We start from the raw sequence: 223,319 nt of genomic DNA, 5'->3' as shown, positions 1-223,319 counted from the left end.
AGAGATTGCAAGAAAGAGTAGATATAAGGGAGATTTTTGTCTCGATATAGTTGAACATTTCTGATGTACCATGGTGCATTTAAGATCATGCGTAAGCATTTGTTTTGCAGTTTAAGATATTTGAGCTTGAAATATGGCTCCAGGCGGGGACGCATAAGTGATAATGGGACGAATCCTCAACTGGTAGAGGAGCAATTTGATTTTGTATGCAGGCTGAAGGTAAGTTTTCTGTCTAGCAGTATGCCGGTAAGAGTAGATATAAGGGAGATTTGTGTATCAATGAAGTTGAACATTTCTGATGTACCATGGTGCATTTAAGATCATTCGTAAGCATTTGTTTTGCAGTTTAAGATATTTGAGCTTGAAGTCATCAACTAGTAGAGGAGCAATTTGATTTTAATATCTAGTTTGCTGTTCCTATTGATAAGAGGGTAAAGCTGTGCTATGACTTTTGATGCCTTTGCACATAAGGATTTTGTATGTGGGCTGAAGGTAAGTTTTCTGTCTAGCAGTACGCAGAGATATTTGGCTTCTGTTTTCCAGGGAATCTTGATGTTAAAAAGAAAGATGTCTTCTTTGGGAGATGTTGAAATTTTTGTGAACAGAAGAGCACTGCTTCTTTGAGGGTTTACTTGCAGTCTCCAAATGGAGAACCAGTGTTCCAGTTTCAGCAGGTTATCTTGTAGTTTCTTTGTAACAAGATGCCGTTTAAGAGATCTGACCAGTATTGCTGTATTGTCGGCATAGAGAGCAATGATAGATGACATCGGGTTATGTTAGATGTCTGCCATGTAAATCGAGAAAGTATCGGCACCAGGAGGAATCCTTGAGGCACTCCAGCCAAGATCTGTGGCTGGATAGATACTGCCCCATTAGTTTAACTTGTATGCGTCTTCCAGAAAGAAAGGACTTAAAGAATGGATCAGATCCAATGGAATGCCAGCAAAAATCAGCTTGTATAGGAGTCCAAAGTGCCATAATGTCGAAGGCATTTTCTAAGTCAAGAAAGACTGCTCCGGTGTATTGATGCCAGTTGAAGCTGGTGGTAAGGTATTTAACTAGTCTATGGATCTGTTGAGTAGTGCTGTTATATTTCTTACTATTTTGTTGTTTCTCTCTAATTTTTCTTATTTTATATATTTCTTCATTAACCTCTATTATCTTTTCTTGTGTGTGTAGCCTAACTAGATTCCACCTAGGGATATTTCCATTTCAGATACTGGCAAATTATTATTTATACTGTGCCAGCCAGTATAAGTATCCTATAACAGGAATTTTATTCAAGTTCAGAGAAATATTCCTGGATTCACTGGCATACACTCTAACACACACTTAAATAGATATTGGTACTTTGCACTTGTGACCAATGATCTATTACTTAAACATATATATCTAAAATTTCTCCCGCCATGGTTCTAATTTTATAAGTGGTAATTTGATATCTCGAATTCAAGCATATGCAATAAAACATGTTTATTGGAACTAAATGACAATTACAACTAAATTGAATCAAATTACTAAAACTTCTAAATCTCTTGCTAAGATAACTCTCACAATTCTAAATTAATCAAGTTCACCTGGACAGATCAAATTGTTAATCACACAGAAAAATAGAAAGCAATGACAATATTACACTAAATTAAGACTCTCTCATGCATGCTATTCATAGAGTACATACTATACAACCTGTTGCTTTCTCAGTCAAGGTTATCTACTAAACAAAATACACGTATTACTTCAGTCACATACAATTCGATTCGTTCCTGACAATTCCTTGTCCAACAGAATTTTGTTGTCTCAAATACAAAATCTTATCCAAGTTCTCTAAAGGATTGTCCATATTACTTAATCAAACATAACTTTCAATCTTCTGTCACTTCCGTAACATATAACAAAGTTCTCTACATTACCCAGTTCTTTTCGAAGGTCTATTAACTACCACTTGTTGTTCCGGGCATCCTTCGATCGGCAACCTCAGCACCTGACTTTTGGCTACATCGTCCTTTCTACTGCTGCCGGACTCGGACTATTTTCTTCTGCAACTGAGGGCTATCTCTGCTCCTTTCTGATGGGACATCCAGCGGCTGTCACGATTTCTGCATAGGCTGATGATTCTCATACGGCTCTGCACGGAATCTTGTTCAGCATAATCAGGAAAATGGCCTGCTGTCCAACATCGTAGAACCCTGGCTCGTCCTTTCTCCGACCACCGGTCAAGAATCCTCGAGATGAAATCTGGAACAAAAAGCCTTGCAATATGACGTGCATTGCCTTATATTCTATGTTGTAGCGCCCTCTTTTTGCTGTATCCTTTTTTTCGCACGACCCTTAGTTTTAATGCCCTTAAGATGATCTCCCTACTCTCCCTATTGCTGTTAGGTGCTCTTCGAGGAAAGCGTGCTTACGTTATTTTCCGCATACGCTGTAGCCTCCGGCGTTACGACTGATACGTGCATTTCAGATGCGACCTTTGCACTGTTACTCATGACCTGTCTGTCGACTTACGTTATTTGAGATAGCTTAATAGGACACAAATTTAACCTAATATTTCTTTTACATGGAATCATTTTGTACACAATTCTCTAGTTTAGTTTTCCATTTTTGACTACAAATATTTCTAATACAATTCACATATTAATATGCATTCTCTTATACAACAAACAAGGTCTTATTACTTTCTGCTGGTGTGCAGGTATTATTTTAAATTAATTAGAATTTTCATTTTAGATTCTGAATAAACAACTTCTTAGAAAATCCTCCATTCAAGATCTAACAAAGGTCACCCCTTTAAGAAAAAAAAGTTTTCTGTCTCATCAGAGAAACTTCTTTTTTTTATACTTCCTTCAGTTCTCTGGGGTTGACTTACACCCTGCCAGATACCAGCATAGTTAATCACCAGTATATTCTCAGTTGTTTCATGCAAATCCCTGTCTGCAACACCTTCATCTGATTGTTTCCTTTCTTCTAATATATCAGGGTTCTTTGAGACCAATGTTGAAAAGGCATCACTCTGTTCTGAATTTGTGAACTCTCTATGCACACCATCTCCCTCACTTGGTCTGGGCTTTCTCTCTCTCTTCTGGTGTTTTCCATGCATATAAGTACCCCCTCTTTTCTGTGCTTGTGATCCCTTTCCAAGCTCTATAATTTTTTTTTTTCTTTTGAAGCAAACTTCCCTACTAGCATAATTACAGGAGAAACTGTACTTAGATAGGAAATCATTTCTCAGGATTAATCCTAAATGAGGGGAAGAGTATTTTGGCAAAATTAAAAAACTGTGCCAAACGCACATGCCAAATGCTGGTAGGTTGATCTTCAGTCTTACAGACCTCGTAGCTTGGGGTGGTTGAGGAGGATATTCCCAAAAGTTTAATGGGCTCTCTTAGAAACTTTATCCTCCCTTTTACATAGGGCTCTAATTCCCTGAAACAGTATTCTGATATGATCGAAGCCTGTGAACCAGTGTCAATTAACGCTCTAAGTTTTCTTCCACATACCCTTCCTTTAACCGTCATCTCAAGGTTGTCTCTTATCCTCCCCCTTTTCTCCCCTCTTCTTGCTTACTGCAAACATGAGACTTAGCCTCTGAGAAATTTCTATTTGTTTTGCCTTGTCTGATGAAACAGTTTCTGGCTATATGTCCCAGCTTGTTGCAGCTGTAACACCTTGGGGCTTCTCAATGGTAACCCCTTGCATTCTCTCCGTCCGAGGACAGAGGAAGATTGTTTTTGCACTGTGCAGATAGCTCTGTTAGTCTGTTCATTATAGAGTCCATTTTGCTAAGTAGCGGTTCTTGCATCCTTTCAACCTCCCTACGAATTAAGATAGTAGTTCTGTCATCTTGGGAGTGAGAATTCTCTGTATTTTTTGTAGAGCCTGACTGTAGTCGGTTAAGCACTGCATCAAGATGTTCCATTACCGGCTGTTGCAATCTCTCAACCTCCTGCTTAATCATGGAATGGATTTCGTCTTGATCGTTGGTTGGTTGGTTGGTTTATAGTTTATTTGGTACAAAAACTACAAAGGTCATACTGTACCATACTAAAGATTATAACATTAGCATTTACAGAAAAATAGTTTCTCAAAGCAGCATCTCTAGGTAAACAGAACTGCTGCAGAGGGCACAGCAACACACAAGGTCAGAGGTTATTACAGTAGTGCAAAAATAGTTAACAATATAAGTTAATACATAATATATGAAACACTAAGCCAAGGAATGCAGTATCAACATATATGTAAGATTATAATAGATGCCTTTATAGAAGTACAAAAATAGGCAAAAAGGGATTATTATACAATATGCATGGATGAAAATTAAATTTAGCAATGCAGTAGAAACAGAATTTAGAATACATATAAACAGAATTTCTAGAAAGTACACAAATAGGTAAGATGTCCTACAGCACTACATGATTATTCGAAAAATAAAGTATTAAATACGATGCATACACAAAATGCATGTTAAGTGATGCAATATCTATATATAAACAAAATTACTGCAGAGGTTTCAGCAGTACATAAATAGATAATTATAGGTTAACATATGTATATACAAAACAAATCAAGGAAAGCAGTGTCTACATCTAGTAAGATTATAACAAACCATATTATACTAATAAAAGGAATTATTATACAGCATTGATGCATAAAATTTAAGTTCAGCATTATGGTATTTACATATTAATAAAATTACAGCAGGGTGATACAAATATACAAAATCAAGGCCAATGGTAATACATAATTGGTCATATTTAACCTAATGAATAATATGTATGTATAAAATTAAGTTAAGCAAAAAAAGTATTTACATATAAACAAATTTATGGTCAAATGTGTTTGTACAAATTAATTCTTTCTAAAAAATTAAAAACATCATGCAATTTGCCTGAGTCTGCTAGCATTTCCCTGAGTGTATATGGCTTGGTTAGATAGGTGAAAATTTCATTCCTCTCTTGTGTAAATTTTTGACAATCTACCAGAATATGATGAATAGTGAGATGTGTGTGTTGCATGTTTCACATATGGGAGGGTCATCAGCTCTCAGTAAATGAGAATGCGTAAGGTGACTGGGACCTATGCGGAGCCTAGCCAGGACAACCTCCTCCCTTCTCTTTGTACGTTGACTAGAATGCCAGTGTTTAATTTCAGGTTTAATGTTATATAATTTGTTTGTTGATGTTCCTTGCCATGTTAACTCCCACTGAGCAATTAGCTTTGATCTTATAAGTTGTCTGTAGTCTGTATATGGAACTATCAAATAGTATGTGGAGAAGGTATGGGCTGATTTAGCAGCTGCATCTGTAGCCTCATTTCCTTTGATTCCGATGTGGCTGGGAATCCAGCAGAACTGAACATTGAAATTAAGGATTTTCATTTTGTGAAGCAGATGTAGCACTTCATAAAGTACTGGATGAGAATTATACATAGGAGAAGAGATTGCCTGTAAAGAGCTCAGTGAGCCTGTATAAATTATACACTTTTGGTAGCAGTTTTCTTTTATATGCACAAGTGCAAGCTGAATGGCATGTAACTCTGCTGTATAATTACTGCAGTCAGGTGGGATCTGATTTGAGATAATAATGTCAGGAAACACAGCAGCACAGCCAACAGAGGTGTTAGTTCTTGAACCATCGGTATAGATGGGTAAGAAATCAGCGTGTGCATTAAACAATTGCAGGTAGATGGATGATGGGGTATAAGATTTCTGTAGCTGACAAAGTGAGAGGGTGCAGGATGGTGTGCAAACCTGCCATGGAGGAATGCTGTTATGTTTAGTGTAGCTAATGTTGTCAACATTTATACTAACAGCTTGCATAGTTTCTTTAATATGCATACCAAAAGGATGTATAGCAGTTTGATGGGTGTGATATTGAGCTTCCAAATGCAGAGAGAAGATACTATTCCATGTAGGGTAATCTGGGAGGGATTTTATTTTTAGAGCGTAATTAAGAGACAACTGTTTTCATCGAAGTGATAGAGCCGGTTCATTTGCTTCTACATAGAGGCTTGGAGTGGGTGAGGTGCGAAAGGCACCAATAGCTATCCATATACCCTGATGATGGATGGAATCCAACCATCGTGAGTTACTGTGTCTTGCCAAACCATAGCCTTGGGACCCATAATCCAGCTTTGAACGTATAAGTGCACAATAACGATGGAGCAATGAAGCTCGATCAGCACCCCCACTCAGTAGAGGATAGAGAGCGAAAGAGGTTCAAAGTTCTTTTGCACTTTTCTCTTAGTTGATGAATGTGTGCTAGAAATGTGAGTTTTCTGTCAAAAATAAGTCCCAAGAACTTGGTTTCTGTAGTTACTGGAATAACAGTAGGTCTCATTCTTAATTCAGGATCTGGGTGATGAGTGCGTTTTCGACAGAAGTGTACACAGATACTTTTTTCTGTTGAAAACCTAAACCCATTATTAAGAGCCCGCAGAGAGACATGATCAATTGCTTGCTGAAGTTGTCTTTCAATTACCCTCACGTTATGTGAGTGACAGTAAATTGTGAAGTCATCAACATATAGAGCATTGTCTACAGTGGGAGGAAGCTGTTCAATGATTGAGTTGATTTTAATAGCAAAAAGGGTTACACTTAAGACAGAGCCTTGGGGAACGCCTTGTTCTTGAAGATATGGTTGAGATAGCGTACTTCCCACTCTGACTTGGAAAGTTTGCTTGGACCTAGGTTATAGAGGTCTTTTAATACGTCATATCTCCAGGTTGTGTCATAAGCTTTTTTCCATGTCAAAAAAAACTGAGACAAGATGTTCTCGCTTCAGAAATGCATCTCTTATACATGTTTCTAACCGAACTAAATATGGTCTAAAGTTGATCGATGTCTATGGAAACCACATTGTGTATTGGAAAGAAGACTGTTGCTTTCTAAGTACCAGAAAAGTCTGGTATTAACCATTTTCTCTAGTATCTTACAAAGACAGCTGGTCAGAGCAATGGGTTGATAATTATTTGCTTGTGTTGGATCTTTTCCTGGTTTTGGGATAGCAATGACAATTGACTTATGCCAAGAATTTGGAAACTCTTCCTCTGCAAGTATTCTATTGTATAATAAGAGAAGAAGATCCATAGAAGATGATGGTAATGTTTTATCATTTCATAATGGATGTCATCAGGTCCTACTGTACTAGGGTGAGATTGTAGGAGAGCTCTTTTTAGTTCCTTCTTGACAAATGGCTGATTATATGGCTGAAGAATGTTGGTAGAAAAATTAGCCTTTGTTTCTCTTGCTGCTCTTTCAGCATTAAAAATTCCAGAGAATATGAAGCTGTTGCTGAGATTTTAGCAAAATTTTCTCCTAAAGTATCTGAAATAGCTTTGGGATCAGCAAGAACACTTCCATTATAGTCTAAGGTGGACAAACAATGTGTACTATATCTGCCTTTCATTTTCCAGATTTTATCCCATACAATTTTTGGACTGGTCATTTGATTAATTGATGTAGTAAATTGGATCCATGATTGTTTTTGACTCTGACGTCTTACAAAATGTGCTCTGGCTCGAGCATGCTTGAAAGTTATCAAATTTGATGTGGTGGGGTATCTACGAAATATGCTCCGTGCTTTGGGTTGATCTTTTTTGGCTGCCTGACATTCTGGGTTCCACCAAGGCTTTGGATAGACTGGAAATTGAGATGATGTTTTGGGGATGGAGGTTGTTGCTGCCTGGACAATGCATTCTGTTATATATTTTACAGCTTCATTGATAGGTGTTTGACTGATGGCATCAGCATTAAATTTTGCAAGATGAGAGAAAGTGTTCCAGTCAGCCTGGTTCATTTTCCATATAGGTATCCGTGTGGGTGAACATGGTTCCTGTGAAGACATTGTACAAAGAACAGGAAAGTGATCACTTCCATATATGTTCTCTTCAACATCCCACATGAGCAGTGGAAGAATGGAAGGGGAACAGATTGTAAGATCAATTGCAGAATATGAGCAGGTAGGCATATGGAAGAAAGTATTGAGTTTATTATTATCAAGAATTTTTTCAATGCTTCGTCCTCGTCTATTAGTGTTGGCACTACCCCATAGAGTATTGTGACCGTTAAAGTCACCCCTGAAAAGTATGGGTTCAGGCAATTGCGAGATAAGGTTACCAAGATCAATTTCACATAACTCAGCATTTGGTGGTAAATAAATTGAACATACTGTAATAAGGAATCCCACAGAGAAGGCGAATCGCTACCGCTTCCAGAGAAGTATTAAGTTGGACCTGATGGAAAGGAGTGTGACTGCCCACTAAGACAGCTACTCCTCAATGAGCAGGACCACCTCCAGTTCTATCCTTACATACAACAGTGAAATTCCTAAAGGTATGGTCCTCATTGGGTTTTAAGTAAGTTTCCTGTAGACAGAAACAGAAAGGTTTGTGTTTCTGCAACATCATCTTGATATCGTCAACATTCTGGCAGATCCCACGACAGTTCCATTGTAAAAATTTTCCTACTGTTTTGATTTTATTGACTTGTCTGGTTTTCGAGAGGTTGCGGGCTTACCACTGTTTTAGGGAAGTATGGACGGCCAGTGTCCATCTCTTTCTCTGGTAGAGTGTTCAAAACATCAAATGTGTTAGGGTCAGTTGGTATGCTTAGTTTGCTTTCAGTGGGTATTGAGGTATCCATTTTTTCTGTGCGAGTGTCTGGTGGTTTACCTTTGAGTGAAGTATCCACCATAATTTTTTTGACAGATGAGTTTTCATTGAATGGGACCATTTTTGAAGTTATCTCTGGAGTAAGGCCATAGGTCTTGTGATTAATGCGCTCAACAGAGAAGCACTTACGATCATAAAGTTCAGATATGGTGAAATTATCAAATGGTGGAATAGACATAAATGTTTGAGTTGCTGTTGGCACTTTTTTAATTGTTACTTTTTCAGCATAAGAGGATCGTAGAACAGGTGTAATGGTGGCTAGCTTTCTTTTTGCATCCTGATATGTAATGTTTTGTTCTGTTTTTATTTTTTGTATCTCTTTTTATGCACGAGAGTATGCTGGATGATCTCCCTGACAGTTGACACATTTAGCTTTTTTTTCACAGCAAGATTTATTTTCATGTTCTTTACTACCACATCGAGCACAGGTAGTAGAACCATGACAGGCAGTTTGGGCATGTCCATACCTTTGACATTTAAAGCATCTCAGCGGGTTAGGGATATATATTCTAACAGGACAGCTGAGATACCCTGCTTTTACAGATGTCGGGGCCCTAGGTGTATCAAAAGTAAGGATGATGTTCTTGGTTGAGACCAGGCGACCATCCCTGCATATCAGGATGTGCCTCACACCCGTCACTCCTTGATCTTTAAGCTCTGAACATATCTCCTCATCAGGAACCTCAAGGAGATCCCATTCTGATATCACTCCTCTACTGAAATTGAGTATTCTGTGAGGTGTTACTGCAATTTGTATTCCACCCATTGTCGTTGCTCTCAGTAGTTTCTCGGAATGTTGTTTGCACATTGTTTCCACAAGGATATCACCAGAACGCAATTTATTGACAGTTTTGGGAGATCCTGCCAGTCCTAAACCTTTTTGGATAAAGAAGGGTGACATTTTCTCAATTGGTTTTTCACCTGTTGCATGAATGATTAAAAAGGTTGGTACGTTTTTGTTAGTATCCGATATCTTTTGTTTCTTACTTCTGTTCCCATATGCTGTGTCTATATCGAGCGCATTTTGTGATGGTACTGGCCCTTTTCATTCTTCCTCTTTTTCTTTGCTTTTCTTCCCGTATTCTTTGCTCTACTTCTCCTGAGTCTTTTTCACTATCCTTTTTCAGAATGGGATCTAAGGAGATCCCATTCTGATATCACTCCTCTACTGAAATTGAGTGTTCTGTGAGATGTTACTGCAATTTGTATTCCACCCATTGTCGTTGCTCTCAGTAGTTTCTCGGAATGTTGTTTGCACATTGTTTCCACGAGGATATCACCAGAACACAATTTCTTGACAGTTTTGGGAGATCCTGCCAGTCCTAAACCTTTTTGGATAAAGAAGGGTGACATTTTCCCAATTGGTTTTTCACCTGTTGCATGAATGATTAAAAAGGTTGGTACGTTTTTGTTAGTATCCGATATCTTTTGTTTCTTACTTCTGTTCCCATATGCTGTCTATATTATCAGTACTTGGTTGGGACTCTGTTAGGGTCCCTGAAACATTTGAGGATGAAGAATTCATATTTTAAGGAATTTTTAATTCGGCACCAAAGCTCCCCACCCACCATGGAGCCACACATGGACGCTCACTACCCAGCAAGCAAAAAATGCGCTGAGGAGTGGAACGCCAGGGCTACCCTGGACGCTATACCGGCACTGCAGCAGGTCTAGGATCCCAACCCCGGACCATGGGGTGAGAGACTTACTGCAACACCGTTGACCCTTGCAGGCAAGCCCACTAGCCGATTGATCCTGGCTGGGCCATTCAGGACCACCCGTCTTGCCGAAGCAGGGGCCAAAGTAGTGCAGGACTACCAGGATCCCCCTTTCCAGATGTCCACGGATCGCACCGCATGGCAAACACAGCGGCAGGGTGTTGGATCCCAGTGATGGTCTGGAAAAAGGATAGTGAAAAAGACTCAGGAGAAGTAGAGCAAAGAATACGGGAAGAAAAGCAAAGAAAAAGAGGAAGAATGAAAAGGGCCAGTACCATCACTGGGAGGTCCCCTCCACCACGAATAGGTGCCCCACATGGAGGGGCGTCTTGATGAGGAATGCCTGTTGTGATCTGATAAACTGACTTAACTCTACTCTCCTCACTGCGTTTTTGTGCATTCTGTTGCTCACCCTTTTCCTTATTTCCCTTTGTAGTGCTTATGTCTCTACCATTATTTTTCTTCCTTGATTACCCTGACATGCACAGAAGCAGCTGCAGGACTAATGTCTCTTAGCAACTGTTCTCGTTTTGTAATAGCCTTGTAGCATTCAGCTAAATTGGATATGCCTTTTCCAAAGGCTGTCTCAGGCCTATTTGGAAATGTTGGAGGACTGCCCAGTCTAGGTGACACTTGCCTTCACTGGGGATGTCGAAGGTATTTGAGAGAGTGAGTAGTCTGTTGTAAAAATCTGATACCTTCTCCCTATCCCCTCGTATCGTTTACAGCTTCCAAAGGTTTGGCCCTACATTTTTCACTCTGGAAAATTGTGAGATTAAGATCTCTCGAAATTTTCCATAATCACGAGTTTCTTTCAGGATTGGCGATGAGATGATTGAAAGTAAGTATTGGCCTTCCCTACCAACTTGCTGCATAACAGCACAAGAAGTTGAAAGTCAGACCATCTGCCAATCCATCTTAGTTCTACAAAATCAAAAAAACGTGACCACGTCATCGGTCTCTTCCCCAGAGAACTGTGGAATTACTTGCTGGAGATTTATTATTTGGAAAAATTCCGAATCGTCCAATTCAGAACTGGTCGGATGAGACATACCTGCTATCAGCTTACAATTTACTAAATTTAACCTTTTCTCAAATTTTTCAATTCCAATAACTGCCAGATGTGAGTTCAAGACCAACTTAGTGCTTTAGGATCTATTCAATTAAATTTTAGGGTCCCTAAACACATCCTGTCGACTGTGTCATTGTTATATTTCTTGTTATTTTGTTGTTTCTCTCTAATTTTTCTTATTTTATATATTTCTTCATTAACCTCTATTATCTTTTCTTGTGTGTAGCCTAACTAGACTCCACCTAGGGATGTTTCCTTTTCAGATACTGGCAAATTTATATTTATACTGCACCAGCCAGTATCCTATAACAGGAATTTTATTCCAGTTCAGAGAAATATTCCTAGATTCACTGGCATACACTCTAATACACACTTAAATAGATATCGGTACTTTGCAGTCGTGACCAATGATCTATTACTTAAACAATATCTAAAATTTTTCCTGCCATGCTTCTAATTTTATAAGTGGTAATTTGATATCTCGAATTCAGGCATATGCAATAAAACATGTTTATGGAACTAAATGACAATTACAACTAAACTGAATCAAATTACTAAAACTTCTAAATCTCTTGCTAAGATAATTCTCACAATTCTAAATTAATCAAGTTCACCTGGACAGATCAAACTGTTATTCACACAGAACAATAGAAAGCAATGACAAAATTACACTAAATTAAGACTTTCTCTCTCATGCATGCTATTCATAGAGTACATACTATACAACCTGTTGCTTTCTCGGTTAAGGTTATCTACTAAACAAAATACACTTATTACTTCGTCACATACAATTAGATTCATTCCTAACAATTCCTTGTCCAACAGAATTTTGCTGTCTCAAATACGAAATCTTATCCAAGTTCTCTAAAGGATTGTCCACATTACTTAATCAAACATAACTTTCAATCTTCTGTCACTTCCGTAACATATAACAAAGTTCTCTACATTACCCAGTTCTTTTCGAAGGTCTATTAACTACCACTTGTTGTTCCGGTCATCCTTCGATCGGCAATCTCAGCGCCTGGCTTTTGGGTAAGTCATCCTTTCTACTGCTGCCGGACTCAAACTATTTTCTTCCACGACTGAGGGCTATCTCCACTCCTTTCCGATGGGACATCCAGTGGCTGGCACAATTTCTGCATAGGCCGATGATTCACGTACGGCTCCATGTGGAATCTTGTTCAGCATAATCAGGAAAACGGCCCGCTGTCCAACATCATAGAACCCTGGCTCGTCCTTTCTCCTACCACCGGTCAAGAATCCTCGAGATGAAATCCGGAACAAAGGCCTTGCAATATGGCATGCATTGGCTTATATTTTATGTTGTAGTGCCCCTTTTTGCTGTATCCTCTTTTTTGAACGACCCTTAGTTTTAATGCCCTCAAGATGATCCCTACTCTCCCTATTGCTGATAGATGCCATCTTCGAGGAAAGCGCGCTTACGTTATTTTCCACGTACTCTGTAGCCTCCGCTGTTACGACCAACACATGCGTTTCAGACGCAACCTTTGCACTGTTACTCATGACCTGTCTGTCGACTTACATTATTTGAGATAGCTTAATATTACACAAATTTAACCTATTTCTTTTACATGGAATCATTAATTTGTACACAATTCTCTAGTTTAGTTTTCCGTGTTTGACTACAAATATTTCTAATACAATTCACATATTAATACACATTCTCTTATACAACAAGGTCTTATTATTTTCTGCTGGTGTCAGGTATTATTTTAAATTAGTTAGAATTTTAATGTGAGATTCTGAATGAACTTCTTAGAAAATCCTCCATTCAGGATCTAACAGTGCTATGGAGTTTGCGAAAACCAAACTGCTCTAAAGGTAGGATATTTAGCTTGTTTACATAAACTTGAATTTTGAAGGATGGCTTTTTCAGCCAAATTGGAAATCAGACTGGTGGGGCGATAACTTTGTGGCAGCTGTGGGTCCTTACCAGGCTTATAAATAGGGACCACATCTGCCAACTTTCAAGCATACGGAAAGTATTTGAATCTAAGCATGGCATTTATTATTGAGATGTACCATGGCCTTTCTGGGTAGCAGCTTAATAACTTTATTAGGGATGCCGTGAGGTCCAGGAGCTTTTGTATTTTTAAAATTTTGTATGATGTCGTAGATTTTGGCTGGAGAAGTACGCGAGTTGGCCGGTACAGGTATTGCACTGTTTTAGTATGTATCTGACATGCCTGTGGATTTTATAAATATGATTGAAGTTCAGGTTATCATATGAAGGGCTGCACTGCTTTTCTAAGTTTTTGACTACAGTTTCGGCTTTTTCAGCATCTGAGTGAACTATGCCTAAATCCGATTTGAGAGGAGGAAGAGTTTTTTATTTTAGTTTCCAAACGGTTTGATCACCAAGTGAAATGGAAGCTAATTTATCTTCCCATAGTTTGTTTCTGTGGGCCTTCAGTGCATCTCTCACTGCACTATTCAATTGATTGTGACTTTTTATCTTTGGGAGTCTTGGCATTAAAGTATCTTTTCTTGCCTTATTTTTCTCCCTGATCAAGCTCATATCTTCTGGAAGTCTTTTAGGCTTAGAAGTAGGCATATTTGAGGCGATAGATGATAAGGCTGCATTCATTTGTTGAGTAAATTTATTGACTGCAGAATCAATTTCTTCTTTAGGGTTAATATGAGGAACAGGACCAAAGTAGTTTGGGAGCACATTGGATAATTTTTCTCAAAGTATGAAGGTGTTGGGGGAACAGTCCCTTCTGTTTGCCTAATTGGGGCACAATAGGGTTGTGGTCAGAGGTTAATTCGTCAAGTGAATCCAAGTTGTACTGCAATTTGACATTTTGGAGGCAACTATATCTAGGACATCAGAGGAGCAAATTGGACTGAGATGAGTTGGTATTGAAGGACCAGCCACAGCTATGCAATTGGAACTTGAATAATTAAACACTATGCGACCATTTTTGTTGGTAGATTTACTGTTCCAAGCAGGATGTTTTGCATTGAAGTCTCCAGCGATGATGACTAGTCCTTTTATGCCAACGATGGCATCCAGATCTGAGGTCAACAATGTTTTTGTTGGAGGGTTGTAAGCAGCAAAATGACCTGATAACTTGATTGATCCCGACATCATTGTCGACTCTCTTGACAAAGGACTAGCACTCAATTTCATTAAAAAGCTTCTTTAAAAAATTTGAACAATGGCCTAAACTTATATTCTTTACCCGAAGTTGAAGAAAATGAACTCTCAAATGGAGGAAAAGCTCAATTTACTGGTGTCTGCCTCTAATCCCACTGATCTCTCACTTCTGAACCAACAAATGAAGCTGGTATGGACGAAGACTCTCCCAATTCAGACTCCTCCACCTCTCCCAACGAGAAGGTTCCACCAATTATCCTAAGGGAGAAGCAGAGATAGACAACCCTGGGAACCACCATGGCTAATCTGCAAATAAATTATAGATTGGCCAAAAATGTAGATGATGGCATAAAAATTCAGCCTGCCACGGTGGCTGATTATAAAAATCTTACAAAGGAGCTGGACACAAGAGGAATACAATACCATACATTTTCACTTACCTCCGAAAAAAATCTGAAAGTGGTCCTCCGAGGATACTGACACAGATGAAATAGTCACTGACCTCAACTTACAGGATCTACCTCCCATAAAGGTCAGTAGAATGTTCAGATCAAATAAGACACCTATGCCTCTAGTTTTAGTAGAGATGCATAACATTTACAAGGATATTTACAATCTAAAGTCAATCTGTGGACTTAAAAAATTACCCCAGAACCATTGAGGAAAAGAGCATCTTCTGGGCAGTGCCAGATGCCAGAAGTTTGGCCATGCCCAAAAGTTCTGCGAAGCTCAGCACAGATGCTTAAAATGTGGCGAGAATCATCCCACAAATACTTGCACCAAGCCAAAATCCACCTCGACTAAGTGCACTAATTGTGGCGGTCCTCACCCCGCTATTATAGAGGATGTATTCATCACCCCCAAAACAGATGGAATGATCCAAATAGTCAACCTACCTCGTCATCTAGTGTGAGAGTGCCTGAAATTCAAGCTCCCCAGTCTTCTAAAAGTGAGAATATGACAATAGATGCTCACTCATCATTAACTGAGCCCCTTAAGAAAATGAATCTTCAACATCAAACAAGGACATATGCCGATGTGGCCCGCTCCAGATAGTACAAAACCAGAACCTGGCTAATCCGCATTCAAATCTATCAGCTATTATCACCTCTTCTCTTGCAAACTGCAGTATTTCAGCAGCACAAACCCATCACTCAATCCGTATTATCTGTGCTCTCTGATGCATAGGAAAATAATCACTCCAGATTCACTTAGGATTATCGCTTGGAACGCAAATGATATCAAAAACAAAGTGTTGGAAATCCAGGAATTCAATAATAGATATAATCCAGATATACTTCTAATCAATGAAACTCACCTGAGGCATGCTGACAACCTAAAAATCAGAGGGTATCAGGTTTACAGAAACGAGACTTGGATATAGAGGTGGAGGTACAGCCGCCCTTATCAAAAACTATATAAACCATCATTCAATAACCAACCCTGCAACCACCAACCTCGAAATCACAGGCATTAATATCCTCACAAACTCGGTTGGAGACTTAAAAATTTTTGCTGTTTACAACCCTCCAACAAAAACATTGTTGACCTCAGATCTGGATGCCATCCTTGGCGTAAAAGGACCGGTCATCATCGCTGGAAACTTCAATGCAAAACATCCTGCTTAGAACAGTAAATCTACCAACAAAAATGGTCACATATTGTTTAACTACTCAAGTTCCAATTGCATAGCTGTGGCTGGTCCTTCAATACCAACTCATCTCAGTCCAATTGGCTCCTCTGACGTCCTAGATATAGTTGTCCTCCAAAATGTCAAAGCAGAAGCAATGGAGAAGTCATATTTACCTATACAAGTTGCCAAAAGGTGTACCACCTTGTTACTAAATTACTCTGAATTTAGAGAAAGATGTTGGAAGTTTTCCCCCCCCTTGGTTAGACTATAATAAATTTAGTTTAATCCTTTATCCAAATGTAAGCAAAGTTTGCGCCTGAAGTACCTTCAGGACTGAGGCAACTCGTGGTAAAGGTGGACCAAGCTCTCATCACTCCTTGTCTTAGTATCTCCCATAATGCAAAGCACATCTCCTTGCAGACATGTATAATGCTATGGATTAAGGGAAGGGCCACTACCCAGACCGGTTTCGACCTTTATTGAGGTCTTGCCAGTGGGAGCCAGACCCAGAGGTGGTGATAGTGCATAGCTTTGCATTATGGGAGATACCAAAACAAGGAGTGATGAGAGCTTGGTCCACCATTACCACAAGTTGCCTCAGTCCTGAAGATATTTCAGGCGCAAACTTTGTTTGCTTACACTTGGATAAAGGATTAAAAGTAAATTTATTTTTGTATAACTGAGGAAATATTGCAATACTGATAATTCATGGGCTATTAAAAAAAAAATTATTGATGTGAGATTAAAATAGGTGGAGTGAGGAGCAGGTTCTTTACATGGAGAGTGGAATGCATTGCCTGAGTGTGTTGTGAATGTAAACACACTGAACCAGTTTAAGGCACAGTTCGATGGGCTTTGTGTGATAGTTTGTACCTCCCACAATGAGTAGCTGACTCCACGGAGGTCAGATGTTAATTTTTTTTTTTAATAAACACTTTATTATATCTTGCATACAATTAATAATTACATTATAAAATTATAGAAGTTACAAAATTTTAAAAATTATAAAAATTACATACATATATTACTTAAATTAAGGGGATATTGAATCCCACATAGTTTTAAAACCGAATAAGAAACTCAAAGATTGGAATCAGAGAGTTTCTTGCCGAATATAGTAAACTATAAAGTATCGGCGGACACTAGCGTTAGCCAATGCAAGTGATCCTAGTACATAGTACATTACTGGGCAACTCGTTGCAAAGGTGGAGGAAGAAGTTCAGATCGCTATTCTTAGGTATTTTCCATAATGTAAAAACACATTTCTTAGGAAATGTATGCTGTTATTACATTATGGAGGGAGGTCACTACCCAGACCGGTTTCAGCCTTTTTTGAGGCTTCATCAGTGAGCAGCTGGACCTAATACCATAGTGTGTAGCGAAAAGAACTTATGTACTTTGCGAACGAGTTTTCCAAACAGGTGCAACCATTAAGTTACTAAAGTATAAAGAGCTAATAAGCTTCATTTCGGCAATGAAAACATTACTTAAATTAAGGGGATATTGAATCCCACATAGTTTTAAAACCGAATAAGAAACTCAAAGATTGGAATCAGAGAGTTTCTTGCCAAATATAGCTGCTCACTGATGAAGCCTCAAAAAAGGCTGAAACCGGTCTGGGTAGTGACCTCCATCCATAATGTAATAACAGCATACATTTCCTAAGAAATGTGTTTTTACATTATGGAAAATACCTACGAATAGCGATCTGAACTTCTTCCTCCACCTTTGCAACGAGTTGCCCAGTAATGTACTATGTACTAGGATCACTTGCATTGGCTAACGCTAGTGTCCGCCGATACTTTATAGTTTACTATATTCGGCAAGAAACTCTCTGATTCCAATCTTTGAGTTTCTTATTCGGTTTTAAAACTATGTGGGATTCAGTATCCCCTTAATTTAAGTAATGTTTTCATTGCCGAAATGAAGCTTATTAGCTCTTTATACTTTAGTTACATACATATAATAATAATACAGTAATAGTAATAATAATAATTTATTACATATGAGACATACATTACATAGTTTTGATTACGTATGATACAACATTACATACATTTCTTTACATTTGATACATTCATGTATTCTGATAATAATAATAATTTTTTTTTCACAATTATAATAATTTATAACATACATTACATACTAATCATTACATATGATACATTACCTACATTTGTTTACATGTGATACATACATTACATGCATTTGATTATATATGATACATTTATTTTATTTTTTATTTATTATCTTGGATGAGATGAGATGTGATGATAATAATAGTAATAATTAAAATAAGATTTTCCCGTATCTTAGAGAGAGAGAAATAGTCATTCTGATGGAAGTGGATTGGAATGAATGTCTCTCTCTCTCTCTGAGATATAGGAAGGTCTTAATGTTAATCACACATCAATAATTTTTTAATAGCTAATGAATTATCAATATTACAATATTTCCTCAGTTATACCTTTGCATTGTTTTATGTATAACATCACATGGCTCTTACTTTTTCAAATCAATCCATTGTTCACATTCTACTTTGTAATTAACTATTGTCACCACTGATGATGGCCTGTAATATTCAGCCTTAAATAAACAGTATTACTTATCCTTTGTGTTTTTTTGTGTTAACTGAAGAAACCCTCTCATGGCACAAGTATCTCTTAAACAACAATTATATCATCCTTCACGGAGATTAACTCTGGTTTGCACATATGATTTACTACTGTATTTAAACTCTGATTTCCTTACCATACGTTATCCTTTTTGCCTGTGTTTTGTAACTCGTGCTTGCTGATCATCTTTCTCTTTACATTTTCTCCACAAATTTTCTTTCTGTTCCTGCTTAATAATGATATTCATCCATTTAATTCCCACTTAATTTATTATTCTGGCTCTAGGTATGCAGTCTGCTACTATTTCCTTCAAACTATTTCCCATGCACTTTGAAGATTCAATCCTTCAAATTATTATGCCATGGTATTACCTCAAGCAGTCTCATGAATTTTGTCATAATACTAGCTCTGTAATTCCACATAAGGGGGTATATGCTTCTTAACTGAAAATTCCACTTGTTGCCTCCCAGGTGAAGATCAAATGATCATTCTCACCAACTGGCAGCAATGTGGTCACCTTGGTTACAGATAAATCCTGTGTTGAAATTACTAGATCTAGCATGCTCAAATCCCTGGTACCTTTCATTACATGCTGCCTCAGGTAATTATTACTCAGTAAAAGGCCCACAACACTCCCATTATACTTTATGCTAATTATCACATTCTAATTTGTTACCTGCAGAACTATATTCAGCATCTTTTGTCCAGACTCAATTGCAACTATATACACTCATCTTCATCACCCACAAAAGAACTCCAGTTTCCTTGACTTTGAAACTCCAATCTCACTCCATTTAGCAACACATACATGGCTGATGTAGAGATAGTGATAGATAAACTAAAGGTCTGTAGGATATTATATAACCTTGATGTAAATGCAGCTATATGGTTAGATGGTATAGCTACTTGTGTTACAAGAATATACTATGGAATTAACAGTGCCTTTGACTAGATTAAGTTTCAAAGTTTTTTTCACTTGTTTATAGAGTAAATTATACTTGCTAAGAAATTACGTTGTTTAATCCTTAACCCAAGTGTAAACAAAGTTGGCACATTAAATATCTTTTTTCCAGACTCTGAACAGGTAAGGGATAATTCAATTATGTTAACTAAAATGTGTAGGAATAAGAGCAGCCAGAGGTTAAGACTTAAAACATACAGCAAAGTAGAATTTATTTTATAAGTTAAATTACAAGAAAAATCAAGGCAATTTATGTTACTTTAACTGAGTCAATAACTCAACCTGAATGTTACTGTTAACTCTATTTTTTCTGAGACATATTGTAAAGTAAGTGCTATATGTATATACTTTAGACAGAATTAATCTTGAAAGAAAAATCTTGATTGCATGACCTATTACTTCAATGTAACAACTGCTTCCTCTTTGTAAACTATGCTAAAATTTTTCAGGGTGTGCCTTTATTTCTTTTATTATTCTTTCATATACTAAATTCAGAAATTCTGAATCAGCTGCATGCAGGTTATAGCTTATAAACACTTGTTTTCCTGTTCTTTGACTGAGTTTGCCTGCCATAGCACTACTGGTCACATCTGTTTTGTCTCCCATAAAAAGAGATGAAGTCGGTGATTTTTGAGAAAAAGGAGTTGCGATAGCAACAGCAAGATTTGATAAAGTACTATTTTCACCAGTCCATAAAAAGAAACTATCTTTCATCTTTATAACTAAGAAATATATATTTCTTTCAAAAATCTTGTCACCAAAAGCATGTTGGATAAGTCTTGATGATTCCATTTGCAAGTTCTGTGGTTTCTTATGATATATAAAAGTCACATTAACCTTTTTGCACTATTATTCCATGACTCTGAAAGAAAAAAAAAAAAAATATATAAATAAAAATTAACACATTAAGTCTTTCGGTGTACGATTTATGCAATGCATTAAATCATGGCTAACTTATGTTTAATAAAAATATTTTAATCATAGAAATTTCATCTGTGTATCTAAGGCATAATCAGTACAATAATAATAAAAAAAAAACATAATATATAATTAACAAAGATTCTAAAAATTACCAAATAACTTTAGAAAGGTAATGAGCACTCAATTTTCAATAAAAATTCTTGGTGTTTATCAGAACTTTTCAGTACCCCCCCCCATACTGAATTTCCTTTAAAACAACTACTCATATGGAATACAGACCATTATTATTATATATATATATATATATATATATATATATATATACACACATGTAGAAAGTTTTTTAACTTGGGTATACTATGTTAAAGATACCAAGCAATTTTATAAGCTTTTATATAAGGGCCACTACCCAGACCATAAAAATGCCAAGGGTGAAGTAATGCAGAGCTTATAAATTTTACCTAAACAAGTTGTTTATTTTTTTTTACGGTATATATTAGAACACAGAAACTAAGTAAATAATTAATTTATTAACTTATTGCTGATATTTTGCTGGTGTTATAACCAGCATCTTCAGAGCACAAAAACACAGTTTGTTACAATACGCGAGACTATGACAACATGGTGTAATCAGCAGACTGGTTAAACAAAATTGTAGCAGCAACACAAAGACTAGAGTCTTGATTTTTTGGCGCCCTCTATCTGAAAAAAAAAAAAAAAAAAAAACTACCACATAAGTCTAGACCTATTAAAAAAAAAAAAAAAAAGCATACTAGTTTTTCCTTAGGATAACTGTCTCCCAGATCTTAGGCAAGTTAATACAGCCATATTTGTTGAGATTTGGAGTGTGTTTCAGGGCTTCTGTCGCCTCTAAGAACAATCTCTCTGACTTATAAGAGTTTCTGTGTAGTACTTTTGTGTTTTTCCAGTTGATCCTGTGTGCAGGGGTATCCAGAGCATGGTCTGCTAGGCCCGACTTGCCATAATGATAATTCCGGACGTATCTTTTGTGTTCGTTGATGCAGATGTTCACAGTCAAACATATCTTCCTGTTTGACCGTAGTAGGCTTGATTACATGAGCAGGGTACTTGGTAGACTCCTGGATGTGATAAAGGGGGAATGCTGTCCTTGGGTGAGCAGATAAAGGTAGCTAATTTGCTACATGGTCTGAATGTAGTGCGTAGTTTATGTTTATTGAGAATTCTTGAAATCTTTTCAGATGTGCCTTTGATGTATGGGATGGTGATTGTTTTGTTGTAGTTCACTGTGGTGGATGGTGGGAGGGGTTTCTTAGGAGCGTTTAGTATTTTGTTTATCTTGTATTGATTATAGCCATTGGCCAAGAAGGTGTGGCGTAAGTGAGCCAGTTCAGCAGCAAGAGCATTGTCATTGGAACAGATTGCTCTCGCTCTATGGGTGAGTGTTTTTAAAATGCCATATTGTTGAGAAGGATGATGGTATGATTGTTTGTGTAAGTATCTCCCTGTATGTGTGGGTTTTCTAAAAACTGAAAATGATAAGGAACCATCTGGAAGACGTGTGATAAGTGTATCCAGGAAGGGCAGACAGTTATTAGCTTCCAGTTCCATAGTAAAGTGGATTTTTGGATGTTGGCTATTTAAATGCGATAAAAATGTTTCCAATGTCTCTGGGCCATGTGGCCAAATAGCCAGTACATCGTCAACATAGCGTAGCCAAAGTGTTGGTTTGAGAGTGGCTGTATTGATTGCTAGTTTTTCTAGGTGTTCTATGTAAAAGTTGGCTAAAGGAGAGGGGGCATGGCTGTCCCATCTATTTGTTTGTATATTTTCCCTTTCCATGTGAAATATCCTGCATGTATTGTGAATTTGAATAGTTCAAATATATCAGGGGGAAAGTGGGACTTCAGTAGATTGAGGGTTTCTGTAAGTGGTACATTTGTGTATAGTGAGGTGATATCAAAGCTTACTATTAAGTCTGAGCTTTTTAGGGTCAGGTGTTGTGTGTTGGTGGGATTGCGATCTATAATTTTGTATGTTGACTGATCTTGTAATAGTGTGTGCATTTTGTTATCATATTCTGTTGTGTCCATCACTACGGTTGCATTTCCTTTGTCTGCTTTTGTTATGATAATCTGGTTGTTGTTCTGTAGCTCTTTTATAGCAATGAATTCTTTATGTGGGATGTTATTTTTGGGAGGCTTTGACTTGATTAAGATGTTGGCCACATCTAAATGTATGTTGTTAGCTATTGTTGGAGGCAAGTCGTATATTCCTCGTTCTATGGACGCCATTATTTCGGCTTTTGGAACTTGTTTGGGAGTCACGGCAAAATTGTGCCCTCGACTTAAAGCACTAGTGGCTTCTTTGCTTAAAGTGAGCAACGATAGATTCACGACGAGGTCTTGTTGTAATTGTGGTCGTTGTCTGGTGTTCCATTGTTGGAGATTTTCGAACTTATTTTGGTGCCGGTTTTTGACTCTGTCAAATTCTTTTTTAGCCGTTGCGTCGGTGATGTTATCTAGGATCTCCCAAAGTTCCGTATTTAGAATATTATAAAGTGATTCACGTAGCATGTTGATGGTTGAATTTGATTTTGCTAGTTCCAGACGAGTGGCGTTAATCTGTTCACGTAATAGCACTACACTCGCTCGTTTATAGATACGTTGGGCTTTGGCCGAGTGGAACTTGTTTTTGATTTTAAAACAGTTCAGTATTAAATTGGTGTCTCGGCACCTCTTTAAGAAGGCTAACCTGTTCAGTTGCCGCGCCAATTTTAACTTCCACTTACCATATTGTCATGTCTTACATACGATATCATCTCCGTGAAGAATCCGTAAATGTGTGGACAGACTTATGTGTTCGTCGAACATGTTGTTTATTTTTTTACGGTATATATTAGAACACAGAAACTAAGTAAATAATTAATTTATTAATTAGTCCACACATTTACCTAAACAAGTTGCCACAAGGTGCTTTGACCTTGTTAAATAAAAATCTCTGGATGAGAGTAAGATGTAGAAAGTTTTTTTAACTTGGGTATACTATGTTAAAGATACCAAGCAATTTTATAAGCTAGGTTTTAATCCTTTCTTCCCCAAGTAAGCAAACAGACAAGTAAGTCAAGTTTGCACCTGCACGTAATGCAAGTCTGAGGCAACTCGTGGTAAAGGTGGAGGAAGCTCCGATCACTTTCCTTAGTATTTTCCCCTAATGCAAAGTACATCCCCTTGCAGAGATGTATGATGCTATGCATTAAAGGCAAGGGCCACTACCCAGACCGGTTTTGACCTTTATTGTGGGCTCATCAGTGGGAGCCAGACCTTACTCTCATCTGGAGATTTTTATTTAATAAGGTCAAAGCATCTTGTGGCAACTTGTTTAGGTAAAATTTATAAGCTCTGCATTACTTCACCCTTGGCATTTTTATGGTCTGGCTCCCACTGATGAGACCTCAATAAAGGTCGAAACCAGTCTGGGTAGTGGCCCTTGCCTTTAATGCATAGCATCATACATCTCTGCAAGGGGATGTGCTTTGCATTAGGGGAAAATACTAAGGAAAGTGATCGGAGCTTACTCCACCTTTACCACGAGTTGCACTATGTACAGCAGCAAGCTTGACTTACTTGTCTGTTTGCTTACTTGGGAAAAAAGGATTAAAACCTAGCTTATAAAATTGCTTGGTATCTTTAACATACATATATATATTGTAATTTACTATAGTGCAGTGATAGTAAGTGTTTTCAAGTTAATTATAATAAATTAATTAAAATCAACAATACTATTCACTGTAAATTATTTAACAAACATTTTTGTCAGTGTATTTCACATACTGTTTGAATTATGACATTAATCAGGGAGATTATGACAAGTGGCTTGGATAGGACTGGTTATAGACCTTAAAATGAATTACTGTGTTTGTTTACAAATGGCAGAAGTATCAGAAATATGGGAGATGAAACAGTTTCACTGTTTGAGTTTATTCATCCCAAAATCATTGGAATAAGTGAAACATGGATGAATGAAGATGATATTTTAACAGCAATAGAAATGGATGGATATAGTATTTTTGCGAGGACAGAAAGGACAAGAAGTGAGGGGGAGTGCTGCTGATAATAGCAAGGGAATTATGTCCACATAAAATAGACATAAAAGAGGGAAACAGTGGCAATGGTCATAAGGTAGTGTGTGTGATGCAATGTGGAGGTTGACAGTAAGACATTTAGTTGGATGTTGCTATAGGCCTGGGAATGTGGATGGTGGTGATGAAGAAATGTATAAACTTGGATCAGTGAACAAAAGAAGGGTAATTATTATAAGTGATTTCAATTATAACAGTATAGATTTGAGGAATGAAGAGATTGCATTTGGGAATAAGGAAAATTAATTTCTTGAGAGATAACTATCTCACACAGCAGTTTAGGATTGAGAGTTCTAGATCTGATCATTTCATCAGAAGATGCAATTGTGAGAGGGGTTTCACACTTTCCTCCAGTTGGTGAAAGTGATCATGAAGTGATCACCTGGGTTGCAGCTAGCCATACGCTGACTTTTGTGAGGAAAGGATATATGTGAAATTTTTAGATAGGAGACAGCTTGGAGCTATAACATGGAACGAGGAGTTGAGTGGTAAGGAAATAAATGCTGCATGGGAACTGACAGAGATATAGATAACAGCATCAATGTATAAATGTATTCTGAAGGCCAAAAGGCTGAATAAGATAGGTGCAAAATGGATGAATGTGGAGCTTAACCTCTTAACATACAAAGACGTCTATAACACGTCTTTTGTTTATTGCACCAAAACTGATTTTGAATTTTGGTTTCACATATAAATACAACGAATATAGACGCTAGACAATCTTGTGCCTATTTCCTTTCAGCCGAGAAAAGTTGCCAGCGGCATGTATCGGCTATTTCGTTTGTGTTTGCACAAATTCATCATTATTTTTCAAATAATGATGAATTTGATCCAGCAAATCACTCTCGCCCAAAACTCACCCAAAAAATTGGCAGAAAAACGGCTGCTTTCTGATTTTTAATTGGTACGTTAAGGGGTTTAAGCATAAAATCTGGAAAAAGAAGATACTTTGGAAGTACAAGATGAATAATGATAATAATCAGTTACATGAAGGGTATAAAGAACAAGCCAAGAGAGTGACTCAGTAAGGAAAAGAAAAGTGCAGTATGAGCAGAAATTGACAAATCAGTTGAAGAAAAATCCTAGAGTTTTTTAGATATGTGGCAAGCAGAAGAATAATCATAGTAAGATGATGCTAATGGATGAAAGTGGTAGAATAGTAACTACTGCAAAAGGCATTGTTGAGGTATTCAGTGATCAATTTATGAGAGTGTTTCATCCTAATCAGGGTGGAATCATGAGGAACTAAAGTATAGAGGACATAGGAGAGGATAGCTTAGTGAGTGAGCAGGAAGGATTTGAGGAAATAAATAAAATTGTCATCAATAAGGCGATAGGATTTGATGACATATCACCATGCATCTTAAGGGAATGTTCCAGGGAATTGGTATGCCTGTTTAATAAGAGTCTTGCAACAGCACAAGTTCCAAGTGAGTGGGAGGAGGGTAAAACTGTTCCACTGCATAAAGGTGGTGATAAGGCTGTAGTTTCGAATTATAGGCCAATCAGTATATCTGGAGTTGTGGTGAAGGTACTGGAGAGATTGGCGAGAAGTAGGATACAGAAATGGGTTGATAACAGCAGTATTCTCTGTGGTTATCAGCATGGGTTTGTTAAAGGGAGATCATGTTTCACTAACTTACTTATGTACGATAACAAGGTGACAAATACCTTGGACAGAGGAGATGCACATGAAGTGGTGTACTTGGATTTTGCAAAAGCTTTTGATAGACTGCCACACGACAAGCTGGTAAATAAATTGAAACAGATGGGATTGGATACCAGACTTCTGAGTTGGATCAGTGACTGGCTGTCAGATAGATATCAGAAAGTTGTATATGGGGATGCAATATCCTGAAAGAAGGTCATTAATGGTGTACCGCAGGGGCCAGTTTTGGGATCACTGTTGTTCAATTTGTATGTTAATGATATTGGGATGGGTTTAACTAGTGATACGCAGCTGATGCAAAACTGGAGAGAGCAATGCAGAGTCAAGCGGATGTTATGGCCTTACAAAAGGACATGAATAGATTGCATGAATGGCAAGTAAGTGGACTGTCAGTTCAATGTTCCAAAGTGTAAAGGTTTTGAAATTTAGTAAGAAACTATGAGATGCAAAGTATACACTTAGTTGGGAAACTTTAAAGGAAGTGGAGGAGATGCGAGATCTGGGAGTGATGGTGGACAAGGACCTGAAATTCAGGGGGTCACATTGCACAAGGTTGTGAAGACATCACATCGGATGATAGCAATAACATGGAGGACCCTGACATGCAGAATACAGAGGTTATGATGCCATTATATAAAGCCTTGATCAGGCCTCATATGGATTATTGTGCACATATATGATTTTCATGGTGACAAGGATATGTGAGAAAGGGTCCAGAGAAAATTCACAAAGGTGGTCAGTGGTCTCTGGAATGTGCAGTATGAGGACAGATTGAGAGAATGTAAGTTGCAAAGCTTCGTGAATAGGAGGAAGGGGGTGATATGATTGAGACATATAAGCTATTCAGGGGTTGAACAAGTGGCCACTGTTTAAAACTGTATAAGGAGGGTGTGAGCAGAGGAGTGAGGAACAGGCTAAATGTATGGAGAGTGGTTGGTGAGTGGAATGCATTGCCTGAGTGGATGTTTTTGTTAATATAGACACATTGAATCAGTTTAAAGCACGTTGGATGAGCATTGAGTGCAATAGTGTGTACCTCCAATGATGAGTCTCTGACTCCATGGAGGTCAGATGTTTAATAATAATGACATGAAACACACAAAAATGTTAACGATGTTGACTCATAGGTAGATGATGTCTTGAGTAGGCTAGATGCTAATATGGTTATGATATTAGCATCTAGTATCTTGTGGAAAGAGAACAAAATAGTGCTGCTGCACAAAAGTGGAGCTTAGACAGGTGTTCCGAATTTATAATATAGTCTAACCTTAACTGCGGCCTTAATTGCAGCCTGAAAATGTTCTTAAGATTTTTATTATAATAGAGAAGTCTATTATAATAAAGTCTTAGCCAATCTCTTCAATACCTTATCTATAACTGTAGATATAGATTGGTCTATATTGCAGCCTGAAAATGTTAAGATTTTTATTATAATAGACTTCTCTATTATAATAAAAGTCTTAGCCAATCCCTTCAATACCTTATCTATAACTGTAGATATAGATTGGTCTATAATTGCACTCTTGCTTAGTACCACTTCTGCTATGGCATTTTATTCTTCATTTTACTTTTTTGGGAAACATCATCATGCAAGACTCAATAAACAATTAGGTGAAAGGAACAGTCTACTCTCAATAAAGTCTTAAATGAAAGTTCTCATTGAATTGCATGATTTTTGCAGATAAAAATACTCAACTTTAAAGTTCCTAAATGAAGCTTCCACAGCAAAAATTTTAATTTAGAAGGAAGGTTGGCAAGTAGCTATCCATTTGATAAGTTGTTTGATAAGCTCTCTCCTCCTCCCTATCTTCCTGGTGTAGGGAGGAGGAGGAGGAGAGAGCACACATTCACCCATCTCATTAACTATCCTCTCTACTACTAAGTCCAGCATACTGAATTGGCTAATAATGTTGTTATCAGTTGTTCATATGCCTCCATATCCTAGGTAGTAGTAGTATTCAAAAATGAACTAAGAAGGAAATGACACGTAGTGGTAGATCCAGATATTAACATTGCTATGCAGTGCCTTTCAAATGTAACAAAGATGAATGTTTGTCATTTATTTTAAAAGACAGAAACATCTTCTGAGTTGTATTTGCAATTTTTGCATAATACCTTTGAACTTCAAATTCCTATCCATCATCACTCCAAGATTCCTACCTCACCAGTTTCTTGTATCATAATCCAATCAATATAATATGCTATTGGAAATCTCAGCATGTCAAAGTGCACAAGTTTCCATTTACTAACACCGAACTGAGCCTCCGTAGCTCAGTCAGCATAGACCATCTAAAATCTGGGTTCAATTCCCATCAGTGACATGAGGAACCTTTATCTAGTCTCTTTCGACTAAAGGTGAGTTAGCCAATTTTACAGAGATAGGGGATTTTTTCACCCCCCAGAACAGGCAAACTGGCCCCATGAACACACACACATGGATTACAGTCATGAATACGTCCCAGCCATATGCCAGTCCCGAGCCTGGATAAAAAATGGGTTGGGGGGAAGCAATGGCAAACTACCCTGTAAAAATCTCACCAGGAATACTTTGTAAGAAACGCCTACAAAGTCACCTATGGTCGGAAACGATTAAAAGGGAAAACCAGAAACACTGAACTGACAGCAACTGCTTTGCATCATCAGAAAACAACTGAACATCTCATGTCAGGTTCTTCCTGATATCATTAATGTAAAGGTTAAACAACAATGGTCCAAGGATTGATCTCTGAGATAGGTCACTAGTCAACTCAAATCTGGCAGAGTCATTCCTTCTCATATATCACTTTGTAATCCTGTTCAGCCACCAACTTATTAAAGTTAATAGTTTATATTCCAATCCCATACTCTCTAGTTTATGCAACAGCCTTTCATGTGGTATCGAATCAAATGCCTTAGCAAAGTCCAACAGTATCAAAGCATATCCATTCTCCTTTATCTAACTCAGCTGTAATATTATTATAAAATAAGAACAAATTGCTCAAACATGACCTCTCTTCAGTAAATAAACCAATGCTCTTTTTTGCAAAATACAGCTTCTCTGTCAATCTGTTTCTGTATGTGAGTTCTTACCAGCCTCTAAAATCTTCACCACCAATCAAGGGACTCTGATAAATTATTATTATTATTATTTCGGGCAACTCCAAGGAGTCGACAGACTCATCGAGGGAGGCCCTAACATCATGTCAAACACAACTATTCAACATTCACACAGTATCTATCATACCTCGCCTTGAACTCATTCACGGTCATAGCACCCACAACAGACTCTGGAAGCTTATTCCATGCATTTACCACTCTCCAAGTAAAAAACCTAGCTCTAACACCCCTGTTAACCACATTCTTGCCCAGCTTCCATGTATGGCCCCTAATCCTCCCACCACCAGTCCTATTCTCAAAAATATATCTTCTGTATTAATCTTATAGAAACCCTTCAGTAATTTGAATGTCTCAATCATATCACCCCTTTTCCGCCTATCAACCAATTTTTGCAACTCACAAATCTTCAATCTGTTCTCATAAGGTTCATTCCACAGCCCTACCACCATCTTGGTCACTCGTCTCTGGATCCTCTCCACCTTCCTCCCCATCAAGAAGAAACCCTGGTGCCCCATATCTGGGCACAGTAGTCCAGATGAGGCTTAATCAGGGCTTGATATAGAGGAACAATAACTTGTTTGTCTCTGCTTGCTAAAGTATTTTTCAGTAACCAAGTGATTTGATGAGCTGATTTAGCCACTTTTGCAATGTGCTCCCTAAACTTCAACTCCCTATCCACCAACACTCCCAAATCCCTGGCCTCATCAATCTCCCGGAGTACGGTTCCACCAATGTGTTATACTGCTGGTAATCTTTTCACTCCAAAATGCATAACCTTACACTTTCCCACATTAAATTGACATCCATTTTCCTAGCCCAGTCCTCCAAACTATCCAAATCATCCTGCAAAATTTTGACAACCTGTGCACTCACAATTGCTCTTACCCAACTTTGCATCATAAGCAAACAAGTGAACACTTCCTCTCAGATCCTTTCCTATATCGTTAATGAACAAATTGAAAAGTAGTGGTCCAAGAACAGACCCCTGCGGCACACCACTAGTCACAAGCTGTCTTTTGGACTTCACTCCTGAATAAACCACTCTCTGGTATCTCTCCCTCAACCACCCTCCTATCCATCTCACCAACCCTATATCCATCTCCATCTGCTCCAGTTTACTGATTAGAGTTCCATGTGGTATCCTGTCAAAGGCCTTGGCAAGGTCCAGTAGAATCACTGAAAACCCATTAACTTTATCCAGTTCAGTCGTCACTGTTATAAAACATGAGCAAATTACTGAGGCATGATCTACCCTTCACAAAACCATGTTGTCCCCCATACAGTATCCTATTTTCATCTATCCAATCCTGTATTCTTCTCGATTAGTTTCTCCAAGACCTTGACAACAATTCCTGATATGCTAATCGGTCGGTAATTTACAACAGTAGTCTTGAAACCTCCTTTATGCAGTGGAACTATTTTCCTCTCTTTCCACTCCCTCAGGACTAACCCAGACCCGAGACTCAGATTAAACAAAATGGCCAAGGGTACTGACAATTCTTTAGCCGCTTCACATACGACACAAGCTGGTATACCATCCAATCCCACAGATGTATTGACATTGAGGTTTTGCAATAGACTACTCACCTCCACCTCATTCACCACAATTCCTGTATAAACTTTTGGTTCATTAATTTCTGCAATGTCACCACCTGGATGATATACTCCTGCAAAGTGCTCGCTCAGTAATTCAACTATATCAACTGATTCGGTTACCTCTCTACCATCGGCATTCTTTAAAATCATTCTGCCATATGCATTTTTTCTTTTACTTGCAACATATCGAAAAAACTGTTTAGGATTGTCTTTAGCCTGCATGGCCAATGTTCTTTCGTAATCCTTTCTTGCTTTTCTTACCGCACTCGTTACCCTTCTGGCCTGGGCTTTATACTGTTCATGCGCCTGCCGGTCACCTTTCTCCTTAAATTCCCTCCATAGTTGTTTCTTTTTTTGCAACTCTAGCTTAATGGTGTTATTCATCCATTTAACTCCTACTTGATTTATTATTCGAACTCTAGGTATACAGTCAGCCATTGCTTCATGCAAACACTTCTTAACTGCCTCCCATGCACTGTCAACTTCTAGCCCTTGCAGTTGTACATGCCATGGCACTGTACCAATCAATCACCTAAGCTTGTCATACTTACCAGCCCGATTATTCCACATGTACCCTGTCTTAATTGTAAATTCCACACCTTTAGCCACCTCCCAAGTCAAGACCCTATGATCACTCTCACCAGTTGGTGGCAATGTGGTCATATTCGTTACAGCCAAATTCTCAGATGCAACTACTAGGTCAATCACTCTGAATCCTAGTATTTTCCATTACATGCTGTCGTAGATAGTTATCCCTTAATAACCGCATAAAATCCAATTCCTTCCTCCCATGTGTCCTCTCCTCCTTCCAATCAATGTTACCATAGTTGAAATCTCTCATAATAATTACCCTCCTTCCACTCATTTCTTCTATTTGCTTATGCATACTATCTCCACCATCTATTCCATCACCTGGTCTATAGCAGCACCCAACCGTATATTTTGTTCTGCTAGATTCAATCTCACACCAAATAGCCTCAAATGTGCTCTTTTCTCTATCCTGCAGTTCCACTTCTATTCTCCTTGGCTGTAGCTCATCCGCTATCATCAATAACACCCCCCCCCATTGGAAGCAAAACAATGTTTGATAGTTCCATTGCACTAAGTTGGTGCAAAAATTGTCTTGCTTCCTTAACTGAGACTCAAATTATACAAACATATCAAGGAAATTGCCAGTTCAGTTGAACCTTCTTTTAGCATATATCTCATCTGTCCCAAACGCCAAACTCTTATTCATGATAAGAAACTGCTCCAAAACCTTCTTCTTGTGCACCTCTATTCATTCAGTGTACTGGTTAGCCCTGTGCACCATGTTACATACATACATACATACACTGACATATCTTAAAAAAAAAAGTGAGCACTCATTACTTAACTTCATATGCTTCTGATGTGTCTGCAAACACTATCTGCATGCACTCAAGTTTTTCGTCCACATTCATTCTTTCTTTTATTTGGCACAACAATAACATTCTTTATGGTTGCCTTTAAAAGCCTGCACTGCCAATTTATTTTTATACTCCAATTTAGTTTTCTGTATGATATTTGTAACTTTTCAAGCCTGTACTTTACACATTTCATAATTCCTCTCTTCCTTATTCTCACAATATTCTTTCCATATCTTTTTCTTATTATTATGGGTTTCTAGCTTAATAAGGTTGCACATCCATTTAACTCCCATCCTATTTGTTCTTTGAACACTAGGGACACATTCATATACTGCATAATTTAAGCATCTTTTCAAAGCATGCTGATATCCATAATATTCAGTAACTGAAAATGGTATTATCCTGAGTTTGGCATAATTCCAGCTTTGTAGTTCAGCATGTAACCTGCTCTTATTTGAACACCCATATAATTAGCTATTCTTTCCTTCATGGTTACATGGTGAACAGAATTCATTATAAAAATTATAAAACAACCCATGTTAGAGTAAAACTTCAGTTTAATATAAACCCAAATAATCACTTGATATTTTGACCTTCACATTAGGATCATCATCTGGAGTATACACATGTATACAAAGAAACATGCTGCACTACAATCTACACAGTATACTAAACTTTGATTTAAACTCTGTTAAAACTACTGGCCTGACCTCTGGTGGGGGGAAACCTTACTCCATCAATGCTAGAGTCCTGTTATTATTATTATCCATTTGGTTACCAAAAAAAAAAAAAAATTAAGCTAGAGAGCAATATGTTCACCCATAACTACTGATATAAGTATAAACAAAACAGTACAAGATGGTTGTCAGTAAAAGGTGAAATAATTGCTTCGAGTCCTAAAATCAAGGTCTGCTGGAAAACTTGGAAGAACTAAGTGGACTAAATGTGGCATACAAATTCTTGGGATTTTTATGCCACCATTATGTTAAGATTAGGATGGTTAATCAAAATCAAAAATCCCAAGAATTTGAAATTCAACCCACTTAGTTCTTCCAAGTTTTCCAGCAAACCCTAATTTTAGGACTCTAAGCAATTATTTCAGCTTTTATTGGCCACCATCCATCCATACTGTTTTGTTTTAATTTATATGTATACTTAAATAAGAAATTATGGATGAACGTTGTTTTCTAGCGTCATTAATTTTTTTCCTTTTTTTTTTTTCACCAGAGATCAGGACAGTAGTTGTAACTTTAGCCCATGTAGATTGTAGTGCAGTTTGTTTCTTTGTATATACGTGTATACTCCAAATGATGACCTTAATGTGAAGGTCAAAACATTCAGTGAACATGGTAGTTGTTTCCATAATTTTTATAATGAATATATTTAGCTGCTTTCTAGGTCAATATATACAGCATTATATATATTTCGTAATTCTTCTCTCCCTTATTCTCACAATATTCTTTCCATATTTGTTGTTTCAAGGATACTTGTGACATAAGACTGAATGATATAATCACATAATCATAAGAAAGATATTTATTTAACCAAATATTTCGGTCTGGAAATAGCAGACCATCGTCAGTGGTATTACAAGAACAGTTTAAAAAATACAAGCTAGAATACTAACAATAGATCGTTAAAATTAGAACACGCCGCGTGATGTTATATCACTAAGTATGAAACGGAATATTTTGAAGTAGAAACATGATTGAATTTGCTATTAAAAAAATAAATAAATAAAATAAATAAATAATTAATCAGTAATCTTGATTAGACTTTCCCAAATTTTTGATATAGATATACAGTCATTATGATTCAGGTTGGGGCGATGGAGCAAGGCCTCCACACTTGAACAAACGTTCAAACCTATAACGAGATCTATGTATGAGGTGAGTCCTGGACCAAAGGATGCTGTGGTCAGTTTCAATCCCGTGTTGAGCCAATCCAGCCTTTTCAGGTTTGTTGTGAAGAATAGATGATTGATGTTCTTGGATTCTTTTTTCAAGAGAACGTCCAGTTTGTCCAAAATAAGAGAGATCACAGTTGCACGGAATTTGATAAACTCCAGGAAGAGATAAAGTTGAGCGTTTGTCTTTAGGAGAAGGAAAATGAGAAGACAATTTTTTAATAGGTGAATATGTAGTTGTTAAATCATATTTCTTTAAAATTCTTGCGATAGGTTCTGAAATACCGGAGATATAAAGAATAGGCACTCGACGTATTGAAACTTTGTTGTTTTGTGGAGGATTATAAGAATTGAGACGTGACCTTGCTATTCACAGTCATCAGATTTCTGATTTGCACACCTATATATCCACAAATTTGGATCCACATCTTTCTCACATAGTTCTAAATGTGGCTAAACATTCTACTCAACGTGCTTATAATAAACTAAGTCAACATCTTAACCGTAAATATGAAGCTCTTTCGTCTAGACAATCCAAGCCATTCATAACTCCAGATAATTGGATTGTAAATATATCCGGACATCCTTTGACTAAAAGCAAAACCCTCATCCTGTCAAAAGGACATGATTTTTCTATTGTTCCAAATAAAATACCATATCTAGATTTCCTAGTTAACATTGAAAGGAATCTTAATCATCTAACCAGTGATAAAGCTAATGCTCTTCGCAGCAGTTTACAACAGCAGTCTTGAAACCTCCTTTATGCAGTGGAACTATTTTCCTCTCTTTCCACTCCCTCGGGACTAACCCAGACCCGAGACTCAGATTAAACAAAATGGTCAAGGGTACTGACAATTCTTTAGCCGCTTCACGTATGACACAAGCTGGTATACCATCCAATCCCACAGATGTAAAGTCGCTTCTTCTCTACTTAAGGCTAAACTTCCTCCTTCCAACATATCTCCTTCTGAAATGAAATCTTTACAGTCCTTGAGAATAAATAATCACCTCATTATCACTAAAGCTGACAAGGGAAAAGCAACAGTAGTTATGGACTCAGCAAATTACAGAAGAAAACTTTCTCTTTTGCTTCGAGATCGCTCCACATATCAAGAAATTGATTATAATCCAACCAACAGACAACTAAAGAAATTAAATTCTCTCCTTGATGAAGTCATCAATTTGGATAAAGACACAATTGAAAGACTTAAAACTCATTTTGCAAGACCTAGATTTTATGGCCTTCCAAAAATCCATAAGTTTGACTATCCTCTTCGTCCAATAGTAGAGTGTATTGATTCTCCTACTTACCGTATAGCCAAATATCTAGCTAAATTATTGAAATCTTACATTGGCAACTCTAATTCTTTTTTAAAAAACTCCTCGGATTTCTTAGAAAAATTAAAAAATGTCTCATTACAACCTACAGATCTTATGGTTAGTTTTGATATAGAATCTTTATATACCAATGTACCTCTCATGGAAACTTTAAAATTACTTGCTGACATCTTTCCTCAAGATATTATAAAACTATTCAATTTCGTAATACATTCTGGATATTTCGTATGTCAAAACAAATTTTATAGCCAAGTAGAAGGAAAGGCCATGGGAAGTCCTCTTTCTCCGGCTTTAGCCAACTTTTATTTAGAACATTTAGAAAAAGTCCTTCTCATCTATTTTCCCTCAACCATCTTTTTGGGTAAGATATATAGATGACATATTTACTATTTGGCCTCACAGCAAAAACGCTTTACCTTCCTTTTTAAACAGTATTAATTCCTTGCATCATTGCATAAAGTTTACTATGGAATTAGAAGAAAACAACCAGTTATCTTTTTTAGACGTTCTCCTCATCCGGTCACCTTCAAATATTCTTACAACTACAGTATACAGGAAACCAACATTCACAGGTCATTACATTCTTAAAGAATCAGCCCATCATCTATGTCAAAAAACAGGAATTATAAAATGCCTCATCAGAAGAGCCAAAACTAATTGTTCTACTTTTGATTATCTACAGAAAGAACTTTCTACTATCCAACAACACATGAAACTCAATGGCTTTTCTGAAAAAAATACTCAACGCCTTCTCAATTCTTATAATCCTCCACAAAACAACAAAGTTTCAATACGTCGAGTGCCTATTCCTTATATCTCCAGTATTTCAGAACCCATCGCAAGAATTTTAAAGAAATATGATTTAACAACTACGTATTCACCTATTAACAAATTGTCTTCTCATTTTCCTTCTCCTAAAGACAAACGCTCAACTTTATCTCTTCCTGGAATTTATCAAATTCCGTGCAACTGTAATCTCTCTTATTTTGGACAAACTGGACGTTCTCTTGAAAAAAAAATCCAAGAACATCAATCATCCATTCTTCACAACAAACCTGAAAAGTCTGGATTGGCTCAACACGGGATTGAAACTGACCACAGCATCCTTTGGTCCAGGACTTGCCTCTTACATAGATCCCGTTATAGGTTCGAACGTTTGTTCAAGGAAAGCGTGGAGGCCTTGCTCCATCGCCCCAACCTGAATCGTAATGATTGTATATCTATATCAAAAATTTGGGAAAGTCTAATCAAGATTACTCATTATTTTTTTTTTTTAATAGCAAATTCAATCACGTTTCTACTTCAAAATATTCCATTTCATACTTAGTGATATATAACATCACGCGGCGTGTTCTAATTTTAACGATCTATTGTTAGTATTCTAGCTTGTATTTTTTAAACTGTTCTTGTAATACCACTGACGATGGTCTGCTATTTCCAGACCGAAATATTTGGTTAAATAAATATCTTTCTTGTGATTACGTGATTATATCATTCATTCTTTCCATATCTTATTATTATTATGGATTTCTAGCTTAATAAGGTTGCACAACCATCCTATTTGTTCTTTGAACACGATAGAGACACATTTATACACTGCATAATTTAAGCATCTTTTCAAAGCTTTGAGAAGCATGCTGATATCCATACTATTCAGTAACTGATACCATGGGACTGAGCATGGTATTATCCTGAGTTTGGCATAATTTCCAGCTTTGTAGTTCAACATAACCCGCCCTAATTGGAACACCCATATACTTAGCTACTTTTTAGGTCAGTATAGTACAAAATGTTCATTCCACAAAACTTCAATCATACTTATTCAGATGGAGGATTCCATGGATCATCAACTTGCTGGTCACTCACAAATCAAATTTTGTAACCCATAAAATTTTATTCTATAAATTTTTTATATATATATTTATAAATATATTTATAAGAAATGTAAATCACAGATCTATCAGCTTGATGGTCTGGTTCATCAAGCTGCTCTCCAACCAACAGGTTGTTCCTATCACACCAATTGGGATGGATGTCTGTGATTGCCTTTAGGTGGGAGATGAATTTCATTGCCAAGTGAGAAACCACTGTCCCATGGGTTCCTAAAGTAGCTTGAAGGTTTTGTGTTTTGAAAAATTTTAGTAACACTAGCAAGCCCAAATCCTCTCAGGCAAAGACAATTTTGGAAAAGTTATAATATTTCATTCAAACATGAACAATTATAGAAGTAATTTTTTTAACATTTGTGCTATAGTAAATTAGAAACGAATTTTTTTTAAAATTATTATTAAATAATTATAGCTATACAAATTCAATATACATACAATAGAAACAAAAATTACAAAATTTAAATTTTCAATAACAAAAAAATTTAATGAGAGAAATGGAATTTAGTGGACAGTTCCAACCTTGGTTGAACTGTCTGAATTCAAACTTTTAATGAAAACTGTTCGAGCCATGTGGTTGGAACATGATCTTGCTTTCAACCAGATGCAGCTCTAATGGAGCACAGTGGATGTATACTGTTTAAAACTATGTTTAGATTTTTTAGTTATTGAAAAATTAGAATAGATCAGTACTTATGTGCAACAATATAGCAAGACAAAAATATAAAAGTTAAAAAAGTAATCACATTTTTTTTAAAAAAGCATTTCCTACCCCTCAAAGGTTCTTTCACATAACCACAGGGATAGGTATGTCACACTTTTTAAAAATAAAAACTAAAAAAAAAAAATTAAATATGGCCCAACTTTACGAGTTAATTCATTTCTTTCACATGCTTATAAAGTAAAAACTTGTAAAGTGGGAATTTATTTCCCATAGACAATTGTTAAAAATAGGGATTATGTTCATAACAATGAAATTTGACTACAGTAATGTTAAATGAAGGTCAACACAACAACAGTTAATAGTTTAAATAAATAAAGTAAGATTTAAATATTATTGTAACAATAGTTTAAATGTGTACAATTGTACACACAATTGAAGTGCTTAGGTAATATTCCACACAAAGATCTTTAACAATAATTTCTGGCTGCATGTTTGCTTATGATCTCTTATTTTGTTTCCAGTGTTATTCCACTTCACTGTTTCTTTTTATTAACACTGTAAACGAGGAGGTCTATTACCTTTCTATATCTTATCTTACTATATTTATCCTTTTTTATTTATATGCCCCTTTCTTTATATCTCTATTTATCTCCAATATCTCTTTAAGCTATACTGCCTTCCCCACTTGCCTTCTTATTCTTTGAACACCAGAAAATTTATTTGAAAAGCCGCGCCACTGATGTCCGTTTTCTAGTAATATGAAGTGGTAAGTGCATCCAGTAGTTTTCCCATTACATTCAAATTATCCCTGATTAATTAATATCTGCAGTCGTGGTCTACTATCTATCCTTTCTCCTGGGTTCCCGCTAATAGGCTCTAATAATTTGTTCGGAACAGTGCATCAAAGAATTAAATATCAGGCAACACTCTATTAACTTTTAAATAACACATTTATTTATCATAAAACAATTTACACTATTATTGCAATAAAGAAAAAATTGCTTAGTTCATCTCTAGATAAAACAACTAGCTTAAAATGCCCTTTCAATTCATGAAAATTATGTCACATAAATAACCACTCTCTTCCAAATACAAGTTACTACCCTAAGCAATGGTACCTATTAATAAACTGTTACATCTTAACTGTTATGCACATAAAAAATGTTATTACACACAAAAGCTCTTTCCTTCCGATAAGATAATTCTATAGGCAAAATGCACCATTGACAAAGTTACTCTCTGACTGTTACACATATAATTTCTATTAATTATTAAACATCTAATTTTCAACCATTTACTCTGCTCAATTTCATCAGCCTCAACTTAACAGTCCACTAATAAAGTTCTCCTATAATTCAAGAAAATAGAACAAATGGATCAACTCACTTTATGGCTGCTACCCACTGTGTACTTGGCTTCGAACTGGAGTCCTGCCCCTTTTCTCAGGTTTTCTCTCCCTGCTTATATCGGTGTTAGAATTGTTGACGACTTTCTGAGACGGTGTCCTCCCGGTGCATGGGCGAAGGTTCTCGGCTTGAGGAGTATTTGCATGCATGTTGAACGCAACAGAGCAATTCTTTCCTGGTCGAAAATTCCTTCTCCTCAGACAATAGTTCCCGGCAAAGAGTTGTCATCAGGTCTATGCGTTGCCTGGCAGATCGACTCCTATCATCTTTTCTTTCAGGCCTTTGGCATTACTTCTCCTGAAGTCATGTCGTCGATGGCTTACATTTGACGGACAACCGCCGGCAACTTCTCCATAACGACCTCTGGACAACCGATGAAGAACTCCTGGAACTGATACTAGATCTTCCGGCCAACACCTTTTATTCGCCTTCTTTCGTATCCCTGCACGAAGATATGGGACCCCGAACATTTCGGTGCAGTCCCTTGTTCTTCCACTGACGCTGACCCTTTCTTTGTTCTTCTCGTGTACTTCTTTAATCCTATTTGTTTCAGGCAGCTGAACTCTCGTCTGAAGTTTGTCGGTCCGTTTAACACTGACTTTGAGTATTTACAGGTGGACGTCACAAACATATGTTATGTCCTTATAAGGAGCTAACATATACAGTTTTCTGGTGGCAAGGTATTGCCCTAGTTCAATAATTCTAGAATTTTCCCTTCTTGGGCAGTGAGCATAGACAATTCCCATAGGGATTATTTATCTTAACAAACTGTTTTAACTATACATAGAGGTTACAATCTTACTGGGCTTGACTTCTGAAAAATTGATGTAAGGCTTTCTGGCATTATTAAGCCACATCAATTTTTTACAACACCACTCTCCATAGTATTACTTTGTTTTAACAAATAAATTATTATTAAGGATAAATTTGAAATAAGACAAGATAGCAAAAATGAAAAGCAACATAACTACCCTTTATACAAAACATCAGCATAACTGTTTTTATTATATGAATCAGTGAGATGCTCTCATCTGCCTGGACAAACAAACTTGTCCACAACAGTATTTGTATTGTATTGTATAGCTACATGCATGGTTTGAAATGCCATGTTTATGAATAACTTATTTATTGCAATTCAAATACATATTTTCAATTTTGTCTTCAAAGAAGGGAAAAAAAATATGTGAAGACAATTGCTTTTGTTTGTTTGTGTGTGTAAGTAAATACTTAGCTCATCTACAGTACATTAGTACTGTGAGCGGAGTCATATCTATCTATATAAAAGACCAACACAGAAAAAAAGTTGAAAAACCTGTAGCACATCAGTGTCATATGTGGGCAAGACAGAAAAGAGTAAAACTTTAGTTTAATATAAACTAAAATAAACGCTCGATGTTTTGACCTTCACATTAAGGTCATCATCTGAAGTATTATTATTATGTGACACCTCCAGGGGATTTCTGCTCAGGACATGGACTGGTTATTACTAACACCATGTTCCAACATAAAAATGTGCACAAATTCACATGGAGAGAAGAGGCTAGGAATAAGAAAAGTCTCATTGACTATGTTATTGTTGATAGTGATGTTTTCTCCCTGGTGCAGGACACCAGAGTGTACAGAGGATTTGAAATTGGAAGTGATCACTATTTAGTCTTGAGCAGGATAAAATTGAATTTCATATTGAAAAGAATAACATGCAAGAAAGTTTTAAAGCGAATAAAAGTTGAGCAGCTCTCAGATGTGAACTGTAGACTAAAATACAGAAATATTATTGAAAAGAAAATGAAAGAGTTTGAGAACAGGAATCAAACCTTGGAGATCCAGTGGCAAACTCTGAAGGAAACATTGATTGATTCTGCCAGAGAGGCATGTGGTGAAGTTGTGTGCAAGGATAAAAAAATCAGAACTCCCTGGTGGACACAGGAAGTTAAGGAGGCAGTGAAGGAAAAGAAGAAAGCATATCAAAAGTTCCTGGCAAATAAGTCAGCTTTTACTCTTACAGAATACAGAGACAAATGTAAGAAAGCTAAACAGTGTGTAAAACTAGCTAAACAAAAGTCATGGGAGGACTTTGGCAAGAATATAGAAAATAAATATCAAGAAGGTGGCAAAATATTCTGGAGGTTGTTGAAGAAGCTTAGGAATGGAGGAAAGAGTGCTGTAAAAGGAATTAAAGATGATAAAGGTGAAATGAAAACAGGAGAAAAAGATATCCTTGAAGTATGGAGTAATTACTTTGAAAAACTGCTAAATGAAACAAGCAGTGATGACAGCACAGTGATAAAAAACACTGACCAGGCATGCAGTCAGGAATACATATCCATACTTGAAGTAGAAAAAGCCATCAAAGGCTTGAAATGTGGAAAGGCAGCAGGAGTAGATGATATTCGACCAGAAATGCTGAAGTATGGTGGTATAAGAGTCTTACAGTGGCTGCACTGCATAGTTCAGAAAGCCTGGACAGAGGGACGAATTCCCGATGATTGGAGAACCTGTGGAACAAGTAAAACATTTCAGCTACTTAGGCACAATTTTCACTGAAGATGGTAAACTAAATATAGAAATGGACAACAGAATCAGCAAAGCTGGTATCGTGGGAAGTCAATTGAATAAATTCATATGGAATAAGAAAGAAATTAGTCGGAACACTAAATTAGCTGTATACAAGACGGTGTTCAAACCAATTTTAACTTATGGATCTGAGAGCTGGGTCAGAAGTAAAACACTTGACCAAAGACTAGAGACCACAGATATGAGAGTCCTGAGAAAGATTAGAGGCATGAACAGATGGCATCAATGGCAATATCATATTAAAAATGAGGATATTAGGAAAGAACTTGACATTGTCAGCATCCAGGAATGCGTTAGCAGAGCTAATCTCAGATGGTATGGTCACTTAAATAGAATGGGAGAGGAAAGATTAGCAAATCAAGTGTTCTCTGCCAGGTTGGCAGGAAAATGACCCAGAGGAAGACCAAGATATAGGTGGATTGATACGGTACAAAGTGCCTTAGACGATAGAAATATAAGATCTGATAATGTTGGAGTCTTGACAAGTAACAGACTGATTTGGAGGAAAATTGTAGATAGGAAGTTAGTAATGATGTAATTTTTTCATGTAGTACTGTCATATCCTGTACACCCCTTGAGGGTACATGGCAGGAATTTGATGATGATGATGATGATGATGACACCTCCAGGGAGTCCCAAGACTCATCGATGGAGAGTGTGGCAACAGCATCGAACCATTGATTCCCTTCCAACTATTAACTGCACTCAAACTTGCTTAACTTTTTGTGTGAGCCATTAGTAGCAGAGGCTCTACCAATCGACTAACCTTTGCTGGCAGTACATACATGATGTATTCTGATCACCGTGTAATCAGAATACATCAGAACTCCCTATGGTAGGACACCCTTCACCATCAAAAGTCGCCATTTTCAAATGGTGTGATGTATCATGCCATCTAGTTTTGTCATTTGGTAATTAAGTTACATGACCAAAAATTGATGTGCTTCACTACATTACGATACTCACTCAGCTTTTGTACGTCTTCCAAGTTATTCTCTGTTCTCCTGCAAAGTTGTAAACACCCTTTTGAAAACCCTGTATAGATGAGAAGTCGTGTCTTGAGCAGAAAAGTGTACCTAATTTTTTGGAAGATGAAGAAACTATAATGAGATATTTGGTTCATAGAAAGCTAGAAGTGTAAGTGAGCAAAAAAAAAGAGAGACAACCGATCATATTTGTAGATCTAGCTCATGAAAGCCTGGTTATTATCAAGAGTACAAAAAGTCCAGTAAGATCCTTCTTGCAAGATATAATACAGAACTGTGTTTTAATAGCTGAAGTGAATAGAAAGATGGATGGGCATTACTTGTGGCTGACAACCTTGGCAAGAGATCAGAAGTCTCAACTGCCATCTGGAAAGGAATGCGAGTTTTCGATATTTGGCTCAAAATCAAATTCAGATGATGGTTTTCTTGCAGTGTTGCAAACTGAAGTGTAGGTCATATGTAAAGCTGGATTTTTTTTCAAGACACTTGTGATATGAATATTTTTCTTTGACTGCCTTGACACTAGTTCTCCACATGATAACTCAAACCCAATTCAAATTTCATTTACAGTAGGAAACCCTTCACCCTAAAATTCTTAGTCTGATTGTATCTCCATTGCCATTAACTATGAATTTAGCACTTTGGCACTACAAAGTAGCCTTTGAAATGCCAAATGGGATGACCTCTGTTAACTACCTCCATGATCAGAATATTGCTTCGGTTCTGATCCAAACACCCACTCAGATTGAGGAGAGAAGAGGCAAGGAATAAGAAAAATCTCATTGACTATGTTATTGTTGATAGTGATGTTTTCTCCCTGGTGCAGGACACCAGAGTGTACAGAGGATTTGAAATTGGAAGTGATCACTACTTAGTCTTGAGCAGGATAAAATTGAATTTCATATTGAAAAGAATAACATGTAAGAAAGTTTTAAAGCGAATAAAAGTTGAGCAGCTCTCAGATGTGAACTGTAGACTAAAATATGTAGAGATTATTGAAGAAAAAATGAAAGTGTTTGAGAACAGGAATCAAACCTTGAAGATTCAGTGGCAAACCTTGAAGTAAACTCTGATTGATTCAGCCAGAGGCATGTGGTGAGGTTGTCTGCAAGGATAGAAAAATTAGAACTCCATGGTGGACACAGGAAGTTAAAGAGGCAGTGAAGGAAAAGAAGAAAGCATATCAAAAGTTCCTGGCAAATAAGTCAGCTTGTGCTCTTAGAGAATACAGAGACAAATGTAAGAAAGCTAAACACTATAAAACTAGCTACACAAAAGTCATGGAAGGACTCTGGTAGAAACAGAAAATATAAAAAAGTCTATAAAAGTCTTATAGCGACTGCACTGCATAGTTCAGAATGCCTGGACAGAGAGATGTAAAACTGATGATTGGAGTAGAGCTCTCATAGTACCCACATATAAAAAGAGAAATAAAACTGAATGTGAGAATTACATGGGTATTTCCCTACTGAGTGTGCCTGGTAAGATATATGCAAGTATACTTGAGAAATGGTTGAGAAGAATTGTTGAAGAAAAGCTTGGTGAAGAACAAGCTGGATTCAGATCAAATAGAGGCTGTCAGGATCAGATCTTCACTTTACGACAAATAGTGAAGAAATCATGGGAATATAACAAAGATCTGTATTTAAGTTTTGTCGATTTGGAAAAGGCATATGACAAGGTGCCAAGAGAGAAGCTATTCAATACGCTACAGTTATATGGTGTCAATGGGGCGTTATATCAAGCAATATTTAGTCTTTATTTGAGTTGTAAGTCAGCAGTTAGAATTGAAGGAAGTACAGAAAGATGGTTTAATGTTAAATCTGGTGTGAGACAAGGATGTACATTATCCCCTCTGTCATTCATTATCTATATGGATCACATTATGAAGGAAAGTGGTATTAACAGGATATCAAAATTGGAGATGTTAATGTCAGCTCTTTGCTTTATGCAGACGATGTTATACTTCTAAATAAATCTGCTACAAGTCTGCAAGATTCACTGACCAAATTGAATAACTGTTGTAACAGATATAGTATGAAGGTCCGCAATAAAAAGACAATGAAAATAGGCAGAATCATTGAAAATGTCAACTGTGTTGTGAATGGAGAACCTGTGGAACAAGTAAAACATTTCAGCTACTTAGATACGATTTTTACTGAAGATGGTAAATTAAATATAGAAATAGACAACAGAATCAACAAAGCTGGTATGGTAGGAAGTCAATTGAATAAACTGATATGGAATAAGAGAGAAATTAGTCAGAACACTACATTAGCTATATAGAAGACAGTCTTGAAACCAGTTTTAACTTTTGGATCTGAGAGCTGGGTCAGAAGTAAAACACTTTACCAAAGACTAGAGACCGCAGATATGAGAATCCTAAGAAAGATTGGAGGTGTGAACAGATGGCATCAATGGCAATATCATATTAAAAATGAAGATATTAGGAAAGAATTTGACATTGTCAGCATCCAGGAATGCATTAGCAGAGCTAATCTCAGGTGGTATGGTCACTTAAACAGAATGGGCGAGGAAAGATTAGCAAAACAAAGTGTTCTCTGCCATGCTGGCAGGAAAACGACCCAGAGGAAGACCAAGATATAGGTGGATTGATACGGTACGAAGTGCCTTAGACGAATGAAATATAAGATCTCATAATGTTGGAATCTTGACAATTAACAGACTGATTTGGAGGAAAATTGTAGATAGGAAGTTAGTAATGATGTAAATTTTTCTTGTAGTACTATCATATCCTGTACACCCCTTGAGGGTACATGGCAGGAATTTGATGATGATGATGATGAAATAATTCTTATCAGAGTTAAGGCCTTCATTTTAATCCAAAATTCCTGACCTATCCAACTTTTGTTTTCCTTGGTGTAATTGTGGATGGGAATCAGAGAAAAAAAAAAAAAATCTTTAGCATCTTTGCCGATATCCCATCCAATCTCACTATTCTATCTACATCGAGCTCTTGAAAATAACTTCAACACCTCTTGCTCACCTCAGCTTCCAGAACTAATGGCTGGAATGCATATCTGATCAAAGTGATTACTTAATATCTCAGTTATTCTAGACATGAAACATGAAAAATTTTTTAAAAATCCTTTGGGCCTCCAATAAGTGGAGTGCTGATCTCACATTGGACAATGAAATGTGCAAGAGAATTAGCAATGCTCTTAACCTGGTTGTTAAACTAATCTCAGTATGAGCAAGATTCCTAATGAGTTGAAGAAAAGCAAGATAATCCCATTATACAAGGATTGAGTGGTCAGAATGATTCTTCACAAAGGTCAGTATTTCTTTGTTAAAGATAAGTCTTGCTTTAGAAGAAAAGGAAAATCCTACCAATCACCTCTGTAAACTGAAAGATTCAGTAATGGATAATCAAGAATAATTTCTGATTTACAGAATTCTATATGCAGAGAGGGTGAGGAAAATATGAGCTTCCAAAGTTTGAGGAAAGGAGGATATGTGATATGATATGAACATACATATCAGTAAGTGGATTTTACAGTTTGGATATATAAGGGAGACTGCTCACAGCAAGTGTGTAGAAGGGAAAAGGAACTTAAGCATCTATGGAAGACAGACAAAGGTGTGTGTGTGCAGGTTTGGTTTTTCTCTTGGCATGTAGTGAGTGGAATTAAGAGTAGCTGACTGAGCATGTTTTCAGTACATGAGTTTAAGGAGAAGTATGACAAGTATTTAGTCATTATGATATAGAAGGAGCCTGCTCAATGAGTCCGTGAACTTCTTGAAACTTATGTAATAATAATTATTATTATTATCTCAAGACCTCCGTGGAGTCAGAGACTCATCTCGGGAGGTCCCTTTGTCATACACAAAGCTCATCATACTAGGTTTTAAATACATTCAAATTTTCTGTAGATACAAAGCTCTCAGGCAATGCATTCCAATCATTCACAACTCTCCATCCAAAAAACCTACTTCTCACTCACGTGCTTACACCCTCCTTATGCAGCTTTCAGGGATGAATTCTTGTTCCTCCCCCCCCATCTCCCAACATTTTATGAAAAACATCTTCAATGCTAATCCTATAACAACCTCTCTTCCTCCTATCTACTAGACTCTGTAAACTGCATCTTCTCAACATTTCTTCATACTCAACATTCCAACGACCAGAAACTACCTTAGTCAACTGGCTCTGAACCCTTTCCAATATCTCTTCATCCTTTTGAAAACCAGGTGACCAAATCTGTGCACAGTAATCTATATGTGGCCTAAATCAATGCCTAATATTATGTTTCAGAACCTTATACAAGTCAGTTTCCTCTGCATTATTACCAGAATTTGTTGTGTGATCTTCACAATTTTGGCAATCTGTCCTCTAAATTGTAGATCTTTATCCATCATCACCCAAAGATCTCTTATTTCCTCCACCCTAACAATATATCACCACCAAGCATAAATTCTATATCCCATCTTTGTTTTCCAAATTTTAAAACTTTACATTTTGCAACACTGAACTGGTATCCCCCCTCCACTCCTACCCATTCACTCAAATTTATTCACGTCTTCTTGTAAGGAAATCTGCTCTATTCATCATCCTTCCTGATTTTGCATCATCTGCAAACAACTGAATATCCCCATTCAAATCTTTCCCAATTTCATTAACATACAGGTTAAATAGCAATGGTCCTAAAACAGACATCTGAGGCACACCACTAGTAACTTTCCTATTCTGAGATATTGCTCCCCCATACAGAATTTGTTGATACCTATCAGAAAATCCCCAATCCCATCTCTTCTAGTGTGGCTATCAACTTATCATTCAGTAATCTATCAAAAGCCTTTGCAAAATCGAAGTACTACTGTGTATGCACCTCCCTATGGTAAGATTCACATTCTAGTCAATTCAATTTTGCACTCTATCCATAACAGTAGTTCATGGTATAAACAACACTAGACAAAAATAAATAATTAATTTACTCAACTGAATCACAATTTGCTGGATTTTCAACCAGCATCCTCCAAGCACATTATACATGATTACACATAGAACTCATTAGACAGTTATTTCTATTACACTTTGAATTGTTATTGAAAAAATTCAAAGTGTAACTGAAAGAAATTAATGTTCTAACAAGGCAACCCTTTAGAGCCAGATAAAAATAAAGTTACCTCAGAAAAACCAAGGTAAATGTGGTTTTAGAATGATGGTCTCCCAGATCTTTGACAAATTAAATGCAATCCTAATTGCTGAAGTTGGGGGAGTGCTTCAAAGCCAATGATGATTCTAAAAATAGCCTCAAAGACCTATAGCAACTCTATGAAGCAAAGTTATTTTCCTTCCATTTAATCCTGCATGAGGGAATGTTCGAGCATGGTCTGCCAGTCCTGACTTGCCATATAGATGTACTTTTTAAGTTCTTCAAGGCAGGTGTTAAGATATCTACCACTTTGTCCCAAGTAGGCTAAGTTGCAGGTACAAGGAACTTTATACACTCCAGGATGTTCAAGAGGATGAAACTGATCCTTAGGAAAATGGACGAAGGTTGCCATTTTTTTTTATTTTTTAATGTTGGGCCCATATACGAGAGGCTGGCTGGTCAACCTATAGTACCACATATGGGTAGTGGGATGGGAAATTAGAAACTTGTTGACATTTGATTTAAAAGCCTGTATATTGTATTCCTTGGGAAATACATCAGGGGGAAGACTGTTCCACAGAACAGCAGGTAGCAGGGATGAAGGAGGAGGAAAAGAAACCTATGTGGGTTTCAAGGTGTACTGTGAAAGATTGTTGGGCAGCGGCTGTATGTGTTCCAATGGGCTTAGTACAGAGTGGGAGAATTATTCATGCTGTTTCAGATGAACATTTTCCATGGAAATATTTATAGAATATACAAATTTCAGAGACTAAACGTCTATGTGAAAGAGGGGGAAGTCAGTTGGTAAGAGTTGGATCATTTATCAGTCTAATTGCTCTCCTCTGTACTGAGTCAAGCATTTTGAGGGGGCCTTTAAGAGCTCCGCTCCAAATGTGAGAACAGTATTCGATAGCTGGGCAGATTTGTGATTTGTATAAGGTAACAGCTGTTTTGAGGTGAAGTAACGTCTTGAGTGAAAGAGAAAGCCTAGTTTTTGGAAGCTGAGGATGCAATGGTTGTGATGTGTTTATGTCAGGAGAGGCCTGATGTTAAGGTAATTCCGAGAAGAGAAATTTCATCTTGTCTGGGAATTTGAGTGTTATCAAAATAATACTGGGGGAAAGTGGTTCTTTTTTTGGTGGAAAATAAGACAGAACTGAGTTTTACTAGCATTGAAGTTGACGAGGTTATCTGAGCCCCATTGGAGGATGGCTTGGAGATCTGAATTAAGGGAAATTGTGGTTGATATTCTGTGGGTTGAGGTGAGTTGTGTAGGGTAAGGTTTATCAAATGAAGGGAAGAGTACAATGTGCTGTCACTCCTCCCTTTTTTGGATGTGTAGTTTGAAAACAGTATGGTGGTTATATTTGCAGAAAACTTTAGCTACTTTTTCTGATGTACTGTGAATATAAGGGATGGGAATATTTTTTTTTTGAGATCTTGTATGTTGATTGTATGGGGGAAAGGCAGTATTTTACCTATTTTATACAGGTTATAGCCATTATCTAAAAGTATTGCAAAGGTACCCAAATTTAGTAGCCTGGACTGTATTATTTGAACAAATAGCCCTGGCTCTAGTAAGTGTTTTGAAGATGACATACTGCTCTTGGGATAGACGATGGTGTGATTGCTTGCATAAGTATCTTCCAGTGTGGGTGGGTGGGTGGGTGGGAGTGAAAATGGGGGGGGGGGGGGGTAGGTTCTTATAAACAGAAAGGGAAGAACCATTTGTTAGTCACATAACTGTCTGCCTGTGAAGAGGAGACACTTTCTTTTTCTACAGTGAAACCACAAGGCCTCCGTAGCTCAATTGGTTGGAAAGACCCAGCTCTGAATCCCTTCTGTGAAATGAGGACTCTTTATAAAGTGTGTTCAATCAAATGGCGAGTTAGCCAATCTCATATGAAGGTTGAGGGATTTTTAATCTCAGAAACTTAAATTTTTCGTCCCTCAAAACAGGCAAACCAGCCAAAAGAACACATGCAATATACAGACAAAGGTCACCTATGGAAATAAGGATTAACCACCTTATTCCATCAAATTTGGTTTTGAATGCCTGTACAGTGAACTGTGGATCTACACATGAGCATAAATCTGAAAGAAAGTGTACCAAAAATGTATGTAATGTATCTGGGATCATGAGGCCAAACAGCAAACACATGAAAAATAATCTAAAAAATGGTAAATTTAAAAAATTCGAATATGTCAGAACAGAAATATGGCCTAATAAAGTTAAGGGTCTCTGACAATGATACACTGGCAAACAGATTTTTTTTTATTTTTCATATTATGGTTTTAAAGTGAAGTGAATAGAATTTTTGATATTTTTGAGTTACGTGTCTGTGTATAGGGAAGGGGGAAATGATTATGCCAGTTGTGTGACAGTTTATAGATGGAGATGTCATATGTTAGATGAATCAGGGAGGTATTGGGTTTATAAATTTTTGGGACTCCACACACACACACACACACACACACACACACACACACACACACACACATATATATATATATGAGGAGGTTTCACATGGTAACATTTAATGGTAAATTCTTTAGGCCAAAATGTAACCTATATTTTTATAATAATTTATACATTTTTTTTCACTTTCTACACACCTCTGTATCCCTCAAGTTTTTTCATCATCTTGAAATCTTAGTGACCACATCTAAGCACAGTAATTTGGATGTGATCTGATTAGACTCATATACACTGGAAGTACCACTCTGCTAGTTCTTGAAAGTTTATTTTTCACTTGGTTAGAGTATAATAAATTTAGTTTAATCCTTTATCCAAGTGTGAGCAAACAAAGTTTGCGCCTGAAAGTATCTTCAGGACTGGGTTAAGGTGGTACATACCAGGACAACTCGTTGCAAAGGTGGAGCAAGCTACCAACACTCCTATCTCAGTATCTCCTATATAATGCAAAACACATCTCCTTGCGGATATGTCTAATGTTATGCATTAAGGGAAGGGCCACTACCCAGACTAGTTTCGACCTTTATTGAGGTCTCTTCAGTGGGAGCCAGGTCCAAGTGGAGATATCAGGCAGAAGCATTAGCAGGTCATCTCTACCTATAGGAATTGCCAATTGGTGTGCCACCCTTTTTTTAATAATTTACTCTGGATTTAGAGAAAGATGTTGAAAGTTTATTTTTCACTTGGTTAGAGTATAATAAATTTAGTTTAATCCTTTATCCAAGTGTGAGTTGCCCTGGTATGTACCACCTTAACCCAGTCCTGAAGATACTTTCAGGGGCAAACTTTGTTTGCTCACACTTGGATAAAGGATTAAACTAAATTTATTATACTCTAACCAAGTGAAAAATAAACTTTCAACATCTTTCTCTAAATCCAGAGTAAATTATTAAAAAAAGGGTGGCACACCAATTGACAATTCCTATAGGTAGAGATGACCTGCTAATGCTTCTGCCTGATATCTCCACTTGGGCCTGGCTCCCACTGAAGAGACCTCAATAAAGGTCGAAACTAGTCTGGGTAGTGGCCCTTCCCTTAATGCATAACATTAGACATATCCGCAAGGAGATGTGTTTTGCATTATAGGAGATACTGAGATAGGAGTGTTGGTAGCTTGCTCCACCTTTGCAACGAGTTGCCCTGGTATGTACCACCTTACCCCAGTCCTGAAGATACTTTCAGGCGCAAACTTTGTTTGCTCACACTTGGATAAAGGATTAAACTAAATTTATTATACTCTGCTAGTTCATGTGGTAAATGTGTAATCTGACCACATCTAAATTACTGTGCTTAGATGTGGTCACAAAGATTTCAAGTAGTTTAGGTAAACTGTATATTCCCTACACTTCAAATTTCTTTTCACATCACCTAAATATCCCTTGCTGTTTGAATGGCCCAAATTTCAAAACTTAGCTACATCAAGCCGACATGACCATTGATTCACCCAGTTTACCTAAACTACCCTTCTAAGATTTACATCTAACTTCTTTGCAGAAACTCAGTTCTGCAAAAAATCAAGTATTCTTTTGTAAACAGTGACAGTATTATTGACAAAGAGAACAAATGGTAGTGGTCCCAGTACCAAGTCACATGGAATCCACCTTGTCAGAATTATGTAAGTGAGAAGAAAAGTTACATCTATTGGACAGCCAATCCAATTCACTGGCTCGTTATCTACACAAATACATTACATCTTAATATCTACTTATCATGTTGTACCATGATAAATCCCTTTGAAAATCTTTTTGAGATTTTCAAAGGGATTCCTGCTAACCCATCCTTACTAACTTTCATACAGAACATTTCTCTCATCTCTCCAACTCTGTATAGAAGCTCTTATTATCTTTACTAAAACCTTAACCATAAAAGTACAGTCTATAGCTTAATGCCTCCATTCTGCCACCACTCATGGTGGCAGAATGGAGCTGAGGCTATCTCTCATTCTTTTAGTTACAAAACTTTAAAAATTCACAAACCCAATACCCCCTGATTCACCCAACATACGACATCTCCACCTATAAACTATCACACAACTGGCATAATCATTTCCTCCTTCCCTAGACACAGCCATGTAACTCAAAAATATCAAAAATTCTATTCACTTCACTTTAAAACCATAATATGAAAAATAAAAAAAATGTTTGTAGTTGGAAGGTAACCAATCATTCGATGCTGTTGGCACACTCTCCCTCGATGAGTCTTTGGACTCCCTGGAGGTGTCAAATAATAATAATAACTTGAAATTAACAGCCAGATCAGTAGCACTAACAAGACCATTGCCAGTTCAAACAAATTCCCACTTAAACCACATGGCAAATCATCGCCCGATTGACATTCTGAGTATTTAGCATTCGAAATACATACTCTTTCCGCCTTATTTATTTATAATCCTTCAACACTCAAGACAATGTTTCCCTTTGGAACCAGTGGTTGCCAAAGGGAAACATTGTTAGGGGTCGACAGAAAAATATAAGACATCATTGTACGGGTAAACTCGGTTAACTTGAATTATCTCCATCCTGAATGACAACGCAATTAAGAGTGAATCGTGGGAACAGCGACATGAATAGGACCTGTAAGATGGAGCAAGGTCATGAAAATAGTTATGTAGGCCAAAATGATATTTACCAACAAGCGTCTTTTTTGCTTATCCTATTATAATTACGTAATAGTAAAATAGAGGGGGTCGATAAAAAGTCAAGAAACTCTTGAAGGGGCCGACGGTCAAAGAAGTTTGGCGACCCCTGCTCTAGATCAATGCAGGGTATTAATGCATTTTGGATCATTCCCCTTGTATATTTGCTAGCAGATCACCACACTCAGAATACCATATTCATACATTAATGGCATTCGGAATAAAGATTATCATTTTTAAAAACTTGTAAAACTATTTCACTTACCAACTGATAAACTAATTATCTAATTTCGTCGACATTCTAGTTATTCACTGGGTTCATCCACAGTGATGATAAAGGATATACTTCAATCAGCAATTGTTTACATCCCCCCCAAGCCACTAACGCATTGCCACGTACATTGAAAGCTATACGTTCCTGTTGTGTTAATTGTGGCGCTGTTTTTGCTCAATAAGCTTGAAAAGCAATTCTGGAAGCTGTAAATATACCTTAAGAACACTTTTCTTCTTATTAATAATTTTTTATTATTTATTTATTTATTATTTTTTGGTGAACACTCCATTTTTAAGTAAAAACTGTGGTGCATCTTTAACCCTAATGACGTTTATTTAGATATTAATGAGATAATTAGTTCGCTTATTAATTAATTAGATAACTAGAATAATTAATTAGTTATAAATGATATGCTTGTGTAGATTAGCGGAAGTAGCGAGTGGTCCGAGGTTCGATTCTAGTCACCCATCGCAGAAACATTTTTTCTATGCCTTTTTTGAGAGAGTGTGTGTGTGGGGGGGGTGTAAGTTTAATATTACAAAGTGCCAGGTTTTAAATTTGCAAAGCAAAGATGGGATGCAGAGTATAGGATTGGTGTGGATATTTTGAAGGGGATGAATGATTTAGGGATTCTGGTGAACAGGGACTTGAAATTTCGTGGATATTTTACTAAAATTGTGAGGACGACACAGTGGATTATGGGAATGATGTGGAGAACACTGACATGTAGAAGTAAAGATGTGCAATTCCACAGTACAAGACTTTGATCAGGGCGTATATGAATTACTGTGCACAGATTTGGTCGCCAGGTTTTCAGGAGGATAATGAGATGTTTGAGAAGGTCCGGAGAGATTGACTAAGTTGGTTTCTGGGCTCTCAAATGTGAATTAGGAATTCAGATTGAGAGAATGCAAATTACAAGAGCCTAGTAGATAGAAGGAATAGGAGATATATGATCAAGATGTATAAGTTGGTAAGGGGTACTTAACAGATTAGTTCGGATTTTTCCAGATTCTACCCCGGTCTCCAGATTTTCATAGAATATCTGGAGACTGAGGTAAAACAATGGGCCATCCCTGAAGCTGTATAAGACGGGTGCGAGCAAGAGGTGAGGAGTAGATTTTCTGCAGAGAGAGAGTGATGGGTGATTGGAATGCATTGCAAAAGAGTGTGGAGTGCAGGGACAGTGAATGCATTTAAGTTGAGGTATGGTGAGCAGTGCATGTGAGAGCTAGACCTCCCAAAACGAGTCTCTTGACTCCATGGAGGTAGGTTGATAATAATAATAATAACAAGAAGAAGAAGAAACATAAAGGCAGCAGAAGTGTTTATTATTTTAAATCTATGCACACCGTACGCAAAAAAATCGTATTATTATTATTATTATTATTATTATTATTATTATTATTATTATTATTATTATTGCAGAAGTCTGAGAGACTCCATTCTTGCGGCAAGCAAGAAAATAAGGACGACGACAACGATCCTAACTGACAAGAAACTCTCAACACCGATCTATACAACGGAACACTGGACTCCGTACTTCAAAAATCTTTTATACCAAGCAAGGAAGACAAAAACAGAGAAAAACTACAAGTTTCTGTGGACTAAGGATTCACAAATATTTATGAGAAAGAATAAAAAAACTCGAGTTTATATAATTACAAGTGAATCCGACTTACACAGCATACCAATACAAAACATTAGCTCTTCATATCCTTAAGAACAAGATTAGAAATCACTTACAAATTATATAATGGAGATATCAAACATAGACGAACATATCCAGTCAGATAATATAAACTTCAAGGTCTTTGACTATTTGAAGAAATGGTCAGACAACATTTCCACTAATACCAAATTCACTATCGTAAACACAAACATAAGAAGTATAAAAAACACTGGCTTACATTGATAACATAGCTCAACTACACTATGAATAATATAGATGAGCTAATATTGACCGAAGTTACAATAAACCACACAGAAATTTACGCATACAACATAAATAATTACCAAACCAACAACTTATTATTATTATTATTATTATTATTATTATTATTATTCCTGATACCTCCAAGGAGTCCGAAGACTCATCGCGGGAGGACATCTTCAACTGTCCCTACACCTTACCTCTACTACGAATCAACGCCATCTACCGCCCACCTCCAACACCACCACAACTAGTAATTTTTGTCTGTAAATTGCGTGTGTTCTGAAGGGCCGATTTGTATGTATGCGGGATGAAAAACCCGAGTTTCCGGGAGAAAAAACCCTGCTACCTCCGTATGAGATCGGCTAACTCACCATCGATTGAAATCGACCAGATAAAGATTCCTCCCGTCGCGACGAGAATCGAACTTAGGCCTATTCCAATCGAAGGGCGCAATGTACCGTCGTTCTTCCAATTGCGCTACGGAGGCATATAAAAAATAACATCCATTACCCTCCAAGGGTATTGGATTGAATGAATCAATCACCGCATCTCCTTCCTTATCTAGAAGCTTATGTAGACCAAACTTATGTAGACCAAACAAAAGAGGAGGTGGCATCATGGCATTTATCAAAGAAAAATACAGTGTGACTGAAAAATAAACTCGTTTTGAACATGCGAAAACACTAATTTTGGAAATCACAAATAGCCACAACAGTATCAAATACACAATAAACACAATATACCGACCCCCAGATAATACTCCACTCAGCTTTCTTCATGAGTTAGACGCGCAGCATCGAACCCCGTACAACACACAGGTTCATTCTCATAGGAGACATTAACATAAATACTCTTAACCACGCTTCTTCAACCACTAACACATATCTTGATATACTAATTCAATACAACATAAACCCTGAGATACTCAATAGCTCACTAACACAATCATGCATTGATCATATCAACATACGGGCTCCCATACTATTATATAAATACTATTATTACGGGCAACTCCAGGGAGTCATTAGACTCATCGAGGGAGGCCCCAAATCATATTCATCACAACTATTTGACATTCATACAGTATCTATCATACCTCGCCTTAAACTCATTCACTGTCACAGCATCCACTACAGACTCAGGGAGCGCATTCCACTCATTCACTACTCTAAAAGTAAAGAACCCAGCTCTAACACCTTTACTAACCACACTTTTGCCCAGTTTCCATGGATGTCCCCTAGTCCTCCCACAACCAGCCCTGTTCTCAAAAATATCTTCTGAATTAATTTTATAGAAACCCTTCAGTAATTTGAATGTCTCAATCATATCTCCCCTCCTCCGCCTATCAACCAATTTTTGCAACCCACAAATCCTCAACCTGTTCTCATACGGTTCATTCCACAGACCTGCTATCATCTTGGTCACTCGCCTCTGGATCCTCTCCACCTCCTCCCCATCAAGAAGAAACCTAGGTGACCAAATCTGAGCACAGTAGTCTAGATGGGGTCTTATCAAGGCTCGATAGAGAGGAACAATAACCTGCTTGTCTCTGCTTGTCAACGTATTCTTCAGCAACCAAGTGATTTAATGAGCTGTTTTGGTCACTTTTGCAATGTGTCCCCTAAATTTCAATTCCTTATCCACCAACACTCCTAAATCTCGTGCCTCATCAATTTCCTGGAGCAGGGTTCCACCAATGCAGTAAACTGCTGCCAATCTTTTCACCCCAAAATGCATAACCTTACATTTTGCCACATTAAACTGACATCCATTCTCCTTAGCCCAGACCTCCAATCTATCCAAATCATCCTGCAAAATTTTGACGTCATCTGCATTCACTATTGCCCTACCCAACTTCGCATCATCTGCAAACAAATGAACTGTTCCTCTCAGATCATTTCCTATATCATTTATGAACAAATTAAACAGCAGTGGTCCAAGAACAGATCCTTGTGGCACACCACTAGTCACATGCCGTCTTGTGGACTCTACTCCCGAGTAAACCACTCTCTGATATCTCTCCGTCAACCACCCTCCTATCCATCTCACCAACCCTAGGTCCATTCCCATATGCTGCAATTTACTGATTAGAATTCCATGTGGAATCCTGTCAAAGGCCTTGGCAAGGTCCAGTAGAATCACCGTAAACCCATTACCCTTATCCAGTTCAGCCGGCACTGTGTTATAATACGTGAGCAAGATACTGAGGCATGACCTACCCTTCACAAAACCATGCTGTCCCCGATACAGTATCCCATTTTCTTCTATCCAATCTTGTATTTTCCTCTTGACTATTTTCTCTAAGACCTTGACAATGATTCCTGATATGCTAATCGGTCGGTAATTTACAACAGCAGTCTTGGAACCACCTTTATGCAGTGGAACTATTTTCCCCTCTTTCCACCCGCTCGGGACTAACCCAGACCCGAGACTCAAATTAAACAAAATGGTCAAGGGTACTGACAATTCTTTAGCTGCTTCTCGTACAACACGAGCTGGTATACCATCCAATCCCACAGATGTATTGACATTGAGGTTATGCAATAGACTACTCACCTCCACTTCATTAACCACAATTCCCGTATAATCTACTGGTTTATTCGTTTCTGCAATGTCATCACCTGGATGATATACTTTTGCAAAGTGCTCACTCAGTAACTCAACTATCTCAACTGATTCAGTTACCTCCCTACCATCGGCATTCTTTAAAATCAATCTGCCATGTACATTTTTCCTTTTACTTGCTACATATCTAAAAAACTGTTTAGGATTCTCTTTAGCCTGCTTGGCTAATGTTCTTTCGTAATCCTTTTTTGCTTTTCTTACCACACTCGTCACCCTTCTGGCCTGCGCTTTATACCGTTCATGTGCCTGCCGGTCACCCTTCTCCTTAAATTCCCTCCATAGTTGTTTCTTTTTTTGCAACTCAAGCTTAATGGTGTTATTCATCCATTTAACCCCTACTTGATTTATTATTCGGACTCTAGGTATACAGTCAGCCATTGCTTCATGCAAGCACTTCTTAACTACCTCCCATGCACTATCAACTTCTAGTCCTTGCAGTTGTACATGCCAATTTATACATATACATGTACATACATATACATCATCAGTAATTAACGTCAAAATTGCTAATCACTACTTAGTCTCAACTTCGTTTAATTACGTTAACTACACCCCCCTCCCACCACCACAAAAGTCGACAAAACTCGATCACACTAAAGACCATTGTCGATAACCAAGTAAAAAATACATACTAGAATTGCCTACATAAAATAAATAATCCTGTAACATTATACGAGAATTTTCAACTAAAGTTCACAGAAATATACAAAAAAAGCAACAAAGCCTACACAAACGAGACGACAAACAGACAACAATAAATGGATAAATGACGACATACTAAATAGTATTACTGTAAAAGAAAATCTATGGAAATAACTCAAAAAGTCACCAGTAACAAAAATTTTAAACCTTAAAAAGACACAAGAAATCAGCTAAACAACAAAACTTCTTAGGGAAAAAAGACACTACTACTTCCAAAAATTCATGGAATATAACGACAACATGGGCTATACTCAACGAATTAGTAACTCGAAAAAAGAAAACTTCAACACAAGTTTTATTGCAAAAAGCTTCAGTCAGGACACAAACCAAGAGGAACTAACAAACTCATTGAACCATGCCTTCACAAACAATACCACACACCTCAAAAAAGACAAACTACCAACGATCAACAAAAACCAACCTACACAAAGTCAACAACAAACGATGTATTTTAAAGCCGTAACAAAACAGGAACTGAAAGAAGCACTCCTACAACTAAACCAAAGACCACTCCAAAATAGACAAAATAAGACTCACATACCTTATAACACACTTTGAACAAATAAATCCTATACTTTTGAGACTCATGAACATAATATTCGACACAGGCATTATTCCACAACAACTAAAAACTGCAATAATTAGGCCAATATACAAACACGGTAAAAGAACTACAGACCAATAGCTACCTACCAGTAATCTTAAAAATTCCAGAAAAAACAACTCACACTAGACTATTGAACTATTTACTGAAGTACAACATTATCTCACAAAACCAATACGGCTTTAAGAAAAGAAAAATCACCATCACTACATTAGAAGACATTGCCGACACAACAAACAAAGCTCTCGACAAAAACAAGTACGCCATCCTTATACTGCTTGACTTAACCAAAGCATCTGATACACTTGAACATGACATACTACTCACCAAACTGTACTCAATAGGTATAAGAGGAACACTGCATACATAGTTCAGGAACTGCCTCTCAAACAGAACATAAGTAACAAAAATTGGTACATGTCACAGCCAGGGTAATCAAATTAAACAGGGTGTTCCTCAAGGTGCCATATTATCACCCACTCTATTCAACATATACATTAACGATGTTCATAATATATCCATAAGAAGTCAAATATTTCAGTACGCAGATGACACTGCACTACTAGCAATCCACACAGACATCAACACGGCTCTCTGTAAAGCACAACAAGACCTAAATGAAATCACAACATACTTCCACCAAAACGCAATTCTAATCAACGGCACCAAAACATAGATGTTGATAATACACAACCCAAGAATCATACGTCCCGCATGACTATCGATACATTTTCACACATACCGCTGCATTAACAATGCCAATGTTCCGAAATGAAACCTGTAACACATGAAAAATACCTCGGTCTCCATATAGATTTCCACTTTAAATGGACAAAACATATAGAATGCTTACACACCAAACTCTGGATCATCGCAGCAAAACTCTTCCAAGTTAAAGACATTCCATCCAACATAAAAACACTCCTATATCACGGTATGTGCGAATCCCTACTCAGATACGAAATAACAGTCTATGGAAACACATCAAACAGCCACCTAACAAAATTAGAAACATTACACAGTAAAATCGTGGCAACAGTTATCTGGACACCTTACACGCAACATTCAATATCCGACCAGCACAAGGCGATATACAGAATTCTGACCATTAAAAACCTGAAACACTACATGACATTAACAAGGAATTACTTCAATGTCACATATCGAAACACAGAGACACATATCATATAACACGATCCACAACAATTCTCCACATCCCCACACCTTCAACAATTCATACGGTTCTTTTGATAGATCACATCAGATACCTACGAAACTCAACAACCTTCCAAGAAATTTAAAACACATAGATAACTACAGAACATTAAACACGAACTCTGGATAATATACCAACAAAGTTAATATACCACTAACACTAATATACACATCACAATTCACCAGCATCCAATGCCTACATTTCATGCATAAACAGTAACAACAACATAAATAGTGAATGTTAATGTAATCAATCAATTCTAGACTCCATGTTCTTAATTTTTCCTCGCTGCGATTAAGTGATCTACATCACTGCATGCATGCAAGAATGATTCCTTGCAATTAATATTCGTATTTTTCGATCACGTGTATTCAAATCGGATTTTGTCTAGTCAATTATCCTAGCAGATAACACTGCTGCATTACAGGGATGACCCATGTATGGATTCTTGTAAGAGTTGCCTCCATTCAGTTAAGACTTTAAAACTTTTTAAATCTTTTCCGATATTTAGACCCTATTTTATGTTGGTTTGTTTGTATGTGTACTTGAAAACAAAATCTTGTCTGCTTCAAGAATTAGTGTATATTTATAGGAATCATTCTATGAAAGTTTTAATCTTCCTTCCAGCTACAATCTTTTTTTTTAACTAAAGCGAGTGTTGTGTATTTATCAAGTCTAAATTCCATACAAATCTCTTCAATAAAGAATGTCCGTGCAGTTATCCTAGTGGCTATATGCGCTTTTCAATCACATGCCTGGAGAAGGATAGTCCTAGCTTCTATTCACGTCGACAATGTGAGGAGCTTAAGGATCTTTCTCAACCATAGTCAAGTTAGCCGGTCTTGGGCGTGAACAGCAGGCCCCCCCCCCCTCCGCCCGTTTATCTAGGGTTTTTTTCATCCCAAGCAGGCAAACCGGCCCTGTGAACACACAGGCTGCAGTATTAGATTATAGTATTTAATCCCTTAGTAGATGGGCTCAACCAATCCTGAGGGGAACCCACACATGAATAATGAATAAATAAATAAACTAAAGAATCCATCTGTAATGAGCAGTACTTAGCTTCTCTGGATGGTTTTCCAAATAGTTTAACATTATCCAAGCATGAAATGTGTGATATTTTCCTTGCATATTTTGATATTTCATAAAAAAAAAAATCATCTGTTAACGCCTATTTTAGGGAGTGGGCGAGGCCGTTTAGCCCTATCTAACGTTTGGAGACTGACTGGGCAGTTCAATCTCCACTGGCAGTCAATCAGAGATAGCTGTCCCAAGGATATCACCAATTAAGCTGCACGCAGTGAAGAGATACGGCTCAACAAGTGCCACCATCTCGTGGTCCCTAATCCTAATACAATATATTTAATGTCTGAAATAATGTAGGTTCTACGGTCGATTTTCTTGAGTTTATGGGACGAAAAACCCGAGTTTCCTGGAGAAAAAATCCGCTTGCCCATGCCAGAGATCGACTAACTCGGGAACCGGTCGAAAAAAGGCTTAGAAAAATTTCCTCTAGTCACCGACTAGAAAAGTCTTCCTTCGTGCGTTCAAGCTCCTTGGTGTAAAAATGCCACATCCACGGAGCTACACAGGCTTTATTGATATCAGAAGCTAATTTTCTTTAGACTTAATGTTAGAGGAATCAGTTCTAGGATGAACAATTCAGTAAATTTTTGATTTAACGGATTATTCGGGGGGGGGGGCTAAGGATTGTCCGTAAAATCGAAATTCCGTTAAATATAGGCTGACCATAGGTACCGTTTTCAACGGGACAGTACCGATTTTTTATCATATTTCCCGTCCGTCCCTTCATTTTAATAAAAATGTCAATTTTGTCCCGTTTTTAATAAAAATTATAAATATGCTTTCATATTGGTCAATCATAAATTATTATTCATAATCTATAATCGTATATCAATATCATGTATACCAGTAATTTGTATAACCATGGAGTCGCTTTCTTCGATACTAAATATCAGAGAAAATAAAAAATGGATAGTTCGCTACAGCAGAACAGACGCGGCGTCTGTTCTACTGTAGCGTTAGTTTTTGTTTTGCCTGTATGCTAACCGGTGGTGTAAATTTCATATATATTAAATTTTAAGTCTTTTCTTTTTTTTAAGCTTTAAGTCTATCCTTGCAATGTCAAAGAGGCGAAACTGCAGTTTTAATGACGATCTCAGGAAAGAATTAAAATTTATTTAAATGGACAAGCTATGTACAAATGATGGAATAATAGTACAGATTTTTTCGAAATGAGCGAAGAACGCCTAGACTTTCAAGACGTTTTTAATATTTCAGAGTTTATTCTTTGTCTTCCAGGAAGTACAGCACTTGAGAGAATATTTTCTGTTATGAATAGTATGTGGTCAAAGGAGAAATCTAGATTAGTTGAGACAATGAGGGCTATGTTAGTTGTAAGACAAAATTATGTCATGGAGTGTGTGAAGTTTCATGAGAAGATGTTGAAAGACCGAAATTTGTTGCGTAAGAACACTTCATCGGAGAAATATTCATGGTATTATCGTGCTGAATTATAGTCCCTCTCCCCCTTTCTGCGTGTACATAAATTTTTGTATGGGTTCTGTCACTGAAGAATAATGTTAAGCTTGATATGTTTATGTAATAAAACGTTTTTATCATCTTACTTTTTCATGAATACAGAATATTACATAACCCCCATCCCGTTTTTGCCATCTCAATGTCCTTTTTTGTCTCAAGGAAATATGGTCAGCCTAGTTAAATTGCGAATCTTAGGCATAGCATTGAAAATAAAACAGTTTCAGTGGTACAGTATTAATATATTTGAATCAGAACATTGTTATGTAAAGGGCATTTTACTGAGGATTGGGCTTTAAAAAAACATCAAGTTTTAGTTGCTTTCCACATTTATAGTGTTTCTAAATTGCCGAAAATGTTCATAGTAAGCTCTAAATCTGAAGATGCGCCTACGAATGAGATGATGTCGTCCATGTATTCTCTAACCACCGATAGTTTCGGACCACCTAGAACCGTTTCTTCTTCTTCTTCTTTTCCTCGTTGTCAATCTCCTGCTCCCCCTGAGGAACATCTTCAATCTCTTTCTTACTGAGAATTTGGTAGCTTGGGTCGCCCTTTGCGGATGTCTAGCCATTGTTCAATGTCATTTTCACTAATATTATCACCAGCTCTGATCAGAGTTTTACGGAAATCAGAGGTTTCAAAACCTCTGAAATCGTATTCTAGTTCACTCCCATTCAGTAACCTGGTCCAGCCATTAGCCAATGCTGTAGTCTTTATCTCCATCCAAGCGGCAGCAAAATGAAAGATGGCGAACTTGTTGTTGTATGCATACAAATTTTGAAGTGTTCTGGATCCTCTTTTATCTTCTTTTGGATCGTTTCCATTCTCCAAGACAACCATAACCTCTCCAAGAAAATACTTCTTATACAACCTCTTGCAGGCAACAACAAATGCACTAGCGTAAACTATTACAAGTACGCATGAAATATCACGAATATACGCAAATGTGTCCGAAGATGCAATTTATAAACACTGCCGATCGCCTCCGATTAACTATCGTATTATTTATTTATTTATTTTATTAATTATTTCATTATCTGTATTTATTTGTCAAATATGTCCGATAAATCCAAAATCCGTTGAATCTGGGTTCGTTAAATCGAGACTTTACTGTATAAGTAATAATAAATGACATCGGAAAAACCCTCTCTTGATATTCATTGTATCAAGATAGGGTTTTAGTTAAAGATTGTGTCCATTAGCTAAATTTTAGCTAATGAAAGTAATGGCTAATAGGTTGTGTCCATTAGCTATTACTTTGGTTTTGGTAAATAAAAAAATTCTACATATTTCCTAATCTAAATATGCTGCATGGGATCAGTGCATCTTTTATCCATGCTAAGTTTGCTTTTCATCTTTTGGAGTTTTCCAGCATAATTTTGTGAGTTAACAATTAGTATTTTGTTCATCTGAACTTTCTGAAACCGTCTTCCTTTCTTTATTATTTTAAACCATAGGTTGATAGTGATAAAGTAAGTTGCTAGAGGTCTAGTGAATAACTTATATGTTGTTCACAGGTAAGTTATCAAGCGGTAAATTCTTGGAAATGTATTAATTCTTGCGATAGTTACTTGTACCCCTTTGCTGGAATTCTTACCTTGACGCGTGTTTCTAGTATATATTGAACTATGCTGGCGGTAGTGTACTCTACCAGAAGATTCTAACTTAGGTGATTTCTTTCCTCCAGCTTTTTTGTAGAATTTGTTTGTATTCATTCATAGATTCACTGGACATCATATGTATAGTCACTTCGCTCTTCAGTGATGCGCCATACTAGTTCTTGCCAGTCCTGGTATGCTTTTCTAAAGACTTCAATTCTCTGAAGACAAGTCACCAATTCAGATATATCATCCGTCCATCCATTGCATTGCAAGTCTCCCACTTTTCTAATCTTCTCTTACTGTTATGAGAAGTCGTCCTTCCACCCTTTCAATATTTGTAACGTATTTCATATTTCTTCTGTTGGCATGATTAAGGACAAATTCTATCGATCCTTTCTTTCACCTATCCATTCGTCCACCTCTCAGTATATGAGATTCTCAACAGTCTCCTGTAATACCATATCTCAAAAGCAACTATCACTTTCCTGTTAAACTTCTTTAGGTTCCAAGTTTCACATTCATAAGACGATGTTGGAAAAACCGCTCCATTCAAAATCCACACCTTTGTTTTTGTGGAAACAGACCTATCTTTCCAGATTTCAGACAATTTTGGCTGTTGTTTGAATCCTTTCTAATCTTACAAACAGCATTTCTTTAAATTAATGACGGACTCAGGTGCTAGATTTTGCTGACTTCCTCAATTCGTAATGTACAATTGTTTCTCAAGAACTTCCCTGTTTATATTTCGTTTGAGAACCATAATCAATGGCTTCTTAGGATTGAGTTGAAGTCCTCTGTTCTTTTTGATCTTCTTAACTCTGTCAAGGATTTGTCCTAGTTTCCCTTTATATCGCAAAAGAGTACTGTATCCTTCAAATTATTGATCATCTGCCCCCTATTCTAATTACTGAATTAAGGTCATTCAAGGCTACTCGAATGATCGTGGGGAGTGGAGTGCAGCGCCCGCAGCAATGAGTCGGACTCTTTGAATGTAAAAAAAAAAATTAAAAAATCAACTAACACCTCTTTATTCCCGTATATAGGGAGTAGGCGAGGTCGTTTTAGCCCTCTAACGTTTGGAGAGTGAGTGGGCAGTTCAATCTCCACTGGTACCCAATTAGAGATAGCGGTCCCTGCAAGGTTATCACTAATTAAGAGGTACACAGTGAAGAGAGACGGCTCAATAAGTGCTGCCGCTGCCATCCCGTGGTTCCTAACCCTAACACTCGTATTTAATGTCTGAAATAATGTGGGTTCTACGGTCGATTTTCTTGAGTTTACGGGACTAAAAACCCGAGTTTCCTGGAGAAAAAATCCGCTTGCCCATGCCAGAGATCGACTAACTTGGGAACCAGTCGAAAAAAGCTTACAAAAATTTCATCTAGTCGCCCACTAGATTCGAAACCAAGAAGTCTACCTTCATTCAGTCAAGACCCTTGGTGCGCAAAAGCAACATCCACTGTGTTACACATACTGGAAGTGTCGAATAATAAATAATAAAAAAAAAACACAGCTAACACTTTTTTGTTCCCGATTTATAGGGAGTAGGTGAGGTCGAATAATAATAATAATAATAATTTATTAATTTTTTTATTGATTGCTAAAATATTTACACGTACAAAACATCTTGAGTGACATTGCAACTTATAATTTTACAGAATTCAGCACTAAGTGCTGCATTTTCTACATTGGATTTCAATTAAAATTTTAATAATACTTTTTTGCCTCTATATTATGTATTTCCAACGCATGTTCTTCTAATATTAACAATAAAGATTATACAGAATTTTTGAATATAGAATATACCGAAATAATTTTACAGAATTCAGCTCTAAGTGCTTTATTTACTACATTGATTTCAACTAAAATTTTTAATAGTATTTTTTTGCCTCTATATTATGTATTTACAACAGATGTTCTTCGAATGTTATTATTATTATTATTATTATTATTATTATTCCTGATACCTCCAAGGAGTCCGAAGACTCATCGCGGGAGGACATCTTCAACTGTCTCTACACCTTACCTCTACTACGAATCAACGCCATCTACCGCCCACCTCCAACACCACCACAACTAGTAATTTTTGTCTGTAAATTGCGTGTGTTCTGAAGGGCCGATTTGTATGTATGCGGGATGAAAAACCCGAGTTTCCGGGAGAAAAAACCCTGCTACCTCCGTATGAGATCGGCTAACTCACCATCGATTGAAATCGACCAGATAAAGATTCCTCCCGTCGCGACGAGAATCGAACTTAGGCCAATTCCAATCGAAGGGCGCAATGTACCGTCGTTCTTCCAATTGCTCTACGGAGGCGCTTAAAAGCATTGCCATCCATTACCCTCCAAGGGTATTGGATTGAATGAATCAATCATCGCATCTCCACCATACCCACGATGAAGATAATTCAGAATTTTTTGTATAATAATTTTTTTTGTTTATATAATTTTTTAATTATAAGAATAATTTATTAAATTATTTTTTCATGTTACATAAGAGTATTACATTAATGATATCACATAATGATCAGTATCTTCAGTATCTTCTTTATTGTTATATACTTTGTTGTTGCTTCTTTCGTTATAAGGATTATACAAGCGTGGTTGAGTTAGGCGAGTTAATCCCATCTACTTCAAACCTTGGGTTAGCTATTGTGAAGAGAGTGGGATTTAGGCTTCACTATTTATGTTGTTGCTACTGTTTATGTATGGGATGTTGGCATTGGATGCTGGTGAATTGTGATGTGTATATTAGTGTTAGTGGTATATTAACTTTGTTGGTATATTATCCAGAGTTCGTGTTTAATGTTCTGTAGTTATCTATGTGTTTTAAATTTCTTGGAAGGTTGTTGAGTTTCGTGGGTATCTGATGTGATCTAACAAAAAAACCGTATGAATTGTTGAAGGTGTGGGGATGTGGAGAATTGTTGTGGATCGTGTTATATGATATGTGTCTCTGTGTTTCGATATGTGACATTGAAGTAATTCCTTGTTAATGTCATGTAGTGTTTCAGGTTTTTAATGGTCAGAATTCTGTGTATCGCCTTGTGCTGGTCGGATATTGAATGTTGCGTGTAAGGTGTCCAGATAACTGTTGCCACGATTTTACTGTGTAATGTTTCTAATTTTGTTAGGTGGCTGTTTGATGTGTTTCCATAGACTGTTATTTCGTATCTGAGTAGGGATTCGCACATACCGTGATATAGGAGTGTTTTTATGTTGGATGGAATGTCTTTAACTTGGAAGAGTTTTGCTGCGATGATCCAGAGTTTGGTGTGTAAGCATTCTATATGTTTTGTCCATTTAAAGTGGAAATCTATATGGAGACCGAGGTATTTTTCATGTGTTACAGGTTTCATTTCGGAACATTGGCATTGTTAATGCAGCGGTATGTGTGAAAATGTATCGATAGTCATGCGGGACGTATGATTCTTGGGTTGTGTATTATCAACATCTATGTTTTGGTGCCGTTGATTAGAATTGCGTTTTGGTGGAAGTATGTTGTGATTTCATTTAGGTCTTGTTGTGCTTTACAGAGAGCCGTGTTGATGTCTGTGTGGATTGCTAGTAGTGCAGTGTCATCTGCGTACTGAAATATTTGACTTCTTATGGATATATTATGAACATCGTTAATGTATATGTTGAATAGAGTGGGTGATAATATGACACCTTGATGAACACCCTGTTTTATTTGTATGCAAGTGTATCAAATGCTTTGGTTAAGTCAAGCAGTATAAGGACGGCGTACTTGTTTTTGTCGAGAGCTTTGTTTGTTGTGTCGGCGATGTCTTCTAATAAAGTGATGGTGATTTTTCTTTTCTTAAAGCCGTATTGGTTTTGTGAGATGCTGTTGTACTTCTGTAAATAGTTCTGTAGTCTAGTGTGAGTTGTTTTTTCTGGAATTTTTATGATTACTGGTAGGTAGTTTTGGTCTGTAGTTCTTTTACCGTGTTTGTATATTGGCGTAATTATTGCAGTTTTTAATTGTTGTGGAATAATGCCTGTGTCGAATATTATGTTCTCGAGTCTCAAAAAGTATTGGATTTATTTGTTCAAAGTGTGTTATAAGGTCTGTGAGTCTTATTTTGTCTATTCCTGGTGTGGTCTTTGGTTTAGTTGTAGGAGTGTTTCTTTCAGTTCCTGTTTTGTTACGGGTGTAAAATACATTGTTTGTTGTTGACTTCGTGTAGGTAGATTTTTGTTGATCGTTGGTAGTTTGTCTTTTTTTGAGTCTTGTGATATTGTTTGTGAAAGCATGGTTGAATGAGTTTGCTAGTTCCTCTTGGTTTGTGTCCTGACTCAAGCTTTTTGCAATAAAATCTTGTGTTGAAGTTTTCTTTTTTCGAGTTACTAATTTGTTGAGAGTGTAGCCCATGTCTACTTAATGTTATCGTTATATTCCATGAATTTTTGGAAGTAGTAGTGTCGTTTTGCCCTACGAATTTTTGTTGTTATTTGATTTCTTGTGTTTTTGTATAAGGTTTTTGTAAATGTGTGTTACTAGGTGACTTTTTAAGTTTTTTCCATAGATTTTCTTTTACAGTAATACTAATTAGTATGTCGTCATTTATCCATTTATTGTTGTCTGTTTGTCGCCTCGTTTGTGTAGGCTTTGTTGCTTTTTTTTGTATATTTCTGTGAATTTTAGTTGATTATCGTATAATATTACAGGATCATTTATTTTAAGTGGGGAATTCCACTCTATATTTTTTACATAGTTATCGACAATGCTCTTTAGTATGATCGAGTTTTGTCGACCTTTGTGGTGGTGGGAAGGGGGAGGGTTGGTACGTAATAAAACCAATTTTAGGCAAAGTAGTGTTCTGCAATTTAATTACGTTAATTACTGATGATATATATGTATGGATGGGAGCTCGTATGTTGATATGATCAATGCATGATTGCGTTAGTGAGTTATTGAGTATTTCTTCTCTTGTTGGGGAGTTAATGGTAATATTTATGTTGTACTGACTCAGTATATCAAGATATGTGTTAGTGGTTGAAGAAGCGTGATCAAGAGTATTTATGTTAATATCTCCTATGAGAATGAACCTGTGTGTTGTACGGTGTTTGATGCCGCTTAGCCATGTTTCTAACTCGTGAAGAGAGCCGAGTGGTGTATTATCTGGAGGGTCTCTATATATTGTGTTTATTGTGTATTTGATACTATTGTGACTGTTTGCGATTTCCAAAATTAGTGTTTCAGCATGTTCGAAATGAGTTTGTTTTTTAGTCACATTGTATTTTTTCTTTGTTAAATGCCACAATGCCACCTTCTCTTTTGTTTGGTCTACACAAGTTGTAGTTTTAGTAATTATTTATGTTGTATGCGTTAATTTGTGTGTCGTTTATTGCAACTTCGGTTAGTATTAGCTCATATATGTTTATCATGGGATAATTCAGATGTGTTATCAATGTAAGCCAGTTCTATACTTCTTATATTTGTGTGTACAATAGTGAAGTTGGTATTGGTGGAAATGTTGTCTGACCATTTCTTCAACGAGTCAAAACCTTGAAATTTATATTGTCTGACTGTATATTTTCGCCTATGTTTGACTCCATTGTATAGTTTAGTACTATTTACAGCAATTAAAAATGAATGAAGTGACCCCATATAACCTACAAAAAACAGCATTACTTGGAATAGTCCATATTTTACGACGTTTCCTGACGGACTATTCTTAGATTGTTGGGTAGAATATGAATTGTTCTGAATTACCAGTCAAAATTTTATTTATATGATATCTTGTTTTGACTGTTTATCAATTATGTGAATAAAATAATAATAATAATAATAATAATAATAATAATAATAATAATAATAATAATAATAATAATAATAATAGTAAAAGTGGTGCTTGCGTGCTTTGCGCTTCGCCACTCGAAGTTTGACTTAAATTCAAGTCTAGTCAGAGACTGGAGGAACTCGTTCTATGCATTTCTTCGACCAGTTCTCGAGTTACTCGATCTCTGGCACTGGCAAACGGGTTTTCCCTCCTGGAAACTCGGGTTTTTCATCCCGTAAACTCAGGAAAATCGACCGTAGTACCCACATTATTTCAGACAGTGACATATCTTTTTAGGGATAGGTATCAAGAGATGGCAGCACTTGTTTGCCAGCCTCTTTATTCATCAGCGGCTGCTATAATTAGTGATAGACATGGGACAGCTATCTCTGATTGGCCACCAGTGGAGATTGAACTGCCAACTCAGTCTCCTAAAAGCTAGATAGTGTATAAAGGCCTCGCCTACTCCGTATAAGAGTATAAAAGACGTTAGCTAATAGCTGAAATAGATAAATTTTAACTAAAGCTTGTTGCTATAGAGTAGTTAATAGTTAAGATGAAATGATATATAAATGTAAGCGTTCTATGCTGTATATAATGGTTGGGACTTCCGAATGATATATTTAGAGGTAAGCTTTCTTCCTTTTGTCTATTTTTATGATTACACATTGCTTAGCTGGTAGACTCTTGCGTGAGTCTCAGGGATTTGTCAATAGACCACGCTCCTAGATCGTCAGGAATAAGACATCAGAATCTTCCTTCATTGTACACAAGGGTGGAGAATGTAAAAGATATCAAGGACGCCATTCAGCATCTAAACAAAGATATGTCACTTGACATTCTCAAATTCATCCTAAAGAAATTTGAAACTTTGATTATCTTGGTTACTTGAATCTCTTCACATCGAAGAGGACATTACACCTGTTCTACCTACAAAGACTCCCCGACAGTTCGATTGTTCACAGGAGGAACAATCGAATAAAAGACGCAGAACAGGAATGTGGAATGGAAGATGATGCAACAACTCACCAAATTCAGGTCACCCAAGATAAAAAAGAAAAGCTCCCTCCAGTTATCCTTCGAGATAAAGATAAATGGACCTCAGTCTCAAGATCCCTAGGAGAACAAAATATCAATTTCTCCTGGGCAAGAAATACTGAAGAGGGTGTAAAGATTCACCCTACCACTGTCACAGATTATCGCATGATGACGAAAATGCTGGACAACTCTAAATTGCCCTTCAACACCTTTGTACTAGCAAGCGAGAAGAAATTAAAAGTAGTTCTAAGAGGAGTGGCTGAGGGCATCACAACTGATAACATCACAGCTGACCTCATCAATCAAGGATTGACCCCAACCAACGTCAGTAGAATGTTGAGGTCATATAAAACACCAATGCCACTGGGGTTGGTCGAAATCTCCAACACACAAAAAAGAATCTATGAAGTTACCGACATTTGTAAGGTTAAAATTACAACCGAACCTCTAAGGAAGAAGGCATCAGCAGGGCAGTGCCACAGATGCCAGAGGTTCGGGCATGCCCAAAAACTGTGCAGAGCTGCCTACAGATGCCTAAAATGTGGTGAGGGTCACCAAACTAACTCCTGCACCAAGCCCAGATCTACACCTGCCTGCTGTGCCAATTGCAGAGGACCATCCCTCTAATTACAAGGGATGCCTTTTCCATCCAAAAAACTGTGGATCAGCAAGAATGAACCACGCTCCTCCAAGCAATGACACAAACAACGAAACAGGTCGCCCTCCAGATCATAATACCTCACATTCGGCAACACAGGAAGGCACACGACCTTCATCCATGTCCAAATCATATGCGAATGCGGTAAGAACCCAGACTCCTTAATCGCAAGAACAAACAAGCTCTAAGCTTACATCAGCTTTAACCTCGTCACTTGCAACAATCTTGCATGAATTCAGCAAAGCAGGCACCTTACCATCTTCCAGAAAAAGATTCTATCTAAAATCCCAATCCATATTAACAGCTCTCTATAATGTTTAAAAAATTTAAACCAAATTCTCTCATGATAACAGCATGGAATGCCAATGGCTTAACAAATAAAATTCTCGAGCTGCAAGAATTCGCAAAAAGATACAATCCAGACATAATCTTGATCAGTGAATCCCAACTCAGACCATCAAACAACCCAAAACTAAGAGGTTATATTTTATATAGGACAAACAGATTTAACTCTAGTGCAGGCGGCACAGCTATTGTTATTAAAAATTATTTGAGCCACAACTTGCTGACCAACCCCCGAACTCTAAACCTTGAGGTGACAGGTGTGGAGGTGACTATATAATAACGCAGGCAAACTCAAAATCTACGTAGCGTACCATCCTTCCAGCATTCCACTATTGACAGCAGATGTAGACTCCATCCTCGACTCCACGAATTCCATAATTATAGCAGGAGACCTAAACTCCAAACATACGGCCTGGTTCAGTTCGTCAATCAACTCCAAAGGCCATACCTTATTAAACTACATGTTACTCAACTCATCAATAGTAGCTGGACCCACTGAGCCCACCCATTACAACCCATCAGGAAGTTCTGATGTATTAGACAGAGTTATCCTCAGAAACACCAAATATCAATACCATCTGGAGACATTAGAAGAGCTTAACTCAGATCATAATCCCATCCTGCAAAGGTTAGGACTTCAAGATCAGCTCTCTCCCATCATTCTTTCTTACCATGGGACACGCTCTCTAAGGTTCTGCTAGTCCACATCGGTCCACCCCTGTCATTCGTAAAAAAAAAGAAAAAACCAAGCTGTAAGCAATTTAACTAGGGAAATCAACACAGCAATGGTATCAGTCACTCAAACCACTGTCTTCCACGCTCCCAACTGGATCCCAGAAGAGATAATGGACCTGATTAGGGCCAAAAATAAAGCCAGAAAGCGATATCACAACACCAGAGTCCGCAGGACAAAACAACCTTAAACAACCTGAACAGACAGGTTCGAGAAGCCCTCCAGATGCACAGGAATTCCAAATGGGAATCCAAACTCAGGGAAATCAACCCAGAAGATGGCTCCATGTGGAAGTTTGTAAAATCTCTTCGTACCAAAAGACAACCACTTCCCCCTTTGAAGACCAATCTTGGAAATGCACACTCAAATGAAGAAAAAGTAGAAGCCCTAATTGACAATATGGAAAGTCAATTCAGCCCATGTTATGTAAACTTAAATATTAATCTTATTTAAAGTTCATCGTAAAGTGAGAAATGCACTAAGACAGCCTAAGGATGAATCAGAAACCATCACCCCCACATCTCCAACAAAAACAATAAATATTATTTCCCGTTCGAAGAATAAAAAGGCTCCCGGACCTGACGGCATTACCAATAGAACAATAAAGCTACTCCCACGGAAGGCCATAACTCATCTAGTTAATATTACCAATTCCATTTTAAGATTCCAGTACTTTCCCACAGATTGGAAAATCGCGGATATTATACCTCTGAAAAAGCCTGGTAATAACCCACAACTTCTCCAAAAGCTACAGGCCCATCAGTCTTCTTTCCTGCCTTGGCAAAGTAATAGAAAAGATCATCCTATCAAGACTACAATCAGCAGTGGACAAACAGAAAATAATCCCAAATGAGCAATTTGGGTTTCGCAAAGCTCACAACACAGTACAACAAATTCATCAACTAACAGAACATATCACTCATGGTTTTAACTGGCGCCTTCACACTGCTGCTATATTTTTGGATGTTGCCAAGGTCTTTGATAAGATCTGGCATGAAGGCCTTATCTTCAAACTAATTGAAAATAATATCTCAGTTAAACTAGTGAAACTCATATATTCATATATTAATGAAAGATACATGCAACTAAAACTCAATGAAATTGTGCCATCAAGACGCAAAATTCTGGCGGGAGTACCTCAGGGTTCTCTTCTGGCCCCAATACTTTTCACAACTTACATGGCAGATATTCCTCTCAATTCAAAAACAACTGCTACGGTCCTTTATGCCGACGATACCGCTATTCTAGCTAGATCGCTCAGCCCTCGCCTAGCAATCACTAGACTCCAAGGAAGTATCAGTGAGCTAGCAAACCGGTTCACCAACTGGAGGATTCAAGTGAATCCCCTCAAAAGCTCAGCCATACTGTTTTCTAGAAGAAAAGTCTGCAATAAAGAAAACAATCTGCTCTCTGGTCATAAGATCCCATGGCAATCAGAGACCAAATATCTTAGGGTATTAATGGATAAGAAACTCCTTTTTAACGAGCACATCAATCTCATGCTTTAAATCTTCCAAAAATATAGCACAGCTCCACTCATTGATCAACCACAAGAGCAAATTGAACCTACATAATAAATTGTTTTACGGGATGGTAATACGTCCAGTCATTACCTACGCCTCACCAGCATGGAGTCACACATCAAGATCAAACATTTCGAAATTACAGAGAATCAAAAACAAATGCCTTACGATGATACTGGATGCACCGTGGTTCATCAGACATTCACAGATTCACCGAGAAACCAGCATTCCATACTTTTCCTCCTTTCTTTGTAATCTTGCAGAAAAATTCTTCGTGAAGCCAAGTTCACAATCAAAACCACGAATCGTACAAGCTGTCAATTACAATGAGACTGATTAATACAAACACAAAAGACCGAAGGCTATTCTTCTCTCAACTGATCATATCTAACACAACTGCCTTCAGAGGGCGAGCTTAACTGCTCACAAACCTCCCATTCCCAAACAACTCTTATTACAGATAAAGGGGAATATGAAAAACACTAGAGCTTCACACATCCTGTCAGTAATGTTAATGGTTAATGGCTGAAATAGATAATAATAATAATAATAATAATAATAATAATAATAATAATAATAATATAATATTTTTTTTATTGATTTCTAAAATGTTTACAGTTACAATAACCGTCTTTAGTGACATTCCATCTTGTAATTTTTACAAATTTCAGCACTAAGTGCTGCATATGTGATTAATTTTCTACACTGCATTTCAATTAAAATTTTGATAATAATACTATTTTGCATCTATATTTACAACACGTGTTCTTCTAATATTAACAATGAAGATTACACGGAATTGCTAAAAAAAATTGCTAAAATATTTATACATACAATAAACATCTTGTGTGACATTGCATCTTATAATTTTACAGATTTCAGCACTAAGTGCTGCAATTCCTACATTGGATTTCAATTAAAAATTTTAATAATACTTTTTTTGCCTTTATATTATGTATTTACAACACATGTTCTTCTAATATTAACAGTGAAGATTATACAGAATTTTTTGTATAATTTTTTATTTTTTTATTTTATTTTTATTTTATTTTATTTATTTATTTATTTATTTTAAATTTTGAGAAAGAATGATTATACATACAAATTTCTGCATTTGCTTATAAGGATTACTTGTAGATGAGTGAGGCAAGTTAATCCCACCTACTTCGAAGCTTGGGTTAGCTTTTATGAAGAGAGTGGGATTTAGCCTTCACTATTCGTGTTGTTGCTACTGTTTATGTATGGGATGTAGGCATTGGATGCTAGTGATTTGTGATGTGTATATTAGTGTGAATGGTTTCTTAACTTTGTTGGTATGTTTTCCAGAGTTCGTTTTTTAATGTTCTGTAGTTATCTACGTGTTTTAACTTTCTTGGTAAGTTGTTGAGTTGCGTGGGTATCTGATGTGATCTCGCAAACGAACCGTATGAGTTGTTGAAGGGTCTGGGGATGTAGAGAGTTGTTGTAGATCGTGTTATACGATATGTGTCTCTGTTGTTTCGATAGATGATGTTGAAGTAATTCCTTGCTAATGTCATGTAGTGTTTCAGGTTTTTAATGCTCAGAATTCTGTGTATCGCCATGTGCTTGTCGGATATTGGTTGTTGTGTGTAAGGTGTCCAGATCACTGTTGACACGATTTTCCTGTGTAGTGTTTCTAATTTTGTTAGGTGGCTGTTTGATGTATTTGTATAGACTGTGATTCCGTATCTGAGTAGGGATTCGCAGATACCGTGATATAGGAGTTTTTTTATGTTGGGTGGAATAATGTCTTTAACTTGGAAGAGTTTTGCTGCGATGATCCGGAGTTTGGTGTGTAGGTATTCTATATGTTTTGTCCATTTAAGGTGGGAATCTATATAGAGACCGAGGTATTTTGCGTGTGTGACAGGTTTGATTTCGGAACATTGGCAGGTATTTTTGTTGTTAATGCAGCGGTATGTGTGAAAATGTATCGATAGTGATGCGGGGCGTATGATTCTTGGGTTGTGTATTATCAACATCTGTGTTTTGGTGCCGTTGATTAGAATTGCGTTTTGGTGGAAGTATGTTGTGATTTCGTTTAAGTCTTGTTGTGCTTTGCAGAGAGCTGTGTGGATTGCTAGTAGTACAGTGTCATCTGCGTATTATAATATTTAACTTCTTATGGATATGTTATGAACACCGTTAATGTATATGTTGAATAGAGTGAGTGATAATATGGCACCTTGAGGTACACCGTGTTTTACATGTGTACTCCGACTGTGACATGTACCTATTTTTGTTACTTGTGTTCTGTTTGAGAGGTAGTTCTTGAACCATGTATGCAGTGTTCCTCTTATGCCTATTGAGTATAGTTTGGTAAGTAGTATGCCATGTTCAAGTGTGTCAATGTGTTTAACATTAAATTTAATAATAATAATAATAATAATAATAATAATAATAATAATAATAATAATAATAATAATAATAATAATAATAATAATAATAATAATAATAGTAGTAATAATAATAATAATAATAATAATAATAATAATAATAATAATAATATGTTATCAGAGGCCTGTTTGCTCAGTGGAAGTGACGCTTGCGTCTTCTGCGCTTGGTTGCTCTAAGTCAGACTTACGTTCAAGTCTAGTCGTCGAGTGGAGGAACTTTTTCGAAGCCTTTCTTCAACCGATTCCCGAGTTAATCGATCTCTGGCATGGGCAAGTAGTTTTTCCTCCGTAAACTCAAGAAAATCGGCCGTAGTACCCACATTATTTCAGACAGTAGCATCTCTTGTTAGGGATAGGTATCGAGAGATGACAGCATTTGTTTGCCAGCCTCTTCATCGGTGGCAGCTATAATTAGTTATAGACATGGGCAAGCTATCTCTGATTGCCTATCGGTGGAGATTGAACTGCCCACTCAGTCTCCAAAAGCTAGATATATAAAGGCCTTGCTTACTCCCTATAAGGGAATTAAAGGCGTTATATCGTTTTTTTTCTATTTTTATAATGTCCTCACATAGATAATAAATAAGCGAGCAGAAGGTTGGTATACTTACCATACTTCTCTTCCTATATGAAATCACACCTATTTTTTATGACTCCTTGCTCACTGTACAAATTAGCTATGAACCTGATAATATGTTTAGCCCATTATTTTCATTACGACCCACAATTACACTTTCCAAAAACAGTCAAAAGCTTGATGTATTATATGTAACACATTACCAAAAGGAGTCTACATCGCAGTGATCTGTCTAAGGCAAAGAATCTGATCTATATTGCTCTAAATATTCTTGCCTTTCCTGAAACTTGCTTGTTCCCCGAGCATCTCAGCCTCAACTTTAGCCTCAGTCCTATTTAAAATTATCTTTAATAAATATCTTGAGAGATTAAACTAATCATTCTATCGGACAGTTCAAGCTCTGACATTGTGCTTTTAACAAAAAAAATATAAATAAAATAAAAAACTAAATAAAATAAATAAAGAAAGAAGGCTCTCAGGAAATACTAAATAACATAGAAATGTTAGAAAACCCATCAGGCTGGATAAGGAAAATTATTATATTAATCAATGCAGAGAGAGAGAGAGAGAGAGAGAGAGAGAGAGAGAGAGAGAGAGATACAGTTCTTAATAATCTGATATATTTGGGTGGGATGGATTGTTGTTTTAAGCTGTTTATTATTTGTGATTGATAAAGAGAATTAAAGGCTTTTTCAAAATTAACAAGCACTATATATGCAGAAGGATTATATTCATTTACTTTTTTTATTACTTGGCTAATAGTGTGGATATGGCTATGCATCATCTACAACCTTTTAGATGATGATAGAATTTCCTTCTATAATTTCCTCAAAATTTTCTTTATGGTAATATTTTGATCCTATTTAATCTAGTGGATATAAACATTTTGTACAATTGTGATAGCAGATCGATTGGAAGATAGTTATTGACATCATCTTTGCTTTCCTTTTAACGTAATAACATAATCAAGGATTTATTCCAATGCACTGAATTTTTTCTAAAGTTAAAATATCATTGAACATATCCAAAAGGACCTTATTAAACTGCGAATCTCCTGATTTTATATTTTCATCTAATATGCCATCTTCTCCAAAACCTTTATAATTCTTTGCTAAATTGAGGTTTTCGATAATTCTTCCATTACGACAAGTAGCTCCGTATCAGACTAATCTAAGTATAGTAAACTGTAAAAAAAATCAGCTAACGCCTTTCCCCCACTATAATGAGTAGGCGAGGCCATTTTAACCCTATTAACTTTTGGAGAATGAGGGGGAAGTTCAATCTGAATCGGTAGACAATGAAAGATAGATAGAAAGAAGACTGTCATTCATTTTAAGTGCATCCGGGGAAGAGACTAGCAAACAAGTGCAGCCAACTCGTGGATCCTAACACGGTATGATATTGTCTGAAATAGAGTGGGGTTTATAGTCGATTTTCTTGAGCTTACGGGAAAAAAATTCGAATTGCGGGAAACAAACTCGCTTATGCGTGCGAGAGATCGACAACCTTGGAAACCTGTCGATGAAAGGTGTAGAAAAATCTGCTCTAATCAGCAACTATTATTAAAGCTAGGTCTTTCTACTGGCAACTTAGCGCTGACGAAGGAACTCCACATCCACTGAACTATATAGGGAATTGTATGTTTCTTTGCCAGTGTATAGGTCCCTATAAAACTCACACCATAATTTCATTATTTCTTCTCTATTGTACTGCACTAGTCCTTGCTAATTTCACTAACTTTGAAATCATTTTCTTTCCTTCCATGGATCCCTTGTATGATCATATTCAGAGTTTTTTGTTTTCTATATGTTCTGAATTATTATTAAATTATAACATTTGATGTTGGCTTTTATTTATTTTCTAATTAACTTTTGCATTTCCACAATTATTACAATGTCATTGCTACGTCTGAGTCGCTTTTTACCTTAATTCTTCCCGTTTTGCTTAGATCAAGTGTTCATCAAGTGCGTTTTTTTGCAGAAGATGTGTTTGTTTGTAACGATTTTCTTAAACTTTTAGAGACTTTTGTTATCGTTGAAGCTATTTCCTCCATTCTATCAGATAAAGTTTATTCATTCCTCCTTTTCCCCCTCCCAATTTCCTTCTATTATTTCCTCAAAATTTTCTTTATGGTTTAGTACATATTCTCTTTCTAGTGTGGGGTAGTCTGAAAATCGAGACGTAACAGAAAGAATTCATTATAAAACATTAATACCAGAAACATTTACTTTTATTTCTTGGTAAAATTTTCGGCTAAGCTTTATAGCCATTGTCAATTCTGCTAGAATTATGATCGAATAATAAGATCCAACACTCTCGAACTCCTGGTTCGTTCCCTCCATCACATCTGCTTCAAGTACGTTACCTCTCAGTAAGTGTGCAAATGCCGGCCTGAGTGGTTAGCTTATCCGCTCTCCAGCCAAGAGAGTGACGGTTCGAATCCCGCTTAGGTATGATCTTGGTGATTGTCTTCCACCTTCATACATTCATTCATGCATGCAAGTATAAATACACTCTCCCAATATGGATTTGGTCACCTTGGGAATATAGACCGAATAGGAGAAGATTTCGCCTGTGATAGGTAGAAAACAGGCTGCTCGTCATCGTCATCATCATCAAGTATGTAAATTCCATTTCCTTCCTGCCTTTTCTTCATTCACTGTGTCACCGAAATTGAAGTTCCCTGTTATAATCACTCTAATTGTATTCATTGTCATAATCTGATGATGCATGCCTTGGACATTGTCCTTGCATATCCTTGCCTACAGCAGCACCCAGTTTTATATTTTATCCTATTGGCCTCAGTTTCATACCATATTGAGTCACTTGAACTGCTATCCGTCCGACTGAATCCTATTCTTTTTCACTGAAATTTATCTCCTATCAGTAGTATTCCACCTACTGTCCTGTCTACTTTAAACTTCCTGAATATACTAAATCCATCACATTCTATCACTGCAACTATGTCATCTACTATTAGCCAAGTTTCACTAATTCCTATAACTTTTGGCCACGTTGCGCTTAACCAATGCTAAAAACTCTTTCTCTCTTATTCCTGATGCTTATGTTTCTAGCATATGCATATAGAAATTGAAGCATCTGCCAACCACCTTTACATCCTGAATTGACTACCTGATATTGTTACATGAGAAACTAGGTTTCACATTTTTTGTTCATTCATGCAGTCATTCGTTTCATGGGTGCCTTCATACACTTGTCTGTTTCTGCTCTATTTGTTTTTTAATTTTCCTGACTTTGTGCCACCATACTCTTAGCAAATAAATTTCATTCTCTAGACACATAACTCCGAATCCATTTAAGTGCAGGCCATCAGATATGGAGAAATCTTTCCATCCATCAAATTCAGGCCATAGGTCCATAAATTTTACATAATCTCTTCTGCTATCTCTGTATTGATTTGTTAGTTATCACCGCAGTTATTCTCAGTTCGCCTCTTTCAGAGATTGCCAGCAGCCACAAACTTCATTTTTTCGGTCTTCTTTTTGCTTCTTTCAACTACTCTTGCATAGAATAGAAACATTTCCAAAAATCTTTTCCTAATTAAAATTCATTTTTTATTTATGATGTGTCGTGTCTTCTATTACTGTACTACTTATGAATTAGCGATCATTGCAGATGCTCAGTCATAGGTCGTATGCGATGTTGAGTAGACGATTCTCAAATTGTTTACTCAACTCCCCCCCCCCCTCAAGATTAAATCCTGGGTGCGCTAATGTCCCTCATATAATTATTCTCACCTCTCAGGTCATTGGTTGCAGCCAATTCAATCAAACTTTCTTCTTCGCTTTCTGCATTTTAAGAACATTAGTAATATTATCTATTTCCTTACCAGAAAAAGAAGATTTTATAGCGCCTTTGTGAATAATCTCCTTATCGTAGAATCGCTGCAAAAATTACTTGCTTATACTCTTTCTCTCGTTTATTCGGAAATTTTCTTTTTTTTTTTGGATTCGACTGGTCTTTCGGTATTTCTGCAGGCTTTCAATCTTGCGCTTTTTTCCTGAGAAGTACTACATGCAAGTACGCTATTTCTTTACTTAGTCTACGTTCTGCTGAACCTGTGCAACCGCACTTTCAGTATTACTACCGATATTTACATTTTCTGGTTTACTATCTACTGTCTACTCTACTATGACGTAATTTATTCTCTAAGCATCCACTCTCAATTAATTTATTAAACACTCGCTCACCAGTTTCACTCTCCTTCCACAATTATTTTTAATGACAAGTACATTTCATAAATTTGGCTCTCGAAAAAATCAGTCAAATTTAGATCGCCCAACAATCACGTCTGAGGTAACTGTTCTGCTGTTCATGGGTGCAATATGAACAATATATAGTTGAAGAAAATATGCACGTGTTACTTATAACTTGATCCATTTCTCACACTTAGAAAACAAACAAATATAATAAATTAACACAGTATCATTAGCAAAAATTTGAAACAAATTCTTATCTTTCCTCAGCGTTGCGAATCGATAACAGTCACCAAACATTCTTGAATCCGAAATCAAATTTGAAATAATTGCTAAATGATGCTTAATAATAGCTAAATAATACATTGACGTAACTTACACTATATCTTTATCCTGTGTGTTTTTAGACCCAAACCTTGTATCGCAAGAACTCTTTGTTGTGATTCATTCCTCCTTCCTGCATGGCCATGGAAATCTCTGCCTATATATTTTAACTCATTTGCTTTTATAGAATGCAGGCAGACGTCAGAATCATTAAATTTTCTTAGAAGACTGCTTTTCTATGCAGAATGGTTTGCAGAGCATAAGAATAGATAATATCAGTGCATGGTTGCTTGTCGAGTGCTAATTTAACATTGATCGGTCACTTATTCGGATATCTTGACAGGACACTCCTGAAGTTCACTGTCAGTCACCACACTGACTCGTTACGATTTGCTAACTTGCCCGGTTAGATGAGTTTGCATCTATTTTCAATATTCCTTGATTTAGAGCCCTTTCATTTCGTCTCTTGAATACAACTGGTATTGATGCATCTTCGGTTTTAGACCTAACCTAAATCAGCATCGCGTCTGATTATCATGTCTGTATTCCAGGTTGTTATCCAAAATTTCATTATCTGTTGGTGGGCCCAACACAGCTCCATTCATTCAAAAGTGCACCTAATTTTGCTTGTATCTCCGTTTGTTTCCGTTGACTGAGGGTTATGCCTAGAGTTTTCATTTGCCCATTTCGTTGTACTTTTAATGACTAGGAGGTATATAGTTAATGGTTTGAGTATTACAACGTTTCTTCCCAGGTAATACTGGGAAGAACCCAGTATTACCAGGGTTCTTCCGCAGTTGTTCTTTAGGCGTCAGCCTCTAAAATGCCGAATATCCTCTGTAAACCCCGAATTAAGAAAATGCATGAGGGCTCTAATACCTTACTAGCATTAGGGGTGGAGAAAGAGCAAGCAGAACAGAAGAAAAATCAAGGTAAAGGAGAGTAGGGAACAGTCTACAGGTGGTTGACCGTTAGAGGTTGGCCGTTAAGTAGCGTAATATGCATATAGAGTGGTTATTAGCTCTCCTAAAGGATAAGTAAATTTTTCATATTTTAGTTGATAAAATTAAGTTAACTTATTGTAGATTTTGTTTAAAATGGGTGTGTGAATTTGAGGGTGGAAGCAGGTCAGTTTATGTGAAGGTACCCATGAGGCGAATAAGTGTGAGAATGACCAAGTGGGGAACTAGTCTACAAAGCAAAATATTGAATAAGATAATCAATTCAAGAAAGTAACGTGGTTAGGGACCTAAAGGGATGCCGCAGAGTTTATATACTAATGCCAGGTGCATTAGGAATAAGAGGGAAGGGTATTTGGCATTGGCTAGTGAAACCTGGCCAAGCCATTAGTGACTTACCTAAAACCATATATTGTTACAGGGACAGAATGTGAAAGGTTTAATATTTTCATAAGTTAGAGAAGGCAGGAAGGGAGAGTGGTACAACTGATGATAGCAGATGAATTGCAGCAAAAAAGAATAGCAGATGGCAGGAGCAGGGCTGTTAATTTGATGAGGTCTGGTGTGAGATCAAGGCCAGTAAGAAAAAATACACTGGTAGCTGTTGCTATAGGCTAGGGAGTTCCTCAGAAGACCAGACAGACATGCATCGGCAAATTAGCATAATGAATACAGGTCTAGTGATTATTAAAGGGAAGTTAAACTATAGAGATATTGACAGGAAGGAAGAAATATCATATGGCAAGAAGGAAATGGAATTTATACACCTATTGAGTGGTAATTACTCGAGGTAGCATATGATCAAGGGGAATAGATGTGTGAGATTGTTGGTCATGACATCAGAAGAGCTATCCATAACCAAGTTTGTCACATTGCCTCCGATTGGCAAAAATGACCATGCGATCTTGATTGGGAGAATCTAAAACGTGGAATATTATAAGAAAGGTATATGTGTAACTACAATGCAGATGATTATGATAAGCTTAGGAGGAAGCTTAAATCAACGCCATAGCATAAAACCCAGCCAGTGCAAGGAAAGGGTGTTAGTAATGCATGGGAGATAGTTAAGGGTAAGCAGTATTAAATTGTATATCTAAAGTAAGGAGGCTAATCAGGTAGGAGTAAAATGGACGAATAATATAATTAAACAGGAGCTTCAGAAAAAGAAAATGTTGTGGAGGATATATAAGCAGAAAGGTGACCAACAAACTCACGACTGTACAAGGCTCAGGCAAGAGAGGTGACCAGCCTGATAAGAAAGGCAAAATTAGATACGAGAAGAATCTAGTTAAGCAAGCCATATCCCAAGAGTTCTTTCATTATGTAGCAAGTAGGCAGAATAATGACTATGGAAGATCAACCTTAATGAATAATGAGGTGACAGAAGCAGATTAAATAGTTGATAAAAAACTTTACTCGAATGATATACCCTTACAAAGTGGTTACTCAGTAACCATTTTGCAAGGGTATATCATTGCAAATAGTCTCATTGTAAATAAAACTATGGGATTAGATGGGATATCAGTTTGGGTTTTTCAGAAATGTGCAATAGAACTGGCTGACTAGGCTCTAAGTCTCACTCTAGTAGAGTAAGGAAGTGTAAAGAGTACTGCACTGTTTACTGTTCTACATGAAGTTTGTTCATGCTGAAGGAGCTATGCCCATTCTCTTTGGGTAACAAAAGGAGTAAGAGAATTTATTAAATTTATATTTCATTTATATTTTTTATGTAAAACATTTACATTTGAGATTCTATGGTTCTGAGTGGAGAATTTCGGCCCTCGAAGGGTTTCTCATTGTTCACTGAAACACTCAGTACAAAACAGCTGATATATCAGTGAACTACTTAATCAAAAGCAGGAATATGAGGAAGATACACAAGATAGACAGGGAAACGGTGGAGTAGTCATGATAGGCGTTGTGTGAGAAGTGTAGATAATTTTACGATTGTGAGATATGAGTGTTCAAGAAAGGATTAATATAATCAAGGATGTGATGGCAACATTTAGGTCTGAGAAGAGGGTGATATCATCAGTGATGACAGAAAGGAATGATCGGGGAGGAGTACAGAGGAGTCATATCCGAAAAATGAGCTAGTGCGTTTGTTTTATTTTTTTTTACCTAAGGTAAGGAGGGCTGATCAGGTAGGAGTTAAATGGTTGTATAATGTAGTTACGCATTAGTTTCAGAAAAAAGGAAAATGTTGTGGAGGATATATAAGCAGAAAGGTGACCAGCAAACTAATGACGGTACAAGGCTCAGGCAAGAGTGGTGAACAGCCTAAGAAAGTAAGGCAAAATCAGATCAAGAGAAGAATCTAGCTAAGCAGGCCAAATTCCAAAGCGTTCTTTCGTTATGTGGCAAGTAGACAGAAGCAGTTCTGTCACCTCATATGTTTTTAACTTGTATAAAATTGTTTATTTATACTAGATATTTATATATCCTTCTTGCATATGGTTTTAAAATCGTTATTATCAATCGAGTTAGTGTGTATGTTTACGAGTACCAGATGAAGTCGAAATAAATAAATAAATAAATTAGCTAACACCTTTTTTATTCCATTATTGACTATTGACGTTAGGGCTTTAGAGGTGAAGCAAGATGCGTTTCTTATTCCCCGCTATCTGTTAGGGATACAGCGAGGAAAAAATTTTATGAGCAGTTTGTTCACCATGAATGGGCATGGAGATCATGTATCGCTACAGGAAATTGAAATGGCTTTTTGTTTTCTATCTTTGAATAGATCAGTTGCATCATAGGTTACAGCTTGCTGAACCAGATTATTGGGGTGTATGGACGTTTTTAGGAAAAACTTTGTTGCTAAAGATTGTAGGAAAGAGAAGATATAAGGAACATTTGTATCTCGATGAAGGATGAAGTTGATTGTCTCTGACGAACCGTGGAGCATTCAGAATTATTCGTAAGCACTTTTTTGGTACACTTTGCAATGTGAGAATATTAGTATTAGAAGTGTGTGGAGTGACTGATCTTCAGAGAGTTGAGGCTGCCAGAAAAGCAAACAACAGGACTAAATGCGAGGCCTGGTGTGGAACATCATCGAGCATCGGAGTGACCATACGGCATCCGTAGATGCCCAGTGAACATAAAGAGAGAGGTATGGCTCCAGACTGGAGAGGCGTAAGTGATTATGGGACGAATCGTCAGCTGTATACAAGCAATTTGATTCTGATGTTTAGCATGCTGTTCTTATTAATTAGGGGTAGAGCTAGACGATGGCTTTAGATGCCATTGCACACGAGTTCTTGATGTTAATGGTTAAAAGTTAATTTTTTGTCCAGCACGATTCTCAGATATTTGGTTCCTATCTGCTAAGGAATATTGGTATTGAACAGGAAGACGTCCCCTATAGGAGATATCGACCTTCTAGTGAAGAGTGTAGCTGCGCTAGTATGGAAATTACTTGTAATATCCATTTGGAGAACCATTGCTCTACCCTTAGGAGGTTTTCGTGAAGTCTTTTGGTATAAAGGTGTGGCCAAAGAGATCTAGTGGCCAAAGAGATCTAGCTAATAGTGCTGTATCGTCTGCATAGAGGGCCATGATTAATGACATTGGGTTGTGCGGAATATCTGACATATATATTGAAAACAGTATTGGAGCCAGTAAGCAACCCTGTGGGACTACAGCTAGGATATGGCGCTGGGATGAAATCGTCCCGTTTATCTTGACTTGCATGCGTCTGTACAGAAGATAAGATTTAATCAGGTGTATAATTTTCAATGAGATGCCGACCGAAATGAGTTTGCGAAGCAATTCAAAGTGCCATAGATTGTCAAAAGCCTTAGCGGCTAAGTCCAGAAAAAAAGCTCCAATGCATTGATGCCAATTGCAGCCGGTAGTAATGTACGCGACCAATCTGAGGATTTGTTGAGTAGTGCTGTGGTGTTGCTGAAAACCAAATTGTTCTTTTGGAAAGATGTTTAGTTTATTTACTGAAACTTGACGCCTGGAAAGGATGACTTTCTCTGCAATCTTACCCAAGTTAGAGATGAGGCTGATGGGACGATAATTTTCAGGCAGCTGTGGGTCCTTGACTGGCTTATATATTGGGATTAGGTCTGCAAGTTTCCAGGTGGAAGGAAGGTAATGAAGGCTTAAGATTGAATTTATTATATTGGTCAGGTGCACTATAGCTTTTCGGGGCAGCAACGTGATCACTTTGTTTGTGATGCCATTTGGACATGAGCTTTTTTATTCTTTAAATTCTTTATTATGTACAAAATTTCTGCTGGTGATGTGGGTGAGATTTGGTCAGCAAATCTGTCTGGTAACAGGGAGTTTTAATCAGTATCCGACTTGTCTGTTAATTTTATACAAGTGGTTGAAGTTTAAGTTTTCATATGCAGGCTTGCACTGCTTTTCTAAATTTTTAGCTATGGCTTCTGCCTTTTCTTCGGCAGAGTGTGACCTTTTTTCCTTATAGGGAGTAGGCGAGGCGTTTGTACCGTGTCTAGCTTTTGGAGACTGATTGGTCACATCAATCTCCACCAGTCAATCAGAGTAATCAGAGATAGCTTGCCCATGTCTATCACTAATTATAGGCGGCCATTGATGAAGAGACTGGCAAACAAGTGCTACTCTCTTAGTATCTAACCCTAACAAGATATGTTACTGTCTGAAAAAATGTTGGTACTATGATCGATTTTCTTGAGGTAATGCAATTTTAGTGTTGACAGAGTCCATTAGCTCAAAAATTGTTGGAATTCTCGTAAGTGAGACGTGGTTGAATGAGGATGATATTCTGACAAGAATAGAATTGGAGGGAGGGATATCTAGCTTTTGATGACTGCAGACAAGGAGAATGAGTGTTGTAAATGATGGTAGAGTGTTATCATCTAATGTGGAAATAGTGACAATTGTTTTGAAGAAGTATACGGCATGAAATCGATGGAAACAGAATGTAATGTTTAATAGGTTGATGCTATAGAGTTGGTAAAATGGGGGGAAGAGAAGAAAATGTGTAGGCAAATTGGTCTGGCTATTAAGAAAAGAGTGATCATTATGGGCGATTTCAATTATGATGTATAGACCAGAATGAACAGACTGTGTCTGGAATAAAATACAAGGTGGCCATAAAATAACTTTCTCTCTTTGGAGGCATCTGTAGCTAAAACCAATAAACGGAATGAGACCAAATTTTATATTGATACTTTTGAAGGCATGGAAAGATGATTTCCGCGAAAAAAATATTTAGTACCAAAAGTTGCCGATAGGGGAAATTTGGCGCTGGAGGATCCGAAAACAAGCAGATAATTACATTAAAGGCAGATAAAATAATAACATTTCGATGGTGTAAGCGACAGCCGCATTAGTCATTCCAGCTGGATATGTGGCTCATTACAACGATAATAAGAATAATAATAAATGAAATAAAACAACAACTTCATCAGAATCAGGGTCCTCTGGACCACATACATGATTTTCAATGTGCTGATCTTTTCTTTGTACAATAAATTGCATCCGGTATGCGACATACTCTACAGCTGAGCTTAAGTAGTCCAATTGGATGTTCATAACAGTTCGTTTTATGTTCTCTTTCAAGACATGCAAGTTGGGAATGCCAACAACATATGCCTAAATTCTGCAGTTGTGAGTGTTGTTGACCAATCCATTCAGATAAAAATGAGCCTCATAACCCCACAATGTTCTCCAAGGCCAGTCATTGCCGACCTCGATTTGGGCGAGAAACGTTAGCGCGAAGGTCATGCGCTTATCATAATCTGTGGTAGTTAGTGCTTGCACACGACTGAATTTATACCGTTAGAAGTGAAGCATTTTCCGTAAGATTTTCCAGACTGTACCATAAGCCGTATGAAGTTTGCGAGCTATTGCACGAGCACTTGGACGAGTACTGGTCCCTGTTTCGTCGAACACCACAGTAGCAAAGTATGTTACTGTCTCTTCTTGCACTGCTTTCTGTCCTCTTCCAGGTCTAACTCCTAGTGATCCAGTTATTTCAAATTTCTTATTCATAGCCCTCAGTGCTACAGCTGACATAAGACCTGTACGCAGATTATGAAGCTTCTAAACCCGAAGGGCCACTACGGCATTGCACTGTTTATGGTAAAACAACTGAACAAATAAAGCATGCTGAGACAAAGTAGGACGCATATTGAGCATGATTTGTCAGTCATTCGAATAACTGTCTGAACGTTCCCAGTCCCTTTTTAAGTGGAATTGATGGCGCTGCTGTCACGTACGCACAGTAAAATTTGCATAATCCTTTTTACTTGCGTTTACTGCAAATATTTGACTGCTTGGGCTCCGCCTACGCCAAAATTTCCCCTATCGGCGACGTTTGGTAGTAATGTTTTTTTCCCGGAATTCTTCTCCATCGACTTCGAAAGTCTCAATATAAAATGCGGTCTTATTCCGTGTATTAGTTTTAGCTACAGATGCCTCCAAAGAGGGAAAATTAATTTATGGCCACCCTGTAGAATAAATTCCTGGACGTTTTGAGGGACCACTATCTTAGGAAATATGAATAAGATGGTACACGATGGTCGAGGGTCTTGAATTTGATTACCTCATTGTAGGATATCATTTTAAATTAAGTGCGAAATCATCTTCCTATTGGTGATAGTGTTCATGATGTGGTCACTTCGTGGATATTTCCATATCAGTCTAGCCATATGAGGACTTTGTGAGATTTGGATATATACAGGGTGTTCGGGATAAATTTGACATATTTATAATTAATTATATTTTTACTTAAGTTACATGTATTAACACACACTTCTCTTCATTTAAAAGTTTGGACCCTTCTTCATTCATATACAAGATGTCAGAAAGGATGGATAGCTGGAACCCACCTGAATCATGGAAGAGAATAACTTGTATCATGATGATTCGTGCCCGCCATCAAAATAAGGATATTACGACTGCTGCCCAATGCTCCCTGAATACAGTAAAAACAATCAGGAATGAACTAGAGACTTGCAATGGTGACTACAAGGATGGAGCAAGAAGAAAGATCCCTAGCAGACGATCTGATTGCGTTCGTATAGCAGAATTCCTCGCAAATCTGCAGGAACAGGTGTTGAAGAATCCTGGCATTGGAATTCGGGCTTTGTTCGTGGAGTTGCTAACTGTAGTCAAGCCCTGGATAACAAGGGTAGCCAATGGTAGGCCGTATGTATGGCAGCAGGATTCGGCCCCTTGCCACACCTCTGGGAAAAGTCAAAAATGGTTGTCTGAAAATTTCTACGACTTCACCAGTCCAAATGTTTGGCCTCCAAACTCCCCAGACCTTAACCCCATGGATTATTTTGTATGGGGCGCAGTTGAAAACGACACCAATCGCACTTCCAGTAATACAAAAGCCCAGTTAATGGATAAAATTAAAACAGTTTTTGCGGCCCTTCCCAGGGAGACTGTAGCATCAGCTTGTTCGAGGTTCCGAAGCAGAATTGAAGCTGTGATCGATGCTAATGGTGGTTATTTTGAGTAAATCTTGTTGATAGTATTGTAATTAACTCTGCCTGTAATGTTTTTTTGTCAATTCATTAAATTTAATAGATACAAAGAAGATTTTCTTTTTCCTTACGAAACTGTCAAATTTATCCCGAACACCCTGTATGTACCTATAAAGCTGGTGATTGTAATAAATTCAGGAGGTGTTTTGCAGCTATATCTCCAAATGTGAAAATCAGTAGGAAGAAAATCCACCCTGCTTGGGTCCTAATCAGGAACTGTCTCACAGAGGCACTGTCAGAATGCAATCCAAAAGTAAGAAAATTAATAAAGCTAGATATAAAATAGATGATTAACGAGGTAAGGCATGCAGCCTGGAAGAAGAAATCATTACGGAGGCAGCATAAGATGAGTGGCGCTAATCGTTTGCATGGGTGTACAAAGAGCAGGTGAGGTATGTGACTCACTTAGTAAGGATAAAGAAAGTCAGCATAAGTAGCAGTTAGCTAATGAAAGTAAAAGAAATCGCACAGATCTTTTCATGTATCTAGTTGAAGAATGAACGATTATGGAGGGTTGATATTGAATGATGAAAGCGGTAGAATTATAAGCACTGCACAGGATATTAGTTGAGATATTAAATGAGCAATTCATAAAGGTTTTGATCCTTGTGCATGCGACATGCGAAATTTGGATGCACTTGGAGAGGAAGAGGGGAACTGATGATGAACAGAACATTAGTTATATTAGAAATTAAGTCAACTGCGATGTGAATAAGACTCTATGATTTTTTTTTATATGTATCACTGCTTATTTTCTGGGAATATTTTAAGGAGATACACATTATTAAAGTATCTTTTGTAACTGTAACGCGATTCTTAGATTCGGTCAAATTCCAATGTGGGGAGAGAGAGAGAGAGAGAGAGAGATTCAAAACTGGGTTGATAATAGCAACATTATCTTTGATGGACAGCATCGGTTTGCTAAAGGAAGATCTTGTATATATATCTTGAATATAAGTACGTAGTATATTTAGATTATGCAAAGGGCTTTGATAGATTGCTACAAGCTGGGAATTCAATTAGAACAGAGGGTTAGATTTTAGGTTACTGTGTTCGATTGGAAATTGGAAGTCTGATAGATGTCAGCAATATCGCAGAAGACGAAAATCACTAGTAATGTGCCTCAGTGGTGTGTTTTGGGGGATTCGGTGGTTTAATTGGTAAGTAAATAACATTAGAAAGAGGGCTTGCATTGTAATCTGCAATTGTTTGTAGATGATGCAAAGCTTGAGAGAGAAATGAGGAGTAGAACAGATGTAGCCTTCCAAGAGGATTTGAATAAAGCGAGTGTGTGTGTGTGTGTGTGTGTGTGTGTGTGTGTGTGTGTGTGTGTGTGTGTGTGTGTGTGTGTGTGTGTGTGTGTGTGTGTGTGTGTGTGTGTGTGTGTGTGTGTGTGTGGAGATGCTATTCCAAAGAGGCTTATATGTAGAATATAAGCCTCTTTGGAATATCTCAGAGGAGGTTGAGGAGATGATCTATAATTTCGGACCTTAAGTTTTAGGGAGATTTTACAAACATTATGAAGACAGCACAGCCGATTATTTTATTGCAATGATGTAGAGACACCGACATATAGAACTAAGGATGTCATAATTCTATTGTAGAACGTTTTGATCGGCACATATTGATTACTGTGCTCAGATATGGTCACCTGGTTTTCAACAAACTGATGAGCTGTTGGAGTGGTTTGGGATTTTTGACTAAGGCAGTTTCTCGTCTCTAGAATGTGGAGTATGAGTACAGATTGCGAAAATACGAATTGCAGAGCTTAGTGGATAGAAACAGTCGATGACATGGTGGATGATATGATCGAGACATGTAAGTTAGTAAGGGGTAATTACCAGATTAGTGTGAATGAGAGATAGAATGGCTGGAGTTATTGGCAATCAGTGAATGTGTATAAAGAGGCTTTGAGAGTAAGTGTCTTTGCATGGAGAGTTGTGTATGTGCTTGAATGAATAATAATAATAATAATAAGCTGACACCTTTTTATTCCCTTATAGGCGAGGCCTTTTAATCCTATCTAGCTTTGGGAGATTGAGTGGGAAGTTCAATCTCCACCAGTAGCCAATCAGAGAAAGCTGGCCCTTGACCATCACTAATTATAAGCCGCCACCGATGAAGACACCGACATGCAAGTGCCGCTATCTCTTGGTACCTAACCATAACAGAATATCTTACTGTCTGAATTAATGTGGGTTCTGAGGTCGATTTTCTTGAGTTTACGGAACGAAAAACACGAGTTTCCAGCAGAAAACCCGCTTGCCCGTGCGAGAGGTCGACTAACTCGGGAACGGTTGAAGATAGGCTTAGAAAACGGTTCTCCAATCGGCCACTAGACTTGAACTAAAGTCTATCTTCAGGCAGCTTAGAGCAGAAGATGCAAGCGCCACTGAGCTACACAGGCCTTCCATGCTGAAATGCATTGCCTGAAAATGTGCTGAGTGCTGAGACAATCAATGAATTTAAGTCAAGGTATGCTGAGCTGTGTGTGTGTGCTGAACACACACACACACACACACACACACACACACACACACACACACACACACACACACACACACACACACACACACACACACACACACACACACACACACACACACACACACACACACACACACACACACACACACACACACACACACACACACACACACACACACACAAAGTTCAGCATACCATGACTTTCACTCAAAATCATTCACTGTCTCATCGCATTTAAAAAAACCAACTAACGCCTTTTTATTCCCATATATAGGGAGTAGATGAGGCCGTTTAAAGCCCTATCTAATTTTTGGAGACTGAGTGGGCAGTTCAAACTCCACTGGTACCAATCAGAGATAGCTGGCCCAAGGCCATCACTAATTAAGTGGCATGCAGTGAAGAGAGAGGGGCTCAACAAGTGCCGCCATCTCGTGATCCCTAACCCTAACACTCATATTAAATGTCTGAAATAATGTGAGTTCTACAGTCGATTTTCTTGAGTTTATGGGACGAAAAACCGAGTTTCCGGGAGAAAAAACCTGCTTTACTGTGCCAGAGATCAATTAACTCGGGAACCAGTCGTAATAAGGCTTAGAAAAATTTCTTCTAGTCGCCGACTAGATTCAAAACCAAGAAGTCTTCCTTCATGCGGTCAAGTGCCGTGATGTGCAAATGCCACATCCACTGAGCTACACAGGCTCCCAGCACATTTAATAATAATAATAATAATAATAATAATAATAATAATAATAATAATAATAATAATAATAAAGACCACTGTACTGTAGTGGGAGTTCATCTTTTGAGCAGGACAATATACCGAGACAATTCTTTGGCTATGATTGTAATCTTGTAATCCCTTTGCGACCTTTGAAACTTTTAAACATTGTTTTATTATTTGTACATAATCCATTAGTCTATAAAACCGATTGATAATTATTATTCTTTCTTTTACATAACTTTTGGATAAATTGTAGTGATTTTAAGCTAATAATAAACTAAAAAAATAAAAATAAAATCTAACTGTTGGAGACTGAGTGGGCAGTTCAGTCTCCACTGGCAGCCAATCAGAGATAGCTGGCTCAAGGCTATCACTAATTAAGCGGTATGCAGTGAAGAGAGACGGCTCAACAAGTGCCGCCATCTCGTGATCCCTGAACCTAACACAATATATTTAATGTCTGAAATAATGTGGGTTCTACGGTCGATTTTCTTGAGTTTACGGGACGAAAAACCCGAGTTTACGGGACGAAAAACCCGAGTTTCCGGGAGAAAAAACCCGCTTCCATGTGCCAGAGATCAACTAACTCGGGAACCAGTCGAAAAAAGCTTAGAAAAATTTCCTTTAGTCGACGACTAGATTCGAAACAAACTCTTCCTTCATGCGGTCAAGCGCCGTGGTGTGCAAACGCCACATCCACTGAGCTAAATAAAAGCATCAGTATCTTCTTCTTTATCTTGTATTAGGTGTCGGAGGCCCTGTTACGGTCTCATTCCATCTTTTATGTTGTCTTCCAACAGATCTCTCCCTCCTTGGGTTTGTATTCAAAGATTTGGAAATCCTGAAATCGAAAATCAAAGCGAGTTTCATAAAGCGCGCATTTTAAGACTTGTTTTATTTTTATTTTTATTTTTTTGTGAATGTTTGCATGTCTTTGTGGCTTCTATTTATGGTTTCATGAATTCTAAATGTTGGCTTTAGTTAGATACTTCAATTATCATGCCATTAATGAATGCCTTATGGTTGTGTTTATGTAATTACATAACTTTATTACTATTAGAGCACTTGAATTACATCAGTGTCTATGGCAGCGAATGCTATGATCCGTCACGCAATACATAAATTTAATCTGTTTCGTTATTTGCATATTTATCCTTAACAAGTTTCGTATTTCATTGATTCATATTATTAAGTAACGGTTTTTCAAGAAGAGGTGCCGACACAAATTGGAGCAGTACTTTATTTTTATTTATTGATGTGAAGAGAAGGATCGACTTTCGTAATTTGCTAAATTCGATGATGTATACATATCTATACTGCAATGACAGTACGATATAAATACGATGCATCGTGTTCGATTGTAACTCATCTGATTTAGTTGATGGTGAAAATGGATGTTATAACTCGTGGAAGAAAGTATTTCCTAAACTTATTTTTTACTTCTCTTGTATTCAGTATTATATTTTGGTTGTCTGTGTTTTTGTATGGAATGTTTTACTATTTTTATATTCCAGCTGTAGCTCATTCGCGACCAGTTCATCTTCACTTTGAGTGAGTTTTTTTTTCATCCTTAATATTTTCACATTAAGTTCTGATATATTTAAGCACATATAAACACAAATAAATGGTTGTAGGTGAATTGACGATAACTCAAATATAAATAAGTGATGGCAAGTAAACTGACGATAACTGATTTGTTTACAAGTTGAAATGGGTTATGATATTCGTATCAACTTAATTCCACCGTACTGTCATCAGCGATAAGCAGAATCTAAACTTGCTTTTTAAAAATTGGGAAGCTTGTAATTTTTCTCTTAGAGTTAGCGATTTCCATTCAATAAATATTAATTATTTCAAAAGTATTTGACAGTTTACCATTTAACTTGTAACTGATGTTCATATATAACAAACTGATATTTCACAGGCCGCAAGAAGTAGGATTTTATTATTATTATTCGTGACATCTCCAAGGAGTCCGAAAACTCGCTGCGGGAGGATACCTGCTGTACAACTCCCTCTGTCTCATATGGATGAGATATCAAGAAGTAGGCGAGCAAGTGAGCAACCAATAAGTTCTCTCCTTGGATAGCAACTTTTCGCTTGATATGTTAATAACACTATCAATAACTTGACAGTGGAAATGGCATGGGTATGGCTTATAGGACAGAGGTATATGGATTGAAGGAAGAGGATGAGATGTTGGTTTGAAGCTGAACAGTTTATGGATATTGACCAGCACCTGCCCATGTTCATAGATGATTAGAAGGAAATGGAGGAATAATGGTAGTCTGTTCATATTGCAATAGCCATGGGATACCTTTTAGAACAGAGACATAATGCAGAAAGATCATCTATAGGAAAACAAACTGGAGGGAGTCCATGAAAGAGGGGGGAGGGGGTCATCTGTTAAGCAAATAGTTATTGTCAATATAATCATGCATTCCAAAGAGGAGATTCCACCCCTAACTTGGAAATAGTATTTTAAAGTTTGGATAGATTTGTGATTTATAAAGTGTTCATGAGTTGAACAGAAGAGCAGTAGCATTTAGAACAAAAAAGAATATTCGGCTTCTTGGAGACTAAAAGAGGCCATGCACATGAAGGTGAAGTGGCCACTCTCATATAGAGGTCAGTGAGTTTTCCTCTTGGAGGTTAATTTTTGGTTCCACAAAACAGCAAACTATCCAGAGAACACAGTTAACAGACATGATGTACTAGCTTTATAGCTTAGCTGTTTTAACTTTCTCATACATAGTACTATATGTTAATCAACCAACTTCTTGTGTATGGGCTCAACATTAAAAAAAAAACAAAAAACCTGCAAATCGATTCAAACCAAACTTGTTCAAATTTGATTCACTCCTGTACACGTAGTCTTCTATTCTATAGATAGCTCACTTAGTACTTGTGTACGTCAGTGACAAATCCTGCACTAAAGATATCAGGTTATGCAGTGTTTATTCAATTTAAAATTATATAAATATTAAGTTTTGGATAGATTTGTGATTTATAAAGTATTTGTGAGTATAAAGAACAAAAAAGAATACTCAGCTTCTTGGAGACTAAAAGAGGCCATGCACATGATGAGGTGAAGTGGCCACTCTCATAAAGAAGTCGGTGAGTTTTCCTCTTGGAGGTTCATTTTTGGTTCCATAAAACAGCAAAGCCTGGCCAGCCGAGTGGTTAGTGTATTCGCTCTCCAGCCAGAAAGGCAGACAATCCCAAACACCCATGGGCATGGGTGTTTGTGATTGTCTTTGGAGATGCTAGTGGTGGTGGTTGGCAGTAGATGGCGTTGGTGTAGTTGTGGTCAGTTGGTGGATTGAGTGGTGGAGACAAAGTTGTAGAGCAGGTGCCCTCCCTTGAATGAGTCTTTGGACTCCCTGGAAGTGTATAATAATAATGTTAATAAAAATCTACCTCCAGCCTAAAAAAAAAAAAAAAAAAAAAAAAATTGTATATTTCTTATTTACTGCCACCATAACTTATATTTTTATATAAATAAATATAAGTAATTAAGTAAATATAATAAGTAATTAATATAACTATATAAGTAATTAAAACTAATTATTTTTTTCATATCTCTATGATGTCACGTAACTTTCTGTGACATGGTGTATTTTTGTGTTGGAGATTTAAGTCATCAATCACTAGTGCATTTTATGTGAATCCCACCAGCGAACGGTTGTAAACCTTTCGCTGGTGGGATTCACATAAAATGCACTAAGATTCAAATTCACATAAGATCCACTTGTAAACCTTTTGTATATCAGTACTCTGAGTGGGCTAAAAGGTTAGATAATCCTATTCTAGGCCATACTAACTTTTTCAATCTGCTTCAGGCCTCCAATAAACAGTGTAGTGATGGCAGCCTCAAGGTAGCAAAACCCATTGCTGCCTGAACACATTCTGACAACTGGAGAGTGAAAGCATTAGCCACTTGTACCTGATACGAGTTATCAAGTACCTCATTCTTAATATGATCCACTTCAGGTATTCCGGGTTTCTGCTTAGTTCCTGAATAAAATAACTAAGTTGGAAATGGTCTTCTTAGGTTATTGGAACCCTTATTATTAATAAAGGGTGAATTCCATCTCAAATGCAGACTCTTCCTTTTAGTACAATAACATTGCAGGCATGTTATACTAAGATATGCTTAAGGTAATGTAAATTCCATAAAGCAGTTAATCACTTTTTTGAAACTTTGTCAACCCCCCCCTCCCCTTCCCAATTTCTTTGCCATCTGTTTTAATTTTTATTTCTCAAGATCTTTAAAATTTGTTCAGTAATTGCTAATTACTGTTATGCATATTTTATTTTTATTATCATTGTATCTTGTCAATTTCATGATGTTTTTGAAGGTTAACAACTTATGTGTTTTTTACTTCTAGTACTTCTTGCCATCAAGCCATGTGTAGTTTTCCTTCTGCAAATATAACATTGGTTAAAAAAGGACATGATCAAGTATGTTTTCTTTTTATGTATTCATTTTTGTTTAGCATTTAATTAAAATGAACAGAAAGTAGCAAATATGAGCGATAGTGTATGGGATTTGAGAATGAGAGTTGAAGGTATATTTTTGCAGATAGTTGCAGGGTGATGTTATATTTAGAGCTGTATGTGGATCACTCATATATATAAACTAGCGACAGATAACTACAGTAGAAGTTTTGAAAGTTTCTAATTCACATAAAGCTTCTGCATGTCTCATGTAAAAGCCTTGGGTGAACTGTGGTTAAAATACAAAAGCACCCACCTGCAGCAGTAGTAGGTGGTTTAAAAGAAGAAAAAAAAAGGCAATTATAGCTGCTTAGGATAAGAAGCTCTCCTACTTTTGATGTTGATAAATCTTCTTGCACTCCTAATTTAAATTAGGCTAATATACATAAGTAGGTTCTCCCTGAACAAGTATTCTTAAAATGGCTTCTGTGGACAAACTTTCCGTCTTTTCAGATGGTTCTCTGTGTAGCGATTTTGAGCTAAACTGGACATGAAATTCACCATAATGTATGTACAAGTCTGTTTAGGCCTTTTCTATTTTCTTGGAATATGACAGTAACATTAACAAGGGACCTAATATACACCAGCCAGGAACTGTAACCTAGGTTTGGTGGACAAGACACTCAAAAGTTTATTACAAGGTATGAAAATAAGGAAGCCAAAATTTATTCAGAATCCTGTCAGTTCACTTAGAAATGCCTACAATATATACAGGGTGTCCCAAAATTCACTCAAGAAGTAATTTTGATAGAAAACACAGGTTTTTAATTAACAATTGTAATTTCTTATTGATTCATAAAGTATACAGTATAGGGTCATGCATGGAATAGCATATCGGATTAATGGCCTCCACGGCTTTGCTGGCACATACGCACTCTTTTGTCGAAATTTTCCATGACCGTTTTGCATAAATGTGGCTGAATTTCGTTGATACAGCGCTCTATTTCCTTCTTCAAGGCATGGGTGGTCGTGGGCTTGTTGGCATAAACCTTAGACTTCAAAAAACCCCAAAGAAAAAAGTCCAATGCCATTAAGTCACATGATCTGGGCGGCCAATTCTGATCACCAAAACGGGAAATTACACGACCAGGAAATGACTCATGCAGTAATTGAATTGTTTCTTGGGCTGTATGGCATGTGGCACCGTCTTGTTGAAACCACATGTCGTCCACATCCATATCTTGCAATTTAGGCACAAAAAACTGGATTATCATGTTGCGATAGCAAGCACCATTAACTGTTATTGCTTACCAGCTGCATTTTCGAAGAAGAATGGACCGATGATGCCTCCAGCCCAAAATTCGCACCAAACAGTGACACGTTGTGGATGCATTTGTTTCTCAACAATCACTCGTGGATTTTCTGAACCCCAAATGCGACAATTTTGTCGATTAACGAAGCCATCAAGATGAAAATGAGCCTCATCGCTGAAGATGATTTTGTTTGAAAAATAAGCATCCACTTGTTGTTGTTCCATAATCCATTCACCGAACTCTCTTCGCTGTGTGTGGTCAGTAGGCTTCAGTTCTTGAGTCAGTTGAACTTTGTAAGCATAAAGATGCAAATCTTTCGTGAGAATACGCTGTAGAGAGCTTCTCAAAATGCCCAATTCAAGACCACGGTGCCGAATTGATGTTCCTGAACTCTCAGCAACACTCTCATGAACTGCTTCGATGGTTTTTGTTGAAGGACGGCCAGAGTGTATAAGATCACTAATTGATCCAGTTTCCTTGAATTTTTTAATTAATCTTTTCACAGTTGATGAAGTTAAATCACTATTCCGACCATATTTTGTACGAAAATTGTGAACTGTAGCTGCCAAACCTTCATTATTTTTAAAATATTGCTCAACAATGAAAATGCGTTGTTCTTTCGTGTAGCGCTCCATTTTTAATAACCCTGATCTGTCAGCTGTCACGCTGTCTTTTTTTCTCATTGGCAACACTTTACCGCACAAATGGCGCTAAATTTAAATCTTGCGTGAATTTTGGGACACCCTTTACAAAGATGGAGTTAGAACTGATGCAACAAGTTTTAGATAAATCTCTGGAGAGATCATTAAGGTATTGGAAAGAATGGTAAAAAGATCAGTGCTGTTTATCCAGATGTGGGTAATAGCTCTTTGATCCTTTAGAGAGAGAGAGAGAGAGAGAGGGATAGCATGATTTTGTTAATTGTAGGTCTTGATTTAACAGCATGCTTACATATACAACAGTGGTAGAGATAAATGGAACAGATATACTATGATACCTTTTTTGAATTTTCTCAGTACATTTGACAGTATTTCACATGGATGGTTATTATACACACTCATGAAAATAGGTATGCAAATTAAACTTGTGACATGGATGGCAGAGTAGCTGACAGCTGTCAAAAATTGTATGTTGTGATGAGTCTAAGAAAATTATCATGTGGGACAACAGGGTTTTGTGCTTGGACCATTGCTATTTAATTTGTATATTAATAATATTGGGATTGTCTAGAGCAGGGGTTCCCAACCCTATGCCTGTGGGCACCATGATGCCCGTCGACCAATTTGTGTGTGCTCACCGCTGTTCAACTGTGTGCCATATAGTTTGAAATAATCACGCAACAATTCATGGCATGCTATATGACACATGCGTTAATGACACATGGCGAGTATTAAAGGCATACCATGTAAAGTAGATGCCCATTCGAAGTTGTTCATTCCAGTTTAAGAACTGGAATATCATCATATTCTCCTAATTATGAAGCACTGGTCAATGAAATGCAATGCCAAAGATCACACTAACTTACATATATATATTTAAATTTTTATATAATGTAAACTTTTAAGTAATAAAACATTTGATTATAATGTAAACTTTGTATGTATTCATTTAACAAAAGAATTCAAAAAATTTGCTTAAAAAAATAGATGGTGCCTGTCGCCCTACTGGTATTTTAGAATGTGCTCTAGGAAACAAAAAGGTTGGAAACCCTTGGTCTAGAGGGTTTATATTATATATTGCTAAGTACAAAGTTATACGTTTTGAATTGAAGACATTCCATAAATATACCACAGACTGAGTTTATTTATGAGAAATTAAAAGTGGTTGGAGCTAGAAACCAGGATGTGGTGGACATTGACTTGAAGTCTAGAAGCTATGTTACTAAGGTAGTTGCAATGTTGAAGATAATGCTAATTTGTAGGAATAAAGAAGTTATTCTTCTACTTTATAAAACTCCATGAAACTGTATGAAGACTAAATATGGTTGAATGAATTTTTTGGCAATGAGGAAAGTCAGATTTACCATTATGTAATGAAGATAAATCTGGCTGTGGAATTTTGCATAAGAGGACACACTGATTATGATCTCATGAGTTTCAGAAAGAGAAGAGGCAGATAGTATCATGAGTAGTTAAAGAGATCTTAACAGTACAGAAATAAGTGACAAGGGAGATTGGCTAGCCATGTATGAGCTTCATGGAACAAGGGATGTGTGGAATTACAAAGCAGTTGAAAGGGAAAGAAATCAGTGGTGCCTGGGATTTGGTCCAGAATAAATTACTTATGGCATCGTTAGATTGCATTCCTAAGGTTTAGAGGATAAATAAAGAAATTGGCTGAAGCTGCAAAGCAAAACCTTAGAGAATGCTATAGTTACGTTGCTGGTAGAAGAAAGGGTGATGGAAAGCTGACTTTGATTGCTGCAGATGGAACATGAATCGCATCTGCTGGAAATATGGTGGAAATGTTTAATGAGTAATTTGTTAGTGTATTTCATGTAGGGAGGCTGAGTAGTGTTGAATAGTGATATGAAGGACAGAAAACTGACAGTCCAAGAATAGAAAGTGTTTAATTTTAAGTATCCTTGATGTTAATAAGGCTATGAGATTGGATGGGATATAAGAGCTGGAAGTACCCTTGACTTGGTCAACAGAGTATGGCAACAGGAACTGTTCCAGAAGAATGTAAAGAAGGAAACACAGTGCCACTGCATAAGGGAGAATCCAAGTCAGTAGTGTCAATCTATAGGTCAGTGTGTATATATCAAGTGTTGTGGTGAAGATGTTAAAGAGGTTAGCTAGAGACAGAATAAAAGAATACAAACGTGGATTAATGAGAATGGGAAATCTTTCGTAAGCGCAGCATCGGTTTGTTAGGGAGAGGTTGTGCTTTAGTAACTTGGTTACATTTTATAATGGTGACTGGCATATAGGATGGTGGAGATGCTTATATAGTGTTTTATATTTGGATTTTTCTAAAGCATTTGATTAGGTACTATGATAAACTACTGTTGAAATTGGGGCAGGATGGGATTGGATAGTCATTTGGTAGCTTGGTTACAAGGCTGGTTGGCTAATAGGAGTTAGTGAGTTGCGTATAGAGTTGCAGTCTCCCAAAAAAAGGGAGGTGACAAGTAAGGTGCCACAAGGTTCTGTTCTAGACCATTGCTCTTTAACTTATATATCAGTGATTTTTTACAGTATGAAAAGAGATATTCAGTTGTTTGTTGATGATGCTAAATTAGAAAGAGCAATGTCAGGAAATTCAGTGTTGTTTTCAAGAGGATTTTAATAAATTGGAACTTTGGGTTGAAGAATGGGGATGTCATTTGAATGGGGAAGATGGAATGAGGTACTACATTAGAGAAAGCAAGAGATCTGAGCAACTTGGATAGGGGATTACCCAAAATATCATTGCTATAATGCAAAAGAGTATTGACATGAAAAGGATAATGAAGTGATCATTCCCCTCTATAAAGTGCTAATTAGGCCTCATTTAGATTTGTGTACAGATCTGGTTACCTGACTATATCAGTGATAGGGAAACATTGAAGAGAGAGAGAGAGACCAGAGGCAAATAACTAAGACCGTCTCAGGACTCTGGAATATTGAGTATGAGGACAGATTGAAGGAATGTGGTCTTCAGAACTTGACAGATAGGAGGAGAAGTGATATGATTGAGACATATGAGCTGGTGAGAGGAGCCTACCAAGTTACTAGGGAATTATTGTATATGATAGGTCAATGCAAGAACTAGAGGTCATCCCTGGAAACTGTACAGGGGTCATGTGAGTAAAGAGGTGAAAAAGATTTTGCATGTGTGTGTGGCAGGTGGTGAACAAGTGGAATGCATTGTCAGAATGGGTGATGAGTGTTTCGACATTGAATATGTTCAAAGCAAGTTGATAGCTATCTTGGTCCTGTGAGTGTTCAATCTCTTGCGATGAGTCTTTGGACTCCATGGAGGTTTGGAAGTAATACTCTCTGCTAAGAACTAGTCTGCTGTGTTGATATCAGGTTTAATACCACTTTCCTTGATATAATACATGCAGATAATAAGAAACAGTGGAGGTGTGCACTCTTGTCTTGCACCTGATTTTACATCAAACCATCTTGTATTCATTGAAATAGTTACAGATTAATCAGAGTTAACATATAATTGAAGACTAACTATAATATAGATATTTCAGTTTAGTATGCTATGGTGAGAAATTCAAAAATCATTGGAATCTTTCCTTATATGCAGCAATACATCCAGGTTAAAAAAAAAAAAAAAAAAAAATTCTGTTAGGATTGAGTGAAGTGTATATGCATGTAAATGATGGGGAAAAAAATTTAAATAATATTAAGATTTGTAGTTTGTGACGATAATTTCCCAGAGTTTTGGCATGGAAAGTCCATGATTAATCTTGAGATTGGGACAAAGAAATTGCTAAAGTTCTTTCACAAAGACATTTTGTATTTATGGGAACATATGTGTAATAATTTATCATCCCAGATGATTCTATGGCTAGTATTAGTAATCTCATGTTTTGCTAGACCTTATCAACACATCTTTTACTTTTTAATACTGTTGACTTACAGCATGTAGATCACTTTTTGGCTCTGTATAATGCCCCATTTGCCCCATATGACTGAAGCATTCAAACTGCTATTTTTCTCTTTCTTTCCTTCCCACCCATACATTTGGGTATGAGGGAAGACCGTTTCAAAGGATAGAGGTATATGGAATGGAAGAAGAGAATGAGAAGTTAGTTTCAAGTTTTTGAAGATGAATGGTATGATGTTGATCAGTAGCTGCCTGTGTTTGTACCTGATTAGAGGAATAATGGTTGCCAGTTTAGTGGGACAGCATTGAAGAGAACAAATACTGTAGAAACAGTTTTTGTTTGTAGAAAAGCAATTGGAGCAAGTGTGAGAGAGATCTGTTAAATAAATAGCTCTTCTGGATATAATTAAGTATTCTGAGAAGGTTTGATGCACGACCCCAAATGCTAGAAGAGTATTATAAAGTTGAATGGATAAGCTTTTTTTGGAGTCTGAAGCCATTCCAGTCACACACACACACACACCACTCTGAGAGAAAAATTTGGCTGTCACCTTTTTTTTTTGACTGCATTCATTTTTTGACTTATATGGATGACTCCCCTCCATAAAATGAAAAATTCCATGTACTGGTATCCTGTATAATCCTTTCAGAAATTTGTAGGTGTCTTTTATATCACCCCCTCTTCTGTCTGCTATCATATGCATTCCACAAAGTCTCAATCTCTTCTCATGATCTACATTCCATAATCCTTATATTATGTTTTAATGCTTTCCTTTGCACCATCTCCACCATATCTGCATCACCTTGGAGACCAGATCTATGCACAGTAGTCCAGATGAGGTTGTATCAAAGCCTAGTAAAGAGGCAGAATGACTTCTTTATTCTACATATCAGTGTTCATTTCTCATCTCATCTTCCTTAAACCCTCTTTTACCTTGCGGTGTCGAGGGTCTGTTGATCATCGGACCTCACTCCGTTTACAAGATAAGTTGGTCAGCCTTATGCCCCGGTGTATCCTATGGCCTGTAGTGTTGAGTTCTCAAGGCCAGTTTTCCTGCTTTGCAGGATGAAAAATCCCAGAATAAACTTGGGAAAAAACCCTGCTGTCCACACCCAAGACTGGCTAACTTGGCTATGGCTGAGGAAGATCCTTCAGCTCCTCACGTCACCGACGGGAATCGAACCTAGGACACTCCTTCCCCAACCATATGGTTGCGAAGCGCATAGCCACTAGGCTAACCGCGCAGACCAGTGTTCATTTCAGCATTGTAATTTTCCTCTGAGATGTATTTGTTATTGCTATGTTAACCTCTTAGCTTTAACTTATCTACTAAAACTCCAATATCCCTAGCCTGGTCAGTTTCTTTTGGCATAATCTTGCTAGTATAATATGCCATTGGATATCTCATTACACCAAAGTGCATGTTGGACTGACAGCCATTTCACATGTCAACAATTCCAGCTTTTTCCAATCATTGTACAAGCACTATCAGTTGTATTCCTGATTACCCTGCCTATCTTTGCATCATCAGCAAATAGCTGTATGTCAACTGTTAAATCTGTTCCAATATTAATGTAAAGATTGAATAACAGTGACAGAGGACTGATCCCTGGTCACTTTAAATCTTGTAGACTCACAGCTCCTATATACTACTTTTTGATATGTCAGTCAGCCATACTTTTATCCAAACTAGTAATTTGTGGTCCAATCATCTATCCTCGAACTTATGCAAAAACTTTCCATGCTGAATCCTGTCATAAGCTTTACTGAAGTCCAAAAGTATCATAGTGTATGCATTTCCCTTGTCGAACTCAACAATGACATTATTATGAAATGTGAGCAGGTTACCTCAAACATCAACTTCCCTTACTAAACCCATGCTGTTCATTACAAAGTATAGATTCTGTCAACCTATTTCTCTATGCAAATCTCTTACTAACTTTTCAAAATCTTCACCACCACTCCAGATATACTGATATGTTGATATAACATCAGGCTTTGCACCACCCTTGTGCAATGAGATTATCATATATTCTTTTGACTCGTGTGGAATCTTTTCTGTGTTGACTCAAATTATACAGCCAGTTGTTTAGCATCAGTGCTGATATTCCATCAGTCCCTATTGCCAAATTCATATTCAGTTTGTGCAACAGTTCAAGTACTTCCTCCTCACAGCTGGTATAGAGGGTAGTATTGAGCTCAGTGTTGCATGCACTAGGTTGATAGCTTTTAGCAAAATGGGCACTGATTAATCAAACAATCTTTTTTGCATCTGCCACTTGCATGCCATCCACATTGACAAGAATAGTTCTTTCACATTCAGTCTTTCTTTTACTTGCAACATAATGATAGAATTTTTTTTAGTTGTCTTTAGCTTGCATAGCCAGTTTATGTTCATACTTGCACATAACTTTCCGTACAATAGTTATAACCCTTTAGACCTATGCTTTATAATTTTCATAACCTGAGATCATTCTTGTGCACATCATCTTTTAAGAATCTATTGCTTAATAAGATAGCCCATCCATTTCACTCCCATCCTGTTTATTTTTCGAACTCTAGGGATACATTCTGATATGTTGGTGTATTTTTTAGATACTTCCAATGCACTGCCAGTATCCTTCCCATCTAGTAACCAGTATCATGAGATTGAACCTAGTATTCTCATTTGGTCATAATTTTTGCTTTGAAATTCAGCACAGAACCATTTTCTAAATGGGATGTCCATATATTTGGCTACTTCCCATGTCAAGACTGCATGATTACTGTAGCCGATTGGAGGCAGAATAGTCATGTTCTTTTACTCAATTCCCCCCCACCGACACTATAATCAGATCTAATATTTTTTGGCATCAAGTTCCTTCTGTTGCATGCTACTTAAGGAAGTTACCATTCAACAGCTTAATAAATTTTGCTTCATTCTTTTCGTGATTCGCTGCTACCCAACCCGAGTTTGGATAATTAAAGCCACCCATGATTAATCATTTAATACCCATTTGGTTTATTTGGTGATGCATTTCATTGTCACTAGCAGCTGATCCACTAGGTCTAGCAACATCCCATGTATTTAATCTTGTTAGACTCCACATCATACCAGGTAGCTTCAAACTCCCTGCTACATAGAAAACTGTTAATATTGCAGTCATAGCTATCATCTACCTTAACTCGACTGAAATCATCTGATATCATTGCCATCCTCTACTACCTTGCCTATCACCTTCCTAAAAAATTGTACCCTTTACACTCAATACCAATTAGTACATCGCTCTGTCAGCCAGGTTTCACTAATGCCAGTAATCTGAGACCACATCATATCCACTAAGTTAATAAAATCAACCCCTTTGTTCCTTATACTCTTGGCATTTGTGTACAGACATGAGTTACCTCTATGCTTTCTTTTATACTCTCCTCTGTTGTCTGCATGATCCAGTTGGATAACATTCAGATTCCTGTTTATATTTAATGCTTTAGTTATGCAGACATCCATACCAATACTTAATACATCTGAACCAGACAAACACACAGTCATCTTTTCATCACAAGCAATTCCATTATTGATCATATTTATGTAATTCATATAGTTGAACACAGATTGATCATAATCTAGTTTCCCTGACTGTATTAGTTCTCATACCAATAAGTAATTTCTCAAGTCCTGATACCAAACTCTTCAAGTATAGACTGTCCTTATGTAAATGCTCATTCCTTCAAACTAGATTCACAGCTCAAAGAATTCACAACCATTCTTTCTACGCAGCCTACACGTAGAATCATTTGCTATCACAACCCCTCTTAATTCCATGTTATTATTCATCTTCTCTAATCAATCTCCCTGGCTGAAGACTTGTGATCTAATGTACTATTCTTCTCCATTTGTTTTCTGTCATTCTAAGTGCAACCTCCAACCTTAGTCCAACAAGAGCAGGAATTTGATCTGTTCTTATTCTAGCTCCTGGCATCTTGTCTTGCATGATGAGTTTTTCATTGTTCTCTCCCCTTCTTCTTGAGATGTGTCCAGAATATCTGAAGAATCTTCATGTAGGACTCATTTCAATATTTAATTGATCTCTGATGCTTAGGTTGGTTCTTTTCTCAGTCCAAGGAACTTGAAGCATCCTTCTCCAGGCCCACATTTCAAAAGCATTGATCTTCTTAATTGTCTTGTTTAGTGTCCAAGACTCTGAGTCATAAAGAACGACAGAAAAGACTAAAGATCTCACCAGTCTGATCTTTTGTTGATAGATATTTTTCGATTCTTCCAGATCTTGGTGAGTTGAGTCATTGTAATTCATCTTCGTACTTCCTCCATATGCCTCCCATTGGCAGAGAGCAGTGAGCCCAGATAGATAAACCGATTAACTGCTTATGATTGTAAACAGTCCTCTGTAATATTTTCATTATGATTTCCTATCTAGAGTCATCAGCTTTGTTTTACTTAGATTGATCTTTAGTCCTTATGTCAAATGGTGCCATTCTTCTTCCAAGGAGCTCTTTTATGTCTTTTCATTTTCTGTTATTAGTACTATGTCATCAGCATATCTCAGGTTGCTGATTCTTGAGATGCCTATGAATATGACTCTATTCCATTCATCCAGAGAGCTCACGATTTCCTCACATAGAGATAGAGGAGTCCAGGAGATAGTATGCAACCTTGCCTTGCTTTTTTTTTTTTTTTTTTTATAAACAGAACCAATCTGATATGTTATCAACTCTTATTGCAGTTTGGTTATTGTTGTAAAGTTGACTTATTAACTGAATAAGATGTTAGGGGAAATTCAGACTCAGACATTTTCCCACATCAATTTCCAGTTTATTCAGTTGAATGCTTTGTTGTTGTCAATAAAGCCTAAGTAAACAAGGCTATTGACTTCTCTTGATTTCTCAATAAGGTGTCTTAGATTTGGTTGCTGGTTCCTCTTCTTTGCACAAATATAGCTGGTTCTGAAGAGGTATAAGCCTTCAAGTGATTATTAATTCTTTCTTTGATAATATAGAGCACGATTTTACTTGTGTTTAAGATTAATGTTATTGCTCTATAGTTTCACATTTAGTGCTTCCTTTTTTTTTTTTTTTTTTTTTTTTTTTTTTTTTTTTTTTTTATGGATTGGTGTAAAGATTTGTTTTCACTCGGTCCAATAGCCAGGTGCCAGTATCCCAATTCAACTGCATAATCTCAGCATTACTTCAATTCTTGCTCTGCCCATGCTTGTTTTATTATCTTTATATAAATTCCATCATTACTTGCTGCTTTTCCAGTTTTCATATTTTTGATAGCTAGTTCTACCTTCTGTCTGAAGTAGGAGATTTATTTTATTATTATTATTTTGTGACACCTCCAAGGAGTCTGAAGACTCATTGAGGAAGGACATCTACTCTACAACTCTCCATCTCCTTCACTCCATCCACCAGTTTTATCTATTTTCTCATTTGTGTCAGACATTCATTATTTAGTATATCTGAATTTTTTGTAGATTTTTGCAGTATTCCTTTCATCTCTTTAAAATTTCTCTTTTTTTTGTCTGTAGGTTTCGCCTTGAAGCTATTCAGTTTTTGAAAAAAGAAACTTTGAGTCTCATGTGAACAGTAATGAAACAATTTCCTCACATATTTTATTGATTTATGTTTCTTTATATTTCATACAAAATTTCTTTATTGCTTTACTGATTTCGTTATAATAACTTCTATTGGAAATACTATTTTCACTTTCTCACTCATTGACTAGTCCTTGCATATCCTCTCTTGCACTGTATTTTTTGCCAGAAAAGAAAAGCAAATTTTTGATTTTGGCACCCAGAAAACATGAAGTAGTACCACTGTCATCAATCATGCTTAATAATTGAATCTCCATATTATATAATATTCTTCTTTGTATAGTTGATTTTACCTACTTGATTTCCATTATGCAATATCTTGCATGATTCTGTGCCCCCCCCCCCCCCATCTCTCCTTTTCTGTTTTGCTTAAGTCAAAGATATTTTCGAAGATAATTCATACTTGATCTGTTCATTACTCTCTGAAATAGCATGATTATCTTTACTGGGACTATCAACCTTGTTAACAATTTCACTAGTATTTTTCTTGAGGTTTGGTGCCATTTTACGATATTGCTTTAATTTTGCAATAATTAACAAAATATTAAGAAATATATCAAAAATTTATAAATTCATGAAATTCAGCAGTAATATTACTATAAAACTAATTTTTTTAACTACAAAAATTAGTTTCATAGGACTGTTTGGTATGTTGACTGCTCACCTCAAACCAGAACCAGAATGGCTAGAAGATCAGTGTTTAAGAAATATTTAGAAAATCTTGAAGCTTGAGTTATCCTGATTACAGAGCCTTGGCTACTCAGGCACTCATCGGAAAAATCTGATGAGAAAGAGAACCATTTAGCATTACATTCTGTAAATGATCAGAGAGGAAGCTGACAATCCATTCTTAAAGAGTAGGAGGGAGGCCATAAGATGGTAACATGGAAAGAAGGCGGAGATGTCAAACTCGATGAAATGCCTCGGAAATAAGTGACTGTGGGATTCTCCACATCTTTCCACGGCCTATGTTCAAAGTTAGATAAATTTGGTTTGTAAGGAGGTTGGCTATAGAATAAGGACTGTTGGAACAATATTGATGATTACCAAGGATTGACAAATACACTTGCCCACTCACCATTGGGGAGAGGATTTTTCTAGCTGGCGAGTAGCTGCAGAATGGACAAAATAGAACGTTTTATTTATTTAATAAATAAATAAAAAAAATTCTCCAACCACAATACAGCACTTTCAATCATGTTGTGAAATGTGAAACTCCTGTTGATTGGGACATATCAATAAAAAAAAAAAGGGGGAGGGACCTTTGGCAAATAAATTTTTTTGAATACAAGTAGTTTTGCATAATTTGTCAACCTTGGTGATTAATAATTAACTATTAGGCCACTAGGTAGTGAAGAAGCTGGTTGTTGATGGCTTTCAACACACAATGCAAAAATAGCATCAAAATACTTTTTGTTTTCATTTTATATATGTTCTCTCAAGACACCTGTTGACTTATAAGCAAGGAACTTTATTTACTTCTTTTTCTGGAATGCCTTGACTTCACAGGAAGTTTTAATTTTTTTTTTCATCCTTGCAAGCAGTTTCATCATCTCCCTGACAGAATCAGTCAATATTTTTCAGATTTTTCCACTGAGACCTCAAGGTTTTAATTACCATATTTATGAGACAATTTTTAGAAAAAATATATTCACAAACCTTAAATTTCATTTATTATTACCATAACTTGTACCATCAGCATTCAGTTCGTCTTCACTCATCTCGGCACTATCACTCATCTCATTACTGTCACTTTTTGTATTATTGTCTGAACTATTGTTATCACTCCCTTTAAAAATGAAGTCATCTTTAGTACCATCCATCGTGTTACTTATTCTGCATTTTTTAAAGACTTCATAATCGTCTGATCCATTCAAAACTACATATGTTCAACCACTAACTACTTGACGCTGGTAAAATTTTCATATGTAAATTGAAGCTTCCCACATATACAGCAAGATGTGTTTGGTTCGCATTGAAAATGTGGGAATCCAAGACTTACCCAGTATCACCTACCTTTTGGACCATAAGACGCACCCCAATTCTAAGTCGATTTCTCTACATAAAAAGGTGCGCCTTATGGTCCAAAAAATATGGTATTTTTGAAACTGTTGTACATATTTTTCTTTTCATCATGTTTTTTTTTTATTTCTATCTTGTTTAAAACTAAATGATCACTTCTTATTTCAAATACCCTGTATACTCTTTCTTTAACTTGTGTAAAGATATCACTGTTTACAATAAAAACAGTAAGGTTTTTCGTATTTCTTGTCTTCTCTCCATGTGAATTGTGCACAAGTTTTATATTGGGATATTGTGCTACTAATGAATAGTCTGAAGGAAATTAGTAGGTGCTTACCATTATTATTGTTCTTATATTCCAATTTTTTCCCAAACCATTTCTGTATGTCTGGCATTAATTTCCTAGACTCTGCTGGTTTTGACTTTTAATAAGGACCACCTTTTGTCTTTATTAGTTGCCCTGTCTAATTAATGAATTGAAAACGTTCTCTGCTTCTTTCTTAGTAGAACCTTCTGTGGAGTGATAAGCATAAATTAATAATCAATTTCCTATTTTGAAATTACTCACATAGCTCTGCTTGAATTGCCTGCCATTCAAGTAGTTACTCTTCATGTTTTAGTAGTTGAATGTTATAGCAAATCCTTTTTGTGATCAGCATTGCCCAAATGTAACATCTTATAGTTAGCAGTATCTTGCATTTTTTCATTATCTTGTTACTTCTCTAATTCTTCTTTCAGGTGGTGCCTGCTGATGGTGCCTATCTTCATTTCTACTGATGATAAGTTTGTCCAATACTGACTTTTTTGTTGTTTTAGTTTGGGTCCATGATGGAAACAGGGGTTGCCATCTTTAATTGGATGATGCCCCAGCTGGCATGACCTTTCATCATGTTGTACCATTTTGTTATTGATTTTATTATTATTATTAACATCTGATTTCTATGGAGTCAAAGGACTCATCGTGGGAGGCCCATACTCCCTCATGCAAAAAGATTGTTGAACCATGCCCTAAACCCATTCACATTTTTGCACTTGCCACACTCTCAGGCAATGCATTCTGTTCAGAAGTCACTCAATGCAAAGAACCTGCATCTCATTCCCTTGCTCACATCCTCTTTATATAGCCTCCAGGGATGACGTTTAGTTCTACCCTTTCCATTCTACTCTACGAAAAATCTCCTCCACATTAATTTGGTAACAAACCCTCACCAACTTATGTCTCAGTTATATCCCCCCCTTTCTTCTATTTGTGAGGCTCTGTAAGTTGCATTCCCTCAATCTACCAGCGTATCTCACATTCCATAGACCTGGCATTAACTTAGTAAACTTTCTCTGAGAAATCAGGCAACCAAATCTGCACACAGTTCATTATATGCATCTCCTTTATTGAGTGGTGAATTTTTCACAAAATCTTATACAAGGGAACCATATCTTCTTTGCTTCTGCATATTAATGCCTTCTCATTATTATCATAATCTGTTGTGATTTTCTTACAATTTTAGGGGTTGTGACCCCTAAACTTCAAGTCTCTGTCCACCTTCATTCCCAGATCTCTTCCACCTCCTTCAAAATTTCTCCATTAATTATGTACTGTGCATCCAACCTTGTCTACCAGGTTTTAAGACTTTGCAACATTAAACTGATAGCTCCAATCATTTGCCCACTCTCATCATATTGAGATTCTCTTGCAAGGTCACATCTGCTCTACTTCTCATAGCTCTTCCCAACCTTGCATTATTGGCAAACAGCTGCACATCTCTAGTTAAGCCATTCCCAAAGCAGATCTCTCTGGCACTTCCTTAATGATCTTCCTCTCTATTGGGATAAACTCCTCCATATGTAACATGCTGATACCTGTCTTGACAGCCAGTCAACTATCCAACTCACTGGTCTGTTATGTAATTCCATCTGTTTCAATTTAGCTACTGGCTTGTCATGTGGCAGTCTGTCAAACGCTTCCAAAAAATCCAAGTACACCATTGTAGCATCTCCTTTATTGAGTGGTGAATTTGTCACTTTGTTGTAATATGTAAGCAGACTGCTAAAATATGACTCCCCCCCCCCCCCCTCCCAACAAACCCATTCTGACCATCATAGAGAATACTGCTATTATTAATCAATTTCTTAATCTTATTCCTCCCCCCCCCTCCTTTGTGAAGTTGAACAATTTTTCCCACCTTTCATTCTTTTGGAACTCTTGCTGTTGCAAGACTCTTGTTCAACACGTGTACTCAAGGTGCCATTAATTCCGTAGAGCATTCCTTCAAGAAACATGGCAATATATTGTCAAGCACTACTGCTTTATTAACATAAAGTATACTTAATTCCTCGTATACCTCCTCAGTCACCATCAGTACCTTCTCCACTATACTCTCTACACTCCAGCTTCACGAGTTGACTTCACGAGGATGAAATACATGGATAAACTGCGCATTGAATACTTCATCTATATCTGCTGCATTGGTCACCAATCTGCCAGTGTCATCAACTAGCATTATCTTCCAATAGTCATTTTTACTTCTACTTTTCACATGTTGAAAGAACTCACTAGGATTTTTCTTAGCTTTATTGGCTAATTTTTTGTCATACTGCACTTTTGCTGTCACATTCTGAGTCACATTCCTGGCCTGCTTTTTGTACTCTTCATGCAACTGATTATTGCCAACATTCATTTTGTGGGGGTACACGACAAATGGGCAACGGAATAAAAGATCAAATATGCCATTCTATTCTGTTGATCTATTACCAGGTAAATTTAAATAATATTTTTTTGGGAAATGAGTTAAAAGAATGGTATAAACATAAAATTTGAAAAATCTCACTTATAATTAAGTTTATTTTTATTGTAGAATTACGAATTGTATAGAAGTTATATTGAAATTTCCCATACAAAAAAATGAGTCAGCTAGTTAATAAATATTTATATTATATATTTTCGTTTATATCATATATCAAAATTTGTAGGATTGTTTAAGAAAGAGATGGTTAAAAAGAGTGGTCTGAAAATGATTTAAAAATGAAAAAGTATAATTGCACAGTATTAAAATAAAGAAAATATATAGTTTTTTAAATTCATTTATTAATATTATTTTGTAATTAATAAACATATTTACAAATGTTACATATATACACTAAAACAAAAAAGTATATGAAAATCAAAACAATTTTTTTGAATTTATTAATTCATATTATAGTTATATGCAATACCACGTAAATATTCTATTATATTTTCCCTATCGTAATTAATAACTTTTTTTAAAATTCTTTGGTCAGCTTCATCGTAACGTCTACATTTGTGCTGATGTTGAAACCTGCTGCTGCTCTTTCATAATCAACATCATATGTTTTTTGAATTTTTTGTAGTCCATTTATAAAAATCCATAAATTTGGATGACTTGTGCTGCTGCCAAAGCTCAATTGCAGTTTTCGATGACAGGCTTTCGCAAAATTATTTGTCCTATTGCTTCCATTTATTGTTCTTTGGTACACAGACCAAACGTTTGAAGGAAAAATCGGTGGAGCCCTGGTTCTGTTATTCCTTAGATGACCTATGTATGTGTTCGTAAACCATTCTAAAATTGATTCAAATTCATTGGATAAATGATTCTCGTGTTCAGAAATAGTGTAAATAATATCTTATTCTGGAACGAAAGCAAGTGAAGTGATCATTTTTGAATTTAAAGCGAATTGCGCATCAGAATTATATCTGGTTAAAAGACTGCATGAAGCTAAATGCTTACGAAGATTTTGTATGAGATGAAAAAAATCAACTATTTATGTTAGCTTGTGTAAATACTATACGTAACACTTGATGAATGGCAATTTCAAAATCAATGTTTATATTTTCGGGATCTAGTAATGGCCACATTTCATGTATCATATAAAATAATTTTGTGTATGTTTATAAATTTTTAATACATACCTTTTTATTTACTGAAACTTGTTCTTTGTACGTGGTATCTGTAACATTGACACAAATATCGGAAACGATGTAATAAACAAACAACTAGTCTTACTGTTTAATAGAAGTCAAAATATCTTGCGAATGTGTATTAAACTAAATAACCGCACACAAAATGCCCAAATGATAAATTGCCAAACAAAGACACCTTACGCAGTGAAGCTCAGAAATACTTCTTCAGACAATAAAAATAAACTTAAAACTATGCTACCGGCCAAGACGTCTATAGATGTCAAAATTATCATGGATACGAAGTGCATATTAAAATTGCAATACCATTGATGTTGCATTGAAATATATGATGGATACGAACCGTATGAGGATGCGTATTTGATCCATAATGCCTCGTAAGATGGTTAATTATTATTATTATTATTATTCCTGACACTTCCAAGGAGTCCAAAGACTCATCGCAGGAGGACACCTACAACTGTCTCAACCACTACATTAATTATAAGCGAGATTTTTCAAATTTTATGTATATAACGTAATTCTATGGGAAATTTCAATACAATTCGTAATTCTACACAATAAAAATAAACTTAAATAAACTTAATTATAAGCAAGATTTTTCAATTTTTTTTGTTTATATTGTTCTTTTAACTCATTTTTAGCTGGTAATAGATCAACATAATAGAATTGCATGTTTCATCTTTTATTCCGTCGCCCAGTTGACTGTGTCCCATTTTGTGCTATCTTCACTGTGCTTTCTTCTTTAAGATCTTGCATGATCACCTGCATAATCTTTTCATTCCTCTATTTTACTCCTGTCTTGTTTAGTCTTTTCACCTTTAGGAATACACTCAGGCATTACTGCTGTTAAATAGCTCTTGATTAATGCCCAAACAACATCTGTCTCCTTTCCATTCAACTCCTCTTGTTTTCCTAAGCTTTTCATAATCACCAGTCTTGTAGTTACACATATATCTCTTCTTTATAGAAGTTCTCATATGACTGGCTATAATGATCATTTCATAGTCACTCTCACCAACTGGAGGAAGATTATACTCTATTGATAGTCATATCCTGATGTTGTAACCAGATCTAAGACTCTACTCTTGTGTAACCTTCATTACGAGACCCTTCAGAACTCAAAATTAATTCTCCTTATTCTCTAATGCAATCTCTTCATTCCATTCCAAATGAAATGAAGAGATAGCATTATTCTCTTCATTCCAATTGATATTGCTGTAATTGAAATCGCTCATACTGATCACTCTCACTTGCTCAAGCTGAGCTTAAACTAAGTCACCTATACATATCTTTGTATCCACCCTCCGCACTTCTAGCAGCAACCTTTCCAAATGACTCTCTAAAACTATTTAGATGCAGTCCATCACTCTTATACAGTTCCATTCAACCTTCCAACTCATCCGACACATTCACAAAGTGCAATCCTTTCTCTTCACATGTTTCCACTAACATTCAAGATCTTTGCTTTCTGCCACAACTCATCATTATCATACCTGGGCAACATACAAACTACTCTTTCTATCACACTGTTGTCTTTTACTCTCCTCAATAATCTTCTGATATCCATCTTCGCATTCTTATTCCCAACCAAATCATTCATTCATTCCAACCACTAACTCCTTCACATGCTTACTTCTCATATCCAGCATCTCAATCAGCCTCTTCATTCATCCTGTTGCTATTTCTTTTTCTCCACTGTCTTTTCATTTTATTCATTCGCACCCTTCTGTTTGTATCCACCATACAAATGGAAGAGTGTAATTCTTGCATTCCAGCAATCGTTCCTCCTGTTGTTCTATCAGTCAGACTTTCTTCTGTTCCCATAGTCATGCCAGCTCTTGCTTCATTAGTCAAGCTCGCTTCTGCTTGTACAATTTTGCTCACTTTTCATTTTTTAATAATTTCCGTACTCCCAAGCACATTCTCCACACTCATGTCTTTATACTCACTCTTCTGGCTATCATTCTCAATCTTGCATCCATCAATGCCTTTCATTGGGTATTCATCACTTCTGGTTCTTGACTTTCATTCCAATCAGTGCAATGCATTAGTATATCGCACTTTCTACAGAACTTCACTCTCTCTCTCTCTCACTTCTTTTGTTTAATCTCTCACCAAATACATCTGCAACAGACCATGTATACATATTACACTCTTGACAATTGAACCATCTTAATAAAATCCACACCACTCAACACGAGATTTTCAGGCGATGCATCTGGTTGTCCTAGTTTTTACCCCCATTTTTGCCTCCATTAACTGCTATACATAAGTTGATTCTGAGAATGGATTAAAGACAGGTAGACTACAAAATTTAGTAAATAAGCAGAAATGATACATGGAAATAAATAAGCTAGTAAAGTTTTTTTATATTTTAGATTTATGGAAGATTTTTCCAGTAATAGCAGTAAAAAAGCAGAACAAAGGGAACTAGTCTCTGAATTGTTCTTTTTACTTGAAGCTTTATTTTTTCTCAGTTCATTTCTTCAAAATCTTGTGTATAATGTAAATGCATGATTTATGCATAAAAGCAAAAATACAGGTATAGTACGCCCACACTTGCTAGAGCTTTGCTTGGCTTTGTGCCAAGAATAGTCGATTCATGCTGAAGGGGAGAAAGAAATAAGGCGATGAACGAATTGGTCGCCAACATGCGAAATCACGTGCTTCATTGGTAAAATTTTCCAACTGTTATACAGGGTCTCCCAAAATTCACGCAAGAAGTAATTTTGATAGAAAACACAGGTTTTTAATTAAAAATTGTAATTTCTTATTGATTCATAAAGTATACAGTATAGGGTTATGCATGGAATAGCATATCGGGTAAATGGCCTCCACGGCTTTGCTGGCACATACGCACTCTTTTGTCGAAATTTTCCATGACCGTTTTGCATAAATGTGGCCGAATTTCGTTGTTACAATGCTCAATTTCCTCCTTCAAGGCATGGGTGGTCGTGGGCTTGTTGGCATAAACCTTAGACTCTTCAAAAAACCCCAAAGAAAAAAGTCCAACGCCGTTAAGTCACATGATCTGGGCGGCCAATTCTGATCACCAAAACGGGAAATTACATGACCAGGAAATGACTCATGCAGTAATTGAATTGTTTCTTGGGCTGTATGGCATGTGGCACCGTCTTGTTGAAACCACATGTCGTCCACATCCATATCTTGAAACCACATGTCGTCCACATCCATTTAGGCACAAAAAACTGGATTATCATGTCGCGATAGCGAGCACCATTAACTTATTGCCTTACCAGCCGCATTTTCGAAGAAGAATGGACCGATGATGCTTCCAGCCCAAAATCCACACCAAACAGTGACACGTGGATGCATTTGTTTCTCAACAATCACTCGTGGATTTTCTGAACCCCAAATGCGACAATTTTGTCGATTAACGAAGCCATCAAGATGAAAATGAGCCTCATCGCTGAAGATGATTTTGTTTGAAAAATAAGCATCCACTTGTTGTTGTTGTTCCATAATCCATTCACCGAACTCTCTTCGCTGTGTGTGGTCAGTAGGCTTCAGTTCTTGAGTCAATTGAACTTTGTAAACATAAAGATGCAAATCTTTCATGAGAATACGCTGTAGAGAGCTTCTCGAAATGCCCAATTCAAGACCACGGTGCTGAATTGATGTTCCTGAATTCTCAGCAACACTCTCATGAACTGCTTCGATGTTTTCTGTTGAACGACTTGTTGAAGGACGGCCAGAGTGTATAAGATCACTAATTGATCCAGTTTCCTTGAATTTTTTAATTAATCTTTTCACAGTTGATGAAGTTAAATCACTATTCCGACCATATTTTGTACGAAAATTGCGAACTGTAGCTGCCAAACCTTCATTATTTTTAAAATATTGCTCAACAATGAAAATGCGTTGTTCTTTCGTGTAGCGCTCCATTTTTAATAACCCTGAACTGTCAGCTGTCACGCTGTCTTTTTTTTCTCGTTGGCAACACTTCACCGCACAAATGGCGCTAAATTTAAATCTTGCGTGAATTTTGGGACACCCTTTATAAGGAAAATAGTTACCACTTTATAGACTACAATGTTCATAAAAGAAAAGTTAATTTTTCAACGTGTAATAATAAACAACTCATCTCACAATATGGATTGATTACCCTATAATCAGAATGGGTTCTCCTTCTGTTGACATGCACAGAAGTGTTGAGGGGGTCTCGTATCTGTGGGCGTACTGTAGTGAAAAAAAATTTAGTTTTGCTATGAAAATTATCCCAAAATAAGTATTGCAATAGATATACGCTTTCTGATAGTAAAGGTGTGATCCCATATAAATGCAGCGATGAACTGTAATAATCAAAGCATTCTTTACCATTTCCTTTAGTTCAGGAAAATAACTTTCTTCTCATTAAAAAGGAAATTAGTTTAACACTTTCTTCATAATTATTTACATTTTGTTATCATTTTTTCCCATTTAGTTATTGGCTAGGGGTCAGTCTTATTTAATAGTGCTGGAGTTAGAAATGCCAGAATCTGAAGTCAATAGACAATTAGGTATGTTTATCTTGCCATGTCTCCAGACAGTACTTAATCAAGGTGGGAGATGTCATTTTTTCATGTTAATTTTTTGCTTTTTTTTAATTAAAATTACTTAATTTTACTAGCTGTTTACTATAGCATTTCTTATCAGATACCTCCAGGAATTCAAGGACTCATCAAAGGAAGGCCAGTATATCACCTACATTAGTTGTCATACCGTCTTTTAAACTCATTCGCACTAGATGCAAGTACCACCTCAACAGGCGAACTTTTCCATTCACTCATTGCTCTGTGAGCAAAAAATCTAGGCTTATATATTCCTTAACTGTGAACAAACTTTCCTTCCATAGATTACCCCATGCTTGTTTTTTCCACCTTTTGATATAAAGAAAAATTTCATCAGACAATAACAGTCCTATAACATCCATTCAGAAGTTTATAAATCTCTCATATCACTACTACTCCTGTTTATTTATCAGTGTCTTCAGTCCATATGCTCTCAATCTGTCCTCATGATCTTAATATAAACTTTTGTAACTCTGTTTTGCACCCTTTCCATACCTTTTTTTTTATCCCCTCCAAACCACAGTAGTCCAGGTGTGATTGCATCAAGGCATTGTAATGAGGCAAAATGACTTCCTTATCTTTACATGTCAATGGCATTTCAGCAAATACAACCCGGTTATCCTCTGGGTTGTATTTGCAGTTTTTGCAATGTGACCTCTGAACTTCAAATTCCTGTCTACCGTAACTCCAGAATCTTTTGTCTCATCAGTTACTTAGCATAATTCCACTAAGATGATGGCATAATATTTTACTGTGTCTACTGTGCCAAAGTTCATAACTTATTAACATTGAATTGTTAGCCATATCATTTCCATCTTATTGAAATCATTCTGTAAGTACTGGATATCCATAACATTCCTGATTGTTTTGCCTATCTTTGCAACTTCAGCAAACAGTTGAACATCTCCTGTTAGATAATTACCAATATCATTAATGTATAGATTGAACAAAAATGGTCCAAGAACTGATCCCTGGATACTCCACTAGCCACCTTAAATCTGGCATATACCACTTTCTGATACCTGTCTATCACCACTCAGTTATTTAAGTTGGTAGTTTATATTCCAAACCCATATTCTCCAGTTTATTCAACATTCCTTTATGTTGTATTCTGTCAACTGTCTTATCAACAGTATCAGTGTATCCATTCTGTTTATGCAGCTCAGCTGTAACATTATTATAAAATATGAGTAGATTGCCAAAACATTTAGCTTCTTTTAGGAGCTAAATGTTTTGGCAATCTTTTAGTGAACCCATGCTGTTGTTTAGAAATAGCTTATTCATCAACTCATTTCTGTATGTGAACACATTAGTTTTTTTGCTTCCCTCCCCTTGTACAAAAACTATCATACATTCATGCGGTATATTTCCTGAGCTGAGACTCAAGTTACACAAACATGTCAAGGCCTTGCCAGTTCGGCTGCACATTCCTTTAGCATACATGTTGATATCACATCTGTTCTTGTTGCTGAATTTTTGGAAGTTTTTACTTGGAAGTTTTGGAAGTTCTTTCTTCTAAGTTCTTACTTGGAAGAAAGCCAAGTAAGAACTTGACTTTCTTCCAAAGGACTCTGCTTAGTAGTTAGAGCATTTTCATCTAAGCCAGATTGTTCAAGTTCATGGTAATGAATGTAAGATTTAGGTTCTTCACAGTAGACAGCAGCAAATCTGATTTCTACCAAACCTACAGTATGGTACCAGATGTACCATACAGAACTATCAATACCTTGTTGCACTGTGTTCATACTTTGTTCTACAGAGGCCCTTTTATGCCAAGAACTACATCAAAAATTTTATGAATTACATCAAATCTTCCTTTCTAAAAAATGGTTGAGTCCTTTATCACTAAAGCATTTAACAATTTTAGGTCTGTCTGAGGAAGAAATATCATTCTGAGGCCTCTGAACATTGTAGTTTCTCTCTCTTCCTGTTAGAAAATTTTGGCCTTCATTTTTTTATCCAAAGAAAGGCTTACTCCACTTAACTTTCTAGGTGTCTACCAGATCCCTTCTCCTGTGACTTGTGCATCAGACAATTTGGATAAATTGGTTGCCTTTTGTGAAGAATAAAATATCTTATATTCAGTACCATGAACCTGAGCCATCGGATTTAGCTGAATGCCATCTGTGCTAAGCACTGTCGTTTGAAAGAAACCAAGCTTTTACACAAGAGTAGATTCCATATGAAATGTTTATATAGAGAGCTGCTAGATCTTTTTTTAACATCATCCAAATTTGAATAGATCTGATGGCCTTTGGATATTCCTTGTATAGTAAATTCTTGTAGATAGGCTTATACATTGGTTACTCATAACTATAAATTTTTCAGGAAATAACAACATATTAAAATATTAATTATAAAAGACTTTAATTAATACTTTCCTATAATTTGGCAATTTTACATTGCCATCATCAGGGATCACAAAAAACAATAACATGCATGCAGGCACTAACACTGGGCAAATGAAGCTGACGAAAGGCAACAGAAGTTTAGCCTAGAGTCCTAAATGGTGCTCCTTAGTAGACTGAATTGCTATTCTTGGCCATTGGGCTGACCATCTTAGAATTTATGTTTCTCAAATTTGGGGCAGTCTGATGCACCCAAATTTGTTGAAATTTGGAAAGTTTTTCAGGACAGAGGCAGATTTGAAGAACAGCCTTTCATATTTGTATTTACTGTGCCTTAATAGTGGCCTTCTTCCAGCATATCCTGTGGTGGGTGTCCAAAGCATGGTCAACAAGTCCTGAGTGACTGTATTGGTGCAACTAGATGTAGTCCTTATGTTCCGATATTCTGATATTGGCTGTCCTGCCTGTTTGGCCTTAGGACAGTTTGCAACTGCAAGGGACCTGGTATACTCCTGGTAGGTCTAGGGGATGTGGCTGGTCTTTGGTGGAGCAGATAAGGGATGCCAGTTTCTTATGTGGTCTGTAAGTGGTTGTAAGGTCGTATTTCCTTCAGGATATTTTTTTTTTCAATTTTTCAGATGTGCTGTGGATATATGAAACGGTGATTAGATTTTGAGTAATCTCTGCTCTGCTTTGCTCTAAAGAAGGAGGTGGGGGGGGGGGGTTGCAGTTACAGGGTTTTAATATTTTTTGGGGGTTGTAGCCATTGGCTAAAAATAGTATTATGGATATGGTCAAAGTAGTTAGGGCACTGTTATCAGAACTCATTATGTAGGGTTTTTATAATCCCATAATTGTTGTTAGGGGGTGGGTGTGACTGCAGGCGAATGTATCTACCTGTATGCGTAGGTTTTCTGCAAATGGAGAATGCCAGTGATCCATCAGGCTGGCATACATGTACATGCCAGCCTGATGGATCACTGGCATTCTCCATTTCATCCTAGATGCTCTGATTACAATCAGAGCATCTAGGAATGGGAAGCTTGTTTTCCTTTTCCAAGGTAAACTGGATCATGGGGTGTTGATTGTTTAGATGTGTTAGGAAATGTATTCTCTGTTAGGCCATGTGACCAAATAGAGAATACATCATCCACATAGCATAGCCAGACAGTGGGTTTTTATAGGGCAGAGTTTAAAGCTTTTTCCAATAGGAGGTGCTGGATAGGATCCAGAGATGAATAACCAAGTTGGTGACTGTCTATAGACATAGATTAAAGTTGTGTGGTTTGCAAAGTTTAGTTGATAGGTGGAAAAAAGGGGACACGATAGAAACTCAAGTTACTAAAAGGATTTTCTGAGATTTATTTACACTTGCGGGATCGTCCCGTATTTTACGAAATTTTACAAAATTCATTCTTCAGAAAAGTATTGCAAGAGTGAGCAAGACTGATTGATTAATAAGAATATTGTCAGGTGAGAAGAGCATTACTGTATTAACAATTTATTTTGTATCTATAATAGTAAGTAAAAAACCATTTGAAGACAACTTAAAGTGGCTTAATGAAAATATGCAGCCTAGCAATTGGATTTACTATTTGTTTACTTATACACTTATTAAAGTGTGTTCATAGTAAACCTTACCGTGCACACACTTGGAAAGTTAGAATCATTTTGTAAGACTGGCATATGTGATGGATGTGCATACTGAACTTTCACCCTCAGTCATAAGTGTCCTGTATTCTTTTCCAATGTATCTGGGATCCTTATGCTAGGGGGGGGCACCTTTAGAACTCTAGAACCGACTTCAGTTGCCATTCTTCAGCCTCACTTGCTTAGTATGAGTACCTGAGTACACATATCATTGTTTTGATTCCTGTGATTTCCCCCCCCCCCAGATATATGGACTACCAAAAATCCATAAGCAAAATGTGCCATTACATTCCCTGTGGATGGCATTGATTCCCTCACATACAAATTAGCCTAACATTTAGCCAAAGGGCTCACATAATATACTGGTAACACACCTTCACACACACAAAAAAAAACTCAGTCCAATTTAAAGCCAGTATACAAAACTTCTCACTCCAAATTACTGACATAATGGTCAGTTTTGATGTCTCCTCCTTATTCACCAATGTCCCACTCATAGATATCTTAAACTTCATATAAGCCAAAAAAAAAAAAAAAAAATCCCTCCTGATATGGTGGTGGGCAGTAGATGGCGTTGGTGTAGATGATGCAGTTTGGTGGATTTGAGTGGTGGAGACAGAATTGTAGAGTGGGTGCCCTTCCTCAACGAGTCTTAGGACTCCTTGGAGGTGTCATGTAATAATAATAATTTGAGCCCTATTTCAGCTCATCATGAATTCAGGCTATTTTGTTTGATAAGGAAAATTCTAGTGTATCCATGTCCTGGATACGTTCCACAATTTCTCAACACATTTAAACAATCAACATCCCAGGATCCAGTTTATCTTGGAAAAGGAAAACAACAACAACAGTCTCCCTTTCCTAGACACTGATTACATGCCAGCCTGATGGATCCTTGGCTTTCTCTGTTTGAAAAAACCTCCACTTACAGGTGGATACATTCACCAGCAGTCATCCCCCCCCCCCAACAATATCGGATTTTAAAAGCCCTATATAACAAGGCAAAATTAATCAGTTCAGACAACAATGCCCTAACTACTGAACTTAACCATATCTTTAACATCTTCTTAGCCAATGGCTACAACCCCCAAAAAATACAAAAAAAATTAAAAACCAGTAACCACAACTCCCCCCCCCCTTCATAACAGAGATTACTCTAAATCAATCGCCATTCCATATATGCTGGGTCCAAAAACTAACAAAAATCTTAAGAAAATATGACAACTAATTACAAACCACAAAATAAATTGGCATCTCTTATCTGTTCCATCAAAGACCAGCCACTTCCTTTAGTTCTACCTGGAGTATACCAGCTCCCTTGTTGCAAACTGTCCTACTACGACCAAACAGGCAGGAGCCAATACAGTGGTGCCTTGCAATTCGACAGTTGAATTTCATGGGCTGGCACATGCGCGTGCATGGAATTGTGTGATGTTATTTGTAATTTCTTGTTGGGCTGCATTGGTGTTTGCTCATGTTGTTTGTGCTAATTTTCAGTTCTGCATTTTTCAGAAAGTAAAAATTTTGTACATCTGCAATTATTATTTTTTTGGAGTGAAAATTAAGAATGGGTCCAAAGAGAAGTGAACGGAGGAATAATTCAGGAAAGAAGCACACTTAAAGAAAAAATTGTAGATAAAATGCAGAAAGGTAGAACAGTTACAGATGTAGCTCAAGAGTATGGCATTCCTGGGTCAAATTTTTGGCAACAGAGAGAGAAGATTATGGGTGCTGGGGTGTCTGTTGGTGCAATGAAAATTTCTGACAAGAATAGATCTTCAATCAATGAAGGGATGGAAAAAGCTGCTTATCACCTGGGTTAGAGAATGACAGATGAAGGGAGATTCAGTAACTCAGGCAATGATCTGTGAAAAGGCTAGGTTAATTTTTGAAGAATTGCAGAAGAAAACTCCAGAATGTACCTCAGATCAAACTGAGGAATTCAAAGCAAGTCGAGGCTAGTTTCACAGATTCCAAGGTAGAACAGGCATCCATAGTGTTCTCAGACAGGGGGAAGCTGCTAGTGCAGATAAAGAGGCTGCAGAAAAGTTTGTGAAAAAATTTGAAGATTTAATCAGGAAGGAAGGCTACCTGCTACAGCAAATTTTTAACGGGAATGAAACTGGGTTATTTTGGAAGCGCTTGCCAAATCGAACTTGCATCACGCAAGAAGAAGTGAAGCTCCCAGGACATAAGCCTATGAAAGATAGGCTTTCCTTGTTATTGGCAGCAAATGCAAGCAGAGACTTTAAACTAAAGCCACTTCTGCTCTACCACTCAGAAAATCCTCGGTGCTTTGGGAAGAAAATCATTAAGCCCAAACTGCCAGTGATGTGGAAATCCAATGCAAAAGCCTGGGTAGACCAGCAAGTTTTCAAAGATTGGATTTTTGAGGTGTTTGCCCTGAGCTTGAAGAAGTTCCTCACTGACAACAATTTGCCTTTGAAAGCACTGTTGATCCTTGATAATGCTAGTGCCCATCCTCAATACTTAGAGGACATCCTTGAAATTGACTTTGACTTCATCAAAGTCCAGTTCTTGCCTCCAAACACATCACTGATCCAATCCATGGATCAAGAAGTGATTGCATGTTTTAAAAAACTTTCCACCAAGGCTTTCTTCTCACGTCTTTTCGATGTGACTCACTTTTCTGAGACACTGAAGGACTTCTGGAAGACATTTTCCATGCCATTTCCTTTATTAAAACTGCCTGGGATGGAGTGACACAGAGAATCCTTCATGCATCGTGAAAGAAACTCTCTCCTAATTTTTCTCAGGATGACAACAGTGCAGACCAAGCAGCTGGAGAATCAGAAGCAGCTGCAGCCATGCGAGAGATCATTTCGATGGCAGAGAATCTCGACATAGAAGAGGTTGATGAGGCTGATGTAGAAGAGCTTGTGAAGGATCACAGTGACGAACTGACTGTGGAAGAACTCTGAGCATTCAGCAGACAGCAAACAAAGGAGAGAGAAAGAGGAATTTCACCTGAAGAAGAGAAAAAGGGCCGATGCCAACAGCTGCCATTAAAGAAGTTTTATTCCATTTGGAGAAGGTGCAGTCTGTTTGTTTAGAATGGCATCCCAATGCTGCTGGCATAAGTAGAATGAAACTTGTTCAACAACACCATCATGCATAACTTCAAAACCATCTTGAGAGAGAGAGACAGACAGTCCACCCTTGATCAGTTCATCCCTGTTCAAGCAAAGAAGAGATGAGAAGAGGTAGAACAGGATAAAGAAGACTCCCTTCCAACATCTATTGCTCAATAGATTGTATGTATTGTGTATACAATAGTGTATTTTGTAATTTAGTGTTTTATACAATAGTAAAATATGTAAAGTAAATAATATGATGTATTTCTCTCCCACTCCCCTAATGGGGGGGTCCAACAACGAATTAATCTATTTTCCATAGACTTATATGGGAAATATTGTCCCGCAATTCAACATTAGTTCGACAACGGATTAGTGTCGAATTGCGAGGCACCGCTGTATCAGGATATCTGAATACAAGGACTACATCTGGTTCCACCAATACAGCCACTCAGGTCTTGCTGATCATGCTTGGACACCCACCACAGAATATGCTGAAAGAAGGCCACTTTATTACACCATAGCAAGTACAAAATACAAAAGCTTATTCCTTGAAATCAGCCTCAGATCTGAAAATCTTCCCAAACCTCAACAAATTTGGGTGCATGAGATTGCCTCAAATTTGGGAAGCTTACATTCCAAGATCATCAGCCCTAACAGTTAAGACTATCCAATTTAGCTTGCTACGGGGGAGCACCTTTAGGACTCTAGGACTGACTTCAGTTGCCTTTCTTCATTTGCTTAATGTGAGTGTCTGGGTGCACATATCATTGTTTTGTGATCCCTGAAGATGACAATGTAACACTGCAAAATATAGGAAGGTATTGATGCAAGTTTTAATTAATATTCTAGTATACATTGCCATGTCTTGAAAAATTAAAAGCTAGTTAAGAATCTGTGATGTAAATGTTCTCTACCATATTTCCAAAGCTCTGTATTTATGTCATCTAATCAGGTTGATTTTCTAATTTTTGATGCCTTTTATTCTTTTAATTCTTCCAATTTTATTGGTTCTGTATCAGTATTGATTTCTTCATTATTATTTTCTGTTATTAAATTTGGATTGGGGTGCTTAAGGGTCAAAGCTGTATAACTGAGAGGAGACCTCCACATAGCCTTTAAAGGAATGCGGAGAACCGACCAGGGCTTCTGACCTAATGTCCAATCCTCACCTTCTCGTGGTGCACCCTGTTGGGTATCTACTTGGATACTGAACGAACGAGGATGGGCTGGCAATTTAGGATTTAGCCAACCAAATTGTATTCTTATTGGTTCAACCAAAATACAAAATGATGGTACAACTTGACAAAATTTCATGCCGGCTGGGGTGTCGCCCGGTTGAACAAGGCCCCCTGTTGTTTTCGCCAGGGAACCAGGGTGAACAGCGAAAAGTCAGCTACTGGAACAAATCTGAAAACACACCCCAACTCAACATCACCAGAGTTAAAGATCGGTACTATCAACATAAAAAGCCTGAATGGCAAAGAAATGGAGCTAGCTGAGGAATTAGGTAAGTACCAGATCGACATGATAGGGGTGATTGAAACAAAAAAGACAAAAACTGGTGAGATCTTTCTGAGCAGTAAATACAAAATGTTGTATTCACACAATGACAATCAAGGAAAAGGAGTAGCCATAGTATTCAAAACAAAATACGAGGCTAATCTTCTTGAATGGCAGTCAGTCTCAAGTAGAGTAATGTGGGCAAATATGAGAATGGGGAACTGGACAATGAGACTTATTTGTACCTATGGTCCCACAGAAGGGTCTACTAAGGTAGAAGTGGAGAAATTTTTTGAGGCTTTAGAGAAAGCAACTGACACAATGAAAAAGGAAAAGTTGGTACTTGTTGGGGATCTAAATAGCAGAGTAGGAAATGATTGTCAGACGTACAAAAATATATTGGGAAAAGTTGAAGAAAAGAGCAAAGGAAATAATAATGGCAAATACCTGTTGGGTTTCTGCTGAGGACATGAACTGGTTAACACCATGTTCCAACATAAAAATGTTCACAAATTCACATGGAGAGAAGAGGCAAGGTATAAGAAAAGTCTCATTGACTATATTATTGTTGATAGTGATGTTTTCTCTCTGGTGAAGACTAAAATACAAAAATACTCTGGTGAAGACTAAAATACAAAAAGATTATTGATGAAAAAGTTTGAGCACAGGATCCAAACCTTGGAGATTCAGTGGCAAGCCTTGAAGAAAACACTAAATTAGCTGTATACAAGACTGTGTTCAAACCAGTTTTAACTTATGGATCTGAGAGCTGGGTCAGAAATAAAACACTTGATCAAAGACTAGAGACCGCAGATATATGAGTTCTGAGAAAGATTAGTGGCGTGAACAGATGGCATCAATGGCAATATCATGTTAAAAATGAGGATGTTAGGAAAGAACTTGACGTTGTTGTCATCCAGTGCCTTAGCAGAGCTAATCTCAGGTGGTATGGTCACTTAAACAGAATGGGCGAGGAAAGATTAGCAAAACAAGTGTTCTCTGCCAGGTTGGCAGGAAAACGACCCAGAGAAAGACCAAGATATAGGTGGATTGATGCGGTACAATATGCCTTTCACAATAGAAATATAAGATCTGAAACTGATAATATTGGAGTCTTGACAAGTAATAGACTGATTTAGAGGAAAATTGTAGATAGGAAGTTAGTAATGATGTAAATTTTTTCATCTAGTACTATCATATCCTGTACACCTGTTGAGGGTACATGTCAGGAATTTGCTATTTTTGGCCATGGTACCAGGTAAATGAATGTGGGAATTGGAAACAATAGGCTGGCGTGAGAATATTTTGAATGAGGACAGTAAAATTGTTGAAATATTGTTCTGTAACACTTAATTCAAAAATTCAAATTATTGAATTTTTGAATTATTGAAAACTAATATATATGTATATGTTTTTTTACTATTCTGCACCTTCTTCATTACTGCCCTCACTTTACCTCTATTATACCTGTTGCCATTTTCATTACTAACATTCTCAATCCTATCTGTTACTCTTCCATCCTTAACTGTCTTTCCATTCTGCTTACAACTCTGCCATATGCTTCCTTCTGCAGCCATTCTATTCCATTTCATTCTTCACTCTGTCTACTTGTTACTTTCATTTCACTATAATTGTATTCTACTCTCCTTTTACTTTGAAAAGTTGAATTTATAATTTTGATTCTGATATTTAAATTAAGTACTTTCTAATTAGTTTTCACACAAGGAATGAAACTTCAATATTTTCAGGTATGTTTATGATAAAGCTTGATATTACTGATAGAAATGGCAAGGTTATTAAATCATCATGGAGATCTGTAAGTACTTATTTCAGATGTATTTCCAATTTTTTAGAATTAAGATATTAAGTGATGTATTATTTTGCTAAGTTGTTTAATTTGAAGGACTTTTATTATATTGCAAATGAAACAAGCAGTGATAGCACAATGGTAAAAAACACTCAACATGCATACAGTCAGGAATACATATCCATAATTGAAGTAGAAAAGCCATCAAAGGCTTGAAATGTGGAAAGGCAGCAGGAGCAGATGATATTTGACCAGAAATGCTGAAATATGGTGGTATAAAAGTCTTGCAGTGGCTGTAGTTCAGAAGGCCTGGATAGAGGGATGAATTCCTGATTGGAGTAGAGCTCTCATAGTACCCATATATAAAAAGGGAAATAAAACTGAATGTGAGAATTACAGAGGTATTTCCCTACTGAGTGTTCCTGGCAAGATCTATGCAAGTATACTTGAGAAATGGTTGAGAAGAATTGTGGAAGAAAAGCTTGGTGAAGAACAAGCTGGATTCAGGCCAAATAGAGGCTGTCAGGATCAGATCTTCACTTTACGACAATTAGTTGAGAAAGCATGGGAATATAACAAAGATCTGTATTTAAGTTTTGTCGATCTAGAAAAGGCATATGACAAGGTGCCAAGAGAGAAGCTATTCAATTCTCTACAATTATATGGTGTCAATGGGGCATTATATCAAGCAATACTTAGTCTTTATTTGAGTTGTAAGTCAGCAGTTAGAATTCAAGGAAGTACAGGAAGATGGTTTTAATGTTAAATCTGGTGTGAGACAAGGATGTATATCCCCTCTGTTATTCATTATCTATATGGATCACATTATGAAGGAAAGTGGTATTAAACATGATATCAAAATGGAGATGTTAATATCAGCTCTTTGCTTTATGTGGACGATGTTATACTTCTAAATAAATCCACCACAAGTCTGCTAGACTCCTTACTAAATTGAATAACTGTTGTAATAGATATGGTATGAAGGTCTGCAATAAAAAGACAAAGACAATGAAAATAGGCAGAATTGTTGAAAATGTCAACTGCTTGTGAATGGAGAACCTGTGGAACAAGTAAAACATTTCAGCTACTTAGGCACGATTTTTAGTGAAGATGGTAAATTAAATATGGAAATAGACAACAGAATCAACAATGCTGTTATGGTATTAAGTCAATTGAATAAATTCATATGGAATAAGAGAGAAATTAGTAGGAACACTAAATTAGCTATATACAAGATAGTGTTCAAACCAGTTTTAACTTATGGATCTGAGAGCTGGGTCAGAAGTAAAACACTTGACCAAAGACTAGAGACCACAGATATGAGAGTCCTGAGAAAGATTAGAGGCGTGAACAGATGGCATCAATGCCAAATCATATTAAAAACGAGGATATTAGAAAAGAACTTGACATTGTCAGCATCCAAGAATGCGTTAGCAGAGCTAATCTCAGGTGGTATGGTCACTTAAATAGAATGGGAGAGGGCTAATCTTTCCTCTTCATTTTCCTGCCAACCTAGCAGAGAACAAGTGTTCTCTGCTAGGTTGGCAGGAAAACGACCCAGAAGAAGACCAAGATATAGGTGAATTGATACGGTGTAAAGTATCTTAGATGATAAAAATATAAGATCTGATAATGTTGGAGTCTTGACAAGTAACAGACTAATTTGTAGGAAAATTGTAGACAGGAAGTTAGTAATGATGTAAATTTTTCATGTAGTACTATCATATCCTGTACACCTCTTGAGAGTATATGGCAGGAATTTGATGAAGATGATTATATTGCTATGTTTCACCTTCATTCAATTCACCATTTGAAGAAAAAAAAAAAAAAAAATTAGACGGCATATTTTATCATTGGTATTAGGCTTTTTCAGAATTTTTGTTACATCTTTGGAATTTTAAATTCCACTTTTCAGTCTATCCATTTTGTATTTTTAAGTTAATTTTGATAAACAGTTGCAATCTACATTAGAAGTGCAGTTGGCTGAAGAATTAGTGGAGTAACACTTTAACAAGGCTTATACGTTGGTCAGACATAACTGGTAATTAGTTTACGGAATTAACAACGCATATAATTAACAATGGAATTAACAACGCAAAGTATATTAATTAAAAGTAACTTCAATGAATAACTTCTATATTTCGGCAATGTCACATTGCCATCTTCAGGAACATAAAGATACGGTATGTGCACGCAGGCACTAACACAAAACAAATGAGGAAGAAAGCAAGAAACTAATATTGTTCCTAAAGTCCTAATGGTGCCCTCTTGTGGGCTAATTTGGTAGTCTTGGCAGTTGGGCTGAAGTTCTCATAATGTAAGTCTCCCAAATTTGGGGCAGTTTCATGCACCCAAATTTGTTGAGGTTAGGAACGTTTTTTAGAGCTGCTGAAGATTCTTTGAATAATCTTTCGTATTTAAACTTGCTGCGATGAATTATTTTTGTTTTCTTCCAGCGAATTTTATGGTGGATATCTAAGGCATGGTCTGCCAGCCCAGAGCGGCTGTACTGGTGAAACTGGATGTAGTCTTGGTGTTCTGAAATCCTGATATTTGTTGTAAAGATTACACCAAGTCTATCACCATCCCCTACCTCTGAGAAAATAACCAATATCCTCAAAAAATATGACCTTACTTCCTGTTACAGACCATATAAAAAGTTGGCATCCCTTATCTGCTCTACCAAAGACCAACCACTTCCCCTAGACCTACCTGGTGTATACCAGGTCCCTTGCAGCTGCAAATTGTCCTACTTTGGCCAAACAGGCAGAACAGCAAATATCAGGATTTCAGAACACCAAGACTACATCCGGTTTCACCAATACAGCTGCTCTGGGCTGGCAGACCATGCCTTAGATACCCACCATAAAATTCGTTGGAAGAAAACAAAAATAATTCATCGCAGCAAGTTTAAATACGAAAGATTATTCAAAGAATCTTCAGCAGCTCTAAAAAACGTTCCTAACCTCAACAAATTTGGGTGCATGAAACTGCCCCAAATTTGGGAGACTTACATTACGAGAACTTCAGCCCAACTGCCAAGACTACCAAATTAGCCTGCAAGAGGGCACCATTAGGACTTTAGGAACAATATTAGTTTCTTGCTTTCTTCCTCTTTTGCTTTGTGTTAGTGCCTGTGTGCACATACCATATCTTTATGTTCCTGAAGATGGCAATGTCACATTGCCGAAATATAGAAGTTATTCATTAAAGTTATCTTTAATTAATATACTTTATATGCGTTGTTAATTCCATAAACTGATTACCAGTAACACTTTAACATAGTTGGTGTTACTAAAATAAATAGAAATAAATAGAAAGATTGTTCTAAAACACCTACAAGATGATTGAGGCAGTGATCATGGAAATGTACGAGCAGCTGTAGTATTGTGCTAAACATGAAGATAGTCTTGAATGGCAGGAAAGTTCAAGTAGAAATGTTAGTAAACGTTAAACTGAGGAATTCGATAGTGAAAGACTGAGAAACTTATTTGTGCCTATAGTCCTGAAGAAGGGTCTGCTAAGAAAAAAGTAGAAATTTTTGAATCCTTAAAGAGCACAACAGACAAAGTAAAAGTAGATATGTTAGAGATCTAAACAGCAATGTAGAAAATGAATACCAGACACATAGAAATGGTTTGGGAAAATTTTAGAGAAAAGAGCAAAGCTAATATGCTTGATTTCTGTGCAAGACATGGATCAGTCATTACAAGTGCCATGCTGCATCATAAAGAGATATATAAAAATTCACATGGAGAGAAAAAACAAGAAATAAGCTCATTGACTGTTGTTGTTGTTGTTACCTCCAGGGAGATCCAAGGACTCATCGAGGTAGAGCACCTGCTCTACAACTCAGTCTCCACCATTCAATCACCATCTGACCGCAACTACACCAACGCCATCTACTGTCGACCACCACCACTGGTATTTCCACAGACAATCACAAACATCCATGCCCACAGTGGGATTCGAACCCGCAGCCTTTTGGCTGGAGAGCAGATACGCTATCCACTTGGCCAACCAGGCCAGCTGGTTGTGGATAGCAATTCATAGGATTTTAAATAGAAAGTAATCAATTTAGTTTTGAGCAGAATAAAAATGAATTCCATATTGACAAGAAAAATATATATATGAAAGTTCTAAAAAGAATCAGTCAAGCAACTTTCAAAAGTGAAATGTAGAATCTAATACAGTTTCAAGAAAAACGATATAAGAATGCCATGAAAAATCCACAATAAGACCAAATCTAGGCAGACTATGCAGTTATAATTGCCTCAGAAGACAAAAATATAAGATCTGACAATATTGGAATTTTGACAGATAACTAATTATTTTCTTAACCTGCATGGTGTCACAAGACTTATCATGGGAGGTCAATGTTAGTCAATATAAAGTCTGCTGTTTCACTCTTTAAACTTATCCACTATTTGCACTTTCACCAGTCTCAAGCAATGCATCTCATGCTCCCACCACTTTCCATGCAAAAAAGCTTCTTGCCTTTTTATTCAGCTACTTCCAGTAATGGCCTTCCTTCCCTACTTCTCTACTTCCTTCACCTCATTCGCCATATGAAAAATCTCCCTAGTGTTAATCCAATAATAACTCTTCAACAGCTTAAATTTCTAAATCATCCTCCCTCCCCCCTTTTGTCTATCCACTAAACTCTACAGCCTGCACGTTCTCAGTCTGTCATCATAAACAATGTTGTACAGTTCTGATATAATTTTTGCTGTCCATCTGTACCCTCTCCAAGGTTACTTCATCCTCTTCAAATGCTTGGGACCAGATCTGAGCACAAAAATCCAGATGTGATCTGTTCACAGCTTTATAGTGGGTCCACTACCATTGTATGAAGCTTTAATCTCTCTTGATCAATGTCCTGAATGTTGTAGCATTTATCTGTGATGTCTTCACAACCTTTGCAATCTCATCTGGACTTCAAATTTCTATCTACAACCACCCCAAGATCCCTAGCTTCATTCTACTTCTTCAAGTAACTCACCAACTGATGGTTCCCAAATTTCAAATCTTGCATTTATTTGCATTACACTAACATTTACTCACCTTTCATTTACCTAATCATTTACTTACCTTTCCTGCTTATTTAAATCCTCTTGAAGAGCCAAAACATCAGCATTATTACTAATAACCCTCCCAAACTTTGCATTATCTGCAAACAAGAACAAGTGAATATCTTCCTATAGTCCCATGATAATATTATTGACATAAAGATTGAACAGTAATGGTTCCAATACTGAACCCTGTGGAACTCCACTTGTAACTGTCCTGCTTCCTGATATTGCTCCTCCCATATAGAACTCTGTTATCTACCAGAAAACCAGTTACCATTACAATCTACCAGTGGTCAATTATCCAAACTGATATGTTACAACTTAAAAAAAACAATTTGGCATGTAGCACCTTGTCAGACACTTTTTTGCAAAATCCAAAAAGAAATAAACAAAAATGTATGTCTTATCCTCATCCACTGCTCTTTTCACTTTTTTACAATCATGATGAGCCTTAGACTGAAAGAGCTGTCATGCTCATCTAGAATAGGCTTTTTACAAATAGCCCATGCCCAAGGGGATTCAAACCCACAGTTGGAGAGCGGGTATGCTATCTACTTGGCCAGCCAAGCCAGTTGGTTTTTCTAAAAGGTTTGTATTGCAAAAAAAAGTAACCAGATTACTACAGCTAGAGCATCCATTCACAAATTCATGCTGGCCTACATAATTAATATTGCTCGAATCTACCCAATTCTGTATACGAGTTCTTATCAATTTCTCCTAAATCTTAACTACAGAAGAAATGCAAATGGGCCTATAGTTTGATGCCTCCATTCTACCACCACCTTTATGCATTGCCACTATCTTATCTTCTTTTACTCTCTAGGAACCTATTCTGTTGCAAGCCTTTCATTAAACAGCCAAGTTAATATCACTGTTGAACTGACAGTGCTATTAACAGAATACATTCTGTTAAAACAAATGAAATTCCATCTAGCTGCCTTACTGACATGTAGCATACTCAGTATACAGATCAGAATAATCAAGGGGAAAATTCAGTGTAATAGTTATGTGCCATCAGGACAGTTTTTTGTACTTGTATTGTATGTTTGTTTTTTTTCTTATTAAATTCTAAGGCTACTGTGACTATTATTGTTACTGCTCTACTGGTGGCTTAGTTAAAAAAAAAAAAAAAAAGGGGGGGGGGTAACCATCTCAAAAATTGCATTACAAATTATCCTTTCATTTTTGTACATAGAACATAAAAAAAAAAGTCATCATTGTTCCTTGCAGAAAAAAATGTACTTTTGAACTATATTTCATAGCTCTTAATTCTTAATATGATGCACATGTGCAGATACATGTTTTTGCGGAAATATGTTTTAGACCATTAGTGGTTTTCCATCTCTTTGATTCATTTAAGAAGTACATTTATCGCAATCAATGTAAGAGTCACTGAAATTTAGCAATTTATTAATAAGGATTTTATGAAGATTACTAGGGGGCTCTGGCGCCTATGTCCCCCCCCCCCCCCGTGTTCCAGACTCGTAGGCCGGTTCTCCTTGAATTCTGATGACTCGAATTTCGAAGACTCGACACTCAGGGGCTACCCTTAGTGTCGAGTCTTCAAAAGGGGGGTTCCGGATTGGTAGGCCAGTTCTCCTTGAATTTTGATGACTTGAATTTGGAAAACTCGAAAGGGTCCCCCCCCCCCGAATTCAGGACTGGTAGGCCGGTTCTCCTTGAATTCTGATGACTCGAATTTTGAAGACTCAACACTCAGGGTAGTCCCTGAGTTTCAAAACGTTTCAAATAACTTGACAAAAAACATGACACAAAAACGTTACACAAAAAGGCTTAGCATTTTATTTATATAGGGTAGATTATAAGGATTTGGGCAAATTTTATTAAATTTTTTGAATTCATCAGATAAATTGCCAGTATGCTCTGTTTGTAAGAAAAGATGGGATGCAGAGTATAGGAATGATGCGGATATTTTGGAGGAGGTATAGGGGATGAAAGATTTGAGGGTTGTGGTGGATAGGAACTTGAAATTTTGTGAACATTTTGCTAAAATTGTGAGGATGACACAGTGGCTGATGGGAACAATACGGAGAACACTGACATGTAGAATTATGGATATTTTGATTCCATTGTACAAGACTGTGCACAGATTTGTTTGTAAGGTTTTCAAAAGGATGGGGAGATGTTGGAGAGGGTCCAGAGATGATTGACTAAGTTGGTTTCAGGTCTGAATGTGGAATATGAGGACAGATTGAGATAATGCAAATTACAGAGCCTGGTGGATATAAGGAAGAGGAGACATGATTGAAATGTATAAGTTGGTAATGGGTAATTACCAGGAAGCTGTATAAGGTGAGTGTTGAGAAAGGGGATGAGGAGTAGATTTTTTGCATGGAGAGTGGTGGGTGATTGGAATACGTTGCCTGAGAGTGTGGTGAGTGCAGGGACAGTCTTCATAGTATACCTATATCTTTAGAAATTTTAAAATATAAATGATTATAGAATTTCTCTTACTCACATTTAAGTGAAGGTACAATGAACTGCATATGAGAGTGGGACCTCCCACAATGAGTCTCTTGACTCCATGGAGGTCTGTTGATATTAATATTTTTTTCATTTTACACAAAAATAACACAAGGGATAAGTGATACCATTTATTTAAGGTCATATATAAATAGTATTACTTATAATAAATATATATTCTTGTTAATTGAAGAAACCCGTAAACAATAACTGAAGTCATTCCTTTTATGTTCCTTTTGTTTGGGAAAGCTAGTACATTTTTTTACACTTTAGGCAATACATATGACATGCCAATTTAAAGTTTTTTTCAGTTGAATTTTCATGTATAATTAATATTTGTGAACTGTCTTCACAGTATACCTACATCTTTAGAAATTTAAAAATACAAATGAATATAGGATTTATCTTAACTATCGATGATTGATTTATATAACTTGAAATCACTCTTTTCCATTCTAATGTAACTTTTTTTTTTCTCTAGGAAAGCACATGTAACATTTGTTACATGTGCTTTCCAACAGGTGGAAAACTGTAAGAGATTGTATGTCACATCTCACCCTATGGGTGAATACTGAATGACACATTTTTGTGTTCTGTCTGGTATGTACAATGCCATAATTCTGATTTGAGATTGTTTTCTCTCTGACTACAAAACTGATATGTAATTATGCTCATTTGGCCAGATTTGGAATCTTCTCCATTGCTACATCAGTTCTATAATTAGAGAAGAATTAACAATATAGGCAGACGTTTGAAAATATTCTCCATATTTTCCAAGGCTTCTGAGTTAAGATGCTAAACACGATGATCTGTGTCATTTATTTCACTGCTTGATATTTCACTATGTCTACTTGATAGACCAGTCATCCTTGGTTGGCTGAGTGGATAATGCTTCTGCTCTCCAACCAGTATGCCATGGGCTCAAATCCCACTTTGGACATAGACATTTCTCTTAAACCTACAGTATGGTACAGATATGTCGGTTGTATATTTACAATATGGAAAGATTCATCATCAGATTTAAAAATATTTGTTTCAAAAATAAATAGAATTCATCTGAGAATTCAGTTCACTTTAGAAGAAGAAAAAAATATCAACTACTTTTTTTAGATATTTTAATTCTTCATCAACCAAATGGTAATTTACAATTTTCTGTTTTTAGAAAAGAAACTCATACTGATCATTATATCCATGCTAAGTCTCGTCATCTTTCTAGTCAAACAATTGAAACTATTTAAACCCTGTTACATTGTGCTCATAATATTTGTTCTACTGAAGACCTTTTACAACAAGAATTGAATTATATAAATTTTTTTTGAAAAATCAGTTTTTTTTTGAAAAATAGTTTTAATGAATCTTTTATTCAGAAAGCCTTCAACAGCTTTAATCAACCAGTCTCTAGATTTCCTGAAGATATCGCTTGGATTCCACTCCCTTATATTAAAGGGATTTCTGAACATATAAAGCTTCAAGTTCTAAAACCTCTTAACATTGTATTATCCTTTCATCCTGTCAGAAAGATTTCTCTCTTCCTTTCTTCACTTAAAGACAAGTATTCTCCACTCAACCTTCCAGGTGTCTACCTGATCCCATACTTGTGTGGTTTGTGTCACTTTGGACAGTCTGGCAGATCTGCAGCCATCTGTCATGAAGAACATAAATCTTATATCCAGTAACTGGAAGTCTGGCTTAGCAGAACATTCTATCTCAACTAAACATAGTTTTTTGGAAGAAAACTAAGCTTTCACATAAAAGTTGATTCTTTTATAGAGCATATATAAAGAGTTGAGACCTTTATACACTAATCTAACTTAAATAGATCCGATGGCCTTCGGTTATCCCCTTTATGGTGAAATATTATTACATTTTTATGCAAATTCCTGATTATTGCATTATTGTAATTTTTTTTTTTTTAATACTTAGGAATTTTACTGTCTATCTGTTGTCCTTAACCTCTCTATTGGCTGTGGTGGATGAAATAGTGAGACCTAATTGCACTTTGTTTCCATATTATTCAATAGGTGTTACAGAATTGTATCTAGATTTTGCTGGATGTCTATAGACGTCATGGCCGGTTGGGATGTTAATAGGACAACAGAGTCAGTAAAATACACCAGTATAGTGTTAATACACTATAGTGGCATTTTTTGAAAATTATATTTTAATTGTAATTTTGTATTGTGTTCCATTGTCAATGTACTGAGGATGTCTATGATATTTAGGCAAAAGTTTTACAGCTAATAAATTTATTTCATATAAGTTTAAGTTTCCATCTTTAATTTTTCTAATTATCTTAGCTCTTAGTTCACTGACAGCACTAATATCTGAATCCCACCCATGAAATGTTGTAAACACAGAAAAAAAAAAGTACATCTTTTGAGAAACATCCCGTATATTCTAATATAAAGGAATTTTGAAAATTGTCGATCTGGTTGGCCAAGTGGTTAGCGTACTCACTCTCCATCCACCAGACTGCGGGTTTGAATCCTGCCATGGGCATGGGTGTTTGTGATTATCTTTAGGTGAGAGATGAATTTCATTGCCCAGTGTGAGACCATTGCCCTGCTTATTGGAGGCCTGAAGCAACTTGAAAAGGTTCCATGATTGGTTTCTAGAGCAGGGTGTCCAGACAATGTAAGACAAATAAAGTACAAAAAATATATATATAATCGATAAAATTAGAAAAAAAAATTCTTTAACCCACCCATGGTATAAAGCTCTAGATTTGCAAATAAAATTTTAAAAAATGATTAATTGCATTTAAATATATTTACTATTTCAATTTGTTTTATACAGTGGTATCTCCCTAATCCGAACCTCTTTAGTCCGAACCTCCAGTAATCCGAACTGCGGTTTGAAAGAAAAAAGTTTTATTTATTACGTATTATTATTTTGTGTACTATTATTTTTAATGAATAATTATTATTTTAACTATTATTTATTTTATTATTATTACGGTACAGTGTTTTTTTCATACTGTCGATTGTACGGTTATACTGGAGGACTATTTTGATTTATTGTGTATTCACGTTTGCTTTTTTATACTGTACAGTATATACTGTATTTTCGGCATGAATCACAAATATACACAAAAAGAGGAAATTCAAAACGTGCATAATTTGGTTATAAATATAAATCCAGATGTTGAAATTTCATAAACAGATGTTGCAGAATGGATTACAGATAGAGCCGAAAGTGAATTCGAAATCAAATCAGATGATGAAATTATAAATATGACGCTATAGAATGAATTAGAAGACGATGAAGAACTCGAAGGAAAAAAAGTAAAGCATGAAGAGGCAGCTGAAAGTTTTAATATGTGTATAAAATGGACTAAGCAGAATGATAAGCCATTGCACAAAATTTTGTTGCTAATGCAGCTCCGAGAAGAAGCATTCGAAAAACGTTTAGCTTCAAAGAAGCAAAAGAAAATCAGGGACTTTTTTTTACAAAGAAATAAAAAAAAACTTTTTTTGTGCTATTTTCTGAAACTTTTTTTGTGTTGTGTACAAGAAAGTGATATTTTTTATGCAAATTACATTTATGTACTGAACTATGCAATTTTATGAAATCAGAATCCTCAACACTACAGGTACGTACAAATTAAATGTTTTACTAAAATAAACTTGTGTACATAAATTTATTTATTTATGTACATTATATATGTACATAAATAAAAAACAAAATAATAATATTATTACTATTATTTTGTTTTATATTACAGTACAGTAGATTTTTTTCTCTATCAGTTAATTTATTTACAGAATTAAATTGATATACCATTAGAATCTGATTATTTTTGTCTTAAACGCTAGTTGTTGTTGTTGTCTCTTGGGGAGAAATTCACTAATCCGAACTTTTTGCTAATCCGAATGAGCACGGTTTTTTATTAGTTCGGATTAGCGAGATACCACTGTATATCATAAAAAGTGTATTTATCAATAATTTCCTAATTTTCTTTTTATCTATTCCTCCTTTCCTACCTGCCTAGGCAGTGCTCCATTATAAATCTCCTTTACTTCGAAATTTGTATACAGTAGTTTTATCCCCATTTCTTGTTGCTGGTGCTGCTGAAGAAAAGCAGATTATACCTGTATCCTTGTTTGAAAACTTTGAAGAAAATCATGTAAGCTACTTTTACTTTTCTGTTATTTTAATAACTGATATACTGCAAAGCCTGAACTGTTGCATCATATTTTGATAAATTAAAATGTTATTTTTATAAGTAACAATAACAATAACATTTTCTGGTTAAGAAATTTATTCCTAAAATTTAGAATAACAATGTGATTTGACTTTTATTATTATCCAGCCATGTCTGTGTGCAAGACATTTACACTAACCATTCTTCACACAATGCCCATCACATTTCTCTTTCTTTAAGGGGACCTCTGTGGCTCATTTCATAATGATATTACCTTATAGTTGCAAACACCTGGGTTTCACTCTCATCTTGGGGGGGGGGGGGGGGGGGTGAGTTAGCCACTCTCATATGGGATGGCTGGATTTTTCCCCCAGAAGCTTGGGTTTTTCATCCTACAAAATAAATTGGCTAAAGAACATATGCAGTCAACAGGCATAATATGCTGGCCTCATTGCTTCAGCAGTAATTTAAAAACATACCAACATGTACTTCCAACACAACCGCTTATTCATTGAGAGTACACTTGTCTCTTCCCCCTCCCACCTCTCCAGCAACCCATTCCACTTATTTTCCTCTTCAAACAAAAGATATATAGTTCTTATACTTATTTGCCTATCCTCTTCTTGCCCTGGCACCTAAAGTAAAGAGTCCATCTTTTCTAGTTAGCCTTGCTTTTTTCAACTAATTCTGCTTCTCTTCTACTCTCCCCACCAGCCATCTTTCTTTCCTTCTTTCTTTTTCTGTCATTCTTGCCCAAGTAAATGTTTTCTTTCTGAGATACATATTAGGCTGCCCTTGGAATTTTCCCTCCATCCTTTCCTAGTACATGTCCAATCCATTTCAATCTTTTTATTTCACTGGCATTTTTTCCTTTGTTCGTGTATATCATAATTTGTTATATCAGTACCTCACACCCTGACCCTACCCTTGGAGACTTGGTGGAAGAATGAAGAAAACATTCCTACATCCAGGAAAGCATGTCGTAAAGTTGTTTGCAAGGATAGAAAAAATCTGAAATTTGTAGTGGACTCAAAGTAAGAAGCTGTTCTAGAAAAGTAGAAAGCATGTTGAACATTTGGTGTACTGGCATATGTTGAACATTCCTAACACACCAGCCAATGCCATGAGAGAATGCAGAAAAAAATGCATGAATGCTAACTTTCTACATAAAGCTGAACATCCAGCCATGAGAAAACTGGTAAGAATATAGAAGATAAATGACAGGAACATGGCAGATTGTTCTAGTGGCTGTTGAATAAGCTTAGAAAAAAATGGAAAAATGAGTTCTGTGAAAAGAATCAATGGTAAAGAGAACATAAAAATTGAATATAGATATTCTGGGTGTCTGTATTAATTTTAAAGATTTCTAAATGAAAGTAACAGAGCATTCAAAATATTCAAGAGGAATGCAGTGAAGAGTGCTTATCAATACTTAAGGTATAAAAAGCTATCAGGACATTCATTGAGGAATTTTCCTATTAAGTATTTCATGTTTATACAAGATTCATACTTGAAGAGGCTAAGAAGTATTGTGGAAGAATAGAAACTTGGAAAAAGAACAATCTGGGTTCAGGCCAAAAGGGGATTGTCAGGATCAGACAAATAGTTGAAAAATAATGAAATATAACAAAAATCCATCCACAAAATAACTATCATTATTTGAAATATATATACATTGTCTACCTTGGTAACAGAGTTGGTAAAAGGCAATGTTTGATGATTTGAGACACAAAGGCTGCAAGATTAGAATCCCACATAAGGAAGTTGCTTATAAAGGTCTTCTCTGGATGAGCTTGTATAACTTCTTTACTTTTGTAGATCTAGAAAAAGCATATGACATGGTGACGAGAAAAGCTCTTCAACTTGACACAGTTATATGGTATAAATGGGATGCCATATTGAGCAGTACATAGCCAATAAATTTTAAGTCAGCAGTTATAGTTGGAGGAGGTGCAGGAAAATAGTTTGATATAAAATCAGGCATAAGAGAAGGGTGCACATCCTTTATCATCTATATGGATCACATTATGAATGAAAGTGGCATTTAAACCTTATATATATATATAAAAGCCAAGATTAATATGTGTGTGTGTGTGTGTGTGTAGACGATGTTTATACTTAAGGAATTTCTCAGACTTCTGCTGGATTTTTTAACTAAATTGAATAAGGGCTGTTACAAATTTGGCATGAAAGTCAGCAATAAAAAGACACTGAAAATGGCAGTAACGTTGAATGCATCCTGCATGGAGAACCTGAAAAGTAAAACTTTTTCAGGTGTTTAGTCCACTTTTTTTGTGAAGTTGGCAAATGAAGTATGAAATAGGCAAAGTTTGTATGGTGGAGAGTCAAATGAATAAATTTATGGAATAAGAGAGAAATTGGTCAAAACACTAAATTAGTTATATACAAGGACAGTTGTCCAATCAATTTCAACTTGCAAATCTGTGAACATCCACTAAAGAGGATGCCTAGTTTTTTGGATGCCGAGGAAACTATTGATGTGATGTGTTTATTCCAGGAGAGAGTGTAAGTCCATAGTCTATATTTAGACTATGTATTGCTCTATATAATGTCCTCTTCCACAATTTTCTTAGCCTCTTCTCAATTATGTTTGCATAAATCTTATATGGAACACTTGGTAGAGAAATTTCTCTGTAATTCTAACATTTAGCTTTCATCAGTTTGACTTTCTGATGAGGTTCTCTGAATTATGCAAATATAGCTAATGCAAAACTTCTATACCTTCATATTTGAGCATTTCCTAGTCGAATATAATTTGCTCCATCTTCCTTTCCACATTTCAGGCCTTTGATAGCTTTTTCTAGCTTGAGTATTATTTACTCCTGTTTGAAGCAGAAGTAAATTTTGAAAAGTCATCTGGATTAATTACTCTGGAACACTTAAATGAAACAAGAAGTAAACATAACAATCGTAGCTGAATATTTTCTACTACCAAACTGTCACTGCTTGTTTCATATAGCAGTCTTTGAAAGTAATTACTCCAGACATCTAGAATATTTTTATCAGTTTTCATCCTTTATCATCTTGGATTCCTTTTACAGTATTCTTTCCTCCATTTTTCAGTATTTTTCAAATATTCTTCAGGCTTTTTCAGTAGCCTGAAAAATATTTTGCAATTTATTTTTCCTGCTATTTATTTTTTGTGTTCTTACCAAAGTCTTTGTTAGTTCCTTTATATTTCATTTCTCTCTGGGCTGACTTATTTGCTGGGAACTATTGGTATGCTTCCTTCTTTTCTAGGGTTGCTTTTTAAAAAAGCATCTTGTGTCCACTTTGGTGTTCTAATTTTTCTATCCTTACAATTTTGCCATATACATTTCTCGATGAATCGGTCTGTTTTTTTGTTTTTTTTTCCTGAGATTCCATAGTTTGGTTCTTGTTTTTGAGCTGTTTCATTTCACTTCTAATTCCAAATGATCTGTATACTTATGTATCCTGAACTAGCATGCAGCTGTCAGTATCAACAATAAAATAATCAATGAGGCTTTTCTTATTTTTTTAATATATTTATTTATTTATTTATTTTTTATTTTTTTTGTTCTCTCCATGTGAACTTATGCACATCTTTTTGTTGACACATTGTGTTAGTAGTCTGTACCGTGAGCAGAAATCCATTAGGTGCTTGCCCCTCCCCCCTTTTTTTTTCCCAAATTTTCCCAAAACATTTCTAAATGCTTAGTGAAATTCATTTCCTTCTTCGCTGTTTAGATCTCTAACAAGCTCCACTTTTTTTTCATTTTTCTTTTTCATCTGCCTCTCTTATGACTCAAAAAAAAAAATTCCTTCACTTTTTCCTTAGGATCTTCTATGGGAAGGTTTTCAGTGGGACTATGGGCACAGATAAGTTTCATTGTCTATTTTGAAGTTTGTCCACTTAACTCTACTTGAAATTGTCTTTCAATCCAGAAGTTTATCTTCATGTTGTTGTTGAATGCTTTTGTTATTTCTTTCTTATGTTGATCGTTATTGCCTGAATATAGCATCATATACTTATTATTCAGCAGGATCTCACCTGTTTTAATCTTCTTAGTCTCAGTAATGCCATGTCCACGTGGTATTTTTGCAGCTCTTCTTCAATTTTGAGTTCCTTTCCACTGATACTCCTTATGCTGATGGTTCCTGTCATCTAGATGTTGAGTTGGAATATGTTCTGGTAGCTGACATTTCACTGTTTACCATGGTTCGCTGGCCTGGTTGGCCGAGTTGTTAGCATGTCCACTCTCTAGCTAAGAGGCTGTCGGTTTGAATTCCACCACGGGCATGAATGTTTGCGATTGTCCTACAAACTCTGTGTGGAAAGGGAATCTGTGCCCCTACCACTTATTCTAGCAGAAAACTTGACTCCCAAAACCCGGCAAGGTACGGGAGTGACCACACTGCATCTAGCGACATCAAATGTGAACATTTTAATTTAAATGAGTACTTAAATGGTTGGCTAAGTCCATATGAAAGTAAGTTTTGGACATCTGGTCAAAAACATCAGTCAGTTTTCTGACTGATGCTTCCTTAAAGGTGATGTGAATTTCTTCTCCCAGATGTCTGGTTTTTGACCCTTAAGCAACCCTGGTTGCTACTAGAGTTGATTTGAGGAGGAATATCATTTTTTGCATCATCACAAGCATCTTTATAACTGTTGCACTTTGCATCAAACTGATGCAAAGTGTAATCATTAACATGATGTACAATTCTGCAGGATGATATAAATTGATTACCGTGTGGGCAAATGAAAATTGATGAAAGCTCAATGTGGCATAGTGTAAGTTATGCACACTGAATTGAAAACACACAAATAGGATAAAGAAGTTATTCTCTCAAAGCACATCTGGACTGCTGAGCACTGATTAGGTATCTTGGGAGTGATGCAGTGGGTAGGGGGAATAGAGCATGAGAGAGAGAGAGAAAATGGTGATAGATGTGGAATGCTCTGATGACATGTTGATATATGGGTAAAGTGACAGTATAAGATATGGTAGAAAGATACCGTATGAAACATAAGTTATCTAGGATAGGTTTTATAGGCAGAAGAATTTTTCATTACATGATAGGATGTAAGAGATCACCCTTATAATTTTTGTTTGGTCAGGATGTTAGGACTAAATTTTTTTGCTTGAACAGCAGCGATTGGCTTATCAAGTTGTGAGTACTTTGTCAATGAATGAGTTTAAAAAGAGGTATGTAAATAATGATTGGTTTAAGTCTCCTATGAGTCTTACTGTATAGAGGTGCCTGGACAAGGGATTGTAGATGGTAAAGCAAGTAGGAAGAATGTTGGTGGAGAGCAAGTGAGGGATGCAGGTGAGCAAGGAATGAATAAGTCTGTGAGGGGGCTGATGTGTGGGCATTCAATGATTAGTGATGTGCAGAATAGATTGTTAGTGGAGGAATGATAGTGTATATGGCCTAGGTGGGAAAACTGCAGCTCCCGAGACAATATTGGTTTTCATTGTGCCATTTTTCCTAAACATTTATATTAATAATCTATAGTAGTATAGTATGTACCAATATTAGAATATTTTATTTCATAAATGCTTTAAAGATAAGTAAAAAACAGATATTTTGAAACTTTCAATTTTTAGCTTTTAAATGGTCAAAAGGGTTGTTAACATGGATTTTATTATTGTATTTGCTTGGTAAAAAGTGTTTTGAAATTTGATAGCCTGTGTCTCTCCTGCCGAAATTAGTTCCAAAAGTGACTACTATGATTGCTGCATTATCCACCGCCTCTGTTGCCTAGACTCTGAGTCATCACTCTTCATGCAGTACGCACAAGTTATTACGTGCTTTGGTGGTAACAGAACATAATTAGTGTAGTGTTAGTAGATGAATACTTTTCTGATTAATAAATACTTAAGATTGATTTTAGTGAGTTATAAAACCCTTGTTTAAAATGACTGAGCAACAGAAGAGTATAAAACAGAAATAAGAACAAGAAAAGAGTGTTTAACCAACAATGGAAAGCTGATTTTACTTTTAAGGGTGAAAAGGCTCTGTGTCTTATCTGTCATACATCCATACCACTTTAAAGCCAGTAATTTAAATTACCACCATGAATGTAATCATAAAAAGTTTGCATCTGAATTTCTTCCTGAATCAGAACTGCAAAAAAACAAGATAAAACATTAGAAATATAATTTAGTCGCTCAACAAAATAGCCTATTTTTCCTCTGTAAGCAAAGTGATTTAGCTTCTGAAACTAGTTTTGTTTTAGCTTGAAATATTACTCGAAATAAACTATGTTACAGTCACGGAGAATTTGTAAAAGGGAATATTAGCGATGTGATTGCAATTCTAGCTTCAGAGAATATAGTTAGCTGAAGGACATCTTGAATGTCTAGATTCATCCAATGCTAAGCTGAAAGCAACACAGCTTTTCAAATCACTCTGCAGTGAACGTACGATTGTAGAACTAATTTCATAAATACATCTCTCAGCAGTATTGCTTTCAGCTTAGCATTGGATGGATTTACAGACATTAAAGATATCTTTCAGCTAGCTATATTTATTTGCTATGTTACAAATGATGGAAATGTAAAAGAAGAATTCTTAGACTTGATAAGCTAAAAGGAAACCACAAAAGGTATTGACATCAAAAATGCACTTAACCAAGCATTTATTAAATGCTCAACTACTACTGCAACAGACGGAGCACCAGCTATGGTAGGTCAAAATACTGGCCTAGTTGGGCAATTGACACATGATATCAACTATCCTGAATGTCAGTCACTTTGTTCATTGTATCATTCACCTTGAGCATTTAGTAAGCAAACACTTCAAGTTCAACAATGTCATAAATTGCATTTTAGAAATGGTGAATTTCATTCGGAGAAATGCGAAAACACACCGTGAATTTAGAAATTTTATTGAGGAGTTGAAGCTTGAAGAAAAGCCAAGTGACCTTTCATCCTACTGTATTGTAAGATGGCTATCAACTACTAATCTTTTGAATAAGTTTGTTGCTCTTTTTGAACCAATCATGGATGGGGACAGGATCTGATGTTTCTTACATTTGTAATGTAACACCTCCAATATTTAAATCTGGCACTTCAAGAAAGGAACAAAGTTATTACAGAACTTGCCCAATCAGTTTCAGAATAAAATAAAGCTTTTTTTAAAGAGATCTTGCAACAAAGAAATTTAAGCACTTTCCCAACCTTAAATTAAGAATAACTGCTTTTCCTGGTACTGAAATTAAACTCAGTAAACTGAAACAATATGAAGGAAACTTGGAAACACTTTATTTTGAAAATGATTTTGAGAATAGGTATGAGAAATTAAAAAAAGTTAAAAGCCATGTTTTGAATTTCTTGTGAATCCTTTTGTGATTGATGTCATCAACAATGGATGTCCTGTTGTTGCACCTTTTACTGCAGATGTTGCTTCAATAGAGCTTATTGAGCTGCATGAAGATGTGGGTTTGAAGCTAGTACATAAAAGCTTATCTGTAACTAACTTTGGGAAACAAATCCCAGAAGCAAAGTATCCCAATCTTCAGAAAACTGGCTTCTGAATGCTCTGTTTTTTGGGAAAACTTACTGCTGTGAATCTCTTCTCGGCAATGAAATTTGTCAAATCAAAACATTGTGCTATCCTCACTAACAGCCACCTCACTGATCTTCTTAGAACAGCTTTGACATCCTACCAGCCAGATTATTAAACTATTAACTGCACAAATGAAGACTAATTCAAAGCCTTCAATGAGTAGAGATGAAACATATTCTTCTTCTTTGGTGAATAGAACTATTATATACACCTAAACCTCTTTTTTACGCGATAGATACGTTCCTAAAAATTACGCATAAATAGAATTCACGTAAAAAGAACTACTGACTCCATAGAAAAAGTGAAGATAGGTTCCAAACCTGAATTATAAGCAAAATAATGAAAAAAACAAACATTAAATTTGTTAGGATCATAAATTTTTTATTTACATTTCATGGAGAACACACATACATATAATGAATTTTAATAACTTTAAAAAAAACATATCCATTTCAGTTGTTTGCTAAGAAAAATTGTTATTCGCTATCAGTTTCTGACAATAAACGCGAAAGTTCGTGAGACTATATCACTAGAACTACTAGATATGGTATTATCGTCATCGACTTCCACCTCAACTTGTGGAATTCTTCTTGTCATGTCTTGAACAAAACTACCATTGGTTGTTTCAGTAGTTTTAGGCATGAACTGAGTTATTAATCACTGGGCTGATGCTTTAGATAAGTCGCGATATGAAGACATTAACAACTCAAGCTCATGTGAAAACTTCCCAGCACGTTCTTCATTTCGATCATGTCGGGCAAAATAATTGCCTAAATTACTGACCAGTTTAAGACCTTCTTTAATAATATCAGCAGTAAAAGTAGGATTATCTTGATCATTATCATTAACTTCTTCGCTTTCAGGAGTCTCAGAAACAATCTCCACTATTTCGTCTTCGCTAAGAGGTTTATCAATTAACAATTCTTCGATATCTGCTGACGTGAGATCATCGAATCCTTCTCTGCCAATTTCACATGCCAAACTTATTATATTGGGGAACAGGAGCGTTCTCTTTAACACATGCATGCCAAATAGCTTTCCAGCATGCACTCATAGTTTCTGGTCTCAATTCAGATAACAATAATAGAACCTGATCAATACAATCCATAATTGAAAATTTTTTCAACACATTCATAACTGACAGTGTTTCATCATCATTTAGCTTGTTTAAAATGTACTGAAATGTTCGTCTGACATAATGTTTTAAAATTCGCAATTATACCCTGATCTAGAGGTTGTAGCAATGATGTGGTATTGGGCGGTAGAAAAAAAAAATTGCACATTTCGGTGTTCTATGGCAGGATAACTGGGTGCATTATCAAGAACCAAAAGCACTTTAAATTCAAGACCCTTGTCATTCAAATAGCATCTAACTTCTGGCACAAAATGTTTGTGGAACCACTCAGTGAAAATATCAATGGTCACCCTAGCTTTTTTGTTGGCCATCCAGTGAACTGGCAATTTTTGAAAATCTACACCTTTCATTGGCTGTGGTCTTAATGATAGATTTATGAGCAGTGGTTTTAACATCCGATCTAAAGCGTTCGAAGAAAATAGGAGTGTTATGCGATCCTTTGCTGCTTTGAACCCGCCAACAGTTTTTTGCATTTTTGATATGCAAGTTCTGTTTGGCAATTTTTTTTTCAGAAAAGGCTGGATTCATCCATATTCCAAACTTGTTCACGAGTTTAGCAAGTTTTTGTGGAAATGTTTTAGCAATTTCATCAGCAGAAGCCGTTTCACCTTTAATTTTTATATTATGAAGAGCATGACTTTTAATAAACTTAACCAGCCAACCATTGCTTGCATGAAATTCATATTTTGTCCTCGATTGCAATGAAGTATCTGGCTGCAGTTTTTTAATCTGTTCATAAAATCTCAATACTGATTGCTTGATGGAATGTCCATCAACTGGCATTCTTTTTTGTACATTATCTTCTATCCGCATCACTAAAGCTTTTTCGGCCTTTTCTAGAAAAATTTCTTGTGTATGATGATAATTTCGCACTCGATTTTGTACCAGAACATGCTGCTTTTCTAATAGCTTCTTCATTTTTCTTTATAGATCTGACAGTTGATTCATGGACTCCAAAATGCTTACCCACAGCCGTCGCACCTTCCCCAGTTTGAAGACGATCTAAAATTTGAATTTTTATATCCAAGGAAACGGCTTTCCTTTTTGTTATTGGCAACATCATGTGAGGGCTGGATTAAAATCTTCAGTTAATGAAATGAAAGTTTGAAAATCACTAAATTTTTTCTTAACTTAGACTTTAGGTTGGTCGCGTAAAAGTGAATAAAAATCACGTTAAAAAAATTATTTTTGATATCCCAATTTGCATAACTCCGAATTTGCGTTAAAAAAAAAAAAAAAATTTGCATAAAAAGAGGTTTAGGTGTAGTTGTATTTTTTATTATTTATAAATACAAATTTAAAATAATATTTTTTGCAGCTCTTGAACATTCAAAAAATATATGAAAAGTATTATATGTCACTCTTATTACCAAAGAACTTGCCCACCCCTGGTATGTGGCAATAAAGTGAAGTGAGAATGTAGATATGATAGTGATGGTTGAGGTTACTGTTAGGAATTTTGTAGCAGAAAAGTGTGAGAGGAGAGATAATGAGTATTTTACCCAGATATAATTATGCAGGAATGAATGGCATGATGGTGATGATGTGGCAAAATAGATCTGGAATAGGTAGATGATTGGAATGCATTTGAGGATAACAAAAGAGCTGTATGCAAGAGATGGACTGCATTTGAACATGGAACAATCTGGACAGGTTGTTCAGGGGCAAGCGAGAGGGAAACTAGAGTTGCTAGGATGCATGGTAGTAGGAGTGACCTCATGTGGGGATAGTTATTTGGGAGATGGGAGAATGTATGTATGGTATGTTGCCGAGTAGAATCGAGAGAGAGAGAATAATAGCACATACAGAAATGGTGAAAATGCATTGGTTGATTCCTTATACAAATGCAGGAATAAAGGAAGTGAATTGTTAGCATTGATAGCCTCAGCCCAAACTAAGATTATTGGAATTCAGCAAAATGTGGTTGGCTGAAAATGATGTTCTGACAGCAATAGAAATAGAAGGGTGTAACATATTTTGGCGAGATAGGAAGGAGAAATCGACTGATAGAGTGTTGCTTTTATGGTAAGTGATGAGTTGAGTCCTCTGAGTGGAGAATTTGGAAGGAAATGGTTTTGAAAGTGTACAGTGTGAGATGCAGGTGGGCAGGACAAGATATGTAGTAGGATATTGCTGCAGACCAGGGAACATAGCGTGATGAGCAGGAAATGTTTAGACAAATTAGTTTGCATGCAAAGTGAATGCTCAATATGGGAGATTTTAACTATATCAGCATAAAATGGGCAGAGGAAGGAACATGAGAATCAAGCGTTTTAGATATTAGACATACAGAAGTTTCAAGGAGACAGAAATTTATGTGGAATTATAAGGAAGGCGACTATGATAATCTTAGAAATCAGGTTAGGACAATTCCATGGATGGAGGAATTGCAAGTACGAGATGTCAGCAGTGCATGTACCTAGTGAAGAAATATTTATCAAGAGCAATGGCAGATAGCATTCCTCAAGTGAAAAAGATAAAACGATTTTGTGTAAAGTGGATGACTAATGAAATCAAACATGAACTGCAGATGAAAAAGAGGTTGTGGAAAAAGTATAAAGAGAAGTGGAGAGCAGTTGCATGAAGAATATAAGATTCAGATCAGGAAAGTGACTAGTAAAGAAGACAAAAATTGAATATGAGGAGAAATCGGCTCTACAGTACAAAGAAAATCCCCAGGAATTCTTTTGTTATGTGGCCAGTAGGAGGAGAAATGATTGAATGAATGAATGAACAGATTAGATGAAAAAGGAAGTAAAGTGACTAGTTCAAATGATATATAGTGGAACTGTTTAATGATCGGTTTATCGAGGAATTTCATTCTGGAAAAGCAGGATTCCCATTCCTGGAGGAATGGGAGGGGCTGATAAGCACATGAGGAGAATATGTTTCAAATATTAAATACTCTGGAGGTTAGTAAGGCAGTGGGACTGGTTGGGATATCATTGCAGGTTTTGAGAACATATGCTAAGGAACTGACAGTTCCATTGACCTAGCTGTTCTCTGAAAGCCTAGTTGCTGGAAAAGTGTCCAATAAATAGGAAGGCAAGATGGTGCCGTTGCACTAGGGCGATGGTAGCATGCATACAAACTAGCGATTTCTTGTTAAAGAATAACCAGAATAACCACATTAAGAAATACAATCCCAGTTTATATTTCTTCTGTGGTTAAGGTTTTGGAAAAAATAGTACAGAATCATGTAAAAAAAATTGGGCAGAGGGGGATAATATTATCTGTGAAAGTTGGCATGGATTTATTAAACAAGGGCACTCTTGTTTGAGTAATTTGCTTGCCTTATATATGCTAAAAGTATTAAATGACTAAAGACCGAGATTAACATAAAAGGTTTTGATCACACAACTAGTTTCATCTAACATAGACTTCTTTAGGTACTAAAAAACATAAGAATCCCAGTAAAGAACTGTAGAGGAACTGGATATGAACAGTATTTAAAAACTCAGCAAAAACACTGTAGAGGCTAACACCTAGATAAGTTTAAAAAGAAGAACAATCTCCAACTGTATTATTAGGCACACGCATGCATTCACAATCTCATGCATGCCAATATAGGATAGCAGAGCTGTGGCAGTCTGAATAAGATTTAGCTTAAATTACTATTAATATGAACAGGGTTTAGGATTATTTCTTTTGACTCCAAAATTTTACTTTCTATCTTGTCATAAAAATGGTGAAGATTCTTAGACTTTTCCCAGAGTACTGGATGTGGGAGGCCCTGCTCATTCGAATTTGCTGAAAACAGGACATGGCTAGATAAGGTGCTGTCTTGAGTTCTCTTGTAGTTGATGTCTCTTTGGTTCAGAGTTTGATTGATTTTTCCGTCTGTCCAAAGTAAGGTTTGCCACAAATGCAGAAAATTTGATAAATGCTGGGATATTTGAGACTGTTATGAGTAGTCTTTGGTTGACTGAGAAGGGAACGTAGCTTAGGTAGTGTTGTGAAGATCTGAATGTTAAATTTTCTTAAGATTTTTGCTAATTTTGGAGAACTAAGCTGATGTAAGGAATAGAAATGCTGCCCTTAGAAACTGTAGTATCTTCATTATGGCATGGGGAAGGATTGAAAAGGAGTTTGTTGATAATTTTCTTTGAAGCCATTTAACTGAAATATGCTTGTAGTGAAATATGTCCAAGAGTAGATATGATGCCGAATTTCTGTGGAGGGTAATGGTGAGAATCAGCATGGAGATATCTGTCTGTATGGGATGGTTTCCTAAAAATAGTGATTTTTGAATTTTTCATTTAAATGGGACAATTTTACATCTAAGAAAGAAAGAGAGCCTTTATCCTCCAATTCATCTGTAAACTTAATGTTGGGATGTATATTGTTTAGGTGTTCTTGAACATTCCAGAAGGTATCAAGGCCATGTTACTAACTTAGAAAGATGTTGTCAATGTAGCATTTCCACACTTTAGGTTTTAAAGGAAAGGATGAAGTGGCTTTTTTTTTTTTTTTTTCCGAAATCCTCCAGGTAAATGTTGTAAGAACTGGGGACAAAGGGTTTCCAGCTAGACCTGAATTTTGCTTGAAAATTGTCTTCGAATTTGAAGTAACTGGAGTTGACACAGTGTATCAATAAGGCCATGATCTTCTTAGATACTTTGTCTTTTAAAAGAAAGAGTACTTCTTTCATAGGAACATTTGTAAATAATGAAACTACATCAAAGCTGGCTATGATATCTGTGTCTTTGATTGTAATATCCTTGATCTTGGATACAAAATTTATGGAGTTTTGCACAAGGGATGTAGATTTCCCGGAGAAACATTTTAGAGAAGAAGCGAGATATTTAGAAAGCTTGTACGTTTGAGACTCAGTACCTTCGACAATAGGACGAAGCAGGATATTTTCCTTGTGAATTTTTGGAAGACCATATACTTTTAATACTTTTTAATGTTAATACTTTTAACTTTTCCAAACTGAGTAAATCTTCCTATATATATATATATATATATGTATATGTGTGTGTGTGTGTGTGTGTGTGTGTGTGTGTGTTAAAGATACCAAGAAATTTTATATACTTGGTTTTAATCCTTTTCCCAAGTAAGCAAAACAAAGTTTTGCGTGCGAAATATATTCAGGTCTGAGCTACTTGTATATAGAGGCTAATGACTTCATATAATTTGCGTTAGTATGTATTCCATAATGCAAAGCACACACACACACACCCCCTCTTTCAGGTATGTATAATGCAGTGCATAATGGGAAGGGTCACTACCTAGACTGGTTTCGACCTTTATTGAGGTCGAAAGTGAGAGCCAGACCTGGGAGAGATACCAAAGGTGCTTGACCTTCTTAATAAAAATCTCTAGATGAGAGAAAGATGTAGCTCAGATGTGAACATATTTCACATGCAAAACTTTGTTTTGTTTACTTGGGAAAAGGATTAAAACCAAATATATAAAATTTCTTGGTAATGTATATTACACCCAAGGTAAAAATCTTTCTACATCTTTCTCTCATCCAGAGATTTTTATTAAGAAGGTCAAGCACCTTTTGTCTACTTGTATATGAGGTATATATATATATATATATATATATATATATATATATATATATATATATATATATATATATATGATTTCTAAATTACTTCAACCTTGGTATCTCTGCTGGTCTGGTTCCCACTGAGGAGACCTCAATAAAGGTTGAAACCAGTCTGGGTAATGGCCCTTCCCATTATGCATTATACCCCCCCCCCGAAAGGGGGTGCGCTTTGCATTATGGGATATATACTAAGGCAAGTGATATGAAGCCATTAGCCTCTATATATACAAGTAGCTCAGACGTGAATATATTTCACATGGAAAACTTTGTTTTACTTACTTGGGAAAAGGATTAAAATCAAGTATATAAAATTTCTTGGTATCTTGAACATATATTACACCCAAGGTAAAAAAACTTTCTACATATATATAAGTGACAAGCAGCTAATGAGGGGAAAGGCTTATGCTGTAAGTTGCAACACATGGGATTAGATACAAGATTTATTAATGAAGTAGATTGGAAATTGGCTATCTGATAGATATCAGAGGATTGTGTATGAAGGGAGTTGTATCAAGGAAGAGGAAGTTACAAGTGGGGGTTCCATGGGACTAGGACCTTTTCTTTTTTGTCAGTGATATTGTCACTGTGTTGCAGATCATGTTTAGGCTTGAATAGGTTATTTATAGTTCTGATGGTTTGACCCTTCAAGAGCATTTGAATAACTTGGAAAGGCAGACAGAGGAATGGAGATGCCAATTTATTGCAACTAAATGTGAGGTATTGAAATTTGAGATCCACCAATGGGAGGCTGCATACTCTATAGGTGGATCTCTACCAGAGGAAGTAGATGAAGCAAGATATCTTGAGGTCATTGTCAATAATAATTTGAAATTTAAGGTACATATTGGCAAAGTGGTGAAGGCAACCCTGAAGAATTGCTCCTGTACTATGACAGACTTTTACCAGTAGAGATAAGTGGATTCCATTGTATAAAGCCCTGATCAGAGCCTCCATAGCTTAGTTGGTATAGACGAAGCCCTTTGGTTGGAAAGACCTGGGTTCAATTCCCATCCATGATGTGAGGAACCTTTTATCTGGTCTCTTTTGACTAAAGGTGAGTTAGCTGGTCTCATGCAGAGGTAGAAGTTTATTTTTTCACCTGGAAACTCTGGTTTTTCATCCCTCAGGACAAGCAGACCAGCCCAGTCTGCTTGTCCTGAGTCCTGAGAGAACATGCGTGGATCTACAGTCATAAATACTTGCCATTAGAGGAAGCAGCAGAGGAGTGAGCTGGCTGCATTAATTCATTGTTAAACTCCTCATTTAGGGGACTACTCATCTTAAGGGACAGTTGGAAGGGAAGCTCTCATCAGGACGCATTTAGACTATTGTGTCCAGATCTGGTCATTAAGATTTGAAGAGGTTAAATTAACCTTTAAGAGGGTACAGAGGCATGTAACTAAATTGATACCAGGACTCTACGATGTTAGTTATGAGAATAGACTTGGGACATGCAGACTGCAGAGTTTGGTGGATAGAAGACTAAGGAGACATTTAAACTGCTGAAAAGTATTTACAGGATTAACACAGTGGGGGGTTTCATGTAATACAATGAGAGAAAGAGACCATTCCTGGAAGTTGCAAAAGGAGGTGATGAGTAGGAGGGGGGAGGTGTCATTTTTATATGGGGAGTGGTTACACATAGAGTTCATTGCCTCTATGTGTAACATAGTGGTGAATGTGTAGATGGCAAATGAGTTTGAGGAGTGGTATGATAGATTTTGTTGTCTAAGATGGACCTTCCATAATAAGTGTTATGATTTCTTGGAGGTCCAAATAAGTGTTATGATTCCTTGGAGGTCCAGAGTAGTAGTAGTAGTAGTAATAATAATAATAATGACTTTATACTAAACTCAAGCCTTTGCCAATAATGCAGATGCAAAACTTAGTTCTTGTTTAAGAAATTTTAAGTTTCATTAATTGCAATAAATTTGCTTGCATTTTGTTTCTTTTAGTTAATAATTGTCCCCCTCCCCTCCCCAGTTATCAGATTCCTGCAACAAATAATCTGATCTTCTCTTTCTTTGATTATTATCTATCCAAATGTTTAAATTAGTAAATGTCTCTATATTTAGTAAATTATAAATTTTTACCTTTCATTGGATTTTCACTGCTTTTTTGCTCATATTTCATTCTTTTTTCTTCTCTGCAATTAATGAAACTTAAAATTTCTTAAACAAGAACTAAGTTTTGCATCTGCATTATTGGCAAAGGCTTGAGTTTAGTATAAAGTTATTATTATTACTACTACTACTCCCGACCTCCAAGGAATCGTAACACTTATTATGGAACCTCCAAGAAATCATAACACTTATTATGGAAGGTCCATCTTGGACAACAAAATCTATCATACCACTTCTCAAACTCATTTGCCATCTACACACACATGTAGATGGCAAATGAGTTTGAGCAAGATTGGCTGTCTTGCATTGTATGTATGAATGATTATAGCTGCAGAGTATCTAGTACACTCAGTAGTTGGTCTTTGGGTGAGCTGAAAAGGGTTGCTAGCTTTCTGTGTAGTTTATAACTGGTCACAAGATTGTGCTTTTTTTAAGATCTTGGCTACCTTTTCTGAGATGCTAGAAATAAGGGATGGGCTGTAATCTATATTTGGAGGGGGGGGGGATACATGATATTAGAATTATTTCTATAGGGAGGGAGGTATAGTCATTGGCTAAAAAATGTTTGTGGTTGAACTAATTAAATTAAATTTTTGCCTTGTGGACTAAGGTTTTTATAGTGTCATGCAGAAGTAATTTGCTCAGATAAGTATTGTTGGGAGGAAGGGTGATGTGACTGCTGATGGATGTATTTACCTCTGTGTGGGTGAGTGGGTTTTCTGTAGAGAAGAAATAACCGTTTGGTTGTCTTTTAATAAGGGTGTCTAGGAAGGGCAGACTGTTGTTACTTTCTGTTGTTAATTGGATCTTTTGGATGTTGGCTGTTCAAATGAGATAGAAAAGTGTGTAAGGTGCTGAGGCCATGTGGCAGAATAGCGAACACATCATCCAATAGCATAGCCAAATGGTGGATTTTTGGGCCGAAGAATTTAGGATATTCTTTTCAAATGTCTCCATTTTGTTTAATTAAAGTTTGCCAAGGATGGAAAAAGAGGGGAGCCCATGGTTGTTCTCTGTTTGTTTGTAGAATTTTCCTTGCCAAACGAAATAGCTTACGTTCATAGCGAACTGAAACTGGGCTGATTATGTGGGAGGAATTCTGCTTGAATTAGAGCCAAGGTGTTCTTAAGTGAGACATTTGTGAATGAGAACACATCAGAACTGACCAGTACATCAGTATTGAGGAGGCTTTGTATACTGAACTTAAGATGGACTGAGTGGTTTATTATGTGAAAAGGTATTGCCAGTAGTTTTTTTGAGGTATTGCCTCTTCACATATTAAAAAAAAAACTTGGACCATTTTAAATCCAGTATACAAGATCTCTCCCTCCTCAACATTGACCTAATGGTCAGTTCATTGCCTCTTCCTTATTCACAAATGTCCTCCTTAAAGACACCTTAGCTCTTTGGACATGTCAATTTCCTGATGTATGCTGATCATTGGATAGACTATGGCAATGATAGTTCTTTAAATTAGGATTTATGTAATGGCATTTTTGTTTCGCTTACTGTATTTAGACAAGGTTGTAAGTATAGAAGAAACAGCCTAAAAGCTTTATTTGACATCAGAAGTGATTATCTATTCACTATTGTTTTATAGCTTTGAAACTAAGTTTCAAAAGTGACAGATATAATGAGAATATCACATTTTTAAGTTTAAAAGGCAAACCTTGTTTAACTGTGTGTATGTAAAACAATAGTGTATATTTATTATCTTTTCCATTTAATGATGCTAAATGAAGATTTTTTAGGCTCTTAAATTTTTTTATGTAGTGACAGAGTTAATTTGTGCAGAATGTTGACATTCAATGATGAAATTCCATTGTATTGAGAAGATAGTCAATTGTTCATATACAGTTTCCTGCTTCTTTAATGAGAACCCAAAGTTCAAATGGCTGTCAGACAGGCAATCTTAATCAAAAGCTGTCATAAAAAGCAAATATATTGGTTCCTGGGCATTGTTTATCATTTTTTAAATAGTACTACACAAGTAACTTGAATGCCGAAGGTTGTATTCTCACAGCACTGTCATTTTGAGACTAAGTTTCAAATGCAAATTGTGTTGCTATTTAGCTATAAAACAAAACTGGGTATTTATTATCCTTTTTTTTTTTTTTCATCAGGAAAAGCCTGCCTATGGAGCTGTTGTAGAAATTCATAGCTTGGCAATTGAAATTTATTCTGTTATTCTGCGAATACATGCTCATTTTACTGGATTAAGGTAAGTTCAGTTTTGACTCCATAGTAAATATAGCTTATGTGTTTTAAAACATTTTAATAAATAGTTATTAATATAACAGATAAACTTAGGTGTTGATGGTTATTCATAACTTATTTTTAACGGTATTAACAACACCAAACAATTTTATCAAAAGATGTTTTATTAACTGCTTATATTTCACTGAATTTCAAATCAGCATCATCAGAGCATAACACAGCTTGTATATGCGACAGTGAGTAGTTGAAACAATACAATTGTAATGGACAAAAGAAAAGATCTAAAGTCCTATTTTTGGCACCTTCTAAAAAAAAAATCACCTGAGAATAAACATCACATTCTAGCACACCCTGGAGTGCATGAAGTTCCCTGTGACTATGACTTGGCCTACTATGGGCATACAGGAAGATCAGTCAACATCCTCCTGGAGGAACATAAAAAATACATTCGCTACTATTATTATGGCAAGGCAGGACTGGCAGACCACACTTTGGACATCCCTTCACATAGGATTAGATGGAAGAAAACGAATGTGCTATTTAGAAGTCATTACAGATCTGAAAGATTATTTTTTGAGTCAGCCATGGCTTTGAAGAATTCTCCTAACCTGAACAAATATGGTTGCATTAATTTGCCAAAAATTTGTGAGACTGTTATCTTAAGAGCAATTCCCACATAGCTGTTTTTTTTTTTTTTTTTTACACATTAGAGGGCACCAAAATAGGACTAGATCTTTTGTCCATTACAGTTGTATTGTTTCACTTACTAACTGTTGCATATACAAGCTGTGTTTTGTTCTGATGATGCTGATTTGAAATTCAGTGAAATATAAGCAGTTAATAAAACATCATTTGATAAAATTGTTTAGTGTTGTTAATACAGTTTTTTAAAAATAAGTCATGAAGTTATTAATATATGAATAACATTACAGTGATTTGATTTTCAGTGTGATAGTTGATTTGTATACTTCTAAATTTTGATTCCAAATAAAGTGTACATAATGAGAAAACTAGACTTCATCACCAGAGTAGTGTCTCATGATAGACCTATGTTTGGAGAGCTCCTAAAGCATAGTTGTTTAGTTTAGAAAAAAAGTGATATTAGTTAAAAATTGTGTTAGAATTAGATTGTATTGTGGTGGTAATTAAATTTAAGTTGTGTTATTTAAATATAGTCACTATAGTCTTTTTGCATGGTAAGTTATATAGCATTGCACATGGCAGAACAATGGCATCCAAGGCATCGTTGTTTAAAGAATTCAACCAGAGGGATTTTATAGTACAATGTCTGTGAGATGTATGCATTACCAAAGACAAATGGACTTTGATTTATAAGTGATAGTGGTGGGAGAGTGCATGCCAAAAATGCTACAAAAGCAATGGTCAGAACTGTAGATCATGTCACGAGATTGAAGTGTGGTGGATGGGAAAGAGAAGAACGTCTGAGAACTTGTGACAGTGTAATGAAAGATGGGATTGAAGGGGAGATTAAAAGTGACATGATTGAGAGAGTAAAAATTGGTGATCAAAAGGATAGTTAGTAGCATGATGGATGTAAAGATTGAAGAGCTGGCTGTAATGAGGGAAATAGCATGGCTACACAGAGTGATACACGAGATGAAGCATGAGCTGCAGCGAATGCAGAAACATCTGCTGGTGAGTGGTTCAGCTGGTGACAGAAGGAAAGAAGTGCATGAAAAGGGAAAGGAATACTTGACTAAGGAAAAATTAAGGAGAGAATCTTGTACAGTGATTCTATCATAAGAGGTGTTATTGGAGACAGTGACAAACTCTTGATTCCTGGATGCAAATATTAATGATGTTAGTGATACTATTAGAGCAAAAGGATAAAGTTTTGGCTGGAATAAATTATTTGAAAGGAGAAAAGTATGATATGAGGGAGGACATGAAATAGTTAAAAAAAAAAAAAAAAAAAAAAAAAAAGTAGCAGAAGAAAAGAGTGAGAGAGTTGAGATCTGTTGCTTCAGTATGAGAACATTGAGCTGAGAAGGAGAGCCTTAATGGTGAATGAGTCGATACGTAGGTTATGAAAGAGGAATGGTGTGCAATTTGTGGGTGTGTGAAGTGAGTTTGACAGACAAAACGACTTGCACAAGACGGATGGTTTGTATCTGAATGGATTTGGTGTTTAGAGTCTGGAAAAGGTGTTGTTGAATGAAGTGGATGTCTAAAATCAGGGAAACCACTGCTTTCTTTGTGGGCGAAGCTGTTGAATGTAAGAATGTGCATAAAATGCCTAAGTTGTTACCACCAGTAACAAACCAGAATGAGATAGTAAGTATAAAGCATCAAGATAGTGATGGGCCTAAGGGGCGCTTTTGTTCTTTATGTACACTAATGCCAGGAGCATTTAGAACAAGGAGGGAGGAGTTTTTGGCATTGGTTAGTTCATCTGGCCGAAGGTTATCAGCATTAGTGACATAAAATGTGAAGGGAGAATAGTGTTCAGGGAGAAAAAGAATGGGGGAGAACTATTATTGACAATGGTCAATGAACTGCAACCAAAGAGAGTAGAATATAAATTAAAGATACCAAGAAATCATATACTTGGTTTAATCCTTTATCCAAGTGTAAGAAAACAAATTTGCATCTGAGCTATTTTCAGGACTAGGGCAACTCATATAAGGAAGCTAAGACTTCACATCACTTGCCTTTAGTATCCCATAATGCAAAGCACATCTCCTTGAAGATGTGTAATGCAATGTATTATGGAAAAGGTCACTACTTAGATTGGTTTTGTACTTTATTGAGGTCTCACCAGTGGTATCCACACCCAGAGGTGATACTAAGGTTGAAGTAATGCATAAGTTTGATTTCAGTAATGCATAAGTCATATTTTCATGTATGAGTAGCCAAATGGTGTCGCATCTTATTAATAAAATACTCTGGATTAGAGAAAGTTGGTGGAAGTTTTTCCACTTGATTATATTCTAAATTGAAGATACTAAGATATTATATACTTGTTTTAATCCTTTATTCAAGTGTAAGCAAACAAGTTTGCACCTGAACTATTTTCAGGACTAGGGCAACTCATATAAAGAAGCTAAGACTTCACATCACTTGCCTTAGTCACTAAGACAAGTGACTGAGCCTGAGAGTGGGGGGGGGGTGCAGAAAATGTGAGTGTATTTCAGGCATGGAATAATGAGCTCTGTGCATGATAGAGGGACCTCCCACAATGATTCATGAACTCAGTGAAAATCTGAAAATCCCAATAATAATGTCTACAATAATAACAAACAATTATTTATTCAGATCATTAAATTAACTTGCATAATGTCCTTTGCAATGTTATAAACAATAGCAGGTAATTTTTATTTACTAAATTTCAAACTTTTTATTCTTAGATTTTTTTTTTATTTATCTGAAATCAATTTTTTAGGATTAAAAATGAAGACTTTTGCTAGTGTATATAAGAATAGAAAGAATGAATTAGTAGCAGTTCATTTATCTAGTCTACCCAAAATTGAAAATTATATATCAGTGCCAAGCATTTCTGCATTTCTTGCTATTGCAGCTACTTCTAGTGCAATTACAGTACATCTGATCTCGATATTGCAGACTACTATACAGAAAAGCATCAACAAAATACCTATATAAAATACAGCGATGTGGACCTCTGGAGCACTTTAAACATATCCCATTTTGTATTGATAAATGAACTGTTCATTGCCAGCACTGGAGGTGGGAGGGGGGGGTTCATTTTTGAAAAATCAAAAATATAAAGATGTTTTAATATATTTTTTGATATATCACTAAGATTTATCAATCATGTATATGTAACATGGTGCACAATGCTACAGCTACACTGGGCGGATGGGGGGGGAGAGGGAGGGAGGGAGAGAAAGAGAGAGAGAGAGAAGGGGTGCATTAACATTAAAATGAGATTCAACAGCTGTTTTATAGCCTGGATATCAATTCAGCAATAGGGCCACATGTGATATCAGCAAATGTGCTAAAGGAATGTTAAGCCAGGACAAGATCCCACAAGAATGGAAAAAATGTATTAAAATTCTCTAAATTAAGTGGATATTAAATCCAACATCATATCAAAGCCGAATACAAAACTATAAAAGTTTTGTATGAAAATTGAGCAGAGAGCTTGTGGAAATACACTGCTGCCATACTAAGAGTATTGGTTCAGAGAGTTTATGTTCTCTAGGTTTCAGGCTAGTGAAGCCTTATAATGAACCAATAGGGGGGGTGAATATATGGACGCTCACGACATTCGTCGTCACCTATACAGTTCGGCTAGAGCAACTCACAGTATGGCAGCGGTGTATTCCTGCTCAATCTCTGTCAGTTTTCACACAAAACGTTTATAGTTTCTGTATTCGGCTTTGAAATGATGTTGGATTTAATATCCACTTCATCATCATCATCATGCATATCAAGGATTTAGACCTAGCATGGCCTGTTCCGGCCTTAGAAGTCATCGTTGAATCGTTTAAGAGGATGTCCTGGTTTTCTTTTTCCTAATGGCTTGTATTTTAAGGCTTGTTTTGGTAATCTTTCTGTTTTCATTCTTTGAACGTGTTCCATCCATTTATGTTTATATTTTTTAATTTTTTCTATTACTAGTTCTTGGTTTAATTCTTTCATAATTTCTTCATTTCTTTTGTGATCAAATAGTATACTTTGCAGTTTTTCTCATAAACTTCATTTCTGCTGTTGTTAATCTTTGTTTCTTTTTGTTTTATTGTCCAGATTTCTCTTCCATACATTAAGACCGGTAAGGCTAATGTATTGTATACTTTTAGCCTGGTTTGTTTTTGAACTAGGTTTGGTTTAAATATAGAGTTAATTACACCTGTTATTTTTAAATATTTTGCAATTTTTACGTTTATATCTTTTTCATTTTCATATGTGATCATACATCCAAGGTAGTTAAATGAATTCACCTGTTCTAAGAACTTGATATCTATTACTATTTTAGTTCTTGCTGGATCTTGTCCTTTAAAGGCCATAGTTTTTGATTTTTCTGTTGATATTATCATACCATAATCTTTGGATATCTCATTTAGATCTAAAATAGCTTTCTGTAGTTTATCTTCAGAATTTGTAATTATTATTTGGTCATCGGCAAAGAGGAGAGTGTTTAAGTTTACTGTAGGAGAAAGTTTAATTCCTTGATGTAAATTTTTATTCCATTTTATTATTATTTCATTTAAGTAGCTATTAAAAAGAGTTGCTGAGAGGGGACATCCCTGTCGGACCCCTTGGTTTATCTCTCTTGTATATGGCAGCTCGTGATTTAATTTTATTTGTATTTGATTATTTTCATATATACTTGTGATAGCTTTTAGGATACTATTTGGTATTTGTCTTTCTTTTAATATGTTAAATAATGTTTCTTTTAACTTTGTCAAATGCTTTTTCAAAGTCAATAAATGCAATATGTGTTTCTAAATTGTATTCTCTTCTTTTCTCTATTATTAATTTTAGGCAAAAGGCTGGGTCTATACATGATCATCCTTTTCTAAATCCATTCTGTACTTCTAAAATAAAGGTTTCGGAATATTTCATTAGTTTGCTATTTAAGATTCTACTATATATTTTGTAACAAGAATTTAGTATACTGATACCTCTATAGTTTTTAGGGTCATCTCTATTACCTTTTTTAAAGATAGGAATCACAATTGCTTTTTTCCATTCTATTGGGGGGGGGGGATACCAGTTGAATAAATTTTATTTAAAAATAATAAGAGTCTTTCTTTGAATCTAGTTCCTGCATATTTATATAGTCCTGAACCTAGTTTATCTTCTCCATGAAAGATCCCACAAGAATGGAAAAAATGTATTAAAATTCTCTAAATTAAGTGGATATTAAATCCAACATCATTTCAAAGCCGAATACAGAAACTATAAACTATAAACATTTCGTACAAATATTGAGCAGAGAGCTTGCGGGAATACACTGCTGCCATACTAAGAGTATTGGTTCGGAGTTTTTGTTCTCTAGGTTTCAGGCTAGTGAAGCCTTATAATGAACCAATAGGGGGTGAATATCCACTCTCTACTAAAATTCTATTGTACAATAGTTGTACAAAAACTGTTGAGAGTTTATTTTTCACTTGGTTAGACTATAATAAGTTTAGTTTAATCATTTATCCAAGTGTGAGCAAACAACTTGGTGTTGCACCACCATAGCTCAGTCCTGAAGATACTTTCAGGCACAAACTTTGTTTGCTCACACTTGGATAAAGGACTAAACTAAACTTATTATAGTCTAACCAAGTGAAAAATAAACTCTCAACATCAATAAGGTTGTACACCTTTTGGCAACTCCTAGGCGGGGATGACCTCTCATTGCTTCTGCCTTGGTGTCTCCAATAATGGGCCTGGCTCCCACTGACGAGACCTCAATAAAGGTCGAAACCGCAAGGAGATGTGTAATGCTATATCTTATCTCAGTCCTATCATCACACAAAGGTGGAGAAAGATGATAGCTTTCTCCACCTTTGCCATGAGTTGCCTTGGTGTTGCACCACCTTAGCTCAGTCCTGAAGATACTTTCAGGCGCAAACTTTGTTTGCTCACACTTGGATAAAGGATTAAACTAAACTTATTAAAACTGTTGAGTGTAACTCTCGAACTATCAGTATTTCAGGAGTGATAAAGATTTTAGAAAAGTTGATGAGAACACCCACACAAAAACAGGTTGACAGATAAGCTAACTTTGGAACAACAGCATAGGTTTACCAAAGGGAGGTCATGTTTTAGTAGTTTACTCATATTTTATAATAATGCTATGGCTGAGTTGGTTAAAGGAAATCAATACATGATGATACTGTTAAACTTTGCTAAAGCATTTGATAGGATACTGTTATTAGTTATGAGATTAATTGTATTATTTAATCTCTGTTTCTAACAATTATTTTTTTATTTCTGAGTGTACCTATATATGCACAAGGGTTCACTCTGATTGGTGCAATGACTTTAACTCTTTCTTTCACAATCCAAAAAAAAAATCACTGACTCAAGACTAAATACAAAATGAACACTAATAAATCAAAAACAATATATACACTTCAAACAAAATACATAATTACAAAATTAATTGGATAAACCTTTTAAATAAACTTACAGTTAAGAGATCAGCCATTCTCTGACTCAATCTATTACTGATTTGTTTAACATATACTTCATCTCATTTTACTAGACTAAACACTTTGTTTACACAATTACAAAATGTACATAGCCAGTTTCTCTATTAAGGCCTCATGTAGCACACATTAATTCTTCTTGACACTGAAGTGTAGATATTCTGAATTCACTTAAGCATAAACACTTTCATTTCATGCAATTCTTTCCAATCAGCGTTTCTTTGAACATTCCTTTAGAATGTTTAACAATATCTTCTTTTATTTACGAATACTTATTGACAGTCTTCCACCTTAAAACTGAGTTCTACAATTCCCTTTTTGGAATCTACTATTAATCTTCCAATTAGCGTTTCTTCGAACATTCCTTTAGAACGTCGATTGCAATATTTTCTTTTATTTACCAGCACTCATTTGACAGTCTTAAATCTTAAAAAAAAAAACTCTTATCTCTACGATTCCCTTTTCGAAATCTACTATTAATTTTCCTCCGACTGTGACATAAACTTAAGTTCCTCCGAACCTAAATATCTGCCGGCCTGTGTTCTCTTTTTCTTCCCGAATGTTCTCTTGTTGATTCCCATTACCTCGATACTGAACACTCTCTCTGTCAGCTGTCAATCACTCATCCAACTCCTCGGCGAGCATGCGCACTTCAAGAAAGTGGCAAGCAAGAAGCTAAGTATAATGGTTGACACGTTGTCTCTGTTAGCGACAAGAGAATGTCTTCATAAAACAATAAAATTTTTGAAAGTAACACAACTATCCAAATCCAGTAAGTATATAAATTTTTTAAATGCTTTACATTTCATTTTGACAAAATAACATCCATAATGGGCACATCGCAAGTGCCGACAATGCATGTTATGAAACCAAAACTAATAAATGTTCTAACATAAACAGTTTGTAAAAATATTAAGAATTTTAAATTATGATTATTTTTACATCAGTTCCATCTTTCTCTGAAATTATTTAAAAAAAAAAATTTTAAATATTTAATCTATATTTAACAAAACTTTTAATGCTTATTCCTAGATCCTAAATAATAATATGATTCTTGCTTATCATTATTTACAATCTCTGAATCATTAATTTCAGAGTCATCTGAATTTAGAGATAATTCAGAATTTACATCCTCCAATTCATTATACTTACAACTTTCATTTCTGTACTTTTCAAATATTTCATTCAAATTATTTGAATTATGTCCTAAATCTATAGAATCATCACTATCAAAATCAAATTCTACAGGTTTCTGAGATTCTTTATCCTTATTAACTAAATTAGAGGTATTTTCACATTCCTCTGGTTTATTTAGCTCCATGTTAACTGACGTATGGTATTCTGCTATAATTTCATCCATGTTAGAGTCAGTTTGATTATCATCACTCTTACATTGTATATTATCTGAATTATGTACCCTGGGGTTTCTAAAATTTCCTGCATTAGGTTTTGTTTTACCCAAATTTAATTTTCTCCTTTGCCATGTATTTGAAATATGAAGTTTACAACTATTCCCTTTCCTACTAACTGATTGTGAATGAGATGCACAATTAGTATCAGGAAAACAACCTTCATCTTTCAATATTTTACTCATATTGTCTCCTAATGTAACTAAATTTCTTCTCCCTAAAAAGTACCTTTTTAACCTATCAGAGTGTACTTTTTACAGTTATAATTTTACTAGGATTTTTGACATCTTGAATTCTAAAATTCACAGGAGAAAATTGGTCTAGAATTTTATATGGACCTGAAGCTTTCCTACCTAATTTTCCAACTCTTTTTATTCTAGATTTATCATCTAAGAATACTAAATCTCCTGGTGCAAATGACTTATACTTTCTGAAACAATTAATATTCTGTCTAGTTTTCTGCGAACTTAATTTACTTATTTCACCTACTAATCTGTGAGTAGTGGAAAATTTATCTACTACTGTTTCCAGATACTTATTTATGTCATTGTATGGAATGACTGAAACAAGTTCATTAGGAAAGATTGGATCAAAGCCATATAAAGCAAAAGATTGAAAAGCAAATTTGCATGCAAAATATGCTTGAGAAAAATGTGTGTCCTAATCATTCATTTTAGTGTTTGCCAGATTGGAGAGTATTTGCTTTATATTTTTATTCAGCCTTTCACACATACCATTACACTGTGGGTGGTAAGGTGTAGTAAAAATCTTCCTAACGTTAAGTAATTTACATAACTGTAACAACAGTTCAGATGTGAAATTTGCTCCTTGATCTGAAAGTAAGGTCTGAGGAGTTCCATATCTACAAATAATCATATTCAAGAACTTTCTTGCAGTAGTCTTTGCAGTTTGATCCTTCATTGAGACGGTTTCAGGAAATCTAGTTAGCATATCTATGGCTACTGGAATATACTTATTGCCTTTTTTAGTAATTGGCTGTGGACCTACTACATCAATAGCAACAGCCTGAAAAGGTCTAGTTGGAATTGGAAATGGTTGTAATGGAGCTTTCCCTCTGAAAGGGGATCTTATTTGGCACTTATGGCATGATTTGACATATGCGAATATGTCACTCCAGATGTAACGATTTGGGTAAAACAAAACCTAATGCAGGAAATTTTAGAAACCCCAGGGTACATAATTCAGATAATATACAATGTAAGAGTGATGATAATCAAACTGACACCCAAGTTCTAGAAAATCCTTGGTGTCCTGCCAAGTCAGAATCATGGAAAGTGTACATAATCCAAGGAATCATTTTAGTTGATGCCAATATTTTCACTTTCAACCTTCCTTCTTCCATTTGTCTAGATAAGAGTAATCCATCTTTATCTAAAAATAAGTTTTCCAGGTTTAAAAATTGTATCCAGTTGAGTTTCACCCTTCAATACTGCTTCATAAATAGTTTTAACTATGGGATCATCTTTTTGAGCTTGGACAACCTCATCTTTTTCCCAAATTTGTGAACTAGGTTCCTTATTCATCTTATGAATAACATAAATTTTAGATCTCTCTTAATTGAAATGGTTATTCCTAGACGATTCATCATCATCAGATCCTAGAGATATAGATAAGTAATCTGCTACTATATTTCTTTTTCCTGGAATATAAGCCACATCAATATTATATTCCTGTAGTTCCAGTGCCCATCTAATTATACGCGGATTTGTATCCTTCGTAGTACTTAGGAATGACAGAGGCTGGTGATCAGATCTTATTTTAATAGGTTGTCCTAACAATAAGTATCTAAATTTTCTCAATAGAAAAATTATTGCTAATGCTTCCTTCTCTAAGGTTGAATAATTCAATTCTGGACCTGATAATTTTCTACTGATAAAAGCTACTGGCTTAAAATCTTCTCCTTTCTGTTCTAATACAGCAGCAATGCAATCATTTGAAGCATCAGCAGAATGAAAAAAAATTTCACCAAATTTAGGATAAATGAGAACTGGAGCTTTAGTTAATGCCAGTTTTAATTTGTCAAATGCTTCTTGTTGAGCTTTACCCCAATTGAATTTAACACCTTTCCTTGTCAAGCACACTATGGGTCTGAATAGCTGTGAATTAGGAATTAATTTTCTATAGCTATTTAACATGCCAATGAATCTGCGAACTTACCTAACTGTTTTTGGAGGTTTAGCTGATAATATGCCTTCTACATTTGACTGAGTTGGCATAATTCCCTTGCTACTGATTTTGACCTAAATACTTATTTTAAGAAAAGGCATTTAGAGCATTTCAAAGATAGATTTGCCTCATCTAGTCTCTTTAAAACATTCCATAGGATTTTACATTGGCTATCTATATCCCTAGAATAGATTAGTAGATCATCCTGAAAACAGATGACTCCATTTCCCAACATATCTGATAAGACAGAATTCATTAAAGACTGGAATGACATGGCAGAATTTCTTGCACCTTGTGGTAATCTACATAGCTGATATTTCTGCCATCTAGTAGTAAATGCAAAGTATTTTCTGTCTTTACGTTAAAGATACCAAGCTATTTTAAACCTGGTTTTAATCCATTTCCCAAGTAAGCAAACAAGTCAAGTTTGCGCCTGCAAGTAGTGCAAATCTGGGTGACCCGTACATAGCGCAAGTCTTAGGCAACTCGTGGTAAAGGTGGAATAAGCTCTCATCACTATTCTTAATATTTACCCTTAATGCAAAGCACATCTCCTTGAGGAGATGTATGATGCTATGCATTAAAGGCAAGGGCCACTACCCAGACCGGTTTTGACCTTTATTGAGGTCTCATCATTGGGAGCCAGGCTTAGAAATCCCAAGGTTTAAGTAATACAGAGTTTATAAGTATTTTACCAAAACAAGTTACCATAAGGTGATTTGACCTTATTAAAAAAAATCTCAGGATGAGAGCTAGATGTAGAAAGTTTTTTACCTTGGGTATAATATACATTAAAGATACCAAGCTATTTTAAACCTGTTTTAATCCATTTCCCAAGTAAGCAAACAGACAATTAAGTCAAGTTTGCGCTTGTAAGTAGTGCAAGTCTGATTGACCCGTACGTAGTGCAAGTCTTAGGCAACTTGGTATCTTTAACGTATATTATACCAAAGATAAAAAAACTTTCTATTTTCTGTCTTCTTTCTTCAAAGGGATCTGAAGTATCCAGAATTAAATCCAGTTTTGTAAAATATTGTGCTCCTTCTAATCAGATCAATAATTCCTCAATCTTACACAGAGGGAAATCAATAGGCTTTGTAACCTTATTGATAGCTCTCAAGTCTAAAACAAACCTCAGACTTCCATTTGGTTTTTCAATTCAGATGAATGGACTGTTCCACTGAGAATTTGACTTCTCAATTATTCCTGCCCTTTCATATTCCTGCAGTAGTTTCTGACAATACTCCATATATTTCAGTGGAGTCTGATATTGCCTAATGTAAATAGGAGATTGAGTACAAACCTGCATTGAGTGTTCTACTTCATTAGTGCAAAACATTGAAACAATATCCTCTGTGAAAACACCAGAGAAAAATTCAAATGCAGATTTAAAGAATTTCAGAATTCTATTCCTTTCTTCACAAGTATTTGCTGATTTGCTAATTCTGGACCAAGTTGTCTTTTATTTCCTCAATGTTTTTCCTCTCATCTTCCTTTAGAGTCTTAATATTAAGCATTTGATCATTATCATCAGTGTGTTTAAACACTTCAGGAGACTGCTTTAATTTTCCTTTGTCATCTGTTGTCCTGTCTAAACAGCATTCTAGTCCACACAAGGATGCTGTACTATCAACAAAATTACATGCAAAAGCATGACGTTTCAGAAAATCAATTCCAAATATTATTTGTACATTGATTGGAGGATTCTGGAAGAACTATTAATGGATGACAAATTTTCAAAAGGAAAAAAGGAATTGAGATAAAAACATTTATTTGCTTATCAGCTGAAATTTCTGATTCAAATATGGCCTTTAATTTAATTGGATAACTTAAAACTGAAATGTCATTTGGAATTAGAGATTTAATTTTGTTGAACAAGCTATAAGAAATGAGTGAGATATGTGCACCAGTGTCAAGTAAGATTTCACAAGGCACATCTTTAATAAATCCTTGTAGAACTGTCAAAGGATTATCTCCATTAGCATAAGGAGATAATGCTACATCAAACTCTCTGTTAAGGTTTGAGCTGTCTTTAGCTTTACCCATGTCTAATGAGTAGTTTGACATTTCTGTTTTTGCCAGTATGATATTGGAATAATAATTATTTCCAGATTTTCCTTTATTCTCAGATTTTTTATATTGAAAACAAGATTTATCCCTAACATAAAGTCTTTAGCAAAATGACCAGGTTTATTGCATCAAAAGCATTTTGGAATATATCTCCTTTGAGATGTTTTATTTATGTCAATACTGTTGGATTTACAAAATTATCTGTAGGATTCCTGAATATTGTTAAATCAGATATCATCTTAAACAGAAGTTCCTGTCCTTTTACTATTGGTCTCTATTGTCTTTCTATTTCTTCACTAAGAAATGTTTTCAGTTCCTCTGATTTTCCCAAATCACGTAATTGTACCTTGGACTCAGTTTCTGGAACATTTTCTATTAGATTTACAGAAATTTCCTTAAACTATTTCTTTTTCTTAGCACTTTTTAATTTTTGAAACTTTCCTTCTCTCACTTTATCTGTAGCCACAATGTTAGGAGAATGAGTTTCATTATACTGAAAAGAGTATGTTAATAATTTTTTTTTATATAGATTTAATATAGAGGATATTATCATAATGTTAATCCTGCCGGCTGCACCATTATTTAAATATAGGATTTTTATTAATTTAATCCTGTATATAGAAATGATCTCTGTTCAACAATTATTTTTAATTTATTTCTGAGTGTACCTATATATACACAAGGGTTCCCTCCGATTGGTGCAATGACCTCTTTTTTACTATTTCTTTCAGAATCCAAATAAATCACTGACTCAGGACCAAAATACAAAATAAGCACATTTAATAAAACACAAACAATATATATACACTTCAAACAACATTACATAACTAACTACAAATTTAATCGGATCCAAGGTCTTTTTTTAAAAATAAACTTACACTTAAGACTAGACTAAACACTTTGTTTGCACAATCACAAAATGTTGATAGCCAGTTTCTTTCTCTGTCAAGGCCCTTTTCCGAGGATATATGACTTTATTCTTCATTTTCACAGGATCCTTTTTTTTATCACTCGTGTAGCACACATTAAATCTTCCTGACTCAATTCTGTCTCTTTTTAGTAGAAATAATAGTTAGATCTGGCATCCTTAATACAGATGAAACTTCCTAATCAGAGTTTTCTCAAACATTCCTTTAGATCGTAAATAGCAATTTCTTCTTTTATTCACTAATGCTTATTGACAGTCTTAACTCTTCCACTTTAAAAAATTCCCAGTTCTCTGATTCCCTTTTCGGAATCTACTATAAATCTTCCAATTAGTGTTTCCTCGAATATTCCTTTTAAAACGATCTATAGCAATATTTTCCTTTTATCTACCAATGCTTATTCCGCTTTAAAACTTCATAGTTCCATGATTCCTTTTTTTGGAATATACTATTAATTTTCCTCTGAGTATCGCATAAAAAAACTCAAATTCCTCCAAATCTAAATATCTGCTGGCCTGTGTTCTAATTTTCTCTCCTGAAGGCTCTTTTTTACTCTCTCGTTGCTTCGGTACTGAACTTGTTAGCTGTCAATCACACATCAAACTTCTTGGCGAGCATGCACACTCCATGAAAGTGGCAAGCAAGAAACTAGGTATATTGGCTGGCAAGTTGTCTCTGTTAGCGACAAGAGAATGTCTTCATAAAACACAACTTAATATTTTAAACTACAATTAATTTGTTTAAAGTAACATAACTATTCAAATCTGGTAAGTACATAAATTTTTGACTGCTTTACATATCATTTTTGACAAAACAATTTCAATAACGGGCACATCGCAAGTGCCAACAATGCATGTTATGAACATTCTAACATAAACAATTCGTAAAAATATTCAGAATTTTAAATTATGATTATTTTTACAAGTTTACCTGTTTATTATTTGTGGATTGAAATATATCTCTAAGTCTCTTTTCCTTTTCCCTAATAAGTTGAAAACACTGTTCAAGATTTTTAACCTTTTTCTTGTATGCTGTTTCTTTCAAATTATCTTTAAGGCCAAGCCTAAATTGATTAAACAGCAACCATTCTAAAGAGGATCTCTCTTCAGATAAAACATTAAATTTATGAGCAATGCTCCAAAATCTGTGGTAATACTCTGAAACAGACTTCCTATTACCTTGGATGCACTGATGAATTTTCCAAATGTTAGGCCCTAATTCTCTTACACTTGAAAATTCTGATATTAGTAAACTTTTAAAAGTTGCATAACTGTCAGTGTCTCTCATTAAAGGAGATGTGTTTAAGAATGTTTTGGCTTTTCCCAATAATTTATTACGAAGTATAATTAACAAATGTAAATCTGATCATTTTCGCAAATCTCTAATTTTTTCTGCATATCTAAAAAATGTTTCTACGCTTTCACTATTATCTCCTGAGAAAGAAGGTATTACTAAAGTTGGATTAACTAACTTAAAAAATTCCTCATCTTTAACTAAAGAAACTTGACTATCTCCTGTAACCATTTTATTTGAGCCAAGATTTACTTTCTGGAGTCTAAAATAAAGTTAAGTCACAACCAATCCTGTAAGTCAACTGTGGCATTGTTATTAGTTATGGTATTAATTGTATTATTTAATCTCTGTTTCTAACATTTATTTTTTTATTTCTGAGTGTACCTATATATGCACAAGGGTTCACTCCGATTGGTGCCATGACTTTAAAACTCTTTCTTTCAGAATCCAAAAAGAAAAAAAATCACTGACTCAAGACTAAATACAAAATAAACACATTTAATAAAACAAAAACAATATATTCACTTCAGACAAAATACATAATTACAAAATTAATTGGATCCGAAGGCCTTTTAAATAAACTTACGGTTAAGAGATCAGCCATTCTCTGACTCAATCTATTACTGATTTGTTTAACATATACAATGCATGTTATGAAACCAAAACTAATAATCATACTAACATAAACAATTTGTAAAAATATTCAGAATTTTAAATTATGATTGTTTTCACAATACCACATGAAAGGCTTTTTTTTTTTTTTGGTTGAAAGTTTATTTTTCACTTGGTTAGAATATAATAAATTTAATTTAATCCTTTATCCAAGTGTGAGCAAACAAAGTTTGTGCTAGAAAGTATCTTCAGGACTGGGGTAAGGTAGTGCAACACCAGGGAGACTCCTTGCAAAGGTGGAGCAAGCTACTAACACTCTGATCTCAGTATCTCCCATAATGCAAAGCACATCTCCTTGCGGATACGTCTAATGTTATGCATTAAGGGAAGGGCCACTACCCAGACTCGTTTCGACCTTTATTGAGGTCTCTTCAGTGGGAGCCAGGCCCAAGTGGAGATCGGAGTGTTATTAGCTTGCTCCACCTTTGCAAGGAGTCACCCTAGTATTGCACTACCTTACCCCAGTCCTGAAGATACTTTCAGGCACAAACTTTGTTTGCTCATACTTGGATAAAGGATTAAACTAAATTTATTATATTCTAACCAAGTGAAAAATAAGCTTTCAACATCTTTCTCTAAATCCAGAGTAATTTATTAAAAAGGTGGCACACCATTTGGCAACTCCTATAGGTAGAGATGACCTTGCTAATGCTTCTGGTTGGTATCTCCACTTGGGCCTGGCTCCCACTGAAGAGACCTCAATAAAGGTCGAAACTAGTCTGGGTAGTGGCCCTGCCCTTAATGCATAACATTAGACATATCTGCATGGAGATGTGTTTTGCATTATGGGAGATACTGAGATCGGAGTGTTAGTAGCTTGCTCCACCTTTGCAAGGAGTCGCCCTGGTGTTGCACTACCTTACCCTAGTCCTGAAGATACTTTCAGGTGCAAACTTTGTTTGCTCACCCTTGGATAAAGGATTAAACTAAATTTATTACACATGAAAGGCTGTTGGATAAACTGTAGAATATGGGATTGGAATATGATCTATTGACTTAGATAAATAAGCAGCTGAAGGATAGGTGCCAGAAAATGGAATATGGTGGGTGGTTTTTAATCTACCAGATTTAATTATTAATATTATTATTATTATGTAACACCTCCAGGGAGTTCAAAGACTCATCGAGGGAGGGTGCCTACTCTACAACTCTCTGTCTCCACCAATCTCAACTACTTTCATCATCTACACCTACGCCATCTACCGCTGATCATCATCACTAGTATTTTCACAAACAATCACAAACATCCATGCCCACGGTGAGATTTGAACCCGCCGCCTTTTGGCTGGAGAGCAGATACGCTAACCATTTGGCTAACCAGGCTGGTTAAAATTGCTACTTCCATATGAGATCGGTTAACTCTCCTTCAATTGAAAAATTCCAATATAAAGATTCCTGTCGTCACAACGAGAATCAAACTTTGGTTTTTTCCAATCGATACTACCATTCTTCCAATTGTGCCACAGAGGGCACTTTTAAGATGACTATGTCCTCCAGGGATCAGTCTTTGAACCATTGTTGCTCACTTTATATATTATTGAGAAGGACCTGACAGGAGATGTACAATTGTTTGCTGATGATGCAAAGATAGGCAGGGCAATCAAGGATGCTACTGATGCACAGCACTTACAGAATACCCTTGAGGAGTGGGCAAATGATAATGGCTGTCAATTCAGTGTTAGTAAGTGCAGAGTTAGACACTTTGGCATGATGAGATTTCCAAGTGTATGTATATTGGTAGTGTTGGATTCTGAATATGTAGTAATTTGAGTAATTAATATTTGCTTCAGTATCCAACATGATCTTCCATCACATAAGCTAAACTTGTAATTATTTAATGTAAATCACTTGTTTATAATTTAATATTCATATAACTACCTTTAACTTTATTTGATATTTAATTATTTAATCAAGGATATATAATAGTGATAAGACTGTATTTAAATATTATTAAGTTTATTTTATTTATTGCTATATTAATATAAGAACTTGGATTTGATAATTTAACTGCACATTAATTGAAATGTAAATATTCTCTATTTATTCCTGTTGGTAGAAGTTTAACGTTATGCAATAGCTCAATTTTATTATGTTTTGTTTTGTTGTCATGGAGACGCATGTAAGTAAGCAAGTGCGAGTTTTGGAACAGTGCGTGAAGGAGAAAGCTGAAAGTTTAGTTAAAGAGATCACGAGAACAATTTAGGCGGGAAGAATGGATATAAAAAGGAAGAACGGTGAAAATATAGATTAATATAGAGAGAGAGAGTGAAAAGAGAGAGATTGGCATTCAGTTGGAATCGGAGTATTCAGCATTCGGGGAATCAGAGTGTGATATTAGAGAGTCGGCAAGTCACTCAAGCAGCTAATTTAAGTCTACTAGTCGAGAAGCAATTAGCTAATAAGTTGTAGAATAACAATTATAGCTACGGAAAACAGCTGAGAGACTATTATATAGACTAGCGATACTTGAGTTGAGATTTAATTTCAGCGCCGACCTTTCAAGGACATACGGAACCTTGAAGCAAAGCACGAAGTTACTAGAGAATGGTAGAGGCTGTAAAGTTGAAGTTTACCGTTAGCTGTGTTTAGAATTACAGTGCCTAAAGAATTAATTGAATGCCGGAGGAATGAACAACTGTGCATATAAAACCTCAAGTTAAGAATTATTGTGTGTTGCCTTAATTCATGAGTGATCAGTAGTACTTCATGCAAGAACATTTATTTATGTGTATAGTGGCTGATGATTAATTCAGTTATTGCTTAGAAGATTTATTTAATGAGTGCCGTATACTGTTTAAGTGTTTACAGTTATTAAAAGTGTTTACGTATAAGTAGATGAAGAAAAAAATTATCGGTAAGATTATTCCAACCTTTAATATTTCTATACAGAGAAGTGTGTGAGTTTCATCCTAGAATTTCCTTATACTAACAGTAACTATTGTGGAGAATTAGCTGAAGTGTAAAATTAAAAGTGTTTGTTTGTGAAGAGGTGTTACTCCAATTTTAAATTATTTGGAACTTAAGGAACTGTGAGAAGACTGTATTATAGAGATAACAGATTTACCATTGTCTGAGTTTGTATGATTGTACTTATCAGAGAAGCTAAAATGTTTGTGATATTTTAATTACTGATTTGAAGTTAAGTGTAATATTTGTGATTTTAAAATTAAATGTTTGTTTTTGTTAATCAAAAGTTGCATTTTGCCTGAATCTCTTTTACTGCACCATTCATAAAATATTCGAACCAAAGTGGGTGAATTAAGTAAGTTAAATATACTCGGCCAGTATATATAATAACAACATATAAAGGAAAGGTAGTTGAGAGTTGGTTTTTCTTCAATTCTTGAACTAATTCAGATATAAAGTGGTGCAGTCTTTAAATATAAAGTTTCTTTATATTTGAATTAGAAATCAACTTGCAACCTATCAACTAGTCAAGAACATCGTAATAACTATATATCAGATCCAAAGTATTGATTAAGACGAAGTAGGATCCAACAGTAGTATTATTGTTACAAGAAATTGATAAGTTAGGGATCTTGGCGTTATGGTGGATAAGAAACTGACATTCAGATGTTGTAAGAATTGCAGATATAACTCAGACATAATTGCAATGTTAAAACGAACGTTGACAAGTAAGGATAAGGAAGGAATTTTACCTCTTTACAAGGCCTTGATATAACTATACCTGGACTAATATGCACAGATTTGATCTCCTTGGTTCAGAGAGAATAAAGAAGCTGTGGAAAGGGTGCAAAGAACAGCAACAAAGATGATATTGAAATTATGGAATATAGATTATGAGGACAGATTTAGAATGTATGTATGATGTAGGGGAGAATTTGTATATTTTTACTTACTGCTCTCGCACTCCGAGTTGTTAAAACTCGGAATAATAAAGCTCTAGGACAAAATTCCTTGAACTTTAGTCTCTGCCCCTTACAGAACTTTTATTCCTTAAGTTCACACAGGAGAAATACTATCAGAAATTCTGGAATTCTCATGGAATTCCAGACAGTTCCATGAGAATGTATCTTGAGCTTAAGTTTCACAATTCCTCGCAATTCTTTTTCATGTCCCATCTATAATCTAGTACAATATACAAGTCATTTCTATTCATGAGCACTTAGACATGACAGGCATGAGCTCAGTTAACATTAATTTAAGTTCACTATACATAACAGTCCACTGACTCTTATGTTAAATACTTATTTGAAAGTATCATAAACAGCATGACATTAACATTACTGAATAAGGAACACGAACACATTACTTGTTCATTATCTGGGAGCTATTATACATTCTCCTGGGTACTTATAACAAGCTGATGTCTATATATTTCATTCTTGTATGACAGTCTGTATTCGTTTCTTTGTCTGAGCAATAAAGTTCTTTTTTTTCTTGTTGTCTACCTGTTTCATCCTTCCTGCCAATTCTTTGTCTTGGTTGCCAATTTCCTTTTATCCTCAGAGTTCCTTTCTCAGGTAGCGTGTACGACCTTGGCCGAACACAATTGTTTATTCTGTTGATGAATATCCTACTTGTTGACAAATCCTTTTCCTTACCACTGAGCTCGCAGTAATGACACGTGGATCTCCTCGTGTGAGATGCTCCTACAACTGGCAGCTGACCTTTACATGGCAACGATTCCAGGGGAGAAAAGGACTCTCTCTTCTTGAAGCGCGAACTTTTATATCACAATTCTTGCACCTAGTGTGCATTGCGTGTCTCTCGAGATTCCCATCTCGGAGTTGCATTAACCACAAGATATGCTGACATCACAACTCATGCAACACAAAGTTGAATAACAAAGTTTCGTAACAAAGTTATTGCATACATGGATTTAGTAATTTTACAATGATGATCTTTTATACATATTTTCTTTCTGGGTAAAACTTGTAAAAACGAACATGATACAACAACATTGGAGGACTGCGCTAGGAAAAATGGGTGTCAGTTTAATGTGGCAAAGTGTAAGGTTATGCACTTTGGGGTGAAAAGAACAGCAGCAGTATATCGCATTGGTGGAACCGTACTCCAGGAGATTGATGAGGCCAGGGATTTGGGAGTGCTGGTGGATAGGGAGTTGAAGTTTAGGGGGCACATTGCGAAAGTGACTAAAACAGCTCACCAAATCACTTGGCTTCTGAAAAATACTTTAACATGCAGAGACAAACAAGTTGTTGTTCCTCTGTATCGAGCCTTGATAAGACCCCATCTGGACTACTGTGCCCAGTTATGGGCACCAGGGTTTCTTCGTGATGGGGAGGAAGTGGAGAGGGTCCAGAGACAAGTGACCAAGATGATAGCAGGTCTGTGGAATGAACTTTATGAGAATAGGTTGAGGATTTGTGGGTTGCAGAAATTGGACGATAGGCGAAGGAGGGGTGATATGATTGAGATTCAAATTACTGAAGGGTTTTTATAAGATTGATCCAGAAGATATTTTTGAAAATATGACTGGTGGTGGGAGGACTAGGGGCCATGCATGGAAGCTGGGCAAGAGCATGGTCGACAAGGGTGTTAGAGCTAGGTTTTTTACTTGGAGAGTGGTGAATGAGTGGAATAAGCTTCCAGAGTGTGGGTGCTACGACCGTGAATGAGTTCAAGGCAAGATATGATAGATACTGTGTGAATGCTGAATAGTTGTTCCACACATGATGTTAGGGCCTCCCTCGATGAGTCTGTCGACTCCTTGGAGTTTCCCAGAACAATAATAATAATAATTCATGAAGTTTTACAATGGCTTAATATTCAACATTTTTTTCTATTATTTTACATGATTGTACCTCTTACTGACATGATTTCTGGGTCTTAATTGTATCTTGTTTTGCCTACCCATATTTGACTCAGTGTTTGTTACTTCAGTAATGGCTTCAGGAGCTTGACTTTCTTTATTTACAGTATCTAATTTAGAAGATGTAGTCTCCTTAGAATTATCATACACAATGCAAGATCAAATCAACTGCTTAACTATGCAAGCAGTATTCTTCAATTCACAACAAGAAAAACACTAAAATGTGTACAATTTCCTTTCAGTCATATAAACTAATAGTTATTATTGTACATGGACAGAATTCCTGTAGCCTTAGTCTCTTGCATCCTACAGACATATATAACTTTACTTTCTATATGAAAGTAACAGTAAACTCTACTGAATACACTACTAAAAAATATCATCACTTTAGAATGAATTAACTTTCTATATGAAAGTCTCAAAATTCTTCTTAAGAACTTCTCAGCAGTTTTGTCACTTCAGAACAACCTTATGAAAGCTTTCTGAAGAAATAACTAAACACATATCAGCTGTTAGAAATCACATATCAGACTGAGAATCCTAAATAAAACAAACTTTACTGAGCCTATTTCTGTATGAATTGGCAAGCAATAAAGTTCCTTTTCAACCTTAACTGAAATAAATTTTATGTGAATTAATGACTACAAAAACGTCACTTATCTCTTCATAAAAGGATACCTTCTCTGTCTTCCATTTCTAACTTTTTTTTTCTTTTTAATTTTTGTCCAGTCTTCATATGTTGCATACAAAAATTCCACAGTTTTCTCCTGTTGTGTTCCTTTCCTTCTTCCCCGAACAGCTGAAGGCTTAGCAACCTTCGATAATGTTCTTTTCACTTCTGCACATGCTCAGAAATGCAAATGGAAACTTCTGCTCAAGTCCATCATCATGCACCGCCATTGTTGCTTCCCAGTGTTTGGGCTTGAAACAACCAAGTTCTTTCTTCACAATGCAGAAAAGTTTTAATTATAATTTTGTGAATAAAGTTACTGAAATTATTATAGCAATTCTTCATTTCAATCTTCTCACTGAAGTAAGCTTGTTTTAACCACTTTTGATAATATAGCAGTGACTTTTGCTTCCCTCATCCACTTTGTTTAGAAAACAACACCAACTTTGACAACTTGTATAAAATTATAATTTGCCTCCGAACTTGGAAAAAACAAAGACAATTGCATTTGATGAGAAGAATATGAAACAAAAGATACAAGTGGATGGAATTGATATAGAAAATGTAGAACAATTTACGTATTTGGGAAGTAAAATGACATATGACTTGGACTGTAAAAAACAAATAAAGATGAGGATTGTAAAGGGAAGAGCAAATCTGAAGGCCATGGATAACATATGGAAAAGTGAAGTGATCAGCCTGCAAACAAAATTAAGAGTACTAGAAACATGCATCTTTAGCAGTGTACTGTATGGATCTGACACTTGGGTATGAATTGTCCAATAAATAAGGAATCAAGAAAAAGAATTTTGACATTTGAAAGAACTTGCTACAGGAAGATTCTAAGAATAGGATTGGTACAGAAAATCAAATGAAGAGCTCTATCGGAAGATACAACCAAAGGAAAATGTAATGCAACGAAGGATTTAATGAAGATTATACAATGGAAGCTGCAATTATTTGGACATATCTACAGAATGAGTGAGGACCAGAAGATGAAGACATTGATGTTTGGTATTATGAATGGTGCAAACAGAAGAGGTAGACCATACAGAGAATGGATAGATGTGAAATGGGTTTACAGAAAAACTGCAACACTGTGCACTGGAAAAAGAAAGGCGGAAGAAGATAGCAAAGGAGACATCGGCCACCAATGGGCAGTGTAATAGTTCATGATGATGAATATTTATTCTAAATATATTTATTTTAGAACTGAAAGAGATAAGAATAACATTGCAAAAAGTCTTGCTCGTCATAACATATAAAATCAGACATTAAACTAACAGCTTTACAAATGCTGTATTATTAACTTCTTAACTCTGAATTAATTATATTTGATTGTGGGATATATGAATTTTAATACAACTATTTTAACAGTATGTGAACTTGAAGATACTGGTAAAATTTTCCATTATATGGAATGTGGGGGCGAGGCCAAATGGGGCATCTATGGAAGTTAACTTTTGTGCGATTAAGAAATGGGGAAGAGATTGATTTTTCTCATTCTACTCAGTGAGTGAGTAGAATGATTTGCCTTTTGAAGTACTGAGTGCATCCATTGGGAATGAGTTTAAGAGATTGTATGACGTCTGGTGTGGGTGATCTATGGCTTCCCTCAGTGAGTCCCTGACTCTCTGAAGGTCTCTGATGATAATAATATATACTTGGGAGTATATGTTGCTCTTTCACTCAGTAAAAATTAATGGTAAGAAGTACAGTTGAGAGCAGTTAGCATATTCTCCATCAGCTGGATGTCTACTGTTTTGTAAGCAAGCTTTTTTTTTTTTTTTGTTGGCGTAGGTTTCTGTGGTTTAGCAGTTCAAAAGAAAGATTCCGGTATTGTAACCACATCTTTATTAAGATAAATAAAGATAAACAAATCCTACAAGTTTCGTATGTCTTACATCTTCAGGGGCTAAAGGTAACTGAAAGTTTAAACACAAGAAATGAGAAATTACTCAAAATAGTCTAACTGTTCATCAAATTAAAAAATTCGAATGCAGAATCAATACATATGTTAATGTATGCTATGTTTGAACAATGCTGGATGTTGTCACGTTCTGTTGTTCACGTTCACTCTGTCCGAGGTCTGATTTAGGTATATTTTTTATGTCTGCAAATATGCTGACCAAACTTGGTGTAGAATTATTATTATTCTGGGCAACTCCAAAGAGTCGACAGATTCATCGAGGGAGGCCCTAACATCATGTCAAGAACAACTATTCGACATTCACACAGTATCTATCATACCTTGCCTTGAACTCATTCACGGTCGTAGCACACACCACAGATTCTGGCAGCTTATTCCACTCATTCACCACTCTCCAAGTAAAAAACCTAGCTCTAACACCCTTGTTAACCACATTCTTGCCCAGCTTCCATGCATAGCCCCTAGTCCTCCCACTACCAGTCCTATTTTCAAAAATATCTTCTGGATTAATCTTATAGTAACCCTTCAGTAATTTGAATGTCTCAATCATATCACCCCTTTTCCACCTATTGACCAATTTTTGCAATCCACAAATCTTCAACCTATTCTCATAAGGTTCATTCCACGGACCTGCTATCATCTTGGTCACTCGTCTCTGGATCCTCTCCACTTCCTCCCATCACGAAGAAACCCTAGCGCCCATAATTGGACACAGTAGTCCAGATGGGGTCTTATCAAGGTTCAATACAGAGGAACAATAACTTGTTTGCCTCTGCATGTTAAAGTATTTTTCAGAAGCCAAGTGATTTGATGAGCTGATTTAGCCACTTTTGCAATGTGCCCCCTAAACTTCAATTCCGTATCCACCAACACTCCCAAATCCCTGGCCTCATCAATCTCCTGGAGTACGGTTCCACCAATGTGATATATTGATGCTATTCTTTTCACCCCAAAATGCATAACCTTACACTTTGTCACATTAAATTGACATCCATTTTTCCTAGCCCAGTCCTCCAAACTATCCAAATCATCCTGTAAAATTTTGACATCCTGTGCACTCAAATTAGGTCCTCATTTTTGTTGCATTGCGTTTGGATTCTAAGCATATTTGCAGCTTCCTTAAATTTCCTTGTGAAGCAGTTTTTTTTTTTTCAATATAAGACATGTTTGTTTTATGCCAAAGTACATTATGGCCAGTGGAAGTTGTATGGGATGCTAGGCTGATTTGTGTTCTCTGTATGTCTTTTTGATGTGTGTTCATACGAATCTCCTCCGATTTCCCGTCTGGCCTACGTAACAGATGCCACAGGAACAGTAAATTTTATAGACACCTGGTATTTTTAAAGGGTGATGTGGAGGTTTTGGGGGCTGTAGAAATCTTGATATTTTTTCTAGTGGTAGAGAAGCTACTTTAATGTTATTCTTGTATAGTAATTTGGTCAATTTGTCCATAACATTCTTGATGTATGGTAGCGTAACTGTGTTCTTTAAATCTTGCTTTTGTGAGATGCTTGAAGGAGGAGTGTTGAGATCAAAACCATTTTTTGTGAGGATCTATGTTAAATAATGTAATTTTTCCCTCTGCTTTTCTTCTGTGCTGAAAATATTGTAGGCTCTATCCCTCAAGGTTTTTATTAAACCTATTTTTTGCATGGGGATGCGAGACAGCATTATGAAATCTTTCTGTGTTGGTGGGTTTTCTATAAATGGAGAAAGATAATCTGTTTCTTTTTCATTGATTTCTATTAGGATATCAATGAAAGGTAGTTTTTTATGTTCTTCCTGTTCCAAAGTGAATTTTATGTTGTTGTGCAGATTATTAAGATAATCTTTAAAAGCAATAAGTTCCTCTGTTGTTCCTGGCCATATGATGAAAATATCATCTATATAACGAAGCCAAATTTTTGGTTTTTTATGATAGTTGTTGATAGCATTATTTTCAAAATTTTCCATATATAGTTTTGTTAAAGCTGGGAATGGGGGTGGGGGGAGCCCATTGCCAGTCCTTTTTGTTCTCAAAATTTGTCTTGATACATGAAGAACATATTTTTTATGCAATGCGCATTCCATTAAATCAAAGTTAACAGAATTTACCAAAGAATGGAATTAGCTATTTTGAGAGAAAGGATTGCAGCCTCTGGATCAGAACTAGCACAGATAAGCCAAGATACATTTACTCTTCACAATGAGTTAGCCACATTGCTTCCGTCCAACCTTTGGAATAACATTGACAATATTATATACAACAAAGCTACAGCAATTTTTGACCAAAAGAAATGTAATTTAATTTAAAAATTTAATGTACTTCTTCAAGAAAAAAAAAACATCTAGATCACTACAAAGTAGTAATTAACCTTTCTTCAAGAGTCCTATCAAGAAGCGAAAAAAATCGACTTTTGTAATGTTTCATCTTCGCTTTTTAATGCCATGCCACATCCCGAAAATTGATATCAGTACTCAAATCGAGAAAGGAATACAAAATCTACCTGGAGATGCATCGGATCTGATTCGCATACAAAGTACAGCATTACTACAAAGCAAATTACCCCCTAGGAATTTACAATAAAAGGAATCCATAGCTCTCCAAGAACTAAAATCAGACAAAAACATCGTTATAATTAAGGGAATGCAACGGTAGTCATGAACTCAGAGAATTATAACAAAAAAATGAGAATTCTTCTTGAAGATTCCAATACCTATACACCCTTAGACAGAGATCCCACTTGGAAGGCTCGCAATAAAACCAATGATCTAATTAAAAATATATCCAATTGGACTGAAGAACTGAAAGGAACTCTGCAATCAAAACATTCATTAGTTCCTAGAATATATGGAGTACCAAAAGTACATAAGAGAGATACTCCTTTAAGACCGATAGTGGATGGAAGAGACTCTCTGACCTCAAATCTGGCAAAACACCTCACATGATTTTACCACACATAGGAAAAACATTATTCATTAAGAACAGTTTACATTTCATTGAGAAGGTAAAGGATATATACATAGAACTTCAGACATCTTGACTATTTTTCCACCGGACATTGTAGAACTATATAAACATTGCACAAAAAATACGTTCTTCATGTATCAAGACAAATTTTGGGAATCAAGGACTGGCAATGCCCCCCCCCCCCCCCATCCCCAGCTTTAGCAAACTTGTATATGGAAAATTTTGAAAACAATGCACTAAACAACTATCATAAAAAAAACCGAAAATTTGGCTTCATTGTGTAGACGATATTTTCATCATATGGCCAGGAACAACAGAGGAACTCACTGCTTTTAAAGATTATCTTAATAATCTTCACAACAACATAAAATTCACTTTGGAACAGGAAGAACATAAAAAAAAAACTACCTTTCCTTGATATCCTAATAGAAATCAATGAAAAAGAAACAGATTATCTTTCTCCATTTATAGAAAACTCACCAACACAGGAAGATTTCTTAATGCTGCCTCACACCACCCCATGCAAAAAATAGGTTTAATAAAAACCTTGAGGGATAGAGCTTACAATATTTCCAGCACAGAAGAAAAGCAGAAGGAAAAATGATTGCATTATTTAACACAGATCCTCACAAAAAATGGTTTTGAACTTAAGACAATCAAGAAAATCCTCAACACTCCTTCTTCAAGCATCTCACAAAAGCAAGATTTAAAGAACACAGTTACGCTACCATACATCAAGAATGTTATGGACAAATTGACCAAATTACTATACAAGCATAACATTAAAGTAGCTTCTCTACCACTAGAAAAAATATCAAGATTTCTACAGCCCCTCAAAACCTCCACATCACCCTTTAAAAAAACCAGGTGTCTATAAAATTTACTGTTCCTGTGGCATCTGTTACGTAAGCCCGATGGGAAATCGGAGGAAATTCATATGAACAAACATTGAAAAGACACACAGAGAACACAAATCAGCCTAGCATCCCATACAGCTTCCACTGGCCATAATGTACTTTGGCATAAAACAAACATGTCTTATATTGAAAAAAAAACTGTTTCACAAGGAAATTTAAGGAAGCTGCAAATATGCTTAGAATCACAATGTAATGTAACAAAAACCAGAGCCTAATTCCACACCAAGTTTGGTCAGCATTCATAAGAAATATACTTATCAGACCTTGGACAAAGTGAATGTGAACAACAGAACGTGACAACATCTAGCATTGTTCAAACATAGCACACATTAACGTATGTATCAATTTTGCATTTGGATTTTTTAAGTTGTTGAAAGTTAGACTGCCATAACTACATTTAATGGACTATTTTGAGTAATTTTTCATTTCTTGTGTTTTAAACTTTTAGTTACCTTTAACCCCCGAAGATGCAAGTCAAACGACATACGAAACTTGTCGGGTTTGTTTATCTTTATTTATCTTAATAAACACGTGGTCGCAATACTGGAATCAATGAAATTAAGAAATTCTTTCTCTCTTTCTTTTGGAGCTTTTTTTTTCCCAATTCCAGTGCATTTCTAACCACCGTGGTGAGCAAATCTACACAAATGGCCCCGAGTTACCTGCGTCCCTTAAATGGGACAGGGGTGCGAAGAATCCCCGGCTCAACATGGTGCGCTCAATAAAACTAGTAACCTGGAATGTCAGAACCTTGTATGAAGCAGGTAAGCTAAGAAATGCTATCCAAGAAATGAAAAGACTTGAAATTGGAATTTTAGGAATGAATGAAGTTAGGTGGCCAGGATCGGGCAAAACTCAAGTCAATGACGTGACAATGTATCACTCTGGAAGTTGTGAAAACAACCATCAAAGCAGAGTTGGAATAATAATAAACAAAGATATCAATAAGTCACTGTTGAGCTTCATCCCTTACTCAGATAGGATGATGTTATTAAAACTGAAAGGACAACCACTAGATGTTAATCTTATACAAGTCTATGCCCCTACTGCTGACAAGAGTGATACCGAGATTGAAGAATTTTATGATCAATTAAAAGAACTAATGAAAAACGCAAAAAAGAATGATATTAACATAGGCATGGGTGATTTCAATGCTAAAGTTGGGAAAGGTAGAAGTGATGTAGTTGCCGAACATGGACTGGGCACAAGAAATGAGAGAGGTGACCGTCTTTTTCAATTCTGCCAGGAAGAGGAACTAATAATCACAAACACATGGTTTAAGCTACCACCTCGAAGATTGTATACTTGGCGATCACCACAGGATAATAATGGGAATATAGTCAGAAACCAAATTGATTACTTACTAATTAATCGACGATTTCGAAGTTCTATAAAGAGTACAAAAACCTATCCTAGTGCAGATATTGCTTCTGATCATAACCTACTGGTGGCAGAGTTACAACTTAGACTGAAAGCTATGCTTAAGAAACATCAACAAAAAAAGGTTTGATTTGGGAAAATTAAAAAACACAGAGATAAGAAGCAAATTGAATCAAGATCTGAATCAAGAGCTAGCACTTATCAAGAATGATGACATCATGAGGGTTGATGAATCGTGGGACAAATTGAAATCTGTGTTCATAGAGAAATGCACCAATACCTTATGTCCTAATAGAGCAGTAAAAAAGAAAGATTGGATGACTGATGAAATTCTTTCTCTCATGGATCAACACAGATCATATAAAAATCATAATCCAACAAAATATATAGAGGTTCAGAAAATTATTAAACACAAGATCAAAAAAGCAAAAGTAATCTGGATGAATGAAAAATGTAAAGAAATAGAAATTCTACAGGAAAAACATGACAATTTTAATCTACACAAAAAGAAGAAAGAGACCTCAGGTATATGTAAGAAAAAACAATTCTGTATCCTTCGAAACAAAAAGGGAGAAAGTATATCCAAAAAGATGACAAAATACAAGAATGGGTGAAATATATAGAAGAACTCTTAATGATAACAGACAGAACCCAGAAAATACTTATGAACATATGGAAGGTCCATGCATTCTAAAATCAGAGGTAGAATGTGCATTAAACTCAGCTAAAAATGGTAAAGCCCTAGTACCAGATAGAATACCAGCAGAAATAGTAAAGTTATTAGAAGGTGACAACATTAACATATTAGTAAAGCTATTTAATAAGATCTACGATACAGGCATAATCCCTCAAGACTGGTTACAGTCGACCTTCATCATGCTACCTAAAAAAGTAAATGCGAAAACTTGTAATGACTATAGAATGATCAGCCTAATGAGTCACGTTCTCAAAATGTTTCTGAAAATAATTCAAAAAAGAATATACAGAAAATGTGAAGACATCATCAGTGATACCCAATTCGGCTTTAGAAACGGCTTGGGAACAAGCGAAGCCCTTTTCTGTTCTCAGATCTTATTTCAAAAATGTATTGACCAAAACAAGGTAATATTCATTTGCTTCATCGACTTCGAGCATTTGACAAAGTCCAACATGCTAAAATGATTGTACTATTATAAAGAATTGGATTAGACGGTAAAGACATCAGGATCATTGAAAACTTATATTGGAACCAAAAGGCATCTGTTCAAGTTGATGACATTATTACAGACTCCATTAACATCAAATGAGGAGTAAGGCAAGGATGTGTGCTGTCACCTCTTCTTTTTAACATCTACTCAGAAGTCATATTTCAAAAAGTCTTGGAAGGAAGAAAGGAAGGGATTAGTGTAAATGGTGAAATCATCATTTACACTAACAGTAACATCCGATATGCCGATGATACAGCTCTTCTGGCTGACAATATTCAGGATCCTCAAAATCTTTTGGAACTAATAAATGAAGAGAGTGAAAAAATGGGATTAAAAATAAATATCACCAAAACTAAATTCATGGTCATAAGTAAGAAACCAATTCTTAATTTAGCACTTTCTTTAAATAGGAAACAAATAGAAAGAGTGGCAAAGTTTAAATATCTCGGATGCTGGTTAAATGAAGATTGCAATCCAGAAATGGAAATAAAAGTTAGAATTGAAATGGCAAGAAAAAATTTTCTCTTGATGAAATCAACACTGTGTAACCGCAGTTTAAACTTAGAGCACGCATGGTTAAATGCTATGTATGGTCTGTACTGCTGTACGATGCAGAAATTTGGACCTTGAAGACAACATCGATAAAAAGACTTGAAGCCTTTGAGATGTGGTTATACAGACGAATGTTAAAAATCCCATGGGCAGTAAAAACATCCAATCAGGAAGTACCGGAACAAATGGGGAAATCACGTGAACTTTTAGATACCATAAAAAGAAGGAAAACCGCATATCTTGGTCACCTACTTTGTAATGAAAAATATAAGATACTTCAATTGATTATAAAAGGGAAGATAAATGGAAGAAGAGGGCAAGGAAGACGAAGAAAATCTTGGCTGGCAGATATCAGACAGTGGACTGGTATGAACTCTGAGAGAGTGCTCAGAATAGCTGAGAATCACTCAAAATTTGCTAAGGTGGTCGCCGACCTCCGATAGGAGATGGCACTTGAAGAAGAAGTGCATTTTAGCCAACTTTTGATGGCTTTAAGGATTCATAAAATCCATTTTAATTAAACAAGAAAATTCAACTGATCATAGAGCAGCTTCTTTGGTATATTTATTTTAAAAAAATAAACAAACATAGATTCACTTTAGATTCAAAACTAGATTAAAAAAAATTATAAAAGAACAAGAATATTGTATTTAATGTATTATTGCAGTTGTATCTACTTTGACAGAATGAGGATTGTCAGTTCTAGGGCAGTTCAAAGAAATTTAATTTGCCTTGAAATGAAACTTTTTTGGATTATTAGAACTAATTGCTGAATTTGGTCTTTCTCTCATTAATCATATTGGTTGTTAATGAAATTCTGATTCTGAAAAGCCATCATATTTATCTAAAACAATATGTGACAAAATAATTCATTTAATGGCTAAAAGAAATAGTAAGAAAATCTGTTTTTGGAGATTTAAAAGAAACTGGTTAGTTTAGTTTGTTGGTGTTGATTATATGCCTGACCTGTCGTCGTCATCATCATGCTTGTCAGAGATTTGGGCATAGAGTGCCTTTTCTGGACTTAGAAGTCATCATTGAATCTCTTAAGAGGACGTTTTGGTTTTCTTTTTCCTAGTGGTTTGTAATTTGGCTTGTTTTGGTAATTTTTCTGTTTTCATTCTTTCAACATGTTCCATCCATTTATGTTTATATTTTTAAATTTTTTCTATTACTGATTCCTGGTTTAATTCTTTCATAATTTCTTCATTTCCTTTGTGATTGTATAGAGTATACTTTGCAGTTTTTCTCATAAACTTCATTTCAGCTGTTATTAATCTTTGTCTTTTTGTTTTATTGTCCATGCACATTGATCATTTAAGTGTTAGTGTAATGTATGTTTCTCCTCATGATGGTCATTCATTTGAATGATTTGAATCAGAGTTTGAATTTGAATTGAATCATTGAAATCGATGCTAAAATTGATTCCAAAAGAAAACCATTCAACTTGCTGAAGTTGATCACTAATGCCTTGGAAAGACCAAAAATTTGTTTTTGGTCTTTCCAGGGCATTTATTTACAGTGAAGTCTATTTATAGTTGAAGAAATTTTCCAAGGTAGCCATCTTAACTAGAGAAAAGAAAAATCTGAAGGAGATATCCTTGTTCATTCTGCTAGGTTATGATAATTAATAAGGAGTGTAGATGGTATCTAGAGTTTTGGGAACATCATTTGATTTTAGAGAGAAGTATCAAAAGAAGAGAGAATATTGTTAGAAGAAATGGTAATACAGTGGAACCTCGGTTGTCGAACAATTTGGTTCCCGAACATATTTTCCAAACAAAAACACCCTGGTTTCTGAACAGAATTTCGGTTCCTGAACAGACAAACGGCAACCATGTGCTCCGCATGCTGAGGTATTAGGCGGGAAAGCGTCAGTTACACGGCAGCCTTCATTCAGTGCAGACACCTGCTCGAATTTTCAGTGAGTTTTCTTTATTTTCTTTTTTTTTTTCATAAATTACTATTAATTAAGCCACCATGGGTGGGACAGCAGAAGAATAGCGATAGCAGCAAAGCGAAAAGAAAAGTTGTTAGAACCACCACGATAGAGATGAAAAAAGAAATCATATCCAAACATGAAAATGGCGTTCATGTCTAGGATCTTACTATGCAGTTTGGTATGGCGAAATCAACGATATGTACAATACTCAAAAATAAAGAGGCGATCAATTTTCATCTATATTTTATCTATTTATTGTGTTTATTCTTTTTATGTAAGATTTTATGCATTTTCATTATGTTTGTATACGATCTTATGCATGAAGTACTGTTGTAAAGGTTTAAATAAATGATCATCTGAAGTTTGGGAACGGATTAACCCATTTTACATTAACTCTTATGGGAAAATGGTTTCAGTTTTCGAACAAATCGGTTTCCTAACAGCCTTCGGGAACAAATTAAGTTCGATAACCGAAGTTCCACTGTAATGGGTTTTATCACTTGTGCAGTAAATTTGGATAAAGGAGCTGTTGTGTTGTGTAGTGTCTTTGTATGAGATTATAGGATTTATGGGATACCCAACTTTGCATTTTTTTTTACTTGCCCAAAAGTAGTGAGAAGACAGCTAATACACAGGCAGTGATTTTTATTTATTATTATTTTTTTTTAATTATATATTTATATCTTTTGTTTTCCTTTTTGAAGGTAGTTTTTTTTATTTGTGTAATAAAGTTGTGAGTATGGTCTATTGTAATTTTTATTTATTTTTATTGGATTATTGAATGTTTGAGAATTTATTATGATAAATAGCTTTATCAATAATGACAGTAATGTCACCTTTATCTACTGTATTAATAAAACTAAAATTTTTCAAATTTTTTATGGCTTGTGAGAGATGGGGTAAAATATTTAATTATGGATGATATTGTTGATCTTTTTGACAAATGCTTTTTTGTTTGGGTCATTTTTTTAGTTTAGTTTAGTTTCTGCCTTGATGTATATTTTTTTTTTTTAGGGAATTTTTTGGGAGTATTGTGAAATTTAATCCTCTATTTAACTTAAATTTCACTTGGAGTTAGTACGTAGTTTGGATGGACTAGAAAGTGTACAAGATTGGTGGAGACATAATTCAAAAGCGATTTTTGAGCTGTGCAATCGAGGTGCTTGGTGAAACATCTGGAAAGATTAGAGAGCAGAAGAAGGAGTTGGTGGTGGAATAACAATGTACAAGAAGCAGTGACGGCTAAGAGGAAGTCATAGCAGAAGTGGGATGAGTCGAATGGAAGAGGACAGAGAGAGAGTAAGCTTGAAGCCAAGAGAGTTGTGGCAAAGACCATGGCATATAAAGATCTTTATGATCAATTAGAAACAAAGGAAGAACAGATAAAAATGTATCTATTGGCAAAATGTAGAAATAAGGCATCAAAGGATATCTTATGTGAGGTAGATCAAAGACTCTGGAGGAAGAGTATTAAGGAGGGATGTGGATATAAGAAACAGATGGAGAATATGCTTTGAAGGCTTTTGAATGAGTATAATGCGAGGACTCACAGAGAAGATGGGCAGCCATATGAGGGGATGGTGCAAACATTAGTAGAGTGGAAGTGAAGGAGGCCTTAAAGAAGATGATGAATGGAAAATCGGTGGGCCCTTGACAGAATCCCAGTGGAGGCATGGAAGGCACTGGGGGGGGGGGGGGAATTGACCTGCTGTGGGACCTGTTCCTAAAAGTTTATCAACAGGAAAATACTCCCAAGGAGTGGAGGGAAAGTACTCTTGTCCCCATCTACAAGGATAAAGGAGATGCACAAGATTGTAAGAATTACAGAGGAATAAAGTTGATGTCCCACACAATGAAAATCCTAAAAAGGGTTCTTGATGGAAGATTGAGGAAGGAGGTGGAGATTGCAAAGGAACAATTTGGCTTCATGCCTGGTCGATCAACAACCTTAATGATCGACCAGATGATGATGGAAAAGTTTTGAGAGAAACAGCGGGAGCTACATCTGGTGTTTATTGATCTGGAGAAAGTGTATGATAGAGTTCCAAGGCAAGAAATCTGGAAGTGTCTGAGGGAAAAGAAGGTTCCGGAGAAATATGTCAGGTTGGTGCAGGAGATGTATAGAAACATGAAGACAAGAGTTCGGACTTGCCTAGGAGAGACAGAAAGTTTTCAAGTGACAGTTGGCTTGCATCAAGGGTCAGCATTAATTTCGTTCCTGTTTAATATTGTGATAGAGGTAGTGATAGAGGAGGTGAGAGAAGACACACCTTGGACAATGTTGTATGCAGATGACTCGTGCTGTGTGCAGAATCAGGAGAAGAAGTGGCAGCTAAACTGGAAAGATGGAAGAGAGAGAGAGAGAGGTATGAGACTAAGCAGAAGTAAGACAGAGTATATGTGTTGCAAAGTGGATGGCAGCTAGGAGACAGATCTGGAGCTGGAAGGAAATGTCATCAGGGAGGTTAGGGACTTTAGATACTTAGGTTCAACAATGAAAGAGGATGGAGAGGCTGAGAAGGAAGTGGGGTGCAGGATACAGGATGGATGGAGGAACTGTAGAGAGAGATGGCTGGAGGAACTGTAGAGAGAGATGGCTGGAGTACTGTGCGATAAGAGGGTGCCGATCAATCTAAAAGGCAAAATCTACAGACAGTAGTGAGACCAGCTATGATTTTTGATATGGAAACTGTAGTACTGAGGAAAAATAACATCGGAAAGATGGAGGTATCAGAGATGAGAATGCTTAGGTGGATGTGTGGTGTGACCAGAAAGGATTGTCTGAGAAATGACTATGTGAGGGGAAAGGTGAAAGTCACGAACTTAGGAGTGAAGATACAGGAGGCAAGGTTGAGATGGTTTGGTTATGTGATGAGGAGGGAGGACAAGTATGTGGGAAGAATGGTCATGCAGGGGGAGGAGGAAGCATGGGCTGCCAAAGAAGAGATGGAGGGAGCTGATGGAGGACTTGAGGATGAAGAGCTTGGATGTGGTTACAGCCCAAGACAGGAGGATGTGGAGGAGACTTACTAAAAACAGCAACCCTACTTAAGTGGGACAAGCTGCAGAAGAAGTTAGCATGTAATTTGACAGATTTATAATCAAACTAAGAACAGTGTTTGTTGGCATAGGGCATGCGAGACGTGAATTTGGGGAAAAGAAAATGGGGATATGTTTGTTGATAAATTTCTAATTATTCCATTTCTTATTACGATGCTGTTTTCTGTTGAAAGTGCTATTAATTGATGATTGGATCTGGTTAAAATTCGTCTATTCTTTTGGGCCATTACACCCTGAAGTAGGGTGTGAAAAATGCTTAAAACATTGTTTAAGATGTTTTAAGTATTTTTTTATTTCTGTTGATATAATTGTACGTTTGTATTTTTATGTTGTATTTGTATTTTTTAAATTAAATATTATTTAATGCCTGTTTTATGAAGCATCTAGAGGGGAGATATATTAATTTATAATTTTAGGATCATATATTTATGTAAAAGGCTTTTTCAAAAATTCTATATGTAAGTTTTTGATTAGAGTATTTCAAAATCATATTTCATACATATTTGCATTTGTTAACCACCTTACCGGCCATTATGGATCAAATACGCATCCTCATATGCTTCGTATCCATCATATATTTCAATGTAATATCAATGGTATTACATTAATATGCACTTCGCATCCATAGTAACGTTGATGCTATAGACGTCTTGGCCGGTAGCATGGTTAATGCTAACAATAGGAGGAGATGGCAAACTCATTGAGATTTTGGGATGAAGGAGATACAGATTTATAATGGCCTGCAGGGAAGGGATGTAAAATCAGCAAAGAAACAACATATTCAAGATTTTGAATGTTCCGAAACATAAGTTCCTTGCAGTTCCCCAGATATAAGATAATAAATAAAAGCTAACCTTTACATTAATGGATCTACCCTTTTTTTTAACCAACCACTAGGCCTTACAATAATAGGTTATTTATTAATTTTAAATTTAAAAGAGTAATAAATCATACATATCTACATAATGTGAAGATCTGAATGATGGTGATATTTAGATAGCATCATTTTTTAAAAATTAACTGAAAATTATCTGAGATGTGATTATTGTAAGGCCTATTGGTCGGTTAAAAAAAAAGTGGGAGTAGCTTCATTTATATAAAGCTTAGCATTTAGTTATTACCAGACTATGGTTTTTCTTTAAACATTACACTTTTTCTTGATATTGTGAAGGTTTATTTTATAAAAGGAAACAAACTTGTTTTCTAAGAATGTATTGCTTTACCATTACTTTAATTGATTGAAATATTATTAAATCACTTCTTGTGTTGTAGGTATTTCATGTACTACTGGCCAGGCACATCTGCTTTTATTGGTGTTTGCACAAACTTTTTCTTTCTGAGCTTAGTTGCTGTATTTTCGTGGTTCCGATACCTTTTATTTCCTGTAAAATTCAAGCAGTTTGATGCAACAGGGACAAGTTTATTGGTAGACCAAAAAAGATATAAAAGTTTAGCAACTGTTCCAGAGAAACAAAGACAGGCTGGTGGTAAGTATAATCATATTAAATTTGAACATTTTGTTCATTATCATTTATGATGAATAACAATCTTTTCTTAAACATTAGTATTAGTGTAGTAAAAAGCTTGCTTGGTTGCTTACCTAACATTTCTCTTCTACCCATAGGGGTAGAGGTTTCTGCAGAGGACTTACCTATTTAGACTTTACTCTTGCTCATATATTCTCCATAATATTGTCTTCCTGCTTTATTCAAGTTAGTCTCCATGATCATGTTCCTTTTACATCTTTCTTCCCAAGCTTTATGTGATATTCTAGCTATGTTCATTGTGTTGTGATGCTTAAGAGAGGTTGAATTAAGAGATGAGTGAGTATGGGTGTGCAGTATGCTGATGGACCACAATCAAAGATTTTTTTTTCAGCTTTTTCATTAATTTTATAGCTTTTGTGTGTGTGTGTGTGTGTGTGTGTGTGTGTGTGTGTGTGTGTGTGTGTGTGTGTGTGTGTGTGTGTGTGTGTGTTATTGATTTTTTACATAGTCCAGAAACACTGCTCTAGAGGCAAAACATGGAACTTCTTTCAAAATACTTCAGAACTCCAATATTTTTTTGCCACTGGGTGGCAAGCATATGGCAACATTGTATTGGCTGCAACAAGATAGTTTTATGATTTCTGTGCAGTGATATTGTATAATTTTTAGATGGAGTATTGCTGTGTGATATTTGTGATTGGAATATGATATATGGTTAAATTTTTAAACTTGCTGAGTTACGCTTCCTCCTTTTTCTGGTCTGGAGAGAGGTTGAATTAAGAGATGAGTGAGTATGGGTGTGTAGTATGCTGATGGACCACAATCAAAGATTTTTTTTTCAGCTTTTTCATTAATTTTTTTTGTGTGTTTATGTGTTTTATTGATTTTTTACATAGTCCAGAAACACTGCTCTAGAGGCAAAACATGGAACTTCTTTCAAACCACTTCAGAACAGAGAAATTTAAATTTTGTTTCTTATTTAGTGCTCTGGAACAAAATTGCAATGAGAGAGAGAGAGAGAGAGAGAGAGATTCTTGCATGTCGACACAAGAAAAAGTGAATAGTGTGGATTTTTCAAGAATGGTAAGGTTCCGTGTGCGTGTGACATGTATGCAAGGGAAGATGTTAAGGATGTTTATGTGGAGAAGTTGAGTAAAAGTCAATGAATGTGGGTGGATATGCTGCTGGACCATGAAGCTTGTTTGATCCAGAGCAGGAAACATGGCATTGTAAGTGAAATGAATGTGAGAAAGATTGTGCAAATATAAGTATGTGAAAGTGATAGTGAAGAAAAGAGTGTGATTGATAAGAAAGTGTGTGAGAATGTCAGTGAAAAACAGAATGCAATTAATGTTAAGATTAATGAGTGGGACTGATGGCAGAAAAGCACATGTGACTGATGGTAACATAGTAAGAGTGAATAATAGCAAAAAAGTGATTTCAAGATTTGAAAGCAGAATTCATGAAGATGAAGCATTATTTAGACTGAAATGAAGATAATTATAGATGCATATGGAAGAGTGAAGAAGACTGAAATAAATGATGCTGTATGAAAAAGGTAGCAAAAGACTTGCAAATGGTGTTTTGTGGGGATTTGATTATTAACGGTGTAGTGAGTGAGAGGATAAACAAGGTTTGTTTTCTGGGAAATCAAACAAGCAAAGTGATTGAGGCATTGGATACGCAAAAGAGTTGGTACTGGCAGTAGAAACAAATGACTTGGTTGGAAACGAGGAGAATGTAAGACTGATCAGGTTATTCAGAAGATAAAAAAAAAATAGTGTTGATAGGAAAGGTAGTCAAAGCATTACTCAGTATGATAGTCTCTTTTCTAGCACTTGTAGCTCGGTGTGTCCGTTAAGCATAATGCCTCCCCACACCATGATCCCAGCACCCCTCATATCTATCCCTTTTTAAGAACATTCATGCAATGGTAAGAAGTACCAGCACCAGAGGATCTAGAATCAGACAAAAGACTAAAACAACTCATCTGTAAAGAGTACATTAGCCTATTGGTGTCTTGTCCAATTTTTATGGATATAACACCACTGAAGATTTGCTCTGCAGTGAGCTGTGGATAAAAGACCACAGACTACAGGCCATTCAGCATATAAACCTACTTGTTGCAGACGTCTTGCCACAGTTTGTTGAGATATCCACATACCTGTGCTTGAATGGAGCCAACTTGCAAGCTGACCTACCACGATGCATTGATTATGTTTTGCTGTTATAACCCAAAATCTGTCTTCATGCTCTGTGGTAGAGTGGGTGCAACTCTTAGCAAACGTCTGGAACACTTTCCATTTGTTTGAAATGCTTCCCAGAGCCTGGATACAATGTTATACAATATTTCAAACTCTAGTGATATCAGTAATTCTGTGGTCTTCAAGCTTTACAGTAATTCTTTCTGCATGAAATCATCTAGTGATGTCTTTGAGACATTACAAGACATCCAAGTTTGCAACTTTTCCTTCACAAAAAGAGCTTCCTTCAAACAATTCACTTAGCGCAGCCTTTTGCCTTTTATCCTGTTGAGTACTACCACATGATTCCTTTTCACAGTTCAAAAATTTGAATGTGTACCTGCTTTCTACTCAGAATCATCAGTTATACAAATTGCCATATGCTGATTCATCTGAATTTGTGGTTGTAATCATCAAAAATAGTGTTCATCCATAGGTTTTTTGGACACCAGTGTATAAAGGTAGCTTCAGGACAGAAGTAGCAAATTTACAGACCAATTAATCTGAAGAATGGTGGTTAAATACTGGAAATGGTTAAAGGTAAAATCCAGCAATGGGTGGATAGGAATATGATACTCTGGTGGGCAGCCCATCTTTGTAAAAGGCAGATTTTAATACGAAACATTATAAATATTAAAAAAATATTAATTTTGCCTTAATAGAATGAGAGCAGAAGTAGATAAGGGAAATGCTACACCATAATACTGCTGGACTTTGCAAAGCAACTTGACAGAGTAACACATGGGGAAACTGTTATATTAGTTTCAGCAAATAAGAATAGATATGAAGTTGATTGCATGGATAGGGGCAGCTGACAGACACGAATATATGGTGGACTGCAATCTAGAGAATAATTTAAAAGGGGAGATATTCAGTTGTTTGTTGATGCAAAACTGGGGAGGACAATAGTTGATGATGGTGATGTGGATATCCTGCAGGATGATTTAAATAAATTGGCATTGTGTGCCAAGGATAATGGTTGGCAATTTAATATTGCAAAATGTAAGGTTATGCATTTCAGGTTAAAAAGAATATGTACTATATATCACTTTGATGGTACTGGATTGCCAGAAATTGATGAGACTAATGACTTTGGGTGTTAATGGTGGACAGAGAGTTGAAGGTCAGAGGGCATATTGCAAAAGTTTGCAAAATAGCTCAAAGGATTACTTGGATGATGAAAAGCACATAATTAATTATTATTATTATTATTATTACATCCTCCATGGAGTTGACAGACTCATTGTGGGAGGTTCATTCACCTGACAACATATTTATCATATAGAATCTTAAAGTCCTTAACACTCCTTGCATTAACAACACATCCTGGTAATGCATTCCATTCACTGACAATTCTCCATGTAAAAAATTCCTCCCATCCTTTTTCACCACACTTTTACATAACTTTCAGGAATGTCCTCTGGTTCTTTCCCTCTCACCTTCTCTTTTTATAATCCCTTCTGGATTAATCTAATAAAATCCTCGCACTTACTTAAACGTCTCTATCATATCACCTTTCTTCCTCCTATCCACCAAACTCTGCAGTCCACATTTCTTCATCCTCTCTCCATAGCCAGCATTCCCAAGTCCTGATATTGTCTCAGTCCCTCGTCTCTGGACCCTCTCCAATCTCTCCACATCACATTGAAATCCAGGTGACCAGATCTGAGCACAATTGTCCAAGTGTAGTTTGACCGGTGCCTTATACAGTGGCACAACCACTTCTTTATCCTTGCATGTTAGAATACTTCTTATCATAGCAGCACTACGATGTGCAACCTTTGCAACACTAGCAATATGCCCTCTAAACTTCAGTCTACTGTCAACTATCACTCCCAAATCTCTAATCTCATCCACTTCCTGCAGTACAGCACCATCAATATAGTACACAGCCTTATATTTCTGCACTCAAATGCAACACCTTGCACTTATTGATATTAAAACTACAATCCTCATTCTTCTGTCCAAGTAAAAAGTCTATTCAAATCTTCCTGAAGGGATTCAGTATCCACAGTGCTGCTTATAATTCTTCCCAACTTTGCATCATCAGCAAATAACTGAAGATCCCTAATCAGTCTATATATCATTTACAAACAAGTTAAACAGTAATATGGCTATGATTTAGCTGCATCTTGAATGCTGTGCACTGATTCAGTCATGTTGAGTAGGCCTAACATGCAGAGGGGAGAAGAAGATTCTCCACAGCAGTTGTCCTTATATCATTTTCTCCAGTCAGTGCCATCCTACCATAATCATTCTTATTTTTGCTGGCTACATATCGAAAGAACTCCCTCGGATTTTTTTTATTTTTTTTTAATTTTTTTTTTTTACTTCGTTAGCTAACTTGCTCATACTGAACTTCTGCTACCTTTACCAACCAAGTTGCACTACTTGCTTGTTCTTTGTATTCCTCATGGAATTGATTATTACCACTCCTCACGTTGTCTCCATAATGCTTTTTCTATGTATTGAATGCTTAATCTCTTCATTCATCCATTTCACAACTGCCTTATTTAACCTTCTGACATTTAGACATTGCTTCTACTAGATAGTTCTCGAATATCACCCAAACAGCACTGATCTCCTTTCCAGCCAACTCCTCATTCCATGCTACACCTGCAAGCTGTCTCCTGAGCTTCTCATAATTGCCAGCCTTGTAGTTCCACATATACCCTTTCCTCACGAAAGTCTTCACTTGGCTGGCAACCACCCAGGTAATCACTTCATGGTCACTCTCACCATGTGGAGGGGATTTAGACACTTCATTTATAATAACCTCTGAGATAAATCCAAGACCCTCAATCCTACTATGCCCTCTGTTACATACTGCCTGAGGTAGTTTTTCCCCAAAAACTCACTCGTTTTCTTTATTTTCCATTGCTATCTTGTCATCCCAATTTGTTATTGCCATAAAATCACCTATAATGATCACCATTTTCCCAATTGTTTGGCTAATTTGCTTATACATTTCCTGGTCACTCTCTCTCCATATTACCAGTCTATAGCAGCATCCAATGAAGTATTTCATTATATTTATCTCTATCCCACACCATGCTGCCTCAAAACCACTATCACTATTTCTCCCTTTGCATTTCTACCTTGCATGGATGTAACTTTTTCTATCATCAATAGCACTCCACCTCCCTTTTTACCCTTTCTATCTTCATGAAATATATCATAACCTTCTATCCCTGTTCCTATCAGGATGTCATCCTCACTTCTTCCAACAATTTTTGGGTGAACGAACTCAATCAGTGCAACCATTTGCTTCTAGTATTCATATACAAATATAACAGCTCATTTCTCTTTCCTCCTTACTCATCCCAGAACTTCTTCAAATCCAGTTATTTTCCCTACATTCTAGATCATCTTCTTCCCTTTTTGTATACACCCACCCACCCACCCACATCCTCTTTGAGATGTGGATGTGTGTGAAAAATCTTTTCTCACCCTGTGTCCTCCTGAGTCCTACTGTTTGTCTTGCACACTTGTTCTTCATAAGCACCACTTCAATTTCTCCTTCCTTACTCTCCCAATCTTTCACATTCTTACTTGCTCAGATTCATTCTCTGCACTCATTACTCTCCCTTTCAGCAGCAGTCTCTTCAAATGACTCATATCAAAACCATTCAAATGCAGTCTGTTACTCTTATACAGTTCAATTCTTCCTTCAAACTCATTCCACATATTAACAAACTGTACTCCTTTCTCTTCACACATTTCTACTAACATATCATTCATAATTCTTGCTCTCTGCCTCATCTTATCACTGTCATAATGGGCAACACACAGGCTACCTTTCCTATCACACTATCTTTTATCCTTTTCAACAACCTCCTGATATCCAATCTTACATTATTTTTGTTCTCAGTTAAGTCATTTGTCCTTATTACCACTACCAACTTCCTTGCTTGCTTACTCCTCATATCCAGTGCCTCAATCTATTCATTTTACCTCCAGGAAAACAAATCTTGTGCATTTTCTCGTTTACCTCACCTCTAATAATTGAATAGCCATACTATGCCACTCAAGGGACTTTCATTACATTTTTCATATTGGCATAATTTGTTTTCATCTTCTTCACTCTTCCATATATATATATATATGGAACACACATACAATTCTCTTCATTTCATTCCACATCTGCCTTATCTTCACCAACTCAGCTTTCAAATCTTGCATCTTCTTTTCGCTATCATTCACTCTCGCTATTTTATCGCTAGTGACACACGCACACTTATTATATATACATTATATATTATATTATATATATATGGAACACACATACAATTCTCTTCATTTCATTCCACATCTGCCTTATCTTCACCAACTCAGCTTTCAAATCTTGCATCTTCTTTTCGCTATCATTCACTCTCGCTATTTTATCGCTAGTGACACACGCACACTTATTCACTGTAAATCCTGCTCACCAATTTACCATTAATTGCTCTCTGTTTTTTAATCATTGTTGCCCACTTTATCATTAATTTCATTTTGTTTTTTAACATCATATAAATTATCATCTGCTTTATGGTCAATTGAACTTTTTTTTCCTCGCTAACATATTTTCATGAACGTTTTGGCTGTGTTCCTTATTACTGGAGGGCTATTTTTTCTACTTTCTAAATGAATAATTTGTTTAGAGCACACTATTTAGAGGCTTTAAGATTACTACCTTACCATCTCTCAGACAAAAATATTCAAGTAATTACTCAAAAAGTAACTTCCTGGCCTTCTGAGTTAATTAAAATGGAAAGCTTTTAGTCCTCCTGGGTTATACAGACAACCAGAAATCCATAAAATTAATAATCCTCTTCAACCCTTAGTAGATCTCCCTCTCCCTTAGAATATCCAAATAATTAATAAGATCATTAACCCCAATTACTGGCTTAGCATTTTCTACATAAACCAAATTTAATTTTAAACAATTCTGATATCATATTTAGTTTGAACATCCTTCTTCACCAGTATCCTCTTATTAAAATTTAAATTCCTTTTAAGTTGGTAATTTAAAAGAAAAAAAAGTTCCCATTCCCTTAACATCATAGATCTCTAAAATTTTGTCTTCCATGCTGGTTATTTCATTTGGAAGAATGAAATATATTAATAGAAAGTACCAATATGGGTTTAAGTCTCACCTTCCTGTTGCCAATTTCTATTTTTTTTAAATGTCAAGAAATCCTTGTGGGATTTTTCATGTGGATGTGATTTAGCACAAAGGTAGCAGGGTTTTTTTCTTCCTGAAACTTGAGTTTTTCATCACTTCAAAACAGGTAGACTAGGCCAGAGAATATGTAGTTAACAGAGAGAAATAATGTATAGTGGGTAGTGGATAAGTTTAGTGCAGATAATAGATTGTGATAGATAGATTGTGCAATGTTGTGTAGCGTGGCCTCATGCAATGAGTTGTGGGACTTCCTAGGATGTTGTGTTTTGTTCTGATCTTATTCGTTTTCCATTGATTAAATATGATCAGAATTAAATTATACTTAACAAGAAATTATATTGTTTAATCCTTTACCCTTGTGTAAGCAAGCAAGTTGTAGATGAAGTATCTTCATAATTAGACTACTTGTATATCTAACCACACTTCCTTTTGGAAGTGTAGTTAGATATACAAGGAGATGATTGATGTGGAGTCAACAACCTCTATATACAAGTATCCTGGTCATGAAGCAACTTCATGTGCAGACTGTTTACTTACACTTGGGCAAAAGATTAAACAAGAATATAATTTCTTGGCAAGTATAATTTACTTTGTATCTAATTGAAAAACTCTAAGTATGATCTGTTTGTATTTTAATTCTATTTGAATGTTCCTAAGTCCATTTTCATCCAGGTTTGTATAGAAATTTGTTTTCTAAATTGACAAGGTTATGTGTGCATAGATTTAGTTTAGGAGATACCTATCTTCATTTATGATATGATAATACATGAAAAGTCCTGTGTTTCTTGTAATTCTTGAAGCATCAGAATCCATTTGTGCATTAAAATCTTTGTCTATGATGAAGTAGTTGGAGAGCTAATTAGAAAAAGTCTTGGTTTTCTAAGGTTGAGTTTAAAGTTATAGCTATTATTCTGCAGAGATTTGGAATTGAATTGTGATATAATTATAAATCTATTTAACAGGATTGCTACTCTTTCATTGCCATATTTGTCTCTATGTATAGATGAGCAGATAAATATATAGATATACCATGCCATTCAAAATCATTTCTCCACTAGTATTGAATTTAGACTATAACCAAGATTTGATGACTTTGCACCGCATTTTAGAGTATGAATATTGCAAGAGTATGGATACAATGAGAGGATTTTCTCAAAGTTGATATTTTGGGTATTTGCTGACCTGTTTATGCTTCAGCTTGTGACTTCTTGAAAGCATTTGTCTAGTTTATTATTATATTATGGAGTCCTTGAACTGATCAAGGGAGGGCACATTACTCCACTACACAATTCACATCTCCTCTACTTAATCCTCCCATCACATGCAACACTACTACCATTAACACACAGTCATCTACCAACAATAGAATTTTCTGTTTATAAATTGTGTGTGTGTCCTGTTGGTCAATTTGCCTGTATGCTGGATGAGAAACTCTGCTTCCTCTATATGAGATCGATTAACTCACCTTCAATTGAAAATTCCCATATAAAGATTCCTCACATCATGACAAGAATCAAACAGGAATTGCATGCTATATCTATAAACTCAGATTTACAGATATAAAATTAATTCTTTAAAATCTTTTATTCCCAAGCTTGTTTTCACCCACTCTCCAGTAATGTTCAGAGCTGTTAATTATTTCTTAAAGATGTCTGCTAGTGAGATTTAAGTTGATTATTCATACTGGTATTTTTAATAAGGATATTACAACATAAAAGATATACTAATTGAAATCTTTTCTCAGTTTGTGCATGTATGTGTACAGTTTGCATATACATTTTTTTTTTTTTTTCAAGTACATCCTTCTTCTTCAGAAGAAGTAATGAAAGTTAAGGAGCTTATTGAATCTAAGAAATATATTGAATCTGATACTGGACACAGATCAACAAAAAAATTTGAGATCGAAAATATCTCTTCCGATACAAGAACTTTCTTTAGTGAATGTAAGTGTTTATTATTTGTAGTTTGTGACCTTGATTTTAATCTCAGAAATTTAACATTAATCACACTGCATAGTTTTTTTTATATAATATTAATTTGAATTTTAGAATATTTGTCTTCCATTAATATATTAGATCCACATGGCCTGTTATTATAAACAAGTAACTGATACTGAGACATAATGGCTGATCCTTTTTTTGTAGTCTGTTGTATTTGTTATTACATGTGTTCATTATTTGATATGTCTGTTTTATAAAGGGAAGAGGATAAAAGAAATCAGAGTCTATAGGAGAATATAAACCTTCTGTCTGTATGAGAAGTCAAGTCACCCTCTGTTAAAATGCCCTTATAGGATGCTCCTAGATGCACTAAACTGCATTCTTTCCAATCAAAGAAAACATTTTGCATTAAAGGTTTAATAGATTACCACAACCATTTTATTACCAGTATTTTACTCCCAGTTACTGAGGCACTATCAAGGTTAAAACAGTCACAATGTTATCGCAAAGGTGCACAATGCAGAAATGGTTAAAGGGGCAAAATATTCAAGCTAGTGTACTAAAGTATTCACTCTATCCTCTGGTGCAGTTAGAGTGGGCTGGTTTGTTGTCCCATATATTTGGTAGTTTCTTACATCTAAATTTATTTGAATTAGGAGTTTTGAGTCTTTTAGTTTTGAACCAACACCTTTTTAAGAGTCTGGTTTTTCTGTGTCTTATTGCATTAAGAGCATCAAGCACATGTTCTGTTAACCCAGTTTCTTTTTAATTAAGTACTTTTGGTTATCTGTGATGTTTCTGGTTGCAGATTTGCCAGCATGTTATGAGTAACCAAATTTACATTGACATTATATTTTGTACATTCCTGGTGTTTTTGTATGGAATCCCACACAGGAGGTTGTTCAGTTTTGCAGTACATGAGTACTGTTTAATTGCAGTAATTTGAGGAGAAAAAAGATACTCGATAATTCTGGATTTAGGAGCTGTAATTTTATGCTTAAGGAAATAAAAGATGGCTGTTACAAAGGACAGTAGTAGAAAGAATGAATAAAGAGGATGAAACATTTGTTTGAACATAGACAATGAACTATGTTGCATAGCCACTTGCTACTTGTTTTAAATTTGAAGTACTGGGAAATTACTAATGCTAATTCTGAACAGTGGCCATGGAAATATCTGTAGAAAAGTCAAGTAGTAGCAAACTTGAACACCTGTGTGAAAGTGTAGTATTGATAAGAGACAGGTTAATAAATTGATTGCTCTCCTTTGCACTGAGTCAAAGGTTTCAAGAGACTCTTAGGAACACCATCCCTAAATGTGAGGAGAATAGTATTCAATGGTTGGATGGATTTTTTATTTATGAGGCACGTCCAAAAAAGTACGGTCTGGTCAAGAATTAAAAAAAAAAAACTGGTAGAGAAGGAAAAAAGCTTTATTATATGTTAAAATACTTTATTTTTCCACATAGTTGCTATTGACTTACAGGCATTTTTAGTATCATGGCACCAGCTAATTCATACCCATGTCAAAAAAAGGTTTGCTGCCATTGAGTTCAACAATGGGGTGCTTAAGGGTCAAAGCTATACAACTGAGAGGAGACCTCCATATAGCCTTTAAAGGAATGCAGAGAACTGATCAGGGCTTCTGACCTAATGTCCAATCCTCACCTTCTGATGGTGCACCCTGTTGGGTATCTACCTCGATACTGAATGAACGAGGATGGGCTGGCAATTTGGGATTTAGCCGACCAAATTGTAAACTTATTGGCTTAAACCAAAATAAAAAATGATGTACAACACGACAGAATTTCATGCTGCATGGGGCATCACCTGGTTAAACAAGGCCTCCGCATTATTTTCACCAGGGAACCAGGGAGAACAGCAAAAAGTCAGCTACTGGAACAAATCTGAAAACACACCCCAACTTAACATCACCAGAGTTAAAGATCGGTACTATCAACATAAAAAGCCTGAATGGCAAAGAAATGGAGCTAGCTGAGGAATTAGGTAAGTACCAGATCGACATAATAGGGGTGACTGAAACAAAAAAGACAAAAACTGGTGAGATCTTTCTCAGCAATAAATACAAAATGTTATATTCAGGCAATGACAATCAAGGAAAAGAAGGAGTAGCCATAGTATTCAACACTAAATATGAGGCTAATCTTCTTGAATGACAGGCAGTCTCAAGTAGAGTGATGTGGGCAAATATGAGAATGGGGAACTGGACAATGAGACTTATTTGTACCTATGGTCCCACAGAAGGGTCTACTAAGGTAGAAGTGGTGAAATTTTTTGAGGCTTTAGAGAAAGCAACTTACACAATGAAAAAGGAAAAGTTGGTACTTGTTGGGGATCTAAATAGCAGAGTAGGAAATGATTCAGACATACAAAAATATATTGGGAAAATTTGAAGAAAAGGGCAAAGGTAATAATAATGGCAAATACCTGTTGGGTTTCTGCTCAGGACATGAACTGGTTATTACTAACACCATGTTCCAACATAAAAATGTGCACAAATTCACATGGAGAGAAGAGGCATGGAATAAGAAAAGTCTCATTTAGTATGTCCGTGCAGTTAGCCTCGTGGCTATGCACTTCGCAGCCATATTCCTGGGGGAAGGAGTGTCCTGGGTTCGATTCCTGTCGCTGACGTGAGGAGCTTAAGGATCTTCCTCAGTCATAGCCAAGTTATATGGTCTGGGCGTGCACAGCAGGGTTTTCCCCCCCAGTTTATCTGGGGTTTTTCATCCTGCAAGCAGGCAAACTGGCTCCATGAACACATGGATCTACAGCCATAAATACCTAACCCCCCCATGTGGGGGCTGAACTCGCCCCAATAGGGATGGGGGAGGAAACTCCATATGAATAAATAAATAAATTGACTATGTTATTGTTGATAGTGATGTTTTCTCCCTGCTGCAGGAGACCAGAGTGTACAGATAATTTGAAATTGGAAGTGATTACCATTTAGTCTTGAGCAGGATAAAATTGAATTACATATTGAAAAGAAGAACATGTAAGAAAGTTTTAAAGTGAATTAAAGTTGAGCAGCTTTCAGATGTGAACTGTAGACTAAAATACACAAACATAATGGAAGAAAAAATTAGAGTTTGAGAACAGGAACCAAACCTTGGAGATTCAGTGGCAATGCATGAAGAAAACACTGATTGATTCAGCCAGACAGACATGTGGTGAGGTTGTCTGTAAGGATAGAAAAATCAAAACTCCATGGTGGACACAGGAGGTTAAAGAGGCAGTGAAGGAAAAGAAGAAAGCATATCAAAAGTTCCTGGCAACTAAGTCAGCTTTTGCTCTTAGAGAATACAGAGACAAATGTAAGAAAGCTAAACACTGTGTAAAACTAGCTAAGCAAAAGTGATGGGAGGACTTTGTTAAGAACATAGAAAATAAATATCAATGTGGCAAGATATTCTGGAGGTTGTTGAAGAAGCTCAGAAATGAAGAAAAGAGAGCTGTAAAAGAAATTAGAGATTATAGAGGTGACATGAAAACAGGAGAAATAGATATCCTTGAAGTATGGAGTAATTACTTCGAAAAAATGCTAAATGAAACAAGCAGTGATGACAGCACAGTGGTAAAAAACACTGACAAGGCACATAAGTAGGAAAAGCCATCAAAAGCCTGAAATGTAGAAAGGCAGGAGGCATAGATGATATTTGACCAGAAATGCTGTAGTATGGTGGTATAAAAGTCTTACAGTGGCTGCACTGCATAGTTCAGAAGGTCTGGACAGAGGGACAAATTCCAGATGATTGGAGTAGAGCTCTCATAATACCCATATACAAAAAGGGAAATAAAACTGAATGTGTGAAACAGAGGTAGCAGGTTTTTTTTTTATCCTGGAAACTTGGGTTTTTTTATCCTGTATACAGGCAAAGTGGCCTTTAGTACATGTGCAATTTACAGACAAAAAATACTGGGGATGAGCAGTAGATGCTGTTGGTATAGATGGCGAAGATGGAGTTGTAAAGTGAATGCCCTCCCTCTATGAGTCTTTGGACTCTATGGAGGTGTCACAAAATAATAATAATAAACTTTATTTGTTTCTACTCTTCAGCATGAAACGATTATTCTTGGCAATCTGCCATCCCTTGTTCTATGAACTGTGGGCATACAATAGAAAGAAAACTAAAAAACTTTAGAAAATTTACCAGAGAGTTAGTAAGAACATAACCTTCTCAACAAGCTTTCTAGTAAATTTTCAAAAGTAAGTAAATTTTTTTCCATCTCTTACTTTTGCTCGTTTCAAAATTTTGCTATAAAATATAGATGAAGTTGCAATATTTTCTATTATAGTAACTAAGTAAGACAAATTAAGCTTCTCAGCTCTATAGTTTAATATTTCATTATGCACCCACGTGGAGATTTCTTATGATGAATTTAACTTTTTGACATAGCATAGTCACAGTGTTAAGTCTTTTTTCTTAACTTCTGTTTGTAATTTTTTTTTAACTTGGTCAATTTGAAGCCTGGTGTTTCAGGCTAGTGGAGCTTACTCAAAGTAAAAGGTGAATATAAAAGTTGTGGGTAGAGTTGGGAATGAGCTGGGAACTCTATCTTTAGTGAATGCATATGGCAAGAAAGTGACATCCACCAGAGATAACTGAGATGCTAACTGTTTGCTTCATTAAGTTAGTTTTTTGTGCCCCCCCCCCCCCCCCCTCCTACACACAAATTTTTTTTGAAAACCTACGTTTGTACTGTGGGTAGGCTAAGGATTTTTTTTTTTTTCTTTTTCTGTTTTATTAATTTTACAGTATATATAGATATATTCTTGGCAGATCCATTAGCTCTCTGGATGTTGAAAGAATAGAGGCAAAGGATTAAAGCTTTTACAAGAGCATGATTTTGAGTATATCAGTTGGATTGATTAAGACATTGACAGAGGTGCTGAAGGAATGCAAGAGTTGGCAATGCCCTTGACCTGAGATAATCCCAGTCTCCTCATCCTTTTGTCCTACATTTAGGATGTGTCTGAAAGTTCTGGATTTTATATAAGCACAAGGGATCAACATTTTTTTTTTTTTAAAAAAAAGGAAAATTAATTTTATAAACTAGGTCCTGTAATAAATCTGTGAATAAAGTATTAATTTCTGGTTTGAGGCATAGTTACAATCCTGATTTCAGCTGTTGTGTTTGAGCAATGAACAGATGGTCTTTATGAAAGTATGAACAACTCATTCATTACATTTAGGTTCTATGATTTCACAGACTGATTGAGGAAGACACAATCACATGTTATTATTTATCAATACACAGGTGTAAACTATATATAATGGACACTTTAGTTAAATAATACATATTATATGCTAAAAAACTATAAAGGAAATAACTAGATGGGACTTTTATTAATTATTACACATTATTGAATGACAAACAATTCTGATGAGATTAAGCTGTGAATAGCCACGAAGCCTGCATGCCATACCCATTGCAGTCCTGGCTTGTGAATTTTTAAAGTTGGCTATTCTAGTCTCAACACATTTATGATTCCTAATAAGTGGAAAGAGAGTAAGATAATTTGAATGTATGAGTGTGGAGCTAGGGCTGATATAGCAAATTATAAACCAAACATTATCTGTGGCATGGTCATCAAGGCTTTGGAGAGGTCAATTAGGAATCACCTCCAGAGGTGAGTTGGCAGCACTTGGATATCTTACAGAGGACTGCATGGGTTTGTTAAAGGCATTTTTTGCTTTAGCAATCTGCTCATGTTCTATAATAGTGATAGCAAATTTAGATGAAGGGAATGGATATATAATGGACAGGGTGGCCCATAAGTCATGTAGGGATTTAAAAATTTAATAATTTTATTATTTATGAATTATTATATATTTTATTTTTTATATTTTTTTTTTTGTTATAATAAAATGCAGAACCTGGAGATTTTTTTTTATTATTTGGAGATTTTTCACTGTCTATGTTGCTAGAGCCACAACAAAACTCCTAAAGCATGTTTTTGGCAAGTGAATGATTTCATGAAGATCTGCAATTTAATTGGCCATCGTGTTCTCCAGATCTGATGGCTCCTGACTTCTTCCTTCAGGGTTACCCAAAGAAAAACATGTATATGAACAAGCCCCTGACAATCCAACAGCAGAAGGAAAATATATATGCAGAAATTAGGGCACTGCAGCCAGAAACATTAATAGCTGTTATGGAACATGCCGTAAGAAGGATCCATCTTTGTGAAGCCAAAAATGGAATGCATTTATGTGATGTGGTTTTTCATAACTAATAAAAAAAAATATCCAGGTTCTGTATTTCATTATAATAAAAAAAAAAAAGAATTAATTAATAAAAAAGTTATTAAATGTTTAAATCCCTTTGTGACTTATGGGCCACCCTATACCATGATACTTCTGGATTTTGCCAAAACATTTGAATAGGATTTCATACTAGCTAGCTCAAAGAAATGGGTATGCAAAATAAACTTATAACATGTATTGAGTGGCTGACTAAATAGTGTCTGGCAGGTATCAGAAAGTATCTCTAATAAAGAATCTCTGCAGGCTGACTTGAACAGACAAATAACTTGGCTGAAGATAGATTGGACTGGAAAGCTAGTTGTTTCCAGTAACATCAACCTTACTTAGGGAGGCTAGGGTTACCACAAACAATAAGCTGATGATGAAATGTAAGGTTATGCATTATGAAGGATATTGTAGATGGAATATTGTATTAATGGGAATTTGCTAGAAGTAATTAATGAAGCTAAAAATTTTGGGTTACAATAGATGTTGATTAATTTTAGCCACTGCATTGCTAAAGTGATTATGATTGTATTGAATAACATTTGTTAAAAAGAATACTAACTTGTGAGAAAAATTAGTTATTCTCCTACTGCTCAAAGCCCTGAGAAGTGGAAAAATGGCCTGTGTTGCAAGATGTAGAGACAGTTGAAAACATCTAGAAGCAGGTAACAAAGATAACTGGCTTATAAATTGTGTATATGAGGACAGTATTGTCTACTATGCTGGTAGATGCAAACAGTTAGTGTGAAATATCGATGGCTTTTTTTTTTTAAATATTAATTCCTGGGTATATTTAGCTGTTGGATGAGTAGGAGTGCAGTTGAAAACAAGAAACGTTTTGGAATTGTGAACATTGAAATTTCTGAGGAAGATGACTTTGCTGTCAAGATGGATAGGACACAAGTCAAGATTCAAAGAGAAAATCAGAACATTCAATATGATTGGTGAAATTGTGACCACAGTAAATAAAATTGAATGTTCTGATTTTCTCTTTGAATCATGACTTGTGTCCTATCCATCTTAACAGCAAAGTCATGTTCACAATTGATATTTTTAACAGAGATAAGAAAAAAAGTAGATTTCAGGTTGGATACACCTCTTCAACATGGAGTATGTTATCAAACATATGCACAAGACGAAAAACATTATTTTTTTTTTTTTTTTTTCCCTGTTAGGAAATGTAGGTGTGGTTTTACAGATTTCATTATGGAAATAGGCATCATCGAGGTTAGCTTAGTTTTTTTTTTTGGTCACTCCAACATGTAATCTATTTTCTGAGAAGTATCATAGTTGTTTAACTGCTATACTAGCTATAACATGCTTGTATAGTTATTAAAAAGATGGATGCAAAGTGTCCATTGAAATTGAAAGAATATTTGAATCCTACTGAAATAACATAGACACAAAGTGTAAAATTTTTTTTCATTCGTGGTTGGGTTTAGATATGTGAGTTAGTTATTCACATGTGACATCATTTTATCACTCCCACACTCCCAGATGCCCTTTCCACAAAGAGTTAGGACAATCGCAAACATCTGCCCCTGGCGGGATTTGAACCATCCTCTTGGCTGTAAAGTAGATATGCTAAACATTCGGCCAACCGAGTCAGCTTAGATAGGTAAGGTAAGTCAAAATTAGGACCAAAAAATATTTGATGCTTTTTTTTGTTTTACCTTGCACAAAAAGAAAATTCATCCAGCTTTTCAACAAATCCTTTACAGTGCTCTCCACATGCCCATACTTAAATCCCACTGGTTGTCAGATTACTCACTAAGATGATATTGTCGTGACGACTCTTTTCTGTCGTGTTCTAAATCTATCTAGTTTCAAGTCACTTTTATGAATAATATAACTAATTACGAAATGATCACCGATCCAAAAGTAGGGAAATTTATATTTATACTGCGCCACCCTATTCTTAGATTAGTCTATATATATATATATATATATAGTAGGATCAATTCTAAATTAAGTTAGCAGTCATCTCATTAGGCCGAATCATCTATTATCATTTTTACTTGGGTTTCCCGCAAGATTCGAATATTTATGAACGGTGCAATAATAAGGAATTCAGGCAAACACAATATTTAGATCAACAAAATAAAACATTTAATATATGATATAGTTAACAAATACAAGAACTCTATTTTAAAATGGAGCTATACAATTAACTTAACACATCTTCTTAGGTCACTGATGCTAATTCAATGTTCTAACTTTCATATACTATTCACAGTCTCAAAAACACAAATCTTCTTATCTCAAGTTAATATTACAATTTCACATTTAATCAGTCTTCCCAAATCTATCAGCTCAATGTTTATATTCACAGCAGGCAATAAACTACGTAAGTAATATTCCAAGCAAATATATTCCGGACTTTGAGCGTCGGAGGTATATTACAGTTAATGCTAGAATAGAAAAACTTATACAACTACTCTTACCAGACAAATTCTTCAACACTTCAAATTATTGAGAGAGCACTTATGAATTAACTTGATTAACGTTAGCAGAACACACATAACAAATATTCTCCACAGTTTAAACTGTATTACTGTAAGTCGCACTTCACTATTCCAAACAACAGTAATTAGGTACTAATATCTTTTCCTGTTCACTTTTCTCCAAGTAATCAATATAACCTTTTCCTAGGGCAACATAGAATTTAATCGTAATCCAGATTAACTGGAAATAATCAGAATTTTCGCATTGACTGTCCAGTTTCCTTTTATCTGATTACGGCATCAACCTTTCTTCATAACAACAGCAGATTTCGCTTATAACATTAAACTTTATGTTTCACTACTTATAGGTTCACTTCCGAACACTATACTCATAAATTTCTGCCCTGAGGATTTTATAATCTTGGTTCCGCAAAACTCTCTCCTCACTCGCTTAATAAAAATTCTTCTCTCAGTCCCTGTCTTATCTATGACCTTCCCTACTGTTTCTCTTTTCTCTATATGACCTTCACTCCCACCTTACGTTCGAACGCCACGCTCTACTCCACTCGTGGTTGTTTACGCGAGCGTCTCCATGACAACAGACTAAACGTAAACATTTCGCTAATGTATTGTATGCTCTCTTACTACTACATGAGTGATTACATAACATTAAATATTTCACAAATAAGAACAACAGAATATTTAAGCTACTTCTTCAACTTTTTGATTACGTATACAGTTAAATATAAAATAACACTTTACGTTACATCATACATATTTGGTTATACAAAATTCTACACATTTTATTATTTTATAAAATAATAGTAGGTCAGGTTTTGAATAAACATTTAATCAATAATTCTTATTTAAGGAATAATAAATAATTTTATATAAGCCATGATTAATATTTAATAAGCAAATGTTAAATGTGAATGAAAAAAAATAAATTACATGACATAGCTTCATTCACAATTTAACAATATACAATCCTCCTAAAGCATTACCATTAGATATTGTTTATCTATACCAGGAAAGAAGAAATGTTGGGGACACTCCATGTGGAATTTCTCAGACTTTTTAGTGACATTTAGCATAATAGGTGTGTTGGTATGGAGTTTATGGATAAATTTTCTGCAAACAATGTATAGAAATGTTGATATACTTTGCATTACCAAATAATATTACACAGTTATTCCACTTATGAAGGAAGAACTGATGAAATGTAGCTATTTCATAATACCAGTCACCTCACTGTAGTGGATAGTTTGATGTAATGAATTCTTTTAGCATTTTCTGAGCTTTAGTGAGGACTTTTTTTTTTTATTGTTTGCTATATATAAAACAACAGCAACAAAAAAGTGTTGCAGTAACATTATTTGCATACTAAGTTCAAACTATACTTGCTAGAGAAATATTTAAAGGCCTACATGCATCTTTTATTTATTTTTTATTTAGCACCACGTGAAATGTGTATACCAGATACTGAATCCAGGGAGCAAATCCAGGATGACTTATCAGTTGGATTAAGACAAAGGCATATCTAGGGGAAGGGGAGAAATTATGCATCTAAGTAAAGGTCTAATATAATGAGAGGAAGAATTTTCTTATTAATAAACTAAATCATTGTTTCTAAAACTTCTGGGGACCAAATTATAAATTTGGATGTCAGATGAAAATATTCTTTTTTTTTTGGTATGACTACTTCTTAACAATGAAGAGTTTAGAAAAGGAAAAAAAGTGTAATTGTATAAATTTTCTGTATATAACTGTATATAAATAATTTACATGTTTCTTTGTAATAAGTGTCTTGTATAAAAATATTGTCTACTGTATGAAATATGCTTTTAAAGTTTTATTTAACTAATTTCATTGTTGATTAAGGATTAGCTTGAAAATAGATTTTTATATAACAGGTTTAGTTGCTTCCACTAGTTCCCAAACCTGTTATACAAAAGGTAGGGTATATTAAAATATTTTTTATACACATGTATTCACAAGAATATAGTTATAATAACTATATCCAAAATCTAACTGGTTGAAATATTTGCAGTGATAAAATTACTATATTCTTGTGAATATGTGTGTATAATAAATGCTATAATGGCACAAGTTCAATTAAAAATTCGTTATTAAAATGTTTGTTTCTGCATTTATCTGTTGAGCATTATCAGATTAACTAGATTATTGCTTGAATACCTATTCCTTGAATCAAGGAAAAGTTAAAATGCAGAGATTTTATTATATGAAGAACAAATTCCTGTTAACCCATTATATATAATATATAACATGAGTTAAATTAATGAACTCTGCTTATCACAAAGCAAGTATGCTTTCATTAATGTGTATTCCACTTAATTTTATTCAAAAAAAGCTATTTTTGTAATTTTGAGCTTATTTGCATTAAACATGCTATGAAGAAGATGGATGATCAATAAAAGGTTGACTGGATTCATATTTTCTAATACTCTGTTTCTATGGTTACATAATGATATGGTGAACAGAATGCAAAGAGCATTCTGTTCACTGTATCATTTAATGCCAGATCTTTCAGTTACATGTTAGCAGTTTTTCTATTGATAAGTTCATTAAGATTTCCTTGATGAAAACTAATTTTGGGTAGACTCCCCATGCAGTGTTATAATTGCATATTTTAACATGAAAGTCATCTGGATGGCTTTCATGTCATATTGTGTCCCTCAAACAAGCTCCCTTTATCCACCATTATCCCCAAATCCTTCACCTCCTTTATCTTCCATAGGAGACCAATGTATCGTACACTTGGCAATATTAACTGAATTCTCACTGATCAATCCACTAAAGTGTAGACTGCTCATATCATCCTGAAGTGATGGTACATCAGAATTACCGGCTGTTATTTTTACTGCTTTTGTTATCTGTGAACAACTGGACATCTGTTAAGACCTTGAACTGTATTGTCAGCATACAAAATAAACACTCTGTCTCCCGATAGAACCATGTGACACTATACTTGTTTTTTCTCTTCTTTGGAATAGTGCTTCCCCATATACAAATCACTGATATTTTTCATTCATCCATCCTCATACCTAAATGAGCACTCTGCTATCAGTTTCAAGTGTGATGTGGTATTATTTGAAATGCCTTCTAAAAATCCAGAAAAGTTATTGCACTTTGAGATTTCTGCCGTCGGTGCATTTATGATCCTGTTATAAAATGCAGCTTAACAAATCTCTGTTGTCCTATATAGAGATTCTTGTTTTTCTTACTTTATTTTGACCTTAAAGTATTCTAACCATAACCAGCCTCTCCAGTATCACAATGCTGAATCCCTCTAAGCAATGCTGTAAGATTACCTTATCTTCTTCTTCCACCGCTCAGGAATTCGTTATGTTACAAAACTCTTATTGAGCAACCAGGTCAGGGACAGCATTAGCTCTTTCACTTTTCCTTAATATGTGTGATGATATCCCATCCCATAGCCTTATTAACATCTTCTCACACATCCTCCAAGCTATCACCTGAACCCTATCATTATCTCTTGCATTATTTCTGCATATCTTCCTTGTTTCACTAGAGCATGCACATGTCTGCCCATCTATGTCAGTATTGTATGGTTACTTCACTGGAAGCTTTATTTATTCTCACTTTCTGAGATAATTTCACCAAGTTAAGCAGTTACCCTTGTCCTCTCTATCACACTGTTAGGTAATATTTCCTAAGCAACTTGAGAAACTCATCGAGCCTATTTCCATATGCTCTTTTCAATGTCACCAGTTGAAATCTCAACTGATAATTACACCCTATTTACAGCAAAATCTATATGGTCATCTCATTGTTCTTTCTCAACATATCCAGGTCTATAAATAGTTCAAGTACTAAGTAATTAGTACTCAGTACTTAGCATACTAAGTACTGTATGCTATTCCTTTCACACTATAGTCTTAATCATTTTCTGTGTTGTTGAATCGCATCTGGAATACAGTTTCATCTGCTGTCATTAAGGATAATCTATGTCAGATTGATATGCTAAACAGTTGGCATTGTCTTTGTTCATAATATCACAGGCCTTATTTGAGCCATCACAAGCTTTTCTACTATATACCTGAACTTTTTTTTTTTTTTTAAGGTAATTTATATGATGGAATCTGCAGAAATATTATTAGTGTGATATTTGCTGGGAAAACTGGAATTTTATTCTTTCCCTGAAAAAGTTTGAGCATGCCATATTTAACAACTATCAAATACTTTAAACCTAGTATGCTGTTTTCTGAATAAAAATTTGCTTAATTGCAAGAAAAATATACAATATATCAAAGTTAACATGTAACTTAATTACACTGAAGTAATTAAAGTTTAATAATTACTTCAGTAGAACAATTACTGCAGCAGAGAGAAGTAATATCTTGTATCCTAATGTGATGCTGTGTAGTAATGCCATTGAACATTTGTGATGTATGAAATGAATATCTTAGACAGTTAACCAAATTATAAGCAAAAGGAATTTTGAGGAAATTGAAGATCTTCTGCTGACCTGAGTTGAGATGCAGTAATTCATGCATTATCCAAATTCATGAGAAATTATCCTTTAGGTATATGACGTTGCATATTTGGCATCAGTTTCCTGCAATACATGATTTTTTTAAATACAAATGTTTCTTTCACATCTGTTAATTTCAATACTGAAAACTACCTTTTACATATTTCTGATATTAACTTATAATAAATTTAGTTTAATCCTTTATCCAAGTGTGAGCAAACAAAGTTTGCGCCTGAAAGTATCTTCAGGACTGGGGTAAGGTGGTGCAACACCAGGGCGACTCCTTGCAAAGGTGGAGCAAGCTACTAACACTCCTATCTCAGTATCTCCCATAATGCAAAACACATCTCCTTGCAGATATGTCTAATGTCATGCATTAAGGGAAGGACCACTACCCAGACTAGTTTTGACCTTTATTAAGGTCTCTTCAGTGGGAGCCAGGCCCAAGTGGAGATACCAGCCAGAAGCATTAGCAAGGTCATCTCTACCTATAGGAGTTGCCAAATGGTGTGCCACCTTTTTAATAAATTACTCTGGATTTAGAGAAAGATGTTGAAAGTTTATTTTTCACTTGGTTAGAATATAATTTAGTTTAATCCTTTATCCAAGTGTGAGCAAACAAAGTTCGTGCCTGAAAGTATCTTCAGGACTGGGGTAAGGTGGTGCAACACCAGCACGACTCCTTGCAAAGGTGGAGCAAGCTACTAACACTCCTATCTCAGTATCTCCCATAGTTTGCTCCACCTTTGCAAGGAGTCGTGCTGGTGTTGCACCACCTTACCCCAGTCCTGAAGATACTTTCAGGCGCAAACTTTGTTTGCTCACACTTGGATAAAGGATTAAACTAAATTTATTATATTCTAACCAAGTGAAAAACAAACTTTCTGATATTAACTCTTGATCACCTCTTCATATTTTCCAAAAAAAAAAAAAAAAATTTATGATAAATTATTAAAATTGTGATATGGGTACTTCTGGCTAATGTGCAATAAATATCCTTGATATTTTGAAGGGAATTTAGTTTTATAGTAATAACCTCACTATAGTCAAGTTGAATGACTTGCTTATATAATATTAATACAATTTTTATCCTCTGAGGAAGGACATAATTTTTTCCCCCTGAAATTGTGTTAATTGATTCTGATAGGGTTTTAAAAACTTCTCAGAGGCACTATAAAAATAGCTGTTCCATCCTCAAAATCGATTTCTTTTAGCTTGTCTTTTTCTTTTTTAAGGTGGAGGGGAAATAAATTTTTTATGGGTAAAACATTTAATATCTCTCAAAAATTATATACTTGCTTTTTATCTAAGTCTGAGCACATGAAATATTTTTAATGCTAATTCATGTGCAGAATGTATCTTTCATGCTTGGATAAAAGAATGATGAAAACATGAATCACTTGTCAATTTTTCATTTTCAGTAAAAACAGTCTGACTACAGTTATTTTTATAGTTAACTGTAACCTTTTTTTCAGATAAACTGTTTTCATCTTGGTAGTAGGGGTTGGGACACTTACTTTGCAAGAGTACATAATTTGAAGAGTGTAATTTTTTTATAATTTAAATTCTTTTCTATGTAAGAGCTGGAAGAATCATTCAGAATTGTATATTAAGTGATGTAATTTATAGAATAAAAAATAATAATCTGGTATTGTTTTATTGTCACATATTTATGAACACAAACAAATTT

General features: G+C 35.9%; 2 protein-coding genes across 4 annotated transcripts; one reads left to right on the top strand and one right to left on the bottom strand.

The window, feature by feature from the left end:
* Positions 1–19,982: 19,982 nt before the first annotated feature.
* Positions 19,983–53,987, bottom strand: LOC150102453 (proteasome assembly chaperone 4-like). The gene is made up of 2 exons (XM_090399171.1): positions 53,831–53,987; positions 19,983–20,649 (listed from the first exon to the last, which is right to left on the bottom strand). The coding sequence occupies exon 2, from the start codon at positions 20,577–20,579 to the stop codon at positions 20,223–20,225; it is 357 nt and encodes a 118-aa protein (XP_090255297.1). The 5' UTR covers positions 20,580–20,649; positions 53,831–53,987; the 3' UTR covers positions 19,983–20,222.
* A 41,481-nt stretch (positions 53,988–95,468) lies between these two features.
* Seipin (lipid droplet biogenesis associated protein seipin) lies at positions 95,469–222,278 on the top strand. 3 transcript variants are annotated; one of them, XM_090398764.1, is made up of 9 exons: positions 95,469–95,777; positions 98,757–98,829; positions 120,659–120,734; positions 131,130–131,197; positions 142,736–142,870; positions 161,393–161,490; positions 198,828–199,042; positions 208,249–208,395; positions 218,569–222,278. In XM_090398764.1, the coding sequence occupies exons 2-9, from the start codon at positions 98,776–98,778 to the stop codon at positions 218,655–218,657; spliced, it is 882 nt and encodes a 293-aa protein (XP_090254890.1). In that variant the 5' UTR covers positions 95,469–95,777; positions 98,757–98,775; the 3' UTR covers positions 218,658–222,278. The 3 variants fall into 3 exon arrangements, with proteins under 3 accessions (XP_090254890.1, XP_090254889.1, XP_090254888.1); XM_090398763.1 differs by having other exon boundaries at positions 95,469–95,916; positions 208,249–208,389; XM_090398762.1 differs by having other exon boundaries at positions 95,469–95,916.
* Positions 222,279–223,319: the final 1,041 nt, after the last annotated feature.

The sequence above is a fragment of the Typopeltis vanoorti genome, chromosome 10 (assembly GCF_054136105.1).
Source record: "Typopeltis vanoorti isolate ZY-2024b chromosome 10, IOZ_Tvanoo_1.0, whole genome shotgun sequence".
NCBI lineage: Eukaryota > Metazoa > Arthropoda > Arachnida > Uropygi > Thelyphonidae > Typopeltis > Typopeltis vanoorti.
The sequence above is the reverse complement of the archived record's forward strand: the minus strand, read 5'-3'. Positions and strand labels throughout refer to the sequence as shown.

Excerpts from the sequence above, each read along its gene's own strand:
- LOC150102453 (XM_090399171.1), bottom strand. The coding sequence starts at position 20,579 with ATGGAATCATCAAGACTTATCCAACATGCTTTTGGTGACAAGATTTTT.
- Seipin (XM_090398762.1), top strand. The coding sequence starts at position 95,747 with ATGGTGAAAATGGATGTTATAACTCGTGGAAGAAAGTATTTCCTAAAC. Across the intron at positions 120,735-131,129 it reads TGAAGTCAATAGACAATTAG|GTATGTTTATGATAAAGCTT; the intron begins GTATGTTTATCT and ends CAATATTTTCAG. Across the intron at positions 199,043-208,248 it reads GAAACAAAGACAGGCTGGTG|TACATCCTTCTTCTTCAGAA; the intron begins GTAAGTATAATC and ends TTTTTTTTCAAG.